We start from the raw sequence: 288358 nt of genomic DNA, 5'->3' as shown, positions 1-288358 counted from the left end.
TGAAGAAACAGCTTTTTCTTATAGCAGAATTCCAATTAATGAATGTAGAAGGAATGATCAAATAGAAAGTCACTATTTGGCTAACAGCACAGTCAATTGTTTGTAGGCAAGAATATCAATGGACTCTAAATATGAATGGGTAAAAGTATGATGATGCTACAACTAGTGAGTACCAAGGGGAAAAAAAGTATGTTGAGAAGAAACAGGCTACTTGCATATTCCCAAAGTATCACTTCAGGAGATACTTACTGATTATAATGGGACAAATAGTAACTTTGCAGTAGAGAAACCTGGCAACAGAGTCTCTCCCAGGTACAAAGGCTGTCTTCAGGAGGGAGGTAATGGGAAGTAAGAAGAAAACACTGTCCTGCCTCAATTATTTGCTTTCCCCATTCTCGAGTGTACTTCATAGACATTCAAAAATATGTGTTGATAGTGTCTACGATCTATGTGGCTCTATTATAGTCATTTATTCACACATACATTCAGTGAGGCTTTGAGTGCCTAATGTGTGCCTGGTATTTGCTAGATGGTGGATGCCGAATAGATCAGGTGTGCTGCTGTCTCTAGGGTGACTGAATCCACCTGCCCCACTTTACAGATGTGGAAATTAAAGTGAAAAGGATTTATAGGATTAGTTCACTGTCACAGGGTCACTAGCCTCAAAGTTACAGGAGTAAAGCAAGTTTCCTGACTTGCTAGATTTTCTGCTGCAGGTGCTGACAATGGTGAGCTCCAATAGGAGAGAGCATGCTCAGAGTGAAGTGGGAGCCCTGAACACCCTGGATTAGCCAGGAGGACATGCTGGGTCCAGCTGAGACCGCACAAAGGACCATTGGGGATATTTGTATTCTCTTTTTCACTTAGAGCTTGAAATGAGGAAAACTGAGTGCAGAAATCCAAGAGTGGAAGATTTTTCACAAAGGATTGGTAACATGCATCAAAAAACCCTGTGCTGATGTCTGTCATGGTGTTTCTCACTGAACGGTAATAGTCTGGCTTTGAGTGTGTTCCCTCTACAGCCTGGAGTTCTGTGAGGCAGGGACCAGGTGTGGTTCATCTTTGTCTCTCCAGTGACAGTACATAGCAGGCTCTGATAAATATTTCTTACAAAATAAAATGGAATAAAAAGTAGATATCTGCACAGGTGTGGGATGACTGAGCAGCAGCAGAAGCAGGAAAAGTCAGCCTCCCCAGATCAGCTGATGTGGTGTTCGGCTTCTAGATAGGGGTGAGGTGCCAGGATGGGGACGGGTGTCCTGTGGCTCTGCTGCCCTGGGGGGCACCCCTAGGTTTCACAGTGCCTGCTGTGGTTGCTGCACTTCGCTTCCCCATAGGAAAGTGATCGGAGGGTGTGGGGCTTCAGGTGACCCCATGTGGGAAATGGCCAAGGGAAGGTGGGGTGGGCGGCACATGGTTTTTGTTTTTTTTTTTTTAACCAATATTTGAAGGTCGGTTATATGAAAAGGTGTTAGGCTTATTTTAGCTTAGGGGAGTAGGACAAGGATTGGTGAGTGTGTATCAGGTACATTTTGGCTCAGGATGGAAAAGAACTGTCACAGTAATGTAAGGTCTTTTGGGAAATTACATGTTTACTGGCAGAGTTCAGGCCAGGGCTGGGTGTCTGAAAATACCTGTCAGGGTCACTTTTATGGTTACAAAGGGCAGAGCTTGGCTTGGAACCAGGTTTCCTACTAATACCACATATTAAGTATTATAAAAACTGTCCTTTGCAGTAGGACATTGCTCTATGATGCAGGTTGAGGTCCCTCTGTTTAAGTAATTGTGGGTGGCTGTGATTCTCTCATCTAGTCTGTGATTTGGACTTCACCTCCATCTGCAGTCCCTCTCCTTTGCTGTTGACACTGGTCAGAGTTAAGCGCATTTACTGATGATGGTCACAAGGTGGCAGCACTGCCTCTCTGGCATTTTCTAAAACCTCTTCCTGGAAGTGAGCCAGTCTAAGAGGATGTCATGACTAAGAAAAGAGCACTAATGAGGTGAACAGCTAATTTTTTTTTCTTCTTTCTCCTGTGAAGTAACAGAGTGGAGGTGAGTATGGAATAATTGCCTTTTAGAAATGGAAGACAATGGAGAGAAGTGTTTTGCAAACCTTAATGTGTTCACAGATCCCACACAGATCTTTTTATTCAATACAGATTCTGATTTTTCTGGTGAGGCCTGAGATTGTGCACGTTTAAGGAGCTTTTGGATGATGCCATTGCTGCTGGTTGGTGGACCACACTTTGAGTAGCAAGGCTTGAAGATCAGTTAGAGGTTAATTCTCACTGCATCTAATTTAAGAATGAAAACAAACCAAGGTCCAGAGAGAGAATATATAGCTTGCCTAACACAGCCATTCCCTTAGTGCATGACTTCTTGCATTTAAACCCAGGGCTTCAGCCTTTGTCCAGTTCTCGCTCCACACATCACACGGTTTGTTCACTGTTGTGAACAACAGTTGTGGCAGCATCTCTTTAGCTTAGGAACCCAGAGCCTCACTTTCACTACCCTCTTTGGTCTTGGCTCATGCTGTGAATTTGATTAGTTTTGCCCTTACTTAAAATTTTCAGTGGCTCTTCTGTAATCACAAGATCAAGTTCGAATGTTTCTGTCTCGTGTTCATGGTTTTACAGTATATGGTCTCCTTTTAGTAACCTTATCTAACTTCCCTGTTTTGAAATTGTCTCTTGCTGCCATATCTCTCCTTGTTCCTTCCTGCTCCCTAACCTACTGCGTTCAGTTCTCTCTCAGTGGTAGTGGTGATGTCTTGGCCTCTGATGTTAGAGTCATGTAATTTCTAATCCCAGATCCACCACCAACATTGGCAAGTTGCTTCATCTTTCTGAGGATGAGCATCCTCCACTGAAATAAACTTAGATGGCTGTTGAGAGGTGTAAATGAAATAACATGCAAACCCACTCTCATTCCTGAGACCCTCTTCAAAACTAGCATATACAAACAGCTATTTGAAGAAGCTCAATGAAATTCAAGATAACACAGAGAAGGAACTCAGAATCCTATCAGATAAATTTAATAGGTTGAAATAATTTTTAAAAACCAAGCAGAAATTCTGTAGCTGAAAAATTCAATTGACAAACCGAAGAATGCACTAAATCTTTCAACAGTATCATCAAGTGGAAGAAAGAATTTGTGAGCTTGAAGAGAGAATATATAAAAACACATAGTCAGAGAGACAAAATAAAAAAGAATAAAAAAGAATAATGCATGCCTACAAGTTTTTATTATTAAGCTACTCAAGGAGATACAAGAGAAAGGTGAAAACCAACATAAAGAAATATAAAAAATAAATCAGGATATGAATGAAAAATTTTCTAAAATGCTAATTTTTTTTTTTTTTTTTGAGATAGTGTCTCACTTTTATCACCCAGGCTGGAGTGAAGTAGCCCAGTCATGGCTCACTGCAGCCTCAACTTCCTGGGCTCAGATGATTCCCTGACATTAGCCTCCCAAGTAGCTAGGACTAAAGGCATGTGTCACCATGCAAGGTTAATTTTTTGTATTTTTAGTAGAGATGGGGTTTTGCTGTGTTACCCAGGGCTGTTTGCAGTTGCTGTGAATCTCTCTGTAATAATACTCTGTTTATCTCACTTGTAGTTTTTACAGCCAAAATGCTATTGAATTATATTATTGTTGAAGACCATTCTGGTTTGTTTGTTTGTTTTTTTGAGATGGAGTCTCGCTCTGTCACCCAGGCTGGAGTTCAGTGGTGCGATCTCAGCTCACTGCAACCTTCACCTCCTGGGTTCAAGTGATTCTCCTGCCTCAACCTCCTGAGTATCTGGGATTACAGGTGCATGCCACCACACCCGGCTAATTTTTGTATTTTTAGTAGAGATGGGGTTTCACCATGTTGGTCAGGCTGGTCTCGAACTCCTGACCTTATGATCTGCCCCCCTCGGCCTCCCAAAGTGCTGAGATTATAGTCATGAGCCACTGCACCTGGCCAGACCATTGTGTTCTACTGAATCATGAATCATGTGTGGTGGGCACCTCTTACATCAATACATGTGGATTTTATCTTGTGTGTGTTATTGGCTCCCCTTTTTCTCATTGCATGGCTACACTCAATGCTTTGTCCACACCCCTGTTCCTGAGTTGGAATCTTGTGATGGAAAATGAAGTAACAGAGGCTAAAGATTTCTGAAGTAGAGTCAGGAGATTGCAAGACAATTGCACTTTCACCAGCAAGAGCTCAAACCACAGAATGTTCCAACAGATTTGGATAAACAGCTGAAGTCAGTATTCACCAGCCTTCAACATCTCAACTGGGAGAACCCTAAAATTAACTAAACACATAGAATGGAATGGACTTGTGATTTAGGATTCCTTTTCAGCCAATAAACTGCTTCTGAAAACAACTTTTTGTGGAAATTACCTGTAAAGAAAACCCTCTCCTGTGCTTGCCTTACAGAACACTAGTCTGGGCTGCCCTGATTCAGTGGACCCGAATTGCTATTACTTGTTTCCCAAACATATGGTATTTTCTGTGACCTTCATCTCAATCTTTTTTTTTTTTTAAGTTACTGGGCTGTTTCCCAGTTTTCATAATGACGAGACATTCTGCAGTGTTTCATACACATGTCTTTTCCCCATGTGGAGTATTGATCCAGGAGCTCATTCAGTCAACACGTGTTTATGAAGCATCCTGTGCCAGGCTGTGGGCTGGTCACTGTCTTCAGCAGAGAGAGGATAGGCACAGTCCTGCCTTTGCAGAGGTCACAGCTCAGGGAGGCTCTTAGAAGTGGGATACTGGTCGGAGCATGTGCACATTAAACATGATGAGGTCAAAGTTGCTGTAGGGACTAAACCACAGTCCCACCAAGATCGCATTGAGTTCCTGTGGTAGACCAGAGGTCAGGGCCCCTAAGATGCCCTGAGCAACTCCCTCTGCTCAGAAGTTTTGGTTCCGCAGGTGACACACCTGAGCACAGGTGACCCCTGCAGAACCTGTGATTACCACCCAAAGCCAAGAGTGAGTGGTGGGTGTTCTGGGAGGAACCGTCACCTCCATGGGCAGGGTTGGGGAAGACTGAGGGGAGCAGGTAGCTGATGACTTTGGCCAGAAGGCAGGGGGATGGGCAGGTGTGCACCCATAGGGAAGGGAAGAGAAGGGGGGGCATTGCAGGCAGCAACACAAAGGTTGGAACCTGCCTTCATGGACCAAGAACAGCAGGGAGGCCACCCAGGCTGCAGCTGGGGAGGGAAGACATGGGGAGCAGTGGGTCTTGGGGAGAAGCAGACTGTGATTGACCTTGGGGACTGGGCAGTGAGCACAGGTGTGTTATGTGTGTCTGTCCCCATCATAGATATGAGGAGGGGTGAGGCCACAGGTGGCACCTGGGTCGGTGGGATTTCATAGTGCCTGCTGTTCCCTAGAGCCTCTCCGTATAGAGGGTCAGAATAGATCTGAGGCTGTGGTCTGGGGGAAGGGGCTGGTGGTGCTTACTGTCTCTAGGGGTGGGAGGAGAGGGATGAGGATGCCCCTGAGCAGTGAAGCCTCAAGGTGTGTGGAGCCACAGTTGTCTCTCATTAGACATGTGCTTTGCATGAGGATGCCAGGGCCTGGTGATTATTACTGTTATCAAGTTTGCATGACAAGGACCCAGGTATCCAGGGATCCAGAGCACAGGGCCCCTGGTGAGGGGATGAGGCTCAGATGGGGCTGACCAGGTTCATGTGGTCAGAGTGGGAGGGACTGATGGAGAGACAGAGCCTCAACCCCTCCTGTCAGGAGCTGTGGCTATGTCCAGGAGAGATGACAAGGATGACCCAGGACATTGAGTGAGTCATTGAGACATTGAAGGTGAGGACAGGGCAAAGAGGACCCTGGTGACTGCTCAAATGTAGGATGTGAGGAAGGCTCTGACTCGTGCAAGTTACAGGACCTCCCCACCCCTAAGCCCACAGGTGACACTTACATTGGGCATCCTGAGTGCTGTGTGTGCCCAGCAGGGACATTGGATAGGCTGGACCTGAGTCCCTGTAAGGGCAGAGCTGGTCTGTAGGACCAGAGTCTTCTCTGTGGGTGTGATGTGGGCAGGAATTAGCAAGATGGGGGTGACAAGCCTTGGCTTGGAGGAGCTGGTAGAGGAGCCCATGGACTTGGTCAGCTCAGCATCTCAGGGGCTTAGCTGGGGCTAGATAAGCAGGAGGCTGTGCTCAGGGCATACTCCAGGCTAGGTGATGTGTGTGGTTCCAAGGTCAGGCACGAGGGTCAAAAATTAATCATGAAAAGTTCCCACCTTTTGTAGGCAGAGACAATGGCCTGAGTGTCAGGGTCAGGGAGACTTACCATGTGGCCAAAGCAGGCTCTCAGCCTCCCAGAGACCACACCCTGGGTGCAGCACTCAGCTCTGCCGGGCATGGCAATAGATGTGCCAAGAACCTCAACATCCAGACACGTGCAAAAATTTCACGATATATAAAATAGAGCAGATCAAGTTTCCCTGCAATAACGTTGCTCCTGGCTGTGTCTTTTTCTTGTAAACTAGACACGGATATCTTTCTAGCAGTCTGTTCTCATCCGCCACCTTCCTGCTGCAGCACCTGGGAATGAACATTCCTGATTTACTGTCCGTGGTGCTGACGACCAAGAACTATGGAAGAGAGTGTGATGTAGAATCTTCTAGTTACATCTGCTCTCTTTTCACTTTTAACAACAGAGCATCATTAACAACAAGAAGGTGGAGAGGTGTTCAGGATCATGAAGTGACTTCTGTCTTGCTCTCCCATAACCCTGAGGCTGCTGTAGACATTATTGCAGAAACTGACACCACAGTCAGGATGGCCTTGTCCAGGAGCCCATGTGCAGTTTGTAGTAAGCAAGGATGAGAAAATGGCCTTGAAAGGGGTGATGGACAGAACAGGGGCTTTTCAAAAATGTCCACATCATCACCCCCAGCATCCGTGAATCTGTCACATGATAAGAGACCTTACAGATTAAAGGAAGGATTATGAGTTCAGGAGATTATTGTAGTTTATCCAGATGGGTCCAACATAATCACAGAATTCCTTCCTTACAAATAAGAGAGGGAGGTGGGAGAGTCAGAGAAGGAGGAGGAGATGTGGGGACACATGCAGAAGACAGAGCGGTGTCAAGATGCTGCACTGCTGGCTTTGAAGATGGAGAAAGAGGACACAGCCAAGGATGCAGGAGGCCTCTAGCAGGTGGAAAAGGAGAGGAAACGAACTCTGCCCTGGAGCCTCCAGAAAGAACACAGCCATGTGGGCACCTTAGTTTAGGTTTCTATGTCACTAAGCTTGTGGGAATTTGTCACAGCATCAACAAGAACCTACAGAGGAGTCACCTTGTCTCATCTGACGATGTGTGCAGGTGGGATCCAGGGTCATTTACAGCTAAATCCTGATGTAAATATTGCAGGTTGTTTTTCCTACTTCCCATCTCATGGCCAACAACCCTGGACAATGGCAGAACACTCTTGGAAACCATGGCTTTGTGCTTTAGTTCAGGGAGCAGCTTGTTTGTGGGAAGGTGGCACCTGGTCCAAATGAACCTACATGAGATCGTTAGTCTCCCCAGGGCCCTCAGGGAAGGGCTGAGAACAGCTGGCCCAGATGTGTGGAGGAGCTGCAGGTGAGGCAGGGCTGGAGGGGCCTGTGGGGCCAGGTAGAGGGGCAGACAGGTTGTCCCATCGCCATGGGAGCCTGCATGAGCTTTAGGTTGGGGAGCCCTGCTCCTCTGACCTGGACGCTTCTGTGTGGAAAGGAGGCTTGCTCAGTGAGATCCACGCCAGGGCGTAAATTGGGAACTGATGGGAAATGAGGGGCTAGAGTCCTGGGTAGTGCCTGGGAGGACCTTGATCAAGGACTGAATTCTTGGTCTGTTCCCACCTTGGTTACTCTGACAGCCCCTCTCTGTGTCCCACAGGGATAAAGATCTCCTGAGCAGTGGCCATTGGGACAGAGGAGAACCTGGTGGCCAGAGCTAAGCATCCAGGATCCTGGATTTGGGGACAGGCAAGCTCATTTGTGGAGGACAGTGATAGATAGGGCCTCCAGGGCCTGGGTGAAGAGGGCAGGAGGGCTCAGGACACTGGAGGCTGTGTGGAGGTCACATCCACAATCTGTACCACCCATGGATGCTCCTGCATTGCTCACCTTTGTGTGGACATCAGATAGCCCCAACTTTTGCACTCCTGAGACAACTTGCGCATTCACAGAGGGACCCCAGGCTGGGGCTGTGCATGGCCTTGGTCCCTAGGGTAGTGTGAGGACAGCTGAGTGCTTGGCTGACTGGGCAGGGCTCCTGTGAATCCTGCCCTTTCCTGTGTAGGGTCCACCCCAGCCTGACTCCCAACCCCCTACTCCTGTCTCCCAGGGAAGAGAGACTGCAGTTGAGACAAGGTGGAGATATTTTTCCTGTGTGACCCAGGAGAGAATGGACAGGGAGTTTCAGGTGAGTTTCTGCTAAGTTCCCATGAGCAGAAAAAGAACCAATGAGAGGAAGGGTCCTCTTTATTCAGATCCTTTCCAGGTGACCCCGGGTGGGCCATAGGCCCATTCACTTTCCCTGCAAGCCCCCACTTCCTGTGGTGATGGGAAGTGTTTGTCCTGACCCACCCAGAGCCCAGGGCAGTCTGTGGAGGTCTCCAGATATTCAGCAGAGACCCCCATCCCTCCCTGTCCCCAGGCCTGTGTCTCCTCAGGACTCAGAGCTGGTTCTCTGGCTCAGGCTCCATGTCCTTCCCCATCCCCAGGGCTGGGGGCTTCAGGTACGCTCCATCAACCCACAGGAGCAGATCCCAGAGGAACCTAAGAAGCCACATCTGCTTTGTGGTCGATCCAGCAGTAAATGTTTGCGTCAGAGTATAGCAATTCCTGTAAAAACAGAGAAGAGGCCTTGACCCCTATGGCCTTCTCAGAACAGGGTCTGGCATCTGTCTCTGGGCCCACCCAGGGCTGCTCTGGGGCTGAACCTGGATGTGCTCAGGGGGTTCCTGCTCCCAGGCCCCTCCCTCCTCTGCTCGCCACCTCCTGTTATTTTCACTGCAGTTTCCTGAATTTCAAAGCTCAGCCAGATGCCAGTGGGGACAGATCCTGGGTCCCCCTGGGGCCCAAGGGACCAGAATATCTGTGGCCCACATTCACCTCATAGATGAGAGCAGCTGCCCTGGGGCTGGGTAGGGGAACCTGGGCAGGGGAGAGATGAGTGTCAGGGGACAAGGAAGGATTCCTGCTGTCCTTCCTCAGGTGATGGGTCTCCTCAGGTGATGGAGGGTCCCAGGGTGGGGTTAGCACAGGGAGTGGATGATCCCGGCCCTGAAAAGAGGCCCAGCTCCTGGCCAGGGCAGGTCTAACCTTATCCAAGTCATTCTGAGTAGGGTGGGTTTGTGCTGGGGATTGACAGTCCCCCTGCCCTGAGCCTGCACAGCTGGGGCCCCAGTGGAAATGGGATTGGGAACGGATAGTCTTACCTAGGAGATGGAGCTGTCAGAGGGTCCGTGGCCTGGGGACAGAGAAAAAAGTGTGCACGACAGTGTTAGGCTAGCTGGGCCCCTCCTGCGAGAGTGTGCGGGGGTCCTCAGTTCTTAGAGAACTGGGGAGAGGGAGCCTTTCTCAGGTCATTTTAGGGGTCAAGTGAGCAAGTGAGGTTGAGGAAGTGACCCATGACCCAGAGCCCAGAGGTTACGGCTGACCCGGCCAGTTGGGGTTTCCTGTGTGATGTTTTATGGGATCCTCTTTGCAGCCCCAGGGATAGGGTCAGAGGCCCCTGGGTGTAACTGGCAGGAGTGGACACCTTGGGGCTGGCTTAGCAGTTCCCAGCCACACCCAGACTGAAGGGACACTCACCGGGGGTGGAGGCTGGGGGCTGCTGCTCTCTGAAGTCACTCTGATCACTGGCCCTAGGAAAGGTCAGGGTTATTTGTGAAGGTGCAAGGTTAAAAGTAACAAATTGGAGTTAAAATAGGGGACCAGGAAAGGACCCTATTTCCAAGAGGGGTATGGAGACCTCCTTTCTTCATGGAGTTCTGTGGTAGGAGGGGCCCAGGTGAGGGGAGCTGAGGTAAGGCCTTACAAAGCCACATCTGTCCTGGCCAGAGGGGAAGGACTCTCAGGCAGATGCTGGGCCAGGAGAACATTGATCCAGTGACACAGGAAAGGGACTGAGGACCCAGGGAAGGAATCAGACCACCAAGGGTTGCCTGAGAGGAAGGGTCAAGGCCCCAGGGAGAAAGCAGGGCCAGGCACGTGTGCAGGACACTGAGGGGACTGCATGCATCTTGGATTCTCCTGGAACTCAGTGTCACCGCTGTGACCAGACACTCCACTCATGGCTGGAGATGCTGAAATGGGACAATGATCTTGTCTTCTCTTTCTGCCCTTTGGCAAGAGACATAAACGACATTCCAGGATATGTCATACTGGGGCCCCGGTTCTCCCTTCTCACAGCTCAGTGTCTGCAGTTACCATGTCAGCCAAGGGGGCGCTGATCCCACCCAGCCCGTCCAGGCTGTTCCACTCTCCACTATGTGACGATGCCCGGGATCCCCCCTCAGATCCCGAGCCTGCAAATGCCCTCTCACTGGGTGGATGGATTCAGTGAACAGGGGGAGGTACAAGGTATTGAGCACCGCCCCCTCCCCGGACAGCTGTGGCTTTGCTGTGCTAGGAAATTAGGACCATGCTCAGGGGCATGGCCTTAAGTGGACTGAATTCATAGAGGATGAAGCTGTTGAGGAAGCAGCCCAGGGTCAGCAGCTGGCAAGGAAGGAGCCATGGAATGAGAGGGAAGGATCCCTGGGGAGTCGGGAGGCTGGGGAGAGCCTGGCACTGAATACAGGACAGGGTCTCCTTCCTCCTCGCCTGGGGTCAGCGTGAAGGATGGGAGCAGAATGAGGAAAAGCTGTGGTACCTGCCAGTTTTTCGGAGGAGCAGGAAACACACCAGTGCAGCCACCAGAAGATTCCCAACCAGGACCCCGATCAGGATGCCTAGGGTGTTATCATCTGCTGAAAGAAGAAGGCAAAGGGGATGAGGTCCAAATCTGTTCCAGGGGGAAGCATGAGGGGCCTTGCAGGGCAGGGGCATGGTCAGGGAGGAAGGAAATGCCATGGAGCCTGAGTGTGGTCTGTTGTGCTGTCCTAATAGCTGGCTCCCTCGCTTTCCGTGGTTGCACCATTTTCTGTGTCTTATGCTTGAATTACTGGGATGCATCAACTCCTGCATTCTCCCACAGGAAGCCTGCACCTCATCCTGCTCCTGTGTTTTTTAGTCCCTCCTTCCTCTCACATCACTCCTCTTCCCCCTGTTTCTTTTTTTCCATCCCATGGCAGTCGTAGAGGGCAGGCCCTTGCTGTCAACTCAATGCTGATGAGCAGGGATGATGTTCATTGACTGTTTTCAGGGGTCTTCCACATGGAAGGCACAGTGGGAATCAGCCTACCTGCAGCTTGTCTTATCCTCCCATTGCCTTGAGGGAGAAGGGTGTGTGATATTGTGAAATACGTATTTGGTTTTCATCACCATTGATATGGTTTGGCTCTGTGTCCCCACCCAAATCTCACCTTGAATTGTAATAATCCCCACGTGTTATGGGAGGGACCTTGTGGGAGGTAATTGAATCATGAGGGTGAGTTTTTTCCATCCTGTTCTTGTGATTGTGAATAAGTCTCAGGAGATCAGATGGTTTCATAAAGGAAAGTTCCCCTACATATGCCCTCTTTCCTGCTGCCATGTAAGACATGCCTTTCACCTTCTATCATGATTGTGAGACCTCTCCAGCCATGTGGAATTGTGAGTCAATTAAACCTCTTTCTTTATACATTACCAAGTCTCAGGTATGTGTTCATTAGCAGTGTGAGAATGGACGAATACAGTAAATTGGTACCAGCTAGTGGAGTGCTGCTGTAAAGATACCTGAAAATGTGGAAATGACTTTGGAACTGGGTAACTGGCAGAGGGTGGAACAGTTTGGAGGGCTCAGAAGAAGACACAGGAAAAAAGTTAGAAACTTCCTAGAGACTTGTTGAATGGTTTTGATTAAAACACTGATAGTGATATGGACAATAAAGTCCAGGCTGAGGTGGTCTCAGACAGAGATGAGGAACTTGTTGGGAACTGGAGCAAAGGTGACTCTTGTTATACTCTAGAAAAGAGATTGGTGGTATTTTGCCCCTGCCCTAGAGATCTGCAGAACTTTGAACTTGAGGGAAATGATTTAGGGCAACTGGTGGAAAAAAAATTCTAAGCAGCAAAGTGTTCAAGATGTGACTTGGGTACTGTTAAAAACACTCAGTTTTATGTATTTACAAAGGTATGGTTTGGAACTGGAACTTCTGTTTAAAACGGAAGCAAAGCATAAAAGTTTGGAAAATTTGCAGCCTAATGATGCAATAGAAAAGATAAATCCATTTTCTGAGGAGAAATTCAAGCCAGCTGCAGAAATGTGCATAAACAATGAAGAGCAAAATGTTAATCCCCAAGACAATGGCAAAAATGTCTCCAGGCCATGTCAGAGACCTTCCTGGAAGCCCCTCCCATCACAGGACTGGAGGCCTAGGAGGAAAAAATGTTTCCTGGGCCAGGCCCAGGGCTCCCCTGCTCTGTGTGGCCTAGAGACTTGGTGCCCTGCATCCCAGCCACTCCAGCCATGGCTAAAGAGGGCCAAGGTACAGCTGGGGCCATGGCTTCAGAGGATGCAAGCCCCAAGCCTTGGCAGCTTCCATGTGGTGTTGAGCCTGCAGGTGCACAGAAGTCAAGAATTGAGGTTCGGGAACCTTCGCCTAGATTTCAGAGGATGTATGAAAATGCTTGGATGTCCAGGTGGAAGTTTGCTGCAGAAGCAGAGCCCTCATGGAGAACCTCTGCTAGGGAAGTGTGGAAGGGAAAGGTGGGGTTGGAACCCCGACACAGAGTCCCTACTGGGGCATTGCCTAATGGAGCTGTGAGAAGAAGGCCACAATCCTCCAGACCCCAGAATGGCAGATCCACCAACAGCTTGCACCATGCACCTAGAAAAGCTGCAGACTCTCAATGCCAGCCCATGAAAGCAGCCAGGAGTGGGGCTTTACTCTGCAAAGCCACAGGGGTGGAGCCCAAGGCTATGGGAGTCCAGCTCTTGCATCAGTGTGACCTGGATGTGAGACATGGAGTCAAAGGAGATCATTTCAGAGCATTAAGATGTGGCTGCCCTCCTGGATTTTGGGCTTGCATGGGGCCTGTAGCCCCTTTGTTTTGGCCAGTTTCTTCCATTTGGAATGGGTGTATTTACCCGGTGCCTGTACCCCCATTATATCTAGGAAGTAACTAAGCTTGCTTTTGATTTTACAGGCTCATAGGTGGAAGGGACTTGCCTTATCTCAGATGAAACTTTGGACTTGGACTTTTGGGTTAATGCTGGAATGAGTTAAGACTTTGGGGAACTGTTGGAAGGCATGATTAGTATTGAAATGTGAGGACATGAGATTTGGGAGGGGTCAGGTGGAATGACATGGTTTGGCTCTTCTTCACCCAAATATCACCTTGAATTGTAATAATCCCCATGTGTTGTGGGAAGGACCCAGTGGGAGGTAATTGAATCATGGGGGTGGATTCTTCCCATGCTGTTCTCATGATAGTGAATAAGTCTCACAAGATCTGATGGTTTTAGAAAGGGGAGTTCCCCTACACATGCCCTCTTGCCTGCCACCATCTAAGACATGGCTTTTGCCTTCTGCCAATATTGCAAGGCCTCCCCAGCTATGTGGAACTGTGAGTCAATTAAACCTCATTTTTTAAAAAATTACCCAGTCTCAGGTTTGTCTTTATTAGCAGCCGAGGCCAGCTTGGTCGGGGAAACCCTAACCCAGCAGCGCTAGAGGAATTAAAGACACACACACAGAAATATAGAGGTGTGAAGTGGGAAATCAGGGGTCTCACAGCCTTCAGAGCTGAGAGCCCCAAACAGAGATTTATCCACATATTTAATAACAGCAAACCAGTCACTAGCATTGTTTCTATAGATATTAAATTAACTAAAATTATCCCTTATGGGAAACCAAGGGATGGGCCGAATTAAAGGAATAGGTTGGGCTAGTTAACTGCAGCAGGAACATGCCCTTAAGATGCAGCTTGCTCATGCTATTGTTTGTGACTTAAGAATGCCTTTAAGTGGTTTTCCACCCTGGGCGGGACAGGTGTTCCTTGCCCTCATTCCTGTAAACCCATAACCTTCCAGCTTGGGCATTAGGGCCATTATGAACATGTTACAGTGCTGCAGAGATTTTGTTTATGGCCAGTTTTGGGGCCAGTTTATGGCCAGACTTTGGGGGGCTTGCTCCCAACAGACTAATACACTCATTTTCTGGTATGTGACTCTAAAGTCCTTAGAATCTCCAAAGTGATGTCTTTTTCAAGCTAATAATTGACTGATGACTGGCAGCCCCTAGGCAGCTTCAGAATGAGGCTGGTCACTGACCCAGGCAGGATTAGAGGGTTGGGACTTTCAGCCTCACCCCCAATCCCTGGGGAGGGATCTGGAGTTTGAATTAATCACCAATGACCAATGAATCTATTAATGGCCAATGATCGAATCAATTAATGGCCAATGATTAAATCAATCATATCTATGTCATGAACCCCAAAAGGACTGGGTTTGAAGAGCTGAACCCATGGAAGTTTCTGGAGTGTGGTGCATCTGGGGAGGGCATGGAAGCTCCACACCACTTCCCACATGCCATGCTCTGTGCATCTCTTCATCTGCATCCTTTATAAAGTCCTTTATTATAAACCGGTAAACCTAAGTATGCGTTTCCCTGAGTCCTGAGAGCTGTTTGAGCAAACTAATCCAACCCAAACAGGGAGTCATGGAAACCTGAATGTGAAGCCAGTCATAAGAAGCTCTGGAGGCCCAGACTTGTGACTGGTGGGAAGGTGGGGGCAATTTTGTGGGACTGAGCCCTCTGCTGATATCTCCAGGTAGATAGTGTCAGGATTTAATTGGAGGACACCTAGCTGATGTACAGTGCAGAACTGATTGGCTGCTGGGTGTGTGGGAGAAACCCCCCCCATCACATTTGGTCACAGAAGTGTGTCTGTGTTGGTGATTGTTATTGTGGAGTGAGAGCAGAGGAAAAACACAGTTTGAGTTTTTCCAAACAGGGTGGAATCCCATCTGCCAATTTAGAATCTGAAACTTATAGTTTCAGTACTTCAATTAACATTGAAGTACTTCAGTTAAGTACTTCAATTAAGATTACAGAACTGGTAAGTGAAAGTGATACAACAAAAATGTAACCAAAGTCTGCTCAACTTAACAGCTAATAACAACAAAGTTCATAAAAATAATACCAGTTGATATTGATAGCACTGATTGAGCCCTGGCTCTGTGCATGACCTTGTTAAGGGCTTTAATCGCATTAATCTCTGAATAAATATCCTCACAACCACCCTGAAATCCACGTGTTTGTAACAATTCTACAGATGAGGAAACTGAGGCCCAGGAGGTTGAGTGTCTTGCCCAAGATAAAATACCTGGTACCTATTGTAACCAGGATGATAACTGGATGAGTCTAATCCCTGAGTTCTTACCCACATTGCTCTCCAGGCTCTGAAGGAATCTCATCCTTCTCATTCCATGTATCATTTTACACCCCCCCCTCCCTCCTAGGAAAATATACAAGGAAAGGAGTGAGAGGGGCCGAGGGTCACTCACATTTTACAGTCAGCTTGAGGGGGTCACTCCTGTTGGAGCTGACTGGGTTGGAGACCTCACACTGATACTCCCCAGCATCCTCCTGCCTGATGGGGTCTATGGTGAGCACATGGTTAAACCAGGACAGCGCCATCCTCTTCGTGACCTGCAGACTCTGGTTATTGAAAATCCACTGGAAAGAGGTTCCAGTGTTATTTGTGCGGCAGGTCAGGACCACAGAGCCCTTCTCTGTGACTGTGGTGCTGCTGGCTTGGATGGAGGGCTGAGCCACTGACTCTGTGGATAGAGTGACCAACAGAAAGTGTCTTGGGGCCATGCTGCATCCTCAGAGATCTCAGAGTCAAATTTAGAACATTCCCCTGTGAATAAAGGAGAAAGATGAAAGACAGGGAGGAGCAGAGAGAACCAGAGACACCCATAGCAGCGAGCAGTGGGGACTACAGTGACCTCAGAGACCCCAGGGATCAGGAGGACCCAGCTGCCTCAGACCAGGACCAGGGAGTCCTGAAAACCCTCCCACAGATGAGCAGCCCCAGAGTCACATGAGATGCAATTCCTGGGGTGGCTTTAGGAGCAGGCAGTCAGAGAAATGGAACATGGGTCTCAGCCCCTAAGGGACAAGGAAGAGGTGTGGCCAGCTCCTCCTAGGATCCTACATTCAGGATCCAGTCTGTAAAGAGGTTATGATTATTCCTTTCTTTTTTCATTAATTCCCTCCCTCCTTCATCAGAGAACTACTGAGTGTGTGTCTCAGTTGGACCCTGCGCAGGTACAGGGTGTAATGGGGAGAGAAAGCTGAGTCCTTTCCTTCATCCTCCCGTGGGAGTGACATCAACAAATCAAGAAATTCATGATTTCACGTCCAGTGAAGGAAGGGATGTGGATCTGATGGGAGAGGCTTGGACAATCCTGGCATTGAGTCTGATAGTTGAGACAGGTGATTCCGTTCTAAGTAAAAACTGACTAATTCTCCATTTGCCCCTCATTCCTCAGACCAGAATCTCCCTCTCTGAGCTGAGGATGCCCAAGAAGAAAGGAGCTGAACCAACATCTGGTCCTGGGGTCCACAGATGCCCCACGGTGGTGGCCATGACCAGATTCTGGGCTGCAGACACACGGTGGTGTGACTTTGAGCACTCACAGCCTGTGTGATGCTGATGCAATTTCTCTTTAATAAAATGGGGTAAATGTAAATGGTCCCTGGCTTGCCATCCTCTCTGTAAATTAACATTAAAATATTTACAATTACCTGACCTAAAGCTTGGCACAGAATAGCTCCAAATAAACATCATCGATTATTATTTTACTCCAAAAAAAAGAGTTCTCTGGGCCTGATTCCTGGTGGAGAAGGAGTGGTCCAGAGTGTCTTTTCTCTGCTTTCCCTCCTTCTGAGGACTGTGCACTTCCCAGGACATCTTTTAAGTTTCCCATCCAGTTTAATGGCCTGGGAAGTTTGTTTGTCTGTCCTCTCCACTCTGACTCTCAGGTGAAAGATGAGGCTCTGCCCTTGCCCAGATGAGGCTCTGGGGGCTGAGCCCTGCCTGGTGACCAGCTCTAGGAACCACTGCCCTGGGACAGCTGGTAAATCCTTGCTCACAGTCAGCCCTGCCCAGGAAGCCACAACCCAGCCCTGGCACAGGCTCCCCAGGGTCATCTGGAGTCAGGATCTTGGGACAGGGGCCTGGGGCAGGGGCTTCAAGGGCTGAGCTTCTCTGGGAGGATCCTCAGGCCAGGCCCTGACTGAGTCGTATAAGATCTTTCTCAGGTCATGTCTATGAGGAGGAGGCCAAGGGGGGTTGGACAGAGACTGATCTTCCCCCGCTGCATCTCCCGCATCAGACTATCCTTCTTGCTATAGGGAATTTCCACGGAGTCCGGATAAGGGAAAGAAATTCTGACCTGTTATAGTTTGTCTCCCCTGGGTGTGTCCTGCACTAAATGCCCAAACCCCAACATGGGACGTAATGCAGAGGGGGATGCAGGCACAGCCCAGGCCTAACAATCCTGTGTGTGTGAAGCAGAACTGACCCCCAACACCCAGAGGCATGGAGGAATCACTCACCGTATACACGGAGATGGTGAGATGCCTGGTCAATCTGAGAATTTCTGTATGTGACTTGTAGGGTGTAGTATCCCGTGTCCTCCAGGGTGACGTTCTGGAAATGCAGATCTCCACTGGGTGATATTGTCTCTCGACCGCTGTATGCAGGCCCTGGAGTCCTAACGTGAGTGCCTATTACATATGCTGCGATCAGCTGGTTGGGCTCCACTGTTTTCCCTTTGTACCAGCCATAGCTGTAAAGATTCTCGGGCAGATAAACCACAGAGAGATGAACATTCTCCCCTTCAGCAACTTCGAAGGGCACTGATACAATAAAGAGCCTGGCAGTGATGGGCGCGTTCCAGAAGGTTAAAAGTGAGGCTAGGAAGGGGAGAGAATATCAGTCAATATTTGGACCTATGCATTGGTATGGAAAGATGGAGTCCTGGGTGCAGGTCTCTTCACCCCTCAGCCTTAGAGGGTGTGTGTGTGTGTGTGTGTGTGTGTGTGTCCTACTGGGTCAAAGTCAGCAGCATGACCCTCATTCCTTCAGTACCTCTGACCTTGGAGTTTCCTTGTGTGGAACCCTCTTTCCCAGGGGTCTGCATGGTTCCCTCCCCACTGCCTTCAGTTCCTACTCACACAAGGGAATCCCTGGGAGACTTCTTCCCTGAAGTCTCCTCTAGAGACCCTGGGTCTTCCCTTTCTGACCTTTCCCAGCTCTGTTCCCTCCAGGGCTCTTGTCAGAACCTGACCTCGCATTCTAGATCTCTTTGGGTGTCTGTCTTCCCCCCATGAGATTGTGAGCTCTGTGAGGGCAGGGACTTGTGTGATGTTGGTTGCACCCCAGTGCCTGGGACAGGCTGCAGACTCCTGTGGATGAGTTCATGAGCGCTCCCAGGGCCTTCCATATCCTGGGGTTTATTTGCTAATGTCTGAGGTTGGCGGATGAAGACAGAGTTTCATGACCTGGTGGTGTTTTTATTTAAATTGTCACTGTGATATAGTTTTACTATCATTTTCAAAATGTAGTGGCCACTGACAATGAACTTGAAAACATGGACCAACTGAGATTGTTTTGCCCCTTGGCAATTCCAGTTCACTTAGATTTTTTGGTTCTCCTTCTTAGATTTTCTCTCCCCTGAGTCTCTAACAAAAGCCCTCTGTCTCCTCTCAGAGCCCCATCCTCCCCAGGAGACCCCAGCCAGTCTCTGTGCTCCCTCCTCCCACCCACTCCCAGGGAGTCCTCCCCTCACCTGTGAGCAGGAGCCCCTGCCAGGGGATGCATTCTCTGTGGGGACGAGCTGAGGGGGGCCCCATGGTCTCTGCTGCCTGCTCTGTCCTCCTCTATGGAGAGGAGCTTGGGCTCCAGGAACGCTCTAGACAGGGCTACTGTGACTGTTGGCTCTGTTGTCCTCCCTTCCTCTATGCTGAGCTTCCTCTCAGGCAGGAGCACTTCCCGTTTATGGGCAAGGGCGGGGCTCTGCCCACAATGTCTCTCTGTCCCCCTCCTTTCAGTGCTGCCTCCCTTGTCCTTCCTTTTTGCCTATATTTGGTTCCCCAGACAAAGCTTTGAGAAGCAACGCTAATGGGGTCCCCATAACAGGATGACCCACTCTCCCCAGTACTGACCTCTGCTGTGTTCTGGCCTTGGTTCTGTCACAGCAGGTAGATTATTTCCCTTTGTGACACAGAAAATCAGCTGGGCCCTGGGTCTCCTCATGCTCTCCAGTGCTCCAGGAAGGCAGAATGATGCCCAGCAGGAAGGTGACAGAGGTGGCTCTGGGGGCTAGAAAGGGGCTCACTGGGTGATGGCTGGGAAGGACCCACCTGCTATCTTCAGTGTCACCAGCCTGGCCTCTGACCCAGGGGCAGAGACCCAGGCCTGGGGTCTCGGGAGGATCCCCAGCTCCTAGGTGTGGAGGGAGGTGTCCTGTGTGTCCTGGAAAGAGAGGACTGTGATGGAAGGAGGTGGGAGGCTCTGGGCTCTGCTGTCCTTGGGGAAGGCTTCAGGGGGACCCTCTCCATGTCTGGGGTCTGTGCCCCCAGCTTAACTCTCATTCTCTTTGCAAATACATATATTTTGTGGATCTGCAGTTGCCTGAACTGTCTCATTTCCCTAAATCTTTGTGTCCCTTTGTACAGAAGGTCATGAAGGGTGTGTACATGAGTATGAGGACTATCTGATCAGGGCAAGTGTTTCTTTCCCAAAGATCTCTTTAGATATGGTATAACACATAAGATAAATGTGCTGAATTAGCAATTTTAAGTGTAGAATTAAATGATACTAATTCTATTCATAATGTTGTACAAGCATCACCATAATTTTTTTACCAGAAAATCTTCATTATACCAAATGGAAACTTCATACTTTTAATCAATAACTCCCCACTTCCCCCTGCCCCCACCCACTGGTAGCCTCTGATACTATCAATCTCTGTGAATTTGCCTAGTTTACATGTCTCATATAATAACGAATTATATACGTGTATTATTTTTTTCTGGATTATTTCTCTTAGCATAATGCTTTTAAGATTCATCCATGTTGTAGCATATATTACAGCTTCTTTCCTATTTATGGCTGAGTAATATCCCAATATATGTTTATACCTCAATTTTAATTCATTCTTCTCTTAATGGACATGTGGGTGGTTTCCACATTTTTGCTATCGTGAAAAATGCTGCAATGAACTTACACTTGGAAGTATCTTTTTGGGTTTCTGTGTTCATTTCTTTGGGGGTACATATAGGAGTATAAATATGGGGTCATGTGGTAGTTCTATGTTTAAGTTTTTGAGAAACAGCCAAACTGTTTTCCAGTTTGCTGCGCTATTTTATATTCCCATCAGCAATATACGAGGGTTCCATTTTCTCTACATTCTTGTCAACACTTATTATTTAATATTTTTAAAATTTATAGCCATTCTAGTAGGTGTGAAGTGATAGCTCATTGTAGTTTTGATTTTCATTTCCCTGGTGGCTGATGAAGTTGAGCATTTTTTCATGTATTTACTGACCATTTTAATATTTTTTAGAGAATTATTTATTCAAATCATTTGCCGTTTAAAAAAACGGGTTATCTTTTTATTATTGAGTTGTAATAGTTCTTTACATATTTTTGATACAAGTCCCTTATGGGGTACATGATTTGCAAAATTTTTCTCATATTCTGTGTCTTTTCTTCTCACTTTCTTCATGGTGTTCTTTGAAGCACACATATTTTTAACTTTGATGAAGTTCACTTATCTATTTTTAATTTTGTTACTTATGCTCTTGATGTCATATTGAAGAAACCATTGCCCAATCCAAGATCATTAAGTTTTACTCCTATATGTTCTTCTAAGGGTTTGATAAGTTTTGCTGTTCCATTTAGGTTTTTGAAACATTTTGAGTTAACTTTTGTATGGGCTGTGAGGTAGGGGTCTAACTACACTATCTTGCATGTGGTTATCCAGTTGTTCCAGAAAGAATGAAGAGGCTATTCTTTCCCCACTGAGGAATCTTGTCAAAAACCAATGGGCTGTAACAGTAAGGGTTTATTTCTGGACTCTTGATTCTATTCCATTGATCTCTATGTGCATTCTTGTGCCAGAAGCACACTGTTTTAATGATTGTAGTGTTTTAGTAAGTTTTCAAATTAGGAAGTGAGTCCTCCAATTTTTTTTCCAAGATTGTTTTGGCCATTCTGGGGTAACTTTTAAAAAAGATGTAGTTCAATGGTTCTCAAAGCAGGAGTGGTTCAGTCCCCCTTTTTTGGCAGTCTGGAGACCTTTTTAGGACCTTAATGTAAGCAGATAAATTATTCCCACTTTCTTTGCTGAGTTGCTATGTTACAGTGTATACTGACACCCATTAAATAATTGAGAGACCCTGGAAGTGCTTGCCTACATAGTGAGGGACAATTAGTTCCATGATCATGGGCACAGAAGATGTTGTTTTGGGAAACAATTTTGTTGGTGGAGTTATATTCATGCTTACTCTTTTATTTGTCTTCATAGCCTGCATCTCCTCCAGACTTCATATCTGTTTATTTTCTTGTTTGTCCTCTGGGGTTTGGGTGTTGGGTGACCTGTCAGCTGGAGCCAGAGGAGGTGCTTAGCAAGGCAGTAACCCTGGTTGGGAGGAGCAGGGCTCAGCAGGGTGAAAGTAGCTAGGCTTTGAGTCAGGAGCGGCATCTGGAAGCCCTGACTGTAAGGGTCAGAAGGGCCAGCAGGTGGGTGTCCTAGGCACAAACGGTGGCTGCTGCTGTGGACTGGAGGCAGGTAAGAGGCCCTGAGTATTCCATGTTCTTACCAGCTCCCCAATTGAGGATTCCTGTCCTGGGCTGGTGCTGTCCTGCAGCAGGGAGAGGTTAGACAGGGACGGCTGCACATCAGGCTGGAGTCCATGTCATCCTCTTAGACACTGTCACTACAGATTGAGGATTCTGTTCATAAGCCAAGCCTTTGCACAAGGAAGGGACCCGGGCTCTTAAGGAAGAGCAGCTCCTGGTCAGACCTCCATCTCCTTCTCTCTCATTGCCTGAGGCCTCAAGCTTGGTTTCCCTGGCACAGGGATCTGGATCCTCCTCCCAGGGTTGGGGTCTTACTGAGCTGGGCACCTGCAGGCGGGAGAAGGTCTGGAGGGGCCCCCCTCTGCCTTCACCAGATTGATGTTGAGGGTCCCCGGGTCCTGCACCACTATCAGGTGCTGAGCAACTTCCAGCGTCAGTGACAACCACCCCGTGGTAGAAGCAGAACCGCCTCGTGGGAAAGCACCTCCAAGCCTCAGTGCTTGCCATGTGTGGCAATTTGCAGGTTTCAGTTGGGGGCATGTTGGTGGGTGGTCATGAATTCAGGGCCGGATTCTATGCTCACAGTGCACATGCTGGATGTGGTACAGACCCCAGGCAGGGTCCAGTGGGGTGGTTTTGGGTGTGCACAGGTATCTTTCCTGGAGGAGCTGGTGGTGATTTGGCTCCCAGAAGTTTCTGAGCTCTGCAGACTCACCAAGTGCTCAATATTTGAGTGAACATTGGGCAAGAGAGCAGAAGGTAAGTGTCAGGGCATTGGGGCTGGTGCCTCTGGGAAGAGGAGGAACATTCTGGGAGCAAAGCTCTCCCCCAGCTTACAGGGAGCTTCCCATCGCTCCTGCCTTGAGGATCAGGGAAACTCGGGCCTCTGCTCTTCCAGGGGCTGCTTGCAGGCAGTTAGCTCTGGGAGGGGGTGACCCAGGAGTTGCCTCTCGTTTTGCATTTGAGATTTAATAGGAGAAGGGACAGTATATCTTGCCAGGTCACAAAAATTACAGGCATCATGTTGACTGAAGGGCACTCCTGTCATCACTGCAATATACTAGAATGGTCTTTTAAAAAAATAAGTGATTTAGGTTTACCAGCAACTGTAATGCCTGTTTTATTCTTCTAGTTCACTGTTAATGTCACTTTTGTAGTTTTAGCACTGGCAATGTTGATTTTATGTTGACTCTGATGATTTTAAGCTTTCATTCATTCACATAGAAATCATCTTCTTTCTGAATATTAATGCATTTTTTTCTCTATTTCTACTGGTTATTCCTGTATATAGAGTAGAGAATCACTTTTCCCAAGGAGGTGGAAAGCTTCTGACTACCAAAAAAAGTGTCAAAATGCTTCAAGGTCAGTAACTTAAAGATCAAATCCAAGAGTGGGCAACAGATTCTGCCCAGGGTCTGAAAGGTGGACAGGTGAGTGGTGAGGATGTTTAAAAGACCTCTCCTCTCTACTCCCTAAATGGGGGCCATCCAGTGTTCTTGAGGTTCAGAGAAAGCCCAGGGCTGGGGCAGCAGGGCACTGTCAGCTCCCAGCTCCCAGGGGCCAGGAATAAGGCCCCAACACTATCCAGACACTGATTGCATTCATTTTGGGGGAGGGTAGATTCTTATTTAAAGAATAATACAAAAGTCTACAAATTTGAACATAAAGAGAAATTCCTTTGCTACAATTTTCCTCTTAATAAGACATTCCTTCCTAATGACATATGTGACTGCATTCATGGCTGAGATGTTTTCTAGGATGATGAGAGCATCAGAGTGGACTATCTGGTGCCTCGGGGTCATGCATTTTCTTCTTCCAACATCTACAGGATCCCCCATGTCCCACTTTGTAGTGTAACTCAGTGTGTGTCATTCTGGTTTGTGTTGTATAGATCCTTGGAAAGCCCATGCCATTCCTGCTGTGAGGTACAGGCAGCCAAATGGCATCATCTCCAAACATGCCTTCTCCTGGGACATCAAATTATGGAATAAATGAAAGCCATTTTGACAGATATTGAAGATATAAGTTTCTACTCTTCCCACACATGCGATTCTTCTCCCAAGTGAAGGATTTTGCTGGTGAATTGTTATTAGAGATTAGTGCGGATCAGTGACTCTACCAGGGGAAATTTTGCCCTCTAGGGGACATTTGGCAAAGTCTGGAAACATTGTTGGTTGTCAGAGCTGGGGGAGGGAGTCCTGCTGGCATTGAGTGGGTGGATGGTGCTGAACACCCTACAGTTCACAGAGCCCCACCAGTTTGACCACCCAAATGTCAATGCTGAGGAGTGGAGAGCCCTGCTGTGCCCTGCCACAGCTTCCCTGAAGCTTCCCCTCACCTGCTTCTCCCATATCTCCCCACCACTTTCCCACCTCACCTGCCTCCTTATACCTCAGTCCCCTCCACCTGAACTCACTCTTAGTCCAAGGCCAGCCCTGATGTCCGCTCTCCTGGTCTCCTTGCTCCTTAGCAGGAGGCGCCCACTAGATGGCGCCCTTGCCGTTCCTGGAGCTCACGGTCTCCCTTTCCACCCTGAGACAAATGTGGCTGCTTTTACTGCCACAACCCCAGCCCTCCACACTCTTTAGATTTGCTCAGGGAGCAGCTCCTTGACAGACCTCAGGGACCCCAGGGAGGAGCCTCACTCTGGAGATCTTGATGGCATGGTCTTTGAACTTCACTGTTACCCCAGTCAGGATCCAGGATGTTGGGAGTGCATGATTCTGCCCGGTCCCACTTCAGCAGGACCCCACTGCTGAGTTGCCTGTGGGCACCTGGGCCTCCCATCTCCTTCTTGCATTGCAGGAGAGGGATCTTACCACTCCTTTCACATAAAGTCAGATAATGGAGGAGTGCAGGTGAGTTTGGGGAGGTGGACATGAAGAGAGGTTGTGTCCCTGGAGGTGGCAGCAGTGAGAGGATGGGGAGGTGGACATGAAGAGAGGTTGTGTCCCTGGAGGTGGCAGCAGTGAGAGGATGGGGAGGTGGGAGGAACACAGCCCACCCAGCGTTGCCAGCCATATTAGGAGCGACAGCCTTTCCTCTAAGCTTCCAGCCTTTTTCCTGAAACATTCCAGAACTTTTCCACTTCAGCACTTCCTTCCCACTGAGGCTCCTCAGGTCTGTCCCTGAGCTCCCAGCTGAGCTTACCTACCCATCTGAGATCCTGAGTCCTGTGTCACCCTCGGTCCCCATTATTCTGTGTAGCTCTGTGGGACGCCCAGCTCTCCTGACACCCCCAGTCTTCAGAATGGTCATCAGCACTGTCCCTGTGGCACCAGGGTGACTGCCACCTGGAGGGTGAGTCCTGCCTTCCTGACAGCTGTGGGGCTCGCTCTAGGCTCCCTTGTCCTGATCATTCATCACCTCCAGGATGCACAGCAGCTGGGCCAAGGGGAGGAGCAGGGACAGGTGTCAGCCACCCTGTGCATCTGCAAGTCAGGCTGGGAGTGTGGGAGGACCCCAGGAATGACTGAACTTTCTGATTTAGAGGGTGAGAGCTTGCACTGATGGAATTTGGGATTTAATAGGAAAAGCATAGTGTTTTCCTGTTTTGTAGACAGGGTGGCTGGAGTTTGGAATCATAGATTCCCCTGGGATGTCACTGTGGACCTCAGTCCCACCCATTAGGGGCACAGATTTCAGAATCCACACCCTGGGGCAAAGCAGGCATGGGAGGCTCCATCAGCCTGGCCAGGGCTCTCTATTTGTGCAGCTGCTGCAGGGAGATGTGCACTCTGATGGGAACAGTGCTCCCTCCTCCTTGGGGGGCAGTATCTAGCTCCCTAGAGCCCCTCTCCCTGCAGGCCCTGCCCTCTCTGAACCTCACCTTCCCCAACACCCCCTAACCCCATCTCAGCTGTAAACCCAGCACTTTCTCATCCATTGTGGGTGGATTGCTTGAGCCCAGGGGTTCAAGACTATGCTGGCTGGGCAACATAGTGAGTTATTGTCTCTACAAAAAAGATAAAAATTAGCTGTGCATGGTGGCATGCACCTGTAGTCCCAGTCACTCAAGAGGCTGAGGTGGGAGGATCGCTTGAGCCAGGGAGGCTGAGTTGGCAGTGAGTTGAGATTGTGCCACTGTATACTTCAGTGTGGGTGACAGAGCGAGACCCTGTCTCAAAAAATAAAAGTAAAAAAAAAAAAAAAAAGAAATATGGAATACATTATTGTTAACTCTAATCAACCTACTATGCAATAGTCCACCAGTAATACCAGTAATAGCCAATAATGAATTATTTGAAAAAGAATACAATTTATTCTTAGCTATCTACTGCTAAAATTTTTAAGCTATCTTTTATGATAGCTGAAACAAAAGAAGTAAATTTAACCAAGGAAGTAAAAGACCTTTATAATGAAAACTGTAAAACATTGATTAAATAAATTGAAAAACACACACACACACAAATAAGAAGATATTTCATGTTCATGAATTGGAAGAATTGATATTGTTAAAATGTCCTTACCACCCAAAGTGATCTACAGATTCAATGCAATTTCTGTCAAAACACCAATGATATTCTTCAAAGAAGTAGAAGATCCTACAATTAGAAACCACAAAAATTCCTGAAATCTGAAACCACGAAACACCCTGAATTGCCAAAGCAATCTTAAACAAATAGAACAAAGCTAGTGGCATTACACTTTCTGACATCAGAGCATACTGCAAAGCTATAGTAACCAAATCAGCATGGTCCTGGCATAAAAACAAACACATAGATCAATGAAACAGAATAAAAATCCCAGAAATAGACCCATGCATCTCTAGCTGACTGATTTTCAACCAAGGAGCCACATGCACATAATGGGGAAAGGACAGCCTCTTCAATAAATGGTGCTGGGGAAATTGGATATTCATATGCAGAAGAAGGAACCTAGACCCTATCCCTCACCATGTACAAAAAATTAACTCAGAATGTACTGAATAAAGACTTAAATGTAAGAACTGAAATTATGAAACTACTAGAAGAAAATATAAGGGAAAAAATCCATGACATTGGTCTAAGCAAAGAGTTTTTGGATAAAATCTCAACAGCATAAGCAACAAAACCAAATATAAACAAATGGGATTTCATCAGCTTTTGCACAGCAAAGAAAAAAAAAGCCAGCAGAGCAAAGAGACAACCTACAAATGGGAGAATATATTTGTAAAGTATACATCTGATAAGAAGGTAATATCCAAAATATATAAGAAAATTATGTTTCTGTATGGTTTTATCTGACCGGGATACAGAAGCGACATCCACAGCCCCATCCTCAAAGGCCACTGGTTCCCAAAATGTCAAGCACATCCCTTAATGATCCATCATCAACACCTATGTCTGTAGGATGAAGGGTGAATCATGAAGCACTAAAAAGGAAGAAGGAAGTCAATCCCAAAACAAAATGATGCAGCATCTGGAAAGTCCAAAGCATTTTTTTTTTTTTTTTTTTTACTGCATCTTCCTCCTTTCTTCTCCACATTCCCAATCCTCACTATTGATTAACAAAACAAAACAAAAAAAAACTGGAACCCACCATCTTCCCTACTGTCAAGAGATCTAGCGAGATTGTTTGAGTCTTAGAGCAAACTTTGCCGTAAGCCGAATTTCTGGCTGGATTTACAATGATATGAGCTAGCACAGTCTCTTTTTTTGCCAAAGTCAACTCGTGCTCGGTTTTATTTGCAACCAAATAGAGGTGGTAACCAAATATAGGTGACCCTAAAATTAGTCATCAGGATGAAATCCTAAAATGTGCAACAAACTGGGTTAAATTCAGGATTAGTAGCAACATCTTTGTTGTGGGCTTGAAAAGGGGGCACCCTTTTATGCAGTAGCAAAATTGCTAAATTGTTGTTTGCTGAGTCTTTGGAGTCTTGTCATTGATTTTCTATGACCATTCAAACAGGGCTGCAATGAACATCTATGGTTGTTTAGCTTGGCACACTTCTACATTTCTATACAGTAATACCTAGAAGTGCATTTGCTTAATCACAAGATATGCACATTTTATAATTGACTGCTATCAAACTACCTTAAATAGCCTTAATCAATTTGTTCTCAACATTGTTTAACAGGGCCTGTTTAATGTCCTATTTCAAGCAAGGACAGTATCACTTTTCTTAATATTTTCCAAATTATTGGACCTTAACAAATACTTAATGTGCAATTAACTGATTCCTTGGTATTCCCATGCCTTCTTTTAAATGTTTCCTTATAGTACACAAAACCACATTATTGTTTCTTTACTTGTGTCATTCCACCCTGGACCATTCCTATCTAAATCGTGACATTATGAGAGAGAGAGAGAGAGAAAACAGTATGAAAATATAAATTGATTAATTGAAAAAAATTTAAATAGGACAAATCAGGAAGACACAAGAGAGATTTTAAAATTATTCAGAGAATACCACAATAGCTGTACCAATATATTTTAAAACTTAGATGAAATGGATAAGTATCTTGATAAATGTAAATTACCAAAACTGACTCATGAAAAAATGGATATTATGAATAGAGCAATAATCAGTAAAGCAATTAAAAAGACAGTTGATAATTTTTATTTACTGACAACAATAGCAAAATGTCAGGCCATGATATTTTTATGGTGAATTTTAGCAAATTCTCAAGCTACTCCTCAACCAATTCTCAGAATGTTTAAAACTTTAAAAAGAAAACACTTTCTAACTCATTTTCAGAAGCTGTTATAGCATGATACCAAAACCACACAAGAAAATTATAGACCAATGTCACTTACAAATATACATGCAAAATCAAACAAAATCTTAGTGAACCAAATTCAGAATTAATAATAGCATACAAGCAAAATATGTTATCATACATATGGCTTATATCAGGAATGCAAATACGTTTCAACATCAGAAAATACTTCTCCACATTAACAGACTAAAGGAGAAAAACGCTTGTTTAATTATCTCAATAGGTTTTTAGAGAATCTTGAAAATTTTATAAAGTTATGCATATTCTGTAAAATTGATGAAATCCAACCTTGATTTATTTTTAAAAATTGCCTTTCCTAAAGAATTATAGGAAAAGGAAACACATGCATCCTCACAGAGCTACTTGAAGGCTAAGTTACTTCCCTTAAGTAACGTATTCTGTAATGTGTGCTTGGCACGCATTCAATACTAAACAAATATTGGCAAATCCTCAAACCACTTCTCGCTCAAATAACCCACCTTTGTCTTTTGCCTTTATGTTAGGGTTGATTTTCTCAATTGTATCTTGGAGATCATTTGGTCGGTCTTTCAGCAATTACCCTGAATTTGCTTTTCTGTTTACAATTTTAATTCCTGGGAACCCTTTCGTGTTCTCTGACTGCACCCTTTTCATGAGAGTTCAGCTAGCAAACTCTCATGAGTTTTAGACATCAATAAGGATGTCTAAAAGCTTCCTTCTGGGCTTTCAAATGATGTTTACTCCAGGCATTTGTTCCGTTCGTTCATCACCCATTTTCCCTACAACTTGCCTACACTTGATATCAGATTTTTATTTATCAGTCACCTATCTTCTTCATTGGCCCATTTTCCTATTTTGCTACTGGTTGTTCTCAAATGTGTTATGATTCCCGGTTGTACAGTCAAGTGGTTGATAATCTTGGATATATGATAAAGATTTGCTCGGTAGCTGTGTGTAAACCTGCACAAAAGCTTTTGTATTTTGCTTCTTAAAAAAGACAATAGATGGTTGGGAAGATCCCTTGAGTTCACCAGTTCGAGGCTGCAGTGAGCTATGATAGCGCCACTGCTCCAACCTGGGCGACAGAGGGAGACTCTGTCTGTCTGTGAAAAAAAAGGGGGGCGGGGGTGGGGGGGAAAACTGGAGATGTAAACCTCCCGCAGGGCCCTACCCGTATCCGCAGCAGGTCTCTAACAGGAACAGCTTCAGGCCTGTGTTGGAACAAGGCAGGTTACAGAAATCTGGATGCCAGATCTGTAACTTCAGGGTAAGGATTGGCTCTGAGGGCTGGGTCCCCCAGGCTGGGCGTCCCAGAGGCACCTGCCCCCGCCCCTTCCCCAAGGCAGGCCAGGACACCTTCACTCCTCTCCTGAGGCTCTCCACCCCGCTCCTTCCCACTGTGCCTCCTAGAGTAGCGGTGGCGGTGCCACGGGGGAGCGGGGTGGGGCGAGCCCTGAAGGCAAGGTGGATGGGCCCCGCGGGGGTCACTGGCGGCCACCCTCGCAACTCGACGCAGGCCGGCCCTTCCAGTGAATCGTCCCAGCCACAGCTGGCCTCCCAGCCGCGCTTGGGGCGCCTCGGGGTACGAATGGCGCAGGTTGGGGAGACTCACCAGGCAGCGTCGGGGGTCGGTCCGGTTATTCCGCACCACTTGGCTCCAGTGGGTGCGCGGGCCTCTCCTCCTCAGCTCCTGGGCTGCAGCCCCTCCCTCACCCTTCGCAGCTTCGGAATCCGACTGTGTCATTCCAACAGAGCGTGGTGAGGACCTCCGAGGGTGTTCGCGCCAAGGGATCTCTGTCCGACGCTCTGAATGTCCAAGTAAATGAGTTCAATGAAGGGCGGGTAAACGGAGGAGCAACCGTGACTCTCTCAAGGGAGCCCAAGGCTTCCTTGTCTAATTCGTGACGCTCCAATGGATGGACGCTCTTCCCACCATCCCTTCCCAGCATCCAGCGACACCATCGCCAAGGGACGGGCTCGGCGGAACCTGCGGGAAAGAAGCACCCGTTGAGCCTGACTGCAGCGCGGTGAAGAGACAGGGAAGGCGGATCAGTAGTCGGTCCCGCGCCCACCCGCTGTTTCCGCGAGGGGAGGAGTTGACTGGCCTTGCAGGCAGAGGGCGAAATGTGAAATTCCACTACTCCTACCATTTTCCCGGAGTGGCATCAGGCCAAGCTCTCTGCAGCAGGTCAGGTGGGGAGATTGGGGCGCACACCTGCCTAACGGTAATGCAGGATTAGCTAAGGTGAGCTCAGGACAGAAGCCTCCCGTGGGGCAGGAGGGATAAATAAATAAATAAATAAATAAATAAATAAATAAATAAATAACTCCTTGGTCTTTATTTGCGGCAGGAATTCAGAAGGTGAAAGCGGGGCCTTAGGATCTTTCTGACCTTTTGGGTTTTAAGCAGGAGGTGTCAGAAATGTTACCACAAGGCTAGCTGGCTTGTGGCCAGCAAGCGTTCACAACGCCCTCGATTTTTCATCCCTCTACGTGGATTCTTTTTTTCATTGTGAGGCAGAATTTCTATGATTGTTCAGCCACTCAGAGAACCTGAGCTGGTTTAGACCAGGTGAGACAGGCTGGGTTTTCCCTGGTGATGATGCGTTGTTGCTGTGGCAATCCTGCCCAATACCAGAGGCCCTGCAAATTCAGACACTTGGTGCCTGTGCTTGGCTGAAGGGCCAATGGGTGAAGCTGCCATCTGCGGGAGGATGACTGAAGCCTCTAAGTCAGAATCCGCCCAGGCTGTGCCTTAGGGCAGCTCCACGGAGCCTCCGTTGGCCTGGGACAGAGAGTCCACCACTGTGCCAGCCCCCAGCCACTTGCCTAAGTCCTGTGCTGAGAGCCCCTTGTCCAGGGAAATGGGGTCCAGTGGAAAAGAGGCCACCTCCTTGCCCTTCACGCAAGGCAGGTTGGTGACAAACCTGAAGCTAATCCGTTCCTAGAGGAGCTGCTTCTGGGTCCGAGTTTTCTCTGCAGCAGAGCAGCTCCCTGGATGGGATCTGTTCAAAGTCCGCCCTTCACACGGAATTTCCCGTCCTTGCAATTTTCCACCTCCACCACTAGGGGATCCTCTCTGACCGCCTCATGCCGGCTCTGGCCTCTGAGCAGGGGTTTCTCTTCTGCATATGAGACCTTGCGCCTGCCTAGTGGCCTTTTGGGACCTAGAGCTGCTCCACACCCCGCTGGGGTTACAGTGCCTCACCTCCACCCCACCCCACCAGGGCACCTTCCCTGGCTGGGATGGGATTTCAGGAGCGCCGAGGAACAGCCCAGACAGGTGTGGGAGAGTAGCCAAGGCCCCTGTCCCGGGGTGGCCAGGACAGCGGTGGCCTCGCATAGGACCTGGCTGGGCTGCTGCAATCAGTGTCCTGCCCCTTGGAGAGCAACAGTGAAAGCAACAAGACTATCTTCACCCACCTTAAGAAAGAACAGAACCAGTATCCCCAACTCTGCTGTGTATCCCAACCCAATTCCATTCCCCGCCCCATCCTCAGTAGTCAATATGCAAAATATTAGAATACTCTTACTGTTATTATTTTCAACCACACTCTGCATCTTGAAAACCCATTTATTTCGTTATGTGCTTTTAAACTTCTTGAAAATGAAATACTGGGGCCGGGCGCGGTGGCTCACGCCTGTAATCCCAGCACTTTGGGAGGCCGAGGCGGGCATATCACTAGGTCAGGAGATCAAGACCATCCTGGCTAACACAGTGAAACCCCGTCTCTACTAAAAATACAAAAAATTAGCCAGGCGTGGTGGCAGGTGCCTGTAGTCCCAGCTACTCGGGAGGCTGAGGCAGGAGAATGGCGTGAACCCGGGAGGTGGAGCTTGCAGTGAGCCGAGATAGCGCCACTGCACTCCAGCCTGGGCGACAGCGCCAGACTCTGTCTCAAAAAAAAAAAAAAAAAGAAATACTGAATTTTCAAATACTTGCTTTTTTTTTCGGTCAAAATTATGTTCTCAAATTTCACTCTTGTAGATGTGCATGGGTGACTGTAATTTTTGCATTTTTAAATTAAATATTCTCCTATTGCATTAATATGCCACATTTTATTTCTGTCATGTTTTTGGTGACCATTTGGGGTGTTTTTTGGTTTTGTATTTTTGCTGTATACATGCTGTCACGGTGGACATTCCTCTTTATACATATTTCCTGTTGTATGCAGACACATTTTTAGGATGTGACATCTTCAGCTTTTCTATTGGGTCGTGTCTCTTTTCCTTCGTGCTTTGTGTTATTTACATATTCTGGAAGCAAATTCTTCGTCAACACTGTGCTGCACGTCTCTTTCGCAATTTGTGTCTTCTACTTCTTCTTTTTTTTAAAAAAAAACTTTCTTTATAGTGTTCTTTCTTTCTTTGTTTTGTTTTGTTTTTTTGAGATGGAGTCTTGCTCTGTCACCCAGGCTGAAGTGCACTGGCCGATCTCGGCTCACTGCAACCTCCGCCTCCTGGGTTCAAGTGATTCTCTTGCCTCAGCTTCCCAAGTAGCTGGGATTACAGGTGCCCGCCACCACACCCAGCTAATTTTTGTATTTTTAGTACAGATGGGGGTTTCACCATGTTGGTCAGGCTGGTCTTGAACTCCTGACCTCAGGTGATCCACCCTCTTTGGCCTCCCAAAGTGTTGGGATTACAGGCGTGAGCCACGGCCCCCAGCCTGTGTTCTTTCTTAAGTAGATGTTACTTTTAATATAATAGAATGTATCATATTTTGCTTTTATACTAGTACTTTTTCTATCTAATTCAAACACATCCCCAAGGGTCTTTGTGTGTAGACTGACCAATTTCTCAAGAATCATGAATGAATACTGCTTCTCTTTCCCCAATTTATCTGTAATGCTACCTTTATTATAAAGTTTCTGTGTATGTGTAGAAGTAGTTCCTGATTTTTCACTCTGTGCCACCAGCATACCAATAGCACACTGTCTTAAATATTAAATAGTAGAGCTTTATGAGACAACTTGATGTGCAGTAGGCAATTGCCCCCTTGTTACTCTTCTTCAGGGTTCTTTGTTATACCACATGAATTTTAGAATTGGCTTGTCCAGCTAAAAGACAACTGCAAGGATTTTATTTGGAAGTTCATACTTCTATAGATAATTTGGGGAAAGTATTTTCATAATACCAAGTCTTCCTATTAATGGACACAGACTCTCTCTCTCTCTCCCCCACCCTCATCTGTTTAGTTATTTATATCTTTATAGTCTGTTAGTTATTGTTTAATGTCTTTCAACCAGGTTTCATGTTTTTCTACATAAAGGCCTTGCATGTGAAAGTCTTTATTCCTAGCTTGCTATTACAAACATTTTTTTAAATTGCACTTTTCAGGTACAGTGGCTTGTACTGTAATCCCCGATACCTGGGAGGCTGAGGCAGATGGATTGCTTGAGTCCAGAAGCTCAAGACCAGGCTGGGCAACATAATGAGGCCCCTGTCTCAAAAAGTTTATTTTAAAAATTGCATTTGCTGTTATTCAACAAATGTCATTGTGTCTCATATATGGATTTTTATATCTGATAACCTTGTACAACAATCTTTTGATTCTAACAATATATCAGATTCTTTTGAGTTTTCCATATAGACAATAATGTCATCTGTAAATTATAATTGTTTTTTCTTTGTTATTTCTTGGACTTTTTATTTTATATTTTTGTCTTGGTGCAAGGCAATATCCCTCTATATATTGTGGGGTCTTTTTTCTCATAAAGTGGGATGGTGAACACCCTTGTCTTGCTCTCTGATTGTATAAAGCATATTTGCTGTAGCATTTTGTAGACACTCTTTTTTAGATTGTCTACAAAAAATAATTCACTTTTATTTCTGGTTTACTGAGTTTTCAGCATAAATTGAGGCTGAATTTGAGCTAAAGCTTTTTCTGGAGACATCATTTGAAAAATTCATATGATTTGCTTTCTTTAAGCCACCAAAGTTATGAATTACATTGAACTGAGTTTCTACTGTTTAACTGTATTCTTGGGAGAAAACCCACTTGTCACTGTACAATATCTGTGTTATTTACTGCTGTCTTGTGTCTAAATTTTCTTTTAGGATTTTTTGTATATGCTCAGATTAGCGTGTTATTCTCCTTTCTGTATTTTTTTCTGGTTTGGGGATCAAAGTTATAATAGCCTCACAATAAGAGCTAAGAAACCAGCACTAATGGAGGCCGGGCAAGAGGTTAGGAGTTGAAGACCAGGCTGGGCAAAATAGTGAGACCCCCATCTCTATGAAAAATAGAAATTAGCCAGGCATGGCAGTGAGTACCTGTAGTCCTAGGTACTTGGGAGGGTGAGGCAGGAGGATTGCTTGAGCCCAGGAATTTGAGGCTGCAGCGAACTATGATTGTGCCACCGCACTCCAGCCTGGATGACAGAGTGAGACCCTGTCTCAAAAGAAAAAAAAAAAAAGAAATAAAAAGGAAAAGATAAAAGAGCTAAGCATCTGTTTCCTTTTTTCCATTTTCTGGAAGAGTATGTGTAAGACTGCAATTAACTGTTTCTTGAATAATGGGAGAACTCTGTAAAATAATCTGGCTTTGGTGTTACCTGTATTGGAAGGATTAAAAATACCAATTCAGTTTCATTATTGGTTGATAGGACTACTCATGCTTTTTGTTTTGTTTTGTTTTGTTTTTAAGAGGAAGTCTGTCTGTATTGCCCTGTTGTCCAGGCTGAGATGCAATGTTGTTCACAGGCCTGTTCCTGGCTCACTACAGCCTCTAACTTCTGGTCTCAATAGATCCTCCTGCCTCAGCCCTCACAGTAGCTAGGACTACAGGCATGCAGCATCACATCCAGCCTCTTTTCCTGCCTGACCCAGTTCTGGTTTCCTTTAGCTTTTCTAGGTGTTCATCCATTTTATCTAATGTTTCATGCATTTGGCATAAGGGTGCTCAGTGTCCTTTCATTGTCTGTTGTCTGTAACTGTTGCCATTTTCATTCCTATTCATGTATACTGGCGTCTTCTCTCACTTTTTCTTAATAATCCTGCTGGAACTTTGCTTTTTAAAGAACATCTTTTGACTTGTTGATTCTTTTTTCACACATATTAACTATTTTCTTATTTTTTGCTTTTACATTTATTTCTTTTCCTTTTTGAAACATTGCTCTTTTCTTACTACAAAAATGGATAAGTAGCTTATGAATGACCACCTTTTTTAAAAATCTTTTCTACTATAAGCATTTTAGCAGTTTACATTTGCCCACAAGTACCAATTCAGCTACACCCTATGTGCTTTTACATAAAGTCTTCATTTTTGGTAAGACATATTCTCAAATTGTAATTATCATTTGTTTTTAAATCCATGATATTTTATTTGAAAGGTTGTTTCTAAACATACATGTTCTGGTTATACTTTTATTCTGGTTTCTAATTTAACACAGTGGCCACAAAACATGGTCTGTGCAGTACATACAATCAATGAGTAATTTCTGAACTGTAGTATTTGGCGTAATATATGGCAACATTTCCTAAGTTTTCCATGTGTGCTTTAAAAAACTTCCAGTGAAATACATAAATCTGTTAGATCAAGCTTCTCACATTGTTCAAACATTCTATATATTTACTGATTCATTTGACTGCTTTGATTTTTATCAATTACAGATAGGAATGTATTCAAATCTCCTATTAAAGTATGACACCCAAGTGGCTTTTTAAAGACAGAGATGCCAAACTAATGAATACATGATTGTCCCCAAAGCCTGCACAAATTCTCTAATGAAATTTTACTGTGAAAGTTTGTTTAATTAAGGCTTACTAAAGCAGAATGTTGTCTTTTACTTTTTAAATAAAGATTATATATTTTACTACATCGTTTAAGTTTATGATTAATTATCTATTACTGAGGATAAGAATCTTTGCCTGTGATCATTGAGCATTTGCACTTCATTTATGATCTGCCTTCTTACAGCTTCTGTTAATTTTTCTACTAGAGACATTTATTTATTTGTATAAATGTTGAAGTATTTTGTTGTTGTTGTTGTTGTTGTTGTTTTTGAGTCAGAGCCTCGCTCTGTCACCCAGGCTGGAGTGCAGTGGCATAATCTCGGCTCACTGCAGCCTCCATCTCTGGGGTTAAAGTGATTCTCCTGTCTCAGCCTCCAGAGTAGCTGGGACTACAGGCATGTGCCACCACACAAAGCTAATATTTTGTATTTTTAGTAGAGATGGGGTTTCGTCCTGTTAGCCAGGATGGTCTCGATCTCCTGACCTCATGATCTACCTACCTCGGCCTCCCAAAGTGCTAGGATTACAGGTGTGAGCCACTGTGCCTCGCTGGGTTTTTTATCTTATAAGGAGATGTAATAGATAGATAGATGTTTCAAAGATAGTCAGATGTTTTAAAAATTTTAAACATTTTTTTACAGGTTGACTTTCACCATTTAATTTCATTTATGTGTTTTGCTTTAGAGAAATTTTAAATGCTATGTCGATCTCATGACTTACAATTATGTTTGGTTTTGTTTTGTGTTTTCCACAAAACTTAGCTTAACCTTGAGCATATAATAGTTGTAAAGATAGGAGAGTAACAATGAAAAAAGGGATTGCATAAAAATGGCATATTTTCTATAGAGTTGTTTATCGCCTGAAAATAGGCCCCATTCCATGGAAGTAAGATGATCAGGCTCAGGTCCCCAGATGAAACTCTTGGCATGGTTTTTGGAGATAGTCCAGGGCTCAGTACTGGCACTATCACTTGCTACTTCTCCCAAAGTAACCAATATCTCATCCACCCTGAGCCCATTTCCATATCTCTAACATGAGGATAATAGCATCTACCTTACACACCAAGTAGAGGGATCAAATGTAGGAACTAAATTAAAGTACCAGCACTGAATAACCTACATCCTCCCACTTCCCAAAAGGAAGAGAGATGTATCCTCTGTTGACAAACGAGACAATTTTGCAGGAGAGAAGGGAAATGCCAGCTCACTTGCAATGTAAACATGTTCTCTCTTTTTAGGGATGTCCAGGGACCTGAGAGAGAACCCATGCTTACCAAAGAGTTTCTAGTTCCAGACACACAGGGCTAGAAGGGTGACAGGTATGGTTTTCAGAGTCCCTGAATCCACCCAGTCCTTGCAGAAACTCCTAAAACCTGTGGATTGACAGCGTTGAGTTCACAGCTCTGGTCCTCACATGCTGATACTGCTTGTGATATCGAACCCGACAGGACCCCACATCACAATTGATTTACCAACTACAATATAATACCTCCTGAATCTCCAAATTGGCTCACCCAGGAACAAAGCCTTGGGGTAAAACTGGATTAGGAGATACAAGCACTGAATTTTCTGAGGGTGAGACACACAAGGAATCTAAGTGACATGCCACAGAGTAATGGGTCTGTGACTGGAGGACCCACAAATTTGTCTTACTGGAGACACCACACACACACAGACTCCATCCTTAGCTGTGGAAACAAGGGTCTTTTGCTATCTTAGCCAAATTCTGGGAGTAATTTTTGGAGGGGAGAAGATCTTTGGGATTGCCTCTTTCAGGCCTTCTACAAAAACACCTACTTCTTAAATGGTAAAGCTTACACTAAACTGAAAAAATTACATCCTGGGCTTTTTATGAAGTAGGTGTTGGATTGAATCACTACTGGAAGAAGTATGGCATCACAGATTCTAAGCAGTGGCCAAAGGATGGATCTGTTAAATTAGAAAAATCTCTAAATTTATAAAAAGATTTTAGATTCCTTTATTCTAAACAATTGCCCTATTTGTACTCACGGGACAATCAAATTTCAAAGGAGATATGTAACGATTTCACGGCTTGCATTAAAAATCCTTCTGATAAAATTAAAGATAAAAAATCTGACCCCCTGCCAAAAAAATCTTTTGAAGTTCACACTGTCTGCTTTCAATATTCTGTGGGATTCACAATGAAAGGCCTTATGTTGTGGCTTAGCTTCAAGTTTATGCCTTCGCCACCATAGTCTGGGTTCAATTCCCAGTCAGGGCCCCAGTGCCTTTGGTTTAATGTTTGTGTGGCATTTGACTTTTTTACCTATTTAGTATTGGTGAGATTACCTTTGGTAAAAAAGTTTAAAAAGTGGAAATCGCAGTTCTTTGTGTTGGCTAAAAACTGATTATAAGAGATCTGGAAGGTTTTATTTTTCTTTTTCAAAGAGCTCTATGGTCAGAAGTCGGCTTCATTAAAAGCTAATATTTAATTATATGTACATACAGTCTTTCTGCATTTTCTGTTTTGGGTCCTGTTTGGAAAAATATTTGGATTTGAGTGAAACTCCCTTTTAGAAATTAAGTGCTTGGTACAATATACCCATGTAACTACCCTGCACATGTACCCCCTGAATCTATAATAAGAGTTGAAATTTTGACAAAATAAAATTAGATTTTGAATTAAAACAAATAGGTGCTTGGTTCCTCTGCTCACTTCTTTTTAAAAAGAATTCCTCTCCCATGTACTTCTTCTCTTCCCGTCTTTACCTTCCTTTTGCCATCTTTGGTATCACATGAAGGGATCTAGAAGGAATTTTAAGTGACTCTGAAATTCCTTGAGAAATACACAAAAAGATCCCACTCACCCCTTTTGGGGGTCTCCTGTTCTCCTTGTGGAGTCGAGAGTCAGGGACAGGCTCCTCCAGGTCTGCAGCTCTGCTTTTATTTCATCTTGGCTGATTACTTTGGTTTTGTGAGTACCAGGCATTACTTTGTACTGTGAGAGACACATCCTTTGTGAGTGCAATGGCTGCTGAGTCACTGGTGAGGGCTGCAGTTTGGAGATGGCTGAGAGCCCTTGCAATAAATGGTTGTGACTGCAGGGGGCTCCTTGTTTCTTAGCAAGTTTAGATGAGAAAGGTGCAGTTTGGACACAGTTTGAAGGCTGGGAAAACACCAATGAATATGATTTCCTTTGGGGATGGTCTGATTAAAAGTGGGCTGATTGTTGCTGTGTCAACTACTAGCCTTGAAGGCATGTTTCTATAGCATTGTGCAGTGTGGAAAAATTGTGTGGCTTGGTCTTGTGGCGTGTCCTTTCTTTTGGAGACCTCAGATTCAATGTGAAAGTAGGGATTTTTTGATTTTCAAAGCTCTAGATGCCCTGCCTTCCAGATGTGCCTACTCTTCACGTATTTTAAAATTAGATCCTATAAACTGCAAATACTTTGTTGGCTTCTGTGAGCTCAGAGGTCCAGTTAAAAAAGGAAGACAGTTTGTTAAAATTAAAAACTATCTATCTAATCTAACTAGATTGGCCTTCAAATATGACTTTCTGATGTTCAGCTGGTTACTCTGAAAAAATTTCTAAATTTCTTGAGGCTCATCTATATGTTTCCTTGCAAAAAAAAAAAAAAAAAAAAAAAAGCAAGCCCAAGCACCAGTAAGAAAAAGATTTGCAATGTTTCATGGAAGGAGTAGGTGTGTGAAGCATTTATTTGTGGATACTGGGTTGGACACCTGTGCAAAGAAGAAGAGGTCAATAATAAAAATTGCCAGGGGATTTCTTGGAACTTAACAAGCTGAATTAAATATAGAAATGTCAGGAAATCAAGGCAAGAAATATTCACTTGTGGTTAGGCAGACAGGGCAGGGTCCTGAGCTTGAGATGGAGCAAACAGTTGTGGTGGGTGAAGTTCACACGCTTTAGAGCTCAGCTGTCCTAGTAAAGAAGCCTAAGAGTCTCTAAGGCTCTTACGAGAAGATGGATTTTTTTTTTTTGCCTAGATTAAAAGGTTGAAGAATTGCTTTAAGTTGGATAAAATAAAGCTAAATGTTTAAGCAAGTTGTGAAAGGTTTATGAAAAAATTAATTAAAATATTTTTGTGTGTAAACATATTTACTAAAGTTGAAGGGTTATAATTCTGCATTTCTGTAAATTGAGCATTGAAATAAAAACACAATGGGTTTCTCTTAGAGCACTAACCTGCTCTTTAACAAAAATTGTAAAGGGTTATATAAAGTCTATAAAAATGTTACTTTATGGTCAAACATTAAAATTGGGTAAATATGTCTATAAGGTTTTATTATGAATTCAATTTAACATTAATAGTACACTAATGTAAAGGTGAAATTTGGCTTATTTGGTACAAAAATCATACAGGAAGCATTGTGAAATATAAAATGATGTTTAGCTTTCTTTGGGCTATATTTGTATAAATATGTTATTGATGTGTGTTCCAAAGTTATGGGAGACTCCTATAATTCTGCTGTATCTCAGTGTACATTATCAGTCATAATTATAATTGTCATGTTAAATTATTGTGGGCCACAGAGGTAACAGATTTCATTGTCAATTGTGTCTTTGACTATGACTACCCTAAAACGTTTAGTCACCCATATACACATGTTACCTTGTTTTGGCCCTCTTTAGAAGGTAATTTTATAATCAGCTATAAAGCCCTAACAGGTGCTCTTAAATGCAAATTTTGGTAACTTTGGAGATTGTGACATCAGAAGAGAGGAAAAATGTTCAGGACACTTGGAGAGCTAAAATGTTCATTGATATCAAGCAGGACAGGAATTAACCAAATGAAGTGAACTAATAGGAGGCTGACGAAATCTTTTTGACTTTTTGCTTACAATGTTGCTGATCCTTTGTTTTGCTTTTCAGAGTCAAGGCAAATTTTCTTTTGAGCTATTGACAGCTTTTAACAATTAATCAAAGTATATGCCTATGAACACAATTTGGAGCATTATTTGTTTCTCTCTACCCGATTTCCCCAGAATTTGGAAACTATTTGTGAGTATTCTTAATTTATGGCAATATAGTTATTTGCATAAGTGCAATAAGAATGTGTTTTCTTTGATAACAGCACACAATTTGAAAAACTGGTTATTTTACCAAGGTTTTGACCAGAAAGCTGTGCTTTCCTTTAAGGAATCAAACTTGACTTGTGGAGCTAATAAAGCCTTTGGAAAACTGACCTTATATCCTGTGAACACAGTCCCTGTACAGCATTACTGATCTGTGGGAAGAAAAGAATGTCACATTCTGACAGGTCAGGAATCCCAAGTTATCTTGAAACCTCAAGAGGACAGGAATTCACTCAACCATATGTATTTGATGGTAGAAATCCATGGCAGGGGCTCAGCTTTAAAAAGTCTTATCTCAGATTCCTTCTATAAAACAAAGTTCCATCAAAACCAATTTTAAAAGCCTATGTGAAAAATAATTATTCTTGCTGCACCTCATACAAATAAAGTGGCAAAGCATAATAAAGCAAATTGGTCCTGTCGTAATTTGTCTTTAGTAAAAACAGGAAACTGGGGTTGGGTGCAGTGGCTCACTCCTGTAATCCCAGCACTTTGGGAGGCTGAGGTGGGCAGATCACCTGAGGTCAGGAGTTCAGGACCAGCCTGGCCAACACGGTGAAATCCCATCTCTACAAAAATACAAAAATGAGCCAGGCATGATGGCGGGTGCCTGTAATCCCAGCTACTCAAGGGGCTGAGGCAGAAGAATCACTTGAACCAGGGAAGTAGAGGTTACAGTGAGCCGAGATCGTGCCACTGCACTACAGCCTGGGTGACAGAGCAAGACTTCATCTCAACAACAACAACAACAACAAAAAAGGGAAACTGGAGAGAGGGAATTTATGTTTCAAAAACTTTCAAAAACTATAGTACACCTGTTTTTAAATTCTAGTCTGCCATTCAGTTTTTATTATTTTCTACAGTTTGGGTTAAATTCTTATTTCTCTAGCTACAAGTCTCCCAAATAATCTTTTCATTTGTTTCCTTTTTCTTTTCCTTTTTCCCCATTTTTCTTAATTGGAAATCACTGAAACCTAAGCTGTGCTTTCTTAAAGCCCTGTGAACTGAAGACTAGAGAACCGAAACTTCTGAAGAAAGTAGCAGCAACCTATTTATATGTGTTGCTGTTACCTACTATTATGTTTTAGCAGGTGCTGCCTCTACACCCCCGAAACAAAGTGCTACCAGGAACAAATCGACCTTTTCCACTCCAGTGCTGCATTCGGTGCCCCATAATGATGACCCCCTCTCAGCAGGAAGCAGCCAGAAAGATTACAATGTTCCATTTCCCTGTGATTCTTGTGATAAATAAATATACAAGCATGATAGAAATCATGGGCAAATTGACAGTGGGGATTGTGGCAGGCCAGATTTCACTAATGGAGGTCCCCATCACAACTATTTCAGTCCTGACTGAGTAGTTAAGTTCAATATTAAAAGCTGAAAGTGCCAGCGCCCTTCTACACAGGCTGGAATGTAACAAAAGCCCACCAAGGGTTTTACCTAGGCCTTTCCTGGGCCTTACAGCATGACAAAACAAAGAAGGAATTCTTAACCAGACCTGTTTAGGATTAAACAAATTTAATTGGGGGGTCTGAAGAAACTCGCCAGGCCTCCACAAACAAGTTCATTGGGGGTCTAAAGGAACCCCCCCAAACCTCCGTGATTGAGCAGGAGACAAGGTCAGGGTAATTGCCCCAGCACCTGGACTCATTTAGATTAAGTAAATGTACTGAGGCTCCAGAGACAGGTCTCCAAGACTTAGACTTGAGTTATAGATTAAAAGAAGTTAATCACTTATGTCTTCAGATAAATGCACACTGGCACGTAGACATACATCTTAGAAAATATATAAGCTCTGGAAAACCTTGTAATTTATAGTTGGTCTGGAGATATTTTCTGGGCCTTCTCCCTGTAACCGGTTCCAGAAATAAAAAACTCTCTTCCTCCCCAGTTCATCTGCATCTCGTTATTGGGCCGTGAGAAATAGCAGCCAGACCCTCATTTGGTCTGGGAACGCACCGGCTGGGCTTCCTGCCTGGCTGTAGAGCTTCACTGTCCTCCTTCCCAGCCAAAATGTGGCCCTTGAAGGCTTCCTCCCCAACTGACCGGTTTTGGAGTCTATGTACTCAGGGACCACTGTCTTCAAGGAGGCCATTTTCATACTGTTCCTGGTTTGATTTCTCTGAGATTAGGAAATGCCCCTTGAGGCATCCAGGATTGTCTTTATTCCCCCTGAAGCTTCCCCTCCTGAAGAAAAAAGTTCTCAAACACCCTCAGGACTCAAACCCCAATTTCACCCTGTGAAACATTCCCATTTCCTAAACCCAGGCAGGCTCATGGCCCTCAGCCTCTCAGACCCCATGGAAACCTCCTCTCTCACTTCACAGGTTCTCCCCATATTGAGAGCCTCCCCTCCTCAGCACACAGCCCAGAGACTCACCCCAACATGTGTAGCAAATCACCCTGGAAACAATCATGGCTGAACGTGGTAGCCCATGCCTGTAATCCCAGCACTTTGGGAGGCCCAGGAGGTGGATCACCTGAGGTCGGGAGTTCGACACCAGCGAGGCCAACATGGTGAAACCTCGACTCTACTAAAAATACAAAGTTAACTGGGCATTGTGGTGGGCACCTGTAATCTCAACTACTCAGGAGACTGAGGCAGGAGAATCACTTGAACCTGGGAGACAGAGATTGCAGCGAGCCAAGATCGCACCATTACGGTCCAGCCTGGGCAAGAAGAGTGAAACTACGTCTCAGAAAAAAAAAAAACAAAAAAAACAAGGAAAAGGAAAAGAAAAAAAAATCATGAGGCAACATTGCATTTAACAATATTTTATTTATCAAAAGACACTTGTCTTTCTCAGGTAAGTGAAGGTCTAGAGATGAAACGAGTCCTGATGTAAATTGTCCCATGGGCATTGCTGAGATCACAAGATCATCACTGCAGCATACAGCACGATAGTAAATTTCTCAGGATGAAAGTTCAACAATCCAAAAGGTAGTATTTTTTCATGATGCTTAGTCCAGCAAACGAAGTAATAATAAATTCCTTTTTGTGATCACCCATTCAGTAGAAAAAATGATAGTAAATTTGTTCTCATGAAGATTTTTACCGTAACATATAGGATTTATCATTATTATTATTATTCTTTGTTTTTTGTTTTTTTGAGGTGGAGTCTCACTCTGTTACCCAGTCTGGAGTGCAGTCTTGTGATCTGGGCACACTATAACCTCCACCTCCGGGGTTCAAGCATTTCTCCTGCCTCAGCCTCCCGAGTAGCTGGGATTACAGGCATGCGCCACCACACCCGGCTAATTTTCGTAGTTTTACTAGAGATGGGGTTTCACCACGTTGGTCGAGCTGATTTTGAGCTCCGGACTTCAGATCATCCGCCCATCTTGGCCTCCCAAAGTGCTGGGATTACAGGCGTGAGCCACCGCGCCCGGCCTCAATTTATCATTATTCACGCATCCACAAACTCGGTTCTTATATTTTGTATGTGATTTTTTCCATCGAGGAGAGATATCTGTATATATTCATGCTGCTCATATTTCATCCACAAACTGGGTTGATATTTCATCCACAAACATAATTTTTTCCATTGAGAAGAGATACTTGTACATATTTATGCTGTTCAAATTCACATTTCTTTTACAAGAAATAGATAATGTATTTTAAGGTTTTCCAGTGGTATTGGAGATATTATACTGGGTGTATAGATAGAAATTAAACCAAACTTATTTGTTCTGGCCGCCAGTCATACATCCTTTTTTCGACATATTTCACATATAACTGGTTGTATAAAAATGAAATTATTTTGTTTAGTACAAACATCAACAGTCGGTTGATTAGATTTTTAATTATCAAATTAATCATTGTCGTTATGCTTCTCATCACACTCGTCATTAATTGCTGTGACAGGAAATTTGTTATCTTCCCTATGAGAGGGTATATCACAAAGTCAAATAAGAATTCAATGACAATGGACTGTATAAAGGAAATAAGCGAGTCCATGGAAAACATATTTTTTTCCACAAAGGATTAAAATATTTTTAAAAAGGAATTAAAAAAAAATTGGGCACAGTGGCAAATGCCTAGAGTCCCAGCTGCTCAGGAGGTGGAGACAGAAGGATTGCTTGAGCCCAGGAATAAGTTGGAGGCTGTAGTGAACAGCGATTCCACCACTGTACTCCAGCCAGGGCAATAGAGGGAAACCCTCTCTCTAAAAAGACAAAAAGAAACAAAACAAAACAAAACAAAAAAACACCACACCAAAAAACCCACCAACAAAATGAAAAACAAAATAACAGCAATGCAATGGGAGCTATTCGATCCAAAGAAGTAAATGAAACATAAAGCAAATAAAAGAGAAAACCTAATACCCGTGTCCTGCGGGACTCAGTCCAAGTTCTGCTGTGACTCCCTCCTGGTGAGCCACCCCTTTAGAAGTCACTTGGGGTGGGGTTACTTTGACAGACAGTCTTCTGTCAAAGAGGGAGGCGGTAAATAGCACTTTTTTTAAAAAAAAAATTTAACGCCTTTCCAACAAATTAGTGGCTATGTTGTCTAAGAGTGCAAATGTCAAAGATGGGTACAGGCAGCAAGACCTCCCACAGGGGCAGCAGAAGGAGGAATGACTAAGGGGAACAAGACTTTAGTGTGCTCAACTACACAGGACAGGAAACAGATGCTTTTTACAAAAGCTGGTGGACTTGAAGACAGAATATTTTCAAGTTCCTGTAACTGCTAACTATGACCTGTAGCCTGTGAGAGTGACTTTCTGTGGCAAAGGGGCTTTTGTGAATGTGAGGAAGTTAAATATCTTAACATTGGGAGGTTCTCCTGGCTTATCTAGCTAGACCCTCGTGAAATCCCAAGTGTCCTTAGGAAGGGGAAGCAGAGAGAGATTTGAGTCCAGAAGAGGAAGAAGGTGATGTGAGGCCCGGTAGGGGAACAAAGGATGATGGCATGTAAACACTTAGCCCCCAGAAGTGGGAGAAGGCTGGGGTTCATCACACCAGAATCCCTAACAATCAGCCTTATTTTAATTACCCTTGAAATGGAAGGACGCCTTAAAGAGCCAGCGGCTTGGAGGGGCACCCTCTGCTGCATACACAGATCCCAACTGCCGTGGGCTCCGAATAATTGCACCAGGGAAATCACAAATTATCAAAAATAAAGCATGTAAAGCTTTTAAAAAATATTAAAAACCCGACAAATAAAAAAAGTTCTAAATCTATAAAATCGACTTCTGTCTGTACATTTAGACGAGTCATGTGTATATAGCGTTTCACTTCAAAATATATGATAAATCTCTCATTCATTGGCTTAAAAATAAACACTTCAATCAAGTCTTTCTCAGAAAAATTGAAACATTAACTCAATTGCCTTTTAGTTCATGTGACTTTACAAAACTTAAAACAATAAAGTCAGTTTTAAAAATTATTAGAAAAGTAAAAGAAAAATATCTTCACAATGTAGACATTTTGTCCGTATCAGATATGTGAAATATTGCCATTACTAAATATTTGCAGGTCAAAAACTGTTTCCATAACATTTTAAGTAACCACTTGGCCTGTCTGTTTTAGAGCATTCAATTCTAGCTGAGGTCTGGGGACATGTGAAAGGAGCCATGGCCCGACTCCGTGCTGGGAAGAGTCAGACATTTTCCACAGCTCTGTCCTTTGCTGTGGGCTCTGCAACTCCTGCCAATTAAAATTGCTTAACTTTTTTTTTTTATTAAAAAGGGTTCCTAAAAGCTAACATTATACTGAGTATATGTAACTAAAACTACCAAGAAAACAATTTCACAATTATACAAATGTGCCAAGTAAATGAAAAAATAAACTGTATTTTAATAAAGGTTATAAAAAGAAAAACATATAGTGGTGTGAGGACTGTCTCAGGTCTTCACTGAGCAAAGGATCATGACATTCTAAGGCGGACAGCTGACCTTGGCTTTCTGTTCTTCTTGATTATGTCTATTAAGTGCCATACTTACTCTTTTTCCACCTGTCTTGCCTCTAAGGGTAACAGATTTTATGAGATCCCTCCTAGTGCTTTGCAGGTCAGCCTCCCTTTGCTGCATTCCAATTTTACTGCCTATACCCTCCAGCTTGCTTTTGATGACAAAAGTCCTGGTCCCAGCCATTCTCAGATTCTGTCATCCCCATGGGCACTATGGAGCCCAGCTCTGTGGGAGTTCCCCCAATATCTCGTTTTCTATGAGGAATGGCCACCACCTGCATCTCAGTGATGCTAATGACCGCTTTCCTACTCCTGTGCTCACTGGTCCTCAGGAGAATCCTGTTGGTCTGTAGCCCCCTATTTCTCCTATTAAAGAGAAATTACAGTAAGACCAATTTGTGTGCAAAATCAATTTTAGGCTTATTATACTTGGCCTGATAATTTGCATAAAATGCAACAAGAATTCATTGGCCATATAGGCTACTTTTGAGTTAACTTTCCTGGGTTTTTAACTAAAAATATACTATTTTAGTTAGAGTCTTATGAAAATAACCAGTGTGTTCAATTGTTTTATATTTAAAGGCTCTTACTGAACACTATAAATATGTATAAGTTGAATATACAAACTATATTGTCATAAAATCACAACCCAAAATGTGGAGAACACAGAGGGGAAGGTAAATTTGCTTGCAAAAACATACTTCACCCAAATAACTGGAAAAAAAAAAAAAGACTTTCATGACCCTCCTTTAACCAGAGCAGCAGATTTCAAACAAGATGTTTGCCTTGGAAATGCCATTCGCAAGCCAAACGGCTCTTGAGAGCTGTCTGTCAGGCACTGTAGAATCTAGCAGCTCCTCACAGAGTTAGAAATAGTTTCAGGAAAGAAACTCCCTGCTTTTAGTAACTCCACTTTATATTCCCAGATAGCGAGATTGTGTGTAAACCATTTTTACCTTATTATGGAACTCTTTTGGGTACTTTTTTTTTGTTTAAATGGAGTCTCGCTCTGTTGCCCAGGCTGGAGTGTAGTGGTGTGATCTTGGCTCACTGCAACCTCCACCTCCTGGGTTCAAGCAATCTCCTGTCTCAGCCTCCCGAGTAGCTGGGATTATAGGCACACCACGACGCCAGGCTATTTTTTTGTATTTTTAGTAGAGACACAGTTTCACCATATTGGTCAGGCTGATCTCAAACTCCTGACCTCAGGTGATCCACACCCCTCAGCCTCCCAAAGTGCTGGGATTACAGGTGTGAGCCACCGCCGCCTGGCCTGGGTACCGTTATTTTTATTAGCAAAGGAGTGGCTTCTGTTAACATTCCAGAGTGAGGCAGCAAATGCCCCTCAGGTGGAAATTCTCTAGTTTAGTCATCATTGGGAAGTACTTAGAATCTTTTGCCATCAGCCCCAATAAATGCTCCACAAACGGCTATGAAGTGGAGGATTTGTCCCGACGAGCACTTCAGCTTCTACCCTATACTTTGTGGGCTCAGGCAATCTTACTGGATTCCATTGAGCATGTTCAATGAACATTTTTCAAAAGAGCAGATTGATATGCCTTCAGTATTATAGTACTAGATAGTAACATCACCCAGTCAGATACAGAACCCATTTTGATAAGACATTTAGGTGTAAAGGGGTTACAATACCTTACACAAAGCCTGTTTAAACATCTTAAATTTTACAATTCTTTTAACCTTTATGTATTTATGTTCTAGTCCCAGGAACTTTTATCCTACCCCCAGACCATTTTATATTTCTGGTAATCAAGGGTTTTGGTTCCCAGCAGGGAGTTGCATTTGTAAAATTCATGAGAGACAGAAAATTTGATAAGGTTTCTCCAACAGTCATACGATTTTGTGGGAGGGGCACTCAAGTAAAAGGGGCTCCCTTAACTCCAAAGTTACCATGACCTGGGTAATAGGCATATTCCATGGGAGAGTTTCCAAGTGATTTACCAACTGCCATGAAATACCACCCGAATCTCCAAATTGGCCCACCTAGGAACAAAGGCTTGAGGTAAAACTGGATTCAAAGATACAAATTCTGAATTTTCTGAGGGTGAGACATCTGAAGAATCTAAGGGACATGCCACAGAGTAGTGGGTCTGTGAATGGAGCCCCCCACAAATTTGTGAGTTACTGAAAGTACCACAAACACAAACCCTATCCTTAATTGTCTGTGGAAACATGTGTCTTTTGGTATCTTAGCTAAATTTTTTTGGTGAGGGATTCTTTGGGACGGCTTCTTTCAGGCCCTCTCCAAGAAACGTCTTTTCCTTAAATGGTAAAATTTAGCTTCAACTGAAATAATTACATCCTGGGCTTTTTAGAAGTGGCTGTTGGATTGAATTACTATTGGAAGAAGTACAGTATTGGAAATTGTAATCAGTGGTTAAAGAATCGACCTGTTAAATTAGAAAGATCTCTAAATTTTAAATGAATATTTTAGATTCTTTTATTTTAAACAGTTTCCCTGTTTGTATTCATGGGAAGATCAAATTTAAAAGGCGATATGTAATAGTGTTATAGTTGCGTTAACAAATCCTTCTGACAAAATTAAAGGTCAAAAATCTAACCCCTCAAAAAATCTTTCAAAGTTCAAACTACGTGCTTTTCATTTCCCATGGAATTCACAATGAAAGCTGCCCCACCCTTGACCCAGCTTCAAGTCCATGCTTTCACCACCGTGCCCTGCGTTCAATTTCCAGTCAGGGCCCCAGTGCCTCTTGGTTTGCTGTTTCTGTGACTTTTGGGGGTACCCGTTTAGTATTGGGGAGGTTACCTTTGGTAAAGAAGTTCAAGGAGCCAAAATCGCAGCTCTTTGTCCGGCTAAATTCTGATAATAAGAGACTTGCAAAGTTTTATTTTTTAAAGAGCTCTCTGGTCAGAAGTCAGCTTCATTACCAGTTGATATTTTTATATCAGCTTTTGGAAATTCTTTTTAGTTGAGTGAAACTCTCTATTAAAAATAATGTGCGGCCAGGCGTGGTGGCTTACGCCTGTAGTCCCAGCACTGTGAGAGGCCAAGGCGGACGGATCACGAGGTCAGGAGATCGAGACCATCCCGGCTAACACGGTGAAAGCCTGTCTCCACTAAAAATACAAAAAATTAGCCCGGTATGGTGGCGGGCGCCTGTAGTCCCAGCTACTCAGGAGGCTGAGGCAGGAGAATGGCGTCAACCCGGGAGGCAGAGGTTGTGGTGAGCCGAGATCGCGCCACTGCACTCCAGCCTGGGTGACAGAGCGAGACTCCCTCTCAAAAAAAAAAAAAAAAAAGAAAAAAAAAAAAAGGTAATAATAATGTGCTTGGTACAGTATACTCAGTATACTCATGTAACTGACCTGCACATGTACCCTCTGAAGCTAAAATGAGTTGAAAGTTTTACAAAATAAAAGTAAAATAAAATTAGATTTTGAAATGTAAATAAAAATATGTGCTTGGCTCCTCTGTTCCCTTCTTTTTTGAGAGTTGTCCACCCATTTACTTCTACTCTTCCCTGCTTTTCCTTCCTTTTGCCATCTTGGGTACCAGATTAAGGGGTCTAGAGGGGACTTCCAATGACTCTGAGATCACTTGAGAAATACAGAAAAAGACCCCACTTACCCGTTTTTGGGGTCTTCTGTTCTCCTTGAGGAGTCCAGAGTGAAGGAGAGGTTCCTCCCAGGTCTGCAGCTCTGTTCTCTTTTATGTCATCTTGCCCAGTTGCTTTGGTTTGTGGGTACCAGGTGTTACTTTGTACTGTGAGAGACACATCCTTTGTGAGTGGAGTGGCTGCTGGGTCGCTGGTGAGGGCTGCAGTTTTGGAGGGGGCTGAGAGCCCCTGCAATAAATTGTTGTGACTGCACAGGGCTCCTTGTTTCTTTGCAAGTTTGGATGAGAAAGGTGCAGTTTGGACACAGTTTGGAGGCTGTAAAAACAGTGAAGACCAGGGAATAAGATTTCCTTTGGGGATGTGCTAATCACACAGTGGTCTGATTGTTGCTGTGTCACCTACCAGCCTTGGAGTCATGTTTCTATAGCAATGTGCAGTGTGGAAAAATTTCCTGGGTGGGTCTTGTGGCATGTCTCCCCTTTTTGGGACCCGAGATTTAATATGAAAGTAGGGCTTTTGATTTTATTTATTTATTTTTTTGAGATGGCATTTCACTCTTGTCGCCCAGGCTAGAGTGCAGTGGCACGATGTCAGGTCACCACAACCTCTCCCTCCAGAGTTCAAGTGATTCTCCTGCCTCAGCCTCCCAAGTAGCTGGAATTACAGACATGCACCACCATGCCTGGCTAATTTTGTATTTTTAGTAGAGATGGGGTTTCTCCATATTGGTCAGGCTGGTCTGAAACTCCTGACGTTAGGTGATCCACCCACCTTGGCCTCCCAAAATGCTGGGATTACAGGTGTGAGCCACCGTGCCTGGCCGGGATTTTTGAACGAGATCTAGATGCCCCACCTTCCAGATGCGCCTACTCTTCTTTATTTAAAAATTAGACCCTGCAAGCTGCAAATGCTTTGTTGGCTGCTGTGAGTTCAGAGGTCCAGTTAGAAGAGAAAGGCAGTTTGCTAAAATTAAAAACTACCAGCAGGGCGTGGTGGCTCACGCCTCTAATCCCAGCACTTTGGGAGGCTGAGGCGGGCGAATCACCTGGGGTGGTGTATTCGAGACCAGCCTGACCAATATGGAGAAACCCCGTCTTTTCTAAAAATACAAAATTAGCTGGGCATGGTGGCACATGCCTCTAATCCCAGCTTCTCATAAAGCTGAGGGAGGAGAGTCACTTGAACCCGGGACACGGAGATTGCTCTGCACCTAGATCATGCCATTGCACTCCAGCCTGGGCAACAAGAGCGAAACTCTGTCTCAAAAACAAAACAAAACAAAACAAAGCAAAACAAAACAAAACAAAACAAAACAAAGCAACAAAATTAGAAATTACCTATCTAATCTAACTAGATTAGTCTCCAGATATGACTTTCTGGCATTCAGCTGGTTACTTTGAAAAGATTTCTATTTTCTCAAGGCTCATCTATATGTTTCCTTGAAGGAAAGAAAAAAAAAGCAAGTCCAGGCACTAGTAGGAAAAAAACTTGCAATGTCTCTCAGGGAAGTAGATGAGTAAAGCTTTCACATGCAGATACTGTATTGCATGCTTGTATGAAGGAGAAGGGAATAATGATAAACATTGCTAGGGGATTTCTTGGAACTTAATAAGCTGAATCAAATATTGCAATAACAGGAAATCAAGGCAGGAAATGCTCACTTGCGGTTAGGCAGAGAGGGTGGGGTCGTGAGCTTGAGATGGAGCAAACAGTTGTGGTGGGTGAAGTTCACACACTTAGCCCAGAGGTCCTAGTAAAGAAAGCTAACATTGTCAAGCACAAAGTTTGGTCAGCCTTGTCAAGACCCTTATGTGGGCCCTCCCTTCGTAGGGAAATCTCTGAGCTTTTCCACAAAGTCCCTTAGGAACTTCGAGGAGCACAGACAGCCGCCACTTCTGTGCTGCCCTTATCCCCGGTGGGCTCAGAAGCTTAGCAAGCAGATGGGGCTCTTAACAGCCCAGACAGAGCCACGGGAAGGAGGAGCTTGAGACTAGGAGAGGCCCTCAGCGTGGACCCTGGGAGGATGTAGGGTGGGCAGGGGATTGAGAGCAAGACAAGAGAGCTGTGGACACCACAGGAAATGGGGGGACAACAACATCTCATCACAGAAGGACCCTTCCCCGCTAGAATCTACGTGTCCACAGGGAATCAACCACAACCCGAAACCTTTGGAAAACAAAATCTGTGCTCTTAGCGGGGACTCCAGCATTCGGATAAGCCTCAGGTACTGATTAATCTGAGAAAAATTATCTTTCCTTCTCATCTATATGGGACTTTTAATATGAAATTTGTAAAATTATGTCAGACATTAACCTTCTTCAACCCTAAACAAAAATGAATTTGTATTTTCTAAAACAAAAAGAAAACCAAACAAGACACTCTTTAATATAACCATGGTATGATTAAGACAATCAGGAAATTTAACAACATTATCATTTATGTCATGTAAGGGAGGCAAAACTTTAACTTCCTAGAGTCTCTGGCTGGGCCTGATAATTAAATTGACATAAGATACACTAACAAGAGGAAGATATACAAATGTCATGTAAGTCTTCTGTGATGCAGGAGCCCTCCCAAGGAAATGAAGACTCAAAGAAGTGGCACAACCTAAATGCTTTTCCATGAGACAGAACAAGAAAAGGCAGTTATGAAGGAGCTAAGTTGTGTGCAGAGGCTAAGGGAAGATGAAAATTATTTTATCAAGGTCTGTGTTTTGACTATTCTCATAGGTATGATTTCCTGTTGAAGACTATTTTCCTTCTCCTGGTGTAGAGAGGGCATATTTCACATGGGAGTTTTAGTCTTCTGTTTCCAGGAAGAAAAGGGGAAATTAAAATGCCTTTTTTGCTTCTGGTGTTTCTTAAGGATATTGAGCTCACTGTAATCCTTATGCCAAAGTGGAATATTTTGGGGGTGCCATCTCAAATATATCTGCCATTTTTCAGTGCCATCTATATTTAAATTCAAATTTCACCACTTGTCCTAATACTGTCTTTCCTCAATACTTTTTCCAGAATGCAAGCAACATCCCCTTTGCATTTAACTGGCTTGTTTCTTTAGTTTCCTTGGAACTAGAACAGGTCCTCAGCCTTTCTTTGCCTTTAATGACTGACTTTTTGAAGAGTATGGATCAGTTATTTTGTGGCATGTCTGTTTTGTGCTGCTAGAAAAGAGCGCATGAGACTGGGTAATTTATAATGAACAGAAATTTATTCTACAGAGTTCTAGAGGCTGTCAAGGCCATGATCAAGCTGCTGGCTTCTGAGGTCAGGTGATGCCTTCTTTCTTTGTCCTCCCATGGCAGAAGAGCTACACAAGGTGAGGGCAAGTTCTAGACCAGGCAGAGCTACCTAAGGGTTTCTATTGTAATCCAAGGTTGTCAGCAAAGTTTTAAAAAGTTAATTAGACTTTCCTTCCTCATTTAAGTCAAGGGTTTTCATCACTAGCCTGGTAAAAATACAAGTTAGCCCCTATGAGTTTTGAAATAGTAGTAAACGTTTTCTGTCTTCCCTCTTCCTTTCCTGCTTGGGGTGCGGTGCAGTAGCCTTGAGTGGAGTGTCAGACCTCAAGTTGGTCCCAAGGGTCCCATGGGAGAGAGTGTCCAGTGTGAGTGTCAGAGCCCTCTCATGTGCAGACTGGACATTATTCGTAGACGGGAGCAATTTAGTCAGTAATAAAAAGGGGAATGCTGCCTACACTGTGGTAACTCTCTCAGAGGTTAATAGAGACTCTCCCAACAGGGACTTCTGCACAGAAAGCTGAGTTGATTGCCCTTACCAGAGCCTTGCAACCATCTCAAGGTAAGAGTGCCAACATCTACACTGATTCCAAATATGCCTTCATGATAGTCCATGCACATGGTGCTCTCTGGAAGGAAAGGGGCCTAATGAAGGCTGACAATACTGAAATTAAATACACGAAGCAAGTGTTAGAGTTACAGGAGTCAATAAAGGCCCCAAGAGAAATAGCTGATATGCATTGCCCAGGGCGTCAGCACAGCAATTCTGAAATAGCCAGGGGAAATGCTTTCATGGATCACACAGCCAGGCACCTAGCCAGCACCAGTGTTGAAGTTTAGGTACCTTTAATTCCCCAAATAGATTTGGCAGCCTAGAAACCCAGGTACAGTCCTTAGGATGAAAAGGTTACCAAAAACAAATGGTTTATTTGGGACAGAAATGGCTGGAAAGTTAATGACGAAGGCCTAGTTTGGGTGCCAGAGCACCGTGTTCACCCAATGCTAAAATATATTCAAGAGAACATGCATTTTGTGTGAGATGCCTCATTAACTTTTCTACAGAAATACATAAAAGGAAAAGGACTAAGGGCCCATTTAGAAAATATAATCCGAGCCGGGTGCAGTGGCTTACGCCTGCAATCTCAACACTTTGGTAGGCCAAAACAGGTGGATCATGAGGTCAAGAGTTCGAGACCAGCTTCTGCCAACATGGTGAAACCCCGTCTCTACTAAGAACACAAAAATTAGCTGGGCATGGTGGTGCGTGCTTGTAATCCCAGCTACTCGGGAGGCTGAGGCAGAAGAATTGCTTGAACCTGGGAGGAGGAGGTTACAGTGAGCTGAGATGGAGCCACTGCCCTCCAGCCTGGGCGACAAAGCAAGAGTCTGTCACCAAAATCAAAAAGAAAATATAATCCAAAAAGGCCACCTTCGTGTAAAAAATCAGCCCAACAACCATAATAGAGAACAGCCTGGACAGCAAAGGAGAGGGAAATGACAACTAGAGAATTGGCAAATTGACTTTACTCAAATGCCACCTGTCCCAGGAGGGTACAAGTATCTCCTAGTTCTAGTGAACACCTTCTTGGGCTGGGTAGAGGCATACCCATGCTGCTGAGAATGGGCAACAGAAGCAGTTAAGGTACTACTAAAGGAAATCATACCTTCATATGGGCTTTCTGACATTATTCAGAGTGATAATGAGCCTTCCTTCACATCGGAAATAACCCAACAAGTAAATAAAATACTAGGGATAAAATGGAAGCTACACACAGCTTGGAGACCGCAATCCTCCAGACAGACTGAAAGAATAAAGCATACCTTAAAAACAACTCTTGCCAAGCTATATCAGGAAACTCAGCTAATGTGGCTTCAGGGACTTGTAATTGCACTGCTCTGGGTAAGAACTGGGATTAAATTTAGTCCCTGTGAAATTATTTTCTGAAGGCCTTTTGCAGCCAACTTGACCCAGGTTGCTAGGATGTCACCAGCCAAGGAACTAGCTAATAAAACTTATGCCACTCACTTAGGATAAAGTCTTAACTTCTTGCATAAGTTTGCATCTAACAGAAACATCATAGACTCCATAGGAGCCCACTATCTGTTACAGCCTGGTGACCAAGCACTACTGCAGGAATGGAAGGAAGCCAGTCCTGCCCAACAGCTACAAGAGAAATGGAAAGGACCTTATGAAGTGCTGTTAACTACTGACTCGGCACTGAAACTAGCAGGCATCAAACCTTGGGTTCATGATGGGTGGAAAAAGAAATGTCAGTCACCCGAGACCTCCACTGCAGAAACAACTGCGGCCACTCGATGGGAGGCAAAACCCCTGGAGGACTTGAAGTTTCTAACCAGAAAACAATAAGAATATCTTTTACCCTATCCTTCCTTTCTTATTTTATTTTATTTTTTTTGAGATGGAGTCTCACTCTGTCGCCCAGGCTGAAGTGCAGTGGCACGATCTCGCTCACTGCAACCTCCACTTCCCAGGTTCAAGAGATTCTCCTGCCTCAGCCTCCCAAGTAGTTGAGACTACAGGCACATGCCACCACGCCCGGCTAATTTTTTGTATTTTTAATAGAGAGGGGGTTTCACCATGTCAGCCAGGATGGTCTCGATCTCCTGACCTCGTGATCTGCCCTCCTCGGCCTCCCAAAGTGCTGGGATTACAGGCATCAGCCACTGCGCCTGGTCTATTCTTCCCCTTTACACCTAATATTGCTTCTGCACACACTTCTAACCTCTTTCTACAACGGGCACAAGATTATACAGACAACTTCCAGCAGGGTACCTCTTAGGTCTGTGGCCTAGGATCCCTTTCCAGCACTACAGGTTTACCTTGCCTCACCTATGCAAGGGAAAGATTGGAGGTATCTACAAGTCTTCCCAGGAAATTTAAAACACTGGACTGGGTCACAAAGGATGGGAGTAACTAGAGCAAACATGTCAGAACAACCCATAAACACCCCTTTTTCCTAGTTACGTGGGCAGCTTCTACTCTTCAAACCAAGCACCCACAGAGCGGCCCACAGAGAAAGTCTCTTTCCAGTTAACGCAATAGACATATATGCAACAGCGATGGCCCTGTTGTGCAAGGTTTTATAAATGAATTGGATATTTTAAAAAAGTTATTGTAGTAGCAAAACTTTATAATGTGAATCAACAGTGGAAAGGTTTTTGCATGTAGGGTATAGAGGCAAATGTAGCATAGGTAAAGGTACAAGGTCTAAGATAAATATGATATGCGCAGTAGTCATTGAAAAGACTAGATTAATTGGAATGAAATGTGCATGTGTATAACACGTAACAGAATAGATCGGAAGGTGAGCAGAGGTCACTTTGTGAGGGCCCTGAATGCTACGTAAGGAATTTGGATTTTATCCTACATGTTTTTAGTATCTAGCCCAGGATCCAAGTAATGAGAATGAAAAGAAAGAGCTGATATGATGGTGTTTTTTATCAGAATAAGTGGGATTATTTTTAGATGATTTCCAAAATTCTGGTGTTCTCAGCTGTTCTCTTGGGCATAGGTGGTGCTTTAGGCTATGGGATGTGTTGCTGCCGTGTGCTGTTTCAGAAGATTCCTCAGCCTCATGCAATTATGTTTCAACAGGTGCTGCCTCTAAGACCCTGAAATAAAAAATACTTCAAATGACATGTAGACCTCTTCTGCTCTAATCCTGCATCCAATAACCCATGACGATGACCCCTCTCAGCAGGTAGTAGCCAGAATGATCATGACGCCCTGCGTCCCTGCAGTTCCTCCAGCACAAGCGTGATAGAAATCATGCACAGGTTGACAGTGGGGATTGTGGCAGGTCAGTTTTCCCTGACAGTCACACAGACAGGCCTGCATGACAGTCACACGGACAGGCCTACCTAGCATCCCTGGAAGTCACACAGACAGGCCTGCATAGCACCCCAGCTACACAGACAAATTTCCACAGCACTGTCTTCACATTAAGCTAATAATTAAACCCACGGAAACTGATGCACAGACACCAAAGCCAGAAATGAAACACATGTCCTACACAGGCTTCTCCCAAACCCGGAGCAAGTCAAGATCATGGAGACAGCTTTACATTCTCATGCCAGGACCTGTATTGGGTTGACAAAATCTGAGATGAGTCAAGGTAACAGAGGCAGCTGTTTAAATAGGTTTATTGGAGAGTCTAAGGCAGCTCTCCAGACCAAACTGCAAATGAGATAAGATAGAAATAATCATTCTGGTACCACAGTCTTCATTAAATAAAATTTAATTTATTAAATTATTAAATTTATTAAAGGAGACAGACCTTGAAGGTACTGGGGCCCTCACAGCTTGATCAGACTTAGAGAGCATTTTTTTCACCTCTGACCTTCTAGTTGAAACAAAGATAGTCAGAGACTTAGGCAAGTGCCATCCCAGGTGTAGGCACACAACCCAAACCAATAGAAGCACTGAGAAAATTGTAACACTTTGACTTGGTCCGATGGAATTATCTCCAATCTTGTCCTTGTATCTAGTAGCAGCAATAATTGTCCTTCTTTCCTAGCTTGCTTCTTGTTATTGGTGTGTGAGAAAACGCAGCTGGACTTGGCTCTTTCCAGGAACACCTTCACAGCCAAGAAGTCCAAGCCCTGGGGTTTTGATCTAATTCCAGTGTGACTGGGGTAGGAGCAGTCTTGGGGCTGTGTGTGTGTGTGTGTGTGTGTGTGTGTGTGTGTATGTCTATGCCTGTGTCTGTTTAGGGTGTTAGGCTCATGGATGTCTAGATACAAATGTCCCGGGGCTCAGGAGTCCCAGGGTTAGGTGAGGGGCACCAGATGAAAGTGTCAACAGAAGTTAGGGCACAAGGTACAAAAGTGAGAGCAAGGTTAGAATCATGTAGGGGCAAGAGTCATACAGGGAGGAGGGAGAGGAGGCCCTGTTGCTACCACCGAGGAAGAAGCGCAGCTCAAGGCAGAAAGCCTGTCTGGAGAAGAAGTGAGTTTGAGGGCAGGGCTCTCTGGGTAAAGTAGGGTCTGGGACACCAGCCTAGGGGAAGGCTACAGAATGCAGGGTGGCCTGGGTTGGGGACTAGAAACAGAGGAGAGCAGCTTTCACTGGGAGGGTCAGTGTTTTCAGTGTCCAGCACTGAGCAAGGTGAGATTTGGGCAGCTTGCTGTGAAATAAGGGTCAGGCTCTGGCAGTGTCAGCATTATGTGTGTGTGTGTGAGGGTGAGGGGCACTTTGGGAAAGGGAGATCTCCACCTCCATCCTCTCATACATCCTTCAACCGAGCTTGCCAGGTACCCTGATTCCAAGGAGATCTGTTTATTGTTGACAATACTGGATCCTAGCAGAGGCTGGGTAGGAGCCTGGGCACAAGCAGGTGGAGGAGGGGGCCTGGGCCTGAAAGACCTGGGAGGTTTGAAAAAGGGCACAGCCCACAGAGTGGAGAAGATGGGGTGGAGCTGGCAGGCATTCAGGGCTCCTAGTAACTTGGACAATGGAGACCCTGAAAGATCCAGTAAAAGGGGCGAATAAATAGGTCCACAACTCACACCCTTGCGGTGCCTGGAGCTTCAGACTCCAGACAAGTGGGGAAGGAAAATTGAGGGACATGAAGATATTGGAGAATGTCGCTCCCTGAAGAATGAAGAAAAGGGGGTGAGGAATGAGAGCAGGAACGCCTTCCAGTGCCTGGAGCCCAGGAGAACTCAGAAAATTGGTGTGGTGGAGAGGAATCGAGGACCCGGAAGTAGTGGAAGTGTGCAGGGCCCCTCCGAGATCACTGTGACTGCCAGGCTGGAGAGCTTCACTGTCCTCCTTCCCAGCCAAAATATGTCCCTTGAAAGCTTCCTCCCCAATGGACTGGTTCTGGGTCCTATTTATTCATGGACCACAGTCTTCAAGGAGGCCATTTCCACACTGTTTTTGGTTTGATTTCTCTGAAATTAGGAAATGCCCCATTGAGGCATCCAGGATTGTCTTTACTTTCCCCGGAGCTTCTCCTCCTGAGGCAGGAGCTTCTCAAACACTCTCAGGACTCAACTCCCAATTTCACCCTCTGAAACCTTCCTATTTCTTAAATCCAGGCAGGGTCATGGTCCTTGGCCCCTCAGACGGTGTGGAGACCTTCTTTCCCTTTCATACATTCTCTCGAGATTAAAAGCCACCCCTCCTCAGCGCACACCCCAGAGACTCACCCCAACATTCATTGCAAATCACCCTGGAAACAGTCATAAGTCCACACTCACTTAATAATATTTTATTTATCAAAAGACACTTGTCTTTCTCAGGTAAGTGAAGGTCTAGAGATGAAACGAGTCCCGATGTAAACTGCCCCATGGGCATTGCTGAGATCACAAGATCATCACTGCAGCATACAGCACGATAGTAAATTTCTCAGGATGAAAGTTCAACAATCCAAAAGGTAGTATTTTTTTTCATGATGCTCAGTCCATCATACGAAATAAAAATAAATTCCTTTTCATGATCACCCATTCAGTAGAAAAAATGATAGTAAATTTGTTCCATGAAGATTTTTACCGTAACATATAGGATTTATCATTCTTCTTCTTCTTCTTTGTTTTTTGCTTTTTTGAGGCAGGGTCTCACTCTGTTACCCAGTCTGGAGTGCAGTCGTGCGATCTGGGCACACTATAACCTCCACCTCCGGGGTTCAAGCATTTCTCCTGCCTCAGCCTCCCAAGTAGCTGGGATTACAGGCATGTGCCACCACACCTGGCTAATTTTCGTAGTTTTACTAGAGATGGGGTTTCACCACGTTGGTCGAGCTGGATTTGAGCTCCGGACCTGGGGTCATCCACCCATCTCAGCCTCCCAAAGTGCTGGGATTACAGGCGTGAGCCACCGCACCCAGCCTCAATTTATCATTATTCACGCATCCCCAAACTCGGTTCTTATATTTTGTATGTGATTTTTTCCATCGAGGAGAGCTATCTGTACATATTCATGCTGCTCATATTTCATCCACAAACGGTTCATATTTCATATTTCATATTTCATCCACAAACATAATTTTTTCCATTGAAAAGAGATACTTGTACGTATTTATGCCGTTCAAATTCACATTTCGTCATTCTTTTACAAGAAATAGATAATGTATTTTAAGGTTTTCCAGTGGTATTGGAGATATTATACTGGGTGTATAGATAGAAATTAAACCAAACTTATTTGTTCTGGCCGCCAGTCATACATCCTTTTTTCGACATATTTCACATGTAACTGGTTGTATAAAAATGAAATTATTTTGTTTAGTACAAACATCAACAGTCGGTTGATTAGATTTTTAATTATCAAATTAATCATTGTCGTTATGCTTCTCATCACACTCGTCATTAATTGCTGTGACAGGAAATTTGTTATCTTCCCTATGAGAGGGTATATCACAAAGTCAAATAAGAATTCAATGACAATGGACTGTATAAAGGAAATAAGCGAGTCCATGGAAAACATATTTTTTTTCCACAAAGGATTAAAATATTTTTAAAAAGGAATTAAAAAAAAATTGGGCACAGTGGCAAATGCCTAGAGTCCCAGCTGCTCAGGAGGCGGAGACAGAAGGATTGCTTGAGCCCAGGAATAAGTTGGAGGCTGTAGTGAACAGTGATTCCACCACTGTACTCCAGCCAGGGCAATAGAGGGAAACCCTCTTTCTAAAAAGACAAAAAGACAAAACAAAACAAAACAAAAAAACACCACGTCAAAAAACCCACCAACAAAATGAAAAAATATTTTCCAACAACTTGGATGGAGCTAGAGGCCATTATTCTAAGTGAAGTAATTGCAGAATGGAAAACCAAATATCGTTATGTTCTCACTTAGAAATGGGAGCTAAGCTATGAAGATGCAGAGGCGTAAGAGTAATATAATGGACTTGAGGGCTAGGGTGGAAAGGCTGGGAGGGGGATGAGGGATAAGTGAGCATGTATTGGGTATAGTATACAGTGCTCTGAAGACAGGTGCACCAGAATCTCAGAAATTACCACTAAGGAACCTTAACCCATGTAAGCAAAAACCATCTGTATCCAAAAACTATTGAAATAAAAATAAAAATTATTGTTAAAAAATGCTATTTTTTTTTTTTTTTGAGACGGAGTCTCGCTGTGTCTCCCAGTCTGGAGTGCAGTGGGGCGATCTCGGCTCACTGCAAGCTCCGCCTCCCAGGTTCATGCCATTCTCCTGTCTCAGCCTCCCGAGTAGCTGGGACTACAGGCGCCCACCATCATGCCCAGCTAATTTTTTTGTACTTTTAGTAGAGACAGGGTTTCACCGTGTTAGCCAGGATGGTCTCGATCTCCTGACCTCGTGATCCACCCGTCTTGGCCTCCCAAAGTGCTGGGGTTACAGGCGTGAGCCACCGCGCCTGGCCCCCCCCCAAAAAATGCCACTTTTAAAATGAGTAAAATAAAATAAAAATATCTTCAGAATTTAGATATTGGGTCCAAAATATACAGATAAAATGCTGCCGTCACTAAATATTTTCAAGTTGTAAACAACTGCTATAACCTTTCAAACAGTTGCTTGGTGTGTCTTGGAGCCACCCATTTCTAGCTACGACCTAGGAACCTGTGAAGGGAGCCATGCCCCTCTTCATGCTGGGAAGAGTCAGACGTTTTCTATAGCTCTGTATTTTTCCTTGGGCTCTACTCCAGAGACATCATTAAAATTGCTTATCTCCTAAGTGGCTTACTAAAAATGAGTGCCTAAGAGGTATCATTATTATTAATATACGTAACTAAAGTTACTAAAGATATTTCACATACAATGCTTATTGAACAAGTAAAATGTATTTTAAGCCAAAGCTTATAAAAAGGCACAAGAAATTAGTTTTTTCTAGTTTTTCTAGTTTAGAGGTTTCTTAGTAATATTTTAAATTCAGGAAAAAAATCACAATGAGAAAAAAGTAAATGGTTCAACAAGTTAAAAGAGGCATGTCAAAATTCATCTTATTAAAAAATCTACATATAGAAAGTTGGAGGCCGGGCACGGTCACTCACGCCTGTAATCCCAGCACTTTGGGAGGCCGAGGTGGGCGGATCACGAGGTCAAGAGATCGAGACCATCCTGGCCAACATGGTGAAACCCTGTCTCTACTAAAAATACAAAAAATTAGCTGGGCATGGTGGCGCATGCCTGTAGTCCCAGCTACTCAGGAGGCTGAGGCAGGAAAATCGCTTAAACCTGGGAGGTGGAGGTTGCAGTGAGCCGAGTTCGTCCCACTGCACTCTAGCCTGGTGACAGAGTGAGACTCCGTCTCAAAAAAAAAAAAAAAAAAGGTTGGATAAAATTTAAAAGAGGTTATTTAGAGTTTTCAGAAATTAATCTAGAATAGGAGGAAAATCCTAAGAATGAGGAGGGAGAAGGGGGAGAGGAGGGCATCCTGACCACACATTCAGAAGTGCAGCTGAAGGCAGGAAGGCTAAGAAAGGAAGGGAGTTTGAGTGCTACTGCCTGGCGGTCAGAGCAGAGAAGGGTCCTGGATGTCAGGCTTGGGGAAGGAACGGAAATGCAGGGCAGGCCTGTGCTGGGGCCTAGAGATGAGGGAGAGTGGTTTCCACAGGGAGGGCCAGTGTTTTCCAGTGTCCAGAGCTGAGCAGGGAGAGATTTGGGCACCTTGTTCTTAAAGAAGCCACCTGGTCTAGCAATGGCAACATCGTGGGAGTGTGTGAGGGGCCTTGTGGAAAAGTGAAATCTCCACCCGTGTCCTCTAAGCCGTCCTTCAACCCAGCTTGCCAATTAGTAAGGCCCCAAAAAGGTTTGGCAGTCAGTAACAATGGCAGACTGCAGTAGAGGCTCAATAGGAGTCTGAAATCAGGGAGTGACAGGAGGAAGGGTCCAGGGCCCAGAAGGCATGGGAGGTATGGGACAGGGCTTAGCCCCCAGAATGGGGAATGAGGGAGTGGAGGGAGCAGCCATCCAAGGCTCAAAACAACTTGGACAGTGGAAAGGCCAAATAATCCAGTGAATGGGATGGAGGAAACAACCGTGCCCTCCACCTTTTGGCAGTGCCTGGAGCCTCAGGAACTCCAGAGGGTGAGGGAGGTGAGTTGAGAGACTGCAAGATGGTGGAGTAGGCAGAGCCCAGAAGAATCACGGGGTGGGGAGTGGGGAATGAGGGACCCAATGCCTGAGAATGGCTGGATCCCAGAAGAATGGAGAAAATGGGTGTGCTGGAGGGAGATGGAGGCTCCAACACCTCAGAGTGTGCAGGGCCCCTCCAAGGTTGTTCTCACCGCCAGGGCTTTGTCTGTGGTTGCAGAGCTTCACCTTTCCTCTGACCCAACCAAAATGTGTCCCTTGAAGGCTTCCTCCCCCATGGACTGGTTCTGGGTGCTACTAACTCATGCACCTCACTCTTCAAGGAGGCCATATCTACTCTGTTCCAGGCTTCATTTCCCTGAAGTTAGGAAATGGCCCTCACAGCCCCCATGGTTTCTCCATTTTCCCCTCTGGAGCTTTTCCTCCCAAGGCAGGAGGTTCTCAAACACCCTCAGGATTCAACGTTAGAATTTCACCCTCTGAAACCTTTCTATTCCTTGAACCCAGGCAGGCTCATGGCCCCCAGCCCCTCAGACCCCATGGACACTTCCTGTCTCAAGGGTTCTCTCCAGATAGTGAGCCTCCCCTCTCCAGCCTACAGCTCAGAGACTCATTGCAATATGAGCAGCAAGTCACCGCAAAAACAGTCATGAGACCATGTAGTGGTTAAGAAACACTTTATTTCTGAAGTTTAAAGGCCATTGTCTTTTTTGGGGAGGCCTGGATGAGGCCATGGAAGCAAGTTTCACGATGCAAATTTCCCAGCACTGCTCAATGTGTTCGCAAGGACATTGTCAGTTCAGGAGACAGCACAAGAGCAAATTTGTTCTCAGGATGGTAGTTCAGCAAAGACAATAATGTTAAATTCGTTGTGTTTTCCCTTTTACCTTTCTCCTTTTCTTGTTTTGTTTGTTTGTTTCCTAGATGCTGGCTAGGCTGCAGAGAAAAGGGAATGCTTATACCCTGTGGTGGTAATGTGTTTTAGCTCAACCACTGTGGAAAAAAGTTTGGTAATTTTTCAAAGTCCTTGAAACAGAACTACCATTGAACTCAGCAATCCCATTATTGGGTATAAAACCAAAGGAATATAAATCATTCTTCCATAAAGACATGTGCACGCACGTTTATTGCAGCACTATTCACAATGGCACAGACTTAAATGCCCATCAACAGTAGACTGGATAAAGAAAATGTGGTACATCTACATCATGGAATATTATGCAGCCATAAAAAAAGTTTAAGATTATGTCCTTTGCAGCAACACGGGTGAAGCTGGAGGTTATTGTCTTAAGTGAACTAACACAGGAACAGAAAACCAAATACTGCATGTTCTCACGTATAAGTGGGAGCTAAACATTGAGTATACATGAACACAAAGAATGGAACAATAGACACTAGCTCCTCCTTGAGGGTGGAGGGTGAGAAGCAAAAAATTACCTATCAGTGATTGTGCTTACTACCTGGGTGCTGAAATAAATTGTACAAGATTATTTCTGCCTGTATATCAAACCTGAACACATACCCCTGAAACTAAAAGTTTTGAAAACAAACAGTAGTGACAAGAGGTAACACAACCACCGAATGATCTCTCTGTAAATATCCTGTATATTTTAATTGACTTGTCCTAACTACAATAAATAAATAAGTAAACAGATAAATTTTTAAAGGCAATGGCAGTAGGGCACCCTCTAATAGACAGAAAGACCCCCAACCCCACTCTCCAGGTCAGGTGTCCTGAAGGTCTTCACTGCCCTAAGGTTGTCCCAGGGCCCACGGGAGAAGGTCAACTCAGGGTCTACATTTCTGTCCTCATCGTTGTGCTTTCTTTATCATTTTCATAAATTTGTGTGCCTCTCTGAAACAGAGTCCCTGAACAGGACATGGGAAGTGGGAAATAAAATCTATCCTCTGGGATCTATTCTTTCTGAGGCTCAAGTGAGCCTCTGAGCATTGGGCTGAGTCTTGAGAGCCCTGGCCACAAGGTATAATAAGGAACCCAGAAAGGGCAGCAAAAGGGGCCTGGAGGGATGGGGTCCTGGCAGATACTGGGAGGAATTTTTGTAAGTGTGGTGAGAGGGGTAGGCACGTGAGAGGAGATGAGGAATGAGGGTGCTTCAGGGAGAAGAGAATATGGAAGGAACAGTGGGGGCGAGGGAGTCTGCAAAAAAAAGGGTGAGAACTCCATGTTGAAGTTGACCCCCATCTGAGGGGTCCACAAATGGAGCTGGCAGCTGAAGATGGGGAAGGAGTTCTTCCTCACCTGGGTGATGTCAGAAGAGACAGGAGGGAGTTCTGGTGAAAAGAAGATTCTAGAACACTCAGATGTGCCCTCTAATGCTGGACACTAAACCCTCAATGTGGGGAGTCCATGCTCAAGTGGGGAATCATAACAATGAAAACAAAACAAAACAAAACAAAACTTTAAGAAACCATAGGGAGCAAAGTGCTTACACCTTAAGGGAGGTAAACAAGGAACCGACAGAAATCTATCTCTAGGCACAGGATGAGAAGCGTGTGAAGGAGTAAATGATGGGTTCAGGACTCAGCGCCGAGTTCCTGAACTTCCAAAACCCCAGGTCCCAGAGGGTAGATTCGATTTCCCATCTCGCATGTCCTGCTTGTGGACTCTGTTTCAGACAGGCAAACCGAACTTGTGAAGACGACAAAGGAAGCACAGCGATGCGGCCACCAAAGGCGACCCTGAAGGGCCTGGCCCTTGGCCGCCAGGGCTCCTGAATGGCGAGGGCCTTTGAAGCAATATTGCGAAGAGTGGAGTGCAGGGATCCGTTTGTCCACCAGAGGGCGGACTGAGGATTTTTTTTCTTTCTTTAGGTTGAAGAAATTGGTGAAAACAGAGCATTAGTAAAGAAATCACTCAGTGATGCTACATTTAGCCACTACCACGAATGTATAATTTTAATTTTAAAATTTTCCATATATGTGAGTCACAGCTTGCCCTCAGGTCACAATCATAATAGTCATTCAGGCCATTAGCGACCGACGGGGAAGAAATAGATTTGAACATGAGAAACATCAAGTCACTGACTTCAATAGCAGCAAACCCCACTCCTGTTGAATCCACTCCTGTGGAAGGCAGTGTGTCCCTGCAGAGCTGCTCATTCCTTACTGCCATCAGAAGAGCCTGTCCAGGCACACCCATGGCATGGGAGGTGGAGGCAGAGCTGGCAGGACGGGAGGGCTGGTCTGGTCACGGGAGCTTGCCCCAGGGCACCAGCCACGGGGTGAGGCCCAGGGGCTGCGGGAAAGGTTGGAGGGCTGACATCATATCTTCCTTGGCTTTTTATTCCATGCAGTTTGGGGTTTCTGGGACATCCCTTTCAGTTGCCCTGAGGGTATGGAAATGGCTCACTCAATGTGACAACTCAAGGGGGAGGAGATAGAAATTGGTTAAGAGAAAGGAGAAAGGGGTCTCTTCTACTGAGAAAACAAGACATGCAAACATCAGCAAATACCAAGGCAAATCCATAGGAATCTTCATCAGGGCATTTTGTGCTAGAAATCCACGAGCTCCTGCTCCACCCTGGGTGAGTGCCCTCATGCACACTCGGTCCATGTGAGGCAGGAGAATAGGGAATTAGGGAAATCAATGGTTGAGGCATAAGCAAGGGAACAGCAGGTGCAGCCAGTTTTAAGCAAGATTCAGCAGCATACAGGCCACATTTTCACTCCTGTGATTACAAGACAGAAGTTTCCTCTTCAGCCTCTGATTGACTATGTGCCAAGTCTCCACTTCAGCCTCTAATTGGTTATGGTCCAATCCTTCATAGGGTGTAACCAACTGGAGGCCTTTAAAGGGCACCTAGGGGTTTTACCAAATTATTTTAGCTTAATAACCCTAAAGAACATTGTAATCAGGGCTCTTGAGCTGCTTTCTGGAACCTGATCCCACTCTTTGGAGTGTACTTTCACTTCAATAAATCTGCACTTTCATTGCTTCTTACTTCTCTCATTGCTTTATTCTTCCGGTTTTTTGTTCATATGTTTTGTTTAAGTCTTTGTTCAATGCACCAAGAACCTGGACATCCCACAGTCAAGACTTTCCATCTGGTAACACATGGATGGAATCTGAACTGAGCTGAAGCCAGGTCTCCAAAAGCCGACAAACAGAGGATGTGGAAAAGGGTCTGTGAGACTGTCCATTGTGAAGACAAGAGCTGCTCTCTGGTCTGTGGCTGATGTACAAGGGCTTTCTTTCAAGGAAGCATCAAAGTGGAGCACAAAACTCTCTCCTCTTCTTCCCTCTCCTGCCCTCTCCTCCCCTTTTTTCTTCTCCTCTTTCTTCCCTCTCCTCTCTTCAACTGCTGTCCCCTCAATACCTCCTTTCCTTTCTTGATTTGTCCCTAATTTAAACCCCTCCCCTCTTTGAGGACCCTGGGCCCAACAGGAGATGAAAGATACCACAGAAACAGGCCACAAGACCACGTTCCATGTAGGAATATCATATTTGACTCAGTTTCAAGTCTATCTCCCCTTTCAAGAGGGTCCATTAGATCCGTTTTCAACAGTGCTTATCTCCAAGTGTGGTGAGAAGAACACAGAGTAAGCTTTTGAGGAAAGAAAGACATAGGTCTACTGATCTACCCCTCATACTCAATTTCTTCTTGCATTTGTAAGGGGCCCTCAACTTATGTTGGACCCTCTTCATTGACCAAGATGCCTTTTTCTCAATAAATGGATAATGTGTTTCAATTGGTGATGCAGAAACTGGTTGTTGATTACAGCAGCAATGTTCCTGATTCCAAATAGAGAGTCATCTAAAGTTCAAACACATACATGTGTGTTTGAGGACTGAATTTAACTGGCCATTTAGATAGATGGTGAATTTCTCTGGGGAAAAAAATGGTATTCCCTTTCCTATAAGATAAATAGCCAGGCTATGCACGAGAAATTCCATGGGTTTTCTATCATCAAGGAAAGGATTCTATCTTGAACCACACACTGAACCTTTATTTGCTTTAATCTAGGCTGTCTTCAGTTGTGGTGAGATTGCCCTGCAGAGAAGCAATGGAGAAGAGATTTGAGCTTCCATGATGCCCCACATGCAGAGAAAGGGTTCTTGGACAAAGATAGTCTGCAGAGTTTCCAATGCCGAAAGAGGGTGGTCACCTGAACCCCATCAGGAGGGCAGTGATGGTGTAGAAAGCGCCCTCATATCTATTATTCACTCCCAACTCAGAAGCCACTGGACAGTGGCCTCTGTTACTTTTCAAAAAGTATTTTTTCATTCATGCCTGTAATGCTAGCACTTTGAGAGGCTGAGGTGGGCAGATCACTTGAGATCAGGAGTTCGAGAGCAGCCTGGTCAACATGTTGAAACCCCATCTCTACTAAAAATATAAAAATTATCTAGGAGTGGTGGGGAGCACCTGTAATTCCAGCTACTCAGGAGGTGGAGGCAGGAGAATCACTTGAACCCTGGGGGCAGAGGTTGCAGTGAACCAAGGTGGCACCACTGCACTCCAGCTGGGGTGACAGAGCAAGACTTGGTCTCAAAAAATAAATAAATTAAAAAAAATAAAAAGGTATTCTTTCTAGGATTGTTCTGCCATGAAATCTTTTTTTGCAGTCAGTCGGTTATTCAAACCATACTAAGCCTACAAATGGCTTGACTGGTCACATGATGTTGATATTAACCTTACCACAACTGTTAAAAATCTTCTAAGCACTTACAAAATTCTTATAAATTACCCTTGCTTGAAAATGCTTGTCAACATATAAAGTGTTTTTTTAGACTTTGTCTGCCTTGAAGAGTTCTTTTACTGTGGCATCCACCTTTTCACACTGTACCAAGCATGAAAATATTACACTAGCCACACAGTGGCTAATAACATAATAATGTTATTCTTGCCATGGCAACTAAAAAGTTTGCAATGAATCACATGCTTCATTAAACTACCCTTGCTTCAAAATTTGTCACTCTTCAGTATTTCTTCTAGGCTTCTTTGACCTTTCTTGAATGGTCACCTTATATGAATACTAGCCCTGCCACAGCTACTAAATTGCTTGTAATGACTTCCAGCGCTCGGAGAAATTACCTTAGCTTGAAAAATTCTTGTCACTGTTAAACAGGTTTCTTTCTTAGCTTGTCCTGCCTCCAACAGTTCTTTTGCTGTCGCGGGCAGTTCTTCACACAGCCATCTAGCTGAAAGGTAGTTTGCCTGGTCACACAGTGTGAATACTACTTTTACCATGGTACAGACAAAGTTTGTAATGACTCTCAGGCCTTCCTTGAATATATTTTGCCTCCCCTTCCTTGAAAATATTTTGTCACCATTCAAACAGTGTTTTACCTTGGCTAATCCTGCCTCAATACGTATATTGCTGTTCTATGCAGTTCTTCAATCTGTACCCAGCTTAAAAATGGCTGGGCTGGTCACATGGAGTTAATTGTGAGCCCTGCCACAGCAACACAAAGCTTGTGTTGCCTTACAGTGTTTTTAGAAATTACACTTGCTGAAAATTCCTTGTCAAGGATCTGAAAGTGTTTTTACATAGTGTTAACGCTTGTCATGCCAGGCTACTAGAAAACTTGCAATGAGGCTTGCGGTTAATAGACAGAACACTTGCTGGAATCTTGCCTATCTCAATGTACAAAAGGTGGCTTTTCTAGGTTTGCGGTGCCTTCTCCCGCTACTTTGCAGTTACATACAGTTATTCGAACCACGCAAATGTTAGATAAAGGCTTGACTTGTCACACTGCATGCATGCTAGCCTTGCCAGGGCTCCTGAAAAGCTTGTAATGACTTGTAGGTATTATAAAAACTACCCTTTCTGGAGAATTCCTCATCACTGTGAAAGCACTGTTTCTGCTAGGCTTCTGTTGCAGGCAACACCTCTTTTACTGTCACACATTCTTCAAACTGTACCAGGCCTGGAAGTGGCTAAACTGGTCACATAATGTGAATTATAACTGTGCCACAGCTACAGAAAGTTTATCAGGACTAAGAGGTTCATAAAAACTCCACTTCCTGGAATATTTCTTGTCACGGTTTAGGCTTCCACTGCCTTCATCCACTCTTTCGCTATCACAAAGAGATCTTCAAATTATACCAAGCCTAAAACTGGCTTGACACATCACATAGTGTTAATGCTGGCCCTCCCACTGCTACACAAACTTGTAATAACTAACAAAGTCCATAGAAACTATATTAGCTAAAAAATTACTCATTACTGTTGAAAAAATATGTTTTGTCTAGTTTTTTGGAGCCTTGAAAGTGTTTTCCAGTCACTTAACACTTATTTTAACTGTGCCAAGTTTAAAATGGGCAGGACTGGCCACATAATTTTAATGTAAGCCCTGCCACAGGTACTAAAAAGCTGGTAATGACTCACAGGGCTCATGGGAACTCCCCTTGCTTGCAAATTTCTCATAAGTTTCCGTGTATTTTCTAGACTTCCACTGCCCTCAACAGCTCTTTGGCTGTCACACTCAGTTCTTCAAGCCATATAACACCTAAAACTGGCTTGACAGATCACATCGTGTTAATGTTGGCCCTGCCATAGCTTCTACAAATCTCATAATGACTCCCAGACGTCATAGAAATTCTCCTTCCTTGAAAATATCTGGTCATTGTTCAGTATTTTGTCTAGACTTGTCCTTCACTGAACACACATTTTGCTGTCACAGGCAGTGCCTCACACACCAGCCGAGCTGAAAGACAGTGTGCCTGGTCTTACAGTGTTCATGCCACCTTTACCAGGGCATAGACAACGTTTCTAATGACTCCCAGGCTTCCTAGAAACTCTCCTTCCTTGAATATATTTTGTCACCATTCAGTGTTTTCTCTAGGCTTGCCCTGCCTTCAACACATATTTTGCCATCCCATGCAGTTTTTCAGTGTGTACTTTCCTCAATAATGGCTGGGCTGCTCACATGATGCCAATGCCATCCCTGCCAATGCTACACAAAGCTTATATTGACTTACAGGTGTTCTAGACACCATACTTGCTGAAAATACTTTCTCCATGTTTTCAAAGTGTTTTTTTCTAGGCTTGTGCTGCCTTCTCCAGCTATTTCACAGTCACATACAGTTATTCAACTCACACCAATGCTAAAACTGGCAGGACTAGTCACTTAGTGTTAATGCTTGTCATGCCAGACAGCCAGAGAGCTTGTAATGAGGCACAGCGTTCATAGACCATACACTTGCTAAAAACTTGTTCATCCCAATGTACAAAAGTGCTATTTTTAGGCTTCCAGTACCTTGTCGAGCTACTTTACAGTCACATACAGTTACTCAAATTGTGCCAATGCTAAATCTTGGTTGACTGGTCACACTGCATGTATACTGGCCCTGCCTGGGCTCCTTAAAAGCTTGTAATTACTTGTAGAGTTCATAGAAACTGTTCTTTCTGGAGAATTTCTCATCAGTGTGAAAGCACTGTTTTTGCTAGGCTTCTGCTGTGTACACTTCTTTTATTTCAGTTTTTCCCCATTCAGTTTGATACTAACTGTTTATCTGTCATGAATGGCTTTTATTATGTTGAGGTATGTTCCCTCGATATGCAGTTTTTTTCAGGGTTTTTATAAAGAAGGGATGTTGAACTTTATCAAATGCTTTTCAGTTTCAGTTGAAATTATCATATGGTTTTTGTCCTTCATTCTGTAGATAAGATGTATCATGTTGATTGATTTGCATATGGTGCACCATCGTTTCATCTTAGGCATAAATTTCACTTGATCATCATGAATGATTTTTCTAATGCATTGTTGAATTCAGTTTGCTGGTATTTTGTTGAGAATTTTTGCATCAATATTCATAAGACATATTGGCCTGTAGTTTTCTTTCTTTTTAATTTGATGTGTTTTTGTCTGATATTGGTAATAGTGGCCTCATAGAATGAGTTTGGAAGTATTCCATCCTCTTCTGTTTTTTGGAGCACTTTGAATAGAACTAATGTTCTTTAAATGTTTTGTAGAATTCAGCAGCGAAGTCATTGGGCCCAAGGCTTTTCTTTAGTGGAAGGCTTTTTATTATGGCTTCAATCTCATTACTTATTATTGGTCTGTACATGTTTTGAATTTGTTTCTGATTTAATCTTGGTAGGCTGTGTGTATCTAGGAATTTGTTCATTTTTTCTAGATTTTCAAATTTATTGGCACATAGTTGCTCATTGTAGCCTCTAACTATCATTTTGAGTTCATGCAGTATCAGTTGTAATGTCTCCTTTTTCATTTTTGATTGTATTTATTTGGACCTGTCCCTTTTTTTCTAAGTCAGGCTGCCTAATGATTTGTTAATTTTGTTCAACTTTTGAAGAAATCAACTACTTCTTTCTTGGATTTTTGTATTTTTTATTTCAATTTTATTTATTTACACTCTAATCTTTATTCTGTCTTTTCTTCCATTCATTTTGGCTTTGGTATGCTACTGCTTCTCTAGTTCTTTAATGTGCATTGTTAGATTGTTTATGTGCAATTCTTCCTCTTTACACCATAAGATGTAAATATTTCCTCATTATGTCATAAAATGTGAACTTATAACTATAAACTTCCCTCTTAGTATTGCTTTTGTTGTATCCCATGGGCTTTGGTATGTTGTGTTTCCATTATCAATTGTGTCAGAAATTTTTCAATATTTTTCTTAATTTCTTCATTAACCAACTGATGATCTGGGAGCATATTGTTTAATTTCCTTGTGCTTATATCATTTCCAAAATTCCTCTTGTGATTAATTTCTAGTTTTACTCCACTGTAGTTCAAGAAGATGCTTGATGTTATTTCAATTTTTTGCAAGTTTTAAGATGTGTTTTGTGACCTAACATATGGTCTATTTTTGAGAATGATCCATGTGCTGAGGAAAAGAATGTGGATTCTGCATCTTTCTTGGATGGAATGTTCTGTAAATATCTGTTAGATCCATTTGATCTGTAGTGCACATTAAGACTGATTTTTTTGGTTAATTTTCTCTTTAGAAGATCTGCCCAATACTAAAAGTGGGGTGTTAAGATCTCCAGCTATTACTGTATCAGGGCCTATCTCTCCCTTTGGTTCTAATAATATTTCCTTTATGTATCTAGGTGCTCCAGTGTTGGGTGCCCATGTATTTTAAATTGTTATATTCCCTTGCTGAATTGACCATTTTATCATTATGTAGTGATGTTCTTTGCCTCTTCCTATGGTTTTGTCTTCAAATCTTTTTGGTCTGATATAAGTATAGCAATTCCTGCTCTTTTATAGTTTCCATCAGCATGCAATATCTTTCAGTATTCCTTTATTTTCAGTCTACTTAAATTTGTATTGGTGAAGAGTGTTTTTTTTGTAGGTAACAGATCAATGGATCTTGTTTTTTCATCCATTCACCCAGTCTATGTCTTTCGATTGGAGGGTTTAGTGCATTCACATTCAATGTTATTATTGATAAGTAAGGACTTACTCCTGCCATTTTGTTATTTGTTTTCTGGTTGTGTTATGGTAGTCTCTTCCTTTCTTTTCTTCCTGCCTTCCTCTAGTGAAGGGGGTTTTCTCGGTGATATGATTGGATTTCTTGATTTTCATATTTTGTGTATTTATTGTAGGTGTTTTTGGTTGGAGGTGACCATGAAACTTGCAAGTACTATCTTATAAACCATTATTTTAACCTGATAGCGACAACACCATTTGCCTTAAAAAAAATCAGAAAGAAAACTCATAAAAACTCTATTCCTTAACTTTGAATTTCTGCTTTTTAACTTTTTGTTGTTTTTTATTTATATCTTACTGTATTGTTTATTTCTTGAAAAGTTGTGGTAGTTGTTATTTTTTCTTGGTTCATCATTTAGTCTTTCTACTTAGAATAACAGTAGTTTATACACCACAGTTACAGGGTTATAATATTCTGTGTTTTTTGTGCACTTATGATTACCAGTGAGTACTGTACATTCGGATGATAATTTATTTCTCATTGATGTTTTTATTTTTCTGATTGAATTGTTCCCTTTAGCATTTCTTGTAGGACAGGTCTGGCATTGATGAATACCCTAATTTTTTTGTTTGTCTGAAAAAGTATTTATTTCTCCTTTATATTGGAAGGAAGTTTTTGCCAGATATTCTATTGTAGGGTAAAAGTTATTTTCCCTGAGCACTTCAAATATGCCAGGCCTCTCTCTCCTAGCCTGTAAGTTTCCACTGAAAAGTCTGCTGCCAGATGTATTGGAGCTCCATTTCATGTTATATGTGTCTTTTCTCTTGTCACTTTTAGGAACTTTTTCTTATCCTTGACTTTTGGGAATTTGATTATTAAATGCTTTGAGATCATCTTTTTTGAGTTAAATCTGCTTGGTGTTCTATGACCTTCTTGTACTTGGTTATTAATATCTTTCTCTTGTCTTCAGTAGTTCTCTGTTATTATCCTCTTAAATAAACTTTCTATCCCTATCACTTTCTCTACTTCTTTTTTAAGAAGAATAAATTTTAGGTTTATCCTTTTGAGGCTATTTTCTAGATCCTATAGGTGTGCTTCATTGTTATTTGTTCATTTTTCTTCTGTCTCCCTTTACTGTGTTTTTCAACTAGCCTGTTTTTAAGCTCACTGATTCTTTCTTCTGCTTGATCCATTCTGCTTTTGAAGGACTGTGCTGCATTCTTTAGTAGGTCCATTGCATTCTTCAACTCCAGGATTTCTGCTTGACTCTTTTTAATGATATCAATCTCTTTGTTAAATTTATCTGATAGAATTCTGAATTTCTTCTCTGCATTATCTTGAATTTCTCTGAGTTTCCTCAAAATGACTATTTTGAATTCTGTGTCTGAAAGGTCACATATCTCTGTTGCTTCAGGATAGACCCCAGTGCCTTATTTAGTTCATCTGGTGAGTTCATGTTTTCCTGGATGGTGTTGATTCTAGTAGATGTTCCTCAGTGTCAAGGCAATGGAGGGTTACGTATTTATAGCAGTCTTCACTGTCTGGGATTATTTGCAACCATCCTTCTTGGAAAGGACTTTCAGATATTTGAAAGGACTTGGGTGTTGCAATCTAAGTTGTATCTGCTTTAGGGAGCACTCCAATCCCAGTAATGCTGTGGTTCTTGCTGACTTACCATTTTGATAGTCTTGGAGAAGATCTAGGACAATTCTCTTAATTACTAAGAGAACACTTTCATTCCCTTTGCTTACTTTCTCCGAAACACAGAGAGTCTTTGTCTGTATTCTGAGCCACATAATGCTGGAGTGGAGTGATATAAGCATCAATGTGGCAACCACCACTGTGAATCCACTAGCTCAGATTTGAAGCCATCACACACAGCACTGAGTCTTGCCCAAGGCTTGCAGTAACCTCTCTGACTACTATCTATGTTCACTCAAGCCTCTGGGGCTCTACAATCAGCAGATGGCAAACCCAGCTGGGGCTGTGTTTTTCCCTTAAGAGATGTGAGGTTCCCCAAGCTCTTACTGTGTGCAAACGTGACATCTGGGAGTCAGGGACTAGAGTCAATAATCTTAGAATTCTACCTGGTGTTCTATTATACTGTGGCTGAGCTGGCACTCAGATCACATCACACAATCCTTCCAACTCTTCCTTCCACTTTCCAAAGAAAGAGGAGCCTCAGCCGATAGCCACCACCATCCCAGGTCACAAGGAGTACTGCTAGACAACCAGCCATGTTCCTTTAAGGCCCCGGGTCCCTTAGGTAAGCTTGTTGTCAATGCTGTCTGGCCTGGGATTCACCCTTCAGGGTTGTGGGCTCCTCTCTGGCACAGGGCAGGCCCAGAATTGCTGCTAAAGAGTCAAGTCCTAGAATCAGAGACCCCACGAGCCCAATTAGTGCTCCACCCCACTGTGTCTGTGCTGGCGTCTAAGGTGCAAGACAAAGGTCCCCTTTACTTTTCCCTCTGCTTTTTTCAAGCAGAAGCATTTTTGCCCTGTAGCAACCACAGCTGGTAATTTGCTGAGTCTCACCTCAAGTTAGCAAGTTTGAGTCCACACAAAAGCCCTCGATGTACTACAGGGGTATTGCAGCTGGTTACTCAGGGCCCAGGGGCTCTTCATTTAGCAGGTGTCAAATGCTGGCTGTTCTGTGCCCTTTCTTTCAAGGCATCAGATTCCCTTCTGTTCCAGTGTGTGTCTAGAAATGTCATCGGGGAGCTAGAGCCTCATATCAGAGTAATAGTGGCCTCATAAAATGAGTTTGAAATTATTCCATCCTTTTCCAATTCTTGAAGAGTTTGAGTAGAGTTGTTATTAGTTCTTCTTCCAATGGTTGGTAGAATTCAGCAGTGAATCCCTTGGGTTCTGGGCTTTTCTTTGATGACCGCCTTGTTATGATGACTTTGGTCTCATTGCTCATTATTGGTTAGATAAGATTTCCTATTTCTTCATGGTTGATATTTAGCAGGTTGTATGTGTTAAGTTATTTATTAATTTCCTCCAGGATTTTTAACTTGTTGGTGCATAGTTGTTTACAATTGTCTCTAAAGATTCTTTGTATTTCTGAAGTCTCAGTTATTCTGTCTTCTGTTTCATTTTTTATTTTATTTATTTGAGTCTTCTGACTTCACTTCTTAATTAGTCTGCCTAAGGATTTGTGAATTCCCAATGCATGCTGTGAAAATTACAGTTGTTTTAGTGGCTTTAGCAAAGACAGATTCATTCTCTAACAGTCTTGGAGGCTACAAACCCAAAATACTTTCTCTATGCCAAGATCCAGGTGTCTCTCAGCAGCCCAAGTTTCTGCTCAGACTCTCTTTGTTGCATGTCCTGGGGGGCCCTCTTGCTTGCTTAGGTTATGGCCCCATTCCATGCTCACAACCACTCTTCTCTGTCTGTAGTCTAATTTTTTTTGTCTTTCTCATAAGAACACCTGAGATGACATGGAAAATATTCCCACCTTCAGATAATCCAGGGTCATTTTTCATATCACTATTCTTAACATATCACCATTCTTAACATCACAAGTGCAAACTGCCTCTTGACATATAATGGAACATTCACAGACTCCACGGATTACACTCAAGATCTCTCTGGGGACAATCATTCACCCTATAATATTACTGAAAGAACTTCACAATGTTCTGCCTTCATGAAGAAAAAAAAACAGTAAAGCCTTGAGAAGACTATCATGTTCCAGTCTCATGTGCTTTATTGTGGTAAAATTCTGACCCCATAGTTGGACCTCTTCAGGATCCCCCAATCCTATATGGGGGTCCCATTTTTTCCCATCCCTAGGAAGATTTACAATATCAGGTGTCACACCTTCCAATCTGCTTGCAGGGTGGTGACATACTAGTGACAATGAGGCAAGGCATGGATGCACATGCTCATTGACTGAAAGCACATCTCTGTGTGTGTCATGTAGAGTCAGATTGGGAACCCTATAAGGGGCAAACTCTCCAGGATGGCAGTCATTTCAGAAACTGAAGCAAAAAGACCCACCCTTTAATCTTCTGGGGATGCAGTTTTTTAATTAATAAAAGGCTGGATTTCTAATGAGCAATTTGGCTACATTTCTACTGGATAAAGTATAAATATTTCTGACAGACAAATTAGTGACCTGTTCAATTACCACCGTTCTGAAAACAGAGGTCGACATATCTATTGAAGAGGATTCTTATGTCTCTACTGGACAAAGTTGTGCTCATGATACACACCAGATTGTCATCTCACCATTCAAAAACAATATCACATATTTTCTGAAATGGATGACTTGTGGTGAACCAACAAAGTGATGGTGCTGTAATTGCTAATGATACATGTAGCACCATGTTTAGGCCCCTTATGACAGAAATCCCTGTCCTTGCTTCCTCTGCTGATGTCTCCCTGGCTCCATCGACAACCACTGCTACGATATTTCCCAGTCATTTTGGATTCAATTCTTGCACTTCAGAATGATTTTTTTCCAGTAAAAGAAGTGTCACTCAAAGTTGACCGAAGACATGTTTTATGGATGTCTTTGGAATCCATAGACAAATGGAATGTAGCCTTGCAGCCTGATTCTGTGAGGACTTTGTTCTCCTGGGTAGGGCAGGGTCTCCAGTTTTGACCCTGAGTGGGGGAGGGCATGGAGCTGGAGATACCCCAGAAGATGGGGAGGAAGATGGACATTGTTAGGGGATGGGAATGGATGTTGAAGGACTTCAACATGAATGACATTTCAAAAATGAGAGTGAGGATCAGAGGCTAGATGGAAAGCAACATAGATTGTACAAACCAGAATAAGTTAAAGTCAGCAGAGAGCCCAGGGAGCTATTCTGATCAGAAAAAGCATCTTTGCCCTATTAGGTTCTTTAGCTGTCTCCAAATGCTCAGAAGGAAAATAATTGTTTTCTTATACTTCTTATGAAAAGTGAACCAATAGTCTTAGAAAATTTGTTGTGTTTTCATTTTTTGGGGGGGGTTGTGTTTTTTTTGTTAGTTTGTTTTTTCCAGAGGAGTCTTGCTCTGTCACCCAGGCTGGAGTGCAGTGGTGCGATCTTGGCTCACTGCAACTTCCACCTCCCAGGTTCAAGCAATTCTCCTACCTCAGCCTGCCAAGTAGTTGGGATTACAAGAGCCTGCCAACACACCCAGCTAATTTTTGTATTTTCAGTAGAGATGGGGTTTCACCATGTTGGCCAAGCTGGTCTTGAACTCCTGACCTTGTGTTCTGCCTGCCTTGGCCTCCCAAAGTGCTGGGATTACAGGCGTGAGCCACTGCACCTGGCCTGAAAATTTTGTTTTTTAATAGATAAAATACCAAATCACACTTTTACATCAGTTGAATATTTGATACTAAGAGCCATTTCTAAAACTTCTTACACGTAAAATTATCAAATCTTAGCAGACTAATATCAACAAAATACCCTTATTGGGAACCATTAGCAACTTTCTATCTTTATTCCACCTCTGTTCTACACTTTTTTTTTCTAGCTGGATTCAACTTCAACTCCACGAGCAGAAAACTATTCTTGTATTCTCTGAGAAAAAAAAAGTCCTGGATAGATTAAGATCTTCCCCACAGAAACTTCTATTTCACAAAGATATTTATGACATGAATAAGGGTAACTGTCTCTCAAAACCAAACATCTTCTTAATGAAGATTTCAAGAATTTTCAACATATATAATGTTTGCCTTATATAAAGAATAAAATAATGGTGTTTTGAAAAGTAAGAAAAACAACTTATGGCCTGATGGTGACACTGTGTCATGAAGAAAGGTTACCAGACAGAAAGTCCTAACTGTGAGTTCTCCAAGTTCTTGGCATGTTCCACAAAGAATTGAACACAACACACAAACAAAGCAACAAGAGAAAGAAGCATCGAAAGAAGCAACAAATGCACAGATTTATATAAGCAACAGTACACTCCAAAGAATGGGAGCAAACTTGAGTAAGTGGCTCAAGGGCCCCGATTGGCATGTTTTTGGAGGGTTCTATTAAGCTAAAAGAAGTTGGTAACATCCTGAGGTGCCCTGAGAGGCCTCCAATTGACTACACCACATGAAGAATGAGCCTCCAACCATTCAGAGGTTGAAGTGGAGACCTGGCTTGTGGTCAGAGGCTGAATTGGAGACTTTTGTCTCATTATAGTGAGGATGTGGCCTGGATGCTGCCTAATCTTGCCTAGAACTGGCTGCACCTGCTTTTCTTTTGCTTCTGCCTTAACCCTTGGTTACCCTAATTCCCTAATCTCCTGCCTCAATATGAGTTATTAATTCCATGCCCCCCAATGTCAAACAAACAAACAGTAAATATATTCATCACTATTATATGTCCTATGGCCCATGCTCTAAGAAGTTTAGGCTTCTTGCATGGATCTCAATCAGTTGTGTGAAGCCTGCACAGAGCACACATTGTGTTTTGATATGAATCACCTAAAACCCCTAGCAGACTTGTAACATGGTCTTCTGCAGCCGCACTGAAGCTGGAACAATGACATTATTCTTCTATTCCTGAGAGTGACACTGTGAGTACAACCAGTTCCTTCCTTCCTATTGTTGAGTCTTCTCTTCTCTCATATCCTGTGATGACACAAGACTTTACCATGCTGCTCCTGTGTTCTTGTGTGTCTATTCCACAGTGATCCCAGGAATGTTCCTGACTTTCCATGTATAAGGCTACACTGATGAGGTTTGTCCAAAACAGCAGCAGCTTCTCTGGAAAGAACCACCATCCTCTCTAAAAGTCAGGCTTTAAAGCTACTATTAATAACTGGTTATCACTTTTAGGCATGTTTTTCAAACTTGCTTCTTGAAAAATGAGGACTCAGTGGCTTTCATCTCAGTCAGTACAAAGCACACCCTCTTTCTCCTCCCGGGTTTATTCATTTGTTTTTGGAGGCTTCCATGATGAAATATTATAACTTGGTATCTTAAAACAACAGAAAGTTGTTTCCTCATAGCTCTGAAGGCCAGAAATTCAAAATCATAGAACTGGCAGAATGGCGCTCCCTCTACACGTGCCCTTCTTTGCCACTTTCAGCCTTTGGTGGCATCTGTATTCCCTGGCTGGTGGCTGCCCCACTACAATCTCTGCCTTCTTCTTGCCTTCTCTTTTGTGTGTCTTCTTCTTTTCTCTATCAGGACACTCATCATTGGATCCAGGACTCACCCAGATAACCCAGGATGATCTCACCTCAACATCTTTAATGTAAGTATATCTGCAAACAACCTTTTCCAAGTAAGTTCACATTGACAAATTCCACAAGTTAGAATGTAGACATAACTTTTGGGGGCTCCACTCAACTCACTGCAAAGACCCTCACTTGCCGACAGTGGCCCAGATGAGTTTAGGATAAGGCCCAGAGCTGCACCCTGAGGGGCTCATCGCAACTTTTTCAATGAACACCACTAAGTCTAGACTTTACCCCAGAAAGTGGAAATGAAGGGGCAGGATGGAGACTGCACTACAAAACCCAGACAGACCCAGATGTGGACCCCCAAAAACCACCAGCATGCGTTCTACACACAGGCAAGGGTGTACAAAGGCGGTGCTGCTCTAGATTAATACCATTTGCTATTTTGGACCCTTTCTTAGGTGTTCAGAGAAAAATAGCATAAAATACATTTTGGGCAAGCAACGACAACAACAAAATAGTTAAACTGAAGCCCACTCAAATTTAAATCATTTGTGCTTTAATACAATTCATCATAAAGTAGAAAGTAATCAAGAACATGAAAGAAAATTTCTTTCAGTGACATATCTGATAAGAGACATATCTAAGATATACAAAGAACATGCACAACTCTATAGTAAGAAAAACAAAAATAACTCTATTTAAAAACACCCAATGAATCTGAATAGACAGGCTGGGCACAGTCACTTATTCTTTTTTTTTTTTTTTTTTTTTTTTGAGACAGAGTTTGAGGTTGAAGTGGGGGAATCACTTGAGCCCAAGAGTTTGAGAACAGCATGGGCAACATACCGAGTCTCTCTCTTTACTTTTTTTAAAAAAAAATTTTTTTTGTTTTTTTTTTATTATTATTATTATTATACTTTAAGGTTTAGGGTATACGTGCACCATGTGCAGGTTAGTTACATAGGTATACATGTGCCATGCTGGTGCGCTGCACCCATTAACTCGTCATTTAGCATTAGGTATATCTCCTAAAGCTATCCCTTCCCCCTCTCCCCACCCCACAACAGTCCCCAGAGTGTGATGTTCCCCTTCCTGTGTCCATGTGTTCTCATTGTTCAATTCCCACCTATGAGTGAGAATATGCAGTGTTTGGTTTTTTGTCCTTGTGATAGTTTACTGAGAATGATGATTTCCAATTTCATCCATGTCCCTACAAAGGACATGAACTCATCATTTTTTATGGCTACATAGTATTCCATGGTGTATATGTGCCACATTTTCTTCATCCAGTCTATCATTGTTGGACATTTGGGTTGGTTCCAAGTCTTTGCTATTGTGAATAGTGCCACAATAAACATACATGTGTATGTGTCTTTATAGCAGCATGATTTATAGTCCTTTGGGTATATACCCAGTAATGGGATGGCTGGGTCAAATGGTATTTCTAGTTCTAGATCCCTGAGGAGTCACCACACTGACTTCCACAAGGGTTGAACTAGTTTACAGTCCCACCAACAGTGTAAAAGTGTTCCTATTTCTCCACATCCTCTCCAGCACCTGTTGTTTCCTGACTTTTTAGTGATCACCATTCTAACTGGTGTGAGATGGTATCTCATTGTGGTTTTGATTTGCATTTCTCTGATGGCCAGTGATGGTGAGCATTTTTTCATGTGTTTTTTGGCTGCATAAATGTCTTCTTTTGAGAAGTGCCTGTTCATGTCCTTCACCCACTTTTTGATGGGGTTGTTTGTTAAAAAAAAAGTTATAATATAAAATAAGAAAATAAGCTGGGCATGATGGTGTAATGCCTGCAATCCCTGCTACCAAGGGGTTGAGGCTGCACTGAGGTTGCAGTGAGCTGTAATCATGCCACTGCACTCCAGCCTGAGCAAGAGAGAGAGACACTGTCCAAAAAAAGAGAAAAAAAGACAGTAAAAAAAGAATCTGAATAGACAGATGTCCCAAGATATGCAAATAATGAGTAACCACATAAAAGAGAGTCAACATTATTAACATAAATGAAACGCAAATAAAAACCACAATGAGATATCACCACACATCCACTGGGATGACTTCAGTCACAAAGACAGATAATAACAAGTGTTGAAGATGATACAAACAAAAAGGAATCTCCTTGCCCCAGTACACTGCTGCTGAGAATGTAGAATGCTGTAGCTGCTTTGGAGAACAGTCTGGTAGTTATTGAAACTGTTGCATAATTTACCATACAATACAACAATTCAAACACTAGGTATACGCCCAAGGGAAATGAAATCATCTGGTCCCAAAAACTCTTATATATAACAGCATTATTCCTAATAGCCAAAATGCAGAAACAATGCAAATATCCATCAACTGGTAAATGAATAAACAAATAGGCTATATTCTCAAAATGGAACATTTCACTCGGCCTTAACAGGGAATGGTAAACTGTGCATGATACAACACGGAGGAACCCTGAAAGCGTTATGTTAAGAAGGAGATGCCAGATATGAAGGCCACAATTGTATGATTTTAAATCTGTGCCCCCAAGGAGTGACAGAAAACAGTAACTAACAAACATTCTTGGGTTTGCAGGATGGAAGATAAGAAAACAAACAACTTGCTGCAATGTTGAAACTCAGCATTGATAGTAACACAAGATGATGAAATATATTCTGCCAAGTGTCTTGGTATTGCCCCTTATCAGAATAAAAAAGAAAATCCTTCACAGCTTTCATCACTCCTTTATCATATTTCTCTCTGTAATTGGAGCCACAGGGTTGGACTATATTAATCTCCACTCTGTTAGGCAAGACTGGGTCCTCACCAGTATCTGAGAGACTTAAAGTAACAGAAATCTCAAGACAGATATTGGGACAAATCTTGTCTAAATGAATGCGTGTTGAAAGAAATAGAATGATCTAAGGTGGTAGAAAGGATCTGACACTTACCTAGAAAACAAATATCACCTGGTTACTCTCCTGTGAGGGCTTCCACATCTTGTAAGATAAAGGCCAAGGTGTCCAGTTTACTTTGTTGGAGTCATTCTGATCAACCTGCAGTTTCCTCAACATAACATCCCACTTCATGCTTTATGCATGCCTTCCTTTCCCCCTTGTTTTTGGTGGCAAGCTCTTCCCTGTCTTCCAAAGTGCAGTCCAAGTGTTCTGCCTGGGACTTACCTCACCTGGGATGTGATTTCACAGTTATCACTCTGAATGTTAATCAGCGTGTGGGTTTGTCTCTCTCTTCCAATAGGATTTAACTGTGTCAGGACAGGGACCACATAGTATTCAACATAGCTTCCTCAGTGCCTGGTACTATGTCTGGCACTTGGCAGATGCTCAATAAACGCTGAATGATTTTCAAAAACAAATGCAGCCCACAAAACACAAACACTGTACTGGCTAATGAGTTAACTCTTGCCAACAGTTAAAGGCTGTCTTTTTTTAACTTGATTTTACTTTATTATGGTAAACCACTTAACATAAAATCTATGTATTTTCATTTTGCTTGTATTATTACACTGGCTGGAAATTCCAGTGCAACACTGAATAAAACTAGTGAAAATAGACATCTTGTCTTGTTCCAAATAATGGAGAAAAAATATTCAACATTTGAATACTAAGTATAATATCACTTTTAGGTTTTCTGTAGATGTCCTTTATCAGATTGAAGGCATTCCCTTTTTTAAAAAAAATTTTTATTTCCATAAGTTATTGGGAAACAGGTGGTGTTTGGTTACATGAGTAAGTTCTCTAGTGGTGATTTTTGAAATTTGGTACAACCATCACCTGATTGCACCCAATTTGTAGTCTTTTATCCCTCATCCCCTTCCCATCCTTTCCCCATAAGTCCCAAAATCCATTGTGTCATTCTTATGCCTTTGTATCCTCATAGCTTAGCACCTGCCTATAAGCAAGAACATACGATGTTTGCTTTTCCATGCTGGAGTTACTTCACTTATAATGATAATCTCCAATCTCATCCAGGTTGCTGCAAATGCCAGTAATTTATTTTTTATGGCTGAGTAGTATTCCATTATATATATATATATACACCACAGATTCTTTATCCACTCATTGATTGATGAGCATTTGGATTGGTTCCAAATTTTTGTAATTGTAAATTGTGCTAAGGCTGTCTTGATCCTACATTTTTAGTGATTTCCTAAGAGGCAAGGCCTATTGCCTGGTGTGTTTTTTAAAAAGGAAAAAATACCTTTGACCATTTAGATAAATAAGGTGCTCAAAGCAAAAAATAGTGGGTCTCAAGGCCTCAAAGTGTTAAACACTGTCTTGGCTTTACTTCTTTAATGTTAGTTTCATAAGGGATATTGCTAGTTATGTTGCAAGAAAGAAAGAAAAAGAAAGAAAGAAAGGAAAGAAAGAGAAAAAGAAAGAAAGAAAGAGAAAGAAAGAAAGGGAAAGAAAGAAAAAGAAAGAAAGGAAAGAAAGAGAAAAAGAAAGAAAGAGAAAGAAAGAAAGGGAAAGAAAGAGAAAGAAAGGCAGGAAGGAAGGAAGGAAGGAGAGAGCATGTGAAAGAGAAAGAAAAAGAAAAAAGAGAAAGAAAGACAGGAAGGAAGGGAGAGAGAATGTGAAAGAAAGAAAGGGAAAATGGAAGGAAGTAAGGCAGACAAAAGGGAGGAGGCAGGCAGGAAGGAAGAAACCTAGGACTCTCTTCTTTTGGAAAAATGAAGTGCTCCAAACATCAGCAATGCAGGTTTAGTTGCTCTAATGGTTAAATGGAGTCTTAGCTTTATTGCTTTTCTGTTGGTTTCAGAAGAGGCAAGGTAAACATGTTAGATCTGTAGCTGAAACAAAACATATTTCATTCTCCTTTTAGAAAAATGAAGTGATGGTAACATCAGCAGTACAGCTCTTAATGCTTCAATAGCTTAAGTGATGTCTGGACTTCAGGGCCTTTGAGTTGGTTTCATTGCAGGAGTGAACATCTTGGCTGTATAGTAAAAAGAATGTGTCTTGTTTTAGAAAAACAAAGGCTCAAAACATCATCAGTGCAGGTCTAAATGCTTTAACATATTAAATGGCATCTTGTTTTTTTCTGATTTTTGTAGGTTTCATTGGCAGCTAACTGAACAACCTGACTGTGTAGCTACTAGATAACATATTTCCTTCTCCTTGTAGAAAAACGAAGCTTTCAAAACAGGAACATAGTAAATCTCCAAGTTGAAATCAGTTTAATGCTGCTTTGGCTTTACTTCTTCTGTGCTTGTTTTATTAAAGACAAAGCAAGTTGCTAGCTGTGCTCTTTAAAAAAAATACCACTTTCTGCTTTCAGAAAAACAAAGTGTCAACATACCAGCAATGCAGGTTTTAACGCTGTAGAGGGTTAAAGGCTGTCTTGGCATTACTGCATTTTTGTTGGATTATAGAAAAGAGGCAATTTGCTGGCTGCGGTGCTTTAAAAAAAACACCATATCCCTTTCTCCTTTTAAAAAAACGAAGCTGAAAACATCAGCAGAGTATGACTAGATACTTCAAAGGGTTAAATTGTGACTTTGCTTTCCTGTTGTTTGTTGGTTTCATTAAAGATTAGGTGATGTGTCTGTGTAGCTAAAAGAAAACACCTTCTTCTCCTTTTACAAAACTGAAGCTCTTGAGACACAAACACTGTAGATCTCTGTGTTTCAAAGGGTTAAACGCTCTGTGGCTTCCGTTTCTTTTGTGTTGGTTGCCTAACAGGCAAGGCATATTGCTAGCTGTGATGCTAAAAATAAAAATAAAAATAAAAAGAATACAACTGTCCAGGCAGTGTAAAAAAAAAAAAAAAAAAAAAAGGAGGGAACTTACCTCTTTCTCGTTTTAGAAAAAGAACAGTCTAAGAATATCAGCAGGGAAAGTCTCAGTGCTTCAAGGGGTTAAATGCCCTTTTGGCTTTCTTGTGTTGGTTTCATCATAGAGGAGGAGAAATTTCTTGGAAGTGTTCCTAAAAACACAACACATCTGCTTCTCCTTTTAAAAAAGGAAGTGCTAAAACATGAACACTCTAGATCCAAATATTAATACAGACATCTAAATGCTTCCGTTTTCCAAGGGGCAGAAAGCTAAAGGTTGTAACCTATTCATTTCAGTCAAAGTTGTTGAAAGGGAAGCAAAGGAACTCGGTGGGGCTTGGAAGGATGACGAAGCTCAAGCTCATTGGCCAGCAACCTCTCTTCTGGGGGCGGGAGGGGTGAGCATACGTCATTGCTTTGGCTTCTATAAAATGAGGACTCACCGTGTGTGAAGAGTCCTCCTGGTGATTGCAGCTGAGAGCACACTTATGACGTTCTGCAAGGATTCTCTGATTATGATTCTGAAGGGAAAAGCAATGGAATGGACAGCAGAGGTTGTAATTTTCTTTATCTTGAATTACGGAGGAAAGTATCTAGGACAGAAATTCACGACAAGTCCTTGGAACCAGCAGATCTCTTTGTTCACGGAGACGTTGACGTATTCTCTATTGAAGAAGATTCTTACTTTCTCACTGGACAAGGTTTTATCAGTTGTGTGTGACTGGATTCTCCGGAAGACTCTGAGGAAACTTATGTCACATGTTTTTCCAAAGAAGATGTTTCTGGAACCGACAACTGTGATTGTGGTTTGAGGATGCCTGGGAGTTCCGGTATGTGAAATAAGCAGAACATCAGCTGGCGGCTGAAGGGATGCAGCCTCCACTCTTCACTTCCCTTCCCCTTCCGTCTATTGTGTCTGTCTGACTGAGAAGCTTGGCTGGTATGTGAGGAAATAAACGGAATTATAAACAAGGAGATTGTTTCTCATCTATGTCATTCTGTTGCGGCTTTTCTATTTTGGGGCTCAGGGTGTGTGACAAGGACCAAGGAGATGAAAGGTCTCATGATGTAGAAAGCCCAGGCAATCAGATTGAAGAGCTATCCACAGGGAATCTTGGCTGCTGAGGGGCTGCACCTTGCAACAGACTGACCATATGACAGAAAAGGGTTTTAAAGGTTCAACTTCTGGACTGAGAACCTAGAGTAATTTGGGAACCTCCTCTCTGAGGAGATATGAAAGCTGGGAATCATGAGATCCCTGGGACTGGAAGGCACATTTCCTGATGGAAGGAGTGCTTTGGAAAACAGGAGCAGAGTAGACACAGCAGCCTTGTGGATACGGGTGGGCAGCATGCATGGGTGATGTGAACGTGGAGTGTCTGTGATCGAAAGTCAAAATGTCTGACAAAGAGAAAACCTAGAAACCACAATGAGGAGGAGGAGTTTGTGAAGGCAATCACTCTCCTCATGTGTGAAAATTGGGAGCTCTTAAAATTTCATCTGGAGAGGTGCAGCCTACCAAACTCTGGGACTTTAGCCTCCCCATTTAAAAACCGTGCATCAATACCAACGTCTGAAGCCACAGAAACCACACCTGGCTTACATGGAAACAAGGACAAAAAGCCATCATGATGAGTTGTTCTGCTCACTTGCTGCCTCTGTTCAGTGCACAGGATATTGTTCACGCATTAGCAGGCTACCGCAAGAGAAGTGTGCAATACGTTCCCTATGTGCCATATATGTGCCATATGGCCCATATGACAACTGAGTCAGAAAATATCTGACGCCCTTAGAGTTACACCCCACCTGGAGCTTGCCCCCAGCCATCCAGGACCTAGGCTCCCTACCCTGTCCAATTTTCTGGGTGTCCTGGGGCTTCATTCTCTAAGGTGTACCCACCCACTATTCAACCCTCAACCCCCACATATTCCTGCCCATAAACAACCAATCAGCCGCTTTTCAGGTCCACATCCTGCCTATGGGTCTTTAGTGGTGACACTGTAACATTCAGGTCAATCTAGCTACGTTGCTGACTAGTCTCTAGGAGGCTGTGGGGTACCACAGGTCTCATCTGACTCTCTCTGCAGCCTTGCATGACACTGCTTACAATACCAAAGCCAGAGCCACATTGACAGCAAGCTGCTCTCATCTCACCTTTGCCAGAGCTGGCCACTGGAAAAGCTTGACCCCCACTCTGCAGTGCCTATCGTATACCTGAAACCTGTTCTCCATTTTCATGCTAACCCTACATTTCCAAAACTTGTTTCAAACTGGTGTCCTGGAGGCACTTCTGGACAGAAAACACAGGTTCGAACTCCTATCCTCTCACGAATGGCCTCGTGTCCACTTCTCAGACCTTCTGCCTTCATGGTAAGGACGCTCCCTCCATATTTTGATCATTGTGTCTGTACTCTGAATTCCGCAATAGATTCCCCTCCCTCTATGGCCCTCAGCTAATTTCCTAGACTTTTTGTGAGCTTGTTCATCTACCGTAGTCCTCCACCTTGACACTGCTAAGCCCATCCTGGAGACTGAGTTTTGCAGGTCCACTGCCCACCATCTACATTTGAGTAGGCATATGCCCCCTTCTTTCTCCCACTTCTGGAGATTTCTATTTTTATCCTGAGGCATCCCCACCTGGCCATGGGTTCTTCAAATTGACGACCAGCAAATAACAAGGAATAGCTATCACCAAAAAGCCAAATAAAGGCTAAACAAAAATATAATTACAGCTGTAACCCCCATTAGCAGGGACACACAAATCAGTCAAAGTGGGTGAGGAAGTCCAGCTAAAATTCAAAGAAGGATTCTGAAGTGATGCAAAATCGTGGCCCTTAATATCTTTAGAAAGGACACTTTCAGCCAGGCACAGTTGTCTAGCAGAAAGGGAAGCAAGGAAACTGGGTGGGGCTTGGAAGAATGATGAAGCTCATTGGCCAGCTACCCCTGTTCTGGGGGTGGGAACGTGTCTTCCTGCATGGACGGGATGAGCATATGTCATTCCTTTGGCTTCTATAAAATGAGGAGGACTCACCCTGTGTGAAGAGTCCTCCTGGTCATTGAAGCTGTGAGCACACTCATGATGTGCTGCAAGGATTCTCTCATTATGATTCTGAAGGGGAAAGCAATGGAATGAACAGCAGAGGTCTTAATTTTGTTTGTCTTGAATCACAGAAGAAAGTGTCTAGGAGAGAAATTCACAAGCCCTTGGAACCAGCAGATCTCTTCGTTCGAGGAGATGTTGACATATTCTCTATTGAGGAAGATTGTTACCTTCTCACTGGACAAGGTTTTGTCAGTTCTACATGACTGGATTGTCCAGAAGACTCTGAGGAACCTGATGTCACATGTTTTTCCAAAGAATATTTTTCAGGAACCAAGAACTGTGATTCTGGTTTGATGACTCCTGGGAGTTCAGGTATGCAAAATAAGCAGAACATCAGCTGGCGGCTGAATGGATGTGGCCTCCACTCTACCCTTCCCTTCCCATTCGGTCAATTGTGCCTGCCTGGCTGAGAAGCTTGGCTGGCAAGTGAGCAAATAAATGGAATTATAAAGAAGGAGATTGTATGTTATCTATCTCATTCTGTTGTGGGTTTTCCATTTTGGGGCTCAGGGTGTGTGACAAGGACCAAGGGGATGAACGGTCTCATGATAGAGAAAGCCCAGGCAATCAGATTGAAGAGATATTCACAGGGAATCTCGGGTGCTGAGGGGTTTGCAATCTTTAGAATGGACACTTTCAGCCAGGCACAGTTGCTCAGCCTATAATCCCAGCACTTTGAGAGCCCCAGTCGGGTGAATCACTTGAGACCAGCAGCTTGAGGCCACCCTGGGCAACATGCAGAAACCCCAACTGTACTAAAAATATGAAAAATAGCCAGTTATTGTGGCACATGCCTGTAATCCCAACTCCTTGGGAGGCTGAGGCACAAGAATCACTTGAATCTGGGAGCCAGAGTTTGTAATGAGCCAAGATCATGCCACTGCACTCTAGCCTAGGCATTAGAGTGATAATCTGTCTGTGGAAAATAAAAACGTTCCTCTTCAAAGTTTCCTTCTTTAAATCATAAATGTTGGAATTAATATATCCTCTTTGAAACTCACTTTCTTCAGGCTTCTTTATTTGATGGTAATAAATCTTTGTTAAGCTTTATGAGGCAAGAGTAATGGAAGAAGCATATTATATATGTTTATACTCTAACCTCAGTGCTTGTTCTAGCAAGCTCAGGCATGTTCCAGCCCATAGCTTATATCCTTTTCTTATTTGGAAATGTTGTTACTCCTACAAGCCTTCTTGTAAGCAACTTCCTCTTTTTCTTTGTCTCCACTATCTTTACCTATTGAGGACAGTTTTAGGTTCTTAGCCAGTTAGTTGGATGCAGCATAGACTGTGAGGTCCAACCCCAGCCAATGGAGATAGCACACAGCAGTAGCGACCTCATGCTTAACCAATAAATATTCCTGTCTCCCTGTTTGGGGTGCTCTCACGGCAGGATTGCTGGTGAGCAACACCCTTTCTAAGGAAATTAAAGTTGTCTTGCTGAGAAAACTTTTTGTCTAAATGCTGATTCTTCCTTGCAGCACTGAAGAAGAAGCAATTATTTCCAACACTTTCTCATACACAAAAAAAGAAGAAGGTGGAGGAACACTTTCTTGTGCACCCTATCCCTCACTCAGAAAGCCAACAGAAGGCTCCCAGTGCAAGCCCTAGAGGATTCATTTGCTTTGGGAACCCTCTTGGCTGGGATACTAGGACTCAGGCCAAACTCAGCATTTTCAGTGTGTCGGAAGTGTGCTTGGGTTTCACTGTTACTTTCAATAATGTGATTTGGTCCTTGGGGTTCACCAAATTTTGGTATGGAGTGGTGAACCCTATTAAGTTTAAGTGTCTATAAAATTAACAAAGCAAAAGAACCATTCTGCCCCATGGTTCAGAGGCCAAATATTGTGTAGGAAATGCTTTAGCGAGAGAAACAGAGAAGAATAAAAAATGTCCTTAAGCGCTGCATTATTTCTTGTTATCATCCAGATCTTAGAGGAAAGGCTTTCATTTTCCCTCATTCAGTATGATATTAGCTGTGCATCTGTCATTTATGGCTTTTATTATGTTGGGGTATGTTCCCTGTATATGTAGTTTTTTCAGGGTTTTTATTATGAAGTGATGTTGAACTTTATCAAACGTTTTTCAGTTTCAGTTGAAACGATCATATGCTTTTTGTCCTTCATTCTCTTGATATGATGTATCATGTTGATGATTTCCTTATGGTGCACTGTCCTTGCATCCTGGGCATAAATTCCACTTGATCATGACAAATGAATTTTTAATGCATTCTTGAATTCCATTTGCTGGTATTTTGTTGAGGATTTTTGCATCAATATTCATCAGAGATATTGGCCTGCAGTTTTCTTTTTTTTTCTTTTTTCTTTGTTTTTTTTTTGTTGTTTGTTTGTTTGTTTTGATGTGTCTATGTCTGGTTTTGGTATCTGGGTAATAGTGTTCCATCCCTTTCTATTTTTTAGAATAATTAGAATAGGACTGGTGTTAGTTCTTTAAATATTTGGTAGAATTCTGAAGTGAAGTCATTGGGCCCCAGGCTTTTCTTTAGTGGAAGGCTTTTTATTATGGCTTCAATCTCGTTACTTATTATTGGTCTGTTCATGTTTTGAATTTGTTCCTTATTTAATCTTGGTAGGCTGTGTGTATCTAGGAATTTGTCCATTTCTTTTAGGTTTTCAAATTTATTGGCACATAATTGCCCATTGTAGCCTCTAATCATCATTTGAGTTCCCGCAGTATCAGTTATAATGTCTCCTTTTTCTTTTTTGATTTTATTTATTTGGATCCTGCCCCTTTTTTTCTTACTTAGGCTGCCTAATGATTTGTTAATTTTGTTGAACTTTTTTGTTTGTTTGTCTCACTGTGCCACCAGGCTGGAGTGTAGTGGTGTGATCTTGGCTCACTGGAACCTCCGTCTCCCAGGTTCAAACAATTCTCCTGCCTCACCCTCCCAAATAGCTGGGACTACAGGTGTGTGCCACTATGCCCAGCTAATTTCTGTATTTTTAGTAGACACGGGTTTTCACCATGTTGGCCAGGATGGTCTCAATTTCTTGACTTCATAATCCATCTGTGTCAGCCTCCCAAAGTGCTGGGATTACGGGCATGAGCCACTGCACCCAGCCTAATTTTGTTTAACTTTTCAAGAAATCAACTTCTTCTTTCATTGATTTCTGTATTTTTTATTTCCATTTTAGTTATTTAAACTCTAATCTTTATTCTGTCTTTTCTTCTTCTCATTTTAGCTTTGGTATGCTATTGCTTCTCTAGCTGTTTAATATGCATTGTTAGATTGTTTATTTGAAGTTCTTCCTCTCTACACCATAAGATGTAAGCATTTCCTCATTATGTCATAAGATGTAACCACTTACAGCTAGAAACTTCCTTCTTAGTTCGGCTTTTGCTGTATCTCATAGGCTTTGCTAAGTTGTGTTTCCATTATCAATTTTGTCAGAAATTTTTCAATATTTTTCTTAATTTCTTCATTGAGCAACTGATCATTTGGGAGCATATTTTTAAATTTCCGTGTACTTACATAGTTTCCAAAATACCTCTTGTGATTAATTTCTAGTTTTATTCCACTATGGTTCAAGAAGATGCTTGATATTATTTCAATTTTTTTGCACATTTTAAGATGTGTTTTTTGACCTAACATATGGTCTACTTTTTTTTTTATTATACTTTAAGTTCTGGGGTACATGTGTAGAACATGCAGTTTTGTTACATAGGTATACATGTGACATGGTGGTTTGCTGCTCCCATTAACCCATCATCTACATTAGGTACTTCTCATAATGCTATCCCTCCCCTAACCTCCACCCTCTGACAGGCCCTGGTGTGTGATATTCCCCTCCCTGTGTCCATGTGATCTATTTTTGAGAATGATCCATGTGGATAAGAATGCTGTGGATAAGAATGTGGATTCTGCAGTTGTCTTGGATGGAATGTTCTGTAAATATATGTTAGATTCCTTTGATATGTAGTGCACATTGAGTCTGATTTTTTTGATTAATTTTCTGTCTAGAAGATATGCCCAATACTAAAAGTGGCATGTTAAAATCTCCAGCTATTATTGTATAAAGGCCTATCTCTCTCTTTGGTTCTGATAATATTTCCTTTACATATCTAGATGCTCCAGGGTTGGGTGCCCATGTATTTTAAATTGTTATATTTCCCTGCTGAATTGACCCTTTTATCATTGTATAGTGTTGTTCTTTGCCTCTTCTTATAGTTTTTGTCTTGAAATATTTTTGGTCTGATATAAGTAAGTATAGCAACTCCTGCTCTTTTGTGGTTTCCATCGGCATGGGATAGCTTTTAGTATTCCTTTATTTTCATTCTATGTGAATTTTATAGGTGAAGTGTGTTTCTTGTAGGTAACAGATCAATGGGTCTTGTTTTTTCATTCATTCACCCAGTCTATGTCTTTCACTGGAGGGTTTACTACATTCACATTCAATGTTATTACTGATAAGTAAGGACTTACTCCTGCCATTTTGTTATTTGTTTTCTGGTTGTTTTATGGTCTTCTCTTCCTTTCTTTTCTTCCTATCTTCCTCTAATGAAGGTGATTTTCCCTGGTGATAAAATTGGGTTTCTTGCATTTCATATTTTGTGTATTTATTATAGGATTTTTTTTTTGGTTTGAGGTGACCATGAGGCTTGCAAATACTATGTTATAACCCATTATTTGAACCTGATAACAACTTAACACCATTTGTCTTAAAAAATGAACAAGTGGAAATAAAACTAGTAAAAACTCTTTTCCTTAACTTCATCCTTCTGCTTTTTAACTTGTTGTTACTATTTATATCTTATTGTATTGTCCATTTCTTGAAGAGTTGTGGCAGTTGTTTTTTTTTCTTTTTTCTTTTTTTTTTTAAGATGGAGTCTCACTCTGTCATCCAGGCTGGAGTGCAGTGGCGCAATCTCGGCTCACTGCAAGCTCTGCCTCTGAGGTTCACATGATTCTCCTGCCTCAGCCTCCCGAGTAGGTGGGACTACAGGCACCCACCACCATGCCTGGCTAATTTTTTGTGTTTTCAGTAGAGACGGGGTTTCACCATGTTGGCCAGGATGGTTTCGATCTCTTGACCTTGTGATCTGCCTGCCTTGGCCTCCCAAAGTGCTGGGATGACTGGCATGAGCCACTGCGCCTGGCCACTTTTTGTTTTTTATTGGGTCATCATTTAGTCTTTCTACTTAGAATAACAGTAGTTTACACACCACAGTCACAGGGTTGTAATAGTCTGGGTTTTTCTGTGTACTTATGATTTCCAGTGAGTTTTAAACCTTCAAGTGATTATTTATTTCTCATTGATGTTTTTATTTTTCTGATTGAAGGGCTCCCTTTAGCATTTCTTGTAGGACAGATCTGGCATTGATGAATTCCCTCAGTTTTGGTTTCTCTGAAAAAGTATTTATTTCTCCTTTATATTGGAAGGAAGTTTTGGCCAGGTATTCTATTGTAGGGTAAAAGGTATTTTCCCTGAGCACTTCAAATATGTCAGGCCTCTCTCTCCTGTCCTGTAAGTTTCCACTGAAAAGTCTGCTGCCAGATATATTGGAGCTCCAATGTATGTTATTTCTGTCTTTTGCTGCTTTTAGGATCCTTTTCTTATCCTTGACTTTTGGGAGTTTGATTATTAAATGCTTTGAGGTCGTCTTTTTTTGGGGTTAAATCTACTTGGTGTTCTATAACCTTCTTGTACTTGGTTATTCATATCTTTCTCTTGTCTTCAGAAGTTCTTTGTTGTTATCTTCTTAAAGAAACTTTCTATGACTATCCCTTTCTCTACTTCCTTTTAAAGATGAATAAATTTTAGGTGTACCCTTTTGAGGTTATTTTCTAGAGTCTAAAGGCGTGCTTCATTGTGATTTGTTCTTTTTTCTTCTTTCTCCCTTTACTGTGTTTTTCAATGAGCCTGTTTTTAAGCTCACTGATTCTTTCTTCTGCTTGATCCATTCTGCTTTTGAAGGACTCTGCTGCATTCTTTAGTAGGTCCATTGCATTCTTCAACTCCAGGTTTTCTGCTTGATTCTTTTTACTGATTTCAATCTCTTTGTTAAATTTATCTGATAGAATTCTGAACTCCTTTTCTGCATTACCTTGAATTTCTCTGAGTTTCCTCAAAATGGCTACTTTGAATTCTCTGTCTGAAAGGTCACATACATCTGTTTTTTTAGGATTGACCCCCAGTGCCTCATTTAGTTCATTTGGTGAGTTCATGTTTTCCTGGATGATGTTGATGCTAGTAGATATTTCTCATTGTCCAGGCATTGGAGGATTAGGTATTTATTGTAGTCTTCACTGTCTAGGCTTATGTGCAACCATCCTTCTTGCAACCCTCCTTTCACGTATTTGAAATCACTTGGATGTTGCAATCCAAGCTGTATCTGCTTTAGGGAGCACTCTAATCCCAGTAATGCTGTGGTCTTGCAGACTTACCATTTTGACTGTCTTGGAGAAGATCCAGGACTATTCTCTGAATTACTATGTGGACACTCTCATTCCCTTTTCTTACTTTCTACCAGACATAGAGTCTTTGTCTGTGTTCTGAGCCACATAATGCTGGGGATGGAGTGATGTAAATATCAATGTGGCAACCACTATGAATGCAGTGGCTCAGATATGAAGCCACCATACACAGCACTGAGTCTTCCCCAAGGCTTGCAGTAACCTCTCTCTGACTACTGCCTATGTTCACTCAAGACCTTGGAGCTCTAGAGTCAGCAGATGGCATAGCCAACCAGGCCTGTGTTTTTTTCCTTAAGAGATATGAGATTCCCCAAGCTCTTGATGTGTGCAAAAGTGACATTTAGGAGTCAGTGACTAGAGTCAATAATCTTGGATGTCTACCTGGTGTTCTATTATACTGTGGCTGAGCTGGCACTCAGATGACATCACACAATCCTTCCAATTCTACCTTCCACTTTCCAAACAAAGAGGAGCCTCAGCCAATAGCCACCACCATCCCAGGCCACAAGGTGTATGGCCAGACAACCAGCCAAGTTCCTTTAAGGCCCTGGGTCTCTTAGGTAAGATTGTCATGAATGCTGCCTGATCTGGGACTCACACTTCAGGTTTCTGGGCTTTTCTCTGGCACAGGGCAGGTCCAGAATTGTTGCTAAAGAGTCAAGTACTAGAATCAGGGACCCCACAAGCCCAAACAGTGCTCCACTCCACTGTGTCTGTGCTGGCACCCATGGTGCAAGACAAAGTCCCCTTTACTTTTCCCTCTGCTTTTCTCAAGCAGAAGTGTTTTTGCCCTTTAGCAACCACAGCTGGTAATGTGCTGAGTCTCACCTCAAGTTAGCAAGTTTCAGAGGTCCACACAAAAGCCCTTGATGTACTACAGGGATATTGCAGCTGGTTATTCAGGGCCCAGGGGCTCTTCAGTTAGCAGGTGTCAAATGCTGGCTGTTCTGTGCCCTTTCTTTCAAGGCATCAGATTATCTTCTGGCCCAGTGTGTGACTAGAAATGTCATCCGGGAGCTAGAGCCTAGTATCAGGGCAATAGGTAGTCTTATAAAATGAGTTTGAAATTATTTCATCCTTTGCCAATTTTTGAAGAGTTTGAGTAGAGTTGTTATTAGTTCTTCTTTCGATGGCTGGTAGAATTTAACAGTGAATCCATCGGGTCCTGGGCTTTTGTTTGATGACAGCCTTGTTATGATGACTTTGGTCTCATTACTCATTATTGGTTTGATAAGATTTTCTATTTCTTCATGGTTGATATTTAGCAGGATGTATGTGTTCAGACACTTATTAATTTTCTCCAGGATTTTTAACTTGTTGGCACATACTTGTTTATAATAGTCTCCAATTATTCTTTGTTTGTCTGAAGTCTCAGTTATTCTGTCTTCTTTTTCATTACCTATTTTATTTATTTGAATATTCTGACTTCACTTCTTAGTCTGCTCAAGGGCTTGTCAATTTTATCTTTTCAGAAAAACAACTCTTTTTTTCTTGATCTTCAGCATTACTTTAGAGTTTCAATTTTGTTTATTCCTGCTCTAATTTTTAATATTTACTTCTTTCTTCTAATTTGGGGTTTGGTTGGTTCCCGCTTTTCTAGCTTTTTGGTGTGTGTCATTGGGTTACTATTTTGAAGTCTTTCTACTTTGTTGATATAGGCATTATTGGTATAAAATTTCTTCTTAATGCTACTTTTGCTGTATCCAATCAGTTTTGTGTGTTGTATTTCCATTGTCATTTGTTACTGAAAAATGTTCAACTTATTGCTTAATTTCTTCCTTCACCCATTGGTTGTTCAGGATCATGTTGTGCAATTTCCATGAGTTTGTTCATTTTCCAAGGTTCCTCTTGTTATTGATTTTTAGTTTTATTTCATAGTGGTTAGAGAAGACAGTTGATATAGTTTCTATTCTTTTAATTTGTGCAGACTTTTTTATGGCCTAACGTATAGTCTATTCTGGAAAATATTCTATGTGCTGATGAAAAGGATGTTTCTTCTACGTATGTAGTTTAACTCCACTGCTTTCTTGCTGATTTTCTGTTAATGCTTGCTTTCTATATGTAAGAACACTGGTGTGGAGTACCTAGGGTATTGATAATTGTTGTATCTTCTTGCTGAATGGACCTCTTTATCATTAGTTAGTGAACCTCCTTGTCTTTTTTTTTTTTTTTTAGTATGTGGTTTTAGTCTATTTTATCTAATATGAGTATAGCTCCACCTGCACTTATTTGGTTTCAAGCTTCATGAAATACCTTTTTCCACTTCCCTGTTTTCATTTCCCTTTCAGTGTCTTTTGAGGTGAAGTAGATTTCTTTATGGCAGCATGTAGTTGGGTCTTATTTCTTAATCCATTCAACCAATCTGTGGGTTTTAATTGGAGAATTTAGACCATTGACAGTGTTATTATTGATAAGTAAAACTTAAGACTGGCCATTGAGGCTCATGCTTGCAATCCCAGCACTTTGGGAGGCTGAGGCAAGTAGATCACCTGAGGTGAGGAGTTCAAGACCACCCTGGTCAACACGGTGAAACCCTGTCTCTACTAAAAATACAAAAATTACCCAGGCATGATGGCATGCACCTGCAATCCCAGCTACTAGGGAGGCTGAGGCAGGAGAATCACTTGAACCCAGAGTCAGAGGTTGCAGTGAGCTTAGATCATGCCATTGCACCCTCAGCAACAGAGCAAGAATTGGTCTCAAAAAAAAAAACTTAATAGTGTTCTTATGTTCTCTGTTTTCTGGTTGTTTTTGCCTCCACTCCAGGGCCAACTCCAGTCTTTTGAGGCCCCAGACATGGTGGAGCACAGACAAGTCATCTCTACTTTCCTCATCTGAACCTCTAGTTCACAGCATCTGTGAGCACGAATCAATGATGGGTTTTTTTTTCCCTACTAGTTAGTGATGTTTTATTGCACAGCAATAGACTCCAGCAAAATAACCCTTCATACACGATTCCTATAAGTTGACAGGGCTGGAATTATCAAAGGGAAGCTAAAGTGGCTGTACTCAATTCCCAATTGTCCAATTTTTCATGAATAAAGCAATTCCTTTTTTGGAAAAGGAGATATTAAGCACACACTATCTGCACCCTAAAAGTGCTTACAGGAGACTCAGAAAAGACAGAAATAGTCACTGGCCTCGTGCAACTGATACTCTCGTGAGGAAACAAAGGCAACCAAGAAAGAAACATGCTGTATTTCAGATAGCTGTAAGTCCTATCCAAGAAAAGAAAGCAGGTGAGAGAGATAGAGAGCGTGTCAACCATAAGGTTCCTTCTAATTCTGTAAGTTGGTCAGGGATGTCCTCCAATAATAAGTGGCATCTGAGCAATCACCTGAAGAAAGGAAAGAAGGAAGATGGCCATGTAGGTCTCTGGAAAAAATTGTTTCAGAGACAAGGAATAGCCAGTGCAAAGGCCCTGAGGCAGAAGCTTAGTTTGTTTGTTGGAGGAATGGGTCAGAAGCCACTGTGGGCAGAGCAGATGGGATATGTAGAATGAAGTGAGAAGAACAGACAGGGAGCAGACTGTGTAGGGCAGTGCCACTCAAAATGTGATCTGCACATAGCTAAGGAACTTGGACAAAAATGAAAATCAACCACGTGAATAATTACCCTGACTATTTGAGTTTACATTTTGTTTTCATGGCAATATTTTCCTCATGAAAGCAGTCAGCAGATTGACCTTCAGTCAGGAGCTCCTTATCTCCTTCCAAATCAGCACTTTGAGGAGCATTAATATAGTGCCTTTAGGCTGTGATTGGCATTTTGGATCTGGTGGAGGGGGATGGATGCCACAAGAAGATTTTGAGCAGTGAAAGGATGATGTGAGGTAGATTTGATAAGAATTCTACTATGAAAAGTCCAAGATCCTTCTGTAGGGAGAACATATGATGAGAAAGAGACTGGTAGGAGAGGCATCAGGAAGAACAGCCACGAGATGACTATGATAGTGACCCCATGTGGGAGGCTGCTGGGGGTTGGTGCTGGGTGCCCAGAGTGTTGGATTTTTTTTTTATTATTATACTTTAAGTTTTAGGGTACATGTGCACAATGTGCAGGTTAGTTACATATGTATACATGTGCCATGTTGGTGTGCTGCACCCATTAACTCACCATTTAGCATTAGGTATATCTCCTAATGCTATCCCTCCCCTCTCCCCCCACCGCACAACAGTCCCCAGAGTGTGATGTTCCCCTTCCTGTGTCCATGTGTTCTCATTGTTCAATTCTCATCTATGGGTGAGAACATGTGGTGTTTGGTTTTTTGTCCTTGTGATAGTTTACTGAGGATGATGATTTCCAGTTTCATCCATGTCCCTACAAAGGACATGAACTCATCATTTTTTATGGCTGCATAGTATTCCATGGTGTATATGTGCCACATTTTCTTCATCCAGTCTATCATTGTTGGACATTTGGGTTGGTTCCAAGTCTTTGCTATTGTGAATAGTGCCACAATAAACATACGTGTGCATGTGTCTTTATAGCAGCATGATTTATAGTCCTTTGGGTATATACCCAGTAATGGGATGGCTGGGTCAAATGGTATTTCTAGTTCTAGATCCCTGAGGAATTACCACACTGACTTCCACAAGGGTTGAACTAGTTTACAGTCCCACCAACAGTGTAAAAGTGTTCCTATTTCTCCACATCCTCTCCAGCACCTGTTGTTTCCTGACTTTTTAGTGATTGCCATTCTAACTGGTGTGAGATGGTATCTCATTGTGGTTTTGATGTGCATTTCTCTGATGGCCAGTGATGATGAGCATTTTTTCATGTGTCTTTTGGCTGCATAAATATCTTCTTTTGAGAAGTGTCTGTTCATATCCTTTGCCCACTTTTTGATGGGGTTGTTTGGTTTTTTCTGGTAAATTTGTTTGAGTTCATTGTAGATTCTGGATATTAGCCCTTTGTCAGATGAGTAGGTTCTAGGGTTTTTATGGTTTTAGGTCTAATGTTTAAGTCTTTAATCCATCTTGAATTAATTTTTGTATAAGGTGTAAGGAAGGGATCCAGTTTCAACTTTCTACATATGGCTAACCAGTTTTCCCAGCACCATTTCTTAAATAGGGAATCCTTTCCCCATTGCTTGTTTTTCTCAGGTTTGTCAAAGATCAGATAGTTCTAGATATGTGGCATTATTTCTGAGGGCTCTGTTCTGTTCCATTGATCTATATCTCTGTTTTGGTACCAGTACCATGCTGTTTTGGTTACTGTAGCCTTGTAGTATAGTTTGAAGTCAGGTAGCGTGATGCCTACAGCTTTGTTCTTTTGGCTAAGATTGACTTGGCGATGTGGGCTCTTTTTTGGTTCCATATGAACTTTAAAGTAGTTTTTTCCAATTCTGTGAAGAAAGTCATTGGTGGCTTGAGTGTTGGATTTTATTGTAATGTTGCAGATGGGTTGCAGGGTCTGCCATTGATTGTAGGTGCAGTACAAGGTCACCAGAGTTCAAGAAAAACATCAAAATTTCTCTCCTGAGCATCTGTAAATATGGAGTGGATCTTGGCTGAGGAAAGCAAGAGTTAGGGAGAATCAAGTGAAAGGAGCATTCTGGTGTTGGTTGTACCATGTTATTTTGCATGTACCATTTAAATTTCTAGTATAGACTCCCCAGAATGACTCTCCTTATCTTCTCCAACTGCCTTGGAAAGAATAAAACAATCTAGGCAGCTGAAGACAGCAATGCCCTGATAAACCTAAACATAAACGACATGGAAGAGGTGGGCAGTTCTTCTGAAGATTAGGTGTCAGAGCAGGCTGGGTGTTGTGATGTGGTCATCTGCAACCCCAAGGAGATGTTAACTTGGTTTCCTACAGCCCCGCTGCAGCTGGAACATAAGATTCTTATTCTATCCCTGAGAATAACACTGTGAACACAACCATTTTTTGCCCCTCTCCTGGCAGATGGTGTCACCTCTTCTATGGTAAAAACAACATTGCACTTTGCCAGGATAATCCGTGGGTTTCCGTGTGTTCTGCGTCCAAGCGAAAACTGGAAAGTTCCTGAATTCTCCTTTATGGGGCGCCACTCGTGAGATCCACACCAAGTAACCATCTCTGGGTGAAACTAAAGCCATCTTAAATGACATTTTCTACAGCTGCCTACTGATTTTTATTTATAAACATTATGTAGGGTCTTCTATCTTGAAAAACAAACATTCAGCCTCCATCATGCCTGTCAGTAGAATAAAAACATATCCTTCCATCCCTGTCTTTCCAATAATTTCCTATGACCAATATTTATTTACTTATGTATGGCTATGTAATGTTATTCATATTTCAGCCAATTAGCTGTGATTTCTTCTGCTTGTCCCCCACTTGTATTGTAGGTTCAAAAATGTGTATCCCTGAAGCACATCAAGGCTCAAGAAGAGTCCTGCTCTGAACTCCCAGGGAGCAGTTTAGAGACTCCTAATGACACAATACTGTAGAAGCAGCCAGCCCTCCAGGGAGAGTCACCACCCCACAAGCTTGCCCTGGAGTGCTGCCTTTCTCTGGCGGCCAAAGACCAGATTGTAGCCTTGCAAAGCCTCCGATGTTTCTGTACTTAAATGAAGCCCATCCATCCACTGACATTCTTACAACTTGAATTAGCTACCTACTGTAAAGTAAAATAATAAGACACAGAACAAAGGGAACATATAGGGCTCCTCATTAAAGCTCATTAATGATCTTAAGATGGCGAAACCCAGTTGTAAACTGAGCACACATCTTTCAAAGTGACTTTGTGACTGCACAATTTGCGAGCTCATGATTCTGCCATCTCTGGCTAAGAGGACAAATGATAGCTTGATCTTCCATATAAGTAGCATGTCAAACTCAAGCCATGAGACATCTACAGAAATGGTGAGCTCCGGCTGTTTGAAACAATAAAAATAGGGCTTTCTTCCCTTTGAAAATTTTACATTTTGGTCTCTGAAAATTATGAATTTTAATCTCTCCCCCAACTCTCCATTCCTCCTCTCATACCCACCTGCACCTGGAAGAATGGCCAGTAAACTTCACTCTGCCAGCTTGAGTTACTCTCCCAGGAACAGGTAGGTCATCCCCCAGTCAGAGTCCTCAGCCCTTCCTAGGATTCCCCCAAAGCCACTTACTTGCCAATCTAGATTCTGCTAATCCCCAATCATGCCAAAACACCAAAATCCTTCACTCAATCCTTACAATTCGATTTGCATCCTCAACCTAGGACTCCAGACCACCAAGATATCCCACACTTGTTGCCCTTCTCTGGTTTCCACACCTCACCTCATAGGCACATCTCTCAAGGATTCATTAAAGTACCCTGAGCTCAACACAAGAAGGCACAAGGGCCAATGAACCCACATGGTGGATTCTATTTCCGACATCCCCTGTCCTGTTCATAGACTTGGTTTCACAAAGTCGCACCGCGTTTGTGAAAGCAACAAAGAAAGCAAAGGAATGTGGATGTAAAGTCAGTCCTGAAATGGATGATCCTGGTAGGTACCAGAACACACACTGGGTGTGCTTGGGGTAATGACCATTATATGGTCCTGTGTCCCCAAAAGGAAGAACACCTGGGCCTGTGGTCAGCAGATGGAAATAGGAAACTCACCTTTATCTGGGAAGCCTACTTGGAAAATTTGTGTTCTCACCCCATAAATGTTAGATTTGTGTGTCTCGAGCGCCTGTGTCCCAGAAAGAAAAGGCTTCCACCAGGGACACAGAAGGAATCCTGTTAATTTTAATCTGTGGATTCTGCCTGGTCTATTTGACCTTCTTGGGTCAAGAGATGACCAGGGAAGGGGAGGAATAACCTACCAGGCACTAGTAATTGGCTGTGATCTGCAGAAGGGACAGATCCTGTTACATAGAGGGGAAACGAAATACTATAATATTCTTGGCACCAAGATGACCCAAAGGGGTACCTCTTTCTGTCTGGTCATCTAGGTTTAATGAGGACAGGACAGCAAGTCCCTATAGCCTGAAAAGCTTGCAAGTCTCAGAGGCACCTTTACTGATGACTTTCCCTCCTTGCCCGGACTGCCCCTGTGTGGATGGCCTCATGGCCTGCTCAGACTCTAAGGCCCCACCCCAAGCAGCAGCTACACAAGGGGCTCTCCTTCTGTGTGGGCTGTGACACTCACACTGGGCCTTGCTCTCCCCCATGAACCCTCTGTCACCAACTTGTGATCTGACATTCAACTCTGCACTACTGCGTTCCTCCCTATGCAGGAAGGGAAGGAAACAAAGGGTATTAACTTCTATTACAATACTCATGGCTGGGCACAGTGGTTCATGCCTATAATCCCAGCAAGTTGGGAGGCTGAGGCAGGCAGATTGCTTGAGGTCAGGAGTTTGAGACCAACCTGGGCAACATGGCAAAACCATATCTCTTACTAAAAATATAAAAATTAGTTGGGTGTTGTGCCTGTCTGTAATCTTAGCTACTTGGGATGCTGAGCCATGAGACTTGCTTGAACTTGGGAGGTGGAGGTTGAAGTGAGCTGGGATTGTGCCACTGCACTCCACCCTGGGTGACAGAATGAGACTGTGTCTCAAAAAAAAAAAAAAATTCAAATCTTATGGAGGTTCAGACTTGATTTTTCTAGGCTAGTGAAAATGACACATAAATTGATAAAGAAAGACTAACTTTTCATAAGTTTATCAATCTTTGATAAAATCTGAAACATCCTGATGCCTCTTGCCAATTTATACCTTGTCCTTATCATCTTTCCTTTTTCTCCTCATTCGCTTGGATTCACCGACAACGGCCTCTTCCCTGCTGTTCCTCAAAAATGCTAAGCTCACACCTGCTTCAGGGCCTTTGCACCCGCAGTTGGTTCAAGCAGAACTCTCTTCACCCAGATCTCCTCACAGCCCCTCCCTTTACTCATTCAGGTTTCCGCTCTAATGTTTTCTCCTCAGTGAGGTTTACTTAAACCACACAGTTCTTTCAATCACTCATTTAGTGAAATATTTACTGAGCACCTAAGGCATGTCAGGTCCTGGGATGGGGGCTATGGATACAGCAACAATCCAAAACAGAGAATTTTCTGCTCTTCAAATTTTACACACTTTTGAGAGAGTAGCCATACATCAAATATAAATAAACACTGCATAAACACATCTATAAATGTATGTTCCTTTGCATGAACATTCCACAACTAAGTAATTAATTTTTATTATTTACTGCTATGTAAAAACTCCTCCCATACAAATGAAGCGGTGTCATTGTCATAGGTAAACACTCCAGGTTCATTGTCTCATGCCAAGGGAATAGATGACAGAAACACACAAGAAGTGAGTTTAAGGGCAGAGGTTAACAGGAAAAAGAAAAAGAAAAGAGAACAGCTCTCTCTCCTGCAGAATGGGGCTTTGATGAAAGGAACAGTTTGCTGGTGAAAGGCGCAGGTTTTATAAATGAGCTTGAGGAGGTGGCGTCTGATTAACATAGGGCCCAAAGATTGGTAGGACCAGGTATGCCATTTACATAGCTGGTGAACCAGCTGGATGTCTCACCCTAATCTTTTATTATGCAAATGGGGTATCTACCTGGACTGAGCCATGTTGGTTGCCTGCCTTTTTACTGCACAAGTGGCAACAAAAAAAAAGGGAAAATGGACCCTCCATGTTGAACATGCCTGGTCCCCAGGTAAACTTTTTCTATTGGCACCACTGCTAGCATTTACCTATGCAAGCTCTTGGCTTTCTTATCTATGCTCGCAGCTTGATTTTTCAGCCTGCTTTTTGTTAGAAAAGAAATGATCTGGGGGCTGCTTTTTATTAAAAGGAAACCTAACTGAGGACTGTCTTACTCTCACTATCTGCCTGAATAATTTCTTTCTAGCTCCTGTATCACTGAGTGTTGTGAAGACCCCATGATTCTGTGGGTCAGAAACCCTGCAGAGGCACTGCTCAGGGGGACTGTCTCTGCTCCATAATGTTAGAGCCACAGCTCTAAGTATTACTGGTATTTTCATTTTATCTTAAATTATATTCAGTATAAAGATGACTGCTGTCTTCATTCCTTTTTCCTGCCTGTAGTAATTTCTCATAGCTGTTGCAACTAGTGACCACACACTTCTGGCTTAAAACCACACAAACAGATGTCCTATGGCTTTGGAGTCACAAGTGTCAACTCAAGGTGCTGGCAGGGCTGTGCTGAACTGGAGGCCTCAGGGGAGCATCTGTGCTGCTTCTCCACCTTCTACAGACTGCTGCATCCCTTGCTCCAGCCCCTTCCTGACACCACTCACCCTTCTGCTTCTGTTGTCACATCCTCACCTCCTCCTCTGTGCTCACAGCTCCCTGTGTCTCTCTCTTGCAATCAGGCTGGAGGGGCTGCAGCGGTGTGTGTTGGCGCCACCTGGTGGAGACAGGCCATCACAGCAGGTGAGCGCCCAATAAACAACCACGCCCAATAGGTAATTTTAAATTTTCTAACAGCCATATTGAGAAATGTAAAAAGAAACAAGTGAAATCAATTCCATAAATATCATGTTTAAACCAACATATTTAAGAAATTATCAATTCAACATGTAATCAGGAAAAAAATGAATGAGTTATTTTATTTACGTTCTCTTGTTTATAGGGCTTTGAAATCCTGTGTGTATTTCACACTTGCAGCAGCTCTGAATTCAGACCAGCCACATTTCAAGTGCTGAAACCCACACGAGGACAGTGGCTACTGTAGTGAACAGAACAGCTCTGGAAGAAAGGCGAGGTCTGTTCAGGTTTTGAATTTGTTCCTGATTTAGTCTTGGTAGGCTGTGTGTATCTAGGAATTTGTCCATTTCTTCTAGATTTTCCATATTGGCACATAGTTGCTCATTGTAGCCTCTAATCATCATTTGAGTTCCAGCAGTATCAGTTTTAATATCTCTTTTTTCATTTTTGATTTTATTTATTTGGATCTTGCCCTTTATTTTCTTAGGCTCCCCAACGATTTGTTAATTTTGTTGAACTTTTCAAGAAATCAACTTCTTTTTTCATTGATCTCTGTTTTTTTAATTTAAATTTTATTTATTTACACCCTAATCCTTATTCTATCTTTTCTTCTACTCATTTGGGTATACTACTGCTTCTCTAGTTCTTTAATGTGCATTGTTAGATTGTTTATTTGAAGTTCTTCGTGTTTACACCATAAGATATAAACATTTCCTCATTATGTCATAAGATGGAAACACTTACAGCTATAAACTTCCCTCTTAGTTCTGCTTTGCTATATCCCATAGGCTTTGGCATATTTTGTTTCCATTATGAATTGTGTCAGAAGTTTTTCAATATTTTTCTTAATTTCTTCATTGACCAACTGATATTCGGGAGCATATTGTTTAATTTCCATGTGCTTATATAGTTTCCAAAATTATTCTTATGATTAACTTCTAGTTTTATTCCACTGTGGTTCAAGAAGATGCTTGCTATTATTTCAACTTTTTTGCAAGTTTTAAGGTGTGTTTTGTGACCGAACATATGGCCTTTTTTTGAGAATGATCCATGTGCTGAGGAGAAGAATGTGGATTCTGCAGCTCTCTTGGATGGAATATTCTGTAAATATCTGTTCGATCCATTTGGTCTGTAGTGCACACTAAGTCTGATTTTTATTATTAATTTTCTGTCTAGACAATCAGCCCAATACTAAAAGTCGAGTGTTAAAATCTCCAGCTATTACTGTATCAAGGGCTATCTCTTTGGTTCTAATAATATTTCCTTTCTATATCTGGGTGCTCCAGTGTTGCGTGCACATGTATTTTAAATTGTTATATCCCAGTGCTGAATTGACCCTTTTATCACAATATAGTGATATTCTTTGCCTCTTCTTACAGTTTTTGTCTTGAAATATTTTTCATCTGATATAAGTACAGCAACTGCTTCTTTTCTATGGTTTCCATCGGCATGGGATATCTTTTAGTATTCTTTTATTTTCAGTCCATGTGAATTTTTTATAAGTGAAATGTGTTTCTTGTAGGTAACAGATCAATGGTCTTGTTTTTTCATTCACTTACCCAGTCCATATCATTTGATTGGAGGGTTTAGTTTATTCATATTCAATGTTATTATTGATAAGTAAGGACTTACTTCTGCCATTTTGTTAATGGTTTTCTGGTTGTTTTATGGTTTTTCTCTTCCTTTCTTTTCTTCCTGCCTTCCTCTAGTGTAGGTAATTTTCTCTGGCGATGTGATTGGGTTTCTTGCTTTTTATATTTTGTGTATTTATTGTAGGGTTTTTTTGATTGGAGGTGACAATGAGGCTTGCAAATACTATCTTATAACCCATTATTTTAACCTGACAACAACTTAACACCATTTGCCTTAAAAAAAAAAAAAAAAAAAGTGGCAGGAAGAAAACTAGTAAAAACTCTATTCCTTAACTTTATCCTTCTGCTTTTTAACTTGTTGTTTCTATTTATATCTTATTGTATTGTCTATTTCTTGAAGAGTTATGGTAGTTGTTATTTTTTCTTGGTTTATCATTTAGTCTTTCTACTTAGAATAACAGTAGTTTACACACCACAGTTAAACGGTTATAATAGTCTTTGTTTTTCTGTGTACTTACGATTTCCTGTGAGGTTTGTACCTTCAAATGATTATTTATTTCTCATTGATGTTTTTATTTTTCTTATTGAAGTGCTCCCTTTAGCATTTCTTATAGGACAGGTCTGGCACTGATGAATTCCCTCAGTTTTTGTTTGTCTGAAAAAGTATTTATTTATCCTTTATGTTAGAAGGATGTTTCTGCCAGATATTCTATTCTGGGGTAAAAGTTATTTTCCCTGAGCACTTTCAATATGTCAGACCTCTCTCTCTCCTGTCCTGTAAGTTTCCACCAAAAAGTCTGCTGCCAGATATATTGGAGCTCCATTGTGTGTTATTTGTGTCTTTTCTCTTGCTGCTTTTAGGATCCTTTTTTATCATTGACTTTTGGGAGTTTGATTATTAAATGCTTTGAGGTCGTCTTTTTTGGGTTAAATCTGCTTGGTGTTCTATAACCTTCCTGTACTTGGTTATTGATATCTTTCTCTTGTCTTGGGTAGTTCTCTGTTATTATCTTCTTAAAGAAACTTTCTATGACTATCCCTTTCTGTACTTCTTTTTAAGACAAATAAATTTTAGGCTTACCCTTTTGAGGCTATTTTCTAGATTCTATAGGCGTGCTTCATTGTTATTTGTTCTTTTTTCTTCTGTCTCCCTTTACTGTGTTTTTCAATTAGCCTGTTTTTAAGCTCACTAATTCGTTCTTCTGCTTGATCCATTCTGCTTTTGAAGGACTCTACTACATTCTTTAGTAGGCCCATTGCATTTTTCTTTTTTTCCCCCACTCTTTTTTTTTTTATTATACTTTAAGTTTTAGGGTACATGTGCACAACGTGCAGGTTTGTTACGTATATATGCATGTGCCATGTTGGTGTGCGGCACCCATTAACTAGCATTTTTCAACTCGAGGATTTCTGCTTGATTCTTTTTAATGATTTCAATCTCTTTGTTAAATTTATCTGATAGACTTCTGAATTCCATCTCTGCATTATCTTGAATTTCTCTGAGTTTCTTCAAAACGGCTATTTTGAATTCTCTGTCTGAAAGGTCGCATACCTCTGTTTTTTCAGGATTGGCCCCCAGTGCCTTATTTAGTTCATTTGGTGAGTTCCTGTTTTCCTGGATGGTGTTGATGCTGGTAGATGTTCCTTGGTGTCTATGCATCAGAGGGTTAGGTATTTATTGTAGCCTTCACTGTCTAGGCTTATGTGCAGCCATCCTTCTTGGAAAGGTTTTTCATATATTTGAAATGACTTGGGTGTTGCAATCCAAGCTGTATCTTCTTTAGGGTGCACCCCAATCCCAGTAATGATGTGGTTCTTGCAGACTTACCATTTGGACCATCTTGGAGAAGATCCAGGATAATTCTCTGAATTACTAGGTGCACACTCTCATTCTCTTCTTTTACTTTCTCCCAAACATACAGAGAGTCCTCTTCTGTGTTCTGAGTCACATAATGCTGGAGGTGGAGTGATATAAATATCAATGTGGCAACCACCACTATGAATGCGCTGGCTCAGATTTGAAGCCACCGCACACAGCACTGGGTCTTGCCCAAGCCTTGCAGTAACCTCTCTCTGACTACTACCTATGTTCACCCAAGACCCTGGGGCTCTACAATCAGCAGATGGTAAAGCCGCTGGGCCTGTGTTTTTCCATTAAGAGAGGTGAGATTCTCCAAGTTCTTGACGTGTGCAAAAGTGCCATCTAGGAGTCTGGGACTAGAGTCAATAACCTTAGAAGTCTATCTGCTGTTCTATTATACTGTGGCTGAGCCCATACTCAGATCACATTACACAGTCCTTCCAACCCTTCCTTCCACTTTCCAAAGAAAGAGGAGCCTCAGCCCATAGCCACCACCATCCCAGGCCACAAGGAGTACTGCCAGACAACCAGCCATGTTCCTTTAAGTCCCCGTGTCTCTTTTGTAAACTTGTTGTGAATGCTGTCTGGCTTGGGATTCATACTTCAGGGTTGTGGGCTCCTCTCTGGCACAGGGCGGTCCAGAATTGTTGCTGAAGAGTCAAGTCCTAGAGTCAGAGACCCCATGAGCCCAATTAGTGCTCCGCTCCACTGTGTCTGTGCTGGCATCTAAGGTGCAAGACAAAGTCACCTTTACTTTTCCCTCTGCTTTTCTCAAGCAGAAGGGTTTTTGCCGTGTAGCAACCACAGCTAGTAATGTGCTGAGTCTCACCTGAAGTTAGCAAGTTTCAGAGGTCCACACAAAAGCCCTCGATGTACTACAGGGGTATTACAGCTGGTTATTCAGGGCCCAGGGGCTCTTCCATTAGCAGATGTCAAATGCTCGCTGTTCTGTTTCCTTTCTTTCAAGGCATCAGATTCCCTTCTTGCCCAGTGTGTGTCTAGAAATATCATGCGGGAGCTAGAGCCTGATATCAGGGTAATAGTGGCCTCATAAAATGAGGTTGAAACTATTTCATCCTTTTCCAGTTTTTAAGGGGTTTGAGTAGAGTTGTTATTAGTTCTTCTTTCAATGGCTGGTAGAATTCAGCAGTGAATCCATCGGGTCCTGGGCTTTTCTTTGATGACAGCCTTGTTATGATGACTTTGATCTCATTACTCATTACCGGTTAGATAAGATTTCCTAGTTCTTCATGGTTCATATTTAGCGGGTTGTATGTCTTCAGACATTTATTAATTTTCTCCAGGATTTTTAATTTGTTGGCGCATACTTGTTTATAATAGTCTCCAATTATTCCTTGTATGTCTGAAGTCTCAGTTATTCTGTCTTCATTTTCATTACCTAGTTTATTTATTTGAGTTTTCAGACTTCACTTCTTAATTAGTCTGCCCAAGGGTTTGTATTTTTAGTAGAGACGGGGTATTGCCATGTTGGCCAGGTTGTCCTTGAACTCCTGGCCTCCTGTTTTAACATGACAGGTACAGCAGAAGTGGGGCCCACAGAATTAGCTCCCTGGATTCAGCCACCTTCCTGAGGGAAGGTAGAGAAGGAACTCCCGACTTGTCCAGCTTTTCAAGGCTGGAGTATATATTCTTCCTGGGTCTCTGTGTGTGTCTGAGTGGCTGTTCTGCCAACATCTAACACAGCTCTGTCTATCAGACTGAAGGCCCTTATAGCATGAGCTAATAGGAGGATCTTTTGAACCACGGGTTGCAAAGATCCTTGGGAGAAGCATGGTTTCCAGGAGGGGTCACACACTCAGTAACTGCTTCCCTTGGCTATGTGTGAAGCTTCCTTTGACTCTGTGCCAAAGGGTTCTCCAGTCTGTTACCCTGATCTGCGTGTCTGTTTTTATACCAGTAACATGCTGTATTGGTGACTATGGGTTTGTGATATAATTTGAAGTCAGAAAATGTGATGCCGGCAGCTTTGTTCATTTGCTTCGGCTGGAAAGATTGAGTTGACAACTCCACAGATGGCGGCTGGCCCTCCCCCGAAGGCCTCCATCCCAGAAAGAGCTCAGGCTTCCCACCAACCATATAACCCTGGCTGGAGCTCCTGAAATTCCCACAGGAAGGACCTATCCAATAAGGAGGGATAAATCAAGGTCAAACGTAAAGAAACAGTCTGGCCACTATCAGGCACAGAAGCAGTGCTGCCTTGTGGGGGATCCCTCCTGCTCCAGACCAACTGGACTCCCTGGAGCCCACAGGCTAGAGTGTATGAGTCCATGGAAACACAGAGATGGTGGCCGCCCCAACCCCCCCAGATCTCGGTAGTCTCGGGCAGCCTCCAGCCTATTGCCACTGCTTGGCTGGTATTCCAAGCTAGTGGATCTTAACTTGAGAGGTGCCTTGGAAGTGGGGACAATAGAATGAGGCTGCCTGGCTCCCTGTAATATGGCTCTGATGAGTGGAGGAACACCAGGGCTGTTGTCTCACACATTGAATTGGAGAAAATTACACAAACACACATGCAGTGATTTTAAGGAGCGCAGAGTTTAACAGGCAAGAAAGAAGGAAGATGCTTTCCTGTACAGAAACAAAGGGAGTGGGGGCTCCGAAGCCTAAAAAGGAAACCCGGAATGCTGGGGATACCAGCCAGTTATGTGAGGAGGCTGGGGGAGGTGGTGTCTGATTTGCATAGGGCTCAGGGGATTGGTTTGGCCAGGCATGTCATTTAGGTAAGCCCACCTAAAAACTGGCGCTCCCACCCTAGCCTTTGAATAGGCACATGCTGGGCGCCATGATGTCCTACACACCTGCGGATATGTGGGGTGGCCATGTTGCCAGGCACAGGTTGGGCGAAGGGCCAGAAGAGGGCGGGAATCGCCATGTTTGGGTGGACCCAGTTTCTTATGGCAGGCATTTGCAGACCAAAGGTTCTCAGAGGGCTGAAAACACTCCACACAGCCCTTTGTACTGGACCCAAGGCCGTTATGACTTGAGCTCATGACGGGATCTCCTGATCCACAGGTTGCAAAGACCCATGGAAGAAGCATGTTTTCCAGGGCGGGGTTACATAGTGACTCAATGCTTCTCCTGGCTGCGGGAGAAGGTTCCTTTGGCTCTGTGCCAATACCAGGTGGATCATCACTCACCTCCCTTTTCTTTGTTCTCGTGGGACAAATTATTTGCCTAGTCAGCCCCAATGTGAGAACCTGGATATTTCTGTTCACACGCTTATTTCAAAATTCACAGCCTTTTTCATTCAGCAGAAGGCAGCTGCTTCTAATTGGCCATCTTGGCATGTGCCCTCCACATCACCTTCTATAAAATGCCCCTGCTCTCCAGGAATAATGCTATTATATAACTTTGCCTGAAACCAACAGAACTCTCATTACACTTATCCTGGGCTCATTTACTTCACTTCCAATGAATGTGGCCATGGAAATGCAAGTGGATGAAGTGATCCATTCTCTTATGGATAAGATAGAAACATGGTTTACCGACCAATTAATGACATATGTCTGAAAACTAGCAACTGAGAACCTCAGTCATTGTGTTTACATTTCTAATCAAGAAGATGCTCATCTATGTACTCAACAACCCAGGTTTCCTTGCATCTGAGCTGCTGAAACACTTCAAGAACAACGTCTCATATTTCCTGAAGAAGGTGATGCCTGGAAAGCAGCACAAGTCATTCAGGTTTACTTTTGGTTCATAAATCCAGCATGACATTTACACAATTGTCAGGAAACCTTATCAGATAATGAGTCCTGCATGTTTCCTTTAATTTCAGGAGGAAGAAGGTAATCCAGTTGAGTTTCCTGAGCTACCTGGCTGCCATGATTCAACAACCACCAGGAAATTTTGATGACGGTGCTCTCCTGAGCTCCTCCCTGTCCCAGGGAAGACAAAATCATTGAAACTGTGAAAATAAAGTGTTACTTTGCTGGAATGAGGTCTCATGGCTGTTTATGCGGTTGGCTGGCTGCTCAGGACAGGGTGAGTCTCTGGGCTGTGCTCTGAGGAGGGGAGCCTCTCAATCTGGAGAAAACCCATTGCAGTGGAGACCTCCATGGGGTCTGAGGGGCTGAGGATGAGGAGCCGGACTGGGTGTAGGGAAGGAGGAGGTTTCAGAAGGTGAAAATCTGGAAGTAAATCCTGGACCTGTTTGAAAACTTTCTCCCTCATAAGGAGAAGATTCAGGGAGGAATAAGGACAAACTGTGGGTGCCTTAAGGGGCATTTACTAATATGAGAGAACTCTAACAGGAAGCACAGTGACAATGGCCTCCTTGAGGATTGGGGCCCCATAGTAACTGAGGCCCAGATCCAGTCCATGGGGGTTGAGACCTTCAAGGGACACACTTTGATTGGGACAGAGTAAAGTGTAGCTGCAGAGGAAGCCCTGGCAGTGTGAAAGCGACCTTGGAGGGACTCTGTGCACTCTGAATGCTTGGGAGCCCCAATCCCCTGTCCTCGCCTCTTTTTCTAGATTGTTAGGACTCCGCGGTCTCCGCCGTCTTCTGAGTGCTCCACGCTGCCGTCTTCAGGTTTCTCTTCTGGACTGCAAGTACTCCAAAATCTTTCAGACCTGTATCTGCACTCCTGTTTTTAGCATATGTGGGGCCCCAGGTTCCAGAAAATTTATGGCCTGCAATCCACCTTCCCAGTCGTGTGGATTCCACTCTAGCGAATCCGCACTTGGCAAGATCTTTCAAGCCCCTGGGGAACCTGACAACTTTACACGATTTGCCTTAAAAGAAAGAGAGAGAGAGAGAGAGAGAGAAAGCAAGAAAGAGACAAGCAGGAAGAAAACTAGTAAAAAGTCTTTTCCTTAACTTCGTCCTTCTGCTTTTTAATTTGTTGTTATTTCTATTTATATCTTATTGTATTGTCTATTTCTTGAAGAGCTGCAGTAGTTGGTATTTTTTTCTTGGTTCATCATTTAGTCTTTCTACTTAGAATAACAGTAGTTCACACACCACAGTTAAAGGGTTATATAGTATTCTGCATTTTTCTGTGCACTATGATTTCCAGTGAGGTTTGTACCTTCAGATGATTATTTATTGCTCATTGATGTTTTATTTTTTCTGATTAAAGTGCACCCTTTAGCATTTCTTGTAGGACAGGTCTGGCATTGTTGAATTCCCTGTTTCTGTTTTGTCTGTAAAAGTATTTATTTCTCCTTTATATCAGAAGGATGTTTTTGCCAGACATTCTATTGTAGGATAAAAGTTATTTTCCCTGAGCACTTTCAATATGTCAGGCCTCTCTCTCCTGTCCTGTAAGTTTCCACCAAAAAGTCTGCTGCCAGATATACTGAAGCTCCATTGTATGTTATTGGTGTCTTTTCTCTTGCTGCTTTTAGGATCCTTTCCTTATCCTTGACTTTTGGGAGTTTGATGATTAAATGCTTTGAGGTTGTCTTTTTTGGGTTAAATCTGCTTAGTGTTCTATAAACTTCTTGTACTCGGTTATTGATATCTCTCTCTTGTCTTGGGGAGTTCTCTGTTATTATCTTCTTAAGTAAACTTTCTACCCCTATCACTTTCTCTACCTCTTCACTAAGATGAATAAATTTTAGGTTGACCCTTTTGAGGCTATTTTCTAGACTCTATAGGCGTGCTTCATTGTTATTTGTTCTTTTTTCTTCTGTCTCCCTTTACTGTATTTTCAATGAGTCTGTTTTTTAGCTCACTGATTCTTGCTTCTGCTTGATCCATTCTGCCTTTGAAGGACTCTGCTGCATTCTTTACTAGGCCAATTGCATTTTTCAACTCCAGGATTTCTGCTTGATTCTTTTTACTGATTTCAATCTCTTTGTTAAATTTATCTGATAGAGTTCTGAATTCCATCTCTGCATTATCTTGAATTTCTCTGAGTTTCCTCAAAACAGCTATTTTGAATTCTCTGTCTGAAAGGTCACATACCTCTGTTTTTTCAGGATTGACCCCCAGTGCCTTATTTAGTTCATTTGGTGAGTTCCTGTTTTCTTGGATGGTGTTGATGCTAGCAGAAGTTCCCCAGTGTCTAAGCTTTGGAGGGCTACATATTATTGTAGTCTTCCCTGTCTAGGCTTATGTGCAGCCATCTATCTTGGAACGGTCTTTCACATATTTGAAATGACTTGGGTGTTCCAATCCAGGCTGTATCTCCTTTAGGGAGCACCCCAATCCCAGTAATGCTGTGGTTCTTGCAGTCTTACCATTTTGACCGTCTTGGGGAAGATCCAGGACAATTCTCTGAATTACTAGGTGCACACTCTCATTCCCTTTTCTTACTTTCTCTTAAATATAGAAAGTCTTTGCCTGTTTTCTGAGCCACATAATCCTGGGGGTACAGTGATGTAAGCATCAATGTGGCAACCACCAGTATGAATGCACTGGCTCAGATTTGAAGCCACCGCACACAGCGCTGAGTCTTGCCCAAGGCTTGCAGTAAGCTCTCTCTGACTACTGCCTATGTTCACTCAAGACCCTGGGGCTCTACAATCAGCAGATGGCAAACCCAGCCGAGCCTTTTTTTTTCCTTAAGAGATGTGAGGTTCCTTAAACTCCTAATGTGTGCAAACATGCCATCTGGGAGTCAAGGACTAGAGTCAATAATCTTAGAAGTCTACCTACCGTTCTATTACACTGTGACTCAGCCAGCACTCAGATTACATCACACAGTCCTTCCAATTCTTCCTTCCACTTTCCAAAGAAAGAGGAGCCTCAGCCTATAGCCACCACCATCCCAGGCCACAAGGAGTACTGCCAGACAACCAGCCATGTTCCTTTAAGGCCCTGAGTCTCTTAGGTAAGCTTGTCCTGAATGCTGTCTGGCCTGGGACTCACCCTTCAGGGCTGTGGGCTCCTCTCTTGCACAGGGCAGGTCCAGAATTGTTGCTGAAGAGTCAAGTCTTAGAATCAGAGACCCCACAAGCCCTATTAGTGTTCCACATCACTGTGTCTGTGCTGGCACCTAAGATGCAAGACAAAGTCCCTTTACTTTTTCCTCTGCTTTTCCCAGGCAGCAGCATTTTTGCCCTTTAGAAACCACAGCTGGTAATGTGCTGAGTCTCACCTGAAGTTAGCAAGTTTCAGAGGTCCACACAAAAGCCCTCGATGTACTACAGGGGTATTGCAGCTGGTAATTCAGGGCCCAGGGACCCTTCAGTTAGCAGTGTCAAATTCTGGCTGTTCTGTGTCCTTTCTTTCAAGGCATCAGATTCTCTTCTGGCCCATTGTGTGTCTAGAAATGTCATCTGGGAGCTAGAGCCTGGTATCAGGGCAATAGTGGCCTCATAAAATAAGTTTGAAATTTTCCCATCTTTTTCCAATTGTTGAAGAGTTTGAGTAGAGTTGTTATTGGTTCTTTCATTGATTGGTAGAATTCAGCAGTGAATCCATCGGGTCCTGGGCTTTTCTTTGATGACAGCCTTCTTATGATGACTTTGATCTCATTACTCATTATTGGTTTATAAGATTTCCTATTTCTTCAAGATTCATATTTAGCAGGATATGTGTGTTCAGATATTTATTACTTTTCTAATTAATTTTTTTAATTTGTTGGCACATAGCTGTTTCTAATAGTTGCTAATGAGTCTTTGTATTTCTGAAGCCTCAGTTATTCTGTCTTCTTTTTCATTTCCAATTTTATTTGAGTCTTCTGACTTCACTTCTTAATTAGTCTGTCCAAGGATTTGTCAATTTTTTCTTTTCAGAAAAACAACTCTTTTTGTTGATCTTCTTTATTACATTAGAATTTCAATTTCATTTATTCCTGCTCTGATCTTTAATATCTATTTCCTTCTACTAATTTGAGGATTGGTCGGTTCTTGCTTTCCTACTTCTTCGGGGTGTGTCATTAGGTTATTATTTTGAAGTCTTTCTACTCTGGGATATGACGAGGTTTCTCTTCAAATAGCCTGACCAATCCTTTACTCTTTAATTCATAGTACCCCCACCCACCCCTTTTTCTTTTTCTCTTTTTCTTTCTGCCTTTGTTGCATGCTTGGTCACGCCACAGTACCAGGCTTATAAGTACCAGCTCACATTTCTCTCCTTATTTGGAAAGAAGACTAGCTCTCTAGCTCATTGTAGACACCCCTTCCCCTTTTCCCCTCTCTCCCTTATGTGCTCACTTCATCTAAAGAAAGTTCAACTATCGAGCCAACCGGGATTAGTTCAGATTGTGCAACCCGACCCTGGCCAATGGGGAAAGGGTACAGGGGCAGGACTTGCACCAGGAATAAAGGCTCTCATACCCTTTTGTACAGGAGTTATCTCATGGCCACTGGCCAAGGAGAAGCACCCCTCTGCACAGAAGTAAAATTACTTTGCTAAGAATTCTTTGTTTGAGCGTTCAATTTCCTTAGGAATTTGAGCGTTATTCCCAACACTACTTTGTTGATATGGGCATTATTTTTATAAAATTCCTTCCTAATGCTGCTTTTGCTGTATCTGATGAGTTTGGTGTGTTGCATTTCCATTTTCATTTGCTTCAAAAACATTTTCAACTTATTGCTTAATTTCTTCCTTGACCCATTGTTTGTTCAGGAGCATGTTGTGTAATTTCCATGAGTTTGTTCATTTTCCAGGGTTCCTCTTGGTATGGATTTTTAGTTTTATTTCATAGTGGTTGGAGAAGACATCTAATATAATTTCTATTTTTTTAATTTGTGCAGACTTTTTATGGCCTAAGATATAGTCTATTCTGGAAACTATTCTATGTGCTGATGAAAAAGGTTTTTCTTCTGCAGTAGTTGAGTGAAACATTCTGTTTCAGTGTTTGGGTATTAGATTGAGTGTGTAGTTTAACTCCAGTGCTTCCTAGTTGATTTTCTGTTAATGGTTGCTTTTACATTTGAAATAACTGGTGTCAGGTGCCTAGGTATTCATAATTGTTGTATCCTCTTGCTGAATTGACCTGTTTATCATTAGCTTGAGAAACCCTCCTTGTCTTTTGTTTTTACAGTCTGTGGTTATAGTCTATTTATCTAATATGACTACAGCTACTCCTGCCCTTTTTTGGCTTCCATCTTCATGAAATATCCTTTTCCATTTCCTTGTTTCCATTTCCCTTTCAGTGTCTTTATAGGTGAAGTAGATTTCTTTAAGTCAGCATATAGTTGAGTCTTAATTCCTTATCCATTTGACCACACAGTGGCTATTAATTGGAGAATTTAGAACACTGGCAGTGTTAGTATTGATAAGTAAAAACTTAAGACCAGATGAGGTGGCTCACACCTGTATTCCCAGCACTTTGGGAGGCTGAGGAGGGCTGATCACCTGAGGTCAGGAGTTCAAGACCAGCCTGGTGAACATGATGAAACCCTGTCTCTACTAAAAATACAAAAATTAGCTGAGCATGGTGGCATGGACTTGTAATCCCATCTACTTGGGAGGCTGAGGCAAGAGAAGCTTCAATCTAAGAGGCAAAATTTGCAGTGAGCTGAGATCGCACCACTGCACTATAGCATGGGTGACAGAACGAGACTCCATCTCAAAATTTAAAAAAAATAAACAAAACAAAACAAAACTTAACAGTGCTCTTATGTTCTCTGTTTTCTGGTTGTTTTTGCCTCCATTCCAGGGCCAACTCCAGTCTTTCGAGGCCCCAGACATGGTGGAGCACAGACAAGTGTTCTCCACTGTCCTCATCAGAACCTCTGTTTCACAGCATCTGTGAGCACAAATCCATGATGGTTATTTTTTTCTACTAATTAGGGATATTTTATTACACAGCAATAGACTCCAGCAAAAGGACCTATTGTACACAATTCATACAAGTTGACAGGGCTGGAATTTTCACAAGAAAACTAAGGTGGCTATACTTGATTCCCAATGTCCAATTTTTCATGAATAGAGAAATTCACCTTTTTCTCCCCCTCGAGGCGAAGCTTCCCTCTTACGCCCAGGCTGGAGTCAAGTGGCATGATCTCGACTCACAGCAACCTTTGTTCTCTGGTTAAAGAAATTCATCTTTTGAACAAGGAAATATTAAGGATACACTATGTGCGTGCTAACAGTGGTTACAGGAGATTCAGAGAAGAGAGAAACAATCACTGGCCTCATGCAACTGATATTCTAGGGAGGAGAGAAAGGCAATCAGGAAAGAAACATGGGGTATTTCAGAGAGCTGTAAGTCCTCCACAAGAAAAGAAAGCAGGTGAGGGACATAGGGAGTGTGTCAACCATAAGATTCCCACTAATTCTATAAATTGGTAAGGCATATCCTCCAGGAATAAGTGGCATCTGAGTAATCACCTGAAGGGAGGAATGAATGAAGGCTGTGCATAGTGGCTCATGCCTATAGTTCCAGCACTTTGGGAGGCCAAGGCGGGTGGATTGCCTGAGCTCAGAAGTCAAGGCCAGCCAGGGCAAACTGGTGATACCCAATCTCTCCTAAAAATACAAAAAAAATTACCCGGGTGTGGTTGCATGCACCCGTACTCACAGCCAGTTGGGCAGATGAGGCAGGAGAATCGCTTGAGCCCCAGAGGCAAAGGTTGCAGTGAGCCAAGATTGCAACACTAAATTCCAGCTTGGGCTACCCAATGAGACTCCATCTCAAAAAACAAACAAACAAAAAAAGGAAGATGAAGAAGAAGAAAGACAGAAGGGAAGGAGGGAGGGAAGGAAAAAAGGAAGGAAGGAAACAGGGAGGGATGGAGGAAGGAAGGAAGGGAAGGAAGGAAGAAAGAAAGAAAGAGGAAAGAAAGAAAAAAGAAAGAAAGACCGACCATGTAGGTCTCTGGAAAAAAGATTGTTCCAGAGACAGGGAACAGCCAGTGCAAAGGCCCTGGGGCAGAAGCTTAGTTTGTTTGTTGGAGGAATGGATCAGAAGCCACGGTGGGCAGAGCAAATGGGATGAGTAGAATGAGGTGAGAGGCAAACAGGGAGCAGACTGTGTAGGACAGTGTCACTCAAAATGGGATCTGCACAGAGCTAAGGAACTTGGACAAAAATGAAAATCAACCATGTGAATAAGTGCCCTGACTTTTTCAGTTTCTATTTTGTTTTCATGGCAAGATTTTCTTCATGAAAGCAGTGAGTAGACTGATTTTTGGGAAGGAGCTTTTTATCTCCTTGCAGACCAGCACTTTGAGGAGCACTAATGCAGGGCCTCTAGGCTGTGGTCAGGACTTTGCAACCTAGTGGAGAGAGGTGGAAACTGCAAGAAGATTGTGAGCAGTGAAAGCATGATGTGAGGTAGATTTGAAAATAATTCCACTGTGAAAAGTCCAAGATCCTTCTGTAGGAAGAACACATCATAAAGAACAGAATAGGGGCAGGGGAGGCACCAGGAAGAACAGCCAGGAGACCCTGAGAGTGACCCCATGTGGGAGGCTGGTGGCAGTTGGTGCTGGGTGACCAGGGTTTTGGGTTCTGTTGTCATGTTGCACATAGGTTGTAGGGTCTGCCCATTGATTGGAGGTGCAGTACCAGGTCAACAGAGGTCAAGAAGAAATCAGGATTTCTGTCCTGAGCATCTGTAAAAATGGAGTTGATCTTGGCTGAGAAAAGCAAGAGTTAAGGAGAATCACGTGGGAGAAGCATTCCGGTGTTGGTTGTGCACATGCTATTTGGATTTCTAGGATGCATTCCCCAGAATGACTCTCCTTATCTCCTCTGACTGCCTTGGAAATAATAAAACAATCTAGGCAGCTCAAAACAGCAACGCCCTGATGGACGGTCAACAGACCTACACATAAAAGATGTGGAAGGGGGAGGTGGTTCTTCTGAGGATTCGGTGTCACAGCAGGCTTGGTTTTGTGATGTGGTCACCTGAAATCCCAAAGAGATGTTAGCTTGGTGTCCTACAGCCCCGCTGAAGCTGGAACATAAGATTCTTATTCTATCCCTGACAGCAACACTGTGAACACAACCATATTTATCCCCTCTCCAGGCAGATGGTGTCACCTCTTGTATAGTGAAACAGCACTGCACTTAGCCATGATTATGCCTGGGTTTCTGTGTGTTCTGTGTCCAAGTGAAAACTGGAAAGTTCCTCAGTTCTCCTTTATGGGGCATCACTCATAAGATCCACACCAAGCAACCTTCTCTGGGTTAAACTAAACCCATCTTAAATGACATTTTCTACAGCTGCTTACTGATTTTTTCTTTATGAGCATTATGTAAGGTCTTCTCTCTTGGAAAACAAAGATTCAGCCTCCATCATGCCTGCCAGTAGAATAAAAATATATCCTTCCATCTCTGTCTTTCCAAAATTTTCCTATGACCAATATTTATTTACTTATGGATGGCTATGTAATGTTATTCATATTCCAGACAATGAGCTGTGATTTCTTCTGCCCATCCCCTACTTGTATTGTGGGTTGAAAAATGTATATCCCTGAAGCATATCAAGGCTCCAGAAGAGTCCTGCTCTGAACTCCCAGGGAGCAGTTTAGAGACTCATAATGACACAATGCTGTAGAAGCAGCCAGTCATCCAGGAAAAGTCACCGCCCCTCCAGCTTGCCCTGAGGTGCTGCCTCCCTCTGGTGGCCAAAGACCAGATTGTAGCCTTGCAAAGCCTCCGACTTTTCTGTATTCACATGAAGCCCATCCATCCAGTGACATTCTTACAACTTGAATTAGCTACTTACTGTAAAGAAAGTAAAGGCCAAAGTTCACAGGGCAAAGTGAATATATACGACTCCTCATCAAAACTCATTAATAATCTTAAGATAGTGAAACCCAGTTGTAAACTAAGCACACACCTTTCAAAGTGACTTTGTGACTGCACATTTTGCCAGCTCATGATTCTGCCACCTCTGCCTAACTGGACAAATGATGGCTTGATTTTCCATGTAAATAGCAAGTCAAACTCAAGCCATGGGACACCTGTGGAAACGGTGAGCTCCAGCTGTTTGAAACTATAAAAAAGGGCTTTCTTCCCTTTGAAAATTTTACATTTTGGCCTCTGAAAATTATGAATTTTAATCTCTCCCCTAACTCTCCATTCCTCCTCTCATACCCACTGCACCTGGAAGAATGGCCGCTCAACTTCACTCTGACAGCTGGAGTTACTCTCCGAGGAATAGGTAGGTCATCCCCCACTCAGAGTCCTCAGCCCATCCTAGGATTCCTCCCAAGCCCACTTTCTTGCCTATCTAGATTCTCCTAATGCCCAGTCTTGCCAAACACCAAAAACCTTCACTCCATCTTTATGATTCAGTTTGCATCCTCTACCTAGGAGCACAGATCTCCAAGACATCCCACATTCGTTTCCTGCCTCCAGTTTCCACACCTCACCTCATGGGCACGTCTTTCAAGGATTCATTAAAGTACCCTGAGCTCAACAGAAGAAGGCACAATGGCCAGTGAACTCAGATGCTGGATCTATTTCCCACGTCCTCTGTCCTGTTCACAGACTTCGTTTCACAAAGTCACACCGAGTTTGGGAAAGCAAAAAAGAAAGCAAAGAAGTGAGGATGTAAAGTCAGTCTTGAATGAATGACCCTGGCAAATACAAGAACACACTGGGCAGTGTGAGTGTGGCTCTCTATCCACTCTCCATGGGTGAGAGCAAGTGTGCACCTCCCATGTCCCTGAAAATTCTGCTTTTTCTTTTTTCCTTTCCTTTTCTTTTCTTTCCTTTTTTCTTTTCTTTTTCCTTCCTTCCTTCCTTCCTTCTTTCTCTGTCTTTCTTTCTTTCTTCCTTTCTCTTTCTTTCTTTCTTCTTTCTTTCTGTCCATCTGTCTTTTTTTTGAAACAGGATTTCTTCTTGTCATCCAGGCTGGAGTGCAGAGGTGTGATTATCACTCACAGTAGCCACAAACCTCTGGGCACAAATGATCCTCCTGCCACAGCCTCCTGATTAGCCTGGACTACAGGCAAATGCTTCCATGACCAGCTGATTTCTCTCTTTTTTTTTCTTTTCTTTGCTTTTTAGAGGTGGGGACTCACTGTGTCACCCAGGCATCAAGCGATCCTGTCATACTGTTTTCTTAAAGCATGAGAATTACAGGTGTGAACCACCCTGCCTGTCCTGAAAAATGTGATATTTGGCTTTCTATATCTGGCTTGTTTTACCCAAAATAATGACCTCCAGTTCCTCCTATGTTGCTGCAAAAGACATGATTTTCTACTGTTTTATAACTGAATAGTATTCCAGTGTAGATACATATGGCATTTTCTTTATTCATTCATCTGTTGATTGACATGTAGGGTGATTCCGTATCTTTGCTACTGTAAGTAATGCTGTAGCAAATATATGTGTGCAGCGGTTGTTCTGATTTATTCCTTTGAGTAGGTACCCAGTAGTGAAACTGCAGGACTGAATGGTAGTTTTATTTTTTGTTATTTCAGAAATCTCTATAATGTTTGCCATAAAAGCTGTGCTAATTTACATTCCCAACAATAATGTATAAGATTTCCCCTTTTCTCCACATTCTCATCAACATTTGTTATGTTTTTGTCATTTTAATAATACCCATTCTGACTGGAGTAAGATGTCTTCTTGTGGTTTGTTGTCGTTGTTGTTGTTGTGGTGGTTGTTGTTGAGATGGAGTCTCACTCTGTTGCCAGACTGGGGTGCAGTGGTGTGATCTCGGCTTGCTGCAACCTCTGCCTCCCAGGTTCAAGCAATTCTCCTGTCTTAGCCTCCCGAGTTTCTGATACTACAGGTGTGTGCCTCCACGCCAGGCTAACTTTTGTATTTTTAGTAGAGACAGGGTTTCACCATGTTGGCCAGGATGGTCTCAATCTATTGAGCTCATGATCCACCTGCCTCAGCCTCCCAAAGTGCTGGAATTATAGGTGTGAGTCACCATGCCCGGCCTCAGTGTGGTTTTAATGAGCATTTCTCTGATGATTCATGCTGTGCAGAATTTTTTCATATAGCTTTTGGCCATTGGTATGTGCTCTTTTAAAAACTGTCTCCTGTCCAGGTGTGGTTGCTCACACCTGTAATCCCAGAACTTTGGGAGGCTGAGGTCAATGGATCACTTGAGGCAAGAAGGTAGAGATCAGCCTGGCCAAGGCAAAACCTCATTTTTACTAAAAATACAATAAATTAGCCAAGTGCGGTGGCACGTTCCTGTGGTGCAAGTTACTCAGGAGGCTGAGGCACAGGAATTGCTTGAACCCGGCAGGCAGAGGTCACAGTGAGCCAAGATCATGGCACTGCACTGCAGCATGGGTGATAGAGCAAGACATGTCTCAAAAGAATAAATAAACAAAGAAATAAATAAATAAAATAAAAAATTTAAAATTTATCTTTATGTCCTTTGCCCACTTTTTAATGGGATCCTTTGGAATCTTCTGTTGTAGTTGAGTTATTCGTTTACTCTGAATATTAGTCCTTTGTCAAAGGAAGAGTTTCCAAATAATTTCTCTAATTGTGCAGGTGGTCTGCTCACTCTGTTGAGAGGATTATCTTTTTGGCTGTGCAGCACCTTTTCATTTCACTACAGCTTTTGAATTTATATAATTAAAATTTTGAGTTTGGTTTAAATGTGCATTGGTCTATTTTTTGGTTTTGTTGCCTGTACTTTTGAAGTCTTACTCATGAGCTCCTTACTAGACATGACGAGAAGAGTTTTCTTTAGGTTTCTTCTCATATTGTTACGATTTCAGTACATATATTTTATTGTTACGATTTCAGTACATATATTTAAGTCTATAATTTACCTTAATTTTATTTTTGTAAATACGGTTAGAAATCGGAGTCCAGATTTATTCTTCTGCATATGAAAATTCAATTGTCCCACCATTAATTATTGAAAAGGGTGTGCTTTCCCGAATGTATATTCTTATCAGCTTTGTCAAAGATCCGTTGGCTACAAATGTGTGGCTTTCGTTCCGGGTTCTCTAGTCTGTTACGTTGATCTCTGTGTCCATTTGTATACTACTACCATGCTGTACTGGTGAATTTGGCTTTGTAATATAATTTGAAGTCAGGAAATGTGATGCTCCCAGCTGTGTTCATTTGCTTCAGCTGGAAAGGCTGAGCTGACAACTGCCGAGATGGTGACTGCCCCTCCCTGCAGGGGCTTCATCCCATAAAAGATCATGGTTCCCACCGACCATATAACCTCGGCTGGAGTTCCTGAAATTCCAGAAGGGAGGCCCCACCCAGTGAGGAGGGATGAATCAGGGTCCCACTTAAGGAAACAGTCTGGTCACAATCAGGCACAGCAGCTGTGCTGCCTTATGGTGGACCAGACAACCTGGACTCCCCAGAGCCTGCAGGCTAGAGTGTCTGAGTCCATGGAAACACATAGATCGAGGCCACCCTCACCACCCCAGACAACTGTAGTCTCAGGCAATCTCCAGCCTATTGCCACTGGTTGGCTGGTATTCCATGCCAGTGGGTCTTAACTTGAGAGGTGCCGTGGAAGTGCGGCCAACAGAATGAGGCTGCTTGGCTCCCTGGATTCAGCCCCCTTCCTAAGGGAATGTACAGATGGAACTATTGCCTTGCCCAGCTTTCCAAGGCCTGAGTATATAAAACTCCTGGGTCTCTGTTTCTGTCTGAGAGGCTGCTCCTCCAACACTGGACACAGCTCTGTGTATCTGACCCAAGGCCCTCATGGCATGAGATAATGGCAGGATCTCCTGATCCGTGGATTGCAAAGATCCATGGGAGAAGCATGGTTTTCAGGGAGGGGTCGTGCCCTCACTCACTGCTTCCCTTGGATGCAGGTGAATGTTTCTTTGGCTGTGTGCCAATATCGGGTGGATCATCACCTGCCCCCATTTCTTTGTTTTCCTGGGTCAAGTTGGTTGCCTAGTCAATCCCAATGTGGGAACCTGGATATTTCAGTTGAAGGTGCTGAACTCACTGCACTTTTCATTCAGGAGAAGGCAGCTGCTTCAGATTGGCCATCTTGGTCCGCCCCCCTTCACGTCACTTTCTATAAAATGCCCGCCTCTCCAGGAATAACACCATTACATAACTTCGCCTGAGACAAACAGAAGGCTCATTACACTTATCATGGGCTCACTTACTTCACCTGTAATGAACGTGCCATGGAAATGTTAGTGGATGAAGTGGTCCATTTTCTTAGGGATGAGATAGGAAAATGGTGTACAGCTTCTGAATTTAATTAATTAAAATTTTTACTTTGATTTAAACTTGCATTGGCCTATTTTTTGTTTTGTTGCCTATATTTTTGAGGTCTTACTCATTAACTCTTTACTACACAGTGACCTGAAGAGTTTTCTGTAGGTTTGTTCTCGTATTTTTACCATTTCAGTACATACTTTGAAGTCTATAATTCACCTTAAATTGATTTTTATAAATAAGGTAAGAAATAGGAGTCCAGATTTATTCTTTTACATATGACAATTCAATTGTCCCACCACCAATTATTGAAAAGGGTGTGCTTTCCCCAATGTATATTCTTGTCAGCTTTGTCAAAGATCAGTTGGCTATAAATGTGTGGCTTTTGTTCTGGGTTCTCTCCTCTGTTACATTGATCTGTGTGTCTATTTTCATACCAGCACCGTGCTGTATTGTTGACTATGGCTTTGTAATATAATTTGAAGTCAGCAAATGTGATGCTCCCAGCTTTGTTCATTTGCTTCGGCTGGAAAGGCTGAGTTGACAATTACAGAGATGACAGCTGCCCATCCCCAGAAGGCCTCCATCCCAGAAAGAGATCAGGCTTTCCACCAACCATATAACCCTGGCTTCAGTTCCTGAAATTTTGGCAGGGAGAACCTACCCAGTGAGGAGGTACAAATCAGGGTCAAATTTAAAGAAACAGTGTGGCCACTGTCAGGCACAGCAACAGTGCTGCCTTGTCAGGGACCCTTCCTGCTCCAGACCAACTGTACTCCCTGGAGCTGGAAGGCTAGAGTGTCTGAGTCCACAGAAACACAGAGATGGTAGCCACCCCAACCTTCCAGAGCTCAGTAGTCTCAGGCAGTCTCCAGCCTATTGCCACTGCTTCGCTGGTATGCCAAGCCAGTGGGACTTAACTTGAGAGGTGCTGTGAAAGTGGGGCCAACAGAATGAGGCTGTCTGACTCCCTGTGATATGACTCCAATGAGTGGAGGAACACAGGGCTCATGTCTCACACTGAATTGGAGAAAATGTCACAAAAACACATACTGTGGTTTTAAGGAGGTCAGAGTTTAATAGGCAAGAAAGAAGGAAGACACTCCCCATACTCAGACAGTGGGAGGGGAAGCTCCAAAGCCAAAAGAGGAAACCCAGAGTGCTATGGATACCAGGCAGTTACTTGAGGAGGCTGGAGGAGGCGGTGTCTTAATTGCATAGGGCTCAGGGGATTGATTTGACCAGGCATGTCTTTTACATAGCCCGCAAAAAAACTGGCCCTCCCACTCTAGCCTTTGAATATGCACACGCTGGGGGCCATGATGTCCTACACACTAGGGGATATGTGGGGCTGGCCAGGTTGCCAGGCACAGATAGGGGCAAGGGCCAGAGGTAGGTGGGAATTGCTATGTTTGGGTGGACCCAGTTTCTAATGTCCAGCATTTGCTGATCAAAGGTTACCAGAGAACTCTAAAACCCAGGGCCTTCCTGCTAGACAAGACTCAATTCTGGAGCTGCTTTAAAAAGAAACAAAACTTCCCAAGGACCCCTTTTCCTCTCTATCTTCCTGAAATAATTTCTTAAATACTCCTATAACACCTGAATTCAGCCCCCTTCCTGGAGGAATGTACAGATGGAACTCCCGCCTTCCTCGGCTTCCCAAGGCCAGAGTATGTAAAACTCCTGGGTCTCTGTGTGTGTGTCTGAGTGGCTGCTCTGCCAACACTCCACACAGCCCTGTGTCCTGGACCCAAGGCCCTTATGACCTGAGCTCATGAGGGGATCTCCTGATCCATGGGTTGCAAAGATCCACGGCAGAAGCATGTTTTCAGGGGCGGGGTCCCACACTCACTCACTGCTTCACTCAGATGCGAGAGATGGTTCCTTTGGCTCTGTGCCCATACAGAGTGAGTCATCACCCATACAGGGTGAGTCATCACCTGCCCATTTTTTGTTTTGTGTCAAGTTGTTTGCTAGTCAGTCCCAGAATCAGAATCTGGACATTTCAGCTCATGAACTAGTTTTAGAATTTTAGCATTCACACGGCTCACATTTGGTGAACTGCTTCTAATTCGGCGAACTGCTATCTTGGCCCGCCCCCTCCACCTGACCTTCTATAAAATGCCCCCTGATCTCCAGGAACATAATGTGATTGTATAACTTTGCCAGAAACCAACAGCACGCTCATTTCACATACCATGGGCTCATTTACTTCACTTATAATGAACAGAGCCAAGGAAGTGATAGTGGAGGAAGTGGCCAGTTTTCTGACGGATGTGATAGAAACATGGTGTGCCGACCAATTAATGACATATGTCCCAAAACTAGCAACGGAAACCATAATTGCCGGGTTGAGGTTTCTAATCGAGAAGATGCTCATCTATGTACTCAACAAGGCAGCTTCCCTTCCTTATGAGCTGCTGAAACGCTTCAAAAACATCTCATATTTCCTGAAGAAGATGATGCCTGGACAAGCAGCACAGGTCATTCAGATTTAACTTTCTGTTCATACATCCAGCAGGATATTCGCGCAATTGTCAGGAAACCTTATCAGTTGAAGAGCCGTGCATGTTTCCTTTAATTTCAGGAGGAAGTGGGTAATCCAGTTGCATTTCCTGACATACTCTGCTGCTGCGATTAAACAACCACCAGGAAATTTTGATGACATCGTTCTCCTGAGCTCCTCCTTTTCCTTGGGGAGCAAAAGCATTGAAACTACAAAAATAAAGTGTTATTTGGCTGGAATGAGGTCTCATGACTGTTTATGCGGTGGCTCACTGCTCAGGATGGGGTGAGTTTCTGGGTTGTGTGCTGAGGAGGGGATGCTCTCAATCTGGAGGAAACCCATTTCAGGGGACAACTCCATGGGGTCTGTGGGACTGAGGATGAGGAGCTGGACTGGGTCTAAGGAAGGAGGAGGTTTCAGAGGGTGAAATTCTGGCAGTAAATCCTGGGGGTGTTTGGGAACTTCCTCCTTCTCAAGGAGAAGTTTCAGGGAGGGATAAAGACAAACCCTGGGCTCCTTGAGGGGCATTTACTAATTTGAGATGACTCTAATGGGTAGGAGAGTGACAATGGCCTCCTTGAGGACTGAGGCCCCTGAATAAATGAGGCCCAGATCCAGTCCATGGGGGATGAGACCTTCAAGGGACATATTTTGGTTGGAACAGAGGAAAAGTGCAGCTCCGCAGCCACAGAGGAAACCGTGGCAGTGTGAAAGCGACCTTGGAGGGGCCCTGTGCGCTCTGAATGCTTCTGAGCCCCCATCCCCTGTCTCCGCCTCTTTTTCTGGATTCTTCTGGCTCGGCTGTCTCTGCCATCTTCTGAGCGCTCCACGCTGCCCTCTTCAAGTTTCCCTTCCGGACTCCAAGTACTCCAAAATCTTTCAGATCTGTGTCCCTACCCCTGTTTTTAGCATGTGTTGGGGCTCCAGATCCCTGAAGGTTTCTGACCTCCCTAGCTGCGTGGACTCCACCCTAGAGACTCCGCACTCCTCAAGGTTCCCAGGCCCTTGAGGGACAACAGAGTGGTCCGCGCACTTCAGGGCTCAACCTCGGTAAGGCCTTTCAAGCCGTTGGGGTCCCTTCCTCAGTTTTTTTGACCTTTCTAGGCTGCAGTCACTCCATAAATGCTGGGATCTGATCCACACCCCCACTCTCATTTTCTCAATTCTGCCGGCTACACACTCTGCAAGGTCCTCTGGGTCCTGGATCCCCTCCCTCTCCCTAGGCCCACGCTCCTAGTCAGCCCTGCTGGGGTCCACTATTTTTAGGACCTAACCATTCTCATGGAGCCTTGCTAACCGAAAAGCTGTGTGGAAGAACGGTTTAGAGGATAGAGGTGGAGATTTGGCACTTCCATGGTGCTACTCACCCACCCCGCCATGCTGCCACTGCCAGACCCAGACCCCTGTTTCAGAACAAGTGGCCAGATTCGCTCCTGGACAGCGCTGGACACTGGCCTTTTCTCTGCAAACTACTCACCCTTTCTCTAGTCCCCACTTCACGCTAGCCTCCTTCCCTCTTGCCTCCTTCCCTCTTCCTTCCCCCACGCTGGCTTCCGGGATCCTCCTCTGCTCAGACAACCTCTTCTGTGTCCCACCCCCATTTTTAGAATGCTTGGGGGCTCCAGGTTGGGGATGGTTTCTGGCCTGACATCCACCTCTTTCCAAACTCCCTTCTTCTCTTGAAAGGCTTCCTGCCTTCAGCCCCACTTCTGCCTCCAAGCTATCAGGACACCCTCCTCTTCATCGTCATTCTTTTGACCACCAGCTTTTTAGGAATTCGAACGTCCCTCTCATCTTCGTGAATCCTGTCCAGGCATTTGTTGACCCCTTCATCTGATACCCCTGACCTCACATGGCCAAAAGGCTACCCCTTCCCCAGTCACACTGGAATTAGACAAAAATCCCAGGAGTTTGACCTCAACTCTGAGTGTGCCCACAGGAGCTCTCCCTGAAGCCACTTCCTTTTAAGCAGGGTCTAGGGTTCCTCCATTGTCTTAATGAACTCTGTCACACGTAGGACGTTTTGGAGCCCTTATGATCTTTCATTGCCTTTCTGCCCAGCATTTTGTCTTTCCATAGACATTTATATTTTTTTCTGGATGCATATTTTGTTCTTTCAATGTCTACCCCTAATTTCCAACATCCCAAAGATTCTCATGTGTTTCTTGAAAGCCATTTACAGGAATGACTGTGTGTGCACTGCACAGACCCCCTTCCCCAGGATGCTCCTTCACACCTGGTAGGTGCCTCTCCTAGAGAGATTTGCACTCAGTTGACGAGCAGTCACATGGCCCAGATGGTTGTTAATCACCCCCTTCCTGGCAACAGCTAGCAGCCAGGGAATCACTGGCACAGACACCTCAGGGTGACCAAGATGAGGCCACCTCCGTGCTGAAGGCTGTGCTCCAGAGCCTGCCTGGGATCAGGCTTAAGCAGGTCTTCCACCAGACCTGATGTTACCTTGTTTCCTTGAGCTGCCCTGCCTGAGCTATCGGGAGCACTCCCTCAATGCAAATCTTGATTCCCTATCTCATGCTCTGCTTCTAGAAACCATGACCTGGCAATTGCTACCGGCAATGGTCCTGGGAAGTCAACCCTAAGTATGGATTCTGGGTTTGGATGACTCCACACAGGACTGCAGTGAGCAACCATCACTGCTGGCAGTTGGAAGACAGAGAGTCGCTAGGGCATGTGACCACTGTGAAACCACCGATGTTTCACCTGGGGTAATTTTAGATGAACTACGGTAGAAGCACTGAAGGTACATTGCTTTTGGTTTGGAAGATTGTAGGTAAATGATAGCAATAGGAATGTGGAATTGGATGGCTGTGAACCAGTGCCATTGATGCATTGAAAGAGGAAAAGACAGGCTCTCACCTGTCACTCAGCAATTTAAAGTGTGAGAGTTGGGACTAGGTGTGGTGGCTCACATCTGTAATCCAGTGATTCGGGGGAAGCTTGAGGAGGTAGGATCTTTTGAGTCAAGGAGTTCCAGACCAGCCTGGACACCAGAGCAAGACCTCATCTCTACAACAAAATTTTCTTAAACATTAGATGGGCTTGGTGGCACACACCTGTACTTGTAGATCTAGCTAATGGGGAGCATGGGATAAAAAAATCACCTGAGCCAGGGACTTAGGGGTTACAATGAGGTATGATTGTGCCACTGCACACACTCCAACCTGGCCAACAGAGTGAGATTCTGCTTCCAAAAAAATAAGAAATAAATGAGGTTTGAGAGTTGGAAAACATCATCTTCTCCTAGAGCCAAAGGACATGTACAACTGAGGCTCAGGAAAAGGGCTTCATCACAAAGAGACCATTATCGGTGGAGCCGGGAGATGCATTCCCCCTCACCCCACCTTGAGGAGGCAGTGGAGTCATCTGTCCGGGATCTTCTATGACCCAGCCCTATTTGTCTGTCTCTTTGGCTTCTTTGGATTTGTATATTTTAGCTGTTATAACACTGAAATAACAAATAGAGTGATTTTTTTTGAGTTGTGTGAGTGATGCTAGCTCCATAGTCATCCTGAGAGTGATGGGAACTTTTGAATTTGTGGCAAGTTGGAGGGTACTATGAGCGACCTGAGATTGCCAAATTGGGGCTAGCATTGGATGTGAGGTTAGGCTAGTGGAAAAATATGCCCAGAACCAGAAGAGTGTGGGCTCACTATGGGTGGTTAGGATCAGACCAGAATTATACGGATGGATAGCTTTGGGGTAAAGAATAACATAGTTGAGAAGTGCACGTATTAGTCTGTTCATGCACTGCTATAAAGAATTACCCGAGACTGGGTAATTATTTATAAAAACTCAGGTTTAATTGGCTCATGGTTCCACAGGCTGTACAAAAAGTATGATGCTGGCCATCAGCTCAACTTCTGGGGAGGCCTCAGAATAGTTAGAGTCATGGCAAAAAGTACAAGGGAAGCAGCGTCATCTTCGGTGGCCAGAGCTGGTGCAAGTGGTAGGAAAAGTGATACACACTTTCAAACAAGCAGATCTTTTGAGAATGCCATCACCAGACAGCACCTACAGGATGGTGCTAAATTATTCATGAAATATCCACCCCCATAATCCACTCTACTGTCACCAGTGCAATAAGCCCCACCAGCAACAGTGGGGATTACAATTCCATATGAGGTGTGGGTGGGGACACAGATCCAAACTCGATCAGTGCGCATCCTGGATTGGGTCTGCTATAGAAGAAGAACCAGGAGTTGACTATGATCTTTAACACTACCCATGACGGCCGGGCGGGGTGATTCATGCCTGTAATCCCAGCACTTTGGGAGGCTGAGGTGGGTGGATCACCTGAAGTCAGGAGTTCGAGACCAGCCTGGCCAACATGGCGAAAACCTGTCTCTACTAAAAATACAAAAAATTAGACCAGCATTGTGCTGGATGCCTGTAATCACACCACTACACTCCAGCATGGGCAACAATACCAAAACTTCATCTCAAAAAAAAAAAAAAAAAAGACTCCCCATGACCACTGCACCAGTGAGAGGGACACCAGCATCACTGAGATGCAAGTGCTGGACATTCTTCACAGGTCAGAGCTCAAAGCAGGGGACACTGTTACAGAGACGGGCTCCATCCATAGCACCAAAGTGGTGAGAGGATGTGGGAATGGCAGAGGCCAGCACTTTGCCATCAATGCAAGGTGTGCATAAGGAGCTGACACCAGTGCCAGACTACAGCATGGGGGGACTGCCCTGCAATATCTAGGACTTACCTCTTAGAGCATGTTTCATTAGCGACAACAAGTATAAATGGCAGACAGGTGTGTCCCTTCATTAACAGGAAATAGAAACCATCAAGAGGAACAGAAGGCAGATGTCAGAAGCCCCTTAGAAAGTCATCATCCTTCATCCAGTTAAAATCTGAGACAGTTCTCACATGAGAAGGCCTAACTCAAAAAGAGGCTGGGTTCTCATGAGGCAGGTTCATGCAAAACCAAGGAAGGTGTACAAGTTTGGGATTCTCCAGGTTCTCTTGGAAAAGACCTACAGTCATTTGCTTAGGTAACTGAGCACTGAACGAAGGTGAGTATTGTTGTCTTTTAGAAGCTCTTAGCCATGAAGGCCTCGTGGGCATAAAACTCATGGTTTGGAAACATCACCATGACCCCTGTTAGAGTAATGGCTTAAGGGTGGGGGTCAGGAAATTGATGTATTCCTTGCCAACTTCTGCCTCTAAGTGAGTGAACTCTGTTCATGAACCTCTCTCCTCTATGGTTATGTTCCCAGGATCTCATGTATAATCAGGAGTCATAGACTTAGAAACAGGAAAAATACTTATGGTGTTTTTGTGGCCTGTGAGCTATGACTTATAATTCTAGGAAAAAAACAATTGCAAATGGAAAGCCTAAGTCTATCAATGCTCATCCAAGACAATATAATCAATAAAAACCAATATCAAATCTCAAGGCAAATTATTTCTTGTATATAGATGGCAGAGATGAGTACCACCATCAAAAACTCAAGGACCAGTGCTGTTGGTCCGGTCATCTGTTTCATGGAATTCACCAGTCTGGTATCTTCAGAATCCAGAAGGATGATGGCAGATGGCAGGAAACTAATGCAAACACCATCAGGTGTGGCCCCACTGTAGCAGCTGTGATGGATGTTTTCTCCTTACTATAGCAATAAATAACACAACCTCGGTCACACTGTATGCACTGTTGGTCTGCAAAATCCATGTTTTGCAAAACTCTTCAGGAAGGTGGAGCTGTAATATTGGCATTGACATGAGAACAACAGCAGTATTTATTCAGTCTCAAGCTCTCTGTCTTCCTGTCTCTCTCATCAGCCATCCAAGTAGTCCTGAGGAACCAAGCCCATCAGAACATTCTGCAACATAATACACAGCTCCCTTCTCCATTCAAATTTTGTTGTTGTTGTTGTTGATGAGACAACATCTTACTCCATCACCCAGGCTGATGTACAGTGGGGCTATCTGGGCTCACTGTAGCCTCGAGCTTCCAGGCTCAAGGCATCCTCTCACCTCAGCCTCCTAAGTGGCTTGAACTATAGACACACAGCGACATGCTGGGCTATTTTTTGTATATTTTGTAGAGACGTGCTCTCACTATGTTATTCAGGCTGGACTCAAACTCCTGAGCTCAAGTGATCCAAGCACCTTGGCCTCAAAGTGCTGGGATTACAGGCCTGAGCCACTGCACCCAGCCCAATCTCCATTCTACTGATAACAATGTCATTGCCAGGTCTGATGGACAGGAAATGGTAAGGTTTCTGAAAACCTAAGGATCACACAGTGAGTTCCAAAGGCTGAAAGTGCATGTCTGTCGACACTGATACCAATGACATCCAATGGTGAGAATGACATTCCTTGTAGTCCTAGCTCTACTCATAACAAATCTATACTGAAGTATAAGAGTTTGATGGTCATGGGGACTTTCCATATCTCTGCCTTTCAGCGATGTGCCATATCTATGAAGTGTTTAGAAATGCAACAGCCTGAGGCACGCTGGGCATATCCTCCAATAAAAAGGAAAATGCCATTTTATGGTCCTGTATTTCTACAAGTTGGAACACATGGGCCTGTGATCCAGATGAGGGAAATGGGAATCTCCCCACCTTCATCCATGAAGCCCACTTGAAAATTTTGGGCTTCCCATCCTCGTAGATTTTAGAGTTGTGGGCTGGGTGCGGTGGCTCTCACCTGTACTGCCAACACTTTGGGAGGCCGAGACAGGCAAATCCACTGAGGCCAAAAGTTCGAGACCAGCCTGGCCAAGATGGTGAAACCCCGTCTCTATTAAAAAGACAAAAATAAGCGAGGCGTGGTGCCTGGCGCCTGTAATCCCAGCTGCTCAGGAGGCTGAGGCTGGACAATCACCTGAATCCAAAGGGCAGGGATTGCAGTGATGCGATCGTGCCATTGCACTCCAGCTGGGCAACAAGAGCAAAAACTCTGTCTTGAAAAAAAAGAAAGAAAGAAAGAAAAGATGTTAGATGTGTGGGCCTAGAGGACTGTACCCCGGAAAGAAAATGGTTTCCCGAAGGAACACAGAAGGAGTTGCTTTAAACTTTGACTTGTTGTTTCCTTTCAGCGTGTTTGTTCTCTTGCCTCAAGGTTCCACCAGAGAAGTGGTGCAATTACCTTCCTGTCAAGAATCATTGACTATCATCTGCAAGAGGGTCAGATCCTGGTACATAATTAGGGCAGAAATACTTAGTCTGAGAAGGGTATGACATCCAGAGGCCCTATTAATGATGTCCTTTCCTCCATGCCTGACTGACTCCATGTCCTGGACTGCCTCTGTGTGGATGGCCTCATGGCTTGCTCTGACTCTGAGGTCCCACCCCATGTGGCACCTCCATGGAGGGCTCTACTCTTGTGTGGGCTCTGACACCATACTGGGACTCTCCCCCATGGACACCTCTTCACCCACTCGGGGTCTGAAACTGGGCTACTGCATCCCTCCCTACCCAGGAACAGAGAGCTTTCACTGCTATTACACAAGTCATGGAGCCTAACTCTTTATTTTTCTAAGCCAATTATAGAAACACTAGTCCTAAGCGGATAAGACAAGATAAATTAACTTTTCATAAATTGCTTATCAAGTTTTGAATAAATTCAGATAAACTCACCTTCCCCACACATCTTAGTTTTCAACATCACACCCCACCCCATACAGGGTGAACGCAAAGGCTTCACTGTCAGTGGAGAAAGTGGCAAAACCTTTCTGTGCCTCACACTGGTCTAGACATTGCCCTCATCTTTTCCCACTCTCCCCCTCACTCTCTTGGACTCATGCATGCTGGCCTCCTCCTGCCTGCTGCTCCTCCTGCCTGCTGCTCCTCCTCCCTGCTGCTCCTCCTCCCTGGTAAGCTCACCCCTGCCTCGGGGCCTTTGCACCTGCAGTAGATTCAGGCGATGACCTCTTCACCCAGATCCACAGCACCCTTTCTTTATTCATTCAGGTCTCAGCTCACACGTAATCTCCTCAGTGAGGTTTATTCAAACCACATAGTTCATTCATTCTTTCATGCATTCATTCACTGAAATATTGATGAAGCACCTACTGAATGCCAGGCCTTGGACTAGTTGTTATGGATATGGCAACAAACAAAACCAGAGTTTTTGACTGGGTGTGGTGGCTCATGCCTATCATCCCAACACTTTGGGAGGCTGAGCCAGGTGCATCACCTGAGGTCAGGAGTTTGAGATTAGCCTGGCCAACATGGTGAAACCCCATCTCTACTAAAAATACAAAAATTAGCCAGGCATGATGGCACACATCTGTAATGCCACATACTCAGTAGGCTGAGGCAGGAGAATTGCTTGAACCCAGGAGTCAGAGGTTGCAGTGAGCCAAGATCGCCCCACTGCACTCCAGCCTGGGTGACAGAGTGAGACTCGGTCTCAAAAAAAAAAAAAAAAACACTTAAGCATCCCCTTATATTCTCTGTTTTCTGGTTGTTTTTGCCTCCACTACAGAATCAACTCCAGTCCTTTGAGGACCCAGACATAGTAGAGCACAGACATGCCATTTCCATTCTCCTCTCTGAACCTCTGGTTCACAGCATCTGTGAACCAATCAGCCACTCTTCAGGTCCACTTCCTGCTGTTGGGTCCGTAGTGGTGACACTAAAACACTATAGCAGGTCAATCTAGCTAAATTGCTGACTAGTCTCTAGGAAGCCATGGGGTGCTGCAGGCCTCATCTGACTCTCTCTGCAGCCTTCTCTGACACTGCTAACAATACCCAAGCCAGAACCACATCGACAGCAAGCTGCTCTCATCTTACCTTTGCCAGAGCTGGCCACTGGGAAAACCTGGCCCTCACTCTGCAATGCCTGTACCTCAAACCTGATCTCCATTTTCATGCTAACCCTACATTTCCAACCCTTGTCTAAAGCTATGTCATGGAGGCACTTCTGGGCAGAAAACACAGGTCCAGACTCCCATCCTCTCTCGAATGGCCTCACGCTCACTTCTCAAACTCTCAGCCTTTATGGTAAGGACACTCCCTCCATGCCCTTGATTTTCCTGTCTGTACTCTGAATTCCACAATAGATTCTCCTCCCTCTGTGGCCCTCAGCTCCTTTCCCAGGCTTTCTGTGGGCTTGTTTATCTATCGTAGTCCTCCACCATGACACTGCTAAACCTGTCCTGGAGAGTAAGTTGTGCAGGTCCACCGCCCACCATCTACCTTTCAGGAGGCATATATACCATTCTTTCTCCCATTTGTGGAGGCTTTCTGTTTTCATCATGAGGCATCCCCACCTGGCCATGGATTCTTCAAATTGACAACCACCAAATAACAGGGAATATCAATCACCAAAAGCCAAACAAAGGCAATCAAAAAAGTAAAATTAATAGCTGTAACCTGTATTAGAAGGGATACACAAATCAGTCAAAGCGGGTGATGAAGTCCACCTAAAAGTCAGGGAAGGATTCTGAGGAGATATAAAATGATTACTTTTGGTGTCTTTAGAAAGGACACTTTCAGCCTGGCACAGTTACTCAGCCTGTAATCCCAGCATTTTGAGGTGCCGAGGCGGGTGGATCACTTAAGACCAGCAGCTCAAGACCAGACTGGGGAATATACATAAACCCCAACTCTACTAAAAATGCAAAAAATAGCTGGGTATGGTGGCACATGCCTATAATGCCAGCTACTTGGGAGGCTGAGGCACAAGAATCACTTGAACCAGGGAGCCAGAGTTTGTAATGAGCCAAGATCATGCCACCACACTCCAGCCTAGGCAACACAGTGAGAATGTGTCTCAAAAAAAAAAGTGGAAGGACACTTTCTTATGCACCCAATCCCTTAGCCTGAAAGACAACAGAAGGCTCCTAGTGGCAAGTCCTAGGGGATTCATTTGTTTTGGAAACCCTCTTGGCTGGGATACCAGGACTCAGGTCAAAATCAACAGTGTGTGGGAAGTGTGTTTAGGTTTCACTGTTACTTTCAATAATGTGATTTGGTCCTTGGGGTCCACCATCTTTTGGTATAGAGTGGTGAAACCTATTAAGTGTCTGTAAAATTAACAAAGCAAAGGAATCATTCTGCCCCATGGTCCGGAGACCAAATACTGTGTAGCAATTGTTTTAGTGAGAAAAACTGAGAAGAATAAGAAATGTTCTCAACCATTGTATTATTTATTGTCGTCTTCCAGATCTTAGAGGAAAGGCTTTCCATTTTTCCTCATTCAGTATGATATTAGCTGTGCGTCTATCATGTATGGCTTTTATTATATTCGGGTATGTTCCCTCAATATGCAGTTTGTTCAGGTTTTTTATTATGAGGGGATGTTGAACTTTATCAAATGTTTTCCAGTTTCAGTTGAAATGATCATATGGTTTCTGTCCTTCATTCTCTTGATGTGATGTATCATGTTGATTGATTTCCATATGGTGCACTGTCCTTGCATCCTAGGCATAAATTCCATTTGATCATGACAAATGATTTTTAATGCATTCTTGAATATGGTTTACTGGTATTTTGTTGAGGATTTTTGCATCAGTATTCATCAGAGATATTGATATAGATTTTGGCCTACAGTTTCCTTCTTTCTTTTATTTTTTTTAATGTGTCTATGTCTGGTTTTCGTATGTGGGTAATAGCATTCCTTCCCCTTCTATTTTGTAGAATACTTTGAATAGTACTGGTGTTAGTTCTTTAAATATTTGGTAGAATTCATAAGTGAAGTCATTGGGTCGCAGGCTTTTCTTTAGTGGAAGGCTTTTTATTATGGCTTCAATCTTGTTACTTATTATTGATCTATTCAGGTTTTGAATTTGTTCCTGATTTAATCTTGTTAGGCTGTGTGTACCTAGGAATTTGTCCATTTCTTCTAGATTTTCAAATTTATTGGCACGTAGTTGCTCATTGTAGCCTCTGATCATCATTTCAGTTCTTGAAGTAGCAGTTGTTATGTCTCCTTTTTCACTTTTTATTTTATTTATTTGGATCCTGACCCCTTTTTTTCTTACTTAGGCTCCTCAATGATTTGTGAATTTTGTTGAACTTTTCAAGAAATCAACTTCTTTTTCATGGATTTTTGTATTTTTTTATTTCAATTTTATTTATTGACATTCTAATCTTTATTCTATCTTTTCTTCTACTCATTTTGGCTTTGGTATGCTATTGCTTCTCTAGTTCTTTAATGTGCATTGTTAAATAGTTTATTTGAAGTACTTCCTCTTTGTATCATAAAATGTAAAGATTTCCTCATTATGTCATAAGATGTAAACATTTATAGCTATAGACTTCCCTCTTAGTACTGCTTTTGCTGTATCCTATAAGTTTTGGTAGGTTGTGTTGCCATTATCAATTGTGTCAGAAATTTTTCAATATTTTTCTTAATTTCTTCATTGACCTACTGATCATTTGGGAGTATATTCTTTAATTTCCATGTGCTTATGTAGTTTCCAAAATTCCTCTTATGATTAATTTTTAGTTTTATTCCACTGTGGTTCAAGAAGATGCTTGATATTATTTCAAATTTTTTGGCAAGTTATAAGATGTGTTTTGTGACCTAACACATGATCTATTTTTGAGAATGAGCCATGTGCTGAGGAAAAGAATGTGGATTCTGCATCTCTCTTGGATGAATCGTCCTATAAATATCTGAATTCCTTATCTGTATTATCTTCAATTTCTCTGGGTTTCCTCAAAACAGCTGTTTTGAATTCTCTGTCTGAAAGGTCACATACATCTGTTTTTTCAGGATTGACCCCCAGTGCCTTATTTAGTTCATTTGGTGAGTTCCTGTTTTCTTGGATGGTGTTGATGCTAGCAGAAGTTCCCCGGTGTCTAGGCTTTGGAGGGCTACATATTATTGTAGTCTTCCCTGTCTAGGCTTATGTGCAGCCATCTTTCTTGGAACAGTCTTTCACATATTTGAAATGACTTGGGTGTTGCAATCCAGGCTGTATCTCCTTTAGGGAGCACCCCAATCCCAGTAATGCTGTGGTTCTTGCAGACTTACCATTTTGACCATCTTGGGGAAGATCCAGGACAATTCTCTGAATTACTAGGTGCACACTCTCATTCCCTTTTCTTACTTTCTCTTAAATGTAGAGAGTCTTTGTCTGTTTTCTGAGCCACATAATCCTGGGGGTGGAGTGATGTAAGCATCAATGTGGTAACCACCAGTATGAATGCACTGGCTCAGATTTGAAGCCACCGCACACAGCACTGAGTCTTGCCCAAGGCTTGCAGTAAGCTCTCTCTGACTACTGCCTATGTACCCTCAAGACCCTGGGGCTCTACAATCAGCAGATGGCAAACCCAGCCGAGCCTTTTTTTTTCCTTAAGAGATGTGAGGTTCCTTAAACTCTTAATGTGTGCAAACGTGCCATCTGGGAGTCAAGGACTAGAGTCAATAATCTTAGAAGTCTACCTACCGTTCTATTACACTGTGACTCAGCCAGCACTCAGATTACATCACACAGTCCTTCCAATTCTTCCTTCCACTTTCCAAAGAAAGAGGAGCCTCAGCCCATAGCCACCACCATCCCAGGCCACAAGGAGTACTGCCAGACAACCAGCCATGTTCCTTTAAGGCCCTGAGTCTCTTAGGTAAGCTTGTCCTGAATGCTGTCTGGCCTGGGACTCACCCTTCAGGGCTGTGGGCTCCTCTCTTGCACAGGGCAGGTCCAGAATTGTTGCTGAAGAGTCAAGTCTTAGAATCAGAGACCCCACAAGCCCTATTAGTGTTCCACATCACTGTGTCTGTGCTGGCACCTAAGATGCAAGACAAAGTCCCTTTACTTTTTCCTCTGCTTTTCCCAGGCAGCAGCATTTTTGCCCTTTAAAAACCACAGCTGGTAATGTGCTGAGTCTCACCTGAAGTTAGCAAGTTTCAGAGGTCCACACAAAAGCCCTCGATGTACTACAGGGGTATTGCAGCTGGTAATTCAGGGCCCAGGGACTCTTCAGTTATCAGGTGTCAAATTCTGGCTGTTCTGTGTCCTTTCTTTCAAGGCATCAGATTCTCTTCTGGCCCACTGTGTGTCTAGAAATGTCATCTGGGAGCTAGAGCCTGGTATCAGGGCAATAGTGGCCTCATAAAATAAGTTTGAAATTTTCCCATCTTTTTCCAATTGTTGAAGAGTTTGAGTAGAGTTGTTATTGGTTCTTTCATTGATTGGTAGAATTCAGCAGTGAATCCATCGGGTCCTGGGCTTTTCTTTGATGACAGCCTTCTTATGATGACTTTGATCTCATTACTCATTATTGGTTTATAAGATTTCCTATTTCTTCAAGATTCATATTTAGCAGGATATGTGTGTTCAGATATTTATTACTTTTCTAATTAATTTTTTTAATTTGTTGGCACATAGCTGTTTCTAATAGTTGCTAATGAGTCTTTGTATTTCTGAAGCCTCAGTTATTCTGTCTTCTTTTTCATTTCCAATTTTATTTGAGTCTTCTGACTTCACTTCTTAATTAGTCTGTCCAAGGATTTGTCAATTTTTTCTTTTCAGAAAAACAACTCTTTTTGTTGATCTTCTTTATTACATTAGAATTTCAATTTCATTTATTCCTGCTCTGATCTTTAATATCTATTTCCTTCTACTAATTTGAGGATTGGTCGGTTCTTGCTTTCCTACTTCTTCGGGGTGTGTCATTAGGTTATTATTTTGAAGTCTTTCTACTCTGGGATATGAGGAGGTTTCTCTTCAAATAGCCTGACCAATCCTTTACTCTTTAATTCATAGTACCCCCAACCACCCCTTTTTCCTTTTCTTTCTTTCTGCCTTTGTTGCATGCTTGGTCACGCCACAGTGCCAGGCTTATAAGTACCAGCTCACATTCCTCTCCTTATTTGGAAAGAAGACTAGCTCTCTAGCTCATTGTAGACACCCCTTCCCCTTTTCCCCTCTCTCCCTTATGTGCCCACTTCATGTAAAGAAAGTTCAACTATTGAGCCAACCGGGATTAGTTCAGGTTGTGCAACCTGACCCTGGCCAATGGGGAAAGGGTACAGGGGCAGGACTTGCACCAGGAATAAATGCTCTCATACCCTTTTGTTCAGGGGTGATCTCATGGCCACTGGCCAAGGAGAAGCACCCCTCTGCACAGAAGTAAAATTACTTTGCTAAGAATTCTTTGTTTGAGCGTTCAATTTCCTTAGGAATTTGAGCGTTATTCCCAACACTACTTTGTTGATATGGGCATTATTTTTATAAAATTCCTTCCTAATGCTGCTTTTGCTGTATCTGATGAGTTTGGTGTGTTGCATTTCCATTTTCATTTGCTTCAAAAACATTTTCAACTTATTGCTTAATTTCTTCCTTGACCCATTGTTTGTTCAGGAGCATGTTGTGTAATTTCCATGAGTTTGTTCATTTTCCAGGGTTCCTCTTGGTATGGATTTTTAGTTTTATTTCATAGTGGTTGGAGAAGACATCTAATATAATTTCTATTTTTTTAATTTGTGCAGACTTTTTATGGCCTAAGATATAGTCTATTCTGGAAACTATTCTATGTGCTGATGAAAAAGGTTTTTCTTCTGCAGTAGTTGAGTGAAACATTCTGTTTAAGTGTTTGGATATTAGATTGAGTGTGTAGTTTAACTCCAGTGCTTCCTAGTTGATTTTCTGTTAATGGTTGCTTTTACATTTGAAATAACTGGTGTCAGGTGCCTAGGTATTCATAATTGTTGTATCCTCTTGCTGAATTGACCTGTTTATCATTAGCTTGAGAAACCCTCCTTGTCTTTTGTTTTTACAGTCTGTGGTTATAGTCTATTTATCTAATATGACTACAGCTACTCCTGCCCTTTTTTGGCTTCCATCTTCATGAAATATCCTTTTCCATTTCCTTGTTTCCATTTCCCTTTCAGTGTCTTTATAGGTGAAGTAGATTTCTTTAAGTCAGCATATAGTTGAGTCTTAATTCCTTATCCATTTGACCACACAGTGGCTATTAATTGGAGAATTTAGAACACTGGCAGTGTTAGTATTGATAAGTAAAAACTTAAGACCAGATGAGGTGGCTCACACCTGTATTCCCAGCACTTTGGGAGGCTGAGGAGGGCTGATCACCTGAGGTCAGGAGTTCAAGACCAGCCTGGTGAACATGATGAAACCCTGTCTCTACTAAAAATACAAAAATTAGCTGAGCATGGTGGCATGGACCTGTAATCCCATCTACTTGGGAGGCTGGGGCAAGAGAAGCTTCAATCTAAGAGGCAAAATTTGCAGTGAGCTGAGATCGCACCACTGCACTATAGCATGGGTGACAGAACGAGACTCCATCTCAAAATTTAAAAAAAATAAACAAAACAAAACAAAACTTAACAGTGCTCTTATGTTCTCTGTTTTCTGGTTGTTTTTGCCTCCATTCCAGGGCCAACTCCAGTCTTTCGAGGCCCCAGACATGGTGGAGCACAGACAAGTGTTCTCCACTGTCCTCATTAGAACCTCTGTTTCACAGCATCTGTGAGCACAAATCCATGATAGTTTTTTTTTTCTACTAATTAGGGATATTTTATTACACAGCAATAGACTCCAGCAAAAGGACCTATTGTACACAATTCATACAAGTTGACAGGGCTGGAATTTTCACAAGAAAACTAAGGTGGCTATACTTGATTCCCAATGTCCAATTTTTCATGAATAGAGAAATTCACCTTTTTCTCCCCCTCGAGGCGAAGCTTCCCTCTTACGCCCAGGCTGGAGTCAAGTGGCATGATCTCGACTCACAGCAACCTTTGTTCTCTGGTTAAAGAAATTCATCTTTTGAACAAGGAAATATTAAGGATACACTATGTGCGTGCTAACAGTGGTTACAGGAGATTCAGAGAAGAGAGAAACAATCACTGGCCTCATGCAACTGATATTCTAGGGAGGAGAGAAAGGCAATCAGGAAAGAAACATGGGGTATTTCAGAGAGCTGTAAGTCCTCCACAAGAAAAGAAAGCAGGTGAGGGACATAGGGAGTGTGTCAACCATAAGGTTCCCACTAATTCTATAAATTGGTAAGGCATATCCTCCAGGAATAAGTGGCATCTGAGTAATCACCTGAAGGGAGGAATGAATGAAGGCTGTGCATAGTGGTTCATGCCTATAGTTCCAGCACTTTGGGAGGCCAAGGCGGGTGGATTGCCTGAGCTCAGAAGTCAAGGCCAGCCAGGGCAAACTGGTGATACCCAATCTCTCCTAAAAATACAAAAAAAATTACCCGGGTGTGGTTGCATGCACCCGTACTCACAGCCAGTTGGGCAGATGAGGCAGGAGAATCGCTTGAGCCCCAGAGGCAAAGGTTGCAGTGAGCCAAGATTGCAACACTAAATTCCAGCTTGGGCTACCCAATGAGACTCCATCTCAAAAAACAAACAAACAAAAAAAGGAAGATGAAGAAGAAGAAAGAGAGAAGGGAAGGAGGGAGGGAAGGAAAAAAGGAAGGAAGGAAACAGGGAGGGATGGAGGAAGGAAGGAAGGGAAGGAAGGAAGAAAGAAAGAAAGAGGAAAGAAAGAAAAAAGAAAGAAAGACCGACCATGTAGGTCTCTGGAAAAAAGATTGTTCCAGAGACAGGGAACAGCCAGTGCAAAGGCCCTGGGGCAGAAGCTTAGTTTGTTTGTTGGAGGAATGGATCAGAAGCCACGGTGGGCAGAGCAAATGGGATGAGTAGAATGAGGTGAGAGGCAAACAGGGAGCAGACTGTGTAGGACAGTGTCACTCAAAATGGGATCTGCACAGAGCTAAGGAACTTGGACAAAAATGAAAATCAACCATGTAAATAAGTGCCCTGACTTTTTCCGTTTCTATTTTGTTTTCATGGCAAGATTTTCTTCATGAAAGCAGTGAGTAGACTGATTTTCGGGAAGGAGCTTTTTATCTCCTTGCAGACCAGCACTTTGAGGAGCACTAATGCAGGGCCTCTAGGCTGTGGTCAGGACTTTGCAACCTAGTGGAGAGAGGTGGAAACTGCAAGAAGATTGTGAGCAGTGAAAGCATGATGTGAGGTAGATTTGAAAATAATTCCACTGTGAAAAGTCCAAGATCCTTCTGTAGGAAGAACACATCATAAAGAACAGAATAGGGGCAGGGGAGGCACCAGGAAGAACAGCCAGGAGACCCTGATAGTGACCTCATGTGGGAGGCTGGTGGGGGTTGGTGCTGGGTGACCAGGGTTTTGGGTTCTGTTGTCATGTTGCCCATAGGTTGTAGAGTCTGCCCATTGATTGGAGGTGCAGTACCAGGTCAACAGAGGTCAAGAAAAAATCAGGATTTCTGTCCTGAGCATCTGTAAAAATGGAGTTGATCTTGGCTGAGAAAAGCAAGAGTTAAGGAGAATCACATGGGAGAAGCATTCCGGTGTTGGTTGTGCACATGTTATTTTGCATGTACCATTTGGATTTCTAGGATACATTCCCCAGAATGACTCTCCTTATCTCCTCTGACTGCCTTGGAAAGAATAAAACAATCTAGGCAGCTCAAAACAGCAACGCCCTGATGGACGGTCAACAGACCTACACATAAAAGATGTGGAAGGGGGAGGTGGTTCTTCTGACGATTTGGTGTCACAGCAGGCTTGGTTTTGTGATGTGGTCACCTGAAATCCCAAGGAGATGTTAGCTTGGTGTCCTACAGCCCCGCTGAAGCTGGAACGTAAGATTCTTATTCTATCCCTGAGAGCAACACTGTGAACACAACCATATTTATCCCCTCTCCAGGCAGATGGTGTCACCTCTTGTATAGTGGAACAGCACTGCACTAGCCATGATTATGCCTGGGTTTCTGTGTGTTCTGTGTCCAAGTGAAAACTGGAAAGTTCCTCAGTTCTCCTTTATGGAGCATCACTCATGAGATCCACACCAAGCAACCTTCTCTGGGTTAAACTAAACCCATCTTAAATGACATTTTCTACAGCTGCTTACTGATTTTTTCTTTATGAGCATTATGTAAGGTCTTCTCTCTTGGAAAACAAAGATTCAGCCTCCATCATGCCTGTCAGTAGAATAAAAACATATCCTTCCATCCCTGTCTTTCCAATATTTTCCTATGACCAATATTTATTTACTTATGGACTATGTAATGTTATTCATATTCCAGTCAATAAGCTGTGATTTCTTCTGCCTGTCCCTCACTTGTATTGTGGGTTCAAAAATGTGTATCCTTGAAGCACATCAAGGCTCAAGAAGAGTCCTGCTCTGAGCTCCCAGGGAGAAGTTTAGAGAGTCATAATGACAGAATACTGTAGAAGCGGCCAGTCATCCAGGAAAAGTCACCGCCCCTCCAGCTTACCATGAGGTGCTGCCTCCCTCTGGTGGCCAAAGACCAGATTGTAGCCTTGCAAAGCCTCTGACTTTTCTGTACTCAAATGAAGCCCATCCATCCAGTGACATTCTTACAACTTGAATTAGCTACCTACTGTAAAGAAATAAAGGCCAAAGTTCACAGGGCAAAGTGAATATATACGACTCCTCACCAAAACTCATTAATAATCTTAAGATAGTGAAACCCAGTTGTAAACTAAGCACACACCTTTCAAAGTGACTTCGCGACTGCACAATTTTACAGCTCATGATTCTGCCATCTCTGCCTAACAGGACAAATGATAGCTTGATCTTCCATGTAAATAGCATGTCAAACTCAAGCCATGGGACACCTTTGGAAATGGTGAGCTCCGGCTGTTTGAAACTATAAAAAAGGGCTTTCTTCCCTTTGAAAATTTTACATTTTGGTCTCTGAAAATTATGAATTTTAATCTCTCCCCTAACTCTCCATTCCTCCTCTCATACCCACTGCACCTGGAAGAATGGCCACTCAACTTCACTCTGACAGCTGGAGTTACTCTCCCAAGAATAGGTAGATCATCCCCAACTCAGAGTCCTCAGCCCTTCCTAGGATTCCTCTGAAGATCACTTTCTTGCCAATCTAGATTCTCCTACTCCCCATCATGCCAAACACCAAAATCCTTCACTCAATCCTTACAATTTTGTTTGCTTCCTCTGCCTAGGACCACAGATCTCCAAGACATCCCACACTCATTGCCCATCTCTAGTTTCCGCACCTCACCTCATGGGCACATCTCTCAAGGATTCATTAAAGTACTCTGAGCTCAACATAAGAAGGCACAATGGCCAGTGAACCCAGATGCTGGATCTATTTCCCACTTCCTCTGTCCTATTCATAGACTTGGTTTCACAAAGTGACACCGAGTTTGGGAAAGCAACAAAGAAAGCAAAGAAGTGAGGATGTAAAGTCAGTCCTGAAATGAATGACCCTGGCAAGTACAAGAACACACTTGGCATTGTGAGTGTGGCTCTCTATCCACTCTCTGTGGGTGAGAGCAAGTGTGCACCTCCCATGTCCCCGAAAATTCTGCTTTTTCTTTTTTCTTTTATTTTCTTTCTTTCTTTCCTTTTCTTTCTCTTTCTTTCTTTTTCTTTCTTTCTTTCATCTTTCCTTCTTTCTCTTTCTTTCTTTCTTTCATTCATTCTGTCCATCTGTCTTTTTTTTGAAACAGAATTTTTTCTTGTCATCCAGGCTGGAGTGTGGAGGTGTGATTGTCCCTCACAGTGGCTGCAAACTCCTGGGCACAACTGATCCTCCTGCCACAGCCTCCTGAGTAGCCTGGACTACAGGCAAATGCTTCCATGACCAGCTGATTTCTCTTTTTTTCTTTTCTTTTCTTTTTCTTTTTTCTTTTTCTTTTTTTTTTTTTTTTTAGAGATCAGGACTCACTGTGTCACCCAGGCATCAAGCAATCCTCTCTTACTGTTTTCCTAAAGCATGGGAATTACAGGTGTGAACCACACTGCCTGTCCTGAAAAATGTGATATTTGATTTTCTATGCCTGGCTTATTGTACCCAAAATAATGACCTCCAGTTCTTTCTATGTTGCTGCAAAAGACATGATTTTCTACTGTTTTATAGCTGAATAGTATTCCAGTGTAGACACATATGGCATTTTCTTTGTTCATTCATCTGTTGATTGACATGTAGGATGATTCCATATCTTTGCTACTGTAAATAATGCTGCAGCAAATATATGTGTGCAGCCATCATTCTGATCTATTCCTTTGAGTACATACCCAGTAGTGCAATTGCAGGACTGAATGGTAGTTTTATTTTTTGTTATTCCAGAAATCTCCATAATGTTTGCCATAAAAGCTGTGCTAATTTACATTCCCAACAACAATGTATAAGATTTCCCCTTTTCTCCATGTTCTCACCAATGTTTGTTATGTTTTTGTCATTTTAATAATACCCATTCTAAATGGAGTAAGATATCTCATTGTGGTTTTTTGTTGTGGTGGTGGTGGTGGTGGTGGTTGTTGTTGAGATGGAGTCTCACTCTCTTGCCAGACTGGAGTGCAGTGGCGTGATCTCGGCTTGCTGCAACTTCTGCCTCCCAGGTTCAAGGGATGCTCCTGCCTCAGCCTCCTGAGTAGCTGGCACTACAGGCATGTGCCACCATGCCAGGCTAATTTTTTGTATTTTTAGTAGAGACAGGGCTTCACCATGTTGGCCAGGATGGTCTCAATCTATTGAGCTCATGATCCACCTGCCTCAGCCTCCCAAAGTGCTGGAATTACAGGTGTGAGCCACGGTGCCTGGCCTCATTGTGGTTTTAATGAGCATTTCTCTGATGATTCATGCTGTGGAGCATTTTTCCATATAGCTTTTGGCCATTGGCATGTACTCTTTTAAAAACTGTCTCCTGTCCAGGCGCGGTTACACACACCTGTAATCTCAGAACTTTGGGAGGCTGAGGCCAACAGATCACTTGAGGCAAGAAGGTAGAGACCAGTCCGGCCAAGGCAAAACCCTGTCTTTACAAAAAATATGATAAATTAGCCAAGCGTGGTGGCACGTGCCTGTGGTGCAAGTTACTCAGGAGGCTGAGGCACAGGAATTGCTTGAACCCGGCAGGCAGAGGTCACAGTGAGCCAAGATCATGGCACTGCACTGCAGCATGGGTGATAGAGCAAGACCTGTCTCAAAAGAATAAAGAAAGAAATAAATAAATAAAATAAAAAATTTAAAATTTATCTTTATGTCCTTTGACCACTTTTTAATGGGATACTTTGGAATTTTCTGTTGTAGTTGAGTTCTTTGTTTGCTCTGGATATTAGTCCTTTGTCAAAGGAGGAGTGTACAAATAATTTCTCCAATTGTGCAGGTGGTCTGCTCATTCTGTTGAGAGGATTACCTTTTCAGCTGTGCAGCAGCTTTTTGTGTCAGTAAAGCTTTGAATTTACATAATTAAAATTTTCAGTTTGGTTTAAATGTGCATTCATCTATTTTTTGGTTTTGTTGCCTGTACTTTTGAAGTCTTACTTATGAGCTCCTTACTAGATATGACTAGAAGAGTTTTCTTTAGTTTTCTTCTCATATTGTTACCATTTCAGTACATATATTTAAGTCTATAATTTACCTTAAATTGATTTTTGTAAATATGGTTAGGAATAGAAGTCCAGATTTATTCTTCTGCTATGATAATTCAATTGTCCCAGCACCAATTATTGAAAAGGGTGTGCTTTCCCTAATGTATATTTTCACCAGCTTTGTCAAAGGTCAGTTGACTACAAAAGTGTGCTTTCTTTCCAAGTTTTCTAGTCTGTTACATCAATCTCTGTGTCTGTTTTTATAGTACTACCATGCTGTACTGGTGACTATGGCTTTGTAATATAATTTGAAGTCAGGAAATGTGATGCTCCCAGCTGTGTTCATTTGCTTCAGCTAGAAAGGCTGAGCCAGCTGCCGAGGTGGTGGCTGCCCCTCCCCACAAGGGCTCCATCCTGTAAAAGATCAGGTTTCCCTCCGACCATATAAACCTGGCTAGAGTTTCTGAAATTCCCGAAGGAGGCCCCACCAAGTGAGGAGGGATGAATCAGGGTCCCACTTAAGGAAACAGTCTGGTCACAATCAGGCACAGCAGCTGTGCTGCCTTATGGTGGACCAGACAACCTGGACTCCCCGGAGCCTGCAAGCTAGAGTGTCTGAGTCCATGGAAACACAGAGATGGAGGCCACCCTCACTGCCCCAGAAAACTGTAGTCTCAGGCAGTCTCCAGCCTGTTGCCATTGGTTGGCTGGTATTCCAAGCCAGTGGGTCTTAAGTTGAGAGGTGCTGTGGAAGTGGGGCCACAGAATGAGGCTGCTTGGCTCCCTGGATTCAGCCCCCTTCCTAAGGGAATGTACAGATGGAACTACTGCCTTCACCAGCTTTCCAAGTCTGGAGTATATAAAACTTCTGGGTCTCTGTTTGTGTCTGAGAGGCTGCTCCTCCAACACTGGACACAGCTCTGAGTAACTGACTCAAGGCCCTCATGGCATGAGCTAATGGGAGGATCTCCTGATCCATGGGTTGCAAAGATCCATGGGAGAAGCATGGTTTTTGGGGAGGGGTCATGCCCTCACTCACTGCTTCCCTTGGATGTGGGTGAATGTTTCTTTGGCTCTGTGCCAATATCGGGTGGCTCATCACCTGCCCCCATTTCTTTGTTCTCCTGGGTCAAGTTGGTTGCCTAGTCAATCCCAATGTGAGAACGTGAATATTTCAGTTGACACGCTTATTTCAAAATTCACGTGCTTTTCCCTCAGTGGAAGGCAGTTGCTTCATCTTGGCCTGCCCCCACCACGTGACCTTCTATAAAATGCCTCCACTCTCCAGGAATGCTGTCATTATATAACTTTGCCTGAAACCAACAGCACACTCATTGCACATATCATGGGCTCATTTACTTCACTTATAATGAGCGTGGCCAAGGAAGTGATAGTGGCTGAAGTGGCCAATTTTCTGACGGATGTGATAGAAAAATGGTGTGCTGACCAATTAATGACATATGTCCCAAAACTAGCAACAGGAGCCGTAATCACTGGGTTGAGGTTTCTAATCAAGAAGATGCTCATCTATGTACTCAACAAGGCAGCTTCCCTTCCTTACAAGCTTCTGAAACTCTTCAAAAACATCTCATATTTCCTGAAGAAGATGATGTCTGGACAAGCAGCACAGGACATTCAGATTTAACTTTCTATTCATACGTCCAGCACGATATTCGCACAATTGTCAGGAAACCTTATCAGTTGAAGAGTCCTGCACATTTCCTTTAATTTCAGGAGGAAGAGGGTACTCCAGCTGAGTTTCCTGACATACTCTGCTGCTGCGATTAAACAACCACCAGGAAATTTTCATGACACTATTCTCTTGAGCTCCTCCCTTTCCTCAGGGAACAAAAGCATTGAAACTACAAAAATAAAGTGTTATTTGGCTGGAGTGAGGTCTCATGGCCGTTTATGTGGTGGCTCGCTGCTCAAGACAGGGTGAGTCTCTGGGTTGTGCGCTCAGGAAAGAAGGCTCTCAATCTGGAGAAAACCCATTGCAGGGGACAACTCCATGGGGTCTGAGGGACTGAGGATGAGGAGCCGGACTGGGTCTAGGGAAGGAGGAGGTTTCAGAGGGTGAAATTCTGGCAGTAAATCCTGGGGGTGTTTGGGAACTTCCTCCTTCTCAAGGAGAAGTTTCAGGGAGGGATAAAGACAAACCCTGGGCTCCTTGAGGGGCCCTTACCAATTTGAGAGGACTCTATTGGGAAGGAGAGTGACAATGGCCTCCTTGAGGACTGAGGCCCCTGAATAAATGAGGCCCAGATCCAGTCCATGGGGGATGAGACCTTCAAGGGACACATTTTGGTTGGGACAGAGGAAAAGTGCAGCTCTGCAGCCGCAGGGAAAACCCTGCAGTGTGAAAGGGAACTTGGAGGGGCCCTGTGCGCTCTGAATGCTTCTGAGCCCCCATCCCCTGTCCCCACCTCCTTTTCTGGATTCTTCCAGCTTGGCTGTCTCCACCATCTTCTGAGCGCTCCACCCTGACCTATTCAAGTTTCCCTTCTGCCTTCCAAGTATTCCAAAATCTTTCAGATCTGTGTCCCTACCCGTGTTTTTAGCATGTGTTGGGGCTCCATGTCCCTGAAGGTTTCTGGCCTGAAATCCATCTCCCCAGTGGTGTGGACTGTGTTCTAGACACTCCACACTCCTCAAGGTTCCCAGGCCCCTGAGGGACAACTGAGTGGCCTGCACATTTCAGGGCTCCACACTCGGCAAAGTCTTTCAAGCCCTTGGGGTCCCCTCCTTAGTTTTTCCATCTTTCTGGGCTGCAATCACTCCATAAATGCTGGGATCTGATCCCCACCCCCACTCTCGTTTCCTCAATTCCGCAGGCTACATGCTCTGCAAGGTCTTCCGGGCCTTGGATCCCCTCCCTCTCTCTATGCCCACGCTCCTAGTCAGCCCTGCTGGGGTCCACCCTTTTCAGGAACAAACCATTCTCATGGAGCCTTGCTAACCGGAAAGCTGTGTGGAAGAACGGCTTTGAGGATAGAGGTGGAGATTTGGCTCTTCCATAGTGCCACTCACCCACCCCGCCATGCTGCCACTGCCAGACCCAGACCCCTGTTTCAGAACAAGTGGCCAGATTCGCTCCTGGACAGTGCTGGACACTGGCCTTTTCTCTGCAAACTACTCACCCTTTCTCTAGTCCCCACTTCCTGCCAGCCTCATACCCTCTTCCTTCCCCCACGCTGGCTTCCGGGATTCTCCTCTGCTCAGACAACCTCCTCTGTGTCCCACCCCCGTTTTTAAAATGCTTTGGGGCACCAGGTTGGGGAAGGTTTCTGGCCTGACATCCACCTCTTTCCAAACTCCCTTCTTCTCTTGAAAGCCTTCCTGCCTTCAGCCCCACTTCTGCTTCCAAGGTATCAGGACACCCTCCTCTTCATCGTCATTCTTTTGACCACCAGCTTTTTAGGAATTTGAACATCCCTCTCATCTTCGTGAATCCTGTCCAGGCATTTGTTGACCCCTTCATCTGATACCCCTGACCTCACATGGCCAAAGGGCTACCCCTACCCCAGTCACAAGGGAATTAGACAAAATCCCAGGGGTTTGACCTCAACTCTGAGTGTGCCCACAGGAGCTCTCCCTGAAGCCACTTCCTTTTAAGCAGGGTCTAGGGTTCCTCCCTTGTCTTAATGAACTCTTTGTCACATGGAGGACGTTTTGGCACTCTTATGATCTTTCATGGCCTTTCTGCCCAGCATTTTGTCTTTCCATGGACATTTATATTGTTTTGGATGGATATTTTGTTCTTTCAATGTCCACCCCTAATTTCCAACATCCCAAAGATTCTCATGTGTTTCCTGAAAGCCATTTACAGGAATGGCTGTGCCCAGACCCCCTTCCCCAGGATCCTCCTTCACGCCTGGTTGGTGCTTCTCCTAGAGAGATTTGCACTCAGTTGACGTGCAGTCACATGGCCCAGATGGTTGTTAATCACCGCCTTCCTGGCAACAGCTAGCAGCCAGGGAATCACTGGCACAGAAACCTCAGGATGACCAAGATGAGGCCACCTCCGTGCTGAAGGCTGTGCTCCAGAGCCTGCCTGGGATCAGGCTTAAGCAGGTCTTCCACCAGACCTGATGTTACCTTGTTTCCTTGAGCTGCCCTGCCTGAGCTATCGGGAGCACTCCCTCAATGCAAATCTTGATTCCCTATCTCATGCTCTGCTTCTAGAAACCATGACCTGGCAATTGCTACCGGCAATGGTCCTGGGAAGTCAACCCTAAGTATGGACTCTAGGGTTGGATGACTCCCCACAGGACTGCAGTGAGCAACCATCACTGCTGGCAGTTGGAGGACAGAGAGTCGCTAGGGCATGTGACCACTGTGAAACCACCGATGTTTCACCTGGGGTAATTTTAGATGAACTACAGTAGAAGCACTGAAGGTACATTGCTTTTGGTTTGGAAGATTGTAGGTAAATGATAGGGATAGGAATGTGGAATTGGATGGCTGCAAACCAGTGCCATTGATGCATTGAAAGAGGAAAAGTCAGGCTGTCACCTGTCACTCAGCAATTTAAAGTGTGAGAGTTGGGACTAGATGTGGTGGCTCACATCTATAATCCAGAGATCCGGGGGAAGCTTGAGGAGGTAGGATCTTTTGAGTTGAGGAGTTCCAGACCAGCCTGGACACCAGAGCAAGAACTCATCTCTACAACAAAATTTTCTTAAAAATTAGATGGGCTTGGTGGCACTCACCTGTACTTGTAGATCTAGCTAATGGGGAGCATGAGATTAAAAAATCACCTGAGCCAGGGACTTAGAGGTTACAATGAGGTATGATTGTGCCACTGCACACACTCCAACCTGGCCAACAGAGTGAGATTCTGCTTCCAAAAAAATAAGAAATAAATGAGGTTTGAGAGTTGGAAAGCATCATCTTCTCCTAGAGCCAAAGGACATGTACAACTGAGGCCCAGGAAAAAGGCTTCATCACAAAGAGACCATCATCAGTGGAGCTGGGAGATGCATTCCCCCTCACCCTGCCTTGAGGAGGCAGTGTGGTAATCTGTCTGGGATCCTTTATGACCCAGCCCTATTTGTCTGTCTCTTTGGCTTCTTTGGATTTGTATATTTTAGCTGTTATAACACTGAAATAACAAATAGAGTGATTTTTTTTGAGTTGTGTGAGTGATGCTAGCTCCATAGTCATCCTGAGAGTGATGGGAACATTTGAATTTGTGGCAAGTTGGAGGGTAGTGTGAGTGACCTGAGATTGCCAAATTGGGGTTAGCATTGGATGTGAGGTTAGGCTAGTGGAAAAGTATGCCCAGAACCAGAGGAGTGTGAGCTCGCTGCAGGTGGTTAGGCTCAGATCCAAATTGTATGGATGGATAGCTTTGGGGTAAAGAATAACATAGTTGAGAAGTGCATTTATTAGTCTGTTCATGCACTGATATAAAGAATACCTGAGACTGAGTAATTATTTATAAAACAGGTTTAATTGGCTCATGGTTCCACAGGCTGTACAAAAAGTATGATGCTGGCCGTCAGCTCACTAAAGAATAGTTAGAGTCGTGTCAAAAAGTACAAGGGAAGCAGGCTCATCTTCCATGGCCAGAGCTGGAGCAAGTGGTAGGAGAGGTGATACACACTTTCAAACAAGCAGATCTTTTTTTCAATGTATTTATTTATTATTATTATTATTATTATTATTATTATACTTTAAGTTTTAGGGTACAAGTGCACAATGTGCAGGTTAGTTACATATGTATACATGTGCCGTGCTGGTGTGCTGCACCCATCAACTTGTCATTTAGCATTAGGTATATCTCTTAATGCTTCCCCTCCCCCCTCCCCCACCCCACAACAGTACCCAGAGTGTGATGTTCCCCTTCCTGGTCCATGTGTTCTCCTTGTTCAATACCCACCTATGGGTGAGAACATGCGGTGTTTGGTTTTTTGTCCTTGCGATAGTTTACTGAGAATGATGATTTCCGGTTTCATCCATGTCCCTACAAAGGACATGAATTCATCATTTTTTATGGCTGCATAGTATTCCATGGTGTATATGTGTCACATTTTCTTCATCCAGTCTATCATTGTTGGACATTTGGGTTGGTTCCAAGTCTTTGCTACTGTGAATAGTGCCGCAATAAACATACGTGTGTATGTGTCTTTATAGCAGCATGATTTATAGTCCTTTGGGTATGTACCCAGTAATGGGATTGCTGGGTCAAATGGTATTTCTAGTTCTAGATCCCTCAGGAATCGCCACACTGACTTCCACAATGTTTGAACTAGTTTACAGTCCCACCAACAGTATAAAAGTGTTCCTATTTCTCCACATCCTCTCCAGCACCTGTTGTTTCCTGACTTTTTAATGATCACCATTCTAACTGGTGTGAGATGGTATCTCATTGTGGTTTTGATTTGCATTTCTCTGATGGCCAGTGATGGTGAGCATTTTTTCATGTGTTTTTTGGCTGCATAAAGATCTTCTTTTGAGAAGTCTCTGTTCATGTCCTTTGCCCACTTTTAGATGGGGTTGTTTGTTTTTTCTTGTAAATTTGTTTGAGTTCATTATAGATTCTGGATATTAGCCCTTTGTCAGATGAGTAGTTTGTGAAAATTTTCTCCCATTTTGTAGGTTGCCTGTTCACTCTGATGGTAGTTTCTTTTGCTGTGCAGAAGCTCTTTAGTTTAATTAGATCCCATTTGTCAATTTTGGCTTTTGTTGCCATTGCTTTTCGTGTTTTAGACATGAAGTTCTTGCCCATGCCTATGTCCTGAATGGTAATGCCTAGGTTTTCTTCTAGGGTTTTTATGGTTTTAGGTCTAACATGTAAGTCTTTAATCCATCTTGAATTAATTTTTGTATGAGGTGTAAGGAAGGGATCCAGTTTCAGCTTTCTACATATGGCCAGCCAGTTTTCCCAGCACCATTTATTAAATAGGGAATCCTTTCCCCATTGCTTGTTTTTCTCAGGTTTGTCAAAGATCAGATAGTTGTAGATATGTGGCATTATTTCTGAGGGCTCTATTCTATTCCACTGATCTATATCTCTGTTTTGGTACCAGTACCATGCTGTTTTGGTTACTGTAACCTTATAGAATAGTTTAAAGTCAGGTAGCGTGATGCCTCCAGCTTTGTTCTTTTGGCTTAGGATTGACTTGGCAATGTGGGCTCTTTTTTGGTTCCATATGAACTTTAAAGTAGTTTTTTCCAATTCTGTGAAGAAAGTCATTGGTAGCTTGATGGGGATGGCATTGAATCTATAAATTACCTTGGGCAGTATGGCCATTTTCATGATATTGATTCTTCCTACCCATGAGCATGGAATGTTCTTCCATTTGTTTGTATCCTCTTTTATTTCATTGAGCAGTGGTTTAAAGTTCTCCTTGAAGAGGTCCTTCATGTCCCTTGTAAGTTGGATTCCTAGGTATTTTATTCTCTTTGAAGCAATTGTGAATGGGAGTTCACTTATGATTTGGCTCTCTGTCTGTTATTGGTGTATAAGAATGCTTGTGCTTTTTGTACGTTGATTTTGTATCCTGAGACTTTGCTGAAGTTGCTTATCAGCTTAAGGAGATTTTGGGCTGAGATGATGGGGTTTTCTAGATATACAATGATGTCATCTGCAAACAGGGACAATTTGACTTCCTCTTTCCCTAATTGAATACCCTTTATTTCCTTCACCTGCCTGATCGTCCTGGCCAGAACTTCCATCACTATGTTGAATAGGAGTGGTGAGTGAGGGCATCCCTGTCTTGTGCTGGTTTTCAAAGGGAATGCTTTCAGTTTTTGCCCATTCAGTATGATATTGGCTGTGGGTTTGTCATAGATAACTCTTATTATTTTGAGATACATCCCATCAATACCTAATTTATTGAGAGTTTTTAGCATGAAGGTTGTTGAATTTTGTCAAAGGCCTTTTCTGCATCTAATTGAGATAATCATGTGGTTTTCGTCTTTGTTTCTCTTTATATGCTGGATTACATTTATTGATTTGCGTATATTGAACCAGCCTTGCATCCCAGGGATGAAGCCCAATTGGTCATGGTGGATAAGCTTTTTGATGTGCTGCTGGATTCGGTTTGCCAGTATTTTATTGAGCATTTTTGCATCGGTGTTGATCAAGGATATTGGTCAAAAATTCTCTTTTTTGGTTGTGTCTCTGCCCGGCTTTGGTATCAGGATGATGCTGGCCTCATAAAATGAGTTAGGGAGGATTCCCTCTTTTTCTATTGATTGGAATAGTTTCAGAAGGAATGGTACCACTTCCTCCTTGTACCTCTGGTAGAATTCGGCTGTGAATGCATCTGGTCCTGGACTCTTTTTGGTTGGTAAGCTATTGATTATTGCCACAATTTCAGAGCCTGTTATAGGTCTATTCAGAGATTCAACTTCTTCCTGGTTTAGTCTTGGGAGAGTGTATGTGTCACGGAATTTATCCATTTCTTCTAGATTTTCTAGTTTATTTGCATAGAGGTGTTTGTAGAAACTGCATCAACTAATGAGCAAAATAACCAGCTAACATCATAATGACAGGATCAAATTCACACATAACAATATTAACTTTAAATGTAAATGGACTGAATGCTCCAATTAAAAGAGACAGACTGGCAAATTGGATAAAGAGTCAAGACCCATCATTGTGCTGTATTCAGGAAACCCATCTCACATGCAGAGACACATATAGGCTCAAAATAAAAGGATGGAGGAAGATCTACCAAGGAAATGGAAAACAAAAAAAGGCAGGGGTTGCAATCCTAGTCTCTGGTAAAACAGACTTTAAACCAATGAAGATCAAAAGAGACAAAGAAGGCCATTACATAATGGTACAGGAATCAATTCAACAAGAAAAGCTAACTATCCTAAATATATATACACCCAATACAGGAGCACCCAGATTCATAAAGCAAGTCTTGAGTGACCTACAAAGAGACTTAGACTCCCACACAATAATAACGGGAGACTTTAACACCCAACTGTCCACATTGGACAGATCAATGAGACAGAAAGTTAACAAGGATACCCAGTAATTGAACTCAGCTCTGCACCAAGCGGACCTAATAGACATCTACAGAACTCTCCACCACAAATCAACACAATATAGATTTTTTTCAGCACCACACCACACCCATTCCAAAATTGACCACACAGTTGGAAGTAAAGCTCTCCTCAGCAAAGGTAATAGAACAGAAGTTATAACAAACTGTCTCTCAGACCACAGTGCAATCAAACTAGAACTCAGGATTAAGAAACTCACTCAAAACCTCACAACTACATGGAAACTGAACAACCTGCTCCTGAATGACTACTGGGTACATAATGAAATGAGGGCAGAAGTAAAGATGTTCTTTGAAACCAGCAAGAACAAAGACACAACATACCAGAATCTCTGGGACACATTCAAAGCAGTGTGTAGAGGGAAATTTATAGCACTAAATGCCCACAAGAGAAAGCAGGAAAGAACCAAAATTGACACCCTAACATCACAATTAAAAGAACTAGAAAAGCAAGAGCAAACACATTCAAAAGCTAGCAGAAGGCAAGAAATAACTAAAATCAGAGCAGAAATGAAGGAAATAGAGACACAAAAAACCCTTCAAAAAATTAATGAATCCAGGAGCTGGTTTTTTGAAAGGATCAACAAAATTGATAGACCGCTAGCAAGACTAATAAAGAAAAAAAGAGAGAAGAATCAAATAGATGCAATAAAAAATGACAAAGGGGATATCACCACCGATCCCACAGAAATACAAACTACCAGCAGATCTTTTGAGAACTCCATCACTGGACAGCACCTATGGAATGGTGCTAAATTATTCATGAAATATCCGCCTCCATGATCCACTCAACTGTCACGAGTGCAACCAGCCCCATCTCCAACAATGGGGATTAAAATTCCATATGGGGTGTGGGTGGGGAAACAGATCCAAACTCAATCAGTGGGCAACCTCGATTGGGTCTACTATAGAAGAAGAACCACGAGCTGTCTATGTTCTTTAACACCACTCATGACAGCCGGGTGGGGTGACTCATGCCTGTAATCCCAGCACTTTGGGAGGCTGAGGTGGGTGGATCGCCTGAAGTCAGGAGTTAGAGACCAGCCAGGCCAACATGGTGAAAACTTGTCTCTACTAAAAACACAAAAAATTAGACCGGTGTTGTGCTGGATGCCTGTAATCACACCAATACATTCCAGCATGGGCAAAAATACCAAAACATCGTCTCAAAAAAAAAAAAAAAAAGACTCCCCATGACCACTGCACCAGTGAGAGGGACACCAGCATCACTGAGATGCAAGTGCTGGACATTCTTCATAGGTCAGAGCTCAAAGTAGGGGACAGTTTTACAGAGATGGGCTCCATCCATAGCACCAAAGTGGTGAGAAGATGTGGGAATGGCAGAGGCCAGCACTTTGCCATCAATGCAAGGGGGGCATAAGGAGGTGACACCAGTGCCAGAGTACAGCATGGGGGGACTGCCCTACAATATCTAGGACTTACCTCTTACAGCATGTTTCATTAGCGACAACAGATATAAACGGCAGACAGGTGTGTCCCTGCATTAACAGAAAATAGAAATCATCAAGAGGAACAGAAGGCAGATGTCAGCAGCCCCTTAGAAAGTCATCACCCTTCATCCAGATAAAATCTGAGACAGTGCTCACACGAGAAAGCCTAACTCAAAAAGAGGCTGGGTTCTCATGAGGCAGGTTTATGCAAAACCAAGGAATGTGTACAAGTTTGGGATTCTCCAGTTTCCCTTAGAAAAGACCTACAGTCGTTTGCTTAGGTAACTGAGCACTGAACGAAGGTGAGTATTGTTGTCTTTTAGAAGCTCTTAGCCATGAAGGCCTTGTGGGCATAAAACCCATGGTTTGGAAACATCACCATGACCCTTGTTAGAGTAATGGCTTAAGGGTGGGAGTCAGGAAATTGATGTATTCCTTGCCAACTTCTGCCTCTAAGTGAGTGAACTCTGTTCATGAACCTCTCTCCTCTATGGTTATGTTCCCAGGATCTCATGTATAATCAGGAGTCATAGACTTAGAAACAGGAAAAATACTTATGGTGTTTTTGTGGCCTGTGAGTTATGACTTATAATTCTAGGAAAAAAACAATTGCAAATGGAAAGCCTGTCTATCAATGCTCATCCAAGACAACATAATCAATAAAAACCAATATCAAATCTCAAGGCAAATTATTTCTTGTATATAGATGGCAGAGATGAGCACCACCATCAAAAACTCAAGGACCAGTGCTGTTGGTCCGGTCATCTCTTTCATGGAATTCACCAGTCTGGTATCTTCAGAATCCAGAAGGATGATGGCAGATGGCAGGAAACTAATGCAAACACCATCAGGTGTGGCCCCACTGTAGCAGCTGTGATGAATTTTTCCTCCTTACCATAGCAATAAATAACACAACCTCGGTCACACTGTATGCACTGTTGGTCTGCAAAATCCATGTTTTGCAAAACTCTTCAGGAAGGTGGAGCTGTAATATTGGCATTGACATGAGAACAACAGCAGTATTTATTCACAGTCTGAATTTCTCTGTCTTCCTGTCTCTCTCATTAGCCATCCAAGTAGTCCTGAGGAACCAAGTCCATCAGAACATTCTGCAACATAATACACAGCTCCATTCTCCATTCAAATTTTGTTGTTGTTGTTGATGAGACAACATCTTACTCCATCACCCAGGCTGACGTACAGTGGGGCTATCTGGGCTCACTGTAGCCTCGAGCTTCCAGGCTCAAGGCATCCTCTCACCTCAGCCTCCTAAGTGGCTTGAACTACAGACACACAGCGACATGCTGGGCTATTTTTCATATATTTTGTAGAGACGTGCTCTCACTATGTTATTCAGGCTGGACTCAAACTCCTGAGGTCAAGTGATCCAAGCACCTTGGCCTCAAAGTGCTGGGATTACAGGCCTGAGCCACTGCACCCAGCCCAATCTCCATTCTACTGATAACAATGTCATTGCTAGGTCTGATGGACAGGAAATGGTAAGGTTTCTGAAAACCTAAGGATCACACAGCGAGTTCCAAAGGCTGAAAGTGCATGTCTGTCGACACTGATACCAATGACATCCAATGGTGAGAATGACATTCCTTGTAGTCCTAGCTCTATTCATAATAAATCTATACTGAAGTGTAAGAGTTTGATGGTCATGGGGACTTTCCATGTCTCTGCTTTTCAGCGATGTGCCATATCTATGAAGTGTTTAGAAATGCAACATCCTGAGGCATGCTGGGCATATCCTCTAATAAAAAGGAAAATACCATTTTATGGTCCTGTATGTCTACAAGTTGGAACACATGGGCCTGTGATCCAGATGAGGGAAATGGGAATATCCCCACTCATTCACCTTCATCCTTGAAGCCCATTTGAAAGCTTTGGGCTTCCCATCCTTGTAGATTTTAGTGTTGTGGGCTGGTTGCGGTGACTCTCACCTGTATTGCCAACACTTTGGGAGGCCTAGACAGGTGAATCCACTGAGGCCAAAAATTCGAGACCAGCCTGGCCAAGATGGTGAAACCCCGTCCCTACTAAAAATACAAAAATTGCAAGGTATTGGGGCCAGCAACTGTAATCCCAGCTGCTCGGGAGGCTGAGGCTGGAGAATTGCTTGAACCCAAAAGGCAGAGACTGCAGTGACCCGATCCTGTCTTTGCACTCCATCTGGGAAAGAAGAACAAAACTTCTGTCTTGGAAAAAAAAACAAAAACAAAAAAAAATGTTAGAGTTGTGGGTCTAGAGGTCTATACCTCAGAAAGAGAATGGTTTCACCAAGGGACAAAGAAGGAGTTGCTTTAAACTTTGACTTGCCATTTCTTTTCAGTGTGTTTGTTCTCTTGCATCAAGAGACCACCAGAGAAGTGGTGCAATTACCTTCCTGTCAAGAATCGTTGACCATCATCTGCAAGAGGGTAAGATCCTGATATATAATTAGGGCAGAAATACTTAGTCTGAGAAGGGTAAGACATCCAGAGGCCCTATTAATGATGTCGTTTTCTCCATGCCTGACTCTGACTCCATGTGCTGGACTGCTCCCTGTGTGGATGGCCTTATGGCCTGCTCAGACTGAGGTCCCACCCCAAGTGGAACCTCCATGGAGGGCTCTACTCTTGTATGGGCTCTGATCTTCACACGGAGACACTCTCCCATGGACACCTCTTCACCCACTTGGGGTCTGAAACTGGGCTACTCCATCCCTCCCTAACCTGGAACAGAGAGCTTTCACTGCTATTACACAAGTCATAGAGGCTAAATCCTCATTTTTCCAAGATAATTATTGAAACATTAGTCCTGGGTTGATAAGACAAGATAAGCTAACTTTTCATAAGTTTGCTTATCAAGTTCTGAATAAATTCAAATAAATTCATCTTCCCCACACACCTTAGTTTTCGACATCACACACACTCCCATACTCACAGGGTGAGCACGAAGGCTTCACTGTCAGTGGAGAAAGTGGCAAAACCCTCCTGTGCCTCATCTTGGTCTAGACCCGGCCCTCATCCTTTCCCACTCTTCCCCTCATTCCCTTGGATTCATCCACACTGGCCTCCTGCCTGCTGCCCCACCTCCCTGCCAATCTCACCCCTGCCTCAGGGCCTTTGCACGTGCAGTGGCTTCACGCCATATCCTCTTCACCCATATCTCACAACCCCCTTTCTTTTATAATTCAGGTCTCAGCTTGCATGTAATCTCAGTGAGGATTACCCAAACCACATAGTTCATTCATTCATTCATATATTCATTCAATGGCATATTGACAAAGCAGCTACTTCATGCCAGGCCTTGGGCTAGGTGTTACGGATATGGCAGCAAACAAAACAAGAGTTTTCTGCTCTCAAATTTTTACCCACTTAAAGGAGAAATCATACATCATCTGTAAATAAATACATGATCTGTAAATAATGATGTAAATAAATGCATCATCTGTAAATCTGTAAATAATGATGTAAATAAATACATCACCTGTAAATGATGTAAATAAATACATCATCTGTAAATAAATAAAGTATAATGATAATAAAAAAAGATGGGAATTGAACAATGAGAACACATGGACACAGGAAGGGGAACATCACAGTCTGGGGACTGTTGTGGGTGGGGGGAGGGGGGAGGGATAGAATTAGGAGACATACCTAATGCTAAACGACAAGTTAATGGGTGCAGCACAGCAGCATGGCACATGTATACATATGTAACTATCCTGCACATTGTGCACATGTACCCTAAAACTTAAAGTATAATAATAATAATTATAATAATAATAATAATAAAATAGTAGGATTTTTGGTTGGATGTGACCGTGAAGCTTGCAAATACCATCTTACAACACGTCATTTTATTTTATTGTATTTCATTTTATTTTTAATTTTATTATTATTATTCTTTAAGTTTTAGGGTACATGTGCACAATGTGCAGGTTTGTTACATATGTATACATGTGCCATGTTGGTGTGCTGCACCCTGTAACTTGTCATTTAGCATTAGGTATATCTCCTAATGCTATCCCTCCACCCTCCCCCACACCACAACAGTCCCCGGTGTGTGATGTTCCTCTTCCTGTGTCCATGTGTTCTCATTGTTCAATTCCCCCCTATGAGTAAGAACATGTGGTGCTTGGTTTTTCATCCTTGCCATAGTTTGCTGAGAATGATGGTTTCCAGCTTCATCCATGTCCCTACAAACGACATGAACTCATCATTTTTTATGGCTGCATAGTTTTCCATGGTGTATATGTGTCACATTTTCTTAATCCAGTCTATTATTGTTGGACATTTGGGTTGGTTCCAAGTCTTTGCTTTTGTGAGTAGTGCCGCAATAAACATACGTGTGCATGTGTCTTTATAGCAGCATGATTTACAATCCTTTGGGTATATACCCAGTAATGGGATGGCTGGGTCAAATGGTATTTCTAGTTCTAGATCCCTCAGGAATCACCACACTGACTTCCACAATGGTTGAACTAGTTTATAGTCCCACCAACAATGTAAGTGTTCCTATTTCTCCACATCCTCTCCAGCACCTGTTGTTTCCTGACTTTTTAATGATCGCCATTCTAACTGGTGTGAGATGGTATCTCATTGTGGTTTTGATTTGCATTTCTCTGATGGCCAGTGATGATGGGCATTTCTTCATGTATTTTTTGGCTGCATAAATGTCTTCTTTTGAGAAGTGTCTGTTCAAATCCTTTGCTCACTTTTTGATGGGGTTGTTTGTTTTTTCTGGTAAATTTGTTTGATTTCATTATAGATTCTGGATATTGGCCCTTTGTCAGATGAGTAGGTTGCAAAAATTTTCTCCCATTCTGCAGGTTGCCTGTTCACTCTGATGGTAGTGTCTTTTGCTGCGCAGAAGCTCTTTAGTTTAATTAGATCCCATTTGTCAATTTTGGCTTTTGTTGCCATTGCTTTTCATGTTTTAGACATGAAGTCCTTGCCCATGCCTATGTCCTGAATGGTATTGCCTAGGTTTTCTTCTAGGGTTTTTATGGTTTTAGGTCTAACATTTAAGTCTTTAATCCATCTTGAATTAATTTTTGTATAAGGTGTAAGGAAGGGATCCAGTTTCAGCTTTCTACATATGGCTAGCCAGTTTTCCCAGCACCATTTATTAAATAGGGAATCCTTTCCCCAATTCTTGTTTTTGTCAGTTGTGTCAAAGATCAGATAGTTGTAGATATGTGACATTATTTCTGAGGGTTCTGTTCTGTTCCATTGATCCATGTCTCTGTTTTGGTACCAGTACCATGCTGTTTTGGTTACTATAGCCTTGTAGTATAGTTTGAAGTCAGGTAGTGTGATGCCTCCAGCTTTGTTCTTTTGGCTTAGGATTGACTTGGTGATGCGGGCTCTTTTTTGGTGCCATATGAACGTTAAAGTAGTTTTTTCCAATTCTGTGAAGAAAGTCACTGGCAGCTTGATGGGGATGGCATTGAACCTGTAAATTACCTTGGGAAGTATGGCCATTTTCATAACATTTTTTCTTCCTACCCATGAGCATGGAATGTTCTTCCATTTGTTTGTATCCTCTTTTATTTCATTGAGCAGTGGTTTGTAGTTCTTGAAGAGCTCCTTCACATCCCTTGTAAGTTGGATTCCTAGGTATTTTATTCTCTTTGAAGCAATTGTGAATGGGAGTTCACTCATGATTTGGCTCTCTGTTTGTCTGTTATTGGTGTATAAGAATGCTTGTGATTTTTCCACATTGATTTTGTATCCTGAGACTTTGCTGAAGTTGCTTATCAGCTTAAGGAGATTTTGGGCTGAGACAATGGGGTTTTCTAGATATACAATCATGTCATCTGCAAATAGGGACAATTTGCCTTTCTCTTTTCCTAATTGGATGCCCTTTATTTCCTTCTCCTGCCTGAATGCCCTGGCCAGAACTTCCAACACTATGTTGAATAGGAGTGGTGAGAGAGGGCAACCCTGTCTTGTGCTGGTTTTCGAAGGGAATGCTTTCGGTTTTTGTCCATTCAGTATGATATTGGCTGTGGGTTTGTCATAGATAGCTCTATTATTTTGAGATATGTCCCATCAATTCCTAATTTATTGAGAGTTTTTAGCATGAAGGGTTGTTGAATTTTATCAAAGGCCTTTTCTGCGTCTATTGAGATAATCATGTGGTTTTTGTCTTTGATTCTGTTTATATGCTGGATTACATTTTTTGATTTTCGTATGTTGAACCAGCCTTGGATGCCAGGGATGAAGCCCACTTGATCATGGTGGATAAGCTTTTTGATGTGCTGCTGGATTCGGTTTGCCAGTATTTTATTGAGGATTTTTGCATCAATGTCCATCAAGGATATTGGTCTAAAATTCTCTTTTTTGGTTGTGTTTCTGCCAGGCTTTGGTAGGCTGGTTGATGCTGGCCTCATAAAATGAGTTAGGGAGGATTCCCTCTTTTCCTATTGATTGGAATAGTTTCAGAAGGAATGGTACCAGCTCCCCCTTGTACCTCTGGTAGAAGTTGGCTGTGAATCCATCTGGTCCTGGACTTTTTTTGATTGGTAAGCTATTAATTATTGCCTCAATTTCAGAGCCTGTTATTGTTCTACTCAGAGATTCAGCTTCTTCCTGGTTTCGTCTTGGGAGGGTGTATGTGTCGAGGAATTTATCCATTTCTTCTAGATTTTCTAGTTTATTTGCATAGAGGTGTTTATAATATTCTCTGATGGTAGTTTGTATTTCTGTGTGATCGGTGGTGATATTCCCTTTATCATTTTTTATTGCCTGTATTTGATTCTTCTTTCTTTTCTTCTTTATTAGTCTTGCTAGCAGTCTATCAATTTTGTTGGTCTTTTCAAAAAACCAGCTCCTGGATTCATTGATTTTTTTAAGGGTTTTTTGTGTCTCTATTTCCTTCAGTTCTGCTCTGATTTTTGTTATTTCTTGCCTTCTCCTAGCTTTTGAATGTGTTTGCTCTTGCCTCTCTAGTTCTTTTTATTGTGATGTTAGGGTGTCAATTTTAGATCTTTCCTGCTTTGTCTTGTGGGCGTTTAGTGCTATGAATTTCCCTCTACACACTGCTTTGAATGTGTCCCAGAGATTCTAGTTTGTTGTGTCTTTGTTCTCGTTGGTTTCAAACAACGTCTTTATTTCTGCGTTCATTTCGTTATGTACCCAGTAGTCATTCAGGAGCAGGTTGTTCAGTTTCCATGTAGTTGTGAGGTTTTGAGTGAGTTTCTTAATCCTGAGTTCTAGTTTGATTGCACTGTGGTCTGAGAGACAGTTTGTTATAATTTCTGTTCTTTTACATTTGCTGAGAAGTGCTTTACTTCCAACTACGTGGTCAATTTTGGAATAGGTGTGGTGTGGTGCTGAAAAGAATGTATATTCTGTTTGATTAGGGGTGGAGAGTTCTGTAGATGTCTGTTAGGCCAACTTGGTGCAGAGCTGTGTTCAATTGCTGGATATCTTTGTTAACTTTCTGTCTCGTTGATCTGTCTAATGTTGACAGTGGGGTGTTAAAGTCTCCCATTATTCTTGTGTGGGAGTCTAAGTCTCTTTGTAGGTCACTAAGAACTTGCTTTATGAATCTGGATGCTCTTGTTTGGGTGTATATATATTTAGGATAGTTAGCTCTTCTTGTTGAGTTGATCCCTTTACCATTATATAATGGCCTTCTTTGTCTCTTATGATCTTTGTTGGTTTAAAGCCTGTTTTATCAGAGACTAGAGTTGCAACACCTGCCTTTTTTTGTTTTCCATTTTCTTGGTAGATCTTCCTCCATCCCTTTATTTGGAGCTTATGTGTGTCTCTGCACGTGAGATGGGTTTATCCAATTTGGCAGTCTGTGTCTTTTAATTGGAGCATTTATCCCACTTACATTTAAGGTTAACATTGTTATGCGTGAATTTAATCCTGTCATTATGATGTTAGCTTGTTATTTTGCTTGTTAGTTGATGCAGTTTCTTCCTAGCCTTGATGGTCTTTAATATTTGGCCTGTTTTTACAGTGCTGGTATCAGTTGTTCCTTTCCATGTTTAGTGCTTCCTTCAGGAGCTCTTTTAGGGCAGGCCTGGTGGTGACAAAGTCTCTCTGCATTTGTTTGTCTGTAAAGGATTTTATTTCTCCTTCACTTATGAAGCTTAGTTTGGCTGGATATGAAATTCTAGGTTGAAAATTCTTTTCTTAAGAATGTTGAATATTGGCCCCCACTCTCTTCTGGCTTGTAGAGTTTCTGCCAAGAGATCAGCCATTAGTTGGATGGGCTTCCCTTTGTGGGTAACCCGATCTTTCTCTCTGGCTGCCCTTAACATTTTTTCCTTCATTTCAACTTTGGTGAATCTGACAATTATGTGTCTTGGAGTTGCCTCTTCTTGAGAAGTTTCTTTGTGGCATTCTCTGTATTTCCTGAACTTGAATGTTGGCCTGCCTTGCTAGATTGGGGAAGCTCTCCTGGGTAATAACCTGCAGAGTGTTTTCCAACTTGGTTCCTTTCTCCCCATCACTTTCAGGTACACCAATCCAATGTAGATTTGGTCTTTTCACATAGTCCCATATTTCTTGGAGGCTTTGTTTGTTTCATTTTATTCTTTTTTCTCTAAACTTCTCTTCTCATTTCATTTCATTCATTTTGTTTTCCATCACTGATACCGCTTCTTCCAGTTTATCGCATCAGCTACTGAGGCTTGTGCATTCATCTCGTATTTCTTGTGCCATGGTTTTCAATTCCATCAGTTTCTTTAAGGACTTCTCTGCATTGGTTATTCTAGTTAGCCATTCATCTAATTTTTTTTCAAGGTTTTTAACTTCTTTGCGATTGGTTTGAACTTCCTCCTTTAGCTCAGAGTAGTTTGATCTTCTGAAGTTTTCTTCTCTGAACTCATCAAAGTCATTCTCCGTCCAGCTTTGTTCCACTGCTGGTGAGGAGCTGCATTCCTTTGGAGGAGGAGAGATGCTCTGATTTTTAGAGTTTCCAGTTTTTCTGCCCTGTTTTTTCCCCATCTTTATGCTTTTATCTACCTTTGGTCTTTGATGATGTTGACATACAGATGGGTTTTTGGTATTGATGCTATTCCTTTCTGTTTGTTAGTTTTCCTTCTAACAGTCAGGACCCTCAGCTGCGAGTCTGTTGGAGTTTACTGGAGGTCCACTCCAGACCCTGTTTGCCTGGGTATCAGCAGTGGTGGCTGCAGAACAGCGGATATTGGTGAACCGCAAATGCTGCTGACTGATCGTTCTTCTGCGTTTCATCTCAGAGGAATATCTGGCTGTGTGAGGTGTCAGTCCAGCCCTACTGGGGTGTGCCTCCCAGTTAGGCTACTCGGGGGTCAGGGGCCCACTTGAGGAGGCAGTCTGCCCGTTCTCAGATCTCAAGCTGCATGCTGGAGGAACCACTACTCTCTTCAATGCTGTCAGACAGGGACATTTAAGTCTGCAGAGGTTACTGCTGCCTTTTGTTTGTCTGTGTCCTGCCAGCAGAGGTGGAGCCTACAGAGGCAGGCAGGCCTCCTTGAGCTGTGGTGAGCTCCACCCAGTTCGAGCTTCCCAGCCACTTGGTTTACCTACGCAAGCCTCTGCAATGGTGGGCACTGCACTCCCAGCCTCGCTGCTGCCTTGCAGTTTGATCTCAGACTGCTGTGCTAGCAATGAGTGAAGCTCTGTGGGTGTAGGACCCTCTAATCCAGGTGCAGGATATAATCTCCTGGTGTGCCATTTGTTAAGCCCCTTGGAAAAGTGCAGTATTAGGGTGGGAGTGACCCAATTTTCCAGGTGCCATCTGTTACCCCTTTCTTTGACCAGGAAAGGGAATTCCCTGACCCCTTGAACTTCCAAGGTGAGGTGATGCCTCACCCTGTTTCAGCTCATGCACAGTGTGCTGCACTCACTGTCTTACACCCACTGTCCAGCACTCCCCAGTGAGATGAACCTGGTTCCTCAGTGGAAATGCAGAAATCACCCGTCTTCTGCATCATTCACGCTGGGAGCTGTAGACCGGAGCTGTTCCTATTCGTCCATTTTGGCTCCACCGGCACAACCCATTATTTTAATCCATTAAAACTTAACACCATTTGCCTTAAGAAACATACAAGCAGAAAGAAAACTAGTAAAAACTCTATTCCTTAACTTCGTCCTTCTGCTTTTTAACTTCTTGTTGTTTCTATTTATATCTTATTGTATTGTCTATTTCTTGAAGAGTGGTGGTAGCTCTTATTTTTTATTGGTTTATCATTCAGCCTCTCTACTTAGAATAACATCAGTTTACATACCACAGGTACAGGGTTATAATGTTTTTTGTTTTGCTTTGTACTTACAATTATCAGTGAGTTTTGCACCTTCAGATGACTATTTATTGCTCATCAGTGTTTTAGTTTTTCTGATTGAAGTGTTCCCTTTAGCATTTATTGTAGGACAGGTCTGGCATTGATGAATTCCCTCAGTTTTTTTTTTGTCTGAAAAAGTATTTATTTCTCCTTTAGGATGTTTTTGCCAGATATTCTATTGTAGGGTAGAAGTTATTTTTCCTGAGTACTTTCAATATCAAGCCTCTCTCCTGGCCTGTAAGTTTCCACCAAAAAGTCTGCTGCCAGATGTATTGGAGCTCCATTTTATGTTATTTGTGTCTTTTCTCTTGCTGCCTTTAGGATCCTTTTCTTATCCTTGACTTTTCAGAGTTTGATTATTAAATGCTTTGAGGTCATCTTTTTTTGGTTCAATCTGCCTGGTTTTCTATAACCATCTTGTACTTGTTTATTGATATTTTTCTCTTATCTTGGGGAGTTCTCTGTTATTATCTTCTTAAAGAAACTTTCTACCCTTATCCCTTTCTCTACCTCTTCTTTAAGATGAATAAATTTTAGGTTTGCCCCTTTGAGGCTATTTTCTAGATCCTATAGGCTTGCTTCATTGTTGTTTGTTCTTTTTTCTTCTGTCTCCCTTTACTGTGTTTTTCAATTAGCCTGTTTTTAAGCTCACTGATTCTTGCTTCTGCTTGATCAATTCTGCTTTTGAGGGACTCTGCTGCATTCTTAAGTAGACCCATTGCATTTTTCAACTCCAGGATTTCTGCTTGATTCTTTTTAATGATTTCAATCTCTTTGTTAAATTTACCTGATAGAATTCTGAATTCCTTCTCTGCATTATCTTGAATTTCTCTGATTTTCCTCATAATGACTATTTTGAATTCTGTGTCTGAAAGGTCACATATCTCTGTTTCTTCAGTACTGACCCCCAGTCTCTTATTTCATTTATTTGGTGAGTTCCTATTTTCCTGGATGGTGTTGATGCTAGTCGATGTTCCTCGGTGTTTAGGAATCAGAGGGTTAGGTATTTATTGTTGTCTTCACTGTCTGGGATTATTTGCAGCCATTCTTCTGGGAAAGACATTTCAGATATCTGAAAGGACTTGGGTGTTGCAATCTAAGCTGTATCTGCTTTAGGGAGCACCCCCATCCCAGTAACACTGTGATTCTTGCGTACTTCTGTCAGTATCATTTTGACAGTGTTGGAGAAGATCCAGGACAATTCTCTGAATTATTAGGTGGACACTTGGTTCTTTCTTTTTTTTTTTTTTTTTTAGATGGAGTCTCACTGTGTTGCCCAGGCTGGAGGGGTCAGTGGTGCGATCTCCACTCACTGCAACCTCCACCTCCCAGTTCAAGCAATTCTCCTGCCTAAGCCTCCTGAGTGGCTGAGATTACAAGTCCATGTGTTACCATGCTCGGCTAATTTTTGTATTTTTAGTAGAGACGTGATTTCACCATGTTGGTCAGGCTGGTCTCAAACTCCTGACCTCGTGATCTGTCAGCCTCAGCCTCCCAAAGTGCTGGGATTACAGGTGAGAGTCACCGCACCTGGCTCTTAGGTGGACACTTTCATTCCCTTTCCTTACTTTCTCCCAAACATAGAGAGTCTTTGTCTGTGTTCTGAATTACATAATGCTGGAGGTGAAGTGATATAAGCATCAATGTGGCAACCACCACTATGAATGCACTGGCTCAGATTTGAAGCCACCACACACAGCACTGAGTCTTGCCCAAGGCTTGCAGTAACCTCTCTCTGACTACTGCCTATGTTCACTCAAGGATCTAGGGTTCTACAATCAGCCGATGGCAAAGCCAGCCAGGCCTGTGTTTTTTCCTTAAGAGATGTGAGATTCCCCAAGCTCTTGATGTGTGCACATGTGCCATTTGGGAGTCAAGGACTAGAGTCAAAAATCTTAGAAGTCTACCTTGTGTTCTGTTGTACTGTGGTTGAGCTGGCACTCAGATCACATTACACAGTCCTTCTAAGTCTTCCTTCCACTTTCCAAAAAAAGAGGAGCCTAAGCCCATAGCCACCACCATCTCAGGGCACAAGGACACTGCCAGACAACCAGCCTCGTTCCTTTAAGGTCCCGGGTCTCTTGGGTAAGCTTATCGTGTATGCTGCCTGGCCTGGGACTCATCTTCAGGGTTCTAGGCTCCTCTCTGGCAAAGGACAGGTCCAGAATTGTTGATAAAGAGTTAACTCCTAGAATCAGAGACCCCACAAGCCCAATTAGTGCTCTGCCCCACTGTGCCTTTGCTGGCACCTAACGTGCAAGACAAAGTCCCATTTACTTTTCCCTCTGCTTTTCTCAAACAGAAGCATTTTTGCCCTTTAGCAACCACAGCTGGTAATGTGCTGAGTCTTACCTGAAGTTAGGAAGTTTCAGAGGTCCCCACAAAAGCCCTTGACATACCACAGGGGTATTGCAGCTGCTTATTCAGGGTTCAGGGTTTCCTCAGTTAGCAGATGTCAAATGCTGGCTGTTCTGTGTGCTTTCTTTCAATGCAACAGATTGTGCATTGGCCCAGGGTGTGTCTGGAAATGTCATCTGTGGCCAGGAGTGGTCGCTCATGCCTGTAATCCCAGCACTTTGGGAGATCCTAAAAATACAAAAATTACCCTGGCGTGGTGGTGGGTGCCTGTAATCCCAGCTACTCAGGAGGCTGAGGCAAAGAATTATTTGAACCTGAGAGACAGAGGTTGCAGTGAGCTGGGATCGAGCCACTGCACTCCTGCCTGGTGACAGAGGGAGACTCTATCTCAAAACAAAATAAAAAAAGACAAAAAATGAAAAAGGAAGAAATGTCATCTGGGAGCTAGAGCCTGGTATCAGGATAACAGTGGCCACATAAAATCAGTGTCAAATTATTGCATCCTTTTTCAATTTTTCAAGAGTTTGAGTAGAATTGTAATTACTTCTTTCAGTGGTTGGTAGGATTCAGCAGTTAACCCATCGCGTCCTTCTTGTGATGACTTTGATCTCATTACTCATTATTAGTTTATAAGATTTCCTATTTCTTCATGGTTCATATTTAGCGGGATGTGTGTCTTCAGACACTTATTAATTTTCTCCAGGAGTTTTAGTTTTTTGGCGCATAGTTGTTTCTCATCGTTGCTAATGATTCTTTATATTTCTGAAGTCTCAGTTATTCTGTCTTCTTTTTATTTCCAATTTTTTTGTTTGAGTCTTCTGACTTCACTTCTTAATTAGTCTCCCCAAGGGTTTGTCAATTTTATCTTTTCAGAAAAACAACTCTTTTTGTTGATGGTCTATGTTATTTTAAAGTTTCAATTTCATTAATTTTTGCTCAATATTTAATATTTATTTCCTTCTACTAATTTTAGGATTGGTTGGTTCCTACTTTTATTATTCTTTGGAGTATGTCGTTAGGTTATTATTTTGAAGTCTTTCAGCTTTGTTGACATAGGCATTATTGGTATAAAGTTCCTTCTTAATGCTGCTTTTGCTGTAGGCAATGAGAACCATGGAACCAAGTTGTACAATGAGAACACATGGACACAGGAAGGGGAACATCACACTCTGGGGACTTTTGTGGGGTGGGGGGAGGGGGGAGGGATAGCATTGGGAGATGTACCTAATGCTAGATGATGAGTTAGTGGGTGCAGCCCACCAGCATGGCACATGTATACATATGTAACTAATCTGCACATTTTGCACATGTACCCTAAAACTTAAAGTATAATAATAAAAAAAGAAAAAAGAAAAAAAAACTGGTATCGGGTACTTAGGTATTAATAATTGTTGTATCCTCTTGCTGATTGACGTCTTTATTATTAACTAGTGACCCTCCTTGTCTTTTGTTGTTACAGTCTGTGATTTTAGTCTATTTTATCTAATATGTGTATAGCTACTCTGGCACTTTTTTGGTTTCCAGCTTCATGAAATATCCTTTTCCATTTCCCTGTTTTCATTTCCCTTTCAGTGTCTCTATAGGTGAAGTAGATTTCTTTAAGGCACCATATAGTTGGGTCTTATTTCTTTATCCATTTGACCATTTAGAGAATTTAGAACACAGTCAGTGTTATTATTCATAAGTAAAAACTTAAGAGTGGGTGTAGTGGTGTACATCTGTATTTCCTGCACTTTGAGAGGCTGAGGCAAGCTGATCTCCCGGAGTCAGGATTTCGAGACCAGCCTGCTCAACATGATGAAACTCTGTCTCTACTAAAAATACAAAAATTAGCCAAGCACGGTGATCCATGCCTGTAATCCAATTTATTTGGGAGTCTGAGGCAGGAGAAGCTTGAACCTGGGAGGCAAAGGTTGCAGTGAGCCGAGATCGCACAGAGAAGTCATCTCCACTATCCTCATCAGAACCTCTGGTTCACAGCATTTGTGAGCACAAATCAATGATAGTTATTTTTTTCCTACTAATTAGGGATATTTTATTATGCAGCAATAGCCTCCAGCAAAACGATCCATCAAATATGATTCCTACAAGTTGACAGGGCTGGAATTATTACAGAACAACTAAGGTGGCTATACTTGATTCCCAATGTCCAATTTTTCATGAATAGAGAAATTTATCTTCCACCCCCCCACCCCAAGAAATGACGTTTTGCTCTTATGCCCAGGCTGGAGTCAAGTGGCACAATCTCAGCTCACTGCAACCTCTGCCCCCCAGCTTCAAGAAATTCACCTTTTGAACAAGGAGATATTAAGGATACACTATGTGTATGCTACCAGTGGTTTCAGGAGACTCAGAGAAGAGAGAAACAGTCACTGGCCTTATGCAACTGATATTCTCGGGAGGAGAGAAAGACAATCAAGAAAGAAACATGCTGTATTTCAGATAGCTGTAAGTCCTCCACAAGAAAAGAAAGCAGGTGAGGGACATAGGAAGTGTGTCAACCATAAGCTTCCCACTAATTCTATAAGTTGGTCAGGGATATCTTCCAAGAATAAGTGGCATCTGAGCAATCACCTGAAGGGAGGAAGGGAGGGAGGCTGTGAGTGGTGGCTCACACCTGTAATCCCAGCACTTTGGGAGGCCTAGGAGGGCAGATCGCCTGAGCTCAGGAGTTCAAGACCACCCAGAGCAACCTGATGATACCCAATCTCTATTAAAAACAGAAAAAAAAATAGCCGGGTGTGGTGGCATGCACCTGTAGTCCCAACTTCCTTGCCCAGCTGATTTCTCTCTCTCTCTCTCTCTCTCCAGCTCTCTCTCTCTCTCTCTCTCTACATATATATATTTTGTAGAGATAGGGTCTCAATGTGTCACCCAGTCATCAAGCAATTCTTGTATACTGTTTTCCAAAAGCATGGGAATTACAGGTGTGAAATACCCGGCCGGTCCTGAAAAATGTGATATTTGGCTTTCTCTGCCTGGCTTCTTTTACCCAAAATAACGACCTAAAGTTCCTTCAAGGTTGCTGCAAAAGACATGATTTTCAACTGTTTTATAACTGACTAGTATTCCTGTGTGTATATATATACCACATTTTCTTTATTCATTCTTCTGTTGATTGACATGTAGGGTGATTCCATATCTTTGCTACTGTAAATAATGCTGCAGCAAATATTTGTGTGCGTTTTGATCTATTCCTTTGAGTAGGTAAGCAGTAGGGCAATTGCAGGACTGAATAGTTGTTTTATTTTTTGTTCTTTCAGAAATCTCCATAGTGCTTGCCATAAAATCTGTGCTAATTTACATTTCCAACAACAATGCATAAGATTTCCCCTTTTCTCCACATTCTCACTAACATTTGTTATGTTTTTGTCTTTTTCATAATACCCATTCTGACGGGAGTAAGATATCTCATTGTGGTGGTTGTTGATATTTTTGAGACAGGGTCCCACTCTGTTGCCAGACTGGAGTGCAGTGGTGCGATCTTGGCTCCCTGCAACCTCCGCCTCCCGGGTTCAAGCGATTCTCCTGCCTGAGCGTCCTGAGTAGCTGGGACTCTAGGCACGTGCCACCATGCCCGGCTAATTTTTTCTATTTTTAGTAAAGACAGGGTTTCACCATGTTGGCCAGGACGGTCACTATCTCTTGAGCTCATGATTCACCTGCCTCAGCCTCCCAAAGTGCTGGAATTACAGTCGTGAGGCAGCGCACCCGGCCTCATTGTGGTTTTAATGAGCATTTCTCTGATGATTCATGGTGTGGAGCATTTTTTTGAAATACATTTTTGCCATTTATATGTGCTGTTTTAAAAACTGATTCCTGTCCAGGTGCAGTTGTGCATGCTTGTAACCCCAGAACTTTGGGAGGCTGAGGTCAACGGATCACTTGAGGCAAAGAGGTAGAGATCAGCCTGGCCAACAAGGCAAAACCCCGTCTTTACTAAAAATACAAAAAATCAGCCACGTGCTATGGCTCTTGCCTGCAGTGCAAGTTACTCAGGAAGCTCAGGCACAGGAATTGCTAGAACCCAGTAGGCACAGGTCGCAGTGAGCCAAGATCATGGCACTGCACTGCAGCACGGATAATAGAACAAGACCTGTCTCAAAAAAACAAATGAATAAATAAATAAGATAAAAAATTTTAAAAAGTCTCTTTATGTCCTACTCCCACTTTTTAATGGGATTCTTTGGAATTTTCTGTTGTAGTTGAGATCTTTGTTTACTCTGGGTATTAGACTTTTGTCAAAGGAGAAGTTTACAAATAATTTCTCCCATTCTGCAGTTGGTCTGCTCACTCTGTTGAGAGGATTATTTTTTTGGCTGTGCAGCAGATTTTGTTTCAATAAAGCTTTTGAATTTATATAATTAAAATTTTCAGTTTGGTTTAAATTTGCATTGGTCTACTTTTGGTTTTGTTGCTTGTATTTTTGAAGTTGTACTCTTGAACTCTTTTCTAGACAGTAACCAGAAGTGTTTTCTCTAGGTTTCTTCTCATATTTTTATTATTTAAGTACATATATTTAAGTCTATAATTCATCTTCAATTGATTTTTGTAAATATGGTGAGAAATAGGAGTCCAGTTCTATTCTTCTGCATATAACAATTCAGTTGTCCCAGCACCAATTATTGAAAAGGATGTGCTTTCTCCAATCTATATTCTTATCAGCTTTGTCAAAGATCAGTTGGCTATAAATGTATGGCTTTCTTTCTGGGCTCTCTAGTCTGTTACATCGACCTGTGTGTCTATTCATATATTACTATCATGCTGTATTGGTGATGATGGCTTTGTAATATAATTTGAAGTCAAGAAATGTGATGCTCCCAGCTTTGTTTATTTGCTTCAGAAAGGCTGAGTCGACAACTGCAGAGAGGAAGCTGCCCCTCCTCACAGGGACTCCTTCCTGGAAAAAGATCATGGTTCCCACCGACCATATAACCACGGCAGGTGTTCCTGAAATTCCCAAAGGGAAGCCCTACCCAGCAAGGCGGGAATGAATCAAGGTCCCACTTAAGGAATCTGGCCACAATCAGGCACAGCAGCTGTGCTGCCTTGTGGGGGACCAGACCACCTGGACTCCCTGGAGCCTGCAGGCTAGAGTGTCTGAGTCCTTGGAAACACAGAGATGGAGGCCGCCCTCACCTCCCCGGAAAACTGTAGTCTCAGGCAGTCTCCAGCCTATTGCCACTGGTTGGCTACTATTCCAAGCCAGTAGGTCTTAACTTGAGAGGTGTTGTGGAAGTGGGGCCCACAGAGTGAGGATGCTTGGCTCCCTGGATTCAGCCCCTTTCCTAAGGGAATGTACAGATGGAACTCCCACCTTGCCCAGCTTTCCAAGTATATAAAACTCCGGAGTCTCTGTGAGTGTGTGAGCGGCTCCTCTGGCAACATTCAACACAGCTGTGTGTATCTGAGCCAAGACCCTTATGGCATGAGCTAATGGGAGGATATTCTGATCCATGCATTGCAAAGATGCATGGTAGAAGCATGGTTTGTGGGTAGGGGTCATGCACTCACTCACTGCTTCTCTTGGCTGTAGGTGAAGTTTTCTTTAGCTCTGTGCTGATACTGGGTGCATCATCACCCACCTCCTTTGTTTCTTCTCCTGGGTCAAGTCGTTTGCCTAATCAGTCCCAATGTAGGAACCTGGATATTTCAGTTCAAGGTGCTGAATTCACCGTGCTTTTCATTCGGGGAAGGCAGCTGCTTCTCATTGGCCATCTTGGCCTGCTCCCTTCACATCTCTTTCTATAAAATGACTGCCATTCCAGGAATATCCATTACTTAACTTCACCTGAAACAAACAGAAGGCTCATTATACTTATCATGGGCTCACTTACTTCGCCTTTAATGAACATGCCATGGAAATGCTAGTGGATGACGTGGTCCATTTTCTTAGGCATGAGATAGAAAAATGGTGTACCGCCTTTGAATTTAATTAAAATTTTTAGTTTGGTTTAAATTTACATTGGTCCCTTTTTGGTTTTGTTGCCTGTACTTTTGAAGTCTCACTCATGAACTGTTTACCAGACAATGACCAGAAGAGTTTTCCCTAAGATTCTTCTCAATTTTGACCATTTCAGTACATACATTTCAGTCTATAATTCACTTCAAATTGATTTTTGTAAACGTGGTAAGAGATGGGAGTTCAGATTTATTCTTCTGCATATGACAATGCAACTGTCCCAGTACCAATTATTTAAAAGGGTGTGCTTTCCCTAGTGTATATTCTTGTCAGCTTTGTCAAAGATCAGTTGCCTATGAATGTGTGGCTTTCATTTTGGATTCTCTCATCTGTTACATCATTCTGTGTGTCCACATTTATACCTGTACCATGCTGTATTGGTGACTATAGCTGTGTAATATATTTTGAAGTTAGGAAATGTGATGCTCCCAGTTTTGTTCATTTGCTTCAGCTGAAAAGGCTGAGTCCACAATTACAAAGATGGCAGCTGCCCATCCCCGGAGGACCTCCAACCCAGAAAGAGATCAGACTTCCCATCAACCCTATAACCCTGGCTGGAGTTCCTGAAATTCCAATAGGGAGGACCTTCCCAGTGAGGAGGGATGAATCAAGGTCAAATTTAAAGAAACAGTCTGGCCACTATCAGGCACAACAGCAGTGCTGCCTTGTGCGGGACCCCTCCTGCTCCAGACCAGCTGCACTCCCTGGAGCCTGAAGGCTAGATTGTCTGAGTCCACGGAAACAGAGATGATGGCTGCCCCAACCACCCAGAACTCAGTAGTCTTAGCCACTTGGCTTGCTATCTTGCCACTGCTTGGCTGGTATTCCAAGCCCGTGGGACTTGAGAAGTGCTGTGATGGTGGGGACCACAGGATGAGGCTGTCTGGCTCCCTGTGATATGCTGTGATGAGTGGAGGAACACCAGGGCTCATGTCTCACACACAATTGGAGAAAATGACGCAAACACATGTACAGTGGTTTTATGGTGTGCAGTTTAATAGTCAAGAAAGAAGGAAGAGCTCCCCATACTGAGACAGAGGGAGGGGGGCTCCAAAGCCAAAAGAGGAAACCCAGAGTGCTGTAGATACCAATGAGTTACATTAAGAAACTGGAGGAGGCGGTGTCTGATTTGCATAGGGTCCAGGGGATTGGTTTGACCAGGCATGTCATTTATGTAGCCCACGGAAAAACTGGCCCTCCCACCCTAGCCTTTGAATATGCAGGTGCCAGACACCCTGATTTCCTACACACATGGGGATATATGGGGGTGGCCATATCGCCAGGCACAGGTGGGGGCAAGGGCCAGAAGAGGGCAGGAATCCCCATGTTTGGGTGGACCCAGTTTCTAATGGCCGGCATCTGCACATCAAGGTTACTGGAGAACTCTAAAAGCCGGGGCTTTCCTGCTAGACAAGACTCATTTCTGGAGCTGCTTTAAAAGGAAACAAAACTTCCCAAGGACCTCTTTTCCTCCCTATCTGCCTAAAATAATTTCTTAACAACTCGTATAACACCTGAATTCAACTCCCTTCCTGGGGGGAATGTACCAACGGAACTCCCACCTTTCCTGGTTTCTCAAGGCTGGATTGTGTAAACCTCCTGGATCTCCGTCTGTGTCTGCGCAGCTGCTCTGCCAACACTCCACACAGCCCTGTGTACTAGGCCCAAGGCCCCTGTGACTTAGCTCATGGGAGGATCTCCTGATTTCTTGGTTGCAAAGATCCATGGGAGAAAAATGGTTTCTGGGGCGGGGTCACACACTCACTGCTTCCCTTGGCTGTGCCATAAGTTTCCTTTGACTTTGTTCTGATATGGCGTGGTTCATCACCCACCCCCGTTTTCTTCGTTCTCCTGGGTCAAGTTGTTTGCCTAGTCAGTCCGAATGTGAGAACTTGAATATTCCAGTTCACACTCTTATCGTGAAATTCACTGCGACTTTAATTCAGTGGAAGGCAGCCGCTTCTAATTGGCCATCTTTGCCCGCCCCCTTCACGTCATCTCCCATAAAATGGCCACGCTCTCCAGGGATGACACCATTATATATCTTTACCTGAAACCAGCAGATGCCCATTACACTTCCCGTGGGCTCATTTACTACACCTATAATGAACGTGGCCTACGAAACACTACTGGAGGAAATGGTCAATTTTCTGGTGGACATGATAGAAGAAAGGTTTGCCGACCAATTAATGACATATGTCCCAGAACCAGTAATGAGACGCTTAATTGCTAGTTTGAAGTTTCTAATCAGGGAGATGCTCATCTATGTATTCAACACAGCAGCTTCCCTTGCTTCTGAAATGCTTCCAGACAACATCTCATATTTCCGAAGATAATGCCTAGACAAGGAGCGCAAGTCATTCAGGTTTACTTTCAGTTCATAAATCCAGCAAGATATTCACACAATTGTCAGGAAACCTTATCAGTTAATGAGTCGTGCATGTTTCTTTTAATTTCAGGAGGAAGAGGGTAATCCGGAAGAGTTTCCTGAGCTACCTGGCTGCGGTGTTTAAACAACCACCCAGAAATTTTGATGACAGTGCTCTCCGGAGTTCCTCCCTTTCCCCGGGGAAACAAAAGCATTGAAACTACAAAAATAAAGTGTTATTTGGCTGAAGTGAAGTCTCATGGCTGTTTATGCGGTGGCTCGCTGTTCAGAACAGGGTGAGTCTCTGGGTTGTGCGCTGAGGAGGGGAGGCTGTCAATCTAGAAAAAACTCATTGCATGGGGCACCTCCATGGGGTCTGGGGGGCTGAGGATGAGGAGCCGGAATGGGTCTAGGGAAGGAGGAGATTTCAGAGGGTGAAATTCGGGAAGTAAATCCTGGGGGTGTTTGAAAACTTCCTCCCTCAGAAGGAGAAGATTCAGGGAGGAATAAGGACAAACCATGGGTCCCTTGAGGGGCATTTACTAACTTAAGAGGACTCTGTGGGAAGCAGAGTGACAATGGCCTCCTTGAGGACTGAGGCCCCTGAATAAATGAGGCCCAGATCCAGATCCAGTCCATGGGGGATGAGACCTTCAAGGGACATATTTTGGTTGGGACAAAGGAAAAGTGCAGCTCTGCAGCTGCAGAGGAAACCCTGGCAGTGTGAAAGCGACCTTGGAGGGGCCCTGTGCGCTCTGAACGCTTCTGAGCCCCCATCCCCTGTCCCCGTCTCTTTTCCTGGATTTTTCGGGCTCCACGGTCTCCTCATCTTCTGAGCGCTCCACGCTGCCACCTTCAGTTTTCTCTTCTGGGTTCCAAGTACTCCAAAATCTTTCAGATCTGTGCCCCTACCCCTGTTATTAGCATATGTTGGGACTCCAGGTCCCTGAAGGTTTCTGGCCTGAAATCCACCTCCCCAGCTGCATGGATTCTGCTCTAGAGACTCTGGACTTCGCAAGGTTCTCAGGCCCCTGAGGGACAACTGAGTGGTCTGTGCACTTCAGGGCTCCACACTCGGCAAGGTCTTTCAAGCCCTTGGGGTCCCCTCCTCAGTTTTCTTCACATGTCTCGGCTGTAATCACTCCATAAATGCCGGGATCTGATCCCCCACTCCGGTGATTTTTTTTTTAGTTCCCTGAATGATGCTATCTGAATATTCATCCTGAGAGTGATGGGACTTTTTGAATTTGTGGCAAGTTTTAGAGTAGTGTGAGTGGCCTGAGATCGCAGAATTGGGGCTAGCATTGGATGTGAGTTTAGGGTGGTGGAAAAATTTGCCCAGTACCTGAAGAGTGTGGGCTCACTGCAGGTGGTTAAGATCAGCACAGAATTGCACGGATGTCTAGCTTTGGGATAAAGAATAACATGGTTCAGAGGTGCATGTATTAGTCTGTTCATGCATTGCTATAAAGAATTACCTGAGACTGGGTAATTAATTATAAAAACTCAGGTTTAATTGGCTCATGGCCCCACAGGCTGTACAAAAAGCATGATGCTGGCCATCAGCTCAACTTCTGGGGAGGCGTCAGAAAACTTAGAGTCATGGCAAAAAGCACAAGGGAATCAGGCTCATCCTCCATGGCCACAGCTGGAGCAAGTAAGTGGTAGGAGAGGTGCTGCACACTTTTGAACAACCAGATCTTTTTAGAACTCTATCACCAGACAGCACCTGGAGGATGGTGCTAAATTATTCATGAAATATCCACCCCTATGCTCCACTCAATTCTCACCAGCCCAACCAGGCCCACCTCCACCACTGGGGATTAGAATTTCACATGAGGTGTGGGTGGGGACACAGATCCAAACTCGATCAGTGGGTATCTTGGGCTGGATCTACTATAGAAGAAGAACCAGGAGCTGACTATCATCCTTAAGATTGCCCACGATGGCCAGGCAGGATGGCTCATGCCTGTAATCCCAGCACTTTGGGAATCCAAGGTGGGTGGATCACCTGAGGTGAGAAGTTTGAGACCAGCCTGGCCAATATGGTGAAACCCTGTCTCTACTAAAAATACAAAAAATTAGGTGGGTGTTGTGCTAGACACCTGTAATCACAGCTACTCCAGACACTGAGGCAGGAGAATTGCTTGAACCTGGGATATGGAGATGGCGGTGAGCCCCAATCACACTACTACACTCCAGCTTGGGCAACAATACCAAAACATCGTCTCAAAAAAAAAAAAAAAAAAAGAGTGCCCATGACCAGTGCACCAGTGAGAGGGACACCAGCATAGCTGAGATGCAAGTGCTGGACATTCTTCATAGGTCAGAGCCCAAAGCAGGTCACACTGTTACAGAGATGGGCTCCATTCATAACACCAAAGTGGTGAGAAGATGTGGGAATGGCAGAGGCCAGCACTTTGCCATCAATGCAAGGTGGGCATAAGGAGCTGGTACCAGTGCCAGAGTGCATCAGGGGAGGACGGCTTTGCAATATCTAACACTTACCTCTTAGAGTATGTTTCATTAGGGACAACAGATATAAATGGCAGACAAGTGTATCCCTTCATTAACAGGAAATAGAAATCATCAAGACAAACAGAAAGCAGATGTCAGCAGCCCTCATATAAAGTCATCACCCTTCATCCAGTTAAAACCTGAGACAGTTCTCACACAAAAAGGTTTAACTCAAAAAGAGACTGGGTTCTCATGAGGCAGGTTCATGCAAAACCAAGAGAAGTATACAACTTTGGGATTCTCCAGCTTCCCTTGGAAAAGACCTACAATCATTTGCTTAGGTAACTGAGCACTGAACGAAGGTGAGTATTGTTATCTTTCAGAAGCTGTTGGCTGTGAAGGTCTTGTTGGCATAAAACCCATGGTTTGGAAACATCACCATGACCTCTGTTAGAGTAATGGCCTAAGGGTGAGGGTCAGGAAATTGATGTATTCCTTGCCAACTTCTGCCTCTAAGTGAGTGCACTCTCTTCATGAACCTCTCTCCTCTATGGTTATGCTCCCAGGATCTCATGTGGAATCAGGAGTCATAGACTTAGAAATGGGAAAAATGCAGTGTTTCCATGGCCTGTGAGCTGTGACCTATAATTTACTAAAAAACAATTGCAAACGGGAAGCCTAAGTCGATCAATGTTCACCCAAGACAATATAATCAATAAAAACCTATATCAAATCCCAAGGCAAATTATTTCCTGTATATAGATGGCAGAGATGAGCACCACCATCAAAAACTCAAGGACCAGTAGTGTTGGTTCGCTCATCTCTTTCATGGAATTCACCAGTCTGATATCTTCAAAATCCAGAAGAATGATGGCAGATGGCAGGAAACTGATGAAAACACCATCAGTTGTACCTCCACTGTAGCAGCAGTAACGGATATTATCTCTTCATTTTAATATCCAGGGAGGGAGAAGATGGCATTCTTCGCAATATCCTAAACACCCTGTGTGTTCAGCCTCTGTGATATTTTTTATAATATCCTCGGGGGAGAGAATTATATTACTCCTAATATCTCAGGGATCGTGCCCCCTCTGTGATAATGTTCCTAATACCCAGGATGGGAGAGGATGATATTACTCTTAACATCACAGGGGGTGTACACCCCACTGTAATATTGTTTATAATATCTGGAGGGGAGAGAATGATATTACTCCCAATATCTCAAACAGTGTACACCAACCTGTGATATTATTTGTAATACCCATAAGAGGAAGAATAATATTACTCCCAATGTCAGGAATTGTACACCCTTCCGTGATATTGTTCAAAAGATCCAGTTAGGGAGGGGATGATATTATTCTCAATAACTTAAACACCCTGTATGTGAACCCTCTGTGATATTCCTCATAATATCCAGAGGGAGAGAGGATGATATTACTCCCAATATTGCATGAGGTCTACACACCACCTGTGATATTGTTCCTAATATCCAGGATGGGAGAGGATGATATTACTCCCAACGTCGCAGGGGATGTACACCTTCCCTGTAATATTGTTCATAATATCTAGAAAAGGAGAGGATAATATTACCTTTAACATCGCAGGAGGGATACACTTTCCTTGTTATATTGCTGCTAATATCTAGGGAAAAAGAAGGTGACATTACTACCGCTATTGCAGAAGGTGTACACCCCCCCCCGTGATATTGTTCCTAATATTCAGAAAAGGAGAGGGTGATATTACTCCAAATATTGCAAGGGATGTTCATTCCCCCTGTGATATTGTTCCTAATATTCAGGAAGAAAGAGAGTGATATTACCCTTAATATTGAAAGGAGTGTGCTCCCCCCCGTGATATTGTTTCTAATATCCAAGAAACGGAAGGATGATATTACTCCCAATATCGCAGGGGCTGTACAGCCCTCTCCCGTGATATTGTTCCTAACATCCGGTGGGGGGGTGAAATAGTATTATTCCCAATATCACAGTGGGTGTACACACCTCTCGTGATAGTATTCCTAATACCCATGGGGGAAAGGACGATATTACTCTTAATATCTCAGGGGGATGTACACCCTCCCTGTGATATTGTTCCTAATATCCGGGGTGGGAGAGGATGATATTACTCCCAAAATTGCAAAGGGTGTACACCCCTCTTGTGATATTGTTCCTAATATCCAGGGGGGAGAAGATAATATTACTCCCAATATCACAGGGGGTTTACAACCCCCTTGTGATATTATTCCTAATATCCAGGAAAGGAAACGATGATATTACTGTGAATATTCCAGGGGGTGTCCTCCCCTCTGTGACATTGTTTCTAATATCCAGGTTGGGGAGATGATGATATTTCTCCAAATATCGCAAGGGGTGTACACCAAACCCTGTGATATTGTTCCTAATATCCATGGGGGGAGAGGATGATATTACTCCCAATATCACAGAGGGTGTACACCACCTTTGCCATATTGTTCCTAATATCCATGAAGAAAGAGGATGATATTACTTTCAATATCGCAGGGGATGAACACTCCCCCTGTGATATTGTTAGTAATATCTAGGGGAAGAAAGTATCATATTACTCTCAATATCGCAGAGAATGTACACCCTTCCTGTGATATTGTTCCTTATATTCAGGGGGAAAGGGGATGATATTACTCCCAATATCGAATGGTGTGTACACCCACCGTGTGATTTTTTTTTTTTTTTTTTTTTTTTTTTTTCAGATGGAGTCTTGCTCTGTCGCCCAGGCTGGAGTGCAATGGCGCAATCTTGCCTCACTGCAACATTTGCCTCCCAGGTTCGCACGATTCTCCTGCCTCGGCCTTCGGAGTAGCTGTGATTACAGGTGCCTGTCACCATACCCGGCTAATTTTTGTATTTTTAGTAGAGACGGGGTTTCACCATGTTGGTCAGTGTGGTCTTGAATTCCTGACCTCAAAGAATCCACCCGCCTTGGCCTCCCAAATTCCTGGAATTACAGGCATAAGTTTCCCTGTGATATTCTTCCTAATATTCAGAAAGAAAGAGGATGATATTACTCCCAATATCGCAGAGTGTACCCTTCCCCTGTTATATGGTTCCTAATATTCAGAGGAGGAGAGGATGATATTACTTTCTATATGGCAGAAGGTGTTCACCTCCCTCTTGATGTTTTTCCTAATATCCAGTGGGGGAGAAGTTATTAGTCTCAAAATCACAGAAGGTGTAAATCCCCATTTGATATTGTTCCTAATATTTGGGGATGGGAAGAGAATGATATTACTCCTAATATCGCAGGGCATGAACACCCCCACTGTGATATCATTCCTAATATCCAGAAGGGGAGGGAATGATATTACTCCTAATATCACAAAGAGTATACACCCCTTCTGTGATATCGTAAATATTCTGTGTGTACAGCCCTCTGTGTTATGGTTTGTAATATCCGAGGGGGAGAGGGTGATATTTCTCCCCATATTGCGGGGGATGTACACCCTGCTGTGATGTGGTTTGTTATATCCAGGGAAGAAAAAGGTAGTATTGCTCCCCATATTGTGGAGAATGTACACCCCCATGTAATATGGTTCGTAACATCCAGGAGTGGAGAGGGTGATATTGCTCCTTATATCGAGGAAGGTGTACACCTTATTGTTATATGGTTTGAAATATCCACGGGAGGATAAACAGTGATATTTCTCCCCATATCGCAGGGCGTGTAAACCCCCCGTGATATGGTTGGTAATATCCAGGAAAGGAAACAGTGATATTGCTCCCCATATCGCAGAGGACGTACACCCCCCTGTGATATGGTTCGCAATATCCAGGAGGAAAGAGGATAATATTACTCTTCATAGCACGGGGGGAGTGCAATCCCTGTGGTATGGTTCGTAATAACTAGAAGTGTACACCCCTCTGTGATATGGTTTGAATATCCAGGAGGTTAGAGGGTGATATTGCTGCCCATATAGAGGGGGGTGTACACCCTCCTGGGATATGGTTCATAATATTCATGGGGGGAGAAATTTACATTTATCCTCATATCGCGGGGGGTGTACACTCCCCGTGATATGGTTAGTAATATCCAGGGGAAAAAAGGGTGATATTGCTCCTCATATCGCGGAAGGATCACACTCCCCTGTGATATGGTTCACAATATCCAGACGGGAAGAGAGTGATACTGTTCTTCATAAAACGAAGGGTGTACAGCCCCCTGTGATATGGTTCATAATATCAAAAGGGGAGAGGGTGATATTGCTCCCCATATCACGGGGGGTGTACTCCCTTCTTTGATATGGTTTGTAATATCCAGGGGTGTAGATGGTGATATAGCTCGCCCTATTGGGGAAGGTGTTCACCCCCCTGTGATATTGTTCATAATATCCAGGGAAAAAGAGGTATTACTCCCAATATGGCAGAAGATTTATATCACTCTGTGATATTGTTCGTAATATCCAGGGAAGGAGAAGATGATATTACTCCCAATATGGCAGGCGGTGTAGAAATCCTGTGATATTGTTTGTAACATCCAGGAAAGGAGAGGATGATATTACTCTCAATATTGCAGAAGGTTTACACCCCTATGAGATATTGTTCATAATATCCAGGGAAAAAGATGATGATATTACTCCCTATATCACAAAGGGTGTACACCCCTTTGTGATATTTTTCATAATATCCAGGGGGGAGAGGAGAATATTACTCTCAATATCACAAGGGCTGAAAACCCCCTGTGATATTGTCCCTAATATTTAGGGAAGGAGGAGGTGATATTACTCCAAATATCACAGTGGTTGTACACCCCCATATGATATTGTTCCTAATATCCAGAGGGGGAGAGGATGATATTACTCAGAATATGGCAGGGGTTGTACACAAACTCTGTGACATGGTTCCTAATATACGGGGGAGAATGGGACAATATTACTCTCAATATCGCAGGGGGTGTACAACCCTGTGATTTGTCCCTAATATACAGAAGGGGACAGTATGATATTGTTCCTAAAATCGCAGGAGGTGTACAACGCCCTGTGATATTGTTCCTAATAGCCAGGGCGGGAGAGGATGATATTACCCCCAATATCGCTGGGGGTGAGCACTTTCCCTGTTATATTGTTACTATGATCCAGGTGGGGGGAAATGACATTAGTCCCAATATCGCAGGGTGTGTACATCGCTCCCCCGTGATATTGTTCCTAATATCAAGGGGGAGAGAGGAGGATATTACTCCCAATATCGCAAGGGATGTACATCCTCCATGCGATATTGTTCATAATATTCAGGAGGAGAGAGGATGATATTACTCTCAATATCACAGAAAGTGTACACCCACCCTGTGATATTCTTCATACTATCCAGGGAAGGAGACGATTATATGACTTTCAATATCACTGGGAGTGTACATTCCTTTTGTGATATTGTTTCTAATATCCACAAAGGGAGAGGATTATATTACTCCCAGTATTGCAGGCAGTGTACACCTTTCTTGTGATATTGTTCCTAATCTCCAGAAAGGGAAAGGATGATATTACTCCCAATATTGCAGGTGGTGTACACCCCCCTCTGATATTGTTCCTTATATCAAGGAACAGAAAGAATATTACTCCCAATATCAAAGAGCATGTACACCCCTCCTGTGATATTGTATTTAATATCCATGGGGAAAGAGGATTATTCTACTCCCAATATCGCAGGGGGTTTACAGCCACACTGTGATATTGTTCCTAAAATCCAGTGGAGGAGAAAATAATATTGCTCCCAACATTGCAGGGTGTATACAGCCATCCCCCGTTATATTGCTCCTAATATCCAGCGGTGGAGAGGATATGACTTTCAATTTTTGCAGGGAGTGTATACCCCTTCTCTGATATTTTTCTAATATCAAGGACGGGAAAGGATGACATTACTCCCAATATCGCAGGAGGTGTACATGCCCTGTGATATTGTTCCTAATATCCACGGAAGGAGAGGATGATATTACTTTCAATATTGTAGGAGCTGTACACCCTCTGTGATATTGTTCTTAATATTTAGGTTGGGAGAAAATGATATTTTCCTAATATCCTGGGAAGGAAATGATGATATTACTGTAAATATTCCAGGGAGTGTACACCTTCCTAATATTCTAATATTGTTCCTAATATCCAAGGGTGGGAGAGGATTATATTACTCCCAATATCGCAGTGTGTGTACACCCCTCCTGTGATATTGTTTCTAATATCCAAGCGAGGAGAAGATGATATCACTCTCAGTACCACAGGGTGTGTACACCTTCCCCATCATATTGTTCAGAGGGAAAGAAGATGATGTTACTTTCAATATTGCAGTGGTAGTACACAACCTCTGTGATATTTCTCCTAATATCCAGGAAGAAAGAGGATGATATTGCTCCCATTATAGCAGATGGTATACGCCTCCCTGTAATATTGTTTCTAATATCAAGACTGGGAGAGGATGATATCACTTCCAGTATCGCAAGGGATGTACACCCCCGCCGGTGATATTGTTACTAATATCCAGGGGGAAGAGGATAATATTACTTTCAATATTGCAGGGACTGTACACCCCCTGTGATATTGTTGTTAATATTTAGGTTGGGAGAAAATGATATTAGCCCAAATATCGCAGACAGTGTACACACTTCCCATAATATTGTTCTTAATATCCATGGGGGAGATGATGATATTACACCCAATATCGCAGGGGGTGTAGTCTCCCCTTGTGATACTGTTCCTAATATCCAGGGAAGAAAACGATGATGTTAGTGTGACTATTCCAGGGAGTGTACACCCCCTTTGTGATATTGTCCTAATATCCGCAGGAGAGAAGATAATATTACTCCCAATATCGCAGGGGGTGCACACCCCCCCGTGATATTGTTTCTAATGTCCAAGCGAGGAGAAAATAATATTACTCCCAATATCTCAGGGGATATACACCTTCCCTATGATATTGTTTCTAACATTCAGGTGGAAAACGGATGATATTACTCCTAATATCCAGGAAGAAAGAGGATGATATTACTCCCATTATAGCAAGGGGTATACACCTTCCCTGTAATATTGTTCCTAATATCAAGGCTGGGATATACGTGGGAGGAAGGATGATATTACTCCCAATATCACAGGGTTATAAAACCTTCTCTGATATTGCTCCTAATAACCAGGGTGGAAGAAGATGATATTACTCCTAATATTACAGGAGGTGTACACTCCCCCGTTATGTTGTTCCTAATACGCAGAAAAAGAGAGGATGACATTACTGCCAATATCACAGGGTGTGTACACCACCCATGTAATATTGTTCCTAATATTTAGAGGGACAGAGGATGATATTACTCCCAATATCGCGGGGGGGGTGTACACACCCCCCCCCGTGATATTGTTCTTGAAATCGAGGGGAAAGAGGATTATATTTCTCTAAATATTGCAGCGGGTGTACACCACCCCCTGTGATATTGTTCCTAATAGCTGGGAGGGTGGGGGAGATAATTAAATTACTTTCAATATCCCAGAGAGTGTACATCTCCCTTGTGACATTGTTCCTAATATCCAGAGCAAAAGAGAATGATAGTACTCCCAGTATCGCAGGAAGTGTACATTTAACCTGTAATATTGTTTCTAATATCCAGGGGGAAGAGAATAGTAATACTCCCAATATCGTAGGGGTTGTATACCTTTTCTGTGATATTGTTGCAAATATTTAGAAGAGAGAGAGAATATTACTTGCAATATCACAGGAAATGTATACTTCCCCTGTGATATTGTTCTAATATCCAGAAAAAGAGAGGATAACATTACTCCTAATATTGCAGGGGGTGTACATTCCCACTTGTGATATTGTTCCTAATATAAAGGAAGGAAGAGGATGATATTACTCCTCATATAGAAGAGGTTGTACACCCCCCTTGTGATATTGTTCCTAATATTCAGGGATGGAGAGGATTATATTACTCCCAATATAGCAGGGACTGTACACCCCTCCTGTGATATTGTTCCTAATATTCAGGGAAGCACAGGATGATATTACTTTCAATATCATAGGGGGTGTGCTGTCCCCCTGTGATGTTGTTGTTAATATTCAGGGGTAGAGGATGTTATTATGCCCGATATCACAGGAGAAGTACACCCCACAAGTGATATTGTTCCTAATATCCAGGGATAAAGAGGATGATATCTCAGGTGGTGTACACCCCTCCTCATGATATTGTTTCTAATATACAGAAGGGGAGAGGATGATATTACTCCCAATATCGCTGGAGCTTTATACCCTCCTTGTGATACTGTTCCTAATATCCAGGAAGGGAAACAATGATATTAGTGTGAATATTCCAGGGGGTGTACACACCTTTGTAATATTGTTCCTCATATCCAGTAGGTGGAGAGGATGATATTACTCCCAATATCGCAGGGGGTGCACGACCCACCTGTGATATTGTTTTTCATATCCAGGAGGGGAGAGGATGACATTACTCTCAATATGGCAGGAGGCGAACACCCCCTGTGATATTGTGCTAAATAGTTAGATTGGGAGAAAATGATATTAGTCCCAATATCGCATGGGGTGTGCACTCTGCCTGGTGATATTGCTTTTAATATCAAGGGGGGAGAAAATGGCATTACTCCCAATATCACAGGGGGTGTACACCCCTCATGTGATATTGTTCCTAACATCCATGGGGGAAGAGGATATTACTCCCAATATCACAAGGGGTGTACCTCTCCCCTGTGATATTGTTCATAGTATCCAAAAGGGAAGAGGATGATGTTACTCCCAATATCGCAGGGGGTGTACACCACCATTGTGATATTGTTCCTAATAGCCAGGGAAGAAAACGATGATATTATTGTGAATATTACAGGGGGTGTACACACCCCCTGTGACATGGTTTTTAATATACAGGTTGGAAGAGGATGATATTACTCCCAATATCACAGAAGGTGTACACACACCCCCATGATATTGTTCTTAATACTTCGGTGGGGAGAAAATGATATTAGTCTCTGTATCACAGGGGTGTGCACTCCTCTGGTGATATTGTTTTTAATATCAAGAGGGGAGGGGATGATATTGCTTTCAACATCACTGGGGGTGTACATCCTTCCTGCGGTATTGTTCCTTATATCCAGGCAAGGGGAAAATAATATGACTGCCAATATGGCAGGGGGTGTACACACCCCATGTGATATTGTTCCTAATACTCAGGGGCAAAGAAGATAATATTACTTTCAATATCACAGGGTTTGTACACCTTCCCTGTGGTATAGTTTTTAATATCCAGGGGGAAGAGCATATTACTCCCATTGCAGCAAGGGGCGTACACACCTCCTGTGATATTGTTCCTAATATCCAGAAGTGGTGAAGATGATATTACTCCCAGGGGGTGTACACCCCACCTATGATATTGTTTCTAATATCCAGGGGAAAAGAGTGTGATATTATGCCCAATATTGTAGAGGGTGTACACTTATCCTGGGATATTGTTTCCAATATTTGGGGAGGGGGGAGAGGACGCTATTACTCTCAATATCGCAGAAATTGTACACCCCCGCTGTGATATTCTTCATAATAATCAGGGAAAAAGAGGATGATATTACTACCAATATTGCAGGGGGGTTACACTTCCCCTTTGGTAGTGTTCCTAATATCCAGGAAGAAAGAGGATGATATTAATCCCATTATCCAGGAAGTGTACACCCACCCTGTCATGTTGTTCCTAATATACAGCAGGGAAGAGGATGATATTACTCCCAATATCAGAGAGGGTGTACACTCCCCGTTATACTGTTTCTGATACCCAGGGGGAAGAAGGATGACATTACTCCCAATATCACATGGTGTGTACACCACCCTGATATTTTTCCTAATATTCAAAAGGAAAGATGAAAATATTACTCCCAATATCACAGGGTGTGTACACCTCTCCAGTGTTATCGTTCCTAATATTAACAGGAAGAGAGAGTATTACTCCCAATATCGCAGGGGGGTGTACACCCCTCTGTGATATTGTTCCGAATATTCAGGCGGGGAGAGGATATTAGTCCCAATATCGCAGGGGGTGTGCACCAACCTGTGATATTGTTCCTAATATCCATGCGGGGGAGGATGATATCACTCTCAATGTCGCAGGAAGTGTACACCTCTCTTGTTATATTTTTCTTAATATCCACGAGGGGAAAGATGATATTAATGCCAATATCGCAGGGTGTGTCCACCCCCCTTTTATATTGTTCCTAATATCCAATGGAAAAGAGGATGACATTACTCCCAATATCACAGAAGGTGTACAACGTCCCTGTAATATTGTTCCTAATATTTTGGGCAAAGAGAGGATGATATAACTTATAATATCGCAGGGGTTGTACACCACTCCTGTCTATTGTTCCTAATATCCTTGAAGGGAGGGGATGATATTACTCCCAATATCTCAGGTGGTGCCTATTCCCCCTGTGATATTGTTTTTAATATCCAGGGGAAGAGAGTATCATATTACGCCCAATATCGCAGGGGGCATACGCCCTCTCTGAGATATTGTTCGTAATATATAGGGGGAGAGAGGATGATATTACTGCCAATATCAGAGGGGGGTTACACCACCCGGTTATATTCTTCTTAATATCCAGGAGGGGAGAGGTTGATATTACTGGATATATAGCAGGGAGTGTTTACACCTTCTGTGATATTGTTCCTAATATCCAGAAAAGTAGAGGATGATATTACTCCCAATATCGCAGAACGTGTACACCTCCCTGTGATATTGATCCTAACATTCAGAAGGGGAGAGGATGATGTTACTCAAAATATCGCAGGGTATGTACACTCCCCTCTGATATTGTTCCTAATATCCAGAAGGGAGCAGGATAATATTACTTTCAATATCGCAGGGGGTGTACACCCCCCTTTGGTACGTTTCCTAATATCCAGAAGGAAAGAGAGTGCTATTACTTTCCATATTGCAAGGGGTGTACACCCCCCTGTGGTATGGTTCATAATATCCAGGGAGGGAGAGGGTGCTATTATTCCCCATATCGCGAGGCATGTACAACCTGCTGTGGTACAGTTCCTAATATCCAGGGGGAGAAAGAGGATGCTATTACTTCCCATATCGCGGGGTGTGTACACCCCCGTGTGGTATGTTTTGTATTCTCCAGGAACGGAGAGTGTGTTATTACCCCTCATATGGCTGGAAATGTACACTCCCCTGTGGTATGGTTCGAAATATCCAGGGTAAGACAGGGTGCTATTATTCCCCATTTTGCAGGAGGCATACACCCCTCTATGGTGTGTTTTGTAATATCCCAGGTGAGGGATGCTATTGACAGAAGAGAGAAAAAGAGCCCCCCCCCATAGTGTTCTATATTATTTTATACTCAGTAACTGTTTTAAGAAGAAATAAGGAAGCGAAACCAAAGGCAGGCAGCCCGGCGCCAGGCACCAGACCCAAAACCAGACCTGAAACCAGGCCTGGGCCTGCCTGACCTTAGCCTGATAGTTAAAATTCAACCCATGACCTAGCAACCGATGTTATCCATAGATTCCAGACATTGTATGGAAGAACATTGTGAAATTTCTTGTTCTGTTCTGTTTCACTCTGAGTACTGGTGTATGCGGCCCCTGTCACATATCCACTAGACTGCTCAATCAATCACGGCCCTTTCATGTAAAATCTTTAGTGTTGTGAGCCCTTAAAAAGGACAGAAATTGTGCACTCAACAAGCTCGGATTTTGAGACGCTAGTCTGCCGATGCTTCCAGCTGATTAAAAGCCACTTCCTTCACTACCTCGGTGTCTGTGGGGTTTTGTCCGTGGCTCCTCCTGCTACACTATGATTCCCCCTATAGAGGGGGGTGTACACCCCCTCTGTGGTTCATATCCAGTGGGGGAGAAGTTGCTATTACTCCCCATATTGCGGGGAGTGTACACCCCCTTGTAGTATGGATCGTAAAATCAAGGAGGGAGAGAAGGTGTAATTATCCCCATATCGCAGGGAGTGTACACCCCTTTGTGGTATAGTTTGTAATATCCACGACGGGAGAGAATGCTATTACTCCCCATATCGCGGAGGGTGTACACCGCCCTGTAGTATGGTTCGTAATATCCAGAAGGGGAGAGGTTGCCATTACTCCTCATATCGCGGGAAGTGTACACCCCCGTATGATATGGTTCATAATATCCAGGGGGGTAGAGGATGATATTACTCACAATATCACAGAAGGTGCACACCCTTTTGTGATATTGTCCATAAAATCCAGGAGGGGAGAGGATGATATTACTTCCAATATCGCAGGGGGTGTATAGCCCCATATGATATTGTTTGTAATATCAAGGTGGGGAGAGGGTGCTATTCGTTACAATATCGCAAGGGGTGTAACCTTGTGATATTGTTTGTAATATCCAGAAGGGCAAAAGATAATTTCTTTAAATTTAAAAGTAAACTTTCATGTCAAAAATGCAAACTTGGGAAGGGCAGAAAGATAAAACGGAAGGCTGCCACTTCACAATTGGAGGGTTGCACAGTGGCCAGGCAGAGGCGCTCCTCACTTCCCAGACGGTGCAGTGGCCGTGCAGAGGTGTTCCTCACTTCTCAGACGGTGGGGTGCCTGGGCAGAGGTGCTCCTCACTTCCCAGAGAGTAGGGCGGCCAGCAGAGGTGCTCCTCACTTCTCAGAGGTCAGGGCGGCCGGGCAGAGGCCTCCTCACTTCCCAGACGGTGCAAGGGCCAGGCAGAGGCCTCCTCACTCCCCAAGGTGCAGCAGCCGGACAGCGGCATCCCTCACTTCCACGACTAAGGGGCGGCGGGCAGAGGCGCTCCTCACTTCCCAGACGATGGGGAGGCCAGACAGAGGCACTCCTCATTTCCCAGATGGTGGAGCGGAGGCAGAGGCGCTCCTCACTTCTCAGCCGCCAGGCCGCCAGGCAGAGGCGCTCCTCACTTCCCAGATGGTGCATGGGCTGGACAGAGGCGCTCCTCACTTCCCAGGCGAAGCGGTGGGGACAGAGGTGCTCCTTACTTCCCACAGGGTGGGGCGGCCGGGCAGAGGCGCTCCTCACTTCCCAGATGGTGCAGAGGCCGGGCAGAGGTGCTGTTCACTTCCCAGACGGCGGTGCGGCCGGGCAGAGGTGCTCCTCACTGCCCAGACGGAGAGGCGGCCAGGCAGAGGCAGTCCTCACTTCCCAGACCAAGGGATGGCCAGGCAGAGGTACTCCTCACGTCCAGACGGTTCGGGAGCCGGCCAGAGATGCTCCTCACTTCCGAGATGGTGCAGGGGCCGGGCAGAGGTGATCCTCACTGCCCAGGGGGCGGGGCGCCCGGGCAGAGGTGTTCCTCACTTCCCAGACGGAGCTGCGGCCAGGCAGAGGCGCTCCTCGCTTCCCAGAACAGGGGGCGGCAGGGCAGAGGTGCTCCTCACTGCCCAGACGGTTGGTGGGCCGGCAGAGGCGCTCCTCACTTCCCAAACGGAGCGGCCGCAAGCCAGAGGCGCTCCACACTTCCCAGATGGTGGGGCAGCCGGGCAGAAGCGCTCCTCACTTCCCAGAGGGTATGGTGGCCCCGCAGAGGCGCTCCTCACTTCCCACACTGTGGGGCGGCAGGCTAGAGGCGCTCCTCACTTCCCAGACCACGTGGCCGCCGAGCTGAGGCGCTCCTCACTTCCCTGACAGTGGGGCGGCAGGGCAGAGGCGCTCCTCACTTCCCAGACACTTGGACTCCGGGCAGAGACTCTCCTCACTTCCCAGATGGTGGGGCGGCCGGGCGGAGGCGCTCCTCACTTCCCAGACGGTTCAGAGGCCGGGCAGAGGCGCTCTGGGGAGAGGATAATGTTACTCCCAATATCGCAGGGGGTGCACACTCCCTGTGATATTGTTCCGAATATCCAGAGGGGGAAAGGATGATATAACTCCCAAAATCGCAGGGAGTGTACACCCCCCTGTGATCTTGTTTGTAATACCAAGAAGAAAAGAGAATGCTATTATTTCCAATATAGCAGGGGGAGTACAACCCCCTGTGATATTGTTCGTAGTATCTAGGGGGAGAGAAAATTATATTACTCTTAATATCTCAGGGGACATACATCCCCCTGTAATATTGTTCGTAATATTCAGAATGGAGAAGATGATATTGTTCTTAATATACAGGAAAAAAGACGATAATATTACTTCCAATAACGAAGGGAGTGTACACTCTCCTGCGATATTGTTCACAATATCCAGAATGAAAGAGGATGCTGTTACTCCCAATATCCCAGGGAGTGTACACCCCTTTGTGATATTGTTCATAATATCCAGGGGGAGACAGAATAACATTACTCCCAATATCACCGGGGGTGTCCACCCACTAGTGATATTGTTCATCATATCCAGAAAAAGAGAGGATGATATTACTCCCAATATTGCGGGTGGTGTACACCCCCCTGTGATATTGTTCGTAATATCCAGGGAGGAAAAGGATGATATAATTGCCAATATTGCAGGGGGTGTACACCTCCCTGTGATATTGTTCATAATATCCAGGGGTGAAGAGGATGATATTACTCAAAATAACATAAACACCCTTTGTGTACACCCCCCCCCGTGATATTGTTTATAATATCCAGGGGGGTAGAAGATGACATTACTCCTAATATAGCAGAGAGTGTACACACCCCTGTGATACTGTTAATAATATCCAGGCGGGAACGAATGAACTACTTCCAATATCGCAGGATATGTACAACTCCCTGTGATATATTTCCTAATATTTATGTGGGGAAGGATATTACCCCCAATATCTCAGGGGGTGTACACCACCCCTGTGATATTGTTGCTAATATCCAGGCAGGGGTTGCACACACGCCCTGTGATATTGTTCCTAATATCCAGGGGGGTTGATGATATTACTCCCAATATCACAGTGGGTGTACACTCCTCCTGTGATATTGTTTGTTATATCTAAGAAAGAAGAGGATGATATTACTGTCAATATCACAGAAGGTGTATACTCCCCTGTGATGTTGTTTCTAATATCCAGCGAGGAGAGGATGGTATTACTCCCAATATTGCAGGGGTGTACACCGGCCCTGTGATATTGTTTCTAATATTCAAAAAGGAAAAGAATAATATAACTCCAAATATCGCAGGGTGCATACTCTTCCCTGTGATGTTGATCCTAATATCCAGGAAGAGAGAGGATGATATTAATCCCAATATCATAGGGAGTGTACATTCCTACTGTGATATTCTTCCTAATATCCAGGGGGGAGAGGATGCTATTACTCTTAAAATCGCAGGGAATGTACACTCCCATTATGATATTTTTCCTAATATCCAGGAAGGGAGAAAATGATATTACTCCTAATATCGCATATCGCAATGGGTGTACACCTCCCCATGATATTGTTTCTAATATCAAAGATGAGAGAAAATTATATTACTCTCAATATCGCAGGGTGTGCACACCTCCTGTGATACTGTTCCTAATATCCAGTGGAGGAGATGATATTACTTTAAATATTGTAGAAGGTGTACACTCCCTCTTTGTTATTGTTCCTAATATCCAATGGAAGAGAAGATGATATTACTTTAAATATTGTAGAAGGTGTACACCCCCCCCCTTTGATATTGTTCCTAACATCCAGGGGGAAAAGGGATGATATTACTCCTAATATCACAGGGGCTGTACAACCCTATGTGATATTGTTTCTTCTAATATCCAGGGGTAGAGAAAATAATATTACTCCTAAAATCGAAAGGGACATACACTCCCCCGTGATATTTTTCCTAATATCCAGAAGGAAAGAGGATGATATTACTCCTAATATCCCAAGAAATGTATACTCATCCTGTGATATTGTTCCTAATATCCAAAGGGGTAAATGACAGTATTACTCCCAATATCGCAGGGGTGTACACCTTCCCTGAGATATTGTTTCTAATAGGCAGTGGAGGAGAGGATGATATTACTCCCAACATCACAGCCTAGCATCAGTGAGACTCCGTGGGCATAGGACCCTCTGAGCCAGGTGCGGGCTATAATCTCCTGGTGCACCGTTTCCTAAGCCCGTTGGAAAAGCACAGTATTCGGGTGGGAGTGGCCCGATTTTCCAGGTGCTACCTGTCACCCCTGGAAAGGGAACTTCCTGACCCCTTGTGCTTCCCGAGTGAGGCAATGCCTCGCCCCTGCTTCAGCTGGGGCACCCACTGACCTGCCCCCATTGTCTGGCATTCCCTAGTGAGATGAACATGGTACCTCAGATGGAAATGCAGAAATCACCCGTCTTCCGCATCACTCACGCTGGGAGCTGTAGAACGGAGCTGTTCCTATTCTGCCATCTTGGCTCCTCCCCCCGCCTGTTTGGCAGCTGCTTCTAATTGGCCATCTTGGCCCTCCCCTACCACGTGACCTTCTGTAAAATGCCTCCACTCTCCAGGAACGCTCTCATTTTATAACTTTGTCTGAAACCAACAGCACGTTCATTGCACATATCATGGGCTCATTTATTTCACTTATAAAGGACCTGGCCAAGGAAGCAATAGTGCCTGAAGTGGCCAAATTTCTGACGGATATGATAGAAAAATGGTGTGCCGACCAATTCATGACACGTGTCCCAAAACTAGTAAAACGAGCTGTATTCGACCTGTTGAGGTCTCTAATCGAGAAGGTGCTCATCTATGTACTGGAAAAGGAATATTCCTTTCCTTACAAGCTGCGGAAAATCTTCAGAAACATCTCATATTTCCTGAAGAAAATGATGTATGGACAAGCAGCACAGGTCGTTCAGATTTAACTTTCTATTCATACATCCAGCACGATATTCACACAATTGTCACGAAACCTTACCAGTTGATGAGTCCTGCACGTTTCCTTTAATTTCAGGAGGAAGAGGGTAATCCGGATGAATTTCCTGACCTACTCGGCTGCTGCGATTAAACAACCACCAGGAAATTTTGACGACACTGTTCTCCTGAGCTCCTCCCTTTCCTCCGGGAACAAAAACATTGAAACTACAAAAATAAAGTGTTATTTGGCTGGAGTGAGGTCCCATGTCTGTTTATGCGGTGGCTCGCTGCTCAGGATGGGGTGAGTCTCTGGGTTGTGCACTGAGGAGGGGAGGCTCTCAATCTGGAGAAAACCCATTGCAGGGGACACCTCCATGGGGACTGAGGGACTGAGGATGAGGAGCTAGACTGGGTCTAGGGAAGGAGGAGGTTTCAGAGGGTGAAATTCTGGCAGTAAATCCTGGGGGTGTTTGGGAACTTCCTCCTTCTCAAGGAGAAGTTTCAGGGAGGGATAAAGACAAACCCTGGGCTCCTTGAGGGGCCCTTACTAATTTGAGAGGACCTTATCCGGAAGGAGAGTGACAATGGCCTCCTTGAGGACTGAGGACCCTGAATAAATGAGGCCCAGTTCCAGTCCATGGGAGATGAGACCTTCAAGGGAAACATTTTGGTTGGAACAGAGGAAAAGTGCAGCTCTGCAGCCGCAGAGGAAAACCCTGCAGTGTGAAAGCGACCCTGGAGGGGCCCTGTGCGCTCTGAATGCTTCTGAGCCCCCATCCCCTGTCCCCGCCTCTTTTTCTGGATTCTTCCAGCTCGGCTGTCTCCGCCATCTTCTGAGTGCTCCACTCTGACTTATTCAAGTTTCCCTTCTGCCTTCCAAGTACTCCAAAATCTTTCAGATCTGTGTCCCTACCCCTGTTTTTAGCACGTGTTCGGGCTCCAGGTCCCTGAAGGTTTCTGGCCTGAAATCCATCTCCCCAGCGGCGTGGACTGAGTTCTAGAGACTCCACAATCCGCAAGGTTCCCAGGCCCCTGAGGGACAACCGAGTGGGGTGCGCACTTCAGGGCTCCACACTCGGCAAGGTCTTTCAAGCCATTGGGGTCCCCTTCTTAGTTTTTTCCACCTTTCTGGGCTGCAGTCACTCCATAAATGCTGGGATCTGATCCCCACCCCCACTCTCCTTTCCTCAATTCTGAAGGCTATACGCTCTGCAAGGTCCTCCGGGCCCTGGATCCCCTCCCTCCCCCTATGCCCATGCTCCTAGTCAGCCCTGCTGGGGTCCACTCTTTTCAGGAACTAATCATTCTCATGGAGCCTTGCTAACCGGAAAGCTGTGTGGAAGAACGGCTTTGAGGATAGAGGTGGAGATTTGGCTCTTCCATAGTGCCACTCACCCACCCCGCCATGCTGCCACTGCCAGACTCAGACCCCTGTTTCAGGACAAGTGGCCAGATTCACTCCTGGACAGCACTGGACACTGGCCTTTTCTCTGAAAACTACTCACCCTTTCTCTAGTCCCCACTTCATGCCAGCCTCATACCCTCTTCCTTCCCCCACGCTGGCTTCTAGGATCCTCCTCTGCTCAGACAACCTCCTCTGTGTCCCTCACCCATTTTTAAAATGCTTTGGGGCTCCAGGTTGGGGAAGGTTCCTGCCTGACATCCACCTCTTTCCAAACTCCTTTCTTCTCTTGAAAGGCTTCTTGCCTTCAGCCCCACTTCTGGCTCTGAGGTTTCAGGACACCCTCCTCTTCATCTTCACTCTTTTGACCACCAGCTTTTTAGGAATTTGAACGTCCCTCTCATCTTCATGAATCCTGTCCAGGCATTTGTTGACCCCTTCATCAGATACCCCTGACCTCACATTGCCAAAAGTCTACCCCTTCCCCAGTCACAAGGGAATTAGACAAAATCCCAGGGGTTTGACCTCAACTCTGAGTGTGCACACAGGAGCTCTCCCTGAAGCCACTTCCTTTTAAGCAAGGTCTAGTGTTCCTCCCTTGTTGTAATGAACTCTTTGTCACACGGAGGACGTTATGGAGCCCTTATGATCTTTCACTGTCTTTCTGCCCAGTGTTTTGTCTTTCCATGGACTTTTATAATTTTTTTTGATGGACATTTTGTTCTTTCAATGTCCACCCCTAATTTTGGACATCCCAAAGCTTCTCATGTGTTTCCTGAAAGCCATTTACAGGAATGGCTGTGCCCAGACCCTCTTCCCCAGGATCCTCCTTCACACCTGGTAGGTGCCTCTCCTAGAGAGATTTGCACTCAGTTGACGTGCAGTCACATGGCCCAGATGGTTGTTAATCACCCCCTTCCTGGCAACAGCTAGCAGCCAGGGAATCACTGGCACAGACACCTCAGGGTGACCAAGATGAGGCCACCTCTGTGCTGAAGGCTGTGCTCCAGAGCCTGCCTGGGATCAGGCTTAAGCAGGTCTTCAGCCAGACCTGATGATACTTGGTTTCCTTGAGCTGCCTGGCCTGAGCTATCGGGAGCACTCCCTCAATGCAAATCTTGATTCCCTATCTCATGTTCTGCTTCTAGAAACCATGACCTGGCAATTGCTACCGGCAATGGTCCTGGGAAGTCAACCCTAAGTATGGATTCTGGGGTTGGATGACTCCCCACAGGACTGCAGGGAGCAACGATCACTGCTGGCAGTTGGAGGACAGAGAGTCGCTAGGGCATGTGACCACTGTGAAACCACCTTGGGTAATTTTGGATGAACTATGGTAGAAGCACTGAAGGTACATTGCTTTTGGTTTGGAAGATTGTAGGTAAATGATAGCGATAGGAATGTGGAATTGGATGGCTGCAAACCAGTGCCATTGATGCATTGAAAGAGGAAAAGTCAGGCTGTCACCTGCCACTCAGCAATTTAAAGTGTGAGAGTTGGGACTAGATGTGGTGCCTCACATCTATAATCCAAAGATTTGGGGAAACTTGAGGAGGTAAGATCTTTTGAGTCAAGGAGTTCCAGACCAACCTGGACACCAGAGCAAGACCTTATCTCTACAACAAAATTTTCTTAAACATTAGATGGGCTTGGTGGCACGCACTTGTACTTGTAGATCTAGCTAATGGGGAGCATGGGATAAAAAAATCACCTGAGCCAGGGACTTAGGGGTTAAAATGAGGTATGATGGTGCCACTGCACACACTTCAACCTGGCCAACAGAGTGAGATTCTGCTTCCAAAAAAATAAGAAATAAATGAGGTTTGAGAGTTGGAAAGCATCATCTTCTCCTAGAGCCAAAGGACATGTACAACTGAGACCCAGGAAAAAGGCTTCATCACAAAGAGACCATCATCAGTGGAGCTGGGAGATGCATTCCCCCTCACCCTGCCTTGAGGAGGCAGTGGAGTCATCTGTCTGGGATCCTGTATGACCCAGCCCTGTTTGTTTGTCTCTTTGGCTTCTTTGGATTTGTGTATTTTAGCTGTTGTAACTGTAAAACGAACAGAGTGATTGTTTTGAGTTGTGTGAGTGATGCTAGCTCCATCGTCATCCTGAGAGTGTTGGGAACTTTTGAATTTGTGGCAAGTCGGAGGGTATTGTGAGTGACCTGAGATTGCCAAATTGGGGTTGCATTGGATGTGAGGTTAGGCTAGTGGAAAAATATGCCCAGAACCAGAGGAGTGTGGGTTCACTGCAGGTGGTTAGGCTCAGATCCAAATTGTACGGATGGATACCTTTGGGGTAAAGAATGACATAGTTGAGAAGTGCACGTATTAGTCTGTTCATGCACTGCTATAAAGAATTACCTGAGACTGGGTAATTATTTTAAAAACTCAGGTTTAATTGGGTCATGGTTCCACAGGCTGTACAAAAAGTATGATGCTGGCCATCAGCTTAACTTCTGGGGAGGCCCCAGAATAGTTAGAGTCATGGCAAAATGTACAAGGGAAGCAGGGTCATCTTCCACGGCCAGAGCTGGTGCAAATGTTAGGAGAGGTGATACACACTTTCAAACAAGCAGTTCTTTTGAGAACTCCATCATGGGACAGCACTTATGGGATGATGCTAAATTATTCATAAAATATCCACCACCATGATCCACTCAACTCTCACCAGCACAACCAGCCCCACCTCCAACGGTGGGGATTACAATTCCATATGAGGTGTGGGTGGGGACACAGATCCAAACTAAATCAGTGGGCATCCTGGATTGGTTCTACTATAGAAGAAGAACCAGGAGCTGACTATGATCTTAAACATTACCCATGACGGCTGGGTGGGGTGACTCATGCCTGTAATCCCAGCACTTTGGGAGGCTGAGGTGGGTGGATCGCCTGAAGTCAGGAGTTAGAGACCAACCTGGCCAACATGGCGAAAACCTGTCTCTACTAAAAATACAAAAAATTAGACCGGCATTGTGCTGGATGCCTGTAATCACACCACTACACTCCAGCATGGGGAAAAATACCAAAACTTCGTCTCAAAAAAAAAAAAAAAGACTGCCCATGACCAGTGCACCAGTGAGAGGGACACCAGCATCACTGAGAGGCAAGTGCTGGACATTCTTCATAGGTCAGAGCTCAAAGCAGGGGACACTGTTACAGGGATGGGCTCCATCCATAGCACCAAAATGGTGAGAAGACATGGGAATGGCAGAGGCCAGCACTTTGCCATCAATGCAAGGTGTGCATAAGGAGGTGACACCAGTGCCAGAGTACATCATGGGGGGACTGCCCTGCAATATCTAGGACTTACCTCTTAGAGTATGTTTCTTTAGCGACAACAGATATAAACGGCAGACAGGTGTGTCCCTGCATTAACAGGAAATAGAAATCATCAAGAGGAACAGAAGGCAGATTTCAGCAGCTCCTTAGAAAGTCATCATCCTTCATCCAGTTAAAATCTGAGACAGTTCTCACATGAGAAGGCCTAACTCAAAAAGAGGCTGGGTTCTCATGAGGCAGGTTTATGCAAAACCAAGGAAGGTGTACAAGTTTGGAATTCTCCAGTTTCCCTTGGAAAAGACCTACAGTCATTTGCTTAGGTAACTGAGCACTGAACAAAGGTGAGTATTTTTGTCTTTTGGAAGCTCTTGACCATGAAGGCCTTGTTGGCATAAAACCCATGGTTTGGAAACATCACCATGACCCTTGTTAGAGTAATGGCTTAAGGGTGGGAGTCAGGAAATTGATGTATTCCTTGCCAACTTCTGCCTCTACGTGAGGGAACTCTGTTCATGCACCTCTTTCCTGTATGGTTATGTTCCTAGGATCTCATGTATAAACAGGAGTCATAGACTTAGAAACAGGAAAAATACTTACAGTGTTTTTGTGGCCTGTGAGCTATGACTTATAATCCTAGGAAGAAAACAATTGCAAATGGAAAGCCTAAGTCTATCAATGCTCATCCAAGACAATATAATCAATAAAAACCAATATCAACTCTCAAGGCAAATTATTTCCCGTATATAGATGGCAGAGATGAACACAACCATCAAAAACTCAAGGACCAGTGCTATTGGTCCGGTCATCTGTTTCATGGAATTCACCAGTCTGGTATCTTCAGAATCCAGAAGGATGATGGCAGATGGCAGGAAACTAATGCAAACACCGTCAGGTGTGGCCCCAGTGTAGCAGCTGTGATGGATGTTTTCTCCTTACCATAGCAATAAATAACACAACCTTGGTCACACTGTGTGCACTGTTGGTCTGCAAAATCCATGTTTTGCAAAACTCTTCAGGAAAGTGGAGCTGTAATATTGGCATTGACATGAAAACAACAGCAGTATTTATTCACAATCTGAATTTCTCTGTCTTCCTGTCTGTCTCATTAGCCATCCAAGTAGTCCTGAGGAACCAAGCCCATCAGAACATTCTGCAACATAATACACAGCTCCATTCTCCATTCAAATTTTGTTGTTGTTGTTGTTGATGAGACAACATCTTACTCCATCACCCAGGCTGATGTACAGTGGGGCTATCTGGGCTCACTGTAGCCTCCAGCTTCCAGGCTCAAGGCATCCTCTCACCTCAGCCTCCTAAGTGGCTTGAACTACAGACACACAGCGACATGCTGGGCTATTTTTTGTATATTTTGTAGAGACGTGCTCTCACTATGTTATTCAGGCTGGACTTAAACTCCTGAGCTCAAGTGATCCAAGCACCTTGGCCTCAAAGTGCTGGGATTACAGGCCTGAGCCACTGCACCCAGCCCAATCTCCATTCTACTGATAACAATGTCATTGCCAGGTCTGATGGACAGGAAATGGTAAGGTTTCTGAAAACCTAAGGATCACACAGCGAGTTCCAAAGGCTGAAAGTGCATGTCTGTCGACACTGATACCAATGACATCCAATGGTGAGAATGACATTCCTTGCAGTCCTAGCTCTACTCACAACAAATCTATACTGAAGTGTAAGAGTTTGATGGTCATGGGGACTTTCCATATCTCTGCCTTTCAGCGATGTGCCATGTCTATGAAGTGTTTAGAAATGCAACAGCCTGAGGTACACTGGGCATATCCTCTAATAAAAAGAAAAATGCCATTTTGTGGTCCTATATTTCTACAAGTTGAAACACATGGGCCTGTGATCCAGATGAGGGAAATGGGAATATCTCCACTCATTCACCTTCATCCATGAAGCCCATTTGAAAGCTTTGGGTTTCCCATCCTTGTAGATTTTAGTGTTGTGGGCTGGGTGCGGTGGCTCTCACCTGTACTGCCAACACTTTCAGAGGCCTAGACAGGTGAATCCACTGAGGCCAAATGTTTGAGGCCAGGCTGGCCAAGATGGTGAAACTCCATCCCTACTAAAAATACAAAAATTAGTAAGGTATTGGGGCCAGCACCTGTAATCCCAGCTGCTCGGGAGAATGAGGCTGAAGAATCGCTTGAACCCAAAAGGCAGAGACTGCAGTGACCCGATCCTGCCTTTGCACTCCACCTGGGCAAGAAGAACAGAACTTCTGTCTTGAAAACAAAACAAAACAAAACAAAACAAAAAAAGATGTTAGAGTTCTGGGTCTAGAGGTCTATACCCCAGAAAGAGAATGGTTTCACCAAGGGACAAAGAAGGAGTTGCTTTAAATGTTGACTTGCCATTTCTTTTCAGTGTGTTTGTTCTCTTGCATCAAGAGACCACCAGAGAAGTGGTGCAATTACCTTCCTGTGAAGAATCATTGACCATCATCTGCAAGAGGGTGAGATCCTGGTATATAATTAGGGCAGAAATACTTAGTCTGAGAAGGGTATGATATCCAGAGGCCCTATTAATGATGTCCTTTTCTCCATGCCTGACTCTGACTCCACGTGCTGGCCTCCCCCAGTGTGGATGGCCTCATGGCCTGCTCGGACTCTGAGGTCCCACCCCAAGTGGCACCGCCATGGAGGGCTCTACTCTTGTGTGGGCTCTGACACTCAAACTGAGACACTCTCCCATGGACTCCTCTTCACCCACTTGGGGTCTGAAACTGGGCTACTGCAGCCCTCCCTAACCTGGAACAGAGCTTTCGCTGCTATTACACAAGTCATAGAGGCTAACTCCTCATTTTTCCAAGCTACTTATTGAAACATTAGTCCTGGGTTGATAAGACAAGATAAGTTAACTTTTCATAATTTTGCTTATCAAGTTTTGAATAAATTCAAATAAATTCACCTTTCCCACACACCTTAGTTTTTGACATCACACGCACACCCATACTCACAGGGTGAGCATGAAGGCTTCACTGTCAGTGGAGAAAGTGGCAAAACCCTTCTGTGCCTCATCCTGGTCTAGACCTGGCCCTCATCCTTTCCCACTCTTCCCCTCATTCCCTTCGGTTCATCTACACTGGCCTCCTGCCTGCTGCTCCACCTCCCTGTGAAGCTCACCCCTGCCTCAGGGCCTTTGCACATGCAGTGGCTTCAAGCCATATCCTCTTCACCCAGATCTCACAGCCCCCATTCTTTTATAATTCAGGTCTCAGCTTGCATGTAATCTCCTCAGTGAGGATTACCCATATCACATAGTTCATTCATTCATTCATATATTCATTCAAGGGCATATTGACAAAGCAGCTACTTCATGCCAGGCCTTGGGCTAGGTGTTATGGATATGGCAACAAAGAAAACAAGAGTTTTCTGCTCTCAAATTTTTACCCACTTAAAGCAGAAATCATACATCATCTGTAAATAAATACATCATCTGTAAATAATGATGTAAATAAATACATCATCTGTAAATCTGTAAATAATGATGTAAATAAATACATCATCTGTAAATGATGTAAATAAATACATCATCTGTAAATAAATAAAGTATAATAATAATAAAAAAGTAGGTTTTTTTGGTTGGAGGTGACGGTGAAGCTTGCAAATACCATCTTACAACATGTCATTTTATTTTATTTTATTTTGTTTTATTTTATTTTTAATTTTATTATTATTATACTTTAAGTTTTAGGGTACATGTGCACATCGTGCATATTTGTTATATGTGTGTACGTGTGCCATGTTGGTGTGCTGCACCCATTAACTCGTCATTTAGCGTTAGGTATATCTCCAAATGCTATTCCTCCCCCCTCCCCCTCCACAACAGTCCCTGGTGTGTGATGTTCCCCTTCCTGTGTCCATGTGTTCTCATTGTTCAATTCCCCCCTCTGAATGAGAACATGCGGTGTTTGGTTTTTTGTCCTTGTGACAGTTTGCTGAGAATGATGGTTTCCAGCTTCATCCACGTCCGTACAAAGGACATGAACTCATCATTTTTTATGGCTGCATAGTATTCCATAGCGTATATGTGCCACATTTTCTTCATCCAGTCTATCATTGTTGGACATTTGGGTTGGTTCCAAGTCTTTGCTATTGTGAATAGTGCCACAATAAACATACGTGTGCATGTGTCTTTATAGCAGCATGATTTATAATCCTTTCGGTATATACCCAGTAATGAGATTGCTGGGTCAAATGGTATTTCTAGTTCTAGATCCCTCAGGAATCACCACACTGACTTCACAATGGTTGAACTAGTTTACAGTCCCACCAACAGTCTAAAAGTGTTCCTGTTCCTCCACACCCTCTCTAGCACCTGTTGTTTCCTGACTTTTTAATGATCGCCATTCTAACTGGTGTGAGATGGTATCTCATTGTGGTTTTGATTTGCATTTCTCCGATGGCCAGTGATGATGAGCATTTTTTCATGTCTTTTGGCTGCATAAATGTCTTCTTTTGAGAAGTGTCTGTTCATATCCTTCACCCACTTTTTGATGGGGTTGTTTGTTTTTTTCTTGTAAATTTGAGTTCATTGTAGATTCTGGATATTAGCCCTTTGTCAGATGAGTAGGTTGCAAAAATTTTCTCCCACTCTGCAGGTTGCCTGTTCACTCTGATGGTAGTTTCTTTTGCTGTGCAGAAGCTCTTTAGTTTAATTAGAGCCCATTTGTCAATTTTGGTTTTTGTTGCCACTGCTTTTGGTGTTTTAGACATGAAGTCCTTGACCATGCCTATGTCCTGAATGGTATTGCCTAGGTTTTCTTCTAGGGTTTTTATGGTTTTAGGTCTAACATGTAAGTCTTTAATCCATCTTGAATTAATTTTTGCATAAGGTGTAAGGAAGGGATCAAGTTTCAGCTTTCTACATATGGCCAGCCAGTTTTCCCAGCACCATTTATTAAACAGGGAATCCTTTCCCCATTTCTTGTTTTTGTCAGGTTTGTCAAAGATCAGATAGTTGTAGATATGTGACATTATTTCTGAGGGCTCTGTTCTGTTGCATTGGTCTATATCTCTGTTTTGGTACCAGTACCATGCTGTTTTGGTTACTGTGGCCTTGTAGTATAGTTTGAGGTCAGGTAGTGTGATGCCCCCAGCTTTGTTCTTTTGGCTTAGGATTGACTTTGCAATGCAGGCCCTTTTTTGGTTCCATATGAACTTTAAAGTCGTTTTTTCCAATTCTGTGAAGAAAGTAATTGGTAGGTTGATGGGGATGGCACTGAATCTATAAATTACCTTGGGCAGTATGGCCATTTTCATGACATTTTTTCTTCCTACCCATGAGCATGGAATATTCTTCCATTTGTTTGTATCCTCTTTTATTTCATTGAGCAGTGGTTTGTAGTTCTCCTTGAAGAGGTCCTTCACATCCCTTGTAAGTTGGATTCCTAGGTATTTTATTCCATTTAAAGCAATTGTGAATGGGAGTTCACTCATGATTTGGCTCTCTGTTTGTCTGTTATTGGTGTATAAGAATGCTTGTGATTTTTCCACATTGATTTTGTATCCTGAGACTTTGCTGAAATTGCTTATCAGCTTAAGGAGATTTTGGACTGAGACGATGGGGTTTTCTAGATATGCAATCATGTCATCTGTAAATAGGGACAATTTGCCTTTCTCTTTTCCTAATTGGATGCCCTTTATTTCCTTCTTCTGCCTGAATGCCCTGGCCAGAACGTCCAACACTATGTTGAATAGGAGTGGTGAGAGAGGTCATCCCTGTCTTGTTCCAGTTTTCAAAGGGAATGCTTCCAGTTTTTGTCCATTCAGTATGATATTGCCTGTGGGTTTGTCATTGATAGCTCTTATTATTTTGAGATACGTCCCATCAATACCTAATTTATTGAGAGTTTTTAGCATGAAGCGTTGTTGAATTTTGTCAAAGGCCTTTTCTGCATCTATTGAGATAATCATGTGGTTTTTGTCTTTGTTTCTGTTTATATGCTGGATTACATTTATTGATTTTCGTATGCTGAACCAGCCTTGCATGCCAGGGATGAAGCTCTCTTGATCATGGTGGATAAGCTTTTTATGTGCTGCTGGATTCAGTTTGCTAGTATTTTATTGAGACTTTTGCATCAATGTTCATCAATGATATTGGTCTAAAATTCTCTTTTTTTGTTGTGCCTCTGCCAGGCTTTGGTATCAAGAAGATGCTGGCCTCATGAAATGAGTTAGGGAGGATTCCCTCTTTTTCTATTGATTGGAATAGTTTCAGAAGGAATGGTACCAGCTCCCACTTGTACCTCTGGTAGAATTCGGCTGGAATCCATCTGGTCCTGGACTTTTTTGGTTGGTAAGCTATTTATTATGGCCTCAATTTCAGAGCCTGTTATTGTTCCACTCAGAGATTCAACTTCTTCCTGGTTTAGTCTTGGGAGGGTGTATGTGTCGAGGAATTTATCCATTTCTTCTAGATTTTCTAGTTTATTTGTGTAGAGGTGTTTACAGTATTCTCTGATGGTAATTTGTATTTCTGTGGGATTGGTGATGATATCCCCTTTATCATTTTTTATTGCATCCATTTGATTCTTCTCTCTTTTCTTCTTTATTAGTCTTGCTAGTGGTCTACCAATTTTGTTGATCTTTTCAAAAAACCAGCTCCTGGATTCATTGATTTTTGAAGGGTTTTTTGTGTCTCCATTTCCTTCAGTTCTGCTCTTACCTTAGTTATTTCTTGCCTTCTGCTAGCTTTTGAATGTGTTCGCTCTTGCTTCTCTAGTTCTTTTAATTATGATTTTAGTGTGTCAATTTTGGATCTTTTCTGCTTTCTCTTGTGGGCGTTTAGTGCTATAAATTTCCCTCTACACACTGCTTTGAATGTGTCCCAGAAATTCTGCTTTGTTGTGTCTTTGTTCTCGTTGGTTTCAAAGAACATCTTTATTTCTGCCTTCATTTAGTTAAGTACCCAGTAGACATTCAGGAGCAGGTTGTTCAGTTTCCATGTAGTTGAGTGGTTGTGAGTGAGTTTCTTTATCCTGAGTTCTAGTTTGATTGCACTGTGGTCTGACAGACAGTTTGTTATAATTTCTATTCTTTTATATTTGCTGAAGAGTGCTTTACTTCCAACTATGTGGTCAATTTTGGAATAGGTGTGGTGTGGTGCTTTAAAGAGTGTGTATTCTGTTGATTAGGGTTGGAGAGTTCTGTAGATGTCTATTAGGTCCACTTGGTGCAGAGCTGAGTTCAATTCCTGGATATCCTTGTTAACTTTCTGTCTTGTTGATCTGTCTAATGTTAACAGTGGGGTGTTAAACTCTCCCATTATTATTGTGTGGGAGTCTAAGTCTCTTTGTAGGTCACTAAGGACTTGCTTTATGAATCTGGATGCTCCTATATTGGGTGCATATACATTTAGGATAGTTATCTCTTCTTGTTGAATTGATCCCTTTACCATTATGTAATGGCCTTCTTTGTCTCTTACGATCTTTGCTGGTTTAAAGCCTGTTTTGTCAGCAACTAGGTTTGCAACACCTGCCTTTTTTTGTTTTCCATTTTCTTGGTAGATCTTCCTCCATCCCTTTATTTTGAGCTTATGTGTGTCTCTGCAATTGAGATGGGTTTCCTGAATACAGCACACTGATGGGTCTTGACTCTTTACCCAATTTGCCAGTCTGTGTCTTTTAATTGGAGCATTTAGCCCATTTACATTTAAGGTTAATATTGTTATGTGTGAATTTGATCCTGTCATTATGATGTTAGCTGTTTATTCTGCTCGTCAGTTGATGCAGTTTCTTCCTAGCCTTGATGGTCTTTACAATTTGGCATGTTTTTGCAGTGGCTGGTACCAGTTGTTCCTTTCCACGTTTAGTGCTTCCTTCAGGAGCTCTTTTAGGGCAGGCCTGGTGGTGACAAAATCTCTCAGCATTTGTTTGTCTGTAGAGGATTTTATTTCTCCCTCACTTATGAAGCTTAGTTTGGCTGGATATTAAATTCTGGGTTGAAAATTCTTTTCTTTGATTTGCATTTCTCTGATGGCCAGTGATGGTGAGCATTTTTTCATGTGTTTTTTGGCTGCATAAATGTCTTCTTTTGAGAAGTGTCTGTTCATGTCCTTCGCCCACTTTTTGACGGGGTTGTTTGTTTTTTTCTTGTAAATTTGTTGGAGTTCATTGTAGATTCTGGATATTAGCCCTTTGTCAGATGAGTAGGTTGCGAAAATTTTCTCCCATTTTGTAGGCTGCCTGTTCACTCTGATGGTAGTTTCCTTTGCTGTGCAGAAGCTCTTTAGTTTGATTAGATCCCATTTGTCAATTTTGGCTTTTGTTGCCATTGCTTTTGGTGTTTTAGACATGAAGTCCTTGCCCATGCCTATATCCTGAATGGTATTGCCTAGGTTTTCTTCTAGGGTTTTTATGGTTTTAGTTCTAACATTTAAGTCTTTAATCCATCTTGAATTGATTTTTGTATAAGATGTAAGGAAGGGATCCAGTTTCAGCTTTCTACATATGGCTAGCCAGTTTTCCCAGCACCATTTATTAAATAGGGAATCCTTTCCCCATTTCTTGTTTTTGTCAGGTTTGTCAAAGATCAGATAGTTGTAGATATGTGGCATTATTTCTGATGGCTCTGTTCTGTTCCATTGATCTATATCTCTGTTTTGGTACCAGTACCATGCTGTTTTGGTTATGAGATACCATCTCACACCAGTTAGAATGGCAATCATTAAAAAGTCAGGAAACAACAGGTGCTGGAGAGGATGTGGAGAAATAGGAACACTTTTACACTGTTGGTGGGACTGTAAACTAGTTCAACCCTTGTGGAAGTCAGTGTGGCGGTTCCTCAGGGATCTAGTACTAGAAATTCCATTTGACCCAGCCATCCCATTACTGGGTATATACCCAAAGGACTATAAATCATACTGCTTTAAAGACACATGCACACGTATGTTTACTGTGGCATTATTCACAATAGCAAAGACTTGGAACCAACCCAAATGTCCAACAATGATAGATTGGATTAGGAAAATGTGACACATATACACCATGGAATACTATGCAGCCATAAAAAATGATGACTTCACGTCCTTTGAGGGGCATGGATGAAATTGGAAATCATCATTCTCAGTAAACTATCACAAGAACAAAAAACCAAACACCGCATATTCTCACTCATAGGTGGGAATTGAACAATGAGAACACATGGACACAGGAAGGGGATCATCACACTTCGGGGACTGTTGTGGGGTGGGGGGAGGGGGGAGGGATAGCATTGGGAGATATACCTAATGCTAGATGTCGAGTTGGTGGGTGCAGCGCACCAGCATGGCACATGTATACATATGTAACTTACCTGCACGTTGCGCACATGTACCATAGAGCCTAAAGTATAATAATAATAATAATAATAAAAAGAAAAAAAAAAGAAAATTCTTTTCTTTAAGAATGTTGAATATTGGTTCCCACTCTCTTCTGGCTTGTAGAGTTTCTGGTGAGAGATCCCCTGTTAGTCTGATGGGCTTCCCTTTGTGGGTAACCTGACCTTTCTCTCTGGCTGCCCTGAACATTTTTTCCCTCATTTCAACTTTGGAGAATCTGACAATTATGTGTCTTGGATTTGCTCTTCTTGAGGAATATCTTTGTGGCATTCTCTGTATTTCCTGAATTTGAATGTTGGACTACCTTGCTAGATTGGGGAAGTTCTCCTGGATAATAACCTGCAGTGTTTTCCAATTTGGTTCCATTTTCCCTATCAGTTTCAGGTACACCAATCAGACATAGATTTGGTCTTTTCACATAGTCCCATATTTCTTGGAGTTTTTGTTCATTTCTTTTTATTCTTTTTTCTCTAAACTTCTCTTCTCACTTCATTTCATTCATTTAGTCTTCCATCACCAACACTGTTTCTTCCAGTTGATTGCATCAGCTACTGAGGCTTGTGCATTCATCACGTATTTCTTGTGCCATGGTTTTCAGCTCTATCAGGTCCTTTAAGGACTTATCTGCATTGGTTATTCTAGTTAGCCATTCTTCTAGTTTTTTTCCAAGGTTTTTAACTTCTTTGCCATTGGTTTGAGCTTCCTCCTTTAGCTCAGAGTAGTTTGATCTTCTGAAGCCTTCTTCTCTCAACTCGTCAAAGTCATTCTCCATCCAGCTTTGTTCCATTGCTGATGAGGAGCTGCATTCCTTTGGAAGAGGAGAGGCACTCTGATTTTTAGAGTTTCCAGTTTTTCTGGCCTGTTTTTTCCCCATCTTTGTGGTTTTATTTTCCTTTGGTCTTTGATGATGGTGACGTACAGATGGGCTTTTGGTGTTGATGCTACACCTTTCTGTTTGTTAGTTTTCCTTCTAACAGTCAGGACCCTCAGCTGCAGGTCTGTTGGAGTTTATTGGAGGTCCACTCCAGACCCTGTTTGCCTGGGTGTCAGCAGTGGTGGCTGCAGAACAGCAAATATTGGTGAACCGCAAATGCTGCTCCTTGATCATTCCTCCGGAAGTCTCATCTCAGAGGAGTACCCGGCCGTATGAGGTGTCAGTCCGCCCCTACTTGGGGGTGCCTCCCAGTTAGGCTACTCAGGGGTCAGGGGCCCACTTGAAGAGGCAGTCTGCCCATTCTCAGATCTCAAGCTTCATGCTGGGAGAACCACTACTCTCTTTAAACCTGTCAGACAGGGACATTTAAGTCTGCAGAGGTTACTGCTGCCTTTTGCTTGTCTGTGTCCTGCCAGCAGAGGTGGAGCCTACAGAGGCAGGCAGGCCTCCTTGAGCTGTGGTGGGCTCCACCCAGTTCGAGCTTCCCAGCCACTTGGTTTACCTAAGCAAGCCTCTACAATGGTGGGCGCCCCACCCCCAGCCTTGCTGCTGCCTTGCAGTTTGATCTCAGACTGCTATGCTAGCAATGAGCGAGACTCCGTGGGCATAGGGCCCTCTGAGTCAGGTGTGGGATATAATCTCCTGGTGTGCCATTTGTTAAGCCCTTTGGAAAAGTGTAGTATTAGGGTGGGAGTGACCTGATTTTCCAGTTGCCGTCTGTTACCCGTTTCTTTGACCAGGAAAGGGAATTCCCTGACCCCTTGAACTTCCCAGGTGAGGCGATGCCTCGCCCTGCTTCAGCTCACACACAGTGTGCTGCACCCACTGTCCTGCACCCACTGTCTGGCACTCCCCAGCGAGATGAACCCGGTTCCTCAGTTGGAAATGCAGAAATCACCCATCTTCTGCATCACTCACACTGGGAGCTGTAGACTGGAGCTGTCCCTATTTGGCCATTTTGCCTCCACCGGCACAACCCATTATTTTAATCCATTAAAACTTAACACGATTTGCCTTAAAAAACAAACAAGCAGAAAGAAAACTAGTAAAAACTCTATTCCTTAACTTTGTCCTTCTGCTTTTTATCTTGTTGTTTCTATTTATATCTTATTGTATTGTCTATTTCTTGAAGAGTGGTGGTAGCTCTTATTTTTTATTGGTTTATCATTCCAGCCTTTCTACTTAGAATAACAGCAGTTTACACACCACAGGTACAGGGTTATAATGTTTTTTGTTTTTCTTTGTACTTACAATTACCAGTGAGTTTTGCACCTTCAGATGATTATTTATTGCTCATCAATGTTTTAATTTTTCTGATTGAAGTGCTTCCTTTAGCATTTCTTGTAGGACAGGTCTGGCATTCATGAATTCCCCCAGTTTTTTTTTGTCTGAAAGAGTATTTATTTCTCCTTTAGGATGAAATAAATTTCATCCTAATCAAATTAATCAAATTTTGAAATTTGATTTCAAATTTCAAATTATTTTGAAAATCAAAATAATCAAAAAAATATTTTGCCAGCTATTCCATTGTAGGGTAGAAGTTATTTTTCCTGAGTACTTTCAATATCAGACCTCTCTCCTGGCCTATAAATTTCCACCAAAAAGTCTGCTGCCAGATGTATTGGAGCTCCATTGTATGTTATTTGTGTCTTTTCTCTTGCTGCTTTTAGGATCCTTTTCTTATCCTTGACTTTTCAGAGTTTGATTTTTAAATGCTTTGAGGTCATCTTTTTTGGGTTCAATCTGCCTGGTTTTCTATAACCGTCTTGTACTTGCTTATTGATATTTTTCTCTTATCTTGGGGAGTTCTCTGTTATTATCTTCTTAAAGAAACTTTCTACCCTTATCCCTTTCTCTACCTCTTCTTTAAGATGAATAAATTTTAGGTTTGCCCCTTTGAGGCTATTTTCTAGATCCTATAGGCTTGCTTCATTCTTGTTTGTTCTTTTTTCTTCTGTCTCCCTTTACTGTGTTTTTCAATTAGCCTGTTTTTAAGCTCACTGATTCTTGCTTCTGCTTGATCAATTCTGCTTTTGAGGGACTCTGCTGCATTCTTTAGTAGACCCATTGCATTTTTCAACTCCAGAATTTCTGCTTGATTCTTTTTAATGATTTCAATCTCTTTGTTAAATTTATCTGATAGAATTCTGAATCCCTTCTCTGCATGATCTTGAATTTCTCTGAGTTTCCTCATAATGACTATTTTGAATTCTGTGTCTGAAAGGTCACATATCTCTGTTTCTTCAGTACTGACCCCCAGTCTCTTATTTCATTTATTTGGTGAGTTCCTATTTTCCTGGATGGTGTTGATGCTAGTCGATGTTCCTCGGTGTTTGGGAATCGGAGGGTTAGGTATTTATTGTTGTCTTCACTGTCTGGGATTATTTGCAGCCATTCTTCCGGGAAAGACATTTCAGATATCTGAAAGGACTTGGGTGTTGCAATCTAAGCTGTATCTGCTTTAGGGAGCACCCCCATCCCAGTAACACTGTGATTCTTGCATACTTCTATCAGTATCATTTTGACAGTGTTGGAGAAGATCCAGTACAATTCTCTGAATTATTAGGTGGACACTTGGTTCTTTCTTTTTTTTTTTTTTTTTTAGATAGAGTCTCACTGTGTTGCCCAGGCTGGAGGGGTCAGTGGTGCGATCTCCACTCACTGCAACCTCCACCTCCCAGTTCAAGCAATTCTCCTGCCTAAGCCTCCTGAGTGGCTGAGATTACAAGTCCATGTGTTACCATGCTCGTTTTTTGTATTTTTAGTAGAGACGTGATTTCACCACGTTGGTCAGGCTGGTCTCAAATTCCTGACCTCGTGATCTGTCCGCCTCGGCCTCCCAAAGTGCTGAGATTACAGGCGTGAGTCACCGCACCTGGCCCTTAGGTGGACACTTTCATTCCCTTTCCTTACTTTCTCCCAAACATAGAGAGTCTTTTTCTGTGTTCTGAGTTACACAATGCTGGAGGTGAAGTGATATAAGCATCAATGTGGCAACCACCACTATGAATGCACTGGCTCAGATTTGAAGCCACACACAGCACTGAGTCTTGCCCAAGGTTTGCAGGAACCTCTTTCTGACTACTACCTATGTTCACTCAAGGCTCTGGGGCTCTACAATCAGCAGATGGCAAAGCCAGCCAGGCCTGTGTTTTTTCCTTAAGAGATGTGAGATTCCCCAAGCTCTTGATGTGTGCACAGGTGCCATCTGGGAGTCAGGGACTAGAGTCAAAAATCTTAGAAGTCTACCTTGTGTTCTGTTATACTGTGGTTGAGCTGGCACTCAGATCACATTACACAGTCCTTCTAAGTCTTCCTTCTACTTTCCAAAAAGAGGAGCCTAAGCCCATAGCCACCACCATCTCAGGGCACAAGTACTACTGCCAGACAACCAGCCTCATTCCTTTAAGGTCCCGGGTCTCTTGGATAAGCTTGTCGTGTAGGCTGCCTGGCCTGGGACTCACCCTTCAGGGTTCCGGGCTCCTCTCTGGCAAAGGACAGGTCCAGAATTGTTGATAAAGAGTCAACTCCTAGAATCAGAGACCCCACATGCCCAATTAGTGTTCTGCCCCACTGTGCCTTTGCTGGCACCTAAAGTGCAAGACAAAGTCCCGTTTACTTTTCCCTCTGCTTGTCTCAAACAGAAGCATTTTTGCCCTTCAGCAACCACAGCTGGTAATGTGCTGAGTCTCACCTGAAGTTAGGAAGTTTCAGAGGTCCCCACAAAAGCCCTCGACATACCACAGGGGTGTTGCAGCTGGTTATTCAGGGTCCAGGGTTTCCCCAGTTAGCAGATGTCAAATGCTGGCTGTTCTATGTGCTTTCTTTCAATGCAACAGATTCCGTATTGGCCCAGTGTGTGTCTGGAAATGTCATCGGTGGCCAGGAGTAGTGGCTCATGCCTGTAATCCCAGCACTTTGGGAGACCAAAACGGGTGGATCACGAGGTCAAGAGATGAAGACCAGCCTGTTCACGATGGTGAAAACCCAACTCTACTAAAAATACAAAAATTACCCTGGCGTGGTGGTGTGCGCCTGTAATCCCAGCTACTCAGGAGGCTGAGGCAAAGAATTATTTGAAACCGGGAGGCAGAGGCAAAGAATTATTTGAACCCCGGTGGCAGAGGTTGCAGTGAGCTGAGTTCGCGCCACTGCACTCCTGCCTGGTGACAGAGGGAAACTCTATCTCAAAACAAAACAAAAAAAGACAAAAAACGAAAAAGGAAGAAATGTCATCTGAGAGCTAGAGCCTGGTGTCAGGATAAGAGTGGCCACATAAAACCAGTGTCAAGAGGTCCTTCACATCCCTTGTAAGTTGGATTCCTAGCCATTTTTTTCTCTTTGAAGCAATTGTGAATGGGAGTTCACTCATGATTTGACTCTCTGTTTGTCTGTTATTGGTGTATAAGAATGCTTGTGATTTCTGCCCATTGATTTTGTATCCTGAGACTTTGCTGAAGTTGCTTATGAGCTTGTGGAGATTTTGAGCTGAGACGATGGGGTTTTCTAAATATACAATCATGTCATCTCCAAACAGGGACACTTTGAATTCCTCTTTGCCTAACTGAATACCTTTATTTCTTTCTCTTGCCTGATTGCCCTGACCAGAAATTCCAACACTATGTTGAATAGGAGTGGAGAGAGAGGGCCTCCCTGTCTTGTGCCAGTTTTCAAAGGGAATACTTCCAGTTTTGGCCCATTCAGTATGGTATTCTCTGTGGGTTTCTCATAAATAGCTCCTATATTTTGAGATACGTTCCATCAATACCTAGTTTTTTGAGAGTTTTTAGTATGAAGTTCTGTTGAATTTTGTCAAAGTCCTTTTCTGCATCTATTGAGATAATCTTGTGGTTTTTGCCTTTGGTTCTGTTTATGTGATGGATTACATTTATTGATTTGCATATGTTGAACCAGCCTTGCATTTCAGAAATGAAACCAACTTGATCTTGGTGGATAAGCTTTTTGATGTGCTGCTGGATTCAGTTTGCCAGTATTTTATTGAGGATTTTTGCATCGATGTTCATCAGGGATATTGGTCTAAAATTCCCTTTTTTTGTTGTGTCTCTGCCCGGCTTTGGTAGCAGGATAATGCTGGCCTCATAAAATGAGTTAGGGAGGATTCCCTCTTTTTCTATTGATTGGAATAATTTCAGAATGAATGGTACCAGCTCCTCTTTGTACCTCTGATAGAATTCCTTTGTGAATCCGTCTGCTCCTGGACTTTTTGCATTCGTAGGCTATTAAGTATTGCCTAAATTTCAGAGCCTGTTATTGGGCTATTCAGTGATTCATCTTCTTCCTGGTTCAGTCTTGGGAGGGTGTATGTGGCCAGGAATTTATCTATTTCTTCTAGATTTTCTAGTTTATTTGCCTAGAGGTGTTTATAGTATTCTCCAATGACAGTTTGTACTTCTGTGTGATTGGTGGTGATATCCCCTTTATCATTTTTTATTGCGTCTATTTCATTCTTGTCTCTTTTATTCTTTATTACTCTTGCTAGTGGTTGATCTATTTTGTTAATCTTTTCAAAAAACCAGCTCCTGGATATATTGATTTTTGAGGGGTATTTTGTGTCTCTATCACCTTCAGTTCTGCTCTGATCTTAGTTATTTCTTGCCTTCTGCGAGATTTTGAATTTGTTTGCTCTTGCTTCTCTAGCTCTTCTAATTGTGATATTAAGATGTTGATCTTAGATCTTTCCTGCTTTCATTCCTGGGCATATAGTGTTATAAATTTCCCTCTACACACTGCTTTAAATGTGTCCCAGAGATTCTGGTACGTTGTGTTTTTGTTCTCATTGGTTTCAAAGAACATCTTTATTTCTGCCTTAATTTCATTATTTACCCAGTAGTCATTCAGGAGCAGGTTGTTCAGTTTCCATGTAGTTGTGTGGTTTTGAGTGAGTTTCTTAATCCTGAGCTCTAACTTGATTGGACTGTGGTCTGAGAGACAGTTTGTTGTGGTTTCTGTTCTTTTATATTTGCTAAGAGTGCTTTACTTCCAACTATGTGGACAATTTTGGAATAAGTGCGATGTGGTGCTGAGAAGAATGTATATTCTGTTGATTTGGGGTGGAGAATTCTGTGGGTATCTATTAGGTTTGCTTGGTGCAGGGCTGAATTCGAGTCCTGGATATCCTTGTTAACCTTCTGTCTCGTTGATCTGTCTAATATGGACAGTAGGGTGTTAAAGTCTTCCATTATTATGTGGGAGTGTAAGTCTCTTTGTAGGTCCCTAAGCACTTTCCTTATGAATCTGGTGCTCCTGATTGGGTGCATATATATTTAGGATAGTTAGCTCTTGTTGTTGAATTGATTCCTTTACCGTAATGTAATGGCCTTCTTTGTCTCTTTTGATCTTTGTTGCTTTAAAGTCTGTTTTATCAGAGACTAGTATTGCAATCCCCGCCTTTTTTTTTTTTTTTTTTTTTTTTTTTACTTTTCATTTGTTTGGTAGATTTTCCTCCCTCCCTTTATTTTGAGCCTATGTGTTTCTCTGCACGTGAGATTGGTCTCCTGAATATAGCACACAGATGGGTCTTGACTCTTTATCCAATTTGCCAGTCTGTGTCTTTTAATTGGGGCATTTAGCCCGTTTACATTTAAGGTTAATATTCTTATGTGTGAATGTGATCTTGTCATTATGATGTTAGCTGGTTGTTTTGCCAATTAGTTGATGCAGTTTCTTCCTAGCATCAATGGCCTTTACAATTTAGCATGTTTTTGCAGCAGCTGGTACCAGTTGTTCCTTTCCAAGTTTAGTGCTTCCTTCAGGAGCTCTTGTAAGGCAGGCCTGGTGGTGACAAAATCTCTCAGCATTTTCTTGTCTGTAAAGGATTTTATTTCTCCTTCACTTATGAAGCTTAGTTTGGCTGGATATGAAATTCACGGTGAAAATTCTTTTCTTTAACAATGTTGAATATTGGCCCCTACTCTTCTCTGGCTTCTAGAGTTTCTGCTGAGAGATCCGCTGTTAGCCTGATTGGCTTCACTCTGTGGGTAACCCGACCTTTCTCTCTGACTGCTCTTAACATTTTTTCCTTCATTTCAACCTTGGTGAATCTGACAATTATGTTTCTTGGGGTTGCTCTTCTCGAGGAGTATCTTTGTGGAGTTCTCTGTATTTCCTGAATTTGAATGTTGGCCTGCCTTGCTAGGTTGCAGAAGTTCTCCTGGGTAATATCCTGAAGAGTGTTTTCCAGCTTGGTTCCATTATCTCCGTCACTTTCAGGTACACTAATCAAACGTAGATTTGGTCTTTTCACATAGTCCCATATTTCTTGGAGGATTTGTTTGTTTCTTTTTACTATTTTTCCTCTAAACTTCTCTTCTCACTTCATTTCATTAATTTGATCTTCAATCACTTATATCCTTTCTTCCACTTTATCGAATCAGCTACTGAAGTTTCTGCATGCATCACGTAGTTCTTGTGCCATGGATTTCAGCTCCATCAGTTCATTTAAGGTCTTGTCTACACTGTTTTTTCTAGTTAGCCATCCGTCTAATTTTTTTCAATGTTTTAGTTTCCTTACGATGGGTTCCAACATCCCCTTTAGCTCAGAGAAGTTTGTTATTACTGACCTTCTGAAGCCTGCTTCTGTCAACTTGTCAAATTCATTCTCCATCCAGCTTTGTTCCATTGCTGGCGAGGAGCTGCGATCCTTTGGAGGAGAAGAGGTGCTCTGTTTTTTAGAATTTTCAGCTTTTCTGCTCTGGTTTCTCCCCATCTTTGTGGTTTTATCTACCTTTGGTCTTTGATGATGGTGACCTAGAGATGGGGTTTTGGTGTGGAGGTCCTTTTTGTTGATGTTGTTGCTATTCCTTTCTGTTTGTTAGTTTTCCTTCTGACAGTCAGGTTCCTCAGCTGCAGATCTGTTGGAGTTTGCTGGAGGCCCACTCTAGACCTTGTTTGCCTGGGTATCACCAGCGGAGGCTGCAGAACAGCAAATATTGCACAACATCAAATATTGCTGTCTGATCCTTCCTCTGGAAGCTTTGTCTCAGAGGGGCACCTGGCTGTATAAGGTGTCAGTTGGCCCCTACTGGGAGGTGTCTCCCAGTTAGGCTAGACCGGGGTCAGGGACCCACTTGGGAAGGCAGTCTGTCCATTCACAGAGCTCAAACACTGTGTTAGGAGAGCCACTGCTCTGTTCAGCACTGTCAGTCGGGGACGTTTAGTCTGCAGAAGTTTCTGCTGCCTTTTATTCAGCTATGCCCTGCCCCTACAGATGGAGTCTACAGAGGTAGGCATGCCTCGTTGAGCTGCAGTGGGCTCCTCCCATTTCAAGCTTCCAGGCCACTTTGTTTACCTACTGAAGCCTCAGAAATGGTGAACGCCCCTCGCCCACCCAGTCTGCCACCTTGCAGTTCGATCTCAGACTGCTGTGGTAGCAGTGAGCAAGGCTCCGTGGGCATGGGACCCACTGAACCAGGCACAGGATATAATCTCCTGGTGTGCCATTTGCTAAGACCATTGGAAAAAAACAGTATTAAGGTGGGAGTGTCCCAATTTCCCCAGTACAGTCTGTCACGGTTTCCCTTGTCTAGGAAAGGGAAATCCCCTAACCCCTTGTGCTTTCCTGGTGAGGCAATGCCCCACCCTGCTTCAGCTAGCCCTCCATGGGCTGCATACACTGTCCAACCAGCCCAATGAGATGAACCAAGTAACTCAGTTGGAAATGCAGAAATCACGATCTTCTGTGTGGATCAGGCTGGGAGATGCAGACCGCAGCTGCTCCTATTCAGCCATCTTGGAATGGCAATCAATGTTTGCTTTTTACATTTGAAAAAACTGGTGTCAGACAAAAGCAATGGCAACTGAAGCCAAAATTGACAAATGGGATCTAATTAAACTAAAGCCTTCTGCACAGCAAAAGAAACTACCATCAGAGTGAACAGGCAACCTACACAATGGGAGAAAATTTTCGCAACCTACCCATCTGACAATGGGCTAATATACAGAATCTACAATGAACTCAAACAAATTTACAAGAAAAAAACAAACAATCCCATCAAAAAGTGGGTGAAGGACATTAACAGGCACTTCTCAAAAGAAGACATTTATGCAGCCAAAAAACACATGAAAAAATGCTCACCATCACTGGCCATCAGAGAAATGCAAATCAAAACCACAATGAGATACCATCTCACACCAGTTAGAATGGCAATCATTAAAAAGTCAGGAAACAACAGGTGCTGGAGAGGATGTGGAGAAACAGGAACACTTTTACACTGTTGGTGGGACTGTAAACTAGTTCAACCATTGTGGAAGTCAGTGTGGTGACTCCTCAGGGATCTAGAACTAGAAATACCATTTGACCCAGCCATCCCATTACTGGGTATATACCCAAAGGACTATAAATCATGCTGCTATAAAGACACATTCACACGTATGTTTATTGCGGCACTATTCACAATAGCAAAGACTTGGAACCAACTGAAATGTCCAACAATGATAGACTGGATGAAGAAAATGTGGCACCTATACACCATAGAATACCATGCAGCCATAAAAAATGATGAGTTCATGTCCTTTGTAGGGACATGGATGAAACTGGAAATCATCATTCTCAGTAAACTATCGCAAGAACAAAAAACCAAACACCGCATATTCTCACTCACAGGTGGGAATTGAACAATGAGAACACATGGACACAGGAAGGGGAACATCACACTCTGGGGACTTTTGTGGGGTGGGGGGAGGGGGGAGAGATAGCATTGGGAGATATACCTAATGCTAGATGATGAGTTAGTGGGTGCAGCCCACCAGCATGGCACATGTATACATATGTAACTAATCTGCACATTTTGCACATGTACCCTAAAACTTAAAGTATAATAATAAAAAAAGAAAAAAGAAAAAAAAACTGGTATCGGGTACTTAGGTATTAATAATTGTTGTATCCTCTTGCTGATTGACGTCTTTATCATTAACTAGTGACGCTCCTTGTCTTTTGTTGTTACAGTCTGTGATTTTAGTCTATTTTATCTAATATGTGTATAGCTACTCTGGCACTTTTTTGGTTTCCAGCTTCATGAAATATCCTTTTCCATTTCCCTGTTTTCATTTCCCTTTCAGTGTCTCTATAGGTGAAGTAGATTTCTTTAAGGCACCATATAGTTGGGTCTTATTTCTTTATCCATTTGACCATTTAGAGAATTTAGAACACTGTCAGTGTTATTATTCATAAGTAAAAACTTAAGAGTGTGTGTAGTGGTGTACATCTGTATTTCCTGCACTTTGAGAGGCTGAGGCGAGCTGATCTCCTGGAGTCAGGAGTTCGACAGCGGCCTGGTCAACATGATGAAACCCTGTCTCTACTAAAAAATATAAAAATTGGCCAAGCATGGTGACACGTGCCTGTAATCCAATTTACTTTGGAGGCTGAGGCAGGAGAAGCTTGAATCTGGGAGGCAAAGGTTGCAGTGAGCTGAGATCGCACAGACAAGTCATCTCCAATCTCCTCATCAGAACCTCTGGCTCACAGCACGTGTGAGCACAAATCAATGATGGTTTTTTTTTCCCTACTAATTAGGGATATTTTATTACACAGCAATAGCCTCCAGCAAAAGGATCCATCGAACATGATTCCTACAAGTTGACGGTTTTGCAATTATCACAGAACAACTAAGGTGGCTATACTTGATCCCCAATGTCCAATTTTTTATGAATAGAGAAATTTATCTTCCACCCCCGCCCACCAAGAAATGAAGTTTTTCTCTTATGCCCAGGCTGGAGTCAAGTGGCAGAATCTCAGCTCACTGCAACCTCTGCCCCCCAGCTTCAAGAAATTCACCTTTTGAACAAGGAGATATTAAAGATACACTATGTGTATGCTACTGGTGGTTACAGGAGACTTAGAGAAGAGAGAAACAGTCACTGGCCTCATGCAACTGATATTCTCAGAAGGAGAGAAAGGAAATCAAGAAAGAAACATGCTGTATTTCGGATAGCTCTAAGTCTTCCACAAGAAAAGAAAGCAGGTGAGGGACATAGGAAGTGTGTCAACCATAAGGTTCCCACTGATTCTATAAGTTGGTCAGGGATATCCTCCAAGAATAAGTGGCATCTGAGCAATCACCTGAAGGGAGGAAGGGAGGAAGGGAGGAAAGCTGTGAGTGGTGGCTCATGCCTGTAATCCCAGCATTTTGGGAGGCCGAGGAGGGCAGATCGCCTGAGCTCAGGAGTTCAAGACCACCCAGAGCAACCTGGTGATACCCAATCTTTATTAAAAACAGAAAAAAATTACCCAGGTGTGGTGGCACGCACCTGTAGTCCCAGCTTCCATGCCCAGCTGATTTCTCTCTGTCTCTCTCTCTCTCTATATATATATATATTTGTTGTTGTTGTTGTTTTGTTTTGTTTTGTTTTTATAGAGATAGGGTCCCAATGTGTCACTCAGTCATCAAGCAATTCTCTTATACTGCTTTCCAAAAGCATGGGAATTACAGGTGTGAACTACCCGGCCGGTCCTGAAAAATGTGATGTTTGCATTTCTCTCCCTGGCTTGTTTTACCCAAAATAATGACCTCCAGTTCCTTCCAGGTTGCGGCAAAAGACATGATTTTCTACTGCTTTGTGACTGAATAGTTTTCCTGTGTGTATATATACCACATTTTCTTTATTCATTCTTCTGTTGATTGACATGTAGGGTGATTCCATATCTTTGCTACTGTAAATAATGCTGCAGCATATATTTGTGTGCGTTTTGATCTATTCCTTTGAGTAGGTATCCAGTAGTGCAATTGCAGGACTGAGTAGTTGTTTTATTTTTTGTTCTTTCAGAAATCTCCATAGTGTTTGCCATAAAATCTGTGCTAATTTACATTCCCAACAACAATGCATAAGATTTCCCCTTTTCTCCACATTCTCACTAACATTTGTTATGTTTTTGTCTTTTTCATAATACCCATTCTGACGGGAGTAAGATATCTCATTGTGGTGGTTGTTGATATTTTTGAGACAGGGTCTCACTCTGTTGCCAGACTGGAGTGCAGTGGTGCAATCTTGGCTCGGTGCAACCTCCACCTCCCAGGTTCAAGCGATTCTCCTGCCTCAGCCTCCCGAGTAGCTGGGACTACAGGCACATGCCACCATGCCTGGCTCATTTTTTGTATTTTTAGTAAAGACAGGGTTTCACCATGTTGGCCAGGATGGCCACAGTCTCTTGAGCTCATGATACACCTGCCTCAGCCTCCCAAAGTGCTGGAATTACAGTCGTGAGGCAGTGCATCCGGCCTCATTGTGGTTTTAATGAGCATTTCTCTGATGAGTCATGGTGTGGAGCATTTTTTTGAAATACCTTTTGGCCATTTATATGTGCTCTTTTAAAAACTGACTCCTGTCCAGGTGCGGTTGTGCATGCTTGTAACCCCAGAACTTTGGGAGGCTGAAGCCAATGGATCACTTGAGGCAAAGAGGTAGAGATCAGCCTGGCCAACAAGACAAAACCCTGCCTTTACTAAAAATACAAAAAATCAGCCACGTGCTGTGGCTCGTGCCTGTGGTGCAATTTACTCAGGAGGCTAAGGCACAAGAATTGCTTGAACCCGGTAGGCACAGGTCGCAGTGAGCCAAGATCATGGCACTGCACTGCCGCATGGGTAATAGAGCAAGACCTGTCTCAAAAAAACAAATGAATAAATAAATAAGATAAAAAATAAAAAAGTCTCTTTATGTCCTTTGCCCAATTTTTAATGGGATTCTTTGGAATTTTCTGTTGTAGTTGAGATCTTTGTTTACTCTGAGTATTAGTTTTTTGTCAAAGGAAAAGTTTACAAATAATTTCTTCTATTCTGCAGTTGGTCCGCTCACTCTGTTGAGAGGATTATTTCTTTGGCTGTGCAGCAGCTTTTTGTTTCAGTAAAGCTTTTCAATTTATATAATTAAAATTTTCAGTTTGGTTTAAATTTGCATTGGTCTATTTTTGGTTTTGTTGCCTGCACTTTTGAAGTCATACTCTTGAACTGTTTACTAGACAATAACCAGAAGAGCTTTTTCTAGGTTTCTTCTCACATTTTTATTATTTCAGTACATATGTTTAAGTCTATAATTCATCTTCAATTGGTTTTTGTAAATATGGTGAGAAATAGGAGTCCAGTTTTATTCTTCTGCATATGACAATTCAATTTTCCCAGCACCAATCATTGAAAGGGTGTGCTTTCCTCAATGTATATTCTTATCAGCTTTGTCAAAGATCAGTTGGCTATAAATGTGTGGCTTTCTTTCTGGGCTCTCTAGTCTGTTACATTGATCTGTGTGTCTATTCATATACTACTACCATGCTGTAGTGGTGATGATGGCTTTGTAATATAATTTGAAGTCAAGAAATGTGATGCTCTCAGCTTTGTTTATTTGCTTCAGAAAGGCTGAGTCAACAACTGCAGAGATGAGGCTGCTCCTCCTCACAGGGTCTCCTTCCCAGAAAAAGATCATGGTTCCCACTGAACATGTAACCATGGCTGGAGCTCCTGAATTTCCCAAAGGGAGGCCCTACACAATGAGGGGGGATGAATCAAGGTCCGACTTAAGTAACGTGTCTGGCCACAATCAGGCACAGCAGCTGTGCTGCTTTGTGGTGGACCAGAAAACCTGGACTCCCTGGAGCCTGCAGGCTAGAGTGTCTGAGTCCATGGAAACACAGAGATGGAGGCCGCCCTCACCTCCCCGGAAAACTGTAGTCTCAGGCAGTCTCCAGCCTATTGCCACTGGTTGGCTGGTATTCCAAGCCAGTGGGTCTTAACTTGAGAAGTTCTGTGGAAGTGGGGCCCACAGAATGAGGATGCTTGGCTCCCTGGATTCAGCCCCTTTTCTAAGGGAATGTACAGATGGAACTCCCGCCTTGCCCAGCTTTCCAAGTATATAAAACTCCGGAGTCTCTGTGTGTGTCTTAGCGGCTGCTCTGGCAACATTCGACACGGCTCTGTGTATCTGACCCAGGACCCTCATGGCATGAGCTAATGGGAGGATCTTCTGATCCATGCGTTGCAAAGATGCATGGGAGAAGCATGGTTTGTGGGTAGGGGTCGTGCACTCACTACTGCTTCTCTTGGCTATAGGTGAAGGTTTCTTTGGCTCTGTGCTTATACTGGATGCATCATCACCCACACCCTTTGTTTCTTCTCCTGGGTCAAGTCGTTTGCCTAATCAGTCCCAATGTAGGAACCTGGATATTTCAGTTCAAGGTGCTGAATTCACCGTGCTTTTCATTCAGGGGAAGGCAGGTGCTTCTCATTGGCCATCTTGGCCTGCCCCCTTCACGTCACTTTCTATAAAATGCACACCACTCCAGGAATATCCATTACTTAACTTCACCTGAAACAAACAGAAGGCTCATTACACTTATCATGGGCTCACTTACTTCACTTATAATGAAGGTGCCATGGAAATGCTAGTGGATGACGTGGTCCATTTTCTTAGGGATGAGATAGAAAAATGGTGTATGGCTTTTGAATTTAATTAAAATTTTCAGTTTGGTTTAAATTTGCATTGGTCTGTTTTTGGTTTTGTTGCCTGTACTTTTGAAGTCTTACTCATGAACTCCTTACTAGACAATGACCAGAAGAGTTTTCCTTAAGTTTCCTCTCATATTTTGACCATTTCAGTACATACACTTCAGTCTATAATTCACTTTAAATTGATTTTTGTAAACATGGCAAGAAATAGGAGTTAAGATTTATTCTTCTAAAAGTCAGGAAACAACAGGTGCTGGAGAGGATGTGGAGAAATAGGAACACTTTTACACTGTTGGTGGGACTGTAAACTAGTTCAACCCTTGTGGAAGTCAGTGTGGCGATTCCTCAGGGATCTAGAAGTAGAAATTCCATTCGACCCAGCCATTCCATTACTGGGTATATACCCAAAGGACTATAAATCATGCTGCTATAAAGACACATGCACACGTATGTTTATTGCCGCATTATTCACAATAGCAAAGACTTGGAACCAACCCAAATGTCCAACAATGATAGACTGGATTAAGAAAATGTGGCACATATACACCATGGAATACTATGCAGCCATAAAAAATGATGAGTTCACGTCCTTTGTAGGGACATGGATGAAATTGGAAATCATCATTCTCAGTAAACTATCGCAAGAACAAAAAACCAAACACCGCATATTCTCACTCATAGGTGGGAATTGAACAATGAGAACACATGGACACAGGAAGGGGAACATCACACTCTGGGGACTGTTGTGGGGTGGGGGGAGGGGGGAGGGATAGCAATGGGAGATATACCTAATGCTAGATGACGGGTTGGTGGGTGCAGCGCACCAGCATGGCACATGTATACATATGTAACTTACCTGCACATTGCGCACATGTACCATAAAACCTAAAGTATAATAATAATAATAATAAAAGAAAAAAAAAAAAGATTTATTCTTCTGCATATGACAATGCAATTGTCCCAGTACCAATTATTGAAAAGGGTGTGCTTTCCCTAGTGTATATTCTTGTCAGCTTTGTCAAAGTTCAGTTGCCTGTGAATGTGTGGCTTTCATTTTGGGTTCTCTTGTCTGGTACATCCATCTGTGTGTCCACATTTATACCTGTACCATGCTGTATTGGTGACTATGGCTGTGTAATATACTTTAAAGTTAGGAAATGTGATGCTCCCAGCTTTGTTCATTTGCTTCAGCTGAAAAGGCTGAGTCCAAAACTGCGAAGATGGCAGCTGCCCAACCCTGGAGGACCTCCAACCCAGAAAGAGATCAGGCTTCCCACCAACCCTATAAACCTGGCTGGAGTTCCTGAAATTCCAACAGGGAGGACCTTCCCAGTGAGAAGGGGTTAATCAAGGTCAAATTTAAAGAAACAATCTGGCCCCTATCAGGCACAGCAGCAATGCTGCCTTGTGGGGGACCCCTCCTGCTCCAGACCAACTGGACTCCCTGAAGCCTGAAGGCTAGATTGTCTGAGTCCACGGAAACAGAGATGGTGGCCGCCCCAACCACCCAGAACTCGGTAGTCTCAGGCACTTGGCTTGCTATTTTGCCACTGCTTGGCTGGTATTCCAAGCCCATTGGACTTGAGAAGTGCTGTGATGGTGGGGACCACAGGATGAGGCTGTCTGGCTCCCTGTGATATGGCTGTGATGAGTGGAGGAACACCAGGGCTCATGTCTCACACAGAATTGGAGAAAATGACACAAACACACGTACAGTGACTTTAAGGCGTGTAGTTTAATAGGCAAGAATGAAGGAAGAGCTCCCCATACTGAGACGGATGGAGGGGGGCTCCAAAGCCGAAAGAGGAAACCCGGAGTGCTGTGGATACCAATGAGTTATATGAAGAAACTGGAGGGGGCGGCGTCTGATTTGCATAGGGTTCAGGGGATTGATTTGACCAGGCATGTCATTTATGTAGCCCACGGAAAAACTGGCCCTCCCACCCTAGCCTTTTAATATGCACGTGCCGGACACCCTGATTTCCTACACACATGGGGATATGTGGGGGTGGCCATATCTCCAGGCACAGGTGGGGGCAAGGGCCAGAAGAGGGCAGGAATTGCCATGTTTGGGTGGACCCAGTTTCTAATGCCCAGCATCTGCAGGTCAAGTTTACCAGAGAACTCTAAAAGCCAGGGCTTTCCTGCTAGACAAGACTCATTTCTGGAGTTGCTTTAAAAAGAAACAAAACTTCCCAAGGACCCCTTTTCCTCCCTGTCTGCCCAAAATAATTTCTTAACAACTCGTATAACACCTGAATTCAGCCCCCTTCCTGGGGGAATGTACCAAGGGAACTCCCACCTTTCCTGGTTTCTCAAGGCTGGATTGTGTAAACTCCTGGGTCTCGGTCTGTGTCTGAGCGGCTGCTCTGCCAACACTCCACACAGCCCTGTGTACCAGGCCCAAGGCCCCTGTGACTCAGCTCATGGGAGGATCTCCTGATTTCTTGGTTGCAAAGATCCATGGGGGAAAAATGGTTTCTGGGGCGGGGTCACACACTCACTGCTTCCCTTGGCTGTGCAAGAATGTTCCTTTGGCTCTGTTCCGATATGGCGTGGTTCATCACCCACACTTGTTTTCTTTGTTCTCCCGGGTCAAGTTGTTTGCCTAGTCAGTCCCAATGTGAGAACCTGAATATTTCAGTTCACGTGCTTATCATGAAATTCACTGCAACTTTAACTCAGTGGAAGGCAGCCTCTTCTAATTGGCCATCTCGGCCCACCCCCTCCACGTCACCTCCCATAAAATGGCCACACTCTCCAGGAATTACACCATTATATATCTTTACACGAAACCAACAGAACGCTCATTACACTTTTCATGGGCTCATTTACTTCACTTATAATGAACGTGGCCATGGAAATGCTAGTGGAGAAAGTGGTCGATTTTCTGATGGATGTGATTAAAAAATGGTTTGCCATCTAATTAATGACATGCCGCAAAACTAGTAATGAGACCCTTAATCGCTGGGTTGAAGTTTCTAATCAAGAAGATGCTCATCTATGTATTCAACAAAGCAGCTTCCCTTGCTTCTGAAATGCTTCCAAACAACATCTCATATTTCCTGAAGAAGATAATGCCTGGACAAGCAGCACAAGTCATTCAGGTTCACTTTCAGCTCATAAATCCAGCAGGATATTCACACAATTGTTGGGAAACCTCATCAGTTCATGGGTTGTGCATGTTTCCTTTAATTTCAGGAGGAAGGGAGTAATCTGGAAGAGTTTCCTGACGTACTCTGCTGCTGTGATTAAACAACCACCAGGAAATTTTGATGACACTGTTCTCCTGAGCTCCTCCCTTTCCTCAGGGAACAAAAGCATTGAAACTACAAAAATAAAGTGTTATTTAGCTGGAGTGAGGTCTCATGGCTGTTTATGCGGTGGCTCGCTGCTCAGTACAGGGTGAGTCTCTGGGTTGTGCGCTGAGGAGGGGAGGCTGTCAATCTAGAAAAAACTCATTGCATGGGACACCTCCATGGGGTCTGGGAGGCTGAGGATGAGGAGCCGGAATGGGTCTAGGGAAGGAGGAGGTTTCAGAGGGTGAAATTTGGGAAGTAAATCCTGGGGGTGGTTGAAAACTTCCTCCCTCAGAAGGAGAAGACTCAGGGAGGAATAAGGACAAACCATGGGTCCCTTGAGGGGCATTTACTAACTTAAGAGGACTCTATCGGGAAGCAGAGTGACAATAGCCTCCTTGAGGACTGAGGCCCCTGGATAGATGAGCCCCAGATCTAGATCCAGTCCATGAGAGATGAGACCTTCAAAGGACATAAGTTGGTTGGGACAGAGGAAAAGTGCAGCTCTGCAGCTGCAGAGGAAGCCCCGGCAGCGTGAAAGCGACCTTGGAGGGGCCCTGTGCGCTCTGAATGCTTCTGAGGTCCACCCCCTGTCCCCGCCTCTTTTTCTGGATTTTTCAGGCTCCATGGTCTCCGCCATCTTCTGAGCGCTCCACGCTGCCACCTTCAGTTTTCTCTTCTGGGTTCCAAGTACTCCAAAATCTTTCAGATCTCTGCCCCTACCCCTGTTTTTAGCAAGTGTTGGGACTCCAGGTCCCTGAAGGTTTCTGGCCTGAAATCCACCTCCCCAGCAGTGTGGATTCTGCTCTAGAGACTCCGCACTCGGCAAGGTTCCCAGGCCCCTGGGGGACAACCCAGTGGTCTGCGCACTTCAGGGCTCCACACTCGGCAAGGTCTTTCAAGCCCTTGGGGTCCCCTCCTCAGTTTTCTTCACATGTCTTGGCTGTAATCACTCCATAAATGCCGGGATCTGATCCGCACCCCAGTGATTTTTTTGAGTTCCATGAGTGATGCTATCTGAATATTCATCCTGAGAGTGATGGGATCTTTTGAATTTGTGGCAAGTTTTAGAGTAGTGTGAGTGGCCTGAGATCGCAAAATTGGGGCTAGCATTGGATGTGAGGTTAGGCTGGTGGAAAAATTTGTCCAGAACCTGAGGAGTGTGGGCTCACTGTGGGTGGTTAGGATCAGCACAGAATTGCACGGATGTATAGCTTTGGGGTAAAGAATAACATGGTTCAGAAGTGCATGTATTAGACTGTTCACGCATTGCTATAAAGAATTACGTGAGACTGGGTAATTAATTTTAAAAACTCAGGTTTAATTGGCTTATGGTTCCACAGGCTGTACAAAAAGCATGATGCTGGCCATCAGCTCAACTTCTGGGGAGGCGTCAGAAAACTTAGAGTCATGGCAAAAAGCACAAGGGAATCAGGCTCATCCTCCATGGCCACAGCTGGAGCAAGTAAGTGGTAGGAGAGGTGCTGCACACTTTCGAACAACCAGATCTTTTTAGAACTCTATCACCAGACAGCACCTGGAGGATGGTGCTAAATTATTCATGAAATATCCACCACTATGATCCACTCAATTCTCACTGGCCCAACCGGGCCCACCTCCATCATTGGGGATTAGAATTTCACTTGAGGTGTGAGTGGGGACACATATCCAAATTCGATCAGTGAGCATCTTGGACTGCGTCTACTATAGAAGAAGAGCCAGGAGCTGACTATCATCCTTAAGACTGCCCATGACGGCCAGGCAGGGTGGCTCATGCCTGTCACTTTGGGAATCCAAGGTGGGTGGATCCTGTGAGGTCAGGAGTTTGAGACCAGCCTCGCCAACATGGTGAAACCCTGTCTCTATTAAAACACAAAAAATTAAATGGGTGTTGTGCCAGTCACCTGTAATCACAACTACTCCAGAGGCTGAGGCAGGAGAATTGCTTGAACATGGGGGGCGGAGGTGGCGGTGAGCCCCAATCACACTACTACACTCCAGCATGGGCAACAATACCAAAACATCGTCTCAAAAAAAAAAAAAAAAAAAAAGAGAGCACCAGCATCGCTGAGATGCAAGTGCTGGACATTCTCCATAGGTCAGAGCTTAAAGTAGGCCACACTGTTACAGAGATGGGCTCCATTCATAGCAACAAAGTGGTGAGAAGATGTGGGAATGGCAGAGGCCAGCACTTTGCCATCAATGCAAGGTGGGCATAAGAAGCTGGCACCAGTGCCAGAGTGCATCAGGGGAGGACGGCTTTGCAATATCTAGCACTTACCTCTTAGAGTATGTTTCATTAGAGACAACAGATATAAATGGCAGACAACTGAGTCCCTTCATTAACAGGAAATAGAAATCATCAAGACGAACAGAAAGCAGGTGTCAGCAGCCCTCATATAAAGTCATCATTCTTCATCCAATTAAAACCTGAGACAGTTCTCCCACAAGAAGGTCTAATTCAAAAAGAGACTGGGTTCTCATGAGGCAGATTCATGCAAAACCAAGGGAAGTATACAACTTTGGGATTCTCCAGCTTCCCTTGGAAAAGACCTACAATCATTTGCTTAGGTAACCGAGCACTGAACGAAGGTGAGTATTGTTATCTTTCAGAAGCTGTTGGCTGTGAAGGTCTTGTTGGCATAAAACCCATGGTTTGGAAACATCACCATGACCCCTGTTAGAGTAATGGCCTAAGGGCGAGGGTCAGGAAATTCATGTATTCCTTGCCAACTTCTGCCTCTGAGTGAGTGCACTCTCTTCATGAACCTCTCTCCTCTATGGTTATGTTCCCAGCATCTCATGTATAATCAGGAGCCATAGACTTAGAAATGGGAAAAATACAGTGTTTCCATGGCCTGTGAGCTGTGACCTATAATTTAGGAAAAAAAAATTGCAAACGGGAAGCCTAAGTCGATCAATGCTCACCCAAGACAATATAATCAATAAAAACCTATATCAAATCCCAAGGCAAATTATTTTCTGTATATAGATGGTAGAGATGAGCACCACCATCAAAAACTCAAGGACCAGTAGTGTTGGTTCGCTCATCTCTTTCATGGAATTCACCAGTCTGGTATCTTCAAAATCCAGAAGGATGATGGCAGATGGCAGGAAACTAATGCAAACACCATCAGTTGTACCTCCACTGTAGCAGCAGTAATGGATGTTATCTCTTCATTGTAATATCCAGGGAGGGAGAAGATGACATTATTCCCAATATTCTAAACACCCTGTGTGTACAGGCTCTGTGATTTTTTTTTAATATCTGCAGGGGAGAGAATTATATTACTCCTAATATCTCAGGGGTCATGCCCCCTCTGTGATAATGTTCCTAATACCCAGGATGGGAGAGGATGATATTACTCTTAACATCACAGGGGGTGTACACCCCACTGTAATATTGTTTATAATATCTGGGGGGGAGAGAATGATATTACTCCCAATATCGCAAAGAGTGTACACCAACCTGTGATATTATTTGTAATATCCATAAGGGGAAGAATAATATTACTCCCAATGTCACAGGAAGTGTACACCCTTCTGTGATATTGCTCAAATGATCCAGTTAGGGAGGGGATGATATTACTCTCAATATCTTAAACACCCTGTGTGTAAACCCTCTGTGATATTCCTCATAATATCCAGAGGGAGAGAGGATGATATTACTCCCAATATTGCATGAGGTCTACACACCACCTGTGATATTGTTCCTAATATCCAGGATGGGAGAGGATGATATTACTCCCAATGTCGCAGGGGATGTACACCTTCCCTGTAATATTGTTCATAATATCTAGAAAAGGAGAGGATAATATTACCTTCAACATCACAGGAGGTGTACACCTTCCTTGTTTTATTGTTGCTAATATCCAGGGAAAAAGAAGATGAGATTACCACCACTATTGCAGAAGGTGTACACCCCCACCCCTTGATATTGTTCCTAATATCCAGAAAAGGAGAGGAGATATTACTCCAAATATTGCAAGGGGTGTACCTTCCCCCTGTAATATTGTTCCTAATATTCAGGAAGAAAGAGAATGATATTACCCTTAATATTGAAGGGAGTGTGCCCCCCTGTGATATTGTTTCTAATATCCAAGAAACAGAAGGATGATATTACTCCCAATATCACAGGGGCTGCACAGCCTCCTCCCATGATATTGTTCCCAACATCCGGGGGGGTGAAATAGTATTATTCCCAATATCACAATGGGTGTACACATCTCTCATGATATTGTTCCTAATACCCATGGGGGAAAGGATGATATTACTCTTAATATCTCAGGGGGATGTACACCCTCCCTGTGATATTGTTCCTAATATCCGGCGTGGGAGAGGATGATATTACCCCCAAAATTGCAAAGGGTGTACACCCCTCTTGTGATATTGTTCCTAATATCCAGGGTGGAGAGGATAATATTACTCCCAATATCCAGGAAAGGAAATGATGATATTACTGTGAATATTCCACGGGGTGTCCTCCCCTCTGTGATATTTTTCCTAATATCCAGGTTGGGGAGATGATGATATTTCTCCAAATATCGCAAGCGGTGTACACCAACCCTGTGATATTGTTCCTAATATCCATGGGGGGATAGGATGATATTACTCTCAATATCACAGGGGGTGTCCACCACCTTTGTGATATTGTTCCTAATATCCATGAAGAAAGAGGATGATATTACTCTCAATATCGCAGGGGATGTACACTCCCTCTTTGATATTGTTAGTAATATCTAGGAGAAGAAAGTATGATATTACTCCCAATATCGCAGGGGATGTACACTCTTCCTGTGATATTGTTCCTAATATTTAAGGGGAAGGGGATGATATTACTCCCAATATCGAATGGTGTGTACACCCCCCCTGTGATTTTTTTTTTTTTAGATGGAGTCTTGCTCTGTCGCCCAGGCTGGAGTGCAATGGGGCAATCTCGGCTCACTGCAACATTTGCCTCCCAGGTTCGCACGATTCTCCTGCCTCAGCCTTCGGAGTAGCTGGGATTACAGGCGCCTGTCACCATACCCGGTAAATTTTTGTATTTTTAGTAGAGACGGGGTTTCACCATGTTGGTCAGGCTGATCCTGAATTGCTGACCTCAAATAATCCACACACCTCGGCCTCCCAAAGTCCTGGAATTACAGGCATAGCTTTCCCTGTGATATTCTTCCTAATATTCAGGAAGAAAGAGGATGATATTACTCCCAATATCGCAGAGGGTGTACACTCCTTCTGTGACATGGTTCCTAATATTCAGAGGAGGAGAGGATGATATTACTTTCCATATCACAGAAGGTGTACACCTCCCTCGTGATGTTTTTCTTAATATCCAGTTTGGGAGAGGTTATTAGTCTCGAAATCACAGAAGGTGTAATCCCCCGTTTGATATTGTTCCTAATATTCAGGGGTGGGAAGAGAAAGATATTACTCCTAATATCGCAGGGCATGAACACCCCCACTGTGATATCATTCCTAATATCCAGAAGGGGAGGCAATGATATTTCTCCTAATATCACAAAGGGTGTGCACCCCTTCTGTGATATCGTAAATATTCTGTGTGTACACCCCCCTGTGTTATGGTTTGTAATATCCGGGGGGGAGATGGTGATATTTCTCCCCATACTGTAGGGGATGTACACCCTTCTGTGATATGGTTCGTTATGTCCAGGGAAGAAAAAGGTAATATTGCTCCCCATATTGTGGAGAGTGTACACCCCCATGTAATATGGTTCGTAATATCCAGGAGTGGAGAGGGCGATATTGCTCCTTATATCGAGGAAGGTGTACACCTTATTGTTATATGATTTGAAATATCCAGGGGAGGAAAGAGTGATATTTCTCCCCATATCGCGGGGGGTGTAAACCCCCCGTGATATGATTAGTAATATCCAGGAAAGGAAAGGGTGATATTGCTCCCCATATCCCACGGGACGTACACCCTCCTGTGATATGGTTCGTAATATCCAGGAGGAAAGAGGATAATATTGCTCTTCATAACGCTAGGGGTGTACAACCCCTGTGGTATGGTTCATAATAACCAGAAGTGTACACCCCTCTGTGATATGGTTTGTAATATCCAGGGAGTTAGAGGGTGATATTGCTCCCCATATCGCAGGGGGGGTTACACTCCCCTGGATTGGTTCATAATATTCATTGGGGGAGAAATTTACATTTATCCCCATATCGGGGGTGGTGTACACCACCTGTGATATGGTTCATAATATCCAGGGGAAGAAAGGGTGATATTGCTCCTCGTATCGTGGAAGGATCACGCTCCCCTGTGATATGGTTCATAATATCCAGATGGGAAGAGGGTGATATTGTTTTTCGTAAAGCGAAGCGTGTACAGCCCCCTGTGATATGGTTAATAATATGCAAAAAGGGAGAGGGTGATATTGCTCCCCATATCACGGGGGGTGTACTCCCTTCTTTGATATGGTTCATAATATCCAGGGGTGTAGATGGTGATATAGCTTGCCCTATTTGGGAGGGTGTTCACCCCCCTGTGATATTGTTCGTAATGTCCAGGGAAAGAGAGGATGATATTACTCCCAATATCGCATAAGGTTTACACCACTCTGATATTGTTCATAATATCCAGGGAAGGAGAAGACGATATTACTCCCAATATGGCAGGGGGTGTAGAACTCCCATGATATTGTTTGTAATATCCAGGAAAGGAGAGGATATTACTCTCCATATCGTAGAAGATTTACACCCCTATGTGATATTGTTCACAATATCCAGGGAAAAAGAGGATATTACTCCCTATATCACAAAGGGTGTACACCCCTTTGTGATATTTTTCGTAATATCCAGGGGAGAGAGGATAATATTACTCTCAATATCACAAGGGGTGAAAACCCCCTGTGTCATTTTTCATAATATTTAGGGAAGGAGAGGGTGATATTACTCCAAATATCACAGTGGGTGTACACCCCCCTATGATATTGTTCCTAATATCCAGAAGGGGAGATATGATATTATTGCCAATATCGCAGAAGGTGTACAACTTCCTCTGACATTGTTTGTAACATCCAGATGGGGAAATGATGATATTACTCCTAATATCACAGGGGATGTACACCCCCTTGTTTTATTGTTTGTAATATTCAGGGGAAGAGATGATTATATTACTCCCAATATCGCAGGGTGTGTACACCACTCTGTGATATTGTTCATAATATCCAGGGGAGGAGAGGGAGTGTACACTCCTTATGATATTGTTCATAATATCGAGAGGTAGAGAGGATGATATTACTCCCAATATTGCAGGGGGTGTACACCTTTTTGTGATATTGTGGTGGTATTAAGAAGGGGAGAAGACGATATTACTAACAATGTCGCAAACACTGTACACTCCCCGTGATATTGTTCATAATATCCAGAAGAAGAGAGGATGATATTATTCTGAATCTCGCAGAAGATATACACCACCCTGTGATATTGTTCATAATATCCTAGGGGAAAGAGGATGACATAACTTTCAATATCGTAGGGGGTGTACAATTCCCTGTGATATTGTTCACAATATTCAGAGGGAAAAAGGATAATATTACTTTCAATATCGCAGGCGGTGTACACATTCCTGTGATATTGTTTATAATATCCGGAATGAGAGAAAATGTTACTCCAAATATCACAGGAGGTGTACACTCCCCTGTGATATTGTTCGTAATATCCAGGGAGGGGAGAGGATACTATTACTCCCAATATCTCAGGGAGTGTACACCCCCCCTTTGATATTGTTCCTAATAATCAGAAGTGGAGAAGATGATATTACTTCCAAAATCGCAGGGGTGTACACTCCCTCTGTAATATTGTTTCTAATATTCATGAGTGGAAAGAAAGATATTACTCCCAATATTGCAGGGGTTGTACACCACACTGTGATCTTGTTCACAATATTCAGGGGGAGAGAATGATATTACTCCCAATATCAAAGTAGGTGTACACCCCCCTGTGATATTGATCGTAATATCCAGAAGCAAAGACGATAACATTACTCCCGATATTGCAGGGGATGTACACTTTTGAATACTGTTCATAATATTAAGAGGGGGAGGGGATGATATCTCTCCCAATATCGCAAAGTGTGTACACCCCCTGTGACATTGTTCCAAATATCCAGAGGAAAAAAGGATGTTATTACTCTTAATATCTCAGAGAGTGTACACCCCCCTGTGATATTGTTTGTAACATCCAGAAGAAAGAGGCTGATATTACTCTTAATATCACAGGGGGTGTACACCCCCCCGGGATATTATTCGTAATATCCAGGGGGAAGTGGAATATTCAGAATGGGAGAGGATGATATTACTTGCAATATCATAGTGAGTGTACACCCCACTGTGATATTGTTCGTAATATCCGGGAAAGGAGAAAACGACATTCCTCCCAATATGGCAGGGGGTGTACGCCACCTATCATATTGTCCAAAATATCCAGAAGGGGAGAGGATATGTCTCCAAGTATCACAGGGGGTGTACACCCCACTGTAATATTCTTCCTAATATCCAGGGGGTGAGAGGATAATGTTACTCCAAATATCCCAGGGCATGTACACCCCCCTTGTGATATTGTTCCTAAAATTCATGGGGAGAAAGAATATTACTCCCAATATCACAGGGGGTGTACATACACTCTGTGATATTGTTGCCAATATCCAGCAGGGGAGAGGATGATATTACTCCCAATATCACAGGGTGTGTACACCCCGCTGGGATATTGTTTCTAATATCAAGGGGGAAAAAGGATGATATTACTCCCAATGCCGCAGGGTGTGTATATCCCCTTTGTGACATTGTTCCTAATATCCAGGAGAGAAGAGGGTGATATTCCTTCCAAAACTTAAGGGGTTGTACACACCCCTTGAGATACTGTCTCTAATATCCAGAATGAAAGAGGATGATATTACTCCCAATATTGCAGGGGGGCACACCCCCTCTGCGATATTGTTTCTAATATCCAGGAGGGGAAAGAAAAATATTAATCCCAATATCACAGGGGGTGTACATTCCCACTGTAATATTGTTCCTAATATCCAGGAAGACAGAGGATGATACTATTTCCAGCAGCACAGGGCATGTACACCCCCTAGTGATATTGTTCCTAATATCCAGGAAAAGAGAGGATGATATTACTGTCAATATTGCAGGGCGTATACACTGGTTCTGTGATATTGTTTCTAATATCCGGGGGCGGAGAAAATAATATTACTCCCAATATTCCAGCGGGTGTACACCCGTTCTGTGATATTGCTCCTAATAGCCGGGGGAGAGAGGATGATATTATTGTCAATATCACAGGGGATGTACAGATTCCCTGTGATATTGTTTCTAATATTCACAGGGGGAGAAGAGGATATTACTCCCGATATAGCAGGGGGTGTACACTCCCCCTGTGAAGTTGTTCCTAATATCCAGGGGTTGAGAGAATGATATTACTCCCAATATCGCAGGCGGTGTAAACCCCCTGTGTGATATTGTTCCTAACATCCAGAGGAAAAGATGATGATATTATTTTCAATATCACAGGGGGTGTACACCACCCTTGTGATATTGTTCCTAATATCCAGGGAAGAAAACTATGATATTATTGTGAATATTACAGGGGGTGTACCCACTCCCTGTGATATTGTTTTTAATATACACGGTGGAAGAGGATGATATTACTCCCAATATCACACAAGGTGTACACCCCCCGTGATATTGTTCTTAATATTTTGGTGGGGAGAAAATGATATTAGCCTCCATATCACAGGGGGTGTGTGCTCCTCAGGTGACATTGTTTTTAATATCAAGGGGGGGAGGAGATTATATTACTTTCAATATCGCAGGGGGTGTACACCCCCCCTGTGATATTGTTCCTTATATCCAGGCGAGGGGAAAATAATATTACTCCCAATATCGCAGGGGGTGTACACACCCCCTGTGATATTGTTCCTAATATTCAGGGGGAAAGAAGATAATATTACTTTCAATATCACAGGGTTTGTACACCTTTCTTGTGATACAGTTTTTAATATTCAGGGGGAAAGAGCATGATATTACTCTCATTGTAGCAAGGGGTGTACACACCTCCTGTGATATTGCTCCTAATATCCAGAAGTGGTGAGGATGATATTACTCCCAATATCGCAGGGGGTGTACACCCCACCTATGATACTATTTCTAATATCCATGGGAAAAGAGTATGATATTACGCCCCATGTCGCAGAGGGTGTATATTTTTCCTGTGATATTGTTTCTAATATTCAGGCGGGGAAAAGATGATATTACTCTCAATATAGCAGAAATTGTACATCCCAGCTGTGATATTCTTCATAATAATCAGAGAAAAAGAGGATGATATTACTACCAATATTGCAGGGGGGTTACACTTCCCCTATGGTAGTGTTGCTAATATCCAGGAAGAAAGAGGATGATATTAATCCCATTATCCAGGAAGTGTACACCCACCCTGTCATGTTGTTCCTAATATCCAGCAGGGAAGAGGATGATATTACACCCCCCCCCGTGATATTCTTCTTAATATCCAGGAGGGAAGAGATTGATATTACTGGATATATAGCAGGGGGTGTTCACACCTTCTGTGATATTGTTCCTAACATCCAGAAAAGGAGAGGATGATATTACTCCCAATATCGCAGAACGTGTACACCTCCCTGTGATATTGATCCTAACATTCAGAAGGGGAGAGGATGATATTACTCAAAATACCGCAGGACATGTGCATTCCCTTGTGATATTGTTCCTAATACCCAGAAGGGAACAGGATAATATTACTTTCAATATCGCAGGGAGTGCACACCCCCCTTTGGTATGGTTCCTAATATCCAGAAGGAAAGAGGGTGCTATTACTTTCCATATTGCAAGGGGTGTACACCCCACTGTGGTATGGTTCATAATATCCAGGGAGGGAGAGGGTGCTATTACTCCCCACATTGTGGGGCATGTACACCCTGCTGTGGTACGGTTCCTAATATCCAGGGGGAGAGAGGATGCTATTACTCCCTATATCTCGGGGTGTGTACACCCCTGTGTGGTATGTTTTGTAATCTCCAGGAACGGAGAGGGTGTTGTTACCCCTCATATGGCTGGAAATATACACTCCCCTGTGGTATGGTTCGTAATATCCAGGGAATTGAGGGTGCTATTACTCCCCATATTGCGAGGGAAGTGCACGTCCCTGTGGTATGGTTCGAAATATCCAGGGTAAGAGAGGGTGCTATTATTCTCCTTTTTTCAGGAGGTGTACACCCCCTTATGGTACAGTTCGTAATATCCAGGGTGAGGGGGTGCTATTGAAAGAAGAGAGAAAGAGACCCCCCCATATTTTTCTACATTATTTTATACTCTACCTGTTTTAAGAAGAAATAAGGAAGCAAAACCCAAAGGCAGGCAGCCCGGCGCCAGGCACCAGACCCAAAACCAGACCTGAAACCAGGCCTGGGCCTGCCTGACCTTAGTCTAATAGTTAAAATTCAACCCACGACCTAGCAACTGATGTTATCCATAGATTCCAGACATCGAATGGAAGGACATTGTGAAATTTCTTGTTCTGTTCTGTTTCACTCTGATTACCGGTGCATGCAGCCCCTGTCACATACCCACTAGACTGCTCAATCAATCAAGGCCCTTTCATGTAAAATCTTTAGTGTTGTGAGCCCTTAAAAAGGACAGAAATTGTGCACTCAACAAGCTCGGATTTTGAGACGCTAGTCTGCCGATGTTTCCAGCTGATTAAAAGCCACTTCCTTCACTACCTCGGTGTCTGTGGGGTTTTGTCCGCGGCTCCTCCTGCTACACTATGACTCCCCATATAGAGGGGGGTGTACACCCCCCTGTGATTCGTAATATCCAGCAGGGGAGAAGGTGCTATTACTCCCCATATTGCGGGGAGTGTACACCCCATTGTAGTATGGATTGTAAAATCAAGGAGGGAGAGAAGGTGTAATTATTCCCATATCGCAGGGGGTGTACACCCCTTTGTGGTATAGTTTGTAATATCCACGACGGGAGAGAATGCTATTACCCCTCATATTGCGGAGGGTGTACACCGTCTTGTAGTATGGTTCGTAATATCCAGAAGGGGAGAGGTTGCCATTACTCCCCATATCACGGGAAGTGTACACCCCCATATGATATGGTTCATAATATCCAGGGGGATAGAGAATGAAATTACTCACAATATCGCAGAAGGTGTACACTCTTTTGTGATATTGTCCATAATATCCAGGAGGGGAGAGGATGATATTACTTCCAATATCGCAGGGGGTGTATAGCCACATATGATATTGTTTGTCATATCAAGGTGGGGAGAGGATGCTATTCCTTACAATATCACAAGGGGTGTACCTTCTTGTGATATTGTTTGTAATATCCAGAAAGGGAGAGGATAATTTTTTTTTAATTTAACAGTAAAGTTTAGGCCGGGCGTGGTGGCTCATGCCTGTAATCCCAACACTTTGGGAGGCCGAGGCGGGTGGATCACGAGGTCAGGAGATCGAGACCACCCTGGCTAACACGGTGAAACCCCGTCTCTACTAAAAATACAAAAAATTAGCTGGGCGTGGTGGCGGGCACCTGTAGTCCCAGCTACTCGGGAGGCTGAGGCAGGAGAATGGCATGAACCCGGGAGATGGAGCTTGCAATGAGCCGAGATCGCGCCACTGCACTACAGCCTGGGTGACAGAGCGAGGTTCCGTCTCAAAAATAAATAAATAAATAAAAATTTTTAAAAAGTAAACTTTTAACGTCAAAAATGCAAACTTGGGAAGGGCAGAAAGATCAAACACAAAGCTGCCACTTCACAATTGGAGGGTTGCACAGTGGCCGGGCAGAGGCGCTCCTCACTTCCCAGACGGTGGGGTGCCTGGGCAGAGGTGCTCCTCACTTCCCAGAAGGCAGGGCAGCCGGGCAGAGGCACTCGGCACTTCTCAGACGGAGTCGTGCTGGGCAGAGGCTCTCCTCACTTCCCAGAAGGTGCAAGGGCCAGACAGAGGCGCTCCTGACTTCCCAGGGTGCAGCGGCCGGGCAGCCGAGTCCCTCACTTCCACGACTAAGGGGCAGGCGGTCAGAGGCGCTCCTCACTTCCCAGATGGTGGGGTGGCCAGGCAGAGGCACTCCTCATTTCCCAGTGGGGCAGAGGCAAAGGCGCTCCTCATTTCTCAGCCACCAGGCCGCCAAGCCGCCAGGCCGAGGCGCTCCTCACTTCCCAGACGGTGAGTGGGCTGGACAGAGGCGCTCCTCACTTCCCAGGCAAGGCAGTGGGGGCAGAGGAGCTCCTCACTTCCTAGAGGGCGGGGCGGTCAGGCAGAGGCCTTCTCACTTCCAGATGGTGCAGGGGCCGGACAGAGGTTCTCCTCACTGCCCAGAGAGAGTGGCGGCCCGGCAGAGGCACTTCTCACTTCCCAGACTAAGGGGCGGCCAGCCAGAGGTGCTCCTCACTGCCCAGACGGTTCCGGGGCTGGGCAGAGGTGCTCCTCACTTCCCAGATGGTGCAGGGGCCGGGCAGAGGTGATCTTCACTGCCCAGAGGGCGGGGTGCCCGGGCAGAGGTGCTCCTCACTTCCCAGATGGTGCAGGGGCCGGGCAGAGGTGATCTTCACTGCCCAGACGGAGCGGCTGCCGAGCAGAGGCGCTTCTCACTTCCCAGAACAAGGGGCGGCCAGGCAGAGGTGCTCCTCACTGCCCAGACTGTTCGGGCCGGGCAGAGGGGCTCCTCACTTCCCAAAGGGAGCGGCGGCAAGCCAGAGGCCCTCCGCACTTCCCAGATGGTGGGGCAGCCAGGCAGAGGCGATCCTCACTTCCCAGAGAGTAGGGCGGCCCGGCAGAGGCGCTCCTCACTTCCCACACGGTGGGGCGGCAGGCTAGAGGCGCTCCTCACTTCCCAGACGGTGTGGCCCCCGAGCTGAGGAGCCCCTCACTTCCCTGAAAGTGGGGCGGAGGGGCAGAGGTGCTCCTCACTTCCCAGACAGTTGGACTCTGGGCAGAGACGCTCCTCACTTCCCAGATGGTGGGGCGGCCGGGCAGAGGCGCTCCTCACTTCCGAGCCCCCCGTGATATTTTTCGTAATATCCAGGTGGAAAAAGGATGATGTAACTGCCAATATTGCAGGTGGCGTACACCTCCCCGTGATATTGTTCGTTAATACCCAGGGGTGGAGAGGATGATATTACTCAAAATAACGTAAACATCCTGTGTGTACACCTCCCTGTGGTATTGTTTATAATATCCAGGGGGGTAGAGAATGACATTACTCCCAATATCGCAGAGTGTACACACCCCTGTGATACTGTTCATAATATCCAGGTGGGAAAGAATGAACTACTTCCAATATCGCAGGACATGTACACCCCCCTGTGATAATATTACTCCCCGTATCGCAGGGGTTTTTATATGGTTCGTAATATTCAAGATGAGAGAGGGTGATATTACTCTCCATATCACCGGACGTGTACTCCACCTTCTGATATGGTTCATAATATCCGGGGAAGGAGAGGGTAATATTACTCCCCATATCGCGGGAGGTGTACACCTCTCTGTGATATGGTTTGTGATATCCAAACGGGAAGAGAATGATATTATCTTCAATATCTCGGGGGGGTATACTCCCCAGTGATACTGTTCATAATATCCAGAGGGGGAGGGGATGATACTACTCCCAATATTGCCGGCAGTGTACAACCCCCTGTGATATTCTTTATAATATGGAGGGGGATGATGATATTACTCCCAATATGGTAAACAACCTGTGTGTACACCTGCTGTGATATTGTTCACAATATCCAAGGGGGAAAGGATGATATTACTCCTCATATCGCAGGGGGTGTATACCCCTCTGTGACATTGTTCCCAATATTCAAGGAAGCAGAAGATGATACTACTTCTCACATCACAGGGGGTGTATACCCCCCTGTGATAATTTTTGTAATATCCAGGGGGGAGAAAATGATATTACTCCCCATGTTGCAGAGGGTGCACACACCCCTGTGATATTGTCCATAATATCCAGGTGAAAAGAGGATGATATTACTCCCGATATCGCAGGGGGGTGTACACCCTTCTGTGATATTGTTCATAATATCCAAAGGTGGAGAGGATGACACTACTCCCCATATCGCAGTGGGTGTACACCCCCCTGTGATATTGTTCATAATATCCAATGTAGGAGAGGATGATATTACTTCCCATATCGCGAGGAGTGTACATCCCCCTGTTACATTGTTTGCAATATTCAGGAAGAAAGAGGATAATACTACTCCCCATATTGCATGGGGTGTACGTTCCCCTGTGATATGATTCGTAATATCTAAGGGGAGAGGATTATATTACCTCTCATATCACATGGGATGTACACACACACTGTGATATTGTTTGTAATATCCAAGGGAGGAGAGGAATATATTAATCGCGATATCACAGGGGGTGTGCACCCTGCTGTGATATTGTTCGTAATATTAAGGGGGAAGAGGATAATATTACTTCCAATATAATTAACACCCTGTGTGTACACCCTCTTGTAATATTGCTCATAATATCCAGTGGGGGACAGGATGATATTACTTTCAATATCGCAGAGGATGTACATCCTTTTGTAGCAATGTTCGTAATATCCAAGGCCAGAGAGGATGATACTACTTCCAAAATTGGAGGGCGTGTACACCCCCCGGTGATATTGTTCCTAGTATCCACTGGGGAAGAGGATGATAGTACTCCCAATATCGCAAAGGGTGTACACACCCCCTGCGATATTGTTCCTAATATAAAAGGAGGAGAGGATGATATTATTCCAAATATCACAGAAGGTGCAAAACCCCCTGCGATATTGTTTGTAATATTCAGTGGAAGAGAGGATGATATTTCTCCCTATATTGCAGAAGGTGTATACCCCGCTGTGATATTCTTTGTAATATCTAGAGGGGAAGAGGATGATATTACTACCAATAAAACGGGAGGTGTACAGCTTACTGTTATATTTTTGTAATATTAAGGGGGGTAGAGAATGATATTACTTCAAATATCGCAAAGAGTGTACACTCCCTGTGATATTGTTCCTAATATCCCAAGGCGGAGAAAATTATAAGACTCCCAAAATCACAGGGGGTGTACACCACCCTGTGATTTTTTTGTAATATCAAGAAGAGAAGAAGATGATATTACCCAGAATATCGCAGGGGGAGAAAACCCCCTGTGACATTGTTCGCTATATCCACGAGTGGAGAGAATTATATTACTCTTAATATTGCAGAGGGTGTACACTTTCCTGTGACATTGTCCGTAATCTCCATGGGGGAAGAGTAAAGTATGATATTACTCCCTATATCGCAGGGGGTGTATATCCCCTTGTGATATTGTTTGTAATATCCAGGGAGGGAGGGGATAATAATACGCAGGGGGTGTACACCCTGCTGTGAAATTGTTTGTAATATCCAGAAAAAAGAGGATGATATTACTTCCAATACCCCAGAGAGTGTACACCCCCCTGTAATATTGTTCGTAATATCAAGGGGTGGAGAAAATTATATTACTCCCAATATAGCAGGGGGTGTACATCCCCCTGTGATTTGGTTAAAGGCGCATACAAGCCACTGTGATATTGTTCGTATTATCTAGGGAGAAAGAGGATGATATTACCCCCAATATCGCAAGGGGTGTAGAACCCCATATGATATTGTTCATAATATCCAGAAGGGGAGAAGATGATATTACTCCCAATATCATAAACACACTGTGTGTACACCCCCCTGTGATACTGTTTGTAATATCCAGGGGGGAGAGGATGATATTCCTCCAAATATCACAGAGAGTGCACACACCCCCATGATGTTGTTCGGTATATCTGGAGGGGAAAGGATGATACTACTTCCAATATCGCGGGGCCTGTACACCTTCCAGTGATATTATTCCTAATATCTAGGGGGAAAGAGGACATTACTCCCGATATCGCAAGTGTGTACACACACCCCCGTGATATTGTTCCTCTTATTTAGGAAGAAAGAGAATGATATTAATCCCAATATCACAGGGGGTGTACACCCCTCACTGTGATATTATTCCTAATATCCAATGTGGGACAGACCGATATTACTCCTAATATCGCAGGGGGTATACACCCCTCCTTTGATATTGTTTTAATATCCAGAGGCAGAAAGAATGATATTATTTCCAATATTGCGGGGTGGGTACACACACACCAATATTGTTCTTAATATTCAGGGAGAGAGAGGATGACATTACTCCCAATTTGCAGGGTGTGTACACCCTCCCTTGATATTGTTCCTAATATTCTGGGGGGGATGATGATATTACTCCCAATATCGCAGAGTGTGTACACCTCCCTGTAATATTGTTCCTAATATACAAGAGGGATGGGATGGTGTTACTCCCAATATCGCAAGGGGTGTACACCCCCCTTGTGATATTGTTCCTAATATCTCGAAGGGGAGAGAATGATATTACTCTCAATATCGTAGCAGGTGTACTCGTCCCCTGTGATATTTTTCCTAATATCTAGGTGGGGAGAGGATACTGTTACTCCCAATACTGCAGGATGTGTACACCCCCCTGTAATATTGGTTTTAATATCCAGGCAGGGAGAGGATAATATTACTCCCAATATCGCTGGCATGTACACACCCCCTGTGGTATTGTTTCTAATATCCAGTGGAGAAGAAGATAATATTACTTTCAATATCATAGAGGGTGTACACCATCTCTGTGATATTGTACCCAATATCCAGGGGGAAAGAGGATGATATTACTTATAATATTGAAGGAGCTGTACACCCCACTGTGATATTGTTTCTAATATCCAGGGAAGAGAAAATGATATTACTCCCAATATCGCCTGGAATGTACATGCCCCCTTTGATATTCTTTCTAATATCAAGGGGGGAGAGAATGATATTACTTCCAATATCGCAAAGGGTGTATATACCCCCACCTTGATATTGTTCCTAATAGGAAGGGAGACGATGATATTACTCCCAATATCGCAGGAAGTGTACGCCCCCCTTTGATATTGCTTCTAATATCCAGAAGGAATAAGGGTAATATTATTATCCATAACACAAGAGGTGTACACTCCCTCTGTTATATTTTTCCTAGTATCCAGGGAAAAGAGAGGTTGATATTACTCCCAATATCTCAGGGAGTGCACACCCCCCTTGTGATATTGTTCCTAATATCCAGGCAGGGGAGAGGATAATATTACTGTCAATATTGTGGGGGTGTACAGCCACCCTGTAATATTGCTTCTAATATTCAAGGGGGAGAGGATGATGTTACTCCAAATACCACAGGGGTTGTACCAACCCCTGTGATATTGTTTCTAATATCCAGGTGAGGAGAGGATGATATTACTTCCGATATCACAGGGGGTGTACAACCCCCTGTGATATAGCTCCTAGTATGCAGGGCAGGAGAGGATAATAATACTCCCAATACCGCAGGGGGAATACACTCTTTCTGTTACATTGTTTTTAAAATTTAGGGCAGGAGAGGATGACATTACTCTTAATATCGCAGGGTGTGTACACTCCTTCTGTTATATGGTTCTTAATATCCAGGAAAGGAGAGGATAATATTAATCTCACAGGGGGTGTACACCCCTCCCCGTGATATTGTTCCTAATATCCAGGGGAAAGAAGATTTTATTACTTTCAATATCTCAGAGGATGTACATTTCTCTTGTGATATTGTTCCTAATATCCAAGAGGAAAGAAGATGATATTACTCCCAATATCACAGGAAATGTACACATTCCCTGTGATATTGTTCCTAATATCCAGGAAAGAAGAGGATAATATTACTCCTGATATCACAGGGGGTGTACACCTTCCCTGTGATATTGTTGCTAATATCCAGGAAGGAAGAAAGTAATATTACTCTCAATATTGCAGGTGGTGTACACCGCCCTGTAATATTGTTCTTAATATCCAGAAGGAAAGAGGATGATATTACTCCCAATATTGCAGTTGGTGTACCCCCCCGTGATATTGTTTCTACTGTCCAGGAAGGGAAAGAATGATATTACTTTTAATATCAAAGGAGGGATACAGCCCCTTGTGATACTGTTTTAAATATCCAGAAGAGAAGAGGATGAAATTACTCCCAATATCTCAGGGGGTGTACAGCCTCACTGTGATATCATTCCTAATACACAGGAGGGGAGAAAATATTACTCCCAATATCACAGGGGTGTACACCCCTCTTGTGATATTGCTCCTAATATCCAGAACAGGAAAGAATAATATTACTCTTAATGTCGTAGGGTGTGTTCACGCCCCCTGTCACATTGTATCTAATATCCAGGGGGTGAGAGGATAATATTACTCCCAATATCGCACAACATGCACACCCCCTTTGTGATATTGTTCCTAATATCCAGGTGGGAAGAGGATCATATTACTCTCAATATAACAGGGGGTGTACAACCCACTGTGATATAACTTTTAGTATCCAGGGTAAGAGAGGATGATAATACTCCCAATATCGCAGGGAGAGTACACCTTTCCTGTTACATTGTTCCTAATATTTAGGGGCGGAGGGAATGACATAACTCCCAACATCGCAGGATGTGTACACCCCCTCTGTGATATTGTTCTTAATATCCAGGAAAGAAAAGGATGATATTACTCCCAATAACACAGATGGTGTCAACCCTCCCCCGTGATATTGCTCTTTACATGAAAAGAGAATGATATTACTCCCAATACCACAGGTGTACATCCCACCTGTGATATTGTTCCTAATATCCAGGGGGAAATAATATATTACTTTCAATATTGCAGAGGGTGTACATTCCTCTTCTGATATTTTCCCTAATATCCAAAGGATGATATTGCTCCCAAAATCACAGAAAGTGTACACCTTCCCTGTGATATTGTTTCTAATATCTAGGGGGGAAGAGGATAATATTACTCCCAATTTCGCAGAGGGTGTACACCTTTCCTGTGATATTGTTGCTAATATCTAGGGAAGAAGATTATATTATTCTCAATAATGCAGGGGGTGTACACACCCCTATGATATTGTTCCTAATATTTATAAGGGAAGAGGATTATATTACTTTCAATAAGGCAGGGGGTGTTTACCCCATCTGTGATATTGTTCCTACTATCCAGGAAGGGAGAGAATAATATTACTGGTAATATCGAAGGGGAAATACAGCCCCCTGTGATATTGTTCCTAATATCCAGAAGAGAAGAGGATGATATTACTCCCAATATGGCAGAAAATGCACAAAGAATGAAATGACTTTTAATGTAGGGTGTGTACTCTTCCTCTGTGATATTGTTCCTAATATCCAGGGGATGAGAGGATAATATTACTACCAATATTGCAGGGAATGTACACCCCCTTTGTGATACTGTTCCTAATATCCAGGGGGAAGAAGAAAATATTAATCCCAATATCGCAGGAAGTGTACACACCACCCTGTGATATTTTTCCTAATATCCAGGGGGGAAGAGAATGATATGATTTTCAATATCAAAGGGGTTGTACACCTCCCTTGTAATATTGTTCCTAATATCCAAAGGGAAATACAATGATATTACTGTCAATATCACGAGGGGTGTACACAGCCCCTGTGATATTGTTCCTAATATCCAGAAGGGGAGAGGAAGACATTACTCCCAATATCGGAGGGTCTGTACACACATCCTATAATATATTTTCTAATATCCAAGGGGGAAAATGATATTACTCCCAATACCACATGGGGTGTACACCCCCACTGTGATACTGTTCCTAATGTCCATGGGGGGAGAAAATGACATTACTCCCAATATCTCAGAGTGTGCACACAAGCCTGTAATATTGTCCCTAATATACAGGGGGAAAGAGGATGATATTACTTCCAATATCGCAGGATGTGTATACCCCCCTGAGATATTGTTTCTAATATCCAGGGAAGGAAAGGATGTTACTCCCAATATCATGGGGGGTGTCTAATATCCAGAAGGCAAGAAGATGATATTACTCCCAATATCACAGAAGATGTACACCCCACCTGGGGTATTGTTCCTAATATCCAGGGGAGGATAATATTACTCCCAGTATTGCAGGGTGCTTACATCCCCACCATGACATTTGTTTTGGGAAGTCAGGGACCTCCAAATGGAGGGACCTGCTGAAGCCGTGGCAGAAGAACATAAATTGTGAAGATTTCATGGACATTTATTAGTTCCCCAAATTAATACTTTTATAATTTCTTATGCCTGCCTTTACTGCAATCTCTGAACATAAATTGTGAAGATTTCATGGACATTTATCACATCCCCAATCAATACTCTTATAATTTCCTATGGCTGTCTTTACTTTAATCTCTTAATCCCGTCATCTTCATAAGCTGAGGACTGCGATGATTGCTTTAACTCCACAAATTGTTTGTAAAACATGTGTGTGTGAACAATATGAAATCTGGGCATCCTGAAAAAGAACAGGATAACAGTGATGTTCAGGGAACAAGGGAGATAACCATAAGGTCTGACTGGCTGTGGGACCAGGCAGAACAGAGTCATATTTTTCTTATTGCAGAAAACGAGTAGGAGAAATATCGCTGAATTCTTTTCCCAGTAAGGAATAACCCTGGGAAGGGAATGCATTCCCAGGGGAGGCCTATGGACGGCTGCTCTGGGGGTGCCTGCCTTATGTGGTTGAAGATAAGGGATGAAATACACCCTGGTCTCCTGCAGTGCCCTCAGGCTTGCTAGGATTAGGAAATTCCAGCCTGTCGAATTCTGGTCAGACCAGTTCTCTGCTTTTGAACGCTTTTTCCTGTTAAGATGTTTATCAATGACAATGCGTGCACAGTGGGACATGGAACCTCATTAGTAATTCTAATTTTGCCCTGGCCTTGTGACCTTGCTTGGCCCTTCTGCCCTTGTGATCTTTTATCGCCATTTGAAGCATGGGATCTCTGTGACCCACTCCCTATTCGTACCCCCTCCCCTTTTGAAATCCCTAATAAAAACTTGCTGGTTTTGCCGCTCAGGTGGGCATCACAGAACCTGCCGATATGTGATGTCACCCTCGGAGGCCCAGCTGCAAAATTTCTCTCTTTTGTATGCTTTCTCTTTATTTATCAGACCAGCTGACACTTAGGGAAAATAGAAAAGAACCTACATTGAAATATTGGGGGCTGGTTCCCCCAATAGACATTGTTCCTAATATCCAGAAAGAAAGAAGATTATATTACTCCCAATATCACAGGGGCTGTGAACCCCACTTGTGATGTTGTTCCTAATATCCAGTAAGGGAGAGAATGATGTTACTGTCAATATTGCAGGGGGTGTGCACATCCCTGTGATATTGTTCCTAATATCCAGGGGAGGAGAGGATATTACTCCCAATATCACAAGTGTTGTAAACCCCGCCCTGTGATATTGTTCCTAATATTTAGGAGGGGAGAAGATAATATTACTCCCAATATCACAGGGGGTGTATACGCCCTCTTTGATATTGTTCCTAATATCCAGGGGGGAGAGGATAATATTACTTCCCATATCACAAAGGGTGTACCCCCCCATGATATTGTTCCTGATATCCAAAAAGGAAGAGGATGATATCACTCCCAATATCACAGGAAGTGTACACCCCCCTTTATATTGTTTCTAATATCCAAAAAGGAAGAGGATGATATCACTCCCAATATCACAGGAAGTGCACAACCCACCTTTTATATTGTTTCTAATATCCAGGGGAAATGAGGGTGATATTACTCTCAATATAGCAGAAGGGGTACTCTCCCTCTGGGATATTTTTCCTAATATCCAGGAGAAAAAAAGAGGTTGATATTCTTCCCAGTATAGCAGGGAATGAATACTCCCTTTGTGATATTGCTTCTAATATCTAGGGGAAAAGAAGATGATATGACTCCCAATATCACAGGGGATGTAAACCTGTGGCGTTGTTGCTAATATCGAGGGAAGAGTATGATATTACTCCTAATGTCACAGAAGGTGTACACTTTCCCTGTGATATTGTTCCTAATATCCAAAAGGGAAGAAGATTATATTATCCCCAATATTGCAGGGTGTACATCACCCCTGTGATATTGTTCCTAATATCCAAAAGGGAAGAAGATTATATTATCCCCAATATTGCAGGGTGTACACCACCCCTGTGATATTGCTCCTAATACCCAGGAAAAAAAGAGAATGATATTACCCCCAATATCTAAGGGGATGTATACCTTCCCTGTGATATTGTTTCTAATATCCAAGTGGGGAGAGGATGGTTTTATTCCCAATATTGCAGGGAGTGTACACTCCCCCTCTGATACTGTTTCTAATACTCAGGCTGGGAGAAATAGTATTACTCCCAATATCACAGTGATATTGTTTCCCTGTGATATTGTTTCTAATATCTAGGGGGGGAGATAATTATATTACTACCCTGTACACAGGGGAGGGTGTACATTCCCCTGTGATATTGTTTGTAATATCCAGGGAAGGAGAGGATGTTACTCCCAATATCACAGGGGGTGTACACCCCTTTTGTGATATTGTTCCTAATATCTGGGGGCAGAGAATAATATTACCATCAATATCACAGAGTGTGTAAGCCCCCTCTGTTCTATTGTTCTTTATATTCAGGGGGGTAGAGGATGATATTACTCCCTATATCACAGGGGGTGTTCACCCCTCGTGTGGTATATCAAAGGAAATGTACACCTTTCCTGTGATATTGTTTTTATTATATAGGAGGGCAGAGGATGATATTAAGAACAATATCACAGGTGATGTACACCCACGTATTGATATTGTCCCTAATATGTATGGGGAAAGAGGACAGTGTAACTCCCGATATCACAGAGCGTGTACACCCCCCTGTGATATTGCTTCTGATATACACGGGGAGAAAAGATAATATTTCTTCCAATATCACAGGGGGTGTACAACCCCCTGTGGTATTGTTTTTAATATCCAGTGGGGGAGAGAATGATATTACTCCCAATATCACAGGGCGTGTACACAACCCCTGTGATATTGTTCCTAATATCCAGAATAGGGAAGGATGAAACTACTTTCAATATCGCAAGGGGTGTACACTGCCCTGTGATATTGCTCCTAATATCCATGAGGGGAAAGGATATTATTCCTAATATGGCAGGGGCTGTAAACCTTCCCTGTGATATTGTTTCTAACATCCAGTGGGGGAGAAAATGATTTTACTCCCTATATCACAGAAGGTGTACACTTTGCCTGTGATGTTGTTCCTAATATCCAGAAGGGGAGAGGATAATATTACTCCCAATATCAAAGCGAGTGCACGCACACCCTGTGATATTGTTCCTAATATACAGCGGTGGGAGATGATATTGCTCCCAATATCGCAGGGGGGTACACCCCACCGTGATATTGTCCCTAATTTCCAGGGGAGGTAAAGATGATACTACTCCCACTATCATAGGGAATGTAAACCCCCTTGTGATATTCTTCATAACATCCGGGGAAGAGAAGATAATATTTCTCCCAATATCACAGGGGTGTACCACTACATGTGATATTGTTTTTAATATCCAGAGGGGTAGAGGATGATATTACTCCCAACATCGCAGGAAGCTTACAACTCCCTTGTGATATTGTTTCTAATATCCAGGGAGGTAGGGATGATATTACTCCCAATATTGCAGGGGATGTACACCCCCCATGACATTGTTTCTAATAAACAGGGGGCGAGAGGATGATATTATGCTTAATATCGAAGGGGGTGTACACACCCTTGTGATATTGTGCCTAATAGCCAGGGGGGAGGAAAATTATATTAATTTTAATATTTATGGGGAAAAAGGATGATATTAATCCCAATATCACAGGGGCTGTACACCGACTTTTGATATTGTTTTTAATATCCAGAAGAGAAGATGATAATATTGCTCCCAATATCAGAAAAGGTGTAAACCCCTTCTGTGATATTGGTCCTAGTATCCAGGGAGGGAGAGAATAATATTACTACCAATATCGCAGAAGGTGCCCACCCCCACGGTGATATTGTTCCTAATATCCAAAGATAATAAGGGTGATATTACTCCCAATATCACAGGAGGTGTACACACCCCTTGTGATATTGTTTCTAATATACAGGGTGGGGAGAGGATGATATTACTCCCAATATCGCAGGAGGTGTATACTCCTCTGTGATATTGATTTTAATATTCAGGGGGGAAAGGATGATATTACTCCCTATATCGCAGAGGGTGTACACCCTCTGTAATATTGATCCTAATATCTGGGGCGGGATAGGATGATATTACTCCCAATATCGCAGAAAGTCTACACACCCCCTTAATATTGTTTTTACTATCCGGGGGAAAGAGGATGACATTACTCCCAATATCGCAGAGTGTGTACACCCACCGTTTGATATCTAGGGGGATATCTAGCGGGAGAGAAGATATTACTCCCAATATCACAGGAATTGTACACCACCTCTGTGACATTCTTGTGAATATCCAGGGAAAAAGAGAATAATATTACTCCCAACATTGCAGAGCGTGTACACCCCTCCGTGATATCGATGCTAATATTTTTTTAAAGAGGATGATATTAATCCCATTGTCACAGGATGTGCACACCCCCCTTGTGAAATTGTTCATAATATTTGGGGGGGAGAGCATAATATTACTCCCCATATCGAAAAAGGTGTCCATCCTCCTTATAATATGGTTCCTAATATCAAGGATATTACTTAACCCAGGATATTTGTAATATCCTAAATATTACGAACCATATCACAGGGCGGTGAACACCCCCCGCGATATGGGGAGTAATATCACCCCCCTCTCCTGCGGGGGGTGAACACCCAGGATCTTTAAGATGTATTAAGTAATATCATCGCCTCTTCTGGATATTATGAACAATATCACATGGGGGTGTATACTTTCTGCGATATTGGGATTAATATCATACTCTTCTTTTTTGGATATTAGGAACAAGATCACAGCGGTGTGTACACCCTTTTCCATAATGAGAGTAATATATTCTTTTCCCTCCCTGCATGTTAAAAACAGTTTCAAAGGAGGACTGTATGCCACCTTCAATATAGGGCATAATATCATTTTCTCCACCTCTGGATATTAGGAACAATATCACAGGGGAGTGGACACTTCCTGCGATATTGGGAGTAATATCATCCTCTCACCCCCTGAATATTAGAAACAATATCGCAGTGCGGGTGTGCACTCCCTTCGATAACGGGTGTAAGATCACCCTCTTTCTTTCTGGATATAGGAACAATGTCACATGGGGGTGTACATTCCCTTCATTTTGGGGTGCAGTATCATTTTCTCCCCCTCTGGATATTAGGGACAGTATCACAGGGGGGTGTACATTCCCTGTGATATTGCGGGTAATATCGTGCTCTCCCCCCCGGATATTAGAAACAATATCAAAGGAAGGGTGTACACCTTCTGCGATATTGGGTGTAATATCATCCTCTTCCCCAATAATATTAGGAACAATATCACAGGGAGGGTGTACACTCCCTGCAATATTAAGAATAATATCATCCTTTCCCTACATAGATATTAGAAACAATATCAGAGGGGTGGTGTACACTTCCTGCGATATTGGGAGTAATATCATCCTCTCACTTTATTAATATTAGGAACAATATCACAGGGGTGGTGTACACCGCCTGCGATTTTGCAAGTAATATCATGCTCCCCCCAGGATATAAGGAATAATATCACAGGGGGTTTGTACATTTTCTGCGATATTAGAAATAATGTCCTCTCCCTCTTGAATATTAAGAACAATATTACAAGGAGTGTGTACACCGCCTGCGAAATTGTGAGTAATATCATTATCGCCTTCCCTGTATATTAGGAAAAATATCACAGTGGGTGTACACCCCCAGCCATATTGAGAGTAATATTATTTTTCCCCTTCTGGCTATAAGGAACAATATCACCTGGGGTTGTACAATCCCTGCGGTATTGGGAGTAATATCATCTTCTTCCCCCATGGATATTAAGAACGATATCACGGGGGTGGTGTACATTCCCCGAGATATTGGGAGTAATAGCTTCTTTACCCACTGGATATTAGAAACAATATCACAGGAGGGGTGTACATTCTCTGAGATATTGGGGGTAGTATCATCCTTTCCCCCGCTGGACATTAGAAACAATATCACAGGGGTGATGTACATCCTCTGTGATATTGGAAGTAATATTATCCTATCCCACCGTGGATATTAAAAACAATATCTAAGGGGTGGTGTACACCCCTTACAACATTGGAAGTAATATCATCCCCTCATTTCCTGAATATTGGAAACAATATCACAGACGGCATGTACACCCCTCAGATAATGGGAGAAATATCATCTTCTCCCCCTCTGGATATAAATAACAATATCACAGGAGGGCTTACACCCCTTGCGATATTGGGTGTAATATCATCCTCTCCTTCCCTGGATATTAGGAACAATATCACAGGGGGTGTGTACACCCCCTACGATATTGGGCATAATATCATCCTCGCCTTTTCTGGATATGAGAAACAATATCAGAAGAAGGGTGTACACCCCCTGCGATGTTCAGTGTACTATCATCCTCTTCCCCCTTAGACATTAGGAACTATAACACAGGGGGGGTCTACACCCCCTGCGATACTGGGTGTAATATCATTTTCTCCCTTCATAAATATTAAAAACAATATCACAGGGGTGGTGTACACCCCCTGCGATATTGTTCGTAGTATCAACCTCTCCCGCCCTGTATATTAGTAACAATATCACAGGGGAGTTTCAAAACTTCTGTGATATTAGGAGTACTATCATCCTCTCCCCTGCTGGATATAAGGAACAATATTACAGGGAGGAACACTCCCTGTGATATTGGGAATAATATCATCCTCTTTCCTTCTGGATATTACGAACAATATCGGTGGCGGGCTGTACACCCCCTTCCATATTAATAGTAATATCATCCTCTCCCTTCCTGGATATTAGGAACAATATCACGGAGGGAGGGTGTACACACCCTGAGACAGTGGGAGTACTATCATCCTCTCCTTCACAGGGTACTAGAAAAAATATCACATAAGAAGTGTACACCCCCTATGATACTGGGATAATATAATTCTCTTCTTCTGTGAATATGAGGAACAATAGCACAGGGAGGGTGTACACCTCCTGCGACATTGGGAGTAATATTGTTCTCTCTTTTACTGGATATTAGACACAATATCACAGGGGTAGTGTTAACCTCCTGCGAAATCGGGAGTAATATCATTTTCCCCCTGGATATTAAAAACAATATCACAAGAGGGTACACCTTTTGCGATATTGGGAGTAATATGATCCTCTCCCACCCTGAATATTAGGAACAATATCACTGTGTGGGTGTACACTCCATGCGATATTGAAGACAGTATCATCCCCTCCTCCGCTGAGTGTTATGAACAATATCACGGGGGGGTGTACACCCCCTGCGCTATTAGGAGTAATATCATCCTTTCCGCCTCTAAATATTAGAAACAATATTCCAGAAAAGGTGTACATCCCCCGTGATATTGGGAGTAATATCATCCTCTCCCCCACTGGATATTAGGAACAATATTACAGAGGGCGTGTACTCTTCCTGCAATAATGAAAGTAATGTCATCCTCTCCCCCTCTAAATATCAGGAACATGCTCGCAGGGTGGGTGTACACTCCCTGCGGTACTGAAAGCAGTATCATCCTTTTCCAGCCTGGATATTATGAACAATATCACCGGGAGGTGTACGCCCCCTGCGACATTGGGAGTAATTTCATCCTCTTCTTTTCTGGATATTAGGAACAATACCCCAGTGGGAGTGTACATCCCCTGCGATATTTTAAGCAATGTCATTCTGTTTCCCCCTGGATATTAGGAATAATATCACGGGGGGGCTGTAAACCAGCTGCGATATTGGGAGTGATATCATTTTCTTTCCTCCTGGATATTAGGAACAATATCACAGGAAAGATGTGCACACTCTGAGATATTGAAAGTAATATCATTGTCTCCCCCCTTGGATATTAGGAACAATATCACAAGGGCAGTGTACACCCCCTGCGATACTGGGAGTAATATCATCCTCTCCCCCACAGGATATTAGGAACAATATAACAGATGGGGTGTACACACCCTGAGAAATTAAGCATAATATCATCCTCTTCATGCCGGGATATTAGAAACAATATCACAAGAGAGATATATACCCCCTCAGACATTGGGATTAATATCATCCTCTCCTCCCCCTGGATATTAGGAAGAATATCACAGGGGGATGTACACCCTCTTTGATATTGGGAGTAATATTATTTTCTGCCCCATCCCCGGATATAAGGAACAATATCACAAAATAAATGTACACCCCCCTGCGATGTTGGGAGTAATATCATCCTCTCCCTTCCTGGATATTAAAAACAATATCACAGGGAGGGTGTACACCCCCTTTGATCCTTGAAGTAATATTATTCTCCTTTTTTTTTTTTTTTTTTTTTTTTCTGAGACGGAGTCTCGCACTCTTGCCCAGGCTGGAGTGCAGTGGCGCGATCTCGGCTCACTGCAAGCTCTGCCTCCCGGGTTCACGCCATTCTCCTGCCTCAGCCTCTCGAGTAGCTGGGACTGCAGGGGCCTGCCACCACGCCCCGCTAATTTTTTGTATTTTTAGTAGAGACGGGGTTTCACCGTGTTAGCCAGGATGGTCTTGATCTCCTGACCTTGTGATCCACCCACCTCAGCCTCCCAAAGTGCTGGGCGTGAGCCACCGCGCCCGGCCATATTATTCTCTTTTATCCTGGATATTAGGAACAATGTCGCAGGGGGTGTGTACACCTCCTGCAACATTGGGAATAATATTATTTCTCCTTCTGGATATTAGGAACGATATCACAGGAAGGTGTACACCCCCTGCGATATTGGCGGTAACATCGTCCTCTCTTTTCGTTGATATTGGGAACAATATCACAGGAAGGCTGTACACCCTTCCTGCGAAAATAAGAGTAACATCATCCTCTCCCTCCGTGGATATTAGAAACAATATCACACAGTGGGTGTATACCATCTGCGATATTGAGAGTAATATCATCCTCGTCACCCCCTGAATATCAGGAACAATATCACAGGGAGGGTGTACACCTCCTGCGATAATGGGTGTAATATCACCCTCATTCCGCCTAGATATTAGGAACAGTATCATAGGGGGACAGTACACCCCCTGCGATATTGGCAGTAATATCATCCTCTCTGGACATTAGGACAAAATCCCAGGGAGGATATACTTTTTGCGATATTGAGAGTAATATTATCCTCTCCTTCCCTGGATATTAGGAACAATGTCAAAATGGGGGTATACACCCTTTGATATTGAAAGTAATATCATCCTCTCTCCCCCTGGATATTAGGAACAATATTACAGGGGGGTGTACACCCACTGCGATATTAAGAGTAATATTATCCTCTCCCTTCCTGGGTATTAGGAACAACGTCACAGGGGGATTGCACACCCCCTGCGATATTGGGAGTAATATCCTCTTTCTCCCTTCATATTAAGAGCAATATCTCAGGGGAGGGTGTAAATTCCCTGCGATATTGAGAGTAATATCCTCCTTTTTCTCCCTATATATTAGGAACAATATCACAGGGGTTGTGTACACTCCGTGCAGTATTGCAGGTAATATCTTCCTCTCCCAACCTGGATATTAAAAACAATATTACAGGGGGGTGTACACGCCCTGCCATATTGGGATTAATGTCATCCTCTCCCCCCGGTGGATATTAGGAACAATATTACAGAGGGGGTGTACACCCACTGCGATATTAAGAGTAATATTGGCTGGGCGCGGTGGCTCACACCTGTAATCCTAGCACTGTGGGAGGCCAAGGCGGGTGGATTCCCTGAGCTCAGGAGTTCAAGACCAGCCTGGGCAACACGGTGAAACCCTGTCTCTACTAAAATATAAAAAATTAGCCGGTCGTGGCGGCATATGCCTGTAATCCCAGCTACTGGGGAGGCTGAGGCAGGAGAATTGCTTGAACCTGGGAGACCGAGGTTGCAGTGAGCCAAGATCGTGCCACTGCACTCCATCCTGGGACACAGAGCAAGACTCTATATATGTATGTCAGGGGTGGTGTATACCCACTGCGATATTAAGAGTAATATTATCCTCTCTCTTCCTGGATATTAGGAACAATATCGCAGGGGGAGTGTACACCCCCTGTGATATTGAGAGTAATATCATCCTCTCCACCACCCCCCCGGATATTAGGAACTATATATATATATATATATATATATATTTTAAGAGTAATATCATCCTCTCCCTTCCTGGATATCAGGAACAATATCACATGGGGAGTGTACACCCCCTGCAATATTGGAAGTAAAATAATCCTTCCCCTTCTGGTTATTAGGAACAATATCATGGGGGGGGTGTATGCCTTCTGCAATATTGAGAGTAATATCCTCTCCTTCCCTGGATATTAGGAATGATATCACAGGGGTGGTGTACAGCTTCTGTGATACTGGAAGTAATATCATTCCATCCCTCTCTGGATATTAAAAACAATATTACGTGGGTGGTGTACACCTTCTGCAATATTGGGAGTAATATCATCCCATCCCCTTCTGAATATTAGAAACAATATCATGTAGGGGGTGTACACCCCCTGAGATATTGGGAATAATATCATCCCCCCGTTAATATTAGGAACAATATTACAGGAGTGTTGTACATCCCCTGTAATATTGGAAGTAATATCATCATCTCCCCCACTGAATATTAGGAACAATATCACAAGGCAGTGTACACCCTTCGTGATATTTGGAGTAATATCATCCTTTCCCCCCTGTATATTAGGAACAATATTACAAAAGGGTGTACACTCATGCAATATTGGGAGTAATATCATCTTCACCCACACTGGATATTTAACACAATATTACAGGGGGGTGTACACCCCCTGCAATATTGGGAAAAATATAATCTTCTCTCCTTCTGTATATTAAGAACTATATCACAGGCCAGGTGTACACCTCGTTGGGAAAAGCTGAGTGTTGAGAGAAGCTGAGGCAGGGCTTGCATGTCTCTCATAATGTAAGAGTCTTGGAACACGTCTGGGGTCCAGGGTCTAAAACCCCTTGTGGCCTTTGGAACACCAAGGTTTGTGCTAAAGGGTGGAAGGCTACCCTGATGCACCATAATCTAAGCCCAGGGCATAAAACCCCTCATGGCTTGGATAGAATCCAGGGTTCATGACTCTGGAATAAACTTGCTGGCTCCTTGCTCCTTGCTCTCCCAGGATTGATTATATCTTGAGTTAAAAGAACCTGCTGTCCATTATCTCATGTGCAGAGCATATGCTAAATCATCACAGCTGTAAATCATGTGCTTAATGCACCACGCCCTTTTGACCCCCACATTCTCACCACCTGTTTCTTTGTTTGATCACCAGTAAATAATCTGCACTTCCAGAGCTCAGAGTCTTTGCAGCCTCCACACTTGCGATGGCTCCCTGGACCCACTTTCTCTCTCAAACTGTCTTTTCTCATTCCTTTGACTCCACCAGACTTCGTCACCCCCATGACCTGGTGTTAGGTCCAATCACTCCAACATTCCTGGAGCCCAACATGGAGCAACAAAGACCCCGGTGAAGGAACACTAGAGCGTGTGAAAGCAGAGGATGCATCATCAAAGGACACCCCAGGATGACTGAAAGAAGCTTGGTGGGAAGGCTGAGCACTTGGAAGAACCAGGGTAACAATGGGACAAAGTGAAAGCGAACATTCTGCTTATTTAAATTTCTCAAGGCATTTATTATGCAGAGGGGGAGTGAAAGTTAGAACTCAGAATTTGTTATCTTTAGCACAGTAAAGCAGTCTTGCTCATGGTTCCTGGAACAAGGGACTATGGAGCTGGATGAATGGGAGAGAATTGGCAGAGATTTTTAAAAAGGCATATAAAGATGGAGCAAAAATTCCAGTGTCCATTTGGTCAATGTGCGTGCTAATAAAGGCAGCTCTTGAGCCATTTCAAACAGATGATGAGGCAGATTCAGATGAGGAAGAGGAGGATGAGTGTAAAGAACTAACTTCAGATTCTGAATGTGAGGAACAGCAACCAGAGGAAATTAAAGAAAAGAAAGGGAAACTGAAAAAAGTATGTTTTTCTACATGCTCAGCTCCACCTGCTGAATTAAGGGAATGGCCACCTCCTCTCTCTCCCTTTAATGGGTGAGAAAATGAATTAGCTGAAAAACTTACCACTCCTGTAATTACAACATTAAAACCTGGAGCAATTGGTGGTGCTATATAAAATTATATTCAAAAAGCTAGAGTCGAGGGAGACCTTGAAGCATGGCAATTTCCAGTTACTATAGGACAACCTCTTTCAGGAAACACAGGCATACCCAGCACAGCCAGTGCCTTTACAAACATACAATTGTTCCCCACCACAGCAGGCACTGCTGCTGTAGACTTCTGCAGCACAATTTCCATCTCCTTACTTCCTGGGGAGCCACCAAGAAAGGTCCCTAAGGGAGTTGGGGGACCCTTACCCTCAGGAACAGTCAGTCTATTACTTGGAAGGTCTAGTCTAAACTTGAAAGGTGTCACTGTGCATACGGGAATAATTGACTCTGATTATACTGGAGAAATTCAATTAGTTTTTAGCTCCTCGACTTCGTGGTTTGCCTCCCCAGGAGAAAGAATTGCTCAGTTGTTGCTGTTACGTTACATAAAACTAGGAAGCAGCACAGTGAAAGGAACAGGAGGCTTTGGTATTACTAATCCAGTAGCAAAGGCTGTATATTGGGTTAATCAAGTGTCTGACAAAAGATGTATTTGCACAGTAACTATTCAGGGAAAAGACTTTGAAGGACTAGTAGATACTGGAGCTGATGTCTCTATTATTGCTATAAATCAATGGCCCTGGTGCTGGCCTAAGTAAAAGGCATCCACTGGTATTGTTGGAGTAGGAGCTGCTTTGGAAACTTTCCAAAAGTTCCTTGATTTTACCGTGTCAAGGGCTGGATGGCCAGGAAAGGACAATCCAACCTATTACACCTATTCCTGTCAATTTATGGGGTAGAGACTTATTGCAACAATGGGGTGCCCACCAAATATCTGAAGATCTATTATGAACCACAGCATGTATTGGATCCCCCTGTACAGTGCAAATTGAAGGTTTGAGAATCCTCAATTTGCTTTCTCTGTGTCTTCTCTTAGAACGGGTCTGTTTCTCATTATCAGTGGAAAGTTTTACCTCATGGTAAGTATAGCCAAAGAGTAACTCAAAAAGTGAGTTAACAAATGCTTCAGCAATGGCATACCTCCTGGCTACAACCACAAAAGTTTTTGCTTTTGTTTCACTAGATTTACTAATGTGGGGTCGAGGGTATGCTTGTGTTTTTGCAGGAGATGAATGAACCATGTGGGTGCAACCCTCATAACGTGGGGACAGACCAAGAAAACAGCACAGGAAGCTGAGAAACTGCTGGAGTGCCAGGGTTTTACCTATAGATGCTTAACAGGCCAATGCTTTCTGACTCAGCTCTTCTCTACCCTGAATACAAGAGACCCTAATAGTTAGACAGGAGTATCATTGCCCCTATTCAGCATGAAGAAGTTACAGAAAATGGACCTTCATCCTTCTGCAACCCCTAGGATTAAGGGTCCTCTTTAAAAGGGAAAGGGGAGATATGTGGGAAGCATTCAAACCAGAGCGACTCCATTTTGAATAAGAGCTAAGTAGAGCTGAGTAAGTAGAGTTAAGTGGGCTAAGTAAGTAGAGCTAGAGATAAATAGGGCTAGAGATAAATAGGGCTAGAGATAAATAGAGCTAGAGATAAATAGAGCTAGAGATAAATAGAGCTAGAGATAAATAGGGATAGATGAAGACTAGCAATATAAGGTCAGTGCCCTAAAGAGGTACTGGTCAGTGCCCTAAAAAGGTACAAAAGTAGAGACTAGCAAAGACTAGCAGAGATTTGCGCAGACAGACAGGAACATTCTGAATTATGGAAATTAGCTATGGCTCAAAGTCCAATCAATCTGAGAGGGCAAATAGGAATAGAGGGGAGAGAGGAAAGGACAAAAATGCTCTTTCTTTTCTCTCCAACAGAACCTTTTGGATTCAAAGTTGTGCTAGCAATAGGAAATGTTACTCTTGATATAAATACATACTTTATTACAAGCCCCAAATTTCACTTGTTTACCTGCATTAATTCAACCTTTGATAAAAATCAAACTATCTTGATAATTAAAGGCAGGCAAGGAGTTTGGATCCCTGTGTCTCTAAATAGACCATGGGAGACATCACCATCTATTTATATTGTAACTGAGATCCTTAAAAACTCTTATCCCATTCCAACAGATTTATAGTTGAAGGCCATTGGAGGCTCTACATTTGTGGGTTTTGTTCTGCTGGTTGTGTGCTTGTGCTGTCTCTTTTTAGTCTGCAGATGCGGAAGCCACCTCTGAAGAGAAAGCAGCCATGAAGAACAAGCAATGAGAGCTGTGGTGGTTTTACAAAAAAGAAAATGGGGGCATGTTGGGAAAAGCTGAGTGTTGGGAGAAGCTGAGGGAGCACAGAAGTGTACACCACCTGTGACATTGGGTGTAATATCATCCACTTCCTTCTGGATGTTAGGAACAATATCACGGAGGGGTGTATGCCCCCAGCTATTTTGGGAATAATATTCTCTTCCCCCGTAGATATTAGAAACAATATCACAGGGGCTGTGTAGACCCTCTGCGATATTAGGAGTAATATAATCATCTTCCCACCTGGATATTAGGAACAATATCATAATGGGGGTGTACACCCTTTGCGATATTGGGAGTAATATTATCCTCTCCCCACCCCCCGGATATTAGGAACAATATTACAGGTCGGCGTACACCCACTGTGATATTAAGAGTACTATCGGCTGGGCGCGGTGGCTCACGCTTGTAATCCTAGCACTTGGGGAGGCCGCGGCAGGGGGATTGCCTGAGCTCAGGAATTCGAGACCAGCCTGGGCAACACGGTGAAACCCCATTTCTACTAAAATACAAATAATTAGCCGGTCGTGGCTGCGTGCGTTTGTAATCCCAACTACTCAGTAGGCTGAGGCGGGAGAATTGCTTGAACCCGAGAGACGAAGGTTGCACTGAGCCGATATGGCGCCACTGCACTTCAGCCTGGGAAACAGAGTGAGACTCTGTCTCTTAAAAAATAAAAAATTTAAAAAAAAAAGCCAGACGCGGTGGTTCATACTTGTAATCCCAGCACTTTGGGAGGTCAAGGCGGGCAGATCACGAGGTCAGGAGATCGAGACCATCCTGGCTAACACGGTGAAGCCCCGTCTCTACTAAAAATACAAAAAAAATTAGCCGGGCGTGGTGGCGGGCGCCTGTAGTCCCAGCTACTTGGGAGGCTGAGGCAGGAGAATGGCGTGAACCCAGGAGGCAGAGCTTGCAGTGAGCCAAGATCGCGCCACTGCACTCCAGACTGGGCCACACAGCGAGACTCCGTCTCAAAAAAAAAAAAAAAAAAAAAAAGAGTAATATCATCTTCTCCCTTCCTGGGTATCAGGAACAATATCACAAGGGGAGTGTACACCCCCTGCGATATTCGGAATAATATCATCCTCTCCACCCCTGGATATTAGGAACAATATCACAGGGGGTGTACATTCCCTGAGATATTGGGAGTAATATCATCCTTCTTCTGGTTATTAGGAACAATATCACAGAAGGGTATACAATTCCTGCAATATTGGGAGCAATATTATCCCTTCCCCCTCTGGATATTAGAAACAATATCCCATGTGTACACCCCCTGCAATATTGGGAATAATATCATTCTCTCCCCCTGTGAATATTAGGAATAACATTACAGGGGCGTTGTATACCCCCTGCGATATTGGAAGTAATATGGTTTCCCCCCCTAAATATTAGGAACAATATCACAAGGGGGGTGTACACCCCCGGCAATATTGGGAGTAGTATTCTCTCCCCCCGCCTGAATATTAGGAATACTGTCACTGGGGTGGTGTACACCCCCTGAGATATTGAGAGTAATATCATGCTCTTCCCCCCGGATATTGAAAACAATATCACAGCAGGGTTTACACTCCCTATGATATTGGTAGCAATATCATCCTCTCTTCCACCTGATTCTCTGTAGGACACGCACAGGGACTTTGTGAGAACAACAAAGAAAGAAAGCCAAGAGGTGAGAACACAAATGTCTGCCCTTAGGAGGATGCCCAGGCGGGTGCTGGGGCAGGGAGCCTGGGGAGGCCATTCGGGCTGACAGCAGCCAGGATTTGTGTGTCCAGTAGAGGGCGACCCTTCACACTGCTGGCTTTCGAAAGACTCCATTTTATGAAAGTGTAATTAAAACAAGGCTGCCATTAGGGGCTGCAAAGGTGATGAGCTCTTGCCTCTTCTGGCTTGTGGAGGCTATGACATTCCTTGTCTCATGCCCACATATCGCATTGCCCTTTCTCCCCAAATTCAGGCTCACATCGCCTTCTTCTGAACTGAATCTCTCTCTGCCTCCCCCCTTACAAAGACACTTGTGGACCAGGTGCAGTGGCTCATGCCTGTAATCCCAACACTTTGGAAGGCTGAGGGAGGTGGATCACCTGAGGTCAGGAGTTCAAGACCAGCCTGGCCAACATGGTGAAACCCCATCTCTACTAAAAATATGAAAAATTAGCCAGACGTGGTGGCAGACGCCTGTAATCCCAGCTACTTGGGAGCCTGAAGCAGGAGAATCACTTGAACCCAGGAGACGGAGGTTGCAGTGAGCCGAGATTGCACCATTGCACTCTAGCCTGGGCAACAAGAGCGAAACTCCATCTCAAAAAAATAAAAATAAAAATTTAAAAATTTAAAAGGACATTTGTAATTCCATTAGGATCTAGCCAGATAATCCAGGAGAACCTCCCAACCCTGAGATATTTAACCTAGCCACGCATGGTGCTGCAATCCCAGCACTTTGGGAGGCCGAGCTGGGAAGATCTCTTGAGCTCAGTTCAAGACCAGCCTGGGCAACATGGTGAAACCCTGTCTCTACTAAAAATACAAAAATTAGCCAGACATGGTGGCACAAACCTGTAGTCCCAGCTACTTAGGAGGCTGAGGCACAAGAATCACTTGAACTCAGGAGGTAGAGGTTGCAACGAGTGGAGATCACCTCACTGCACTCCAGCCTGAGCAACAGAGCCACACTCCATCTCAAAAGAAAAAAAAAAAAGGTATTTAACCTTATCACATATGTAAAAGCCCTTTTGCCATAGAAAGTCACTTTCACAGGTCACAAGCTATAATTCCCATTTATGTGGGGGGCCCTTATTCAGCCCACCACACAATTGGAACTTCAGAATATTCAGTCTTCATGCACAGAAGTGTTTGTATAAAAGCCTCCATTTCCTGCCCTGCATACTAGAGCATGGTAAAGTCTTTTCCTCTTAGTCATACCTCCTTCTGCTGCCCTGGAACTAGATGGGGTTCCCTTGCCTCTCCCCAGCTCTGACATCTGAAATTGGTGCCAGTTTACCACATCGTACACTCATTGGACAGGCCACATTCTATCAGATCAACATAAATCCCACGTGACTTCAGGGGTTAATCATAACATAACTTGGTCTGAAACCAACAGAACTGCTTATTTGTCTTCCATGGATTCATGTATTTCATATATACTGAACAGGATCATGGAAAGTTTAATGGAGATGGGAGCTGATTATTTCACCCAAGAGATAGGAAAATTGCTAGAAGATAAATTAATGGCATATGGAATGACAATGGCGACTATCTTAAGGCTGATGCTTATGTTTCCAGTCAAGAAGATACTGATATGTGTACTAAGGAAAACAGCTTCATTTATATACAACCTGTTGTACATGAGGAAACATTCTAAAGACGACATATATTTCTTCAGAAAGATGATGGGACACCAACCAGAACAAGTAAGTGTTGCTTAATTTCTATTTATAAATCTAGCATGATCTGTGCATTAAGTAGGGAAATCTTAAAAGACAACATCACATACTAGTGGTAAAAAAAAAGATGCAACATGAAAAAGTAACAGCATGAATACGTACAATTTCTATTTTTGAATTGAAAAACTAAATTTTAAAAAAATTAGCAGCTTGTGAGTGCATTACTAATGATAAATTCTATATCTTTTTTTTTTTTTCCCCTGAGACAGTCTCGCTCTGTCACCCAGGCTGGAGTGCAGTGGCACGATCTCGGCTCACTGCAACCTCTACCTCCAGGGTTCAAGCAATTCTCCTACCTTAGCCTCCCGAGTAGCTGAGACTACAGTCGCACACCATCAAGCCTGGCTAATTTTTGTATTTTAGTAGAAACAGGGTTTCCCCATATTGTTCAGGCTGGTCTCAAACTCCTGACCTCTGGTGATCCACCCATCTTGGCCTCCCAAAGTGCTGGGATTACAGGCATGACCCACCGTGCCCAGCCAAATTCTGTAACTCATACCCATCTTTCTGAGATTACACAAAAGTTTTGCTTCCTGAATTGACGATGTTCCTGTGGTCTTACCTATCACTGCCGAGCAATTTACATTGTGACTATTACTTTCATCTCACTAACTCCTCCTCCAGTAAAAAAAAAAAATTGTCTTTAAGCTATGGAAATAAAGTGTTACTTGGCTGGAGTAACGTTATGTTGCTGTTTCTGGGGTGACTTCCCTCTGATGCTGGGGTGAGACTGGGCTGTGGGCTGTGGGCTGTGTGCTGAGGAGGAAGTCTGTCAATCTGGAGAGAACCCATTTTCGGTGAGACCTCCATGGGGCTGAGGGACCATGAGCCTGCCTGGGTTTAGAGCATGGGGAGGGCGAAATTCTGGGGTTGAATCCTGGGAATATTTGAGAACTTCTTGCCTCAGGAGGGGAAGATCCCCGGAGAATATGGACAAACTGTGGGTGTCTTGCAGGGCATATCCTAATTTGAGAGGAATCAAGCCAAGGATGGAGTAGCTATGGCCTCCTTAAAGACTGAGGTTGGGGAGTAAACAGGATTCACAATGAGTTCGTTGAGGAAGAAGCCATAAGGGACAATTTTTGGTTGGGACAGAGGAAAGCTGAAGCGCTGCAACTGGGGAGAAAGCCCTGGCAGGGAGAAAGCAACCCTCGAGGGGCCCTGCACACTCTTGAGATGTTAGAGCCTCTAACCTGCTCCAGCACACCCATTTTCTGCACCCTTCTGCACTCTGAGCATTTCAGCCCTCATTCCTCGCTCCCCTTTTCTTGATTCTTTTGGGCAGTGCATACTCCAAGGTCTTCTGGGTCCTCAATTCCCGACCCCCGCTTCTGCAGTCATGGGGGACTCCAGGTACTGCAAGAATTTGAGAGGGAGCTTTGTTGCCTCCGCTCAATTTATTGGATTTTTGGAGCTCCCCACTGTCAAAGTTTAGGGTCCTGGATGTCCACCCTCCCCAACCTGTCCTTTCCATTCTTGGGTCTAAGTTCTCTCCCACACTTCCCACATCATCAGGGCCCTCAATTCCTTCCTCCTTCCCATCCTCATGCCCAGGCTCCTATTTAGCCTCTTACTGGGATCTGGTGTTTTCATGAACCATCAACTTTCTTCGAGCCCTGCTAAGGGGTAAGCAGGACTGAAGGAGGTCTTAGAGAGAGATAGTGGAGATTTTGTTTTTCCACAGCACCCCTCATCCACCCCCACGATGCTGCCACAGCCCCACCCAGACCCCTTTTTCAGAGCAAACTGCCCAAATCGCTCCCAGGTCATTGCTGGACACTGGAAAACACCAGCCTTCACTCTGGAAACCTCTCTCCCCGATGTCTAATTCCCACCCAAGCCTGCCCAGCATCCTCCTCCCTTCCCCCAGCCTGGTGTCCATAATCCTCCTCTGCTCAGACTCCACCTCCCACCCTCCTGCTCTCAAACTCCCTTCCTCTTTTGCAGGCTTCCTGCCTTCAGCTCCACTGCTGCCTCTGCAATATATGCACGCCCTCCACTTCCTCCTCATTCTTACGATGTTCTGCCCCTGTGGGATTCTAACCTCCCTCTCCACTGTGTGCCTTCTTGTCCAGCTCATCTGCTGTCCCTGACCTAACCCTTGGATGCTTGAGTCCCAAGACATTTCTGTCTAGAAATCTATCAGCCTGGCTCCCTAAAAAAACAGACAGGGCCGGGCGTGGTGTCTCACGCCTGTAATTCCAGCACGTTCAGAGGCCGAGGAAGGTGGATCACCTGAGGTTGGGAGTTTGAGACCAGCCTGACCAACATGGAGAAACCTCGTCTCTACTAAGAATACAAAATTAGCCAGACACAGTGGTGCATGCCTGTAATCCCAGCTACTCAGGAGGCTGAGGAAGGAGAATCGCTTGAACCTGGGATGCAGAGTTTACAGTGAGCCGAGATCGTGCCATTGCACCCCAGCCTGGGCAACAAGAGTGAAACTCCATCTCAAAAACAAAAAACAGACAGATACACAAGTGCACACACACACACGTAGCCCAAAAGGCTGCCCTTACCCCAGTCACACCAGAATTAGATTAAAGCACCAGAAATTCCCTGTGGCTGTAATCCCGGCACTTTGGGAGGCCAAGGCAGGAGGATCTCTTGAGCCCAGGAGTTTGAGACCAGCCAGGGAAGCATAGTAACTCTGTCTCTACAAAATAAAAAAATTAAAATAAAAAATAGCCCAGCATGGTGGTACACACTTGGAAGGTCAAGGTCAAAGAATCACTTGAGCCCTGGAGGTCAAGGCTGTGATTATGCCACTGCACTTCAGCCTGGGCAACAGAATAAAACCTTGTGTCAAAAAAGAATTTTTTTTAATAAATAAAAAATTTAAAAATAAAGCCCCAGGCCTTTTTCCCTTGGCTCTGAGTGTGCTTACAGGGGCCCTCCTTAAAGCCACTTCCTTCTCAGGTGGATCTGGGGATCCTCCTTTCCCTTAATGAACTCATTTTCACAGGCGCTGTGCTCCAGAGCTCATACTGTCTCCAGTCTCCCCTCTGCCCAGCACCCTTTCTCTCCTTGCCCTCGCTCTCCACCTCTAACTTCCCACATCCCAAAGATTCTTTGGAGGCTAAAGCAACTCCATCTTGGATGCTGATCCACCATGTTAATTTTTTTTTTTTTTTTTTTTTTTGGAGACAGAGTCTCGCTCTGTTACCCAGGCTGGAGCACAGGGGCATGATCTCAGCTCACTGCAACCTCCGCCTCCCAGGTTCAAGTGATTCTTCTGCCCTAGCCTCCCCAGTAGCTGGGACTACAGGCGCACACCACCACACCCAGCTAATTTTTTTTTTCTCGTATTTGTAGTAGAGATGGAATTTCACCATATTGGCCAGGCTGGTCTTGAACTCCTGACCTGGTGATCTGCCCGCCTCAGCCTCCCAAAGTGCTGGGATTACAGGCATGAGCCACCGTGCCCAGCTGGGAAGAGGATGCTCTATAGATTTCCCCAACAAGAAATGGCTTTGCAGGGCCATTCCAAAATATGTCAAAGAAATATATGTGGAGAAAAATACTTTGATTTCCTTTAGGGAATGTTATCTATTATGTGATGCTATACCAGAATCAGGTTGGAGTCGGTTATCTTATTGCTACAAAGAGTCTGTTCCATCAGTCTTAGGATCTCTATTTTTTCTTCTTATTTCTTGAGACAGGGTCTCACTCTGTCACGCAGTCTGGAGTGCAATGGGGCGATCTTCATTCACTGAAACCTCCGCCTCCCATGTTCAAGTGATTCTCGTGCCTCAGCCCCCTGAGTAGCTGGGATTACAGATGTGTGCCACCACACCCAGCTAATTTTTGTATTTTGAGTAGAGATGGGGTTTTGCCAAGTTGGCCAGGCTGGTCTTGAACACCTGGCCTCATGTCATCTGCCCACCTCGACCTCCCAAAGTGCTGGGATTGCAAATGTGAGCTACTGTGCCCAGCCAGGATCTCTGTTTTAATGTTAGGGCTGGTCACTTTGCATGAACTCCAAAGGGAAGAAATATAATGAGGTGTGTCTGACCCCCTGCCTTCTCATCATGACCTGAATTAGTTTTTCAGGTTTGCAGGGGATACCCTTGGACAAGAAGGGGCTCTATTCAGTTGGTTGGGGGGCTTAGAATTTTGCTTTTTGTTTATAATATTTCTCCTGAAAGAGTTAGGGGCTCACAAGGAATTTCCTTGTGAGCAACTTATGACAAAAGCCATCTGGGAAGATATGTGTCCTTGTGTCACTGGGGTATTCTGGTTTACCCCAATGATAAGGCAATGACACAGGGTTGTGAAATTACAGCTATGTGTTTGGGGAAAAAATAAAGCAGTATTGTATGACTACGTTCCCAAACTTCACTTGCCCTTAGCCATAGTGAGTTTGGGGCCTGGTGATTCTGTTTTCTTTCACAATGAAATAAATACAATTAAATGTATAGAAAGCAAAAAAATAAAAAGTGAGGAATGAGGAACCTCTGATTCCTGAGTGGCCACATAGTTACCCATGGCATAGAGCTACAGTTACTGAAGGTAAAGTTTGCAGGGGAATTTAGAAATGAATCCAACTCTTGGAGGAGTCAGTTTACTGGATACTTAAGAAAAAAAAAAAAAAAAAAGAAAATGCAAACAAAATAAGAAAAAAGGGTAATATTCAATCCCATAGTTATTGTTACCTATCATAGCTAAAGAAAAATTAAAACAGAGTGCTGGCTTCAATCTTGATGCTACACTAAGCTTAGATTTCAGTGAATGTGAGTCTCAGCCACTAGCTCAGAGCCACCTCCCAAGGACAAAATCATATGGGGACAATAGAAAGTATTTCTGAGAATTGTGGTTACCAAGAACCTAGTAACTGTTGGGGAGGAGCAAAACAAAGTACCGAAACCAGAGGGTACAATCTGAATGAGACTGCTATCAGCTTCCGGAGGAGCCTTTACTAAAATGGATGATGACAGTAACTAGATGATGAGAGTGTACAAAGGGGGTGTACACTCCCTGCGAGTATACTAATGGATGATGAGAGTAAAATGGACGATGAGAGTAACTAATGGATGATGAGAGTAAGCAATGTCTTTGGTTTCTTTTTTTTTTTTTTTTTTTGAGCGGAAGTGTCAGTCTTGTTGCCCAGGCTGGAGTGTAATAGCATGATCTCGCCTCACTGCAACCTCCACCTCCCGGGTTCAAGCAATTCTCCTGCCTCAGCCTCCCGAGTAGCTGGGACTACAGGCACTCATCACCACACCTGGCTAATTTTTGTATTTTTAGTATTTTCTGGTGAGGGTCCAGTTTTCTGAAAACAACTCAGAGACATATGTTAAGATGTTATCTTTAGTTTTCATAGGGAACCAAATATGTTATGACTCCAATTTCCTTGGCTATTGTTTTAAGTTACCATTACCTTCTCGTTGATCAAGTTGCTCATTTACTTCTCAAGGCTAGCTAGATGCCTGGAATTTCCCTTGAAGGAAGTCAAGATTTTCCTTTATCTCCATACTGGCTGAGGGGGATAGAGTAAGCCCCTAAGAGGGGTCCCTGCTCCATCTCAAGGAGCTGCTGGATTCTACAGTGCCTAACAAACAGCTCTTGCCCTGACCGACAAAGAGCTGCTTGCTTTCTGGATAGCAATTCCAAAGTGAACAGACAACATCCTGTTTGGAAGACTGCCACTCTGTTAGAAGAAGCATCAGGGAAACCTTTCTTTTGAGCTATTTATAACTAACAGCAATTGACCAAGTATACTTTTGTGAGCGAAATTGACCTTTCTCCCTACAAGAATTCTCCAAAATTTGGAAACTATTTGTGAGTATTTTTACTTATGGCAATATAATTATTGGCACAAGCTCAATCAGATTCGGTTTTCTTTCATAACAGGAACCATTGGAGATACTCGTTACTCTTTGAAGGCTTACAGTGGAATGAATTCAAATACGACTTATTTGAGGAATTGAAGTTGACTTTATGGAGCTGATAAGAATCTTCTTGGAAAAAAAAAGACTGGATATATTTTCAATATGCTTTCCTTTTAAGGTCCCGCACCTGTGGAAAGTAAAGAATGTCACTTTCTGACAGGCTCAGGAACCTCAAGTTATGTAGGGATCTCAAGAAGATTGGGGGAATTCACCCAGTTCATACAGGTGAAATTGCTGTTGCAAAGATTATGAATATGAGAGAAGTCCAGCATGGCTGACTTCATCTCATGTCTGGCCTCAGGCTGGCTGCCCTTGCTCACTGTTGGGCATAGGCCAAGCTAGCCATGGGAGGAATGTAGTTTATAGTTTAACTCTGAAGCAAGGATGATAATAGTCTCTCCCTAAAATGAACCCCTTCCTTGCTCAGGGACTGAAACTACCTTTTTACGACAAATGAAAGCCCGCAAGATTAAGACTGTGAGAGGGGCCTGAATTCTGCTAAAATGCAGGTGTAGCTGACTGATAACCAGTCATTGTCCCACAGCTTGCCTTTCTATAATCTGTTGCTCCTCAGGAATCACATGGCCAGAGGTCCTGAGATTTCCAGTCCTGTGACCCCCACCCAGAGATGGACTTAGTGCATGAGGACCATTTTCCACACCCCTATGATTTCATTCTCAAACAATCAGCACCCATTCCCTAGCTCCCTGCCTGCCAAATTATCCATAAAAGTCCTAGCCCCTGAGTTATTAGGGAGATTGATTAATAATCCCAGTCCTACCCCTTGGGTTGCTCTGATTTAATTAAACCTTCTCTACTGCAATACCACAGACTCAGTGAATTGGTTTTGTCTGTGCAATGGGCAAGAAGAACCTGTTGGGTGGTTATACAGGTACTACAAGCACAGTCTGATGGCAAATTATTGGTTTTGCTTCCTGCCCTTCATGTTTCTAAACATCTAGTCCAAAATTACTCGTGAAAGGTCCAGCAAAGCCAATTTTAAAAGAGGCTATATGGCCAATCACTATTCTTTCTGCACATTATTGCAAATAATCAGGCCACGGCTGGGCACAGTGGCTCATGCCTGCAATCCCAGCACTTTGGGAGGCTGAGGCAGGTGGATCACCTGAGATCAGGAGTTCAAAACCAGCCTGGGCAACATGGTAAAACCCTGTCTCTACTAAAAATACAAAATTAGCTGGGCATGGTGGCATGCACCTGTAATCCCAGCTACTTGGGAGGCTGAGGGAGGAGAAGCACTTGAACCTGGGAGGCAGAGATTGCAATGAGCTGAGATCACACCACTGCACTCCAGCCTGGGCAATAGAGTGAGACTTTGTCTCAAATAATAATAATAATAATCAGACCAAGTATAATGAAATTAAAATTTATTTTGCAAATAAATTGGTCCTACTATAATTTATCCTTCATAGAAATGTGGAAACTGAAGATTAAAAAAATTAGGTTTCAGAAGAAAACTATACTATACCTGTTATTAGATTCTAGCCCTAAACATTGTTTTTGAGGTTTTTATTATTTACCTGCAATTTGGACTAAATTCGGAATTATTTCCTGACTACAAGTATCCAAAGAATAAATGGATTTTCTTTTTTTATGATAGTTTTGGTTGGCTTCTAATGCAACAACAATTTTTATTGTAATCCTGTGTGCATTCTATTCCTACTATTCAAATTATTAATGTTACAGATATTTCATTGTAGTACTTCTGAATTAACCAAAATCACAGTGTTCTGAAGATGATTCTACAAAGTATGCTGTTTTCTACAAAGGCTGCTGATGATTTCTACAAAGCTTGCCGTATTGTTGCTGTGGCCTCTGCTTAAAAAAGTAGAAAACACATTGATGCAGCACGTTCACCCCAACCTCCCTGCCTAAAGGCTCAGGGACCAGCGCAGAAGAGGAAGGTGCATGAGATTGTAAGAGCCGAATTAGGGGGATGGAGTGTGGAGGATAAGGACACTTCATCTTGGACGCTCACCGCCAAATTGACTTCTGATGAAAGCCAGCTCCAGAAATGTGCCTACAGTTTCTACTTTCACCTAAACCCTGCCCTTAGTCAAATCCTTCTCTTCTTCTAAGCAATCAACTTCAATTCCTTGTACAACCCACAGTAAAAAAGGGCTTTTATACCATTCTATCTTATTGCATGTAAGCCTTGGGTCTGGGAGGTAACAGTGTGGGATTCCACCATCTCATCTCCCTGCCACCCAAACATGCCCGCTCTTCTTTAAGCAATATTAAATTTGATTTGTCAGCCTCTTCTTCAGACTCTCAGCTTCTTTGGCCTTTGGGAGTAGATTTGCATATGCCTGCTCAAAACAGGATGTTCTGGGGGTTTGGGGGTGCTATTTTGTTTTGTTTTTTGTTTTGTTTAGAGACAGGGTCTCACTCTGTCACCCAGGTTGGAGTGAAGTGGTGCAATCATGGCACATTGCAGCCTTGAACTCCTAGGCTCAAGCAATCCCCCCACCTTGGCCTCCCAAAGTTCTGGGATTACAAGCATAAGCCACCATGCCCAGCCCTGGTACTTTTCTTTAAAGACATTTACACAGTGTAGGAATTACTGTGGGTGTACTGCTCAGATCCCCTTCTCCAGGATGCTCATTCCTACCTCACAGATGATTTTTCTGCAGAGATTTGACCTCGGCTGAAGGGCAGTCACCTGGTCCAGGTGGTTGCTATACACCTCCTTCCTGAAAACAGCCAACAGCCAGGGACATGCTAGCACAGAGACATACGAGCGACCAAGGTGAGGCCCCTTCTGTGCTGCGGTGCAAGCTCCAGAGCCTCCCTGGGATCAGACTTAAGAGGGTCTTTGCTGCTTTCCTTGAGCTCCCCAGCGCACTCCTGCAATGTATCTTTTTTTTTTTTTTTTTTTCCGAGACGGAGTTTCACTCTTGTTGCCCAGGCTGGAATGCAATGGCACAATCTCAGCTCACCACAACCTCTGCCTGCCGGGTTCAAGTGATTCTCCTGCCTCAGCCTCCCAAGTACCTGGGATTACAGGCATGCACCACCACGCCCAGCTAATTTTGTATTTTTAGTAGAAACGGGGTTTCTCCATGTTGGTCAGGCTGGTTTCGAACTCCTGACCTCAGTTGATCCTCCTGCCTCGGCCTTCCAAAGTGCTGGGATTACAGGCGTGAGCCACTGCGCCCAGCCCAATGCACCTCTTGAATCACCTCTGCATGCTTTGCTTTTAGAGAACATGATCCCCAACATGTGATTCCAGCAAAGATTCTAGAAAGCCAACCGTGACAATCACTTCTGGGTTTAGATGACCCCCCCCCCACCACCACAAGATGGCAGTGAGCACCTCATCACAGAGGTGCTGATGGTCTGCAGGGCATGTGTCCGCTGTGAGGTCACTGATATTTCATCTGGAGTAAACTGAGATGAGCTACAGGAGATGTTCCACCGGCATGTAGTCTCTGTGGGTTTGAACATCATGGGGGAAATGAAAGTAATAGGAGCGTGGAGTTGAATGGCTACTAACAAGTGCCGCTGATGTATGGAAAAGAGAAAAGGACAGGCTCAGACCTATCACTCAGCAATTTAAAGTAAATATGAGAGCTGGAAGAAATCTTCATCTCCTGAAGCCAAAGGACAGGTAGAGCTCAGGGCCAGGAACAAGACTTAATCACAAAAAGGCAAAACTTCAAAAAAAGCAGAAAAGGGCTGCACCCTCACCCCACCATGGGCAGACAATAAAAGCTTCACATTTACAACCCTTTCTGATCCAGCCCTATGCATGTCTTTCTCTCTTCTCTTTCTTTCCTTCCTTCCTCCTTCCTTCCTTTTCTTTCTTTTCTTTCTTTCTCTTTCTCTCCTTCCTTCCCCTTCCTTCCTTCCCTCCCTCCCTTCTTTCTTTTTCTTTCTTTCTTTCTCTTTCTTTCTTTTCTTTCTTTCTCTTTCTTTCTCTCTCTCTCTTTCTTTCTTTCCTCTTTCTCTCTTTCTCTTTTCACTCTTGTTGCCCAGGCTGGAGTGCAATGGCATGATCTCGGCTCACCACAACCTCCGCCTCCCAGGTTCAAGCAATTCTCCTGCCTCAGCCTCCCGAGTAGCTGGCATTACAGGCATACACCACCACGCCCAGCACATTTTGTATTTTTAGTAGAGACGGGGTTTCTCCATGTTTGTCAGGCTGGTCTGGAACTCCTGACCTCAGATGATCCGCCCACCTCAGCCTCCCAAAATGCTGGGATTACAGGCGTGAGCCACTGCGCCCGGACTCCTATGCATCCCTTTCTATTGCTCATTCTGATTTACATCCTTTTGCACTAATAAAACTTTAAAAAATAAGTATAGTACTATCCTGAGTTCTGTGAGACATGGTAGCAGAATATCCACCATGTGAGGGTCATGGGAACCCCGGAATTTACAGCAAGTTGGTCAGAAGTGTGGGTAGCCTGCGATCCTTAAACTTGGGGCTTACATATGATGTGCTCAGTCTTGTGAAGGGATTTTTCCATAAAGAGCAGACTCTGGGCTAACTCTGGGTTATCTTTACTAGTTAGCATCAGAAGTGAATTGCACTGCAATGTAGCAGTGAGGTAAAGGATTAAATAGTTCAGAAATGGGCATTTTGGAACGTGCCTTTTTATTTTTTTGAGATGGAGTCTCGCTCTGTTGCCCAGGCTGGAGTGCAGTGGCACGATCTCGGCTCACTGCAAACTCTGCCGCCCAGATTCAAGCAATTCTCCTGCCTCTGCCTCCCGTGTAGCTGGGATTACAGGCACACACCACCACGCCCAGGTAATTTTTGTATTTTTAGTAGAGATGGGATTTCACCATATTGTTCAGGCTGGTCTCGAACTCCTGACCTCGTGATACGCCTGCCTTGGCCTCCCGAAGTGCTGGGATTACAGGTTGAGCCACCATGCCCGGCCCAATGCACCTCTTGAATCACCTCCTCATGCTTTGCTTTTAGAGAACATGATCCCCAACATGTGATTCCAGCAAAGATTCTAGAAAGCCAACCGTGACAATCACTTCTGGGTTTAGATGACCCCCCCACCACCACCACCACAAGATGGCAGTGAGCACCTCATCACAGAGGTGCTGATGGTCTGCAGCACCGTGCCAGGCCAGAACGTGCCTTTTACAGAAGAAAATAACCCAGCAGCTGACTAGGATGGTGAGGAGGGCTGGTGAGCACTGCAGTAGTGAGAGGGACACTAGCATCACTGAGATGCAAGTGATGGTCATTTTTCATAGGACAAAGCTCAAAGCAGGGGACAGTTACAGGGCAGGGCTTCATAGTACCAGTGTGATGAAAGTATCTGGGAGTGGCTAAGGCCAGCACTATGCCATGGGAAGCAAGGTGGGCCTGAGGAGGAGGCAGCAGTGTCAGCCTGCAGCAAGTGGGGGCTGCCCTGCAGAGACCTAAGAGTCATGTTATAGAGCACAGTGTCTGTAAGGCCAAGAAGTGTGGACAGCCAAGTGTGTCCGTTACTAGACATACTCAAGAGGAGCAGGAAGGGCAGGGCACAGTGGCTCATGCCTGTAATCCCAGCTACTCGGGAGACTGAGGAAGGAGAATCGCTTGAACCCAGGAGGTGGAAATCGCAATGAGCCAAGATTCCGCCACTGCACTCCAGCCTGTGCGATGGGAGCGGGACTCCATCTCAAAAAAAAAAAAAAAAAAAAAAAGAGAAAAAAGAAAAAAAGAAAAACCTGGGTATACTTCTCAAGAAAATACAAATAATCAAAACCAATATCATGCCCGGGCACAAATTTCATATATATAACAGATTTAAATATATGAGGGTGATTATCCTCTCATATCTCCATTTTTTTTTGTTTTTCCATTTTTTTCTTTACTAAAAAAAGTTAATGCCAATTATATACAATTTTTTTTTTTTTTTTTGAGATGGAGTCTCACTTCTTCGCCCAGGCTGGAGTGCAATGGCGTGATGTCGACTCACTGAAAAGTCTGCCTCCTGGGTTCAAGCAATTCTCCTGCCTCAGCCTCCCAAGTAGCTGGGACCACAGGAGTTAGCCACCACACCCAGCTAATTTTTGTATTTTTAATAGAGACGGGGTTTCACCATATTGGCCAGGCTGGTCTCAAACTCCTGATCTCAAATAATCTGCCCGCCTCCGCCTCCCAAGGTTCTGGGATTATAGTCGTGAGCCACTGCGCCCCGCCTATGTATGATTTTTTTTTTAAATTTTATTTTCATAAGTTTTTGGGGAACAGGTGGTATTTTGTTACGTGAGTAATTTCTTTAGCGGTGATTTGTGAGATTTTGGTTCACCCATCACCTGAGAAGTATACACTGAACCCAATTCGTGGTCTTTTATTCCTCACCCCCTTCCCACCATTTCCCCCCGAGTCCCCAAAGTCTATTGTATCATTCTTATGCCTTTGCATCTTCATAGCTTAGCTCTTGAACCCTTACTTTCTGTTTGAGGGAGAAGATAAGTAGATACTGTGTAAACATTCCATTGTATGAATATCCCATAACTTATTTATTATTTTTGTTTGGTTATTTGCTGCTATGTAACAACCCCACTCCCAACTAAATGGTGTGACAATTCCATGATTCTGTGGATCAAAAATTCTGAGAAGTCAAAACCAAGGAGTTCTGTCTCTGCTCCATGATGCTCTGCTCCATGAGCCTCCGCAGGGGTGAGGCGAATGGCTCAGGGCGACTGAAGAGCTCAGGGTTGGAACAGCTGGGGATGAGGCCTCTATGTATAAGATGATTCTTCACTCACAGGTCTGAAACTATGGTGGGGACAGCCAGAAGGCTCGGCTCAGCTGGGACAGTCACCTGAGCCCTACACATGACCTCTCCAACATGGTGATCCTGAAGCAGTTGGGTTTCTTACACAGCAACACACTTTTTTTTTTTTTTTTCGAGATGAAATATTGCTCTGTCACCCAGGCTGGAGTGCAGTGGCGCGATCTTGGCTCACTGCAGCCTCCGCCTACCAGGTTCAAGCGATTCTCCTGCCTCAGCCTCCCAAGTCGCTGGGATTGCAGGCGCCTGCCACCAGGCCCAGCTAATTTTTGTATTTTTAGTAGAGACGGGGTTTCACCTTGTTGGCCAGGCTAGTCTTGAACTCTTGACCTCAGGCGATCCGCCTGCCTTGGCCTCCCAAAGTGCTGGGATTACAGGCATGAGCCACCGCGCCCGGCCAAAGCTCACACTTCTTATGATTCAGCCTTAGATGTCACGTCGGGTCACTTTCCCCACACTTATTAGTGTTAGAAGTCACAAGCCCACCCATACTCAGGGGACTGGCACACAGACCCCACTCTCAATGGAAGGAGTGGGACACCACCATTCTCCTGCTGATGGGCATTTGGGTAACTTCCTGTTTGAAGCTATTAAGATAGGGCTGCTGTGGCGGGGTGCAGTGGCTCACGCCTGTAATCCCAGCACTTTGGGAGGCTGAGGAGGGCGGATCATGAAGTCAGGAGATCGAGACCACCCTGGCTAACACGGTGAAAACCCGTCTCTACTAAAAATACAAAAAAAAAAAAAAAAAATTAGCTGGGCATGGTGGCGGGCGCCTGTAGTCCCAGCTACTCGGCAGGCTGAGGCAGGAGAATGGCGTCAACCCAGGAGGTGGAGCTTGCAGTGAGCCGAGATTGTGCCACTGCACTCCAGCCTGGGCGACAGGGCAAGACTCTGTCTCAAAAAAAAAAAAGATTGGGCTACTGTGACTATTCTAGTAGGTGTCTTTGGTGAGCGCCTACACTTGTTTCTCTTTTTCTCTTTAGTATATGCCCAGGAGGGGAACTGCTGCCTCCCAGATACTGTATGTTCAGGGTCACACACACTTCCAAGGGGTTTTCCAAAGCACTTGTACCAGCGCTCACTCCCAGCACCTGTGTGACTGCTCCAGCTGTCTCACAGTCTCATCAGTTCTATTGCTGATATTTTCATTTTAGCTTAAGTTATATTTAATAGGAAAATTACCATTGCCTCTGCGCCTCGTTCCTGCCTGTGGGAGTTTCTCATAGCTGTTGCTACAAGTGGCCACAAATTTGTCACTTAAACCCACACAAATTGATGTCCTTACGGCTTTGGAGTCAGAAGTGTCAACTGAAGGTGCTAGCAGGGCTGTACTGACCTGGTGGCCTCAGGGAGCATCTGTGCTGCTTCTCCACCTTCTAGAGGCTGCTGCATCCCTCGCTCTAGCCCCTTCCTGACACCACTCACCCTCCTACTTCTGTTATCACATCCTCACCTTCTCTGTGTTCAGGGCTCCCTCTGTCTCTCTCTTGCAAGCACACTTGGGATTCCATTGAGGGCCACCCACATAACCCAGGAGAATTTCTCCACCTCAATATCCTTAACTTCATCCCATCTGCAAAGCCCTTTGCCATAAAAGTTACC

The 288358-nt window shown here is 43.5% G+C and overlaps 2 protein-coding genes, 2 long non-coding RNA genes and 1 pseudogene across 7 annotated transcripts; 3 read left to right on the top strand and 2 right to left on the bottom strand.

Annotated features, from left to right (window-relative positions):
• Positions 1 to 8481: 8481 nt before the first annotated feature.
• CEACAM21 (CEA cell adhesion molecule 21) lies at positions 8482 to 19255 on the bottom strand. Of its 3 annotated transcripts, none has more exons than XM_002829273.4 (7): positions 18974 to 19255; positions 17739 to 18098; positions 15677 to 15952; positions 10898 to 10994; positions 9835 to 9887; positions 9459 to 9490; positions 8482 to 8862 (listed from the first exon to the last, which is right to left on the bottom strand). In XM_002829273.4, exons 1-6 carry the CDS (start codon positions 19035 to 19037, stop codon positions 9459 to 9461), a joined length of 882 nt encoding a protein of 293 aa, XP_002829319.4. In that variant the 5' UTR covers positions 19038 to 19255; the 3' UTR covers positions 8482 to 8862. The 3 variants fall into 3 exon arrangements, with proteins under 3 accessions (XP_002829319.4, XP_009230915.4, XP_063575580.1); XM_009232640.4 differs by having other exon boundaries at positions 10898 to 10991; XM_063719510.1 differs by lacking the exons at positions 17739 to 18098; positions 18974 to 19255 and having other exon boundaries at positions 8488 to 8862; positions 10898 to 10991; positions 15677 to 16030.
• A 10916-nt stretch (positions 19256 to 30171) lies between these two features.
• LOC129051827 (uncharacterized) lies at positions 30172 to 60531 on the bottom strand. The gene is made up of 4 exons (XM_063719790.1): positions 60390 to 60531; positions 59478 to 59698; positions 50989 to 51292; positions 30172 to 30660 (listed from the first exon to the last, which is right to left on the bottom strand). Exons 1-4 carry the CDS (start codon positions 60529 to 60531, stop codon positions 30383 to 30385), a joined length of 945 nt encoding a protein of 314 aa, XP_063575860.1. The 3' UTR covers positions 30172 to 30382.
• A 36986-nt stretch (positions 60532 to 97517) lies between these two features.
• Positions 97518 to 114965, top strand: LOC134760749 (uncharacterized). Of its 2 annotated transcripts, none has more exons than XR_010138690.1 (5): positions 97518 to 97618; positions 107360 to 107420; positions 107620 to 107751; positions 114539 to 114632; positions 114727 to 114965. It is a non-coding gene; the product is annotated as an uncharacterized LOC134760749 (long non-coding RNA). The 2 variants fall into 2 exon arrangements; XR_010138691.1 differs by lacking the exon at positions 97518 to 97618 and adding an exon at positions 106608 to 106680.
• A 15689-nt stretch (positions 114966 to 130654) lies between these two features.
• Positions 130655 to 282256, top strand: LOC134760748 (uncharacterized). The gene is made up of 4 exons (XR_010138689.1): positions 130655 to 130720; positions 135890 to 136773; positions 235009 to 235212; positions 279946 to 282256. It is a non-coding gene; the product is annotated as an uncharacterized LOC134760748 (long non-coding RNA).
• LOC134760750 (uncharacterized) lies at positions 246233 to 249174 on the top strand (annotated as a pseudogene).
• Positions 282257 to 288358: the final 6102 nt, after the last annotated feature.

Source organism: Pongo abelii, chromosome 20, assembly GCF_028885655.2.
Source record: "Pongo abelii isolate AG06213 chromosome 20, NHGRI_mPonAbe1-v2.0_pri, whole genome shotgun sequence".
Taxonomy (NCBI): domain Eukaryota; kingdom Metazoa; phylum Chordata; class Mammalia; order Primates; family Hominidae; genus Pongo; species Pongo abelii.
Note: the sequence above shows the minus strand (reverse complement) of the source record. Positions and strands in the feature narration are given on the sequence as shown.

Bases quoted from the DNA above. Each gene is read 5' to 3' on its own strand.
- CEACAM21 (XM_002829273.4), bottom strand. From the start codon at position 19,037: ATGGGGCCCCCCTCAGCTCGTCCCCACAGAGAATGCATCCCCTGGCAG. The intron at 18,099-18,973 runs GTGAGGGGAGGA...TCCCCTTCCTAG, and splicing joins GCAGGGGCTCCTGCTCACAG to CCTCACTTTTAACCTTCTGG. The intron at 9,888-10,897 runs GTACCACAGCTT...GACCTTTCCTAG, and splicing joins CTCCTCCGAAAAACTGGCAG to GGCCAGTGATCAGAGTGACT.
- LOC129051827 (XM_063719790.1), bottom strand. From the start codon at position 60,531: ATGGGGCAGTTTACATCGGGACTCGTTTCATCTCTAGACCTTCACTTA. The intron at 59,699-60,389 runs GTGAGTCTCTGG...TGGATCTTTCAG, and splicing joins GATTTGCAATGAATGTTGGG to GGTCTCCATTGTCCAAGTTA. The intron at 51,293-59,477 runs GTTGAAGGATGT...CTGTTTTTACAG, and splicing joins CAGGGTACCTGGCAAGCTCG to CCTCCAAACTGTGTCCAAAC.